We start from the raw sequence: 260,579 nt of genomic DNA, 5'->3' as shown, positions 1-260,579 counted from the left end.
CACGCTGTACCCTCCTCTTCGCACTCCCAGAGACCACGCGACACAGTTTATCCTCCTACTAGTTATTTTATTTACCGCTAGTAACCCGTTAAACTATGCGTGATTGTGTGGGCCAGTGAATGCCAGCCTATACCCCCCTGGGCTCCCAGGCTTAATTTACCCTGCCTATCGTTCCGCTCTCTACCATCGGTTAAATAGCTCAAACTCCCCTCTCTCTCACGCTTACGTCCACTCTGCTGCTGTGCTGGACGCTGTAGACGGGCGAGGCTGTGGGTCGTCTCCGTAGAGGGTTGAGCCTGGCGGCGCTGAAGCTCGTCACACGGACGTCTCGAACGGCTGACTCTCCTGCTCCATGGACCGCGATGATTTTGAAGAACTCTGTCTCTACTGCCCCAACCCTCCTGATTTTATCCTCCCCATCGCAGAGGCATGCTACCGCACGCGTGCTGCCTCGTCCATTCAGATGGCGGAGTCATTTTCGTCCCGTTGTCATTGGGGTCCCTAATTTTACCTATGACAAAAGGCGTACCGCCGTTCCCACGCCCCGTGTCGTGGGTGTGTGATTTAATCCGCGGTGGCTTTAAAGCCCCCCGCCATGACTATGTCATTATAATATCAGGCCACGGCGCCGCGGTGCTGGTCAGCCTCGGAGGTAGGTCGCCCAATTCCCCGGCCGCAGGAAACCATGAAGCTCGATCCCATTAGGGGCTTCTGGACGAAAACCTGTTGGCCAGGTGACCCACCCCGCGGGTCCTATGTGAGGCATGCGTGTGCGGGGTGTGCGTGTATTCATGCGGGGGGGGGGGCGGCGAGAGCGCGCAGCGGCGGCGTCGTCACCCCCCGGTGGTGGTGTCACGGCGGTGGGCACGGCCCCTGACGGAGCTGCTCCGCTGCGGCGGCACCACATATCGCCTCTTTCAAATCACTCTCCTCAGACAATCTCCCAATGGCCTCAATATCTCACTCTCGGGTACTCACGGTTCGACTCGTACGGAGCTGCTGGGTCGGATCCTCGCTGCACTTCGACTCGTCACACGGATGTTCGAGTGGCTGGGAAGTTGACGGCCCCGAGCCTGGATTGAGTACAATACGAACTAACTCTATCCCCACCTTCTCTCCTCTTTTTATTGTCCTCTACATCAAAGATAAATCGGCGCTAATCCGCTGGCCTCCCGTCCAATCAGGTGGCTCGGATTTCCCGCCACTCTCCCCGGACGTCCGCTTTTCACCCTTTAAACAAGCGCATCTGTCCTACCAATCAGAGGACCGGCCCTGTTTTCCCGCCATTCGTGACTCCGTCCCTCCGCTACCTGCCTGCTGACCAGTGTGTGTTGTGGGAGTTTTCTACCCGCGGTGGCTCAGCAGCCCCGTCGTGACCACGTGATTACAACCCAAGTCACGGCGCCGTGGTGCGAGTTAGCCTCGGGGGAGGTCGCCAAATTCCCTGGTCGCAGGAAACCGTGAAGCTTGGTCCCATGAGAGGGCTTCTGGGTGAAAACCTGTCGGCCACGTGACCTCCCCTCGGGGCTCTATGTGTGTGTGTGTGTTCATGTGGGGGCTCTATGTGGGGTGTGTGTGTGTTCATGTGGGGGCTCTATGTGGGGGTGTGTGTGTGTTCATGTGGGGGCTCTATGTGTGTGTGTGTGTTCATGTGGGGGCTCTATGTGGGGGTGTGTGTTCATGTGGGGGCTCTATGTGTGTGTGTTCATGTGGGGGCTCTATGTGGGGGTGTGTGTGTGTTCATGTGGGGGCTCTATGTGGGGGTGTGTGTGTGTTCATGTGGGGGCTCTATGTGTGTGTGTGTTCATGTGGGGGCTCTATGTGGGGGTGTGTGTGTGTTCATGTGGGGGCTCTATGTGGGGTGTGTGTGTGTTCATGTGGGGACTCTATGTGGGGGTGTGTGTGTGTTCATGTGGGGGCTCTATGTGGGGGTGTGTGTGTTCATGTGAGGGCTCTATGTGGGGGTGTGTGGGTGTTCATGTGGGGGCTCGATGTGGGGGTGTGTGTGTGTGTTCATGTGGGGGCTCTATGTGGGTGTGTGTGTGTGTTCATGTGGGGGCTCTATGTGGGGGTGTGTGTTCATGTGGGGGCTCTATGTGGGGTGTGTGTGTGTTCATGTGGGGGGTGGTGGGGGTGTGTGTGTTCATGTGGGGGCTCTATGTGGGGGTGTGTGGGTGTTCATGTGGGGGCTCTATGTGTGTGTGTTCATGTGGGGGCTCTATGTGTGTGTTCATGTGGGGGCTCTATGTGTGTGTGTGTTCATGTGGGGGCTCTATGTGGGGGTGTGTGTGTTCATGTGGGGGCTCTATGTCGGGGTGTGTGTTCATGTGGGGGCTCTATGTGGGTGTGTGTGTGTGTTCACGTGGGGGCTCTATGTGGGGGTGTGTGTGTGTTCATGTGGGGGCTCTATGTGGGGGGGGGGTGTTCATGTGGGGGCTCTATGTGGGGGGGTGTGTGTATTCATGTGGGGGCTCTATGTGGGGGTGTGTGTGTGTTCATGTGGGAGCTCTATGTGGGGGGTATGTGTGTGTGTTCATGTGGGGGCTCTATGTGTGTGTGTGTTCATGTGGGGGCTCTATGTGTGTGTGTGTTCACGTGGGGGGTGGTGAGGGATGAGCAGCGTCGGCCCCGTCGCTCGGTTGTGGCGGCGTCGCGGGCCACGGAGTCGGCAGGACGGCCTCGCTGCTGCTGCTGCGGCACCACAGCAGCGTCGTCATCACTCGCTGTTGTAACCGAGGGTGCGTGTGCCGTGCAGACTTTACCGAAAGTGCCGAGCAACAACGTGGCCGTATTTTAAATACTTTACTGCTCACAACACCGTTGTCACCCCCCCCCTAAGCACATACGACCTGGAGATGGACTCTGGACTCATGATTATCACGAGAAGCCGATTAAATACACCGCACTTTGGTGCCCATTGGGGCCGTCCATAAATGACGTCACGCACCTGGGGGGGGGGGGGTTGAGAAATGTGACGTCACATCAAAATGCCCAACCTTAAATAAATATAGACAACACGTTCTACTCAATTAAGTAGACTTTTTAATAAATGTTTTCTCCTACAACATCAAACTGCAGTGCCACATTAAATACGCACTACAATGACAATAGTTTAAAGCGATTTTAAGCATGTTTTATTTTCAAAATGGAAATGTGGTTTTGGGGGGGAGGGGGCAGAGCTTTGTGACGTCATATTTGAGGGAGGTCTGACTTTTTGTGACGCAGTGACGAGGGGGGGGGGGTTCAAAAATCGTCAAAAAATCGTCCAAAAATCGTGTGACCACGTGTTGACACGGCGCACAAGCACGCCCTGGGGTGCGGGCGAGAGACGAGGGCCTCCCGTGGGAGATGTTAACTCCCTCGCCTGGTAGGCAGGAGGGCTGAACGATCGGGGTCTTTCTATCTCCGTGACTTTACCGAAAGACCCAAAGAGTAACAATTGTTAAGTAAAGTTATAATAAAAAATAATAAAACAAATAGCAAAAAAGCGCAGCCTTTGCGATTTGCTAATCGCATTGTTTCAAATTGCGATTTCGATTTGAAATCGATTAATCGTTCAGCCCTAGAAGGCATGAGCCCGTGGGTTCGATCCCGACCCGGACCCGGACGCCTGCTGTATATTTGGAGTGTGTGTGTGCTCTCTTCTCCCCCGTGGCCGCGTGGATTTTTCTCCGAGTCCTCCCCATTTAGAATCACGCGTCGAGAGTATTCGGCTGTGCTCTAAACGTCCACGTGATGAGCCACTTTTTTTTTTGGTGGGGCTATCATTTTGTGGCCAGGTCGCTTCTTGGAAAATGCGCCACATAGCTCATAGGGCCCTGAGCCAGTCAAAAAAAATATATATATAGTTTCGTTGGTTCACGGCCCTCAGCGCCCTCTTGGGAAGAACCTTTCAAGGACATCGAGCCACCGCCGTCCCGTTACCTCCAGCGGGATCGACGTTTCAGCGACACCCAGCAAATAATTCAATCGGCCACACAAGAGCCCGGTGCCAACTTGGCCAGGTAACGATTAATCGATGTTTTTGGGTTAGATCGCGTAAATGTGTCGTAATATGTAGTCATATACTGTTTGAAGACATTAACCTCCCCCACCCCCACTCTTCGCACCTGATAGGCTCAAGTGATGACATCACCTTTACACTCTCGTTTAAAACCGAAACAGGAGGGCTTCTTCACAATTCTGGCTATCGCCTGATGAAGCCGGTTGTATAATCGCTGGCGAAACGTCACTCGATTTGTAAATGTTGTGGGTTTACTCCACAACTCACCGGTGTGTTCGTAATGAATCAGCACGCTTTGTTTACGTGACAAACCTTACTAATTGGCTGTGACGGGTGGTAGCGGGTTTAACGGCACATTTATATTTACGCGATCTTACCCAAAAACCTTTTATGGATTGGCCAGGCACTCTTCAGTTTCATGATGGAATAACTTCCAGAAGGCGGGATTTGCTTAATTTGCATAATGTGTTCCCCGAATGTTATCCCGAGTGTGCCATCAGCGTCGCGTCACGAGACAAATAATCCATTTGTATCTCTCGCAGAGCAATGCGACCACCTCCGCGTTTCAGAAGGGCCAAATGAAGCAAATATTAGAGATGCCTCTGATGTTCCTTATAGTGAAAACTGCGTTTTGTATTTAGTTGATTGCCCCCCCCCCCCTCCGATTAGCACAGCTGGCTACGTACGGTGCAAAAGAAGTTCAACATACCTACACACACTGGTTCACACATTAGGGGACGGCACTTTCCTTCCTGCTATATTCGATTCTCAGAGATGGAATTTAACCAAATTTAAGTGCATAACCAAATTGAACGCGATGGTTTTTTTGTTAAGTAATTGATGACCACCAACTCCTCTGAGCCCACCAACTCTGAGACCGCCAACTCTGAGACCAGACCACCTACTGAGACCAAATCTACGATCAACAATTCTCCACCAACTCTGAAACCACCAACTCGCTGCCACTAAGACAACCAGTTTCATCGTAGACAGTCAAAGCCTGGATTCTAACGAATGACCTTGGCGGTGCCGACTCGGTTCTCTCACCTCCGAGCTGCCCAGCTATCAAGGCGAAATATCTTTCAACAAGGGAGCACAAAATGCTTGCAGTGTAGATTTCTGATCTTGGAAAGGAAGTATTCTGCATAGTTTCTAGCATGAATCCAAGTTTGACTTGTTACCGCATCACACATCTAACGGGCTTCACTTCCACGTCAAGAGATTCAGAATGACAAGATTTACAAAGGTCGGAGTAATTGTTCATCAATTGCTTCGGGATGGCAAAGGAAAACCGAGTCTTCGACTTAAGAGAGGCGTCAAAGTTCAATGCCGTGTTCTCTTGTCGGCACAATAATATAACAAGTTCGATCATTCCCGTTGTTAAACATTCCCGTTGTTAAACATTCCCACAAAGTACCCGCTTGTAATCTTTTAAAGTTTTTTTTATTGTCATTCCATTGCATTTATCGTCTTTCTCACCCATACAAAAAACGGTAAGAAATGGCAAACAATAATGAGATTGTGTGTGTGCGAGTGTGTGAGTTGCGCACAGAACACGAAGCAAAACTGATCTGGGCTCCGATGGATCGCACTTCCCTGCAGCGGTTAGCCCGCTGTGCTACGAACCCGGCACCCCGAGTTCGATTTCCGGTCACGGCCAACACCGGTGACGATCATCTGAACCGGTCCTGGGCCTCCCCTAGGTCGACTCAGCCTCAATTGAGTACCTGGTGCGGTGTGCAAATATCACCACTGGGGAGACAAAGGCGGCCGGGCGTGGTGTTGGCCACCCAACACCTCGTGTGCCGTGCTGGCCTTCATAGGTGCTACTCGTTAACAGCACTTGCCCCAACAGTCTGTTACAGGCTATACGGGGGATCTTTGTCTTTGTTTTGTGTGTTGCGTACAGAACACTTAGCAAAAACTGATCTGGGCTCTGATGGATCGCACTTCCCTGCAGCATTGTCAGGAAACCCGAAATATACAGCACAAACGGTTGTCATCCCTTAAAAAGATCTTATTTTATATCACAAAAATAATAATAATCACCAATGTTAAGCAAATACAAATGTGACAGCGGTGGTTGTACCTTTGTAAATGGAATGTATCATTGGGCTTTACGTGCCCAATGAAATCAACCTGCAACTAAAAAACACAAAACCCTGCAAAAATATTTGGATATGAAATGCAATGCAGATGTTGTACGTTTAAACCCTTTTTTATTATGGGGGGGGGGGTGGTGGCGGAGGGCCTGTGGGGGGGGATGGAAAGGCATAAAACCTCTCTTGTCAGACGTCGAGGCAGATTCGCGTTCAATGCGGTTAAGCAGAATTAAGTGGTGGAGAAGTTTAAGCGACGTTAGTAAATTGATTATACAAAATTCTGGGGGGGGGGAGGGGGGGTCATTTGACAGGCGGGCGTTGGGGGTGCAGCAGGAACGTCGGCGCGGCTGCCCCTTATCGCACGGCCACCCCCAGCTTTTCGAGCACCCGCGTGCCCTTCTCGTTGTACTCCTCCCTCGTCATCCAGAAGTTATCCTTGTCCTTCATGATGTCGGCAAGCACCGCGCCGCCCAGGAACACCATGTGCTTCCGTCGCGGCGGGTCCTCGATGCGGATCTTGAATTTCTGCGGTGCCGCGCACAAGAGGTGGAGCCGAGAACGTACTCTGTGTGAAGACATCTTTCAAGTGAATCTTTTACTTTTTTACAGTTTGCCGACGACTCGTTTTTAGGTTTCACCGTGTGTTTCGCACCGCATGCGCTGGGGCAGCGTCGTCGTCTTCTTCGTCTTCTTCGGGGGAAGAAGCTGCCCCAGCACGGGGAAGCAAAACGTCTAAACATCATGCCGAACGACGCGCGGTACAACTCGCAAAACACATTGGAGAGCTGTACAAGCAGCACTCTCTCACAATCGCAAACTAACGCAGTAGTACGTTTCCTGATGTTGCCCAATTTTATTTTGACTGGGCCATCAGTGACATTGTCTCAAGATGAAGGATCCCTCGCAGAGCGACACAACCCTCCGGTGTTCATGAACGGCCCAAGGAAGCGGATATCACAGAGCTACTTCTGAGATGGAGTAGAAGGGCAGCACTTTCCTACTCACTCTGCCACTGAGAATATTTTTATGCACGACTTATCCAATTTAAGTGCAGGACCAATACAATGCAATGGGTTTTTTTTCGTGCAGTCATTGGTGCGCGGGCTGAGACCACCAACTCACTCCACTTAAGAAGCCGGTTTAACCTTAGTAGTGCCAGCTCAGCGTTCTGATTGACCTCTGAGTCACTCGGACCCACCTGGATTTGAACCCGCTAAACCTTTGACTACGAGTCATATCATGTGACCCAACAATGATCCCTAGCTCGGGTTAAGGCCTACAATACACACAAGTGTAAAATCGTCATGCGTGGGTCAAAATTGACACGCTTAATTCTCAAGAGCTAGAATTTTTGCCAAAATTAACCAAATTTTCAAATGATGTTTTTTTTTTGCATAGCCTCTTGTGACCTAGCTGAGACTATCAACCCCTCTGGACTTGCAAACCCTTTCCAGATTCTTATGCTGGCTAAGCATTGCCAGCTTAGCCACTCTGAACTCTGAGCCCACTATCACCCAAATGTCATATAACTCCAGGCTACAAAGGATAAAAACCGCACAGCGCCTTCCTTTGCGGTGGCCTTGATTCTATGAGAATGTCGCAAATACCCAATGCACGTGTATATTTATTTATTTCTAAACAAACAATGGGCAGTTTTTAAATGTACACATATCCAACATGCCTTGCTGGAATACACCTGCCGCGGTGGTGAGATGTTAACTCCCTCGCCTGGTATACAGGAGGTCGCGGGGGGTTCGGCCCAGACCCTGACACCTGCTGCATATTTGGAGTTTGCGGTGTCTCTCTCCCCGTGGTCACACGGATTTTTCTCCGGATCATCCGTTTTTTCCCCTCCACATTTAGAATCAATGTCACGCGGCGTTTTAAGAGTATCTGGCCGCTATGAATTTCCACGCGGCGATGAGCCGCCACTTCGTCGAGCCATCATTTGTGATGGCCAGGTCACTTTTGAAAAAGAGCTACACGCAGCTCAGTGGGGAGGCCTGCGCCCGGTAAAAATGGAATGTAGTCCTGCTTTTGTTTTAACCACAACCGTCTAAACGCAACGCTGCGCTGCCAGAACATTCTGCCGCGAAGCCCGCGAGGCCATCGACTCGGGAGACGAGAGGAGCGAGCGAGTGAGCGAGCCGTTCGATGCCGTCGGAACTTACGGAGAGCTTGTCCACGTCGCCCTTGAGCACGCGCTCCAGGTACAGCTGCTTGATCTCACGCTCGAGCCGCGACGGCAGCCCCGGGTACATGGTGGAGCCCCCGGACAGCACGATGTGCTTGTAGAACTCCGGTCTGCAGAGCAACAGGCGAGGGAACCGGGGGGGGGGGGGGGGGGTTAACCACCTCGCCCGGTATACATGGAGGTTATGGGTTCGACCCTGACCCGTGACGCCTGCTGTATATTTGGAGTTTGCGTGTCTCTCTCTCTCTCCACGTAGATTTTTCTCCGGGTCCTCCGGTTTTTCCCCCCACATTTAGAAACACGCGTTTAACAGTATTTGGCTGCTGTACATTTCCACGTGATGAGTCACTTTCATTGCGCTATCATTTGTGGCCGGGTCGTTCAATGGGCCTTGCCTGGTAAAATAAAAAGTAATGTTTTTGTACTTGTTGTAATGTTCTTACCCGCCCCTACTGGACATCTGTGAAAAAGAGCTTTATAGCTCATAGGATTCCTCCAGTATAAATAAATATTCTGAGTGATTATCATTTTAGTTTAGTAACTTTTACAATACAACGTGACCGCATCTCAAGATGCTTTACAGAAACGGCGGGCGTTTACAGAAAGAGGCAGTCGGTGAGTCAGTGGCAGGGAGTTGACGGCACAGATGGGGCCGGGGGAAGGGAGTTCCAGACAATGGGGGTGGCAGAGGAGAGTGAGCAACTTCCCACTCAGCGAAGGTTGACCTGGGAGCTGTGACCTGAAAGCCTTGATTGCTGGAGCGGAGGACAGCGTGGAGGGGAGTAGAGTGGCACGAGAGGGGAGATAGGTCAGTGCATGGATGGGAGTAGTGAGATGAGAGGGGAGAGGCGGGTGAATGTGTGGAGGGGAGTAGAGTGAGACGAGAAGGGAAATAAAGGTAGGCAGAGGCATGTCCACAGTGGATATTGAAGACGGTTGAATTGACCTGGGATTGTGCATTGGGAGCCAGTGGAGGGAAGTGCGGTATTGGGGTGACGTGGCCTCTTTTAACAGGTGCGGTGGTGAGGAGTCTGGCAGCGGGAAATTTTGATCATCTCTTGTGTGGCACGTGGTGCAGAGTAATAAATGAATCGTATGAGCAGCACCAGCTGCTCATACGATTCCAATGGGACAGGAGCGTGGCGGGACCCCACTATCAGTAGCTTTTGTTTACATTGCTAAGATCGCTCCGCCAATGCATTCTCAACCATCGAGGAGGGCAGTAAGATTTCACCAAGTGCATCAACGGGAAGTTTAAAAGTTGCACCGTAGCGAGCGCCCGGAACCGGCACGAGCCGCGGTTGGCCATGGGCGAGCCGGCGCTGGCGAGGGGGCGTCAGGGCCGCATTTCAGCCGGGTCAGTTGGGTGGGTCAGTAAACCGGAAAAATATTTCAGCAACCGGCACACCACATTCAACATTCCTCTCACGTACGTTGAACTTCTTTCGCGCCGCGCCGTAGCCAACCGTGCTAATCGGCAGCGGCCAACTACGAGTTAGTTACACGCCACCGAATTCCAGTCTACTAGCGACCCGGCAAATATTCAGTGACGAGTAAAGGGCCGGAGTGGAGTGTATTTTGCAGGAAAGTGTTCCACACCTTGGAGAATTTCAATGGCACGACGTCTCATCTTGGGGTGGCACAATCCCAAATCCGCAGGTAAAAATGTGGCTTCTCCCCGACATCCCTTTGTATGAAAACTGCTGTCATCTGTTTCATAAAAAAATCTAGCCTAAAAACCCTAGAGCTTTTGAATTATATCTCTGGGACCATTGTATTTGTACTATTCGCCTTTCAGCGTTCTCTGGTCTGACACTGATGAGACTAGGGCATAAAGAAGATTGTATCTCGTATAGGCCAATCATTTTAAAAGACAATGCATATATTAATTATCAGAGCATGTTTTTTTTGCATGTTTGACCACAAGTACCGTGTGGTTAATCAGGACTGCAAAAGGTATCTAGTTGGCGTTTGAACCTTTTAACACCGATTTTTTTTTGGGCCATAAAGTGTTAAACCTATTCCCATTCGTCATACTCTTTAAATGGGTTTGTTTAACTGAACACACATTGCAGCCACCTCCGTGGAGAAAGTGCAATGAGGAAGCCCTAGAGCAGGCTCAGGGGTGGCACAAGTTGACTTACGACAATTCATGGAGAAAAACACGTGGATCGAGCGCATTCGTAGAAGCGAAAGCAAGAAAAAAGCGAGTCCTACGAGGAAAAGTGCGGTGACTTCAAAGGAAGCTGGGGAAACGCGTGCCGTAACGAAGAGGAGTACTCGAAGACAGGCAGCGCGGCAGGAGCTCAAGCACAATGCCAGTCGTCGGGCCGGGGGCTGACGCAAAAAAAACATCTCCCCCGTGGGCCTCCAGACACGAGCGGCACGATGGTGACAGCGGTCCCGCGCGGGGTGCCTCACCGCGTGTCGATGTCGGCCGCCTGAATGGTGTTGAAGAGCAGCTCGGCCACGCCGACGCTCTCCACGTCGATGAGGTGGGGCTGGAAGAGGGCCTCGGGAGCCTCGAACCGCTCCCCTCCCACCTTGATGATGCGTCCATCGGGCAGCTGCGGGAGAAACGATCGCACGCTATAATAATGACGCTGACAATTAATGAACGGACGATTGTGAAGAGCTTGGCTCGGCGTAAAGACGAAACGTTAACGCTTTCCCATTCCGCTGACGTACATCGGAACAGAACCGGAATGAAAAAATAAAACAAAATAACGTTATCAATACCGAGGGCAACCGCAGGGCCACGCGGGAGGGCGTGTGGCACAGTTTGGTGCCAGCTATCGCAGAGCGCGGTCGTGTCGCTACAGTTCTCTGCGGTGAGTACAATGTCTTAAAAATACAACGGCGCTACGCCTCTCTAAATAAATTGAACGCTGAACCGCTCGCGCGTTCCGGGATTCAGTGGTGAACAGGACACCCCACCCTGCAACTTGCAACCATCTCGGAACGGGAAAGAGTTAAAAACGCAACACAGAGTGGTTTAACCAGAGTTATAAACCGATAACTAGTATTAATATTCTTGGCTCATTCGGTAAAGTCACGTTGAAGGGAAACAATAAAATAATAATATATATATAAAACAATAAAATTCTCACGACGTTTCGACTGTAACGCAAACAGTCGAAACGTCGTGAGAATTTTACTGCTTTAAAATATATTATTATTTTTTATTGTTTCCCTTCAACGCGACTTTACCGAAAGAACCAAGAATATGAATCACTGCAGTCACGAAAGCTTTACATCAAAATTTAACTAGTATTAACATTACGGGGAGCCTGCGATGCAACCGCCAAGCACGACCTCATCACATCGTGGAAGCCAAGCAGAGGAGTTCAGCCCGATGAGTGCTCGGGATGGCGTGACGCCCTCTTGCCGGAGGCAACCGGGGCGGTGCGGTGCGGTGCGGTGCGGTGCGCGAGCGCGAGCAACAGACGTACGGTATAGGACTCCACAAGCACCGTGGTCTCGAGCGCCAGCTTCTGCTCCTGCTCGATGTTGTAGCCCACGTAGCAGAGCTTCTCCTTCATCATGCGCACCGTCTCAAAGTCTGCCGAGTGGTTGAAGGCGTACCCGCGCAGCAGCAGGAGCTACGGCGGATGGGGCAAGCGGTGCGGACAACGGACGAGGGGGGGGGGGGGGGGAATTATCAGTGTCGCCCAAGCGGTAGCGCGTTCGCCGCTCGTCGCAGAGGCCCGCATGGTTTAATCCGGCGAGGCTGCCCTCGTTATTAATGCAGGGCGTAATAGCCGTTCAATGTGCCATTGCACCAGTGAACAATAGTGATTCCCTGGTGTCAATGGAAAGTCGGCCATCGCGTTCAGGCGTAATGGTCCAAATTCTCCAAATTGGAAAAGTTACACCGCAAATCACTCGGTTAACGTTTTGAATCCGTTCCAAGAAAACTGTTCATTGAATATAGAAGTAACACATTTCTGCCAAAACAGGAAACACAGCGTAAACAAAGCCAGTCGGGGTCGAAATGCTCATAAATGGGCGTCTCCGATTGGCTGAGGGCATGGCTCAGCCCCACTTACGAGCACTCGGATTGGCTGAAATTGACGCTGGCGTGCATAACGTAAATACATACTGTTCATCAAAATGTTAACGTAATCCGAAACCATGGGGTCCCTAAGGGAGGCGAAATGTTTACCGAAAAACCGTTAACCGATGTCACTGTTAACCGAGGGACTACAGTACACATGTCAATAATGGCCAATTCTGTGAAAGCACTGCAGACGATGTCTGTGAAACTTAGCAGCCTTCCTTCGTGATACCGTTGCGCTATAATTAATGGTGCGAATACCAAATGTGCTAAATGATTATTGTAATTATTAGCGGCCCAGCTAGTTAAGGGTTCAGCAATTATACACATGTAATAAACACACTGATAATGCATTTAAGTGATATGCAGTCAAAAGTAAAAGCAGAGTTGTGAGACAGTGATAGCCATGTACAGGCTTGAGGATACGTGGACGGATAATGTTGAGTGCAATGGGAACTGCGACGAGAGTAAAATGACAGAAACATCTTGATCGCCGGGTGTGGTAATTCCGCACGCAAGAAACTTTTTTAACAGCAGAAACAAATTATGATAATTTCACATTACTAAAAATAAAGGTCACATGAGCGAAAATGAACTCTTGAAGATTTTGTCAGGATAGAAATGAAAATAATATTTGTGCGAAGCAGTAGCAGAGTGGTGATCGAATTTGCGCTTCTAATTGTGCAACCTGAGTTGGATTCCCGGCCACGGATAACATCGGTGGCGAGTCATATCTGGACCGGTCGCAGGCACCGCCATTGACCGACGCGCATTCACAAGCACGATGAAGTATGGTCAAACAAATCCCCTATGAATGACACGGCTTGTAGAGGCCTTTGTCCAGCAGGTGGCTTGACAATGGAATGTACATTGTTAAATTAGACATTATAATTAAAGATGTATTTGGTTAGGTTATTACAAAATGTAGCTTACAACCCTTGCTCAAGCCACTTTTGGATGAAGTTCTACGCGGGCCATCTCAGATGCTGGCCAGTGCGGGTTGGTGAAAGATGGGGAGCTGTTTGCCACTGATGTATATAGCCCTGGAAGGGAATCAAACTTTGGTTGCTGTGTCCGTAAGCGCAGTGTGCTACCTCTCCGTTACTGTCGGGTGGCCACCACTCGCCCCCCCCTACCTTGATGAGGTAGCGAGTGATGTCACGTCCGGCGATGTCCAGGCGGCGGGTGAGATGGGGCAGAGAGAAGCCCTCGTACACAGGGCAGATGTGTGTGACGCCATCGCCAGAGTCCACCACCACTCCCGTCAGCAGGCCTGTACAAACACAAAGATCCCCCCGTATATAGTAGCGTCTAACAGACTATTAGGGCAAGCACTGTTCGCGAGCACTTAAGGCCGGCACGGCGCGTGAGGCGGTAGGTGGCCAGCACCACGCCGAGTCGTGTTTATCTCCCTAGTGCTGATGTTTGCACACTGCACCAGTTACTCTTTAAGGCTGAGTCGACCTAGAAGAGGCCCAGGACTGATTCAGCTATTCGTCATCGATGTTGGCTGTGGGTGGGAATCGATACATACACACCTATCCAAACACACACATGCACACAGACACACATGCACGCATGCACATGCAACCACATGCACATAACAGCCTCCACCACCACAAATGATGCACACAATAGGTTGCCAGTAATTTAATGCTATCCTGGTCATGCAAACATTACCCCAGATATTGGAGTGTGCTTTGGAAATATGCACATCATAGTGTATAATATATAGTACAATATAATAAAAAAAAAGTTGACAAAACGCAAAGCTTCTAAGACCAATGTCAATAACAAACCGAGTAAGTTATTTTGACGGAAGCCCACACCGCTGAGAAACCTGGGTTCACATCCAGGAAGCTGTCTGCGATTAAAGTTGATTTTTACAAGCATTGCAGAGTGGGTGGAGAAAGTGTTGCCCCCTACTGTGTAGACCAGTGGTCACTTGAAGGGATCTCAGAAGTAGTTCCACGATATCCCCTTCTGCGGACCACTCTCTAACACAAAGAGCTGCACTGGCTCTGCGAGATGGGAAAAGATAATGTGTGTGTGTGTGCGTGCGTGTATAAAATACATGGGAAGTGGTAGTGTAGCGGGTAGCGTGCTGTGCTACAATCCCGCAGATCCGAGTTCGATTCCCGCTTACGGCCGACACCAGTGACGATTATCTGAACCGGTCCTGGGCCTCCCCAGGTCGACAGCCTCAAGTGAGTACCTGGTGCGGAGTGTAAATATCGCCACTGGGGAGACAAAGGCGGCCCGGGCGTGGTGCTGGTCACCCACCTCCTTGTGTGCCGTCCCAGCCTTCATAGGTGCTCGCTAACACCACTTACCCCAACAGTCTGTTAAAGGCTATACGGGGGATCTTTGCCTTTGTTGCCCTTGTAAAAATACAGATGTACTTTTTTAAGCGTGATGCGCGAAACCGCCGTGCTTACCTTGCGCGTAAAGTGTGAGCACGGCCTGAATGGCGATGTACACCGCCGAGAAGCCGTACTGCTCAAACATGACCTGCGAAGAGGATGACGGGCAAGACGACACTCCGTTAAAACCGTCATAGGCCACGGATGCAAGCCCTCTTCATAGCCTATCGTAATTCAGACGAATCGCTTTCATACCGTCCGAATGTGCTCATACCGTCCGAATGTGCTGAACTGCCTTTCGAAACATTCGAAGAAAAATCATGATACTCCAAGCCAACTCATAGGTGGCAGCGCCCTTCGTGCAACTTCTGCACTCCGGAAACTCCCAGCAAGTCACACCAATTCACCCAGGCACTGCGATCGTGGCCATTCGCCACTAAGTGGCGGTGACATCACCACGGCGCTTGTGCCAGGCTATGTGCACCTTGAGGCCACGTGAAGCGTCAAACGCCCGCTGGCAGGAGGTCACGGGGCAGACCCAGGTGCCACTTGTCGACTGACTGAGATGATTGGCCGATGCAAAACCTGTGCCCCCTACTGTGGTTTAGCCACCCGGTGCTCCGCTCGTTGTTGTGAGCATCGCTCCTCTGCCCTCTGTTGTTGCTGGAGGGTGACTGCCTCGAACCGCACAGTAGCGTCCTTCACGAGCCTCCTTCACAGAGGCCGATCTTGACATCACTGGTACCAGTCATCGGTAAGTCCACTCAGCTCCACATCACTCCATCTCTTCTCTAGCCCATGCCACGCCCGTTTAGTCCCCTCTATCCGGCCGAATAAAGCTGTTTAGGCATGCAGTGGCTGGGCACGCGGGCTACATCACCCAGCCATCGTCCCATAATCACACACACACAAACTCTCCTCTCATCATGCACGACACTCGACGAGAATTCCTTCTCAAAGAGTGACATGTTCAGGTGGCCGGAGGTGAGAGCGCTGAGCCGACACCGCTGAGACCTGAGTTCGAAACCGGGTTTCAGTCGCCTGTGATTAAATTGGGTTCTCGAGTTCAGAAAATTGGTGGTTTCAGCTCGGTCACCGATGACCACCCAAAGAACAACATGTTAATTTAGTTTTCTTTCACTTAATGTGGATAAATCCCCGTGCTGAGACTCAACATCCATTAAATTACGTCCGCACAAAACCACGGCAGATGCGTATAACTGATCCACAAATGGTAAATTAAAAACTCTCCAGCGTGCGACCGTGCTCGTTCAGAACAGACCGTGCAACGTATAACGACGTAAATGCCTGATCCACAAATGGGAAGGAGACATCGTGGCGATACACCTGCATGTGAAATTGTATCCGTTGCTCTGCTATCTGCATCAGCCGAACGGAAGAAAGAAGACTGTACTTTTTACGATCTCTCACGACGACTTTGCTCCCTCCACACTTTCACGAACCCGCACTGACCAGCCGAGTGAATTACGGTAAAATAACTCCCACCATGCGACCTACATAGCATGGGGAGTCGGTCCTCATCCAGCAGTGGATTTCCATTGTATAAATGAATCATTTGGCGGGACCCCGGGGTCCCGCAAAAATCAGATCAATAATTATTATTTTTCAGTCCGCCCACTCGTGATCCCGACAGCAACGCGCCGCCCGCCCAGACTCGCGCCAACAAGCGCCACCAGCAGCAGCAGGCGGCGATCGACACGATGGGCGCCACCCCACCGGCCAAACGCAATCCCGGGCGTCCGCCGCAGTCACGCGCGGCGATAACGCCCTCCGGTCAGCCATCGATCTTCAGTTTCTTTGCCAAGGCGAGCCCGCCCCCCAGGCAGTGAATTTAACGTGTTTATGTAATTTTTCAACTTTTTACGAAACTTAGTGCCCCGAGTAGCTCTCGATGAGGCCAATCGATTGACCACTAGTTTTGTTGTCGGTAAGGCAAGACTCGTGTCGCTACGCGGTTTTTCCCACCCCGGGGCAGTGATGGGACCCCGGGGTCCCACCAATTGCTTCAAATGTGCAGTGACATGGAATGGGTCACTACGTAGCATAGCGCGGGTTGCTACAGAGAAGGGGATCTGCTGTTGCAGCAGCCCTGACTGACAGCATGTCACGTGACAAGCCAGAGAAAGGGATGTAGGGGAAAAGTGACAGAGGGGGCACTGAGAGAAGCCCGGGAACCCGCTGGTAGGTTCCAGAACGGGGGCGTGGCCGGGGTGGAGCGAGGCCACGCTGGGAGGATACAAAGGGACCCCGAGCGAAGGTTTGGGGCTGTTGCTGCCGGAGTCTTCATCGCCGTCTTCACCTTCTCGGCGTCGTCAGTCAGGCAGTCTGCCAGCTGTCCTGACTGGGAGCTGTAGTTGCTTATTGTGGACTGTGAAGGCTGTTAATAAATAGAGTGCCTCCTACTCCTACTGTCTCTGAGTGCGTCACTACAAATGTATCCTGCACATGTTATAGATTTCAAAGATACGCCCAAGTCATTTCGTTGTTGCTGCGCATGTGTCAATTGAAAAATAAATGGCTGCGCATGAACGCGAAACCTTTAATCCGTCTCCGGCTCGGTCAATGTATCTCCCTAGGGGTGGTTAATTGTTTACGTTGTACACCGCCAGTGGGGCTCGAGAGCGTCGTCATTACGGCCACAGCGCGGCGGCCGCCCGTGCTTGCTCGGTGCCGCGAGGTCCCGGCTCCACCCGGTACGGACGTTGCCGTCATTTCCTGCGCGAGCGACAGGGCCGCCCCCTTTGCTGTGCTCGTGGGGAAGGTGGGGGGGGGGGGGGGTGGTGAGACCTTCGCCACCAAACCCGTCGTCCCGGCTCCCAAAAGTCGTGTTTGTTAAAGGTGCTGCCCTGCGATTGCTTGCTCGTGCCATTTGCTCTGCAGAGGACACCCCCCCCACCCTCTCTCCTCGGGGGTACGTGCCCTCCACTACCGCACTGGCGACACGTCGTGGAAGAGGTGGGGAGTAACCCACACTTTACCCCAAACACACGTCGCCTGCCGATTGACCCGACTCCGACTCGTGCCCACTATAAAAAGACAACGAATTGGACAAACGTCCCATAGTGGCACAGCCTGGCAATTGCTCGCTCGCTCACAGCACGCTGGCAGAAGAGCCTCCCTGGAAAGCCCCTCTAGAGAGGAGTTTGGCCTACTCCTCCACATTGGCCAGGTGTCTTGGGGCAGGGGGAGGGTGGAGGGGAGTACTTAAGAAACTGCCGTGCTGGGAGATCGAATCGAGCCGGCGACCTCTGGATTGCAAGTCCAGCGTGCTTGCTAACCGTTACACCACTGTGGCAGCAGCAGCAGCAGCAGCATCCAGCCACTGTTGCGTCTATCCACTGTACTTTGCTTAGAGCAAATTAAAAATAATAATAATAAGAATGAATTAATTGGACGCCGCACCCAGGACGGCCGCAGTGGAGAAACGAGGCGTTGCCGACCCAGTGGAACTCAACTTCTCACTCGCGACGGTGACATTTACGGCCGGGGAAGTAAGGTCGCGAGGTCGCGCCGTCAGCTGCCAGACCCCCTACGCGACGCCGCACCACCTCCGATTAGCACGGTTGGCTACGTACGGTGAAAACGAAGGCCATCGTACGTACGCGCACATTCAACAGACCGCGGCACCTTTGCGCAAACGGACGAACGAGAAATGCACGCCTCGTGACAACGACAAAAAAAAAACCCGCACACGCATTTCACCATCGAGCAGGTGCCTTACACACGGCACGAGCTGCCAGCTGCAGGCTCTCGCACGCGCGCGTTCGTTCGTTCCTTCCTTCGTTCGGAATCGTTCCGCATTTTTTTTGCTGTCCGGACAGCGCACTGGGAGACGGCAGTTTACGGGCACAACAATATCCGACGAATGCATCGGTTCGTTTTGAAACCTGTCCATGTGTCTCCGGTTCTGTGTTTTGTCTCGCTCTCAGGTTTGGCAATCTTTGAAGGAGCGTGGTTAACCAGGTGGGGGTGTTGGCTGTTGTGTTGGCCGACTGTCTGTTGTTGTATTGCATTGTGTTTCTGCGTTTTCTGGGTTTGTTTTCTCTTCCGTTTGTGCCCAATTGGTGGTTGCTTGTGTTGCAATCGAGGCATCGTGTACTTTTGTTCGATTTGTTGTTTTCTCTTTCTACGTGGCTTTGCCGAAAGAACCGAAGAGCAATCTTAATCTGTCTACCTATTCCTTTTTCCTTCGACTTCACCAAGCGACAAAAGCTTCACCAGGGTTTTTTCACCGTCATCGCACGCCTATATCTATTCGCCAAACACACTTGACTTCCTGTCTTTCTATTACGGTTCGCAGTATTTACGTCTGTTACCACTGTCTCATCGTACACGTGTGTCGGCTCTACTGGTGGTCCACAGGCTACGCAACAGTCTTCTGTAGTACGACCGGGGCGGTGACGCGGTGACGCAGCCCAGCGGTAGCGCATTTCACCGCTTCTACAGGAGGGTAATGCTGCTCGAATCTGGCGGCCGCCCTGGTTTAATAACTGCGGTGCGTTTGTAACCGGACGTCAAGGGTTTTCCTGACGTCACTCACAAAGAATAGTAGAGCCATTGTGCATTGGCGTCATGCTCTAGATTTTGAAAAAAATTACCCTGAAATTACTCAATTGGGATCGCGCATGGCAACTTCAGGCCCTACTGTAAAACTACTGCAGACTGAGCAAAACAGAGCGCCTTCCTTCGTGATAGCCTTACACCGCGAGAATGGCACGAATACCAAATGGACTCAATTATTCTGAGAGTATTGCAAAACAGCCATTAGGTCATCGAGCAAATAGCAACATCCTCTTTACATACCGAACAAGTCAGTTTGCTCTTTTCCTGTTATTGCACTAACAGTTATGAACTTGCAGCCGGTTCAACATTCCTGCACCCCCCCCGCCTCCACTCGTGCAAAACTCTTTTTTGGCATTTCGCGGCATCAATACGTGAGCGCATCTCGAGACGCTACGCAAAACATCTCGTGGACATTACATTCAGTTGCCGAGGGCACGCGCCCACGGGCCAAACGCACGCCAAGCGGCCAGCAACGAACGGCGACCGTCAAAAGATGTCACGGAAAACAAAGACGAGTGCGGCACCTTTAGTAGATTTGAGCGGCGAGGTTTATAATTATAAGAGCGTGGGGGGGGGGGGGGGGGCGGGCGGAAAAAAAAAAAAAGATGGGAGAGGAAATTCCAAAGTCAGTCGAGCCAACACGAGCCACCCCCCAAAATTGACGACGGATTTCGCCATTCAACATGAACCTCAGATGGGCAGGAGCGCACGCCCAGTCGGCTTGGTGCATCCAGTAGACAGTAGTTGTGTGGATTGCATGCAATTATGGCAAAGAACAGCGCCTCGTCTGTGACGATAACCACGAGGAGCTATACGCGAGAAGGACAGACAAACCCCCAACTTCCACAGCTTGGCCGTGCTCCTGGTAAGCGGTGTCGTGTAGTCTGCAGCCGTTCCAGACCCAACGGACTAAACGTGTGGGTTTTGAGACTGGACAACTGCAGAGAGCCCCTGGTGCCGGTATTCGGTGATGTGACTGGAACCTCGCGAGGTGCAGTCATGGCCATCAGTTGCTTGTGAAATGCTACAGCGCCTCTGACAGCACCAGATTAGTTTCTGATACACAGCTCCCAAGGTTGACAGAGGCGATGCCTGGACACATCCTGAATGCAGTCGGGCAACATTCTAGGGATACTCACAAAAGGCTTGTACTGAGATAAGATACATCCCAAATGTTGTCCCAATCGTGCTATCGGTATCACGTAACAAGATGATTTCTCGCACAGAGAGATGTTATTTTTTGCATCGTTTGTTGTTAGAACTTTCTGACCCGTCCCTACTGGATCTGTGCAATAGAGCTTCATAGCTCATCGGATCTGTCTAGGATAAATAAAGATTCTGATGTCACAGAAGCGGATTCCTGAGATCTCTCTACATGATCAATACGTAATTAGCTTCCAAATGTTTTAATTTGGGCAGAGCGACCACTGGCCACTGGCGAGTGCTATCGCTTGTGACCATCTGTGGCGGTGGATTTCTGCGTTGCGCTATGGCCCGCTGGCCGGTTCCTGCTCGCTCATGACCCGCCACGGAGGTCACGTGACCGACCGGCCGCAACGGGGAAGGAGCCGCAACTTCCCTTATCGCAGGAAAAAACGTGGCGTGCATAGGTGCCGATAAAAACTCGGCGTCAAATAGCGCAGGAAAGCAAACTACCGCGTCGCCTAACTTCCCATCATTATATTTTACACCCGACGCAAAATCTGCATTATTAACATTCACCCGCACTGTGCAGCGTGCGTTTGCTGCGCCTGTGGTAGTATCTCATGATCGTCGGCAGCGGCCACGTTCAATCCACTGCCGAATGAAGGCCTCTCCCCCCAGCCGTCGCCATCTCTCACAGGCCTGCGATGTAACATTAAGCCACGGCTCAAGCGATGGCTACTGTGATTACACACGTGGCGCAGCAGCCGCCAAGGTTGTGGTCGTTAAAATAAACCTGCTCAAATGTTTTTTGCACCGCGCGTGCCACGCCGAGACTGGAGGACGGACGCACGCTGTGTTGCCAAAAGTCTGCGGGCTGCAACGCCAATACCACACACGCGACAGATGACAACAGGAGGTATGAGCGAGGACACGCGGACACTGCGATGGGGCTCCGCTTCGCTGTACAGCTCCGAGCCAACACGGCCCGAGCTGTGAGGGCTGGGGTCAGGCGCGAGCTTAAAAGGCCACGCAGCAAAGGGCAAAACTGAAAAGCTCCACACGACGAAGCGGCTCCGGAGGTGGTTGAAAGGGGGAGCGCCACGGGGCTGGGCTGCTAGTAATGGCTGGTACTAGCGGCTGGTTGGATGCTTTAAGTGGGTTGGGGATTACGGTTAGGGTAACAGTAATCAGGTGAGGAGAAAAGTTAATGCTCGTGGCCAGTCGGCTAGTTGATGGGGGCCAAACCAGCAGCTTGGCTCTCGAGTGTGGGCAGTGCAACTGCACCAGGGTCCACGGGCCGGAGGGGTTCAGGCGCCAGGTCACGACAAACGGGGGGGGGGGGGGGGGGTGGGGGGTGGGATGAAATTCTTTGTAACATGGCCCCAAGTGGCTCACGGTACTCCATTGGGTTGGGCGCTTCCTAGTCGCTGGTTAACTCGTCGCTCAGAGAGAGCACTACGTGTATGGTGGTTTAGTATTCTCCTTTCCCCAAACCACTCGCTCCCCTCCTCCACCATTCGCATTGCACGGCCCCGGTCAGATTTTCATCCCCCTTAAACTGTTGCAACGTTCACATCACCGCCGCCACCGGCAGTGCAACGGCGGCGACGACAGCGGACTCCCCTCACCTCAATGATCTTCTCGCGGTTCTTCATGGGGTTCATGGGCGGCTCGGTGAGCAGGATCTTGCACTCGCGCGTGTTCACGTTGAGCTTGTCGGGCCCGAAGGTGTAGTCCCACAGGTGCTTCATGTCGTCCCAGTTGCGTACGATTCCGTTCTCCATCGGGTAGTTCACCTCCAGCATGGAGCGCAGCTCGCTGGCGTCGTCGCCCACCATGAGGTCCTGGAAGCCGGTGGGGGGAAGACGGCACGATCAGCCCGGACGCCGCCACGCGCTCCGCCGTACACAGCTCGTAAACAACAATAATTTTCGTAAATTTTTTTAACCGCTCTCATCTTGTAATTGGCGTGACTTTGGCTGTGTGTCGCAGGCCTATCTGACGCGAGTTTGAAGATTCTTTGTCAAGAAAACGCTTTTGCAAAATCATAACGCGTAAATAATCGTGAGCGTCGTTGGGGGTCAAAAGGAAATAGGCAGACAATGCGGGCCGCTTATATCCTGGGTCAGCCGCTGCGTCACAGACGTCTGGTGATACTACTGCGTTGATGATGTGTTAAAATGTCCAAGGTGCTACCAAGGGACATGACCCAATACGTTGCCAATTCTATTTTATATTCTTTTTAAGGCGACGGTATTATCGATGAATGTGTGTAAAGAACCATTTACACGCTTTCTATTAACTCACTCTGTCTGTTGTTGTTGTATCCTCAAATAATGTAACTCAATTTTAACCCAATTTCCAATGTGGTATCGACTGCAAACTTGGTACACTAATGTTATACTGATGACAATTCTATAATCTATCATAAAAAAAAAACATTTTAAAACATTACTTTTTACATGTTATGTTTCGGCTTGGCTCTAATTGTCCACGCTCAACTGACGTTGGCTATAAATCACCAGGGTCCCTTACGTTATGGCAAGCTTCGGGGACACTTCCTGGAGTCGTGGAGTTCTTCCATTACTAGTCGGGTACATTTCATTAAAGCGTGTTTAAAAAAAAGTTTTTTAAAATATATTATGCATGGGAGTGACATCACTAGCGTACAATGATTACACGCTTCACTGAAGCTTATTTTTACATGGTACATCATCTAAAATTCTTACTTTTTTGTTTTTGAAAGTTACTTTTGTCACGGTTTGTGAATTTGTTCGCCGATTTGCTGTAGTTAAACTCCAGCATCCATTGAAAGAAGGCAACCCTGGTTTAATTTGCCTCCTGCATGGTTGGAAGTCGGGGCAAAGACGCAGCCCAGCAATTGCTAACTCGGACAACTTCTGGCGGAAGTGCCTCCAACTGCAGGAAGCTCGAGGCAGCCCCTCCAGACGGTATTTGGCCTACTCTTCCAAAGTTGTCAGTAAATCCCATTTATAAGACTACATTTTACAAATCAGTTCTTCAAAGTCATTTCGGACAACCCAGGACACACAGCCAAGGTGCGTATGTCTACAAGCGCTATTAATTTTTCTTGCGTGTAGTTTTTTTAATCCCATCCCCTATTGCCGGCAATTTCGCTTTTAATAATAAAAAAAAACCTAACTATTTTGCTGAATATGCAAACACCGTGCGCAAAACATTTAAAATGTTCGCTTTTGCTCCTGGGGCAGCGGGGGGGCCGTGCGTCGGCATCGCCGGGAAAAGCGTGCAACCCTTCTGCCCGTCGCCACCATATCACGGCGGCTCTCTGGCAACCCGCGACGGGCGTTCAACAATTTTCAGGCAACATCTATAAGGGCATCAGTCGCGGACAACGACATTGGCCGTCGGCTTTGCATGCACACCGCAAGGATTAGCAGAGTTGGGGGGATACAATCGAGCTGGGAAGATGTTAATGCGCGCGTTTTTTTATTTTTCATTCGGCAGGCGTTACAAACACAAATCGTAAAAAAAAAAAATATACGAAATGAGGAATTAATAAATCAGTATGGGCGGCAAACAAGACCACTCAGTTTGTTACTTTATCGAAAATATAACAAAGCAACGGTCGTTATATGGGAGGGTTGTTTGTTCTTTTTGTCGAAAATTATGTACTTACCATCTTTCTGTTATTCTACTTCAACATGTGGATGAAGATGAAAAAGAAGATTAGGAGAACTACAGTGAGAAGAACATGTTTTGCATCAGGCAGCTAAAACAGCGAAAAGCTGGAGAGAGGGGGAAGGTCACAGCTCACTAAAGAAATAACACAGAAAAGTACAAATTAAACCAAAACAAAACAGAGAAAAATAGCAAAAAGACTTCAACAAGCAACAAATATAAAAATGTATCTTCATTTGTCTCCGTCGAGTGAAAGCGAGGTTAACAACACCGGTCATCTGGTTCTTAGAGCCTTACTTTTAAGCGCAAATTCTCACTTCGCAAGTGCACAAATGTACGAGCCCAAAAACGAATAGCACCACGTCTGTCGAAACAGAACGCGGCGCTCACCGCTCGCCATCGTCACCGTTAGGAGGAAACGCCCCCAAAATGGACGTTCGCCAACATCCGTCGGTCCGTCCCTCCCCGGCACGTACCTTGATCTCGATGTTGCCGACTTTAGCCGTGGAGCGGATGATTGGTCGCCCCACGAGGGCTGGGAAGATGTGCTCGGGGAAGTTGGAGCCCGCATATCCGCACTTCACAAACTGGAACAACAGCAGCAGCAACGATTTAAGAAGCCGGGTCAGGTGACGCCGTTGATTCGGCCATCCGTGGATTGCTTGACGCAGTTTCAAGCGAACACATCGTAGCTAATTGCTAAATGCGGTTGTGAGAATTGTTCTTTAACTCACCGGTGAGCCGAAACATTAGTTGACGCCTTAAACGGTTGCGCACGCAAATGCTGGAAAATGTTTGGATAAGTCGAGTGGTGGAGGGTTACACAAGAAAAATATAGCCAAACCATTAGGTGGCCGAACCCAAAAATATATAAATTATGAGCAATAATCAAATGGGCTGTGAAAAACCCCCATGTTCAATGAACATTTAAGGATTAAAAAAAACACAAAAAGATCGGTACACTTGATAACATGTGAACACCAAAACCACCACAAGCAACAGTGCCGTGTAGCTCTCCGATGTGTTCTCGGGCTGTACCGCGCACGCTGTTCAGTGTCACGTCCGACGTTTCGCTCTAGGTGCAGGGAGCTTCTTCGGCAACCGAATTTCATTCGAGAAGCTCCAAACACATGCTGCCGAACACGCGGCGCAAAACCAAAACGCACCGGAGAGGTGGAACTACGGCACCACAAGAGAAACTTTTATTTATTTATACAAAAAACCACTCGCATACAGTGAGTCCGCTAACAGCTCGGAAAGCACAGTGCGCCGGGGCCTGCTTGCCTACATTCCTGAAAACCCCACACTTGGCGCGTTTACTCCCTGCCCTCCAGGAAGAAACCCGCGCCACCACCAGCTAAGCAGCACGACGCTTCCTGCTGTTGCTGCTACTGCTGTTGCTTCTGATGTTGCTGCTGCTGCTTCTGATACAGCGATTATTGCTTCTGATGACAGTGAAATTAATACTGCTGCTTCCACAGCTGCTACTACTGCTGCTGTTGCTATTGGTGGTGGGGATGACGCTGCAGCATCATGATGCACTAATCGAGATGCTAACGACATATTTTGCTCAGCATTTGTTAAAAAGCACATGTTGCTGTGGTGGTGTGGATGACGCTGCAGCATCATGATGCACTAATCGAGATGCTAACGACATATTTTGCTCAGCATTTGTTAAAAAGCACATGTTTGCTGTGGTGGTGGTTTGCATATTGCCAGATGCTCCATTGTTTTCATTCTGGAAATAAAAGTTAAAAAGCCATCGCTTTAAATATCCCTGCTGCACAATTAATGTTTCGAGATAAACTTGTTTAAGCGGAGCAAAATGGTTAACGTGCAGAGCAACTGGCTGGGAACGAACAGCAACATCCGACTTGCTGGGGCCCAAGTTGAAGGCCAAAACGTGGCAGTCGGATGTGAATACCTAAATCAACGATTACTGGACAAAAAAAATACATCGCAAACCGCTTTACGCGTAGGGAAATGCTTGACCGTGCTTTAAGAAGCGAATGCACATGAGATTAATAATCTGTGACTGTGTGACAAGGTCGGATTTGTAAACGTCTATAAACAACGACAGTCAAACCCACCCATGCACAAACAAATACGGTACTGCAATGGGTGTGGACAATTCATTCGGCCAGGGTGGATGTGTGACGGTCAGATGGGATATTGTGACGTTTTGTAGTCGTTGGTTTGAGACCCATCGGAAGACAGTACTCATGGCTGCTTGGCTGTGTGTGTGTATGTTGAACTTCTTTCGCACTGTACGTGGCCAACCGTGCGAATCGGAGGTGCGGCTCGATTGTTAGCGGTGGAGCCGGTACTGGCGACTGGTTGGTTCGGGGTTGGACTTTGCTTGAGAGTGTGCAGAGGTTGCAAATGCACTGGCACCCCACTGAGTGACACAAAGGGGCTCCCCCTCCCACGGGTCACAAACGCTTGCCCAAGGTAGGAAGGGGGGGGCATTGAGGTCTGGGCGTCAACCTCAGCACACAGCCACAGTTACCGAATTATGTCACGGGGCAACTCCCACATTTGAAAAGTAATCCCGCCGCACACTTGAGATGACAATGGCACATTTACAAGCAGAGTATATCCGCACGTGGGGGGGGGGGGAGGCACTGGAAAACTTTCCACTCGCCGTGATGCAAAGGTGAGCTAAGATAAAAAAAAGTTTACAAGTGTGGCGCAGAGGCGAGAGCGCTGGCTGTCTGCAAACGCGGGCGTTTGCAATAAATAAAGTTTACTGCACGCGGCGATGTCGTCACACTGGCTGAAGAGGAGTGGGCATCCGTTAAAAAAAACACTCTCACGTGCCCAGCTGTGGCACGGTGTGTCATACACCCCCCCGCACGATCCTCTGTCCGAAGGCTCGTGGGCTATGGAACTCACACATATCTATATCTGTGGCCCTATGAGCCAGAAACACCTGTGGGCACATGGCCCACAACAAGACCCACACATTTCTACGTGGGGTCCCAAGTAAACTCGCAGCTTTCTTTATTAAGCGCCCCATGGGCTAGGCACCATACACACATGTTTATCTGGGGACCATGGCACAAAAACCATGGAATATTTTTTTTTTTACATCCGGGGCTCCATGGGCTCCTAAGCCCACACACATTCTGTGGTCCCCATGGGCCAGAAAATCGAAACGCTTCGATAGCTGGGGACCCCAAGGGGCATAAACCCTACACCTGCCCACCAGCTGTCATATCGCCTGGCTCACTGGCGTGACAATGTCCTGGAACTAGCGTGCGAGTTTCGCAGAAACCTGGAATCAGAGAGAGGTGTCTGCTGCTTACAAGCAACAATTTTCCTTACTCGGCCTCCTGTGCAAATAAACAAGCGAGTTACACCACGGCCCCGTAACGTTACACAGGGAGGGAGCGGGGAGGGGGGGGTGCTTTAATAGCAGCCCACACCTAGTCAGCGGTAGTGGCTCGATGAGGCGGCCTCAGAGCTTGGCTTATTCATCGGCCGCATACCGAGGGCGTGCGTAACGTAGTGTGGGAGCGCAAAAACAAGATACAAAGATCCCCCGAATAGCCTCTAATGGACTGTTGGGGCAATTGCTGTTCGGGAGCATGGAGTTAGGCCTGAGTGTGTGGATGGATGGCTAGCACCACGCCCTTCCCAGTTTCTAATATTTCCACACAGCAGCAGATAAACATTTAAAGCTGGGTCGATATAAAGGAGCCCCAGGACTGCTTCAGATATTCGTCACTGGTGTTAGCCATGAGAGGGAATCGACCTCGGCGTCACTGGGTTTGTATCGCGGTGTGCTAACCGTTAAGACTACTGCTCCCATTAGTATAGGTCACACACACACACACACGTGGGTCACACACAATGTGTGAGCAATCCGTAACGCTGGTCCCTACTTAGGTTGCATAAGCGATTCGGTTGCATGCAACCGAATCGCTTAAATGTTGGACGTCTCCGCAACCAGAGACGTCGCGGCACGCAGGCAGGCGATTACGTTGCGCGGTTTCAAGAGCGAATTGGTTGGTTGCACAAACGATCGGCCAGGTGTAGACCCACCTTTAGATATTACGAGCTGCAGTTGGGAGCTATCGGCGCAATGTGGTGGGAGCGGGGGCGCAGTGGCGGTGGTGGGGGGGGCAGGCGGGGGAACAACGACATGGAGGTGTGGTGGACCCAGCTCGTCCTGGGGAACGTCGCGAGAGTGCACGCCAAGAGGAGGCGCTGGCATACGTCGACCATCGTCGTCATCGACCTCTGAACCCTGAGCTGATGACACCAATAGATGGATGGACATGTTGAACATGTATTGACTCGCTTGCCCCCCCCCCTCCACTTCCTACCCCCCCCCCCCCCCCCACTAAACGATTTGATTAATTGTTGCAATTTGGAGGGGTCACTATCCTATTGAAGAATCTGTTATTTTTATTTTTACCATTGTGAAAGTACAATATAGTGTCTGCAGGGCTTTGGTTAAGCAATCACATAATTCACGCTGACAATGTTGAGTCATTTGCCAATCTATGAATGAAATTAACGTTGCATAAACGTGTACTGTACACGTGGTGGATTTTTTTTTATTGTATAGGTGTCATTACGTGTTTGCAATGTACGTCTAACGTGTCACGCTTCACACTCACAATCGAGATGTTGGCTTCATCTCAAGGGATTATAACCAGGTGAGATACTTGATGAAGAAAAAAAAATCTATTGCTGGATGAAAGCATTCCCACAAATAACTGACATTAAAACACCATTGCATGAGCCAAGAAGCACCATCAGCCCGTCGTTTTCTATAAATTGTGAATAGCTGTTTCTCGCACGGTAGGATTTGATGCATGCATCATAATCGCAAGATACTATTTTAACAGATGAATCATTCCACACCTCACCGATGTACACACCCACCCACAAGTGAAAAATGAACTTGTGATTCGATGATGGCTCTATGAGGACCTGGTGTGTGCAGCTGAAATGGAATGCAAATAAGGAATGCACTGTACCGATTTCAGTGCAGATAACGAACAACAACACATCTTGGCATCAGGTGACGTTTCGACGCATATTTACAAACTCAACTGGAAAGCACACGATCTCAACAAATCTCGGAAGCTAAGCAGGATTTTTTGAGCCGCCAATAGTGTTTGAATGGGCGACCGCCATGTAGAGTACACATCTGTGTTTCCACGTCTATGCTCCCCTGCCTTCCAACAACTCGCACTGACCAGCATGGGGAAGTATGGTCCAATAACCGCCACGACCCCGATGGCTTGGGGAGGCCCTCGTCCAGCAGTGAATAAAAAAAATGGGCTATACATGTACACGATGGTGCAATATCCCTTGCCAAATCGCTGTAATAACATTCGCAATGTTATACAATTCACGTTATATACGTTTGCTGTGTATATTGTCCATATCGTATTGAGTAATTATCTCAAATACCCCATTTGTCCTGGTGCCTCGAGATGTTAATGCATGGGAGGCGCTGTGTAAAAAAATCACCGATGATGGCTGATGGTCAAGAGTAGTGACGGAGCGTTAGCCAAGGAACGGAACGAGTCCATTAGGGTGATGAAGTCGGCTCATGTGTTGCATGTGCAAGGTGGAATACTACTTCACAGGATCACGCGACGTCTTGAGGATGCTTTTATTCACTAGTGGACTGATGACAAACTTATTAATTGCTACATTTGGTTGCGAGAATTGTTCTCCAACTCACCCGAGCTGAAACAACAATAATTGGCGCCTTGTTAAACACTTGCACCACGTGACAATGATTACTTTTGGCTGTGTCGGGTTCTTGGCCTCATAAATTTGGTCAGATCATCACGTGGCCCAAGACAAAAATCTATTATAAATCCTGGCAAATGATTATGCATTTTTATGAAGCTTGTTCACCTACAATAGCCTCGCCGAGTCTCTAGATTAATCATGAGCTGGCAATGATTACTTTAGTTTATTCCAGTCATTTTTAAAGTAATTAAAATATGGGCTATGACGCCAGCACACAATGGCCCTACTCTATCCAATACTGTCACAGGATCTTTAACGTCCATGTATTGTTATGGTCAATACATCCGTCGTATTAATTAGGTCTTGTGTTGAGTCATTACTTGAATAAGGCTAATGTCACTGCCAGGGTGTGAAACCATAACAAGGGCTGTTCTGTACATCTACCAAAAGCACTGGGCGCTGGCCAAATTCGCACACGGTGCACACTCAGCAATGTATGTGGTGAGTAGTACACTCACTCCACACTTAATTATTCCGGGGCTGAGCTCCGGGAAATAACAGCCAACCCACACCACCACCCCTTTTCCGGACAGTGTTGGGGGGCTGGAATTTGGTGGGCACCAGAAAATATTCCACGAGAATTTAAGCTCTGCTCACACGTGTACTACTATATGTGCATGCAACTCGTGAGCACACACACACACACGCGGTGCAGTACTTGTAGACTAAAATTTACAGTCCGGGCTTATCTGCTGGAGTACAGAACGTGTTTCGTCACTTCCTGCATGTAAAAGAGAACTTCTCGGTCTCGGCGAGTGCAGGCGTCTCGAGGAATAGCACAGTGCACATCCCCCCCTCCTCCCCCCGGGCATTAACCACGGCCTTCATTTCAGCCGGCTCGGAAAATATTTCAGCGCCCGCGGCACACCACATCCAGCGATGCGCCTCTCGTTTTGGGCTGTTGGCTACTTACTAACATAAGTCACGTGCCACCGACCACAGTTCACCAGCGACCCGGAAAATATTCGGTGGTAAATGAAGCTCTGCATGTTGTGTGTCTTTCATTCATCATCATCATCATCGGCCATGGTCAATCTACTGCTGGATCAAGGCATCCCCTCCTGCCCACACGAGCTCATTTCATCGCTCCATCTCTGTCGTGGACGTGCGCTCTCTCTCTCTCGTGCGCGCTTCCCTCTCTTGTTGCTAAACCCTGGGCCGCCCAGCCTGCTGTGGTTGGCCCCAGGGGGTTAAATGTTTGGGTCAAGGCACAGGTTATATTTGTTAAGGTCAGGGTTAAAGGTTTATGTACAGGTAAGTTGGGGTCCGGTTAAGGTTAGGGTCAGGGCGATGGTCAGGGTTAGTTTCAATATTGGGTCCGGTTTAGTAACAAAAATATGGATTGGGTCAGGATCGTGTTGCGTTTAGGCTCAGGAGTCCTACAATTTAAAACGACCCGTGATGGAGCCCTGGAACGTCCGTACAACAATCATCATCCGTGATGTTTCCCGCAATACGGTAACAGCACATCGCAGGTATATCGTTACGAGGTTGTTCTGTGCACCGTCTGGATTCTGGCCAAGTGGATCGGAGCCAGAGCCGATTCAACTCTGAACCAGAACCGCGTGCGATCCCAAACAACACCGAATGGAACCGGGACCCGATCTGAACCGAACCGCGGGGGGGGGGGGGGGGGGCTTCGTTCACTTCCCGGTGTCGCGCGCCGCTTCCGCTTATTTACACAAAATGTAGCAACTCGGCTTCCTTCCCCAGGGGGGTACGGGGGGGGTGGGGGGGTACAGGGTGGGGGGGGGGGGGTACAGGGTGGGGGGGTACAGGGTGGGGGGGGTACGGGGGGGTACAGGGGGGGTACAGGGGGGGTACATGGTGAGGGGGTACAGGGTGGGGGGGGTACAGGGTGTGGGGGGGTACAGGGTGGGGGGGGGTACAGGGTGAGGGGGTACAGGGTGGGGGGGGGGGGTACAGGGTGGGGGGGGGTACAGGGTGGGGTACAGGGGGGTACATGGTGGGGAGGGGTACATGGTGGGGGGGGGGTACAGGGTGGGGGGGATACATGGTGGGGGGTACATGGTGGGGGGGTACAGGGGGGGGTACAGGGTGAGGGGGTACAGGGTGGGGGGGTACGGGGGGATACAGGGGGGGGTACAGGGTGGGGGGGGTACAGGGTGGGGGGGGGGGTACAGGGTGGGGGGGGGGTACGGGGGGGATACAGGGGAGGGGTACAGGGTGAGGGGGTACAGGTGGCACAGAGGGAGAGGGGGGCACCCCCCTAAACATGGTCTCTTAATGGTTTAATCTTTAGAAGCTCCTCACCCCCCCCCCCCAGAGAGAGACAGGCATGTACACAGTCTATAAAGACGAAGATCCCCGTGTAGCCTACACAGGCTGTTGAGGCAAGAGCTGCTCGCGAGCATCTATTAATAACGTCACGGTGCGGTTAGTACCACGCCCGGCCGCCTTTGTCTTCCCGTCGCTGACGCTCCACACACAGAAACCGAATCAGAGATGCGTTCAAGACGTAACAAACCTAGCTCAGGCCCAGGACCAGTGACGGTAAGCACAACTGATGCGAGCCGTGAGCGGGGAATCCAACTCAGGATGACGCCGGGCTGGTTCGCACAATCAACGCCGACGACTGCGCGCCACCACCCCCCCAACCCACGACACAGACACACGGCGATAGACACAGACAGAGACACACACCAACAACCACCACGTAGAGAGAGAGACACAACCCCAGCACACACCCCGCCCGGCACGGCGACATTCCAATCTAAACGCCTGGCCGAGGCCGGCACCGGCTCGGCTCGGCTCGCCACGGGGGGGCTCCCCCCCCAAACCCAGCGAGCGAAACGAGCTGCGGGCTCCGGCGAACCGAACCCCGGGATCCATGGTGGGTTGGTGGATACGAGGTGTAGAACCCCCCCCCAAAAACCCCCCCAAAACCCCCCGGCTCTTAACGTTCGTCTCCTCCGCCGCCCTCCGCCGCCGCCGCCCGTGAGTGAGCGCGGCGTGTCCGCGCGTCGACCCGCACGGCCTCCCGCTCACTCACTCACTCACCCCCGTCCCGTTGTCGCACACCACCACTCTCCGACCCTGGCTGTCCATGGCGCCTGTCAGCTGCTGGCGGCTCGCTGCTGGCTGCCGTTGCTGAACCCGGGGGGGGTGGGGCCGGGCGGTGGGGCGTGGGCGGGGATTGGATGACGCGAGGGCGGGGCGACAAGGGGGGTGGGGCTAGTGGGGGGGAGGGGCTTGTGGGGGGGAGGGGCTCGTGAGGGGGAGGGCTCGTGGGGGGGGAGGGGCTCGTGAGGGGGGGGCTCGTGGGGGGGGGGCTCGTGGGGGGGGGGGCTCGTGGGGGGGGGGCTCGTGGGGGGAGGGGCTCGTGGGGGGGGCTCGTGGGGGGGGAGGGGCTCGTGAGGGGGGGGCTCGTGGGGGGGGGCTCGTGGGGGGGGCTCGTGAGGGGGGGGCTCGTGGGGGGGAGGGGCTCGTGGGGGGGGCTCGTGAGGGGGGGGCTCGTGGGGGGGGGTTCGTGGGTGGGAGGGGCTCGTGGGGGGGGTGGAAGCCGCCGCCCTTCGTCGTCGTGGTCCATCCACTGCTGGATTGTTCTAACTCGTTTGGGGACTGCAACGTTGAGTGTGGGGTAACGTCAACGCCGGTCGCTCGCCAACGCTTTAGACGTTAACATTTACAATATGTTAACGTTAACATTGTAAATGTAAACGTTAACATATTGTAAACGTTAAGGTTAACATTGTAAATGTTAACCTTAACATTGTAAGTGTCGACGTTAACATTATAAATGTCGACGTTAACATTGTAAATGTCGACGTTAACATTGTAAATGTTAACGTCGACATTGTAAATGTTAACGTTAACATTGTAAACGTTAACATTGTAAATGTCGACGTTAACATTGTAAATGTCGACGTTAACATTGTAAACGTTAACATTGTAAATGTTAACGTTAACATTGTAAATGTCGACGTTAACATTGTAAATGTTAACGTTAACATTGTAAATGTCGACGTTAACATTGTAAATGTTAACGTTAACATTGTAAACGTTAACATTGTAAATGTCGACGTTAACATTGTAAATGTCGACGTTAACATTGTAAACGTTAACATTAACATTGTAAATGTTAACGTTAACATTGTAAATGTCGACGTTAACATTGTAAATGTCGACGTTAACGTTGTAAATGTCGACGTTAACATTGTAAATGTCGACGTTAACGTTGTAAATGTTTACGAGAAGAGTCGCGAAGGGGAATGGAGTCCCTGAAAAAAAGAAAACTAAACTTGTGAGTTGAAGCGTCGAGTCGATGTTTTGTTGTTGTTTAAATTTAATCGTGACGATCGCAATCGTTGTTGTTCTAACAAAAACAATTAAATTGATAGGGGGGCTTAGTGGTGGTGGTGGGGGTCACGGGGCGTGTGGGCGGACTCGTGGGGGGAGGGGCTCGCGGGGTGTGGGGCTAGAGGGGGGCGGGGCTGGGCGTGTGGGGTGAGATAAGGGGAGTGGGGTAGGGGCGGGGCTGGTTACGGCAGAGGTGGTGGTGGGCGAGGGGAGGGGCTCCTCCACCGGATGTCATTTTGTGGGGAGGGGCATAACGGGGGGGGGGGGAGGTGTCAGGAAGTGACGTCACGATCCCCCGCCACCCCTCCCCCTCTCTCGCTATGTCTATATTTGGTCACGCACGTTTTGGGTACCGCCCTCATATGCCTTAACATAATTAAAAAATATATGTCATGAGTACAATAGTACTTTTTGGTACAATAATACGTTTGTCTGCTACTCAATGGCCAATTTTGAAATCGTTCATCAGGATTTTGTTTCGTGTGATGTATTTCTCCCCATGGTGTAAAGCGTGTGGGTCCCCCCAATCTGTTGGATGATGTTGGTATGAAGAGGAGCCCGTTGTTCCCATACGTGGCGAGTTGTGGACTTTTCCCGACGAAGGCAACAATCAGCGTTGCGCTGATTGCGTTGGGGGCGAGTTTGATTGACAGGCAGTGGGCACGTGACTCTTGGCTGCCTCCTGAAATGAAAAGGAAAATTGGACGATGTAGGGACGAGAGTTACACTTGGGGGCTATTTGCTTATCCTTAACGCCGATCAATGCGGGTTGGTTAAGGACATGGTCGAATGGAGGCGGAAGCATAGCAGTACAATACAACAAACGGTTGTTGCACTGCCGTCTGCTGCCCTCCGCGTCTCTATGTTGCTGCCTTGCAACGTTCTTACCCAGCCCCTACTGGACATGTGTGAAAAAGAGCTTTATAGCTCACCGGATTCCTGCAGTATGAACACATTCTGGAAATCTGCGAAATTTACATGGGTTTAACAATATCCTAAAAACATTCGCAAATCGGTAAATACATCGATTGAAATTACACACATTGTTTGGCGATGCTGCTGCTGCGTTGACAGTGATCCACAAGCACATTAAAACAATCAGAATGTTATTTTTTTACTGGAGGAATCCGATGAGCTACTAAGCTCTTTTCTACAGATGTCTCAGTACAACACTTCTTCAACAGCGTGACCTTCAAAGGAAACACAAACATATAGGCGACGTTTCGGGTATTGAACCCTTTCGGAGTAAAACGAGGTGTTAATATTGTTAATGCTTGACAAATTAATACATGAAACATTAACACCAAGTAAGGCTTACAACAAGGTCCTTGGGTGGGCTACACATTAACAGACACACACACACCTCATCCGCTTCCGTCACTGCACAAAGGCCTTTACAGTGACAACAGAAAGTGACTATTTGCGCTGTTACTTTACTCAATTGGCGGGTCAAAAAAACCTGCCCTCTAGTAATCGATTAGTGCGGATAATTTGGAGTGGAAGTCTGCAGCATTCAACGCGGCCCACTCTGTCGAGTGAGAAATCGCACGACGGGGGCTGACCACCCGACCGAACATCTATTATCGTGTCTGCCGGTCGTCGACATAAGGGGCCGTCCATAAATGACGTCACGCGATTTTTTGACCCCCCCCCTCGTCACACGGCGTCACAAAAAGTCAGACCCCCCCCCCTCAAATATGACGTCACAAAGCTCTGCCGCCCCACCCCCCTCAAATAAAGCATGCTTCAAATTGCTTTAAACTATTGTCATTGTAGTGCGTATTTAATGTGGCACTGCACTCTGATGTTGTAGGAGAAAACATTTATTAAAAAGTATATTGAATAAAGTAGAACGTGGTGTCTATATTTATTTAAAGATGCGCATTTTGATGTGACGTCACATTTCTCAACCCCCCCCCCCCCTCGTAACACATCGTCACAAATGTCTGACCCCCCCCCTCCCTCCCTAGGTGCGTGACGTCATTTATGGACGGCCCCTAATGGCGCTGTTACTTTACTCAATTGGCGGGTCAAAAAAAAACCTGCCCTCTAGTAATCGATTAGTGCGGATAATTTGGAGTGAGAAATCGCACGACGGGGGCTGACCACCCGACCGAACATCTATTGTCGTGTCTGCCGGTCGTCGACATCAACGACACAAGCGCGCCCAAGATAGTTCATAGTTCCACTTATTTGGTTATAGCCCTGTGAGCCATTCGGCTCTTGAAATCGGCTGCAACCGCAAACATGATGCTTGCCGTGAACGGCTAAATGATCCTTATGGCGGTACCAAATAATACAACATGTCCGAGGCAATTAACTATTTTATTTCTGGGACACTATTTTTTTTTTCCGAAGGGGTGTTACTTAACTCCGAGACTGGGGTACCAATCAATCCGAAATCGGTGCCACACTCCGCGATGTCGAAACGCCAAACGTCAGCATGAAAAAAAAATCCGTTATCGAAAAAAAATCTACTTTGAATAGTGCATCGTGTACAGCTCGTCAAGATGAGTCGGTGGCCGCATCGCCGACCATCAAACAGACTAAAAATTACTGCAGCGCAGACATTATGCGGTACGGCCATGAAGTTCAAATGTCGTTTTTCGTTTGCGGGACGTTTGAAAATGTGGCCCGCGGGCCGTATGACATTGGATGTTGTTGGGTGGTTTGCGGAATAGGCTGGGGGACGGAGGGGGCGGCGAAGGTTCCTCCACCCCCCCCCCCCTTTGCTCCGCACGGACGACAGTGGTGCCGCTCACTGACCAAAGTGGTGAAGTATGGATAAATAACGGGTACGGTCAAGTAGGCCCTCGTGCAGCAGTGGTGGACTGGCAAAAGCACGGTAAATACAATCAACCTTATACACAGTACATTTGTATGTAAGATGCCACATTGCTGCTTGCAATATCGAGCGTTGTGCGTTTTCAGATTTAATCATCAGAATATTTAAACTGGAGGAATCCGAAGAGCTATGAAGCTCTTTTTCACAGGTATCCAATATATTGTATCGCGCGTCTCCTGCAAAAGGCGCACAATCGCAAGCACTTGCCGGAAATGTGAGTTAGCAAGAGCCAATCTGTAAGACGTCCAATGCACAAGAGGAGTCAGACCAGATGCGTATCGCCTTTTGGGTGGAATGTTACTCGGTGCTTGCCACAAATGAATCACACTACCTCGCCGATCTCGTCAGGGAGCAGAAACGATCACCCGAACTCCGGTCATCCACGCGGCAGTGGCTCTCGGCTGGCCATCGAACAGAGACGCGCGCTTTCAGATGCGCTTCTGCGGCCGTCTGGAGCGTTGTCCTTACCCCGCACCTCCGATTAGCATGGTGGTCTGTCTATGGTGTGAAATAAATAAAAAATATACATACAGTGCGTATTATTTAAACAACCACGATTGCTAATTGCTGTTGTCAGTAACTTCCAATTGATGGATAACAGGCTACCCTTATTTTTTTTCCATTCCATCCTTTCCTGAGTTCTTGTCCATTAGCGGACTCTGAACTCGCGACTATATGCAGTAGGTGGATCTTTAAATATCTAGAACAGTGGTTCTTCTTCTTAACCTGGGGTGCACGCACCCCCTGGGGGTGCCAGATGCCCTTTCTGGGAGTGCGAGACATGGCCAGATTTCTTTAGAAGGTAAATAATCGAAAACACAAATTAGGCACGGGCACGTAAGTACAACTACTTTGTTTCATCAAATCCGATGTATTTATTAACATAAAAACAAATTACGATTGGGGTGCAAGGGTAAAGGTTAAGAACCACTGATCTAGAGGCATTATCCTGGACTCGAAACTGTCTTTCAAGACCCACGTTGACGACCACCGCATGTCCAGGAAGATTAAACAAAACCAGAATTGGATTCCTTTACAAGCAACCAAACGCGCCTTCCACCTCAAATGCGTCGCAATGTAGTTATTTAGAATCAGAATATGTGTTTATACTGGAGGAATCCGATGAGCTATGAAGCTCTTTTTCAGACGCCCAGTGACTCCATTTACCCCCTAGCTTCACATTACATTCCACTATACTCCCCTCGATAGAACTCCTCGTTGCGAGCTTTACAAATTTACTCAAATCTGTCCCCTTCCCCCCTCCTGGATATCCGGAAAAGACCATCAACTGGGATAATCTTCATCCTTACGGTTCTAAACAAATCCGATAATTACCTAAATGACCACTTAGGTTCCCTCTAACTCCCTCGCCTAGCCCCAGAAGTGCCTACTTATTCCTCCTAAAATATCAATTTGCTGAAACCGTTGCTATAAAAAGTTCTGCCCGCGTTGCTGCTTCACATTTGTTGAATCCCCGTGCCGCTCATCTCCAGCTTGGTATTCTCCCTTCACTCCCCCACTTTATTTCCCAATTAGGCCAAAGCACAGAGCAACAATTTCCTTCTGCAGATAACTTTTTTTTATTATTATTCTGACACCCCTTGCTCCCAGTATATTTGCACGGTGTTGTTTCATTAACCGCGTTTTGGATTACGACCGTTTGTAAGTTGCGCAATGTTCATTAAGGACCCCTGTACTCACTCTTTGGTTCTTCCGGTAAAGTCACGTAGAAAATAAAATCAAATAATAATAGAATACGACGTTTCGGTTGCATCCACAAGCGGCCATCATCAGGTAAGAATGCATGTGTGTCTGCCTGTTGTTTCCGTGTCTGTGTTTTATCATTCATTCTTACCTGACGATGGCTGCCTGTGTTGCAACCGAAACGTCGTATTCTATTATTTTATTTTTTACGTGACTTTACCGAAAGAACCAAAGAGTAATTCCTGCAGTCACGAAAGCTTCGAATCTAGTTTGACCCCTGTACTCGTTCTCTGCAATATTGATGGGTTTTTTTTACTTGTCCGTGTTTTGTCCTTGCTGCCGCTGTGCTCACGCAGCACGGATCTGTCTCCCTTCTAAAATAGCCGGGGGAAATAGCTTAAAGGGACCATCCGTTTAGAAATAAAAAATCTTAATTCAAAATAACACGAGAACGCACCACGACTCGCAGCCAGCAGAGAGCGCTGTTCGCCCGTGGATGGAATTGAACCTCCCTGAACCCACGTGGGCGTTGGTATATTTTTTGAGACCACCCCTTTTAGATTTTGACTAAACGTATGTCAATTAACCAAGGTCCACCGCGGGAGGCGGGGGTTATCTTTTTTGAGACCACCCCTTTTAGACTCAACGTGTGTCAATCAACCAAGGTCCACAACAGCGACCAACGATGTAGACAGCAGGGGCCCAGGGGGTCTTCACCTCCCCGAATAATCCTCAGTATTCATGGTCAGAGGTCCACCCGTCACCCATTTTTTTTACCACTGGCATTTCTACCACAAGCCCCGTCTGAATATCTCTCTCGGTGCAAACCGTGACCCCCGTTGCAAGTAGTAGTGATGTGTGGCGCAGTGCACACGTTTCAAAGGCAATGGATTATTGTGCGGTGGTTGAGACTCCGTGTAAATGTCTTATGAGTTGTTGGTTCTCCTCCCGGAGGGGGAGCGGTTGTGTGGTGGCTATCGCACTGCGCTGCGAACCCGGCGACCCCGAGTTCGATTCCCGCTCACGGTCAATCGCAGCGGCGAATATTTGAACCGATCGTGGGCCTCCCCGAGGTCTGCTCAGCCTTGAACGAGTCACTCTTGTGGTCTGTGAACATCAGCGCTGTAAAAAAGAAGGCGACCGGGCGTGGTCTTGGTTATCCACCCCGTCGCGTGCCATGCCGGCCTTCATAGACACTCTCAAACAGCATTTGTCCCAACAGTCTGCTCAAAGACTAAACGGGGAATCTTTGATGTCCTCACGCATGTGTGGCTGTTACTCTGATTTGCAAGATATCACTTCACTGCCAAAAGCCAGCTGTTGGTAATGCCGATATCACGCTTGTTGTTTCTCTAATCTGGCTAAACGGGATAATCCGTGGAACAAATAAAATAAACCATGTTCTCGCAATGTGATTTAGGGTTGTACCGCGTGTTGTTCGGCGTGATGTCCGACGTTTCACTCCACGCGCCGGAAGCTTTTTTTTTACGAACTTCACTGAGCAGCTCACTTTCTCCCTCGATTATGCAGCGTTGCTGGCTGATGCTGCTGCTGCCTCATCCTTAACGCTGATTGGCTCAGACATACGTCTAAGTCAGCTCAAGCCTCCCGTCAATCACCTTAGTTGTGTGTGTGGTCTGCCCCACTCTGTCTCCTTCCCCTCTCCCCGACGCCCCCTGTGGAAAAAGACGCTGCTCCGCCGTGCAGCGAGAACTCTGCCGTGCAGCGAGAACCGAGGGCCTTCGTGTAGCAGGCATCTTCCTCTCAAGCCTCATCTCCCCCGAGCCTTTGCTCCCGTCTCTGCGTTTATCTTCCACCCCTTTCCCATTATTTCCCAGTCTTTCTCTCATTTTCTCTCTTCACTTTCCAGTTCCTTTTCTCATTTTCCATTACATTATAATCCTTGATTCTACTCGCCTCCCCCCTCATGTGCCGCGGGTAAAAAAAAAATAATAGTCGCTAGCCGTGCCATGGTTACTTGGACAGGTGGCAGCCATAGTTGTACCCACGAGTATATAAACTAAACACACATTTTTTTTTATTTCACCAGGTAAGGCCCACTGAGCTATATTGCTCTTTTTTCAGAAGCGACCTGGCCACACGATAAATTTTCGTTCGTCAGCCGAGGTCTATTATCAACACTGAGTTTACTGTCATGTATTCAATCAGGAATCCACCAGATTCTTGGCACGAATCAATTCCTGCCGCCCAGTCGGGGAATTGGCATGTGTCTTTTTAGTCTGGTGGTATTGCGTCGAGCGTTTTTACAGTCGATGTGCACGGTTGTGGTAATGGACCCCGCAGTCCGATTGAGACATTTGATCGGGTGGAAAAAGGTATCTGCAAGGCACGCACAGGCCGAAATCACACCGGAGGGCCACACTGCACAACCGCGGAAACACCAAACGCAGTCGTGAAGACCTGTAAGGGGCCGTCCATAAATGACGTCACGCGATTTTGGACGATTTTTGACCCCCTCCCCCCCTCGTCACAAATGTCTGACCCCCCCCCTCCCCCCAGGTGCGTGACGTCATTTATGGACGGCCCCTAAGCCAACATCTTTTGGTCGTTTTCCTTGAGCCCCGTCCCTGCCAATGCCGCCCCTTGCGGGGATTCTGAGACACTTGGCACGGAGTCTGGCCGCCGGGCGTCTCGGCCCTGGAATTGAGACCCGATGCTGGAAGTTATGTGCTCCCCAGATTGTCTCATCGCGAAGCCACGCTCCCATTCATCTCATCCACATTCAGCCTCGAAGAGTTTCCATGAGCCAGGCACAGGCGTTTGATTCTCACCTCGAAAAAACAATGGCTCGGCTGAAGGAAATTATTTCCAGATCAGCTGGTGTTATTAAGACACTGGGTGGAAGGGGCAGCACTTTTAACAACATGGTTGGTTGAAAAAAAAAACGGACACATTGGCAGTTGTGTACACACAAATCAAAATAGCGAGTCTGGTTTTTTTTTATATTGACCCACAACTCTTCACGGTGGCCAGGTCACAAAGAGAGGTCAGAGCGCTGAGCTGGCACCGCTGAGAACCTAGGTTCGAGATCAGGAAGGCACCTGTTATTAAATCGGGTCCTCAACTGTACAAAAAAAATCTTATTAACTTTGGCTGTGTATTTAATTTGGTTAAATTCCAGCTGTGAGACTTATCAATTGAACATCTCGGTGACAGAGTGGGTGGGAAAGTGCTGCCCTAATGTGTGGAACAAAAGTCGCTTAAAAGCATCTGAGAGGTAGTTATGTGGTATCCGCTTCCGCGGGCTGTTCTCTAACAGGAAGGGGGGAGGGGCGACGCACTGCAGCGCGCGACATCCGAATGCGATGCTTCATCTCGTGACATGCCGATAACAAAGTCGTGATACAAGTTTGGGGGAAATATCTCTTTAAAATCACACTCTTGAGGCTGTCACGTGCAGGTTGATGTAAATAACATGAATGCAGTACCATATCATAGAGTTTATTCTATTAAAAATCTTGCTGGTCACAAGCAATCATTCTAGGTATACAGTGTATAAATAAATCTACTTCTATAAAATTAAGGCTGCACAGGCCCGAACAGAGGATTTCCCAAACCCCACATTCAAACATCAAACACTTGCTGCTGTTATATTCTTAGTTTTTTCGGTAAAGTCACGTTGAAGAGAAACAACAAAATAACAAAATATATATAAAACAATAAAAAAAATTATCTCACGACGTTTCGACCATAACTCAAACGGTCATCATCAGGTGTGTTTGAGTTATGGTCGAAACGTCGTGAGAGAATTTTTTTATTGTTTTATATATATTTTGTTATTTTGTTGTTTCTCTTCAACGTGACTTTACCGAAAAAACTAAGAATATGAATTACTGCAGTCACGAAAGCTTTAAATCAAAACTTGCTGCTGTTGTTGTTTTCTGGACGGGACGCGCTGTCCCTTAGCTCCAGTCTCTGTTTGGAAATACATTAATTGTAGGGACCTACCGATACAGTGGGGGCTGTTACAGACATCAGCCAAACCTCTCCTGCCATCTAAACAATGTAGCACAAAATATATTCCTTTGTTTTCAATTCGGTCAAAACCAAGGTTGTTTTGGTGATTAAATAACGATGTACCATCCCTGAGCTCTTGTTCCGGGGTGATTCGATGATTCTGTAACATCTTCGCCAGTGCTTCGATTAAAATAATCCGCTCGTCTTCTCCACCGCACTGACCACCGAGTTGTGGTCGCACATTTCCCAGTAAACGTCCTTCGCTGTGTCCATCAAGACGCTCCATCACCTCCATCACCTGCATCACCTTCACCACCTTCATCGTCATCATCGGCGGCGAGTCTGAATTCCTTTTTTTGTTCAATCGCTTTGTTTTTCGTGTGTGTGTGTGTGTAATGCACGACTGAATATTGAGAAAGCCACTCGTCCATCCGTCTGTCTGTCCAGTTGTTCCCATCTGGGGTCTCGGAGCTACCCCGGACTTCGCCATTCCATTGCCTGTCTCACGTTTTCCCATCGCCGTTCCGCATCATAGGCCAGTGAACTCCAATAGCCTAGTATGTGTCCTGCTGCTAAATCAGCTTGTTTTTTTTTTCCACCAGATTGTTGTTGGACAAATAACATTTTTCCATTTCCTCTTCAGCCAATTAGACATTTTAAAGGAGGGGGGGGGGGCTTTGCCCAAGGTGGGAATCTGATCCCTGAGAACGACTGTTTAAGGGCGATTTATACATTTAAATTATTATATTCCAGCAGTCGCGATGATAGCTCTCTCCAGTTCCCTCCACGTCCCCCGTTTAGTTGTTTTTTAGCCAGGTTGAGATCTCGGGAGACCTGGGATTGCCTCACTTGCAAAAGCGGGGGGGGGGGGGGCATGCACATTTAATTCGCTACGTCCACTGCTCCCTTTCCGCTCGCAGCACTTACCCGCACCTCTCAACCGCACTCCTCCGCGCCACATGCCACACACGCACACACACACACACCGCAGTCTGAATGTACAAACACAGAGGCAGCCTACACGTTGTTAATTATTACTACAGTACAAGGTGATCCACTGATAAATACCCCAATGTGCTCCTAACGACCCCCCGCCCCCTTGCTCTCCTCTCAACGCTTGATGTCCAAAGTGGGCCGGCCATTGTCGGACATCGGGAGAGTTCCGTCGGATTTAGTGGGGGGACGTTATCGAGGCTTTTGCCTGCTCTCTAAAATATAAGGTCTCATGCCCCAAGGCGCCGCCACTACCTCCACCACCTTGACGCCGGGCAAATCCCTGCGATGCAATCGTCCAACCTCGCCACCTGCACGCGGCGAAAAATGATTTCTCCGGATTGTTTTGGTGGGGCATCTATAAATGTATCACCCTGTGTAACACTTCCACGGGCGTTTACGCGCGCTTGGTTACAACTACGCCGAGAGCCTGCTGCTGCTGCTGCTGCTGTTGTTGTCTGATAATCTATGTAATGAACACATTTGAACATTAAAACACACACGGCCTCAATGCGACATCAGTAGTACCATGTGAACGGTTGCCGTGAGTGTCCCACCAACGTGCAGCAGTAGCAGCAGCAGCAGCAAAATAAAAGAAGGCATTTGCAGGTGTATCCTGGGTGCGGTCGCCGCGAGTCAATTTGATCATCGTCGCCAGTTCCGCACGAACCCCCGCGTTGCCCCACAAAACCGCAGGTCACGCACGGCGGCGCAAAGCCGCCGGTACCGCCGGCACCTACAGTGGGCTCGCCGGCTCGTTCAGTTTCAAGCTACGGCTTCCCGGCAGTCCCATCGAAGGCGTGTTTTTTGCGCGGTCGTGCCGCGCCGCGTGTTGTTCGACGCTCGACGTCCCCCGCTCGGAACGTCGGGGCGTCGCGCAGGGTGGCACGTGTCGCAATCCGTGAAGGCACGCCACGGAGAGCTCGTGCGGCTCGACCCGCTAGAAACTGCACGGCAGTTTCCCCGGCAGACCTCGCTCGAAGGGTTTAGACTCCTCTTGCCATGCCGCCTGTCCCAAGCGAAACACACTGCTTGGGGTTATTCCCGCCGGTGTGTTGAACAAAAATAAATTATTTTTTTAACAGAACCTCTTTAAATGGACCGCTGGACGAGAGGCCTTCCCACACCGTCGTAACGGTCATGAGGGTTGTTTTCACCGTACATCAGACACTGGCTGTATACGCAACAATGGCTCTTCGTTGTTGCCTATACCTGAATTGCCCGTTGTGTGCTTTCGTTAAAAAACAAAAGTCGTAAATCTATGGGAGCCGTTTTGTTCTTCCGCATCGGAGGCGGCCGACCACAGTGGCGCTCGGTTAGATGAGTCGAGACAACGCGGCAGCTTAGCCGTAACCACGAGCGCATGCACAGAGCGATGACGGTGCAAGCCCATAGGTGGCAGGGGGGGGTGGGCAGTGGGAGCGGCTCTCCGGCTAAACAGGGTTTAGCACCCTCCACTACCCAATTTACCGGCTTTAAAATTCACACGGCACAGGCGACGAGGTCCGGCCTCTACGGAGCCGGACGAGGCTCCGCAGAGGCTCCGCAGAGGCTCCACGCTCAGACGATGCCAGCGCTCTCTCAGTTCTTAAGGTGTTATTTTTTTAAATTAAAATTAAATTAGTACTTTATTTAATTTATCAAAATGTATTCCAACTCTCCCAAAAACGACGTTTTGCAGACTGTGTGCAATCCCTGTTCGGAGCTAACACTCGCATTCTGAACCCACAAAGGGGGAAGTTCAATCTGTAAACGTATACATTTTCCGCGTCTCGAACGCAGAACCGAACGTGCATTCACCCAACAGAACACACGTGTTCCCATCAACCGTGCAACGTTGGGCCAACGTCGGCCCAACGGTTGTAACCACACGCCAACGTTGGCCCAACGTTGGCACTTTAAGTGGGTCTGTGCAGCACACTCCGTCGGCAGTTTAAATTAATCCGGGCGTTCTAATGCCACTGCGAACACTGTTTGAACAGCGATACAACGATTCAAGCAAAACATCATTCGCTCCAGCGGTCGTCCACCCGTCAAAACTGACTTTCGCGTCAAAATGCCCTCCGTCACCAACGAGCGGTGAGGCTTTGCCAGAAGCCGACGAGCGACGCCGCCACCGCCGCTGCCTCCACGACGGTCGCCCGGGACGCTCCCGCTCGCCTCCCGCGCCCAGCGGCGCGCTAGCCGCGGCCCGCGCGTGCGACGGATCTTCCGTCGTGCGCGCAAAAGGCCGCCGCTCCACGAAAACCCGACCGCTCCGCGATCGGCCGAGGCCCCGATCGCGGAGCGACGCTGGCCAACGATTCGTGTCGCTGTCACGCGGCTGTCAGCGATCACGATGTTGTGTTGGCGGTGTTCGGCACCGCCAACACAGTCGCCCCCCAATTCCTCGCGTTTTCTCCGACCTCTGTTCGGTGGAACGCTCCCGGGCAGCACGCGGACAGAACCATAAAAGTACCGCGTAAGTTTTCACAGTCGTGCCGTGCGGCTCTCCGGCGTCGTCGGGTTTCTGCCGCGCGTTCTTCGGCACGGTGTCCGACATTTACTCTCCACCCGCTTCAGCGAAGCTTCTTCGACTCCTCCCCGCATCCCGGCACGCGCGGCCAAAGGTCAACCGTCGCGCCGAACGGCATGCGACGCAACCCGGACATCGTGAAAGACTCTGGTGCCGTCTCCGCGGCAGGCACAGAATCCTGTAAACGCGCCAGGTGAGTCAACCTCCCAATATAAATAACGCGAGCGCAAACGTTGTTTGCGATCAATACCGCAAAAAGAAATGACTGACGCCGTGAACATTGTGTTCGTTTAACACGAAGACACCAGCTTCTGCGTTGAATTGGAAACAAACGCTCCCTGCGCACAACAAGCAAGCACAAGTTGACGTTGCGGAAACACCTCGCAGTAAAGTTACACGACGCACCCCATATGCAGGAGGCCTCCCCGCCGGGGATGAGATGTGCTCTTCGCTCGCTTACTTACAGAGATCCCCCCCGCGACTCGGCGGCAGGCCGTCCCAGCGTCCAACCCGGAGTCCTTATCGATTCTTTGGTATGACCGCTCGCGTCGCACGGAAGCTGCGCAACAAACGCTCGGGAGTGTTTTTCCCCCCTGCGGCGCCGAGCACTCGGGCATCGGCGAGACGCAAAACTGTGGGCGATTCGATGCTGTCGGTTGTTTTTTTATTTTTTGGCACACAAACCCCAACGCCCCCGCTCGAAGTCACCACTCTGCCGGCGCACGGACCGCTCTCAATCGGTGCTCCTGCGGCATCTTGGGCGAATGCCGCATTCCCTGATTCAATTTGTTTTTGTCGTCGCGTCAACGGACGCCCGGTGTGACGCGACCCCCACGGCGGCCGGTCCGCCGGTGACCCCCTGCTCCCTTCTGAAGCGGGCGCTTGACCTTCACAGAGTCGATCGCCCGCAGCCGGAGGGCAGCCGGCCGGCCTTCTCTCTACGCCGCTCTGTCCGGCGGATGGCCGATGTAGTTTGATTCCGGGCTTGCGCCAAAGCTGGCCGGTGCTCACTTTGATTCACTCACCCCCCCCCTCCCCCCATCCCTCCCCTCCCCTTGTTTTGTCGACGGCGGCGAGTCGAGATGGAATTGCCAGGACGGGAAGCCGTTCGCGGTGAAGGATTGCCGGCGCCGGTGGCTCGCCGACAGCTGCCGCCTCCGATGTTACCGGGCGATGGCAGAACCGGCAACATTCCGGGAGCTGTATTTGACGTGGAAGTTGGGGTCCTGGCACGCCGCGCCAGGCACGGCCACCTCTGTCGACTCCGCCGGGTTTACGTCGTTTTAATGACACACAGCCCTGGAAATGGGAAAACGTTATGAATAGAAATCGCTGTAGTGATGCTCTGTGTTTGTCGTTGCGTCTGTGATGCACGACTTTTTTCTGGTTATTCATTGAAACGGATGCTTTTAGCCCCAAACGGCTCTCGGCTGGTTATAAATAAAGCATTCTAATGATCGATTACATCAGTCATTTAAATGTGGTGCTCAAAGCACAGTTCTAAATACTTCTGTGGAAATTATATTAAAATAAATAAAACTATTTTACGGAATATTGTTTTTTTTACGTGTGTGTATCAAAGGTGAAATATACACTCAAAAATAAATTTCGATTCTGCGTGATTGAAGGCAATGACGGTGATGCATACCTGTCAATCCCTTATCAGTGCCTACCTTATTACAGACCAATTCAGACATTATTGGTCACCCCGTGCCCTTATAAATCTCAACGTTACTTCTATAAAGTCAAATAACAAGGGAAAAACACAAACATATATAAACAAACACTTGATTTTGGCCGCATTTGAAACGGCTGTACACTGCATGGACCCGAAAACTCAATTTCCCTGTACAAGAATACGTGTAAACCGTATGGGCTGACAGCAATGGTGATGGGCACTTCCTCATGCTAAACGCACAGCGCACGGGCATTATAAAGCCATTTTTAATACTGCAGGTGGAGTTGCACTGAGAGACAAAGATGAACACGTGGATCAGAGAAGACGTGCAGGTCAGGAAAAGGATTCGGACCTGTGGGCACGGATACGTCGTGGCTAGGAGGGATGATGGACGAGACTAACACCGGAGTGGCAGCCAAAGGAGGGAACGCATGCCCAGAGAGAGCACGTCCACGGCAGAGACGGAGCGATGAAATTAGCCTGCGTGTGTGAGCTACATGGTTCGTTACATCGTTGAACCCACGAGGGATGGACTCAGCTTGGAGAGGCTTTTACCCAGCAGCGGATTGATCACAGCTGCTGCTGCTGCTGCCATTGTGGCAATTCTATTAATTTGTTTTTGATAGGGCACCCTTCGTGCCTCAAGAGTGCAAAACAAGCGGTGAGCAGCCGTCCCTGTGCGGCACGATGTGACTCGGCGCCCGGCTCGCTAGCGGGCATCAGCCTGGTGCCAGTAGAGGCCAGTGATTGCCGCTGCCGTGATGTGCTCCCGGTCGAGTTGGTGGTGATCGTGGCGTCGTGCGCACCGAAACCTCACGGACACGCCGATGGGTGCTTGCTCTGCTGCTCCGTCGCCGGCGAGTGCTGCCCCCCGCCCAGCCCCACGCTGCCCTCGCTGCTGCTGCTGCTGCTGCCGCCGCCGCTGCTGCCCTCCGTGCTGTCGGCTCGCGTCGCCGTGACCGCCGCCCCGTCGAGCGCCAGCGGCTGCCCCCTCCGGCGGCTGCCCCACTTGTGCCCATCGGCGCGCTTGGGCTTCATCTTGGGGAAGGTGTGCAGGCCGGAGGGGTGCTCGTCCCATCGCGAGCACGGGCGCGCCTCCATCCACGCCTGGCCGTCCGCCCCCCCCGCACCGCCACCGGATCGCTCGGCCGCCCGCTGCAAGCACAGGGGCGCAAGGGCGCCAGAGCCCGGACCGGGACTCGAACTCAGGTCACCGGCCACGCCGTCCACGGAACGACCGTCGCTGTTGCCGCTGCGCACGTCCTCCGCCGAGAAGGTGAACACCTCTCCGTCAGACACTGCAAGGAGACGAATGTGGCGGGAGGGAGAGGGGGAGCGGGGTGTTGGTAAGGGGGAGCGTGGCTTGGGGCACAGCCTGGCGGCGACCGGGCAGACGGTGCGGTGACGGCGCGGTTCGCCGCGACGTTTCGGTCGCGACGACAAATCGAGGGCGACGATTCGCGGATGACGTTTGGGGAGGATGCAAAGTCTGCCTCGGGTTTTCCAGTCTGGGTTGCGTTCAGTTGAGTAAGCGGATTACAGTGGCAGTGGCTTCATCGTCACCCGCACTGATGCATCATCACCGCACATTACCGTAGACCCACCACAGACTCACACAAAAACCCACCAACTCATATACAGATGCACACGGAGGCCATAGACTCACACAGAGATCCAAAGACTCACATAGAGACCCGCAGACTCACACGGAGACCCATAGGCTCACACAGACACATAGAGAGCCACAGATTCACACAGAGCCCGAGAGAGTGACCCATTGATTTGCATAGAGACCAAAAGACTCACAAAGTGACCCACAGACTAACATATAGACTCACAGACTCGCAGACTCACAAGGAGACCCAACGACTCACACAGACACCAACAGATTCACACAGAGACCCACAGACTCATACGGAGACCCATAGGCTGACAGAGAGACCCACAGTCTCGCATAGAGATCCGACACACATAGAGACCCAGATTCACACAGAGACCCACACTCACATAGAGACGCACAGACTGACAGAGAGACCCATACACAGAGATCCACACTTACATAGAGACTCGCAGACTCACATAGAGACCCACAGATTTACATAGAGACCCACAGACTCACATAGAGCACCATACACAGACTCACATACTCACAGAAATGCACAGACTCACATAGAGACCCACAGACTCACATAGAGACCCACAGACTGACATAGAACCCCATACACAGAGACCCACAGACTCCCATAGAGACCCACAGACTCACATAGAGACCCATACACAGAGACCCACAGACTCCCATAGAGACCTGCAGACTCAATACAGAGACCCACAGACTCGAACAGAGACCCACAGACTGACATAGAAAACCATACACAGAAACCCACAGACTCACATAGAGACCCACAGGCGCACATAGAGACCCACAGACTCACATAGAACCCCATACACAGAGACTCACAGACACGCATAGAGACCCCACTGAGAAACTGGCTAATGCTGGCGAGCGGCTTCATCTTCGGCGTTTTCTCCAGTGCTCGGCAGAGCTCAACACTCGTGAATCAACAGCATCGTCATGGTCATCATTATCAGTATCGCCATTATCACATGGTGACATCGCTTTCCAATTGCTCAACTATCCACCTGCCCGCATCACCTGAGACTGGAAAACCCGGGGTGGAGTTTGATGTCTCTTCGATCTGCATCCACGAACCACCACTGTGGATTAAATTACATACCACCGTTGTAATAAATGCCCAAAGCTTTTACCCCTAAGAAAAAAGCAGTAAAAAAGAGAAGAAATGTCCCGCATTAGCGACTTGTTTTTAAATCGCTTAATTTGGATTTTAAAAAAAAGAACATTCGGGGCTGAAGCTGAAGCGTGTTCACGTATGTTTTTTTTTCATTTACAGTGTAAAAATAAAGCTTAGAAGCCTTCAGGTTAAGCAAGAAGCGTACACATGATCGTGCTTAACAAGAAGCGTATTTATTAACGCAACACGGAACCCCCGTACTTACTCATTGGATCGGGCTCTGGTGATCGTTTGCGGTTTTCCCTGCTGCTTCACTGAAAAACGCAATCATGCAATTACCATCCCCTTACTGGAAAGCCTCGCCTTAAATGGATCCTGGTTACACGCCTCTGCATTCATGCGGAAGTTGATTTGTCATTCCAAAGCCAACAAAAGAAAAAGTTATTGTCCGTCAAGTTCGAGTTTGTTCTTCAGCGACAACGCGACATGTTTGTAACAGTGAAAATTCTCGATTGATATTCCCCCGCGAAAAATATGCGGTCACGTTTATCAATAAACAGTGGGTTCCTGCGGCTCAAATTGAGCCTTGAGCCGTTAGGTGCTCATCCCCCGTTTACTGCCCTGCCGAGTGAGTGGTGGACAGTCCACATTCCTCGGGTGGGAGCGGGTCTATCCATAGGACAATCGCTGTTGGCTCCCACATAAAGCGGTACTCATTTTATCCACCCCATAGTAATGATGGGCTGAGTCAACTGCCCCTCAACCGGGATTTGAACTCGCAAACCTTCAGCGTGCGAGCCGCCCGCTCTACCGCTGAGCCACCCGGCTGGATTTATATATACGGAACAGAATTTTCAAAATTTTTTTTTTTTAATCATCCTATACATTTTCGCATGTAACGCAGCTTTTTATTCAGTATACATTTGTGCACAACCGTGAGCTTCTTCGGCGACCGCTACGAGCGTGCGGGAGCGAAGCGTCGGACACCGTCGCCCTCATCAGCCACGCGCACGGCAACAACCCGAGCGGGACCTCGCGCGCACTTGCGCCGCGCGCGCTCACGGGGAAAGCGTGGACGGTTGCTCCGGCCCTGCCGGCCACTACTGACTACGCCGGCCGCTCTGCCCACCATGGCCGCGCCGGGTCGCGCCGGGTCGCATCGCTCACTGTTGCCGGGGCTGCTGACTCCGGGCGTGCTCGGCAGCGAGCGGTAGGTGTTCGGCGAACAGTTCTCCGACGACAAGCTCTTGGAGCGCTTCTTGCACTCGCTCACGAACTGCTCGCGGCACTGCTTGTGGCAGTTCACGCCGCAGTCTGCGAGCGTGTTGGTGGGTGGGGGCAGGTGGGGGGTGGGTGCGGGGTGGTGGTGGGTGGTGGGGGGGGGGCAAGGGGGAGAGGGCACAGGTCAGAGGGCAGAACAAGCGGGTTGCAGGTGAAGCCACAGGGTGGGCGACCATAAAAAATACTTGGCTCCATTCAGCCTTAACTTAACTTTAAAACAAAATTATCCTGGAGGGCAGGGAGCGAACACCGCGGAGTTATTAGCAATGTAGACGAGCAGGCCCCAGTGACGCACTGCGCTAACCCAAGCGGTTGCTTTTTGTAAAAATATATATTCTTGTGTTTTTCGCCAAATGCACACCCGACAGGGCTATTATCGGGCGTCTTGCCACGGGACGCAAACTCTGGCGGCGAGCGGCGCGACCCTCCGCGGATCGGTCAAAAGGCTCCCGGCGGTCGGCGCGGCGTGACACGGCCGTGGCCTCGGCTGGATGACACCTTGCGAACAAATCGCTCGTCCGCGCAATTGCCGCGACGGTGGCGACGACGATGACGTCGCCAGTGTCTCACCTCTGCATTTGTAGCCTTGTTTGATGAGCCCCCACATCTGCAGTGACAAGGGAATGAGAACGAGGGAGAGCGCCGTCGTTAATGAGCACATTGTTTGTCAGACGGCGGCGACGGGAGGAAGGAAGCACGCGACTGACGCAACAGATTAGAGGACATCTGGCCGATGCCTGTAACCCAGGCTGCAGCCGGGCTACGACAGGATGCACGCTCGCAAGAGACCCTTCCTCTGGCTCACCAGCCACCGTCCCCCCCCCACTCCACTCCCCACCAATGCTCTATGCGCTTAGCAAGGCGGCGTAAATACGCGGTGGCGAACAGCTGCTCTGTCCGTCGCTGCTGCCCTCCCGCTGTCCGGCCCGTCTAACCCTTTTTGCCCTCTTACCCGGCCGAGAGTTCCTCAAAAGCAAAAACTAAAGCCCGCGGCTGAACAGCCGAGCTGTCAAGGGGTTGCCGGCGCGGCGACACTCCCAGTGCTGCCGACATGCAGGGCAAGGGGCTTGGCAATGCGAGTGTGCAGGCGGTGAAGATGCACCGGGCCCCACTGGCCAGAGGGGCCCAGGCGCTGGGCTAAGGAGAAGTGAGAAATTGTATCCCATCCATTACATGTGTGTGTGTATGTATGTTGAACTTCTTTCGCACCGTACGTAGCCGTCCGCACTAATCGGAGGGGGGGAGGACAACAAAACTGAACACAATAATCTGTCCTAAAGAAAAGAGTTTTCAATTTAGATTATTTAAAAGTGCACAGCTCTCAGGGGCTTCCTCAATATCGGAAGGAAGAGCGTTCCAGACGGCCGCAGAAGCGCATCTGAAAGCGCGCGGTGCGGTGACCACCTTTGTTCGGTGGTCAGCCAAAAGCCGCTCCGAGGACGACCGCAGTTCGCATGATGAAGGTTTATGCTCCTAGACGAGATCAACAAGGTATTTGTTTTGATTTAAAGCTTTCGTGACTGCAGGGATTCATATTCTTGGTTCTTCGGTAAAGCCACTTAGAAGGGAAACAATAAAATAATAAAAATATAAAACAAGAAAATTACCACGACGTTTCAACTACAACACAAACAATCATCATCAGGTGTGAAAACCACATTATTTTCGTCACCCCCCTCCTCTTTTCCGAACATAGATGGACTCGTCCTTCTGAATAACTGCCAAATCGCTCTCCGTGGTGCTAACGTTAAAAAAACGCCACTTTTTTTCAAATTTTCTTGCTGTGGTTTTCACACCTGATGATGATTGCTTGTGTTGCAGTCGAAACGTCGTGAGAATTTTATTGTTTTATATTTGTATTATTTTATTGTTTCCCTTCTACCGAAAGAACCAAGAATATAAGGTATTGGTTGTTCAATACCTTGCCGACGATAGACACTATGCGGGTGGCTGGGTGCTGGCACAGTGGTAATGGGCGTGCCTCACAGCAGAGAGGGCTCTGGGTTCGATTCCTGGCTCGAGTACCTTCTGTGTGGAGTTTGTATTTTCTCCCCCCCCCCATTCGCCATGGCTAATCATGCTGCGAAGAGACCTGCGAATGACTCAATTGGGATTACACAGCAGCAGCAACTTCGCCTCTGCCTACAAAACCTTGGCAGGACCCCTCCTACAAAAGGGTCTTGAGGCTCAATGTGGCTCACTTACTGGCTCAGCAAACGTCGTTAATATGCATCGTAAAATAATCAAGCAGACGATTCGTCTCCTTCACGTATCCATCTCCACGTAAGTAAAAAAAGATTCGGACAACATTTTCAGCGGCATTGCTTTCAAGACAAGCAGACTCCGGACGGCCTTCCACGTGCTGTGTCTAGCCAGACGCCCAAGCGTGTAGCCGGACAAATGGGGTCGGCAACCAAAATAACAAGAAAAGCGAATTTTTTGTTCGAATTCGCAATGCCAGCGAATGCGAGACGGTGGTGGTTCTCGATGAACGCCGTCAAGAATCGCCGCACGTTGCCGACCGCTGGGCCAGACGCTCTTAGTTGTTCAATGTTGGACTGCGGGGCGCATAACTCCCCGTCGGCACCCAACATTATCAGGTCAGCCAATCGGTGAGCTCGGTTGATATCCGTCACTCGTCACGGTCGGTCACAGCTTTGGTTTCTGCTGGGCGGCAGTCGTAGTCGTCATCGTCGTCATCATGCTCGATGACTTCCGACCACTCCTCCGAGTCGTCGTTGACTCGAATTAAAAGAACGCTCTGCTCCTCAATGTTTTCGTCACCGATTTTTCGCGGCCACAACGGACGGGGTGCATGCACGCGTGCCGGGAGGGGGGAGGGGGGTGGCGACGGGCGGCCCGCAGAACTCACGAATCCTGCGCAGTGCTCGCAGAACGTCGGCTTGAGGTAGGTGGTCTCCTGGAACCGGTGCACGAAGCCTTGGCCCATCTTGTGCGTCAGGATGGAGTTGGCTCGCAGGAAGTAGGCAGACATCTCCTCCTTGCTGATAAGGCCGTCCCTGCGGATGGGTGGGTGGGAGAGGCGCGGGTTTGGTGAGCAGGCGGGCCGGGTGAGCAGGCGGGCCGGGTGAGCAGGGGGGCAGGAGATGAAAGGCGGCAGATGAAAGGTGGCGGTAGTGTTTGGAGAAAGGGCTGGGTGTCCCTGCCGCCTTCGGATGACACTCCCAGGCGAGGCCACGTCACCCAGGGCCCTGGCGCCTCTCCTCTTCACAAACAACCTAATTTATTCATGAAGCACCTTTGACACGGATCCTCAAAGCACTCCGACAAAAATCCTAACAAAAATCCTGCAGTGGATTGGCGTAATCCGGCAGGGAGTGCCTTGCAGGAGTATGTTGTGTTTTTAAAAGGAAGTTCTTCAAAGTCTTCGAGAGACATTTCCGTTTTTATCTCTGTGTATGTAATGCGTTCAACATTCTTAGAATAATAATAATGATGCCCTTTATTCCCAAGGAAAGTCTCACCAAGTCTCAAGACTATATTTCCCAGCGTCCTGCTACATTGGGATGTTGGGCTAATTCCTTGCATTCGCGTTCGGCTTCGTGTGGGAGGAAAACCACAGTACCTGGAGAAAAACCACGTGTCAGAGCTAACCATACTTCACCAGGCTGGTCAGTGCGGGTTGGCGAAGGGTGGTGTCCAGAACCAGTTCAGATATCACTCGCCACTGCCGTTAGCCATGGCCGGGTACAGGACTCTGGTGGCCGAGGTCCACAGTTCGGCGCAGTTGCTTCTCTTGCTTTTTGGCCGTTATAGTGTTTTCATAAATGTTGTTAATCAAAAAAGTTTTTTTGGGTTATATCGCATAACTATAAATGTGTCGTTAACCCACCACCACCACCACCATATGCAGCCAATTAGTAAGGTTTGTAATGCAAAACAATTAGTTACTAATTGGCACGTTTTGTTAAACAATGAGTTACTAATTGGCACGTTTTGTTTACATGACAAACCTTACTAATTGGCCGTGTGGGGTGGTGGTGGCTTAACGACACATTTATATTTACGTGACCTAACCCAAAGACACCTTGATTATTCATAATATTGCTCGCGAAAGCCGACGTGTCAAGTGTCATCGTGTAACATGGTTGTTCAAATATTAGTCGCATTACATTTTTTTAATACACATTTAAAGTTACGTTAATATCCGGTTAAAAAAAATGTTTAATTCTCTCGCCAAAATGATTAACCCGCTCCGAAATTTTCCCCACGCAAAAATTCTCAGCTTAGCTTCCTGCGCCATTTGTCAGGATGCTCGAGCCAGCCACACTGCCCGCCCTGCGTCGTACACAACGATTCCAAAACCAAATTTACATTGAAGCATTGCGAATTGGGCGCAACAGGGCAGTGCCAGTGCAGCTGTAAAACACTCGCGGCTCGGCAGCAAGGCGGACCTGGGTTTGATTCCCGACTAGGGTGCCTCTCTGCGTGCAGTGTGTGTATGTTTCTCTCCTATCCTGCGTCGGTTTCTTCTGACTTCGGTTTCCTCCCATAGCAAAAAAAAAAATCATTATACAATGTCACCGGTATTGACCAAAACATCCCAATGCTGAAAAATTACCTGCAAATAACTCAATTTGGGATCACACAGCAGCAGCAGCAGCAGCATTGCCACCTGCTGTCAAAACTTGGCAGGACCCTATTGGAAAAAAAAAGGTCTTGAGACTCAGAACGGCTTTCCTGAATACACAAGCCTCTTCAGATGCACAAGTGTGCCACGAAGGAGGGCCACTGCCTCATAACATCCAGCAGTGGATTGACATACCGTGCCCACCACACCACCATGAGCAGTGCAGGCGACTGCACGTGGCATACGCGGCGCTGCCAAACAAGAGCACGTGAGCGTGACGCACACATTCCCAGGGGTCTACAGATGATCCGGCGATGCAGCAGCTGCTGCTGCTGCTGCTGCGTTGGCAGTGGTGTGCAAGCACGATCAATATAGCAACACGTTCGTCAATAACGCTGATGTGCTCTAACTTAATGAATGAATAAATACATCACACTCATTGGCTTGCTATGAAGAAGGGCCATTGCCAGAAACGTCTCCTGTTACATTTTATTCCTTCTAAGGTCACAGTGGTATTGACGAACGGTGGCGAGATGTCAACTACTTCGCCTTGTATACAGGAGGTCGTGGGTTCTATCCCGGCCCTGACGCCTGTTTATTTGGAGTTTGCATGTCTCTCTCCCCGTGGTCGCGTGGATCTTTCTCCGCGTCCTCCGGTTTTCCACACCACATTGAGAATCAACGTGCGTTTAGAGTGTTTGGCTGCTATACATTTCCACGTGATAAGCCACTTCGTTGAACTATCATTTGTGTGGCCAGGTCGTTTCTGAAAAAGAGCTATACAGCTCAGTGGGCTTTACCTGGTAAAATAAAAATAGTTTAGTTGATCCAAAATAAAGGTTTAAGACCAAAACAGGAAGACTTCTTCACAATTCTGGCAAATCGCCTGATGAAGCTGGTTGTTGTGATCACAAGGAAAACGTCACAGTACTCAAATTGTCAATGTTGTGGGTTTACTCTCCTACACACTGATGTGCTGAAAGTAGTAACTGATTAGCACGTTTTTTTAGGTGACAAACCTTACTAATTGGCTGTGTTGGGTGGTGGTGGGTTTAACGACACATTTATATGATTGTTCATCTAGAAACGCCATTTGGGATTGAATTAAATCATTGGTAAACGCCACATACTCGTCTCTGGAGAAGTTTGTGAGCAATGTGCGTGAAGGTCAGACCTCCGGCAGTATTTCTCGAGCGCTGAAAACGATCGGTTCTCAGCTGTTTAGGCGCCGGGTTGTTGAACACAGCGCCCCCACGACGGCTAGTGGTGCACACGTCTAAATCCAACGGTAACACACCCATCAACCCAAAACTCCAACAGCTAATTAAACACCACACCTCCGAGGGCTTTGTGAAGGAGAAATCAACGACGGTGCAGACCCTAGCATAAGCATTGCTTGTTCAGGCTCTGATTGCATTGACAGAGTCCGTAGCCGTCCGCTCACTGGTCTTTGTCGAGCACGCAGAACGAGTCGAGGAAGGGGAAGTTGGCCGCGACCTGCTCGAAGTCCTGCTGCGAGATGTAGCCATCACGGTCGTGGTCGTAGTTCTTGAAGACGGACTGCCGGGGGGGGCGGGGGGGGCGACACGCGTGCCGAGCGACGCTTCACATTCGGGACTCAAAGGGGAGTCTGGGGGGGGGGGGGGGCGGACTCAAACGGGGCCCAGGGCCGCGTGTTGGATAAGGGCTGTCCCGTTAATAACAGGAAGGTCCTGCCAAGTTTTTGCAGCGGGGGGGGGGGGGGGGGGGAGGTGCGAAAAGATTGGTAAGCGAATTCCAATTGCAATATTTGTGGGCAATTATTTTTGACTGGACATCTTGGGACGCCGTGAATGGGGCTGGGCATGAGAGTTCGCACCGCCCTCGTTGTGACTCGGACCGTTTGTGCAGTGCCCTCGTGGAAGACCGCCCGTGGGCAGCTCGCTAACCAACCGCATGGCGCAACCCAGCACGGCGGCCGTGGCCACCAGCCCATGCGGCTCTGGGGCGATCTTGGGCCGGCTGTGACCACTGGGGCTACTCCTCTCCTGCAGCAATAGCCGCAGAGGACCCCACTGGTGGCCGTAGGGACCATTCTGGTGGCTATAGGGACCCTTCTGCTGATTGTAGGGGCCCCTCTGGTGTCTGTAGGGACCCCTCTGGTGTCTGTAGGGGCCCCTCTGGTGTCTGTAGTGACCCCTCTGGTGTCTGTAGGGGCCCCTCTGGTGTCTGTAGTGACCCCTCTGGTGTCTGTAGTGACCCCTCTGGTGTCTGTAGTGACCCCTCTGGTGTCTGTAGTGACCCCTCTGGTGTCTGTAGTGACCCCTCTGGTGTCTGTAGGGACCCCTCTGGTGTCTGTAGGGGCCCCTCTGGTGTCTGTAGGGGCCCCTCTGGTGTCTGTAGTGACCCCTCTGGTGTCTGTAGTGACCCCTCTGGTGTCTGTAGGGGCCCCTCTGGTGTCTGTAGTGACCTCTCTGGTGTCTGTAGGGTGCCCTCTGGTGTCTGTAGGGGCCCCTCTGGTGTCTGTAGTGACCCCTCTGGTGTCTGTAGTGACCCCTCTGGTGTCTGTAGGGACCCCTCTGGTGTCTGTAGTGACCCCTCTGGTGTCTGTAGTGACCCCTCTGGTGTCTGTAGTGACCCCTCTGGTGTCTGTAGGGACCCCTCTGGTGTCAGTAGTGACCCCTCTGGTGTCTGTAGTGACTCCTCTGGTGTCTGTAGTGACCCCTCTGGTGTCTGTAGGGACCCCCCCCACCCCCCGCCGGGCAGGGCCGTGGCGAGGCGGCACGCACCTCCACGACACGCTGCACGTGCTTGTTGATGGTGGCCGCGTCGGGCTTGGGCGACACGCCGGAGGCCCACTCGGCCATCACCACCGGCTTCGAGGGCGTCAGCGGCTGCACAACCACACGATGGCACGTGGGAAGTGGGAAGGGGCGGAGGTGGAGGGGGGACCAGCGTTACCACGACAGTCCGCGACGACTTCCCGACTATCCGTGGCTTGTGCCGATCAGTGAAAAATCCCATCGCCTGCAGATTGTCGCATCCCATCAGCGGCGTATAATAATATTATTATTATTCATCACGCGTAGGACATTTGGCAAATTCCAGAGGGCGTGGGACAACCGCGCCCTCTGATCTTTCGCTCTCTCGCCGCGTTCGGCTCGGTCGAGGCTCTACCGCATCGGCAGTGCCGTGTGAATTCTTAAGCCAGTAAATTGGATTGTGGGGTGCTAAGCCTTGTTAGCCGGAGCCCCCCCCTCCCCCCGTCACATGTGATCCCACCCAGACTGCACTGCAGAGCGCATGGCATTATGGGAATGAGAGCAAACCATGTGACATCCCCAGGTCCCAGCTTGGCTGCGTGTTGGATGATCGTATTTTACGCTTCCAGTTTCGCATTTTCAGATAACGACAGAAATTTTTTTGACTTCGAACTGCTGAACGAGGGCCTCCCCACACCGTGCGGGTAGTGGGGATTATTTCACCATACTTCACCACGTTGGTCAGCACGAGTTGGAAGCGTAGAAGTGCAGTACAGCAATATATTTTATTGCTGCACTGCCCTCTGGTACCCACCACGTAGCCCCACAGCAACCTGCTGTGCATGGCAGTCGCCCATCCAAGCGCTATCCAGGCTCAATGCCCGCTTAGCTTCCGAGCGCTGACGGGACGTGGCGAATTTCATGCAACCTGGTCGTACGCTCGTTTTAAACGACTCCGAGTCGTTTTCATTTCGGCGCGTGGCTTCAACGACGCTGTCTGCCTAACTTGTTTAGACAAGGCCCTGCGCCCTTTTGAGTTGAGACATTCTATAGTTCTGCTGCAAGAAAGCGAGCAAAGTAGCAGCGGCAGCATTGCGAAGCGTGTGCGAGAGAGAGAGAGAGAAAAAAAAGAGAACAAATAATAAAACAAAACTTTCATTGCACGCACACGGCGCCGTGACCCCGCGAGGTTTTATTTTTGCCGCGCGTTTGACGCAAGCGCGGGCGTCGATTGTTCTTACTGTTGATTTTGGATTCCGCGGTTCCCTCATCAAGGAGAGCTCGTAGATCTCGTCCTCCGTGTGGTACAGGTCCAGGGACAGCTAAGGGGAAACACGCGGCACCCCCGACAAAAAAAAAAAACACGCACCATAATCCGTCACTCCCGGGCGCAATAAACGTGTCAAATAATGCTGACGCTCGCGCAAGCAAAACAAGAAATATGAAGCTAAAGTTCGCCCGTGTTGCCAGTAGCCAGGGGAAACCTGGCACTCGCCTGGCACACCCCCAACCCCCACACTACCGTGGGCAAGTCCACCCACAGGGGCAAGGGGGGCTGAAAGGGGCACTTCGTCCTGGGCCTAACACGAAATAGGGTCCCACAACGGTCCTGTGCAATAATTCTGCCCCGGGCCTCCAGGAAGCCTCTGGGCGGCCCCGATTCCCAGCGTTGCCTGTCCGGCCATCATGGACAGCAGGCTCTAAGAATAAAAAAAACAATAAACTATTTTTTTATTATACCAGGTAAGGCCCTCTGAGCTCTGTAGCTCTTTTTCAGAAGCGGCCTGGCCACAAATGATCGTTCAACGAAGTGGCTTATCACGTGGACATTTACAGCAGGCAAATACTCTTCTAAATGTGGAGGGAAAAACCGGAAGACCCGGAGAAAAATCCACGCGACCACGGGGAGAACATGCAAACTCCAAATATACAGGCATCAGGGTCGAGATCAAACCCACGACCTCCTGTATACCAGGTGAGGTCGTTAATATCTCGCCACCGTGGTGTATCAACACTGCATGTCCAGCCCAGCATTATCAATCGACTGCTGGGTGAAGGCTTCCCCACACCGTGCCGGTTTTTAGGTTTTTTTTGGCCATACTTCCCCACATTGGTCAGTGTAGATCGGTGAATTGTGGGCCCAGAACTGATATTAGCCTTGGCCGGGAATCGGTGCGCTGACCACTACACCACGGCTTCCTCATGGCCATAACTTTATTGGTACCGGTTTCCTTATATGGCCAATAAACATGAATAATGTGCTGACATTCTCGAACGAGTGACGAGATTGTTATGTTTTGTACGCAGTTGCATTAAAAAGGTGGCCCGCAAGAAAAAAAACATTCAAACGTGGCCTGATCATAATCAAGAGACGCAAGACAATAATGAGCGCCGTGGTAGAGAGCATACGTAACGAAGGACACGCATTTGTTATTCGTTTTATTATTTATATTCTCGAAAACACAATGCGAATGATGATTTTTCTTGTTGTACATCACGTAAGTCTGCGTTGAGCCAGGACTCGTATCTAGCAGAGAAGGGCCTCTAACACGTGGCAGTTCAGCAGCATCGGTCCAAGCAAGCCTGACTGTTGATGAGACACCGTGTGTTGAAACCAGTCGGGGGTTTTGCTTGTATTGAACCAACGCTGCTGAGATTATACACTCCCAGAAGGCCTTGCGGATAAGGTGAATGAACAGGCACGAAGCCCGATCAAAATTGTACGTAAGATGATAGTGGTTGAATCAATTGTGGGGTTGTTATTAAAAGTGGTGGTGTAGTCGTGGTGACAGTTATGAGAACAGGCGGAAGAGATTAAAGATGGCTTGGGGTAGATCTGGTTGTAGCTGGGGGATGTGGGTAAGCAGTTGCAGTAGGGGTAGTGATAGGGGAAGGGGTGGTGATAGGGATAATGGTAGGGGTGGTGATAGGGGTAGTGGTGGTAATAGGGGTAGTGGTAGGAGTTAGAGTGGTGATTCAGAGTAGTGGTCTTTTGTACAGCCGATGTATGTGCAGAGCACCGACTACAATTTCACATTCAGGTGGTCAAGCCAGATAACCTTGGCAGGAGCAGCGGTGTGTATATCGTTGTAATGTCTCCTTCATATTTGTGGATCGGGGCACTGCGTCGGCATACATTGTGCGGTCTGTTCTCGATGACCACAGTGGCACACTGGAGAGTTTTTTTTTATTTCGATTTGTGCATCAGGTATGTGCATCTGCCATGGTTTGTGCAGATGCGGTTTAGGGGTAGTGATCGGGGTAGTGATAGGAGTTGGGGTAGGCCTGGTCGTAGCTGGGGGGCAGGGAGTAGCAGCAGCAAGATGGGCTAGGGAGAAGATGTTAACTACCTCTCCTGGTATACAGGAAGTCGTGGGTTCGATCCCGATCCTGACGCCTGCATATTTGGGATTTGCAAGTGCTCCCCGTGTGGATTTTTCTTCGGATCCTCCGGTTTTTTCCCTCTACATTTAGAAACAAGCGTTTAGAGTATCTGCCTGCTAGAAATTTCCACGTGATACTCCACTTCGTTGGGCTTCCATTTTTTTGGCCAGATCGCTACTGAAAACGAGCTGTACAACTCAGAGGACCTTACCTGGTAAAATAAAAATAGTTTAGAGTTTAGTTTATAGATGAGTTTCAAGGGAGGAGTGGAAGCAGGTTGTAGCAAAGATAATTGTTTTACGCGCAGTGGGAGACTGTTCCAGCAGAGGGGGGGGGCACCATCTGCGTATTTATAAAAGTTTTTTTGTGGCGAGTGGTGGTAGTGGTAGTGGCGGTAGTGGCGGTAGTAGCAGCGGCAGTGGTGAGCGGCCGTAGCGGTGGCGGCGGTTGGGAGCGGTGGCGGCGGTTGGGAGCGGCGGCGGCGGTTGGGAGCGGCGGCGGCGGTTGGGAGCGGCGGCGGCGGTTGGGAGCGGCGGCGGCGGTTGGGAGCGGCGGCGGCGGTTGGGAGCGGCGGCGGCGGTTGGGAGCGGCGGCGGCGGTTGGGAGCGGCGGCGGCGGTTGGGAGCGGCGGCGGCGGTTGGGAGCGGCGGCGGCGGTTGGGAGCGGCGGCGGCGGTTGGGAGCGGCGGCGGCGGTTGGGAGCGGCGGCGGCGGTTGGGAGCGGCGGCGGCGGTTGGGAGCGGCGGCGGCGGTTGGGAGCGGCGGCGGCGGTTGGGAGCGGCGGCGGCGGTTGGGAGCGGCGGCGGCGGTTGGGAGCGGCGGCGGCGGTTGGGAGCGGCGGCGGCGGTTGGGAGCGGCGGCGGCGGTTGGGAGCGGCGGCGGCGGTTGGGAGCGGCGGCGGCGGTTGGGAGCGGCGGCGGCGGTTGGGAGCGGCGGCGGCGGTTGGGAGCGGCGGCGGCGGTTGGGAGCGGCGGCGGCGGTTGGGAGCGGCGGCGGCGGTTGGGAGCGGCGGCGGCGGTTGGGAGCGGCGGCGGCGGTTGGGAGCGGCGGCGGCGGTTGGGAGCGGCGGCGGCGGTTGGGAGCGGCGGCGGCGGTTGGGAGCGGCGGCGGCGGTTGGGAGCGGCGGCGGTTGGGAGCGGCGGCGGCGGTTGGGAGCGGCGGCGGCGGTTGGGAGCGGCGGCGGTTGGGAGCGGCGGCGGTTGGGAGCGGCGGCGGTTGGGAGCGGCGGCGGTTGGGAGCGGCGGCGGTTGGGAGCGGCGGCGGTTGGGAGCGGCGGCGGTTGGGAGCGGCGGCGGTTGGGAGCGGCGGCGGTTGGGAGCGGCGGCGGTTGGGAGCGGCGGCGGTTGGGAGCGGCGGCGGTTGGGAGCGGCGGCGGTTGGGAGCGGCGGCGGTTGGGAGCGGCGGCGGTTGGGAGCGGCGGCGGTTGGGAGCGGCGGCGGTTGGGAGCGGCGGCGGTTGGGAGCGGCGGCGGTTGGGAGCGGCGGCGGTTGGGAGCGGCTCGTCTCACCGTGAGCAGGTGCACCAGGTCCATGTTGGCCTCGATGGGCGGCGGAGCACTCTGCAGGGCCACCAGCTCGCTGAAGGTGGCGTGCAGCTGCTGCAGCTTGAAGAGGTTGAGGCGCCCCTTGCCCAGCCAGTCGGGCAGCGCCGCGTGCAGCGCGATCAGGTCCTTGAGGTGCACGCCCAGGATGGGGATCTTGAAGCCCTTGCTCTCCGACATCGCTCGCCGGTAGTTGCAGTAGTTCCCCGTCGAGGCCAGCAGCTCGGTCATCTCGTACCAAACCTGCGCGAGCCGGCCAGGCCAGTCGAGGGATGGGTGGGTTTGTGGGTGGGTGGGTCGGCGGGTGGGTCGGTGAGAGGGTGGATGGGTGGGTGGGTCGGCGGGTGGGTCGGTAAGTGGGTGAGTGGGCAGCCGAGATCGCAGCAAGCGAGCAGGGAAAACAGGAGGGCAGTTGTCGATAATTGTCAGGAAGCCAGCGATATTCCACAATTTAGGACGCACATTTCGGGCAATTTGAAGGTGTGGGGTAATCGTTAGAGTAATGGTGAAGTGGCTTTTTTCTTTGGATTGAGTGTGTCAACCTACGAGAGGGGCTGTAATTCAAACATTAATACATTTTCCACCTCACTTGTCAACTGAGGAATTGCTCGTGAAATACCACTCCGACAAACTGGCATCATCGACTACACTGGGCTGGTGTTTCCCGTGCAGTGTCAAACAACTGACATGATCCACAATTAAGCCGTAACATCTAAAACTACTTCCCCCCTCAATAGGTCACCAACAAATAATTTGACGAGGATGAGTACGAAAAGTAATTTCGTCATCTTATTCTCCGCGTGGCTGATGTTGCTGTTGTCGGGGCGGTTCGAGCCGGACAATTGGGTCAGAGGAGAAGCGGAGTGGCGCGATCGCTGTGAAGAATCCAACCCATTAGCGCGGGACGTGTAAGGACACGCGCGTCCGAGACTCGGCCACCGGTCAAGCGAGCGACCGCGGTGATGCACAGGTCGCTACCGCGCTGTTCCCCTGAGCCAGGGCCGACTGCCACTTATCCGCTCGCTCATTAAAAAAAATATATAAAAAAAATTAATTGGCTCCCAGCAGGCTGAAGAAAATCCCTTCGTTAACCACCCCTTCTGACATTGCACCTTGGGATTGCGTGCGTTTATTAATTAAAAAAAAAATTCGTTAAAAAAATCTCGTCGAGCGGAGCGTCAATTCCCCCCCCCCCCCCCGGGGGAAATGGGCCGAGCACGTGTCCACGGCGCAAGCGGCGGCGGCGGCGGCGCTCGATGGGCAACGGCAGCGCCGGCAAACTTCTCAGAACAGCGCCCGCTCGCCCGCTCACTCACTCGCTCGCTCGCCGGCGAGGGTTTCGGAAACGGTTGCCGCTCCCACGGCCGCCCCCCTTGCGATGTCCCCCGACCCACCCCCCCCACCCCCTCCCACCCCCTCCCACCCCCCGCACGGGACAAGCCACCGGCGAACGCGAATGGCGCTCGCCGGCACCTCGCGGAGATTTAAGTTCGACCGCCGGGGGGCGCGAGGAAGCCGAGGCCCCTCGGCGGTCGAGTCGGTGAACGGGGCCGGCGCGCCGGCAACGTGGGGGGGGGGGGAGGTGCCAGCTACGCCGGCCGCACCTTGTTGACCTCGGGCGTCTGCAGGGTGTTCGTGTCCTTGAGGCGCGAGATGGCGCTGTGGCTGAGACCCCCCACCACCGCCATGAGCGTGTTGAAATTCTGCAGGTGCCGCAGTTTCTGAGGGATGTTTCATTTTTTTTTGGGGGGGGGGGGTAAGAGCGAGCGGGTGAGATAGGGAGAAGGGGATTGAGGGAGAAAAAGGGGGAGAAGAGAGGGAGTGAGTGAGAGGGAGAGATCGGAAGAGAGGGGGAGATGGAGGGAGAGAAAGCGATTGGGAGAGTGAGAAAGAGTGCTGGGAGAGAAGGTAATCGAAGGAGAGTGAGACAAGGAGGGGGAAAGAGAGATCAGAAGAGGTAGTGGAACAGAGACAGCAAAGGAGAGTGAGACAATGAGTGAGAGATGAAGAAATAGGGGAGAGGGAGAGAATGAAATACTAAGACAGAGAGGAAGAGGAGGGAGAATAGAAAGAAATATGGATAGTGAGAGAGAAACAGTGAGAGAGATAGAAAGGGGAAAGATGGGACCGAGTGAGAGAGAGAGGAAGAGAGAGAGAGGGAGAGGAAGAGAGAGAGAGAGAGGAAGAGTGAGAGAGATAGAAAGGGGAAAGATGGGACCGAGTGAGAGAGAGCGGAAGAGAGAGAGGGAGAGAGAGAGAGCATTGATTTTGTAAGCGAATTTGCGGTTGGCGGCTTCAACGTTAACATTTTCTGCCGTTTCCACGCCCCGGCAGCCCCCGGCAGCCGCACACACGCACACACACACACGCACACACACACGCACACACACACACCGCACGAACACACACACACACACACGCACACACACACACGCACACACGCACGCACACACACGCACGCGCACACGCACACACGCACACACGCACACACCGCACGAACACACACACGCACGCACCGCACGAACACACACACGCACGCACACACACGCACGCACACACGCACACACACACGCACCGCACGCACCGCACGAACACACGCATGCGGCACACACGCGCACACACACACACACACGCACACACACACACACGCACACACACACACGCACACACACACCATACGCGGCACACGCGCACCCAACAACAACCGCCATTCGCCACGAAGTGGCGGTGACGTCACCACGACGCTTGTGCCAGGCCATGTGCACAAGCGTCAGGAGGAGGTCACGGGGCAGACCCAGGTGCCACGGGTCGACTGACTGAGATGACTGGCTGATGCACCACCTGTGCTCCCTACTGTGCCAACCTGCTGTGCTTTAGCCACCCGGCGCTCCGCTCGTTGTTGTGAGCGTCGCTCCTCCGCCCTCCGTTGTTGTTGGAGGGTGACTACCTCCAACTGCCCAGTAGCGTCCTTCACGAGCCTCCTCTACAGAGACCGATCTTGACACTGCTGGTACCAGTCATCGGCAAGTCCACTCAGCTCCACGTCCTCCTGTACCACATCACTCCATCTCTTCTATAGCCCGTGCTGCGCCCGTTTAGCCCCCTCGATCCGGCCGAACAAAAGCTGTTTCGGCATGCGGGTGCTGGGCATGCGGGCTACATGACCCAGCCAACGCAGCCTTGTCTGCCGGAGGAGCTCACCGATGGGATCTTGCCCAGATCTTTCAAGGATTTGTGAGAAGCTCACACAATCCAGCCTGGTTAAACCCAGGATGGATCGTAGGCAGGCTAGCCTAAATGTTTCTAACTGGCGAAGATGTTCCATTAGGGGGGTCCACGTTTCGCAAGCGTAGAGAAGGGAGGGAATGACCGTGGCCGAGAAGACCTGAAGCTTAGTGCGGAGCGACAGACCAGGTAGCTTCCACACAGCGTTACGCAACCGATGAAAAGATATTGCCGCTCGACTGATTCGGAGTGAGACCTCTGCTGTTAAACTGGAGCCGGTCATAAGCACACTGTCCAGGTATGGGAAATTCTCCACTCTCTCCACAACTGCCCCATCATCGATTGGGAGTTGTGGGGGTGGAGTGTCCGATGGTACAAAATACCCAGGCAGGTGCTTAGTTTTGGTGGGGCTGATGGTAAGGCCCCATCTCTTAGTGGCACGCTCCAGTCTCAGCAGCAGCGTCTCCAACTCCTCCTCTGAATGAGCAGCTATTATCAAATCATCAGCATACATAACGTAGTTGAGCAATAGGGAGCCATCCCTTGACCGCACCCGGGCATCGATCAGCCTCCCATTATATCTGTACCAAATGGAGATTCCCCTGGTACAGCTATTGAAGGCTCACGAACTACGTGGTCAAAATAGGGAATGGCTCTGACTCCCGGCCACGTAGTTTTACCTGGGCCCGCTCACCATCATGATGGTCCTTAATGATCGTGAGCAGGGCGTCAGGGACTCTAAAAGCACGAAGAACAATCCAGAGCCCAGGCCTACTGATGGTATCATAGGCCTTGAACAGGTCAATAAAGCAGAGATGTAGGTCTTGCTGGAATTCCCTACACCTCTGCTGTAACAGACGGACAGAAAATATGGCATCTGTGCAGGACCGCCCTTTCATGAAACCGCATTGGGGCTCCGCAAGCCTCTCCTCAGCGTGCCTGGCAAGGCGATGTTGAATAATCCTTGCCAGGACCTTCCCCGCACACACCCACGCACACACACACGCACACGCGCACACACACGCACACACACACGCACGCACACACACACACGCGCACGCACACACACACGCGCGCACACACACGCCCACACGCACACACACATGCGCACACACACACACGCACACACACGCGCACACACACGGCACACACATGCACACACACACACACGGCACACACACACACACGCGCACACACACGCGCACACACACACACACGGCACACGCACACACACGGCACACACACACACGGCACACACACACGCGCATACACACACACGCACACACACACGGCACACATGCACCGCACGCGGCCTGGCCTGTTGCGCCACGGCGGCAGTTTCATCCGGAGATGTGAGAGATTCCGTGCGGCTGGGTGTGTCCGGGTTGTGGCCGGCGTGTGGCAGGCTGCGGCAGGGTTGTGGCCGAGGGGGTGCGGCAGGGTCACGGCTCACCTGGGCTACGTGGATGAACTTGCCGATGACCTGGGCGCGCTGCTGCGCCGTGGGCTTGCTCAGCACCATGAGCTGCACCCACTGGGACACGCCGTTGAAGAGGCTGATGGAGCGCTCCAGCGTGGCGTTGTCCACCAGGCAGCCCTTGAGCACGTAGCTCTGGTAATCCGTGAACTGGACAAAGAAGCGAGATGGTGAGTGAGTGGCTGAGTGTATGAGTGGGTAGGTGAGTGTATGAGTGGGTGAGTGAGTGTATGAGTGATGAGTGAGTGTATGAGTGGGTAGGTGAGCGAGAGGGTGAGTGTATGAGTGGGTAGGTGAGTGTATGAGTGGGTGAGTGAGTGTATGAGTGGGTGAGTGAGTGTATGAGTGATGAGTGAGTGTATGAGTGGGTAGGTGAGCGAGAGGGTGAGTGTATGAGTGGGTAGGTGAGTGTATGAGTGGGTGAGTGAGTGTATGAGTGGGTGAGTGAGTGTATGATTGGGTAGGTGAGCGAGAAGGTGAGTGAGTGGGTGAGTGTATGAGTGGGTAGGTAAGTGTATGAGTGGGTGAGTGAGTGTATGAATGAGTAGGTAAGCGAGAGGGCGAGTGAGTGGGTGAGTGTATGAGTGGGTAGGTGAGTGTATGAGTGGGTGAGTGAGTGTATGAATGAGTAGGTGAGCGAGATGGTGAGTGAGTGGGTGAGTGTATGAGTGGGTAGGTGAGTGTATGATTGGGTAGGTGAGCGAGAAGGTGAGTGAGTGGGTGAGTGTATGAGTGGGTAGTTGAATGTATGAGTGGGTGAGTGAGTGTATGAATGAGTAGGTGAGCGAGAGGGTGAGTGTATGAGTGGGTAGGTGAGTGTATGAGTGGGTGAGTGAGTGTATGAATGAGTAGGTGAGCGAGAGGGTGAGTGAGTGGGTGAGTGTATGAGTGGGTAGGTGAGTGTATGAGTGGGTGAGTGAGTGTATGAGTGGGTAGGTGAGCGAGTGGGTGAGTGAGGGTATGAGTGGGTGAGTGAGTGCATGAGTGGGTAGGTGAGCGCGTGGGTGAGTGAGTGTATGAGTGGGTGAGTGAGTGTATGAGTGGGTAGGTGAGCGAGTGAGTGGGTGAGTGTATGAGTGATGAGTGAGTGTATGAGTGGGTAGGTGAGCGAGAAGGTGAGTGAGTGGGTGAGTGTATGAGTGAGTGGGTGAGTGTATGAGTGGGTAAGTGAGTGTATGAATGAGTAGGTGAGCGAGAGGGTGAGTGAGTGGGTGAGTGTATGAGTCGGTAGGTGAGTGAGTGGCTGAGTGTATGAGTGGGTGAGTGAGTGTATGAGTGGGTAGGTGAGCGAGAGGGTGAGTGTATGAGTGGGTAGGTGAGCGAGAGGGTGAGTGAGTGTATGAGTGACTGAGTGTATGAGTGGGTGAGGGAGTGTATGAATGGTAGGTGAGTAAGTGGCTGAGTGTATGAGTGGGTAGGTGAGCGAGAGGGTGAGTGAGTGGGTGAGTGTATGAGTGGGTAGGTGAGCGAGTGGCTGAGTGTATGAGTGGGTGAGTGAGTGTATGAATGAGTAGGTGAGCGAGAGGGTGAGTGAGTGGGTGAGTGTATGAGTGAGTGGGTGAGTGTATGAGTAGGTGAGTGAGTGTATGAATGAGTAGGTGAGCGAGAGGGTGAGTAAGTGGGTGAGTGTATGAGTGGGTAGGTGAGTGAGTGGCTGAGTGTATGAGTGGGTGAGTGAGTGTATGAGTGGGTAGGTGAGTGTATGAGTGGGTGAGTGAGTGTATGAATGGGTAGGTGAGCGAGAGGGTGAGTGAGTGGGTGAGTGTATGAGTGGGTAGGTGAGCGAGAGGGTGAGTGAGTGGGTGAGTGTATGAGTGGGTAGGTGAGCGAGTGGGTGAGTAAGTGTATGAGTGGGTGAGTGAGTGTATGAGTGGGTAGGTGAGCGAGTGGGTGAGTGAGTGTATGAGTGGGTGAGTGAGTGTATGAGTGGGTGAGTGAGTGTATGAATGGGTAGGTGAGCGAGAGGGTGAGTGAGTGGGTGAGTGTATGAGTGGGTAGGTGAGTGTATGAGTGTATGAGTGAGTGTATGAACGGGTAGGTGAGCGAGAGGGTGAGTGAGTGCGTGAGTGTATGAGTGGGTAGGTGAGTGTATGAGTGGGTGAGTGAGTGTATGAGTGGGTAGGTGAGTGAGTGGCTGAGTGTATGAGTGGGTAGGTGAGCGAGAGGGTGAGTGGGTGTGTGAGTGTATGAGTGGGTAGGTGAGTGTATGAGTGGGTGAGTGAGTGTATGAATGGGTAGGTGAGCGAGAGGGTGAGTGAGTATGTGAGTTTATGAGTATGTAGGTGAGTGTATGAGTGGGTAGATGAGCGAGAGGGTGAGTGAGTGGGTGAGTGTATGAGTGGGTAGGTGAGCGAGTGGGTGAGTGAGTGTATGAGTGGGTGAGTGAGTGTATGAGTGTGTAGGTGAGCGAGTGGGTGAGTGAGTGTATGAGTGGGTAGGTGAGTGTATGAGTGGATGAGTGAGTGTATGAGTGGGTAGGTGAACCCCGGCCACCGTGAGTGATTGGGAGCTTCGCGGGCGCCCTGTCCGGCGGAGGTTTATTTAGGCCGCGCTCCGAGCTACGGGTTCAGTCAGCGGGGGGGGGGCGGGGGGGGGGAGGTTCGAATGGAGCAACCAAATTTCTCGGAGGGCTCAACCGGGACGCACGGCAAATCCGGCAAGCCCCTCCCATTTTTACATGGCCACACCCACTCAGTCAATAGCACCGCCCACGGCGAGTGGCCTTGATCCGCGATTGGTCGCAGCTATTTCTCAGGTTGCCCTGCCCTGGGCCCGGGACCATGGCTTGAGCACGAGGCCAGAACATTTTTGACCGGGTGACAACAAAGCCTTGTTGAGACTCTCTCATGTCAACTACACTGCAGGTCACAACAGCTAACTCACTCAGCTACCCACTTATACACTCAGCCATTGACTCACCTACCCACTCATCCTCTCACTCACCCACTCATACACTCACCTAGCTACTCATACACTCACCCTCTCGCTCACCTACCCACTCAGACACTCACTCACCTACCCACTCATACACTCATCCACTCACTCACCCACTCATACACTCACTCACCCACTCATACACTCACCTACCCACTCATACTCACCCACTCACTTACCCTATCGCTCACCTACTCACTCATATACTCACCCCCTTACTCACCCACTTACTCACCTACCCACTCACCCACCCAAACACTCACCCACTGACTCATCCACTCACTGGCCCACACACTTAATCATTCACCCACTCAATCAGTCATCCACACACTCAATCACTCATCCACACACTCAATCACTCACCCACACACTCAATCACTCACCCACGCACTCAATCACTCACCCACGCACTCAATCACTCACCCACGCACTCAATCACTCACCCACACACTCAATCACTCACCCACACACTCAATCGCTCACCCACACACTCAATCACTGACCCACACACTCATTCACTCAGTCACACACTCAGTCACTCACCCCCCCACTCAATCACTCACCCACACACTCCATCACGCGCCCACACACTCAATCACTCACCCACACACTCAATCACTCACCCACAAAATCACCGCACTGCAGGTCACAACACTTAAAATCGCTGCTTCTTAGCTGGCACTCCTCTACTTGGGAATTCCCAACCAATGTCTATATTTCCCCAAGCTCTCATCACACTAATAATAACAACCTTGCTCAGTTAAAGAAGGCGGTCAACTCTTAACTATTACAACCTTGATAGTGCTGTTTGTTGCTGACCTGCGCTCAGTAATCAAATAATTAAAACAAAAATTCCAAATATTTAGCAAATGCTTCATGGGTTTGAGTGGTGGCTGGGCGGGGCAGGGGGGGGCGGGGCGGGGGGAGCATCTGAAATCGCCGGGACTGATCCGGCCAAACCAGGACGATTGGCGGTCCTAGCTGTGGACCATAATCGTGATTTCAACCTGAAATGTGCTCACGCTCGTAGGCAAAGAGAACGACTCAAAAGGCGCGAGGAACCACAGACGAACGGTAAGGCAGCCACCACACAATGAGCGGACGCCAACAGTTGCCCAAAGCTCCGCGATCCTCGACGCGTGGAGGTGTTATATCGGCCAATTAGCGGGCGGCGACACGTGGGGCGAAACCCGGAGCGCCCGGAGAAAACCAAACCCACGCGCGTGTTCGAGGGGGAAACGCTCGATCCCGTACAGTCGGAACAGGTGGGAGTCCACATCTTGAAGCCACTCTGGCCAGCCGGGGTACGGCTCATCCTGAACGACCCACCCACGGGAAGGTTCCGCTTCTCATTTGTTCGATGATCCACCGAGCGTCGGCTGCGCGGCGCTGGATCAGAGGCGTGCGTAGCCACCACGGCCGTGCGGTGAGCCGGCGGTGTGGACTCCCGGTGGGGCGAAAGGTGGACGGGGGGGGGCATCGGCCGCGAGCAGGACTCACGGAGATGCGGCGGAAGGCCTTGAACTCCAGGTAGGTGAGGTGCTCCGCCAGCTCCGCCGGCTCCAGGTGGTCGAAGAGCAGCGACACCTTGCGCTTGCTCTTGCAGAGCTTGCTGCGCTGCGTCACGCGGCGCATCCACTCATACGACGGGCTGCGCCAACGGGCACGTGGTGGGGGAGGGGGAAGGGTAAGGGTCAAGGGTCGGCGCGGTGCCTTGGGACGCGCGCACGCACGAGTTCCGCTCGAGGCCAGAGCGATCCGCGGCGGTTCAAATGAGCGTCGAGGCATCGGTGCTCATCTCCTGTTCACGGCGACGCAGAGCCGGTGGTGGAAATTCCACATTCTTATGGCCGGGGCCCGACAGTATCCATCGAGCGACCGCTGTTGACCTTCACGACACAGTGGTGCTCGTTTTATTGCACGCGGAGGGAGGGGTGATGGGCTGAGCGCAAGTTCAGTCGCCCGATAAAGGAGTGCTGATTTTAAAAATATAAAAACACACGTGTAACTCTCAGGTGCATGTCTGATTCTGTTCTTCTTTCTCCTAATTTATTTAATCTTCCCCCCCCCCCATCACCCCCCCCCCCATGTCATCCCGATAGTGGGATTGGCGTCACGCCATCATAGTCCATTCTGGAAATCTTTGTTGAGCAGCGGTGCGGTGAACGGTGGGGTGAGCGGTGCTGAGAGTGGTGTGGTGAGCGGTGTGGTGAACGGTGGGGTGAGCGGTGCTGAGAGTGGTGTGGTGAGCGGTGCGGTGAACGGTGGGGTGAGCGGTGCTGAGAGTGGTGTGGTGAGCGGTGTGGTGAACGGTGGGGTGAGCGGTGCTGAGAGTGGTGTGGTGAGCGGTGGGGTGAGCGGTGCTGAGAGTGGTGTGGTGAGCGGTGGGGTGAGCGGTGCTGAGAGTGGTGCTGAGAGTGGTGTGGTGAGCGGTGCGGTGAACGGTGGGGTGAGCGGTGCTGAGAGTGGTGTGGTGAGCGGTGGGGTGAGCGGTGCTGAGAGTGGTGTGGTGAGCGGTGGGGTGAGCGGTGCGGCGAGCGGTGCGGCGAGCCCTACATGGCGGAGATGTCGACGAGGCTGCAGTGGTCCTCCTGGCCCAGCGTGCAGGCCAGCTCCTTGAACTCCTCCATGAGTCGCGCAAGCCCAGCGTCCAGATTAAACACGGCCGGGAACTCCTCGATCCAGAACCTGCCGCCCGGTCAATCAATAGTTCATTCACTCATGGGTTCATTCATTCATTTATTCAATCTCATGAAAAGAGGGCCCGTCATTCTCATGCGGGAGTCTGCTCCCACGCTAGCCCCAGGTCTGGCCTGGTCGGCCTCGTGTCATCTACCGCCCCCTTGAGTCAATCCACTGCTGGATGAGGGCCTCAATGCGCTGTCGCCGTCAGTGGGGGTTGTTTGGTTTTGTTTCACCACGCTGATCGCCGCGGGTTGGTGAAGGCGGGCAGGGAGCACAGAAGTACAGTGCAACCACGTCCACAGTTTGGGTTGCATGGCCACAATCACGCTACCACTGTGGCGCGTGTCTCTCCATGTTTGGCCTTCCGCAGTGCACCGCAATCCCCGATAGCGTTGCTAAATTATCTCAGTCCTTCGTTAATCCATCTCATCACGGTCGGTTACGCTTTCGCCTCTGGTGGCAGCGGTGACCGTCATCGTCACGCTCCGTGGCTTTTTGTCCACTCACAATCACTGCCGGCCGAAATAAAATTCAACAACGAACGTCACCGGCCTCGCCAATGAAGCGAACGCCGCGCTCGCCGCAACGCCAGCGGCGCTCGCACGGCCGATGCCCTCGGCCGTGCCGCTCACCTCACAAAGCGGCAGATGCGCAGGCGCGTCCGGCTTCCCTCGAGCCCCGTCGCCTCCTTATACGTGGGGCCCTCCGAGTCAAGGGCCATCGAAGTTTCGCGGAGGAGAATCCACCGCGGCCGCGAGAAACGCGCTCCCCATCCGCATCGTCAGAAAAGATTTAACTTTTTTTTGTTTTTACAAATAAAAATATGGAACGCTCCTCGAACACGAGGAATGAGGAGAGCCGTGTTCTGAAATTCTGGACGAAATGTTTAAAATGCCAAGTCTGAGCCAGTTTCGCAACAGGCTTGAAACGGCGCTGTTATCCCAAAGAGCCAGCGGAGTGTGGCGAGCGCGGTGGTGCATCCGTGATGGGACCCGGCTCACCGTACGGGCGCCCGATAACAAACATTTTCACACTTCTTTCAGCGGCGAACGCAAGAGACAAAGACACAGTCAGCTCGAGGGGGAGAGTTAAATTGTCGGTGTGCACCAAGAGAGCGTGGGACCGCCGCTCGGCGTGGCACATCCACGTTGTACGCTGGGCTGCATTGGGACGAGAGCGGGTGACGAATTCATAACTCCGACGAGCAACTCGGCAAACGGTGCGGGCTGGAGGAGCCCGGCGCAGGGCCTGGTTTTACGTTTGTTTTTTTAGGCTCACGCCGACGATCCTAGATTCAAATCCACGGCAACAGACGTGGACTCGACCAGGTGCTCGAGTGCGTTGGGGTGATGGTCTCCGATGACTGGGCGAAAAAGAAATCGCCCATCGCATTAAAATTTGGTTTAGCACTTAATTTGGTCAAATTTTCCACCTCTGAGACCCCACGCCGGTTACAGGGCCATAAGAAGTGCGTCGAGCGTGGCCGGAGAGGCCAATTGAAGCGAGCTCGGAAGAAGTTCCGTGACGTTATTTTCTGGGGGACGTTCTCCGACACGGGGTGATGCACCGCTATAGTTGCCGAGTTCCAAATCGAAGTGTCTTTGTTCTATGTATGACGGCACAATTTGAAATATAATTTAGAGAAAATGTTAAATTATTTTACAAAAAAGCAGGGCAGTATGTATGTATGTTGAACTTCTTTCGCACCGTACATAGCCAATCGTGCTAATCGAAGGTGCGGAGGAAAGGACAAACTAAAAACACACAAAAAGCAGTTCTAAAGAAATTAGTTTTTCGGGAACGCTAAAACGAATCATCGGCCCACGTGAATCGATACTCAGCGTCACAATTCAATTCCCCCAAGTTGTCCTTCTTAAAGTCGTGCGAGTTTCGTTATCAACACCTCATGTCACGTCGGTCACGTCACATACAACTGGTGGACAATATGGCAAGAGATTATAAAAAAAAACTTTGGCGGGTCACGCAAACGAGACGGGGCTTCGAGGGCACAAAATTTGGGGGGGGGCGGGGATGAACGGGGGGGGGGGAGGTGAGCCGGGTGGGAATAGGGGATGGGGGGGGGGCAGGTCTTGGCAGCGACGAATTATTAACATCGCACAAAAGCCACAGCAGCAGCAGCAGGAGCAGCAGCAGGAGGAGGAGGAGGAGGTGGCGTCGGCACGCTCGTTAAACGTCCAATCACCCGCGCTCACGCTCCCCATCGCTCCGGACCCCAGACGCTTTGTGTTTTCCTTCGGGCCACCCAATATGTTTCCTCCTCGAGAGATAAGCACGCCAATTATCTGTGGCGGGCACTGGTGGCAGATAGCTTGCTTGTGTGTCACAGCGAGCGTGGCTCTTTGTGGGAGGGACCGGAGGGGGGGGGGGAGGTGGGGGAGGGGGGGGGGCTACTCGGGTGAGTCTTGTTTTTCTCTTTTATATTCACAGAATGGGGGGGAAAAAGAAACCAAAATAATATTTTGTTTCTGCAATAAAGAGGATGCTGCTGAGTTTGGCCGCATCCTCATTTTCTAATTCCGTCAAAGCCGTGAACATCTGCGGGCGCCATGTGCCGGCCGCTGCGTGGGCGAAGGCCCGGCGGCGTGGTCATGTTCAATCCACTGCTGGACGGGGGCCTCGCCTCCCCACCACGCCGGCGGGGGGGGGGGGGGCGGTCGGTCCTGGACGTTGACGTGCCAAGCCTCGCCACGCCGGGAGAACCGACACACGGGCACATAGAAGTACGGCAGAGACTGCCATGCCCACAGATGATCCCAAGTGGATCCACCGTGACGCCCCATGGAGGTGGCCGGCCACACGAGGACTATCTGGGCACTACCTTTGCTTAGCCTCCGTGAGATTCATGAGGTTGGGCGCCATCCAAGGCCGCTACGACGACGGGCATGCGGGTGGGGGGGGGGGGGAGCGATTCGGGTCGCTTTGTTCCAGCAAAGGGATTGACGTAGCCAGCGACCTGGCAGACCTCGCGCTCGAAAGTTTCATCCGCGTGAAACCGTGCCGCCACCACCTCCGCCACCACCGTCCGCTGTCACGGCGCGGGCCAAAGCCACCTCGCGTGCGGTCACGTGCGTATCTGGCGTGTTGTATGTCGAACTTCTTTGGCACCGCGCGTAGCCGAGCGTGCTAAATCGGAGGTGCACTCGTGAAACACCGCACGCTCTCAGAGCCACATTTGCGGGCAATTTGGTCACAGGCGGGAGCTCCCGTGAGCCACATTTAACAACATCGCCGACAGCTCCTCCACCATCGCCCCCACGTCCCCCCAACAAAGCCAACATTGTCGAGCGATGCCGGTCCGTTGCGTGGCGGCACCGTCCGCCCCGGTGGTGCCGGGTGAGAGCGAGGGACGGTGGGAGGGGGGGGGAGGGATAAGGATGGGGGGGGGGGGCACGCGTAGAGGAGGATATTGCTCGAGCAGCTTGCATGCCAGGTCGGCCGACGAGATGAACCAGCGATGCATGAGCAGCAGCATCCGTGGCACGGGGCTGTCTCCTGTGGGCTCGCCCGCTTCGTCTGGGGGGGGGGGTAAAGGGAATGGGGAGGGGGGGCACGAGGGGGGTGGAGAGGAGAGAAGGGTTATGGGGGAAGGGAAGAGGAAGGAAGAGGCAGAGTTCCTCTGTCAGGGCTGCTGTCAAACTCGCGTACAGTGCGGGTGGCGCAAGTGGGCGGCCGAGCGTAGCGGCGCTCTCTCTCTCTCATCACGAGGTGGGGGGAGCGGGGGGAGCTGGGGAGGGGGGCAGCACCACCTGGGCAGAGCCGGGCGGCACAACGACGGTGCCGAGCGAGCACCGCCTGCTCCCGTCAGGGATCGAGTCAAGGGCCACGGGGTCTCCAGTTACACAATTTGATTGGCCACCTGCATTTCGAACGATCGCTTTTTTTTAGTTTTAAAGACCCGCAAATCCAGCGCTGTCGAGGCAGCGAGTGTTGGTGGACCACCGAGCAGATGTTCTAAAGCGTGGGCGTCGTGGAGGAGATGTACTCCTGGCTCGCCAGAAGAAGGCGGCACAGCAAGTGGACTGATCGCCAGCTGTGTCCATCTGTACGAGGATTGAGCGTTGCCCCCTCGCGCAAGGCGTCGGTTTTCTCCGGGCGCTCCGGTTTCCTCCTCCCGCGTGCCGTGTAATAAACACGACTCGTCATTAATTGGCAGAAAAAAAAAGATTTTGATGTAAAAAACCCAATGTAGCAACAGCAGGACCCTCCTGAAAAAAAGAGTCATTCGACTGAGTGTGGCTCTCCCCGACAAATGTTACAATAAAGTATTATTGTTAAGGATTCCTCTTCTATTGGAGATGGCTGGGTAGCGCAGACGTCTCAGCTGCGCTGAGCTGGCAGCGCTGAGGATTCAGCCTGCTATGTACAGAGACACAAATAGTCACTTAAGAGACCCACACACGTGCCTAGAGACCCACAGAATTCGCATACACTTAGTTGTGAATAAACCCTGTTGTCAAGTGTAGTAAGTTGATGGTCGTCTCACACACAACAAAAATCCCATCGCATTAACATTGGTATGTATGGCAACATCTCATCTCTGATAATTATAATCAACGTTTGATTGTTACATCAAGAACATTACTCTCATGTGGCATGACGGGTGGGAAAGTACTATCCACTACTGTGTGTGCACCTTGGCTCAATTCTCAGAGGTAGCTCTGCTACGTCCGCTTCCACGGACCGCCCTCTCACACGAAGTGGATGGCACTGCCCTGCGAGCTATCCAAACGGATACTCCGCCCTCACAGCAACGACGTCGCCAGTGGCACGCTTGGGATAAACTCGGCTACGAAAAGAAAAGACGGCAAAAAAAAACACACACCACTCCAGTGACGAAAATAATCCGTCTATTAATAAACCCCCGACCGTCTTGAAACGTGACCTTCGCGAGGACGTTAATTAGCGACGCTGGACGCCAACGCGAGAGCTCGCAGTGTAAATCAAGGGTTTGTTTCTCTCTCCTCCCTCTCCTCCCTCTCTGTCTCCCAGAGCGGCGTACAAGAAGGGCCGCGGCTAATGACGCACGGCGCGCGCGACGGAGAGGCGCGATACCCACGAGCAACCGATGCCACCACCGGCCCCCCCTGCCCTGCCCCCCTCCCCCGCCCACCACGCAGGGTTCGGCGGGACTCATCACAATGGGCGCTGAAACGGCACTCTGCGTGGCCGCGCTCGTCACTCGACCGCTTCGTTGCCGGGTGTCGGCACGGCCGCCCTGTGCTTGAGTCCTGGGCGGGTGGGCACGCGCGTCTCGGAATAGATTCGTGGGACGGAATAATCGGGCAGCGTTGCGCTAAATCGCGCGATAAGGACGGCCCGTGGGCGACGTTCTTGCGTTCTAGTGTTTTTCCGTCCTGCGTGTTGTTGTTGTTTTTGTGCCGTTGTTGATGGCTGGGATTTATTTTATGGTTCCCCCCCCCCCACCTATTAAGCCAGGCGGTGTCGTTTTCTAAATAGTGTTTGTCCTTTTGACTAATTTTAGACCCAATCGTGCGATCGGCGAGACTTCCGCCCGGACCTCTCGCGGCTGCAGCAGGAGCACGACACTCTAAAGTTGGGGAACGGCCCGCGGAAGCGGATGTCGCTGAGCTACTTTCGAAAACAGGCCGCCTTGTCTTACACAGAGAGCGCAAATGTTCCTTGGCGCGACAGGACAGTCAAGGCCGACAGCGTTTTACTTCTCAAGAGCTGGAATTCACAACCACGTGCATTGCGGGTAGCTGCGGCCACTAACCCGCCTGACCACTTTGAAGCATTGCATTGTTAAAGGTGGCACCCACACACGAATGTCATGTGTGTGTGTTGAACTTATTTCGCGCCGTACGTGGCCAAACGCGCTAATCAGAAGCACAACAAACTAAGACGCAAAAAGCAGTTCTAAGTAAATTCGTTTTCTTTCTAGATTTAAAAGCGCAAAGCTCCAGTAACTTCCTAAGAAACATCTCTGTGGCTCGTGGGAAGCCAGCAGTTACCCCAGGACACCTCGTAATCGGCCATGTTCTATCCACTGCTGGACGAAGGTCTCCCCAATCTGTTGCCATCTGTCACGGTCCTGCATGGCATCATTCCACGGAGATGCCCGTTTTTCCTCCTTGAACTGCCACTTCTCCTTTAGTCTCGACCACCGGCCACCGTCACTTCCAGCGGTGACGCGTCCTGGCCCAAGCCCAAGATGTCTCGAACGTCTTGCACGCGTTCTCTCATCCACGCGTTCCTCTTTCTGCCGCTCGGTGGGAGTGCCAGCCTGAACCTCTCCACGCTTCTTTGCGCCCTTTCCTGTCGTGTTTGTGTTCTAAGTCATGTCAGGTATATAGACACCCGATTACGACCACCACTCTCCAGATACATTCGCGAACTCTCAGAGAGAGCGAGAGAGAGAGAGAGAGAAAATGATTCAAATGTGTGGAAAACCAGCCAGAACCGGACCAACAATTGCCGACGCTCTGTGGGCATGCATTGGAATCTTTGGCCAACTCCACTGGTGAGTGTTCTGCTCAAGTGGGACGAAACCGGAGTGCCCGGAGAAAAGAAAACCCGCGCATGCAAGGAAAGGGGGATGACACTCAATGTCACCACGCAGATGGAAATGAACCCATTTGCTCTCCTGCCATCGCACCCTGACAAACCGAGGAGATTGCGACATCGACGCCCACGGGCAGGGGAGGGAGTTCCACGAATGTGTGGTGATGCACGTTGAACTTTGTTCGCACCGTACGTAGCCAACCGTGTTAATCGGAGGTGCGTTGGGGGGGGGGGGAAGGACCACGAAGTGAACAACCCTCGCTGCCTCCACACAGTGCTGGGTTACAGGGCACGTGCGGTGTAGCCCCCCCCCCCCCGGGGGTCGCCGGCGAGGCGAGTCATTGGCGCCAGTGACGAGGAGGACACCTCGCTGACAAGAAGGGCCAGAAGACGCCACCGACGCCAGCGTCTCGGCCCGTTAATTTACACGGCGCCTTCCTGGGGGACGGATGAAAGTGGAGACCGTGGAATAGAGGACTCCCCCCCCCCCCACCGAGGTGCCGCGGGAATCTGCAGCCCGGCGCCGCTCAGAAGCCCTCCGCGTGCCGCGGCGGCAGGGTCTGGGCACAAAGCCGCACATCGATACGAACACACACACACGCGCATGCACACACACACACACGCTCGCCCGGATTCCTCATATAGCCTACACATGTTGCTGGGGCACGTGCTGTTAGTGAGCGCCTATCAAGGACAGCACGGCCACGCCAGGCCGTGACCTCTCCCGTACAGTACCAGGTATTCGTTTAAGGCTGAGTCGACCTAGGGGAGGCCCAGAACAGGTTCAGATATTCGCAACTGATGTCAATTGTGGCTGGGTTCGTTGCGCAGTGTGTGCAAACCACAACCTTAACAGGCTGTTGGGATGAATGCTGTTAGCGAGCACCTTTTATGGCCGGCATAGCACATGAGGGGGTGGGTGACTTGCACCACACCTGGCCACCCAGTGCTGATGTTTACACAATGCACCAGATACTTATTTAAGGTTGAGTCAACCTTGGGTTGAGGCCCAGGGCCAGTTCGAATATGTTGGCCATGACCGGGAATCGAACTCGGCCCCTCCGGGTTCGAAGCACGGTGCGCTGAGCACGACACCACCGCTGCCCGCACACTCAAAAACGCACCCACACTCACACACACACAACAACAACAACAATAGCAGCGGCCATAAGATGTTTTTCTTGTTCATGTTTTAGTTTTTTTGTTTGTTGCGGTTGCACCCGATTCAAGAGCCGAATGGCTCACAGGGCTATGCCAAATAAATGAAACTGAAACTGAAACCAGCAAGCGACGGTGGTGTCACGTGACGTGACAAGAGGTCAACGAACAGGCCCAGGTGTTACGGGTCAGGCGACTGAGATGACACACACACGCACGAGCGGGCGCACACGCACGCACGCACGCGCACGCGCACGCACGCGCGCACGCACGCGCGCGGTGCGTCGCTGCACAGCTGCGGCCGCTTCCTGCGGAACCAAGGCCACTGGCGAGCGCCACAAATAGACGCCGGCCCGCCGGTGGTGGAGGTGGAGGCGGCGGTGGCGGCAGTGTGGCCGCGATCTGATGGTGCGACGAGCGGCACACGTGTGGTGGCCCCGCGCCAGGGACTTCCCCCACGGCCAGTGTTTTGTTTTAAAAGCTTTAAACAAACAAAAAAAAGCTCAACGCAAAAGCGTCGTCCTTATCGTCGTCATCAGCATCGTCGTCGTCGCGGCCATGATCAATACGCTGCTGGATGAAGGGCTTCCCCAAGCTGTCGGCAAACCCCCGCGACGTTTCAAGGTCCACGTTGATTTTGTCGAACGAGGCGAGAACTCGGGAGACCAGGAGAGAGGAGTCATTGGCAAGAGCGACCTGGGCCACCGACAATCGTAACAATCCACCGAGCGCTTGCGCGCGATCCGATTCCTGTTGCTCCATCTCCACGGTGGCCTAACCTTGGGCGAGCTCCCACTGTTGCCGATACTCTCGCCCCCTTGCAGCGACGTGTCCCAGCGAAGGCCCACACATTGCATTTGCATCGAGGCTGAGCAACATGCACCAAAGACCCAAGACGCCGAGCGGTTGGCATAAAAATGCGTGGCAGACACGAGATAACACGTTCGAACACACGGCGTTGAACGGTGACAACAACGCCTGGGTAAAAATGTTTTTTTTTTAAATGCTCCCACGAGAAAGGAGACGTCGGCCTAATTGAGGGCGCCCTGTCGGAAACTCGAAGCCGGGATCGATGGGATCCGTTTCCGTTTGCACGTTCGAAGGACAAAAGCGAACGACCGTCGCCGCCGTTCGTTTCGTTTAAACGAAACGGCATTGTCATTTCGTGCTCGGGAGATTTAGCCGATAGGAACAAAAAAAAGGGACCGTCCTCCTGCAGAGTTCCAAACGAGACGCTGAAGAGCGCCTCGTAAACCGGCGCACGCGGAGGTGGCACGGGCGGAGAGGGTCGGCGCCAACTCGGAACTCGGCCCCTCGCTCGTTAACTCGCTCCGAGCCGAACGACCTCATCGAGAGCGTTGAAACAATCCGTGGATGTGAGGGCACCGTGGGTCTGAGGGCACCGTGGATGTGCGGGCACCGTGGGTGTGAGGGCACCGTGGGTGTGAGGGCACCGTGGATGTGAGGGCACCGTGGGTGTGAGGGCACCGTGGATGTGAGGGCACCGTGGGTCTGAGGGCACAGTAGAAGTGAGGGCACCGTGGATGTGAGGGCACCGTGGATGTGAGGGCACCGTGGGTGTGAGGGTACCGTGGTTGTGAGGGCACCGTGGATGTGAGGGCACCGTGGGTGTGAGGGTACCGTGGGTGTGAGGGCACCGTGGATGTGAGGGCACCGTGGGTGTGAGGGTACCGTGGGTGTGAGGGCACCGTGGATGTGAGGGCACCGTGGGTGTGAGGGTACCGTGGGTGTGAGGGCACCGTGGATGTGAGGGCACCGTGGGTGTGAGGGTACCGTGGGTGTGAGGGCACCGTGGGTGTGAGGGCACCGTGGGTGTGAGGGCACCGTGGGTGTGAGGGCACCGTGGAAGTGAGGGCATCGTGGAAGTGAGGGCACCGTGGGTGTGAGGGCACCGTGGAAGTGAGGGCACCGTGGTTGTGAGGGCACCGTGGTTGTGAGGGTACCGTGGTTGTGAGGGCACCGTGGGTGTGAGGGCACCGTGGATGTGAGGGCACCGTGGAAGTGAGGGCACCGTGGAAGTGAGGGCACCGTGGTTGTGAGGGCACCGTGGTTGTGAGGGCACCGTGGGTGTGAGGGCACCGTAGAAGCGAGGGCACCGTGGGTGTGAGGGCACCGTGGGTGTGAGGGCACCGTGGATGTGAGGGCACCGTGGGTGTGAGGGCACCGTGGGTGTGAGGGCACCGTGGGTGTGAGGGCACCGTGGATGTGAGGGCACCGTGGTTGTGAGGGCACCGTGGTTGTGAGGGTACCGTGGTTGTGAGGGCACCGTGGGTGTGAGGGCACCGTGGGTGTGAGGGCACCGTGGATGTGAGGGCACCGTGGAAGTGAGGGCACCGTGGAAGTGAGGGCACCGTGGTTGTGAGGGCACCGTGGTTGTGAGGGCACCGTGGGTGTGAGGGCACCGTAGAAGCGAGGGCACCGTGGGTGTGAGGGCACCGTGGGTGTGAGGGCACCGTGGGTGTGAGGGCACCGTGGATGTGAGGGCACCGTGGGTGTGAGGGCACCGTGGGTGTGAGGGCACCGTGGGTGTGAGGGCACCGTGGATGTGAGGGCATCGTGAAACAAAATTACTCAAAAGTTGGCACAAAGCCCACGCGAAACATCGTCTCACGCGCTCCAGGCTGGGGGGGATATTTAACGAAATTACAGCAAAACGCGACCCCCCCCCCCCCCCAATGTACCCGACTCCGTCGCTGTGGGCAACGAACGCATCGAACAAAGAGGCGCAACGGGGCGCGAGCAGAAGCCAAGTTCGCTAGTGGCTGTTGCTACTGCCCTCCATGTTGGTGCTGCCCCCTCTGCGCGTGAGGCGCTGCGTGTCGCCCCCTCTACGAGTCGCCAGCTGCTGCCCTCTGCGTGTGTTTGCGTGCCACCAAGTGCAGCCCGGTACATGCGAGCCAGTGGCTGCTGCCCTCTCTCTCTCTGGGTGACTCTGTGGTTACTGGTGCACGGCCTCCTCTCTCAGCGAGTCACTGGGTGCTGCACCCTCTCTGCGGACAGCCCACAGGGGGGAAAAAGTGAAAGCCTCCAGGCATGAGGAGGGACAGAGGAGGGGGTGTGTGGGGGGCGGATAATGGGAGGAGGGGCCTCTGCTGTACACGCGAGGGATCAGCTGCACTCCCATCACATGCCGCGTCACATGGCCGCAACGCCGCTCAGCGTGCGTCCCGAGCCGCTCGCTCTCCGCGGCCGCCGCCGCAGCGACGCGAGCAGCGACGCTGGCACGGGTCCCTGGAGGAGAGGGGGCACTATCCCCCCACCCCCACCACCCCCCCCCCCCCCCCACTCTTTGTAGCCTGGGTCCCCTCTGGCCCACGGGCATTGGTGCAGCTGCACCACCTGCGCCCTCGATGGCTACGCTGCTGGGTTTCCCTTTGACGTGAACCTGGGGCTGTGAAGGTGGGTGGCTGGGTGGGTTCGTAGAGCGGTGCACGAACCACAGCACCACCACTCCACCCACCAAAATGTTACTGGAGAACTCGCCACCACCATCACCACCATCATGACTAAACCACACTGCGCGATGGATATGAAACCCAGCAGAGCTGGACGGATTGCTGTTGATCAAAGTGCCACTAGAAGAGGTGAATGATGATGATGGCGATGATGATATTGATGATGATGATGAAGACGAAAACAATGATACAAAAGCATTGGAGCAGCACTGCCACGTTCATCCACTTCGAGCTAGAGCTCACAAAATTGTAACCATTGCGATTCACAATCGATACTTGGGTTTGGCCGCAAAATGATCTGGTCAAATGTGTGTCGCTAAAACCCCTACACCACTCGACACAGCCAAACAAAATGTTCAATGTGTCACGTGCGCAAGCCCGGAACGCGCCGAGTGTGATTGTATCGGCTCGCCGCGGGTCGAAGAACGACCACCTCAACCAAACCTGGCCGCACTTCGATCGGCGACCTTTCGCCTGACATTGCCGCCCTAGGCACCTCCAGGACAATCCAGCGAGTCAGAATGAGATCCGCAGAGTCTCAACGACGCGGATTTGTCCAGGTCACCAACGCGCGTCCGAACCCCCCCCCTCCCCAACAAACATCATCACGCGCGACGACGCCGCCGCCGCCGCCGCCGCTCACCGAACGCGCCGATGCAGGTGTGGAGCAGCTCGTCGATGGAGGCCGCCTTGCAGGCGGCCGCGTCGGCCTTCGCGGCCTGCACCGCCGACATGGCCCCGCTGGCCGCGGAGCCGAGGCCCCTCAGTAGGACGTCTCGGCAGGACTTGTGCCGGACCAGGAAGGCCGCTCCGGCCGCGACGCAGCCTCCGCCGCCACCGCACTTAGGCGCTGGCCGCAGGTCGCTGGCACGCCGGCATGGCTTCCTGGTTTTCCTGCTGCTGCCAGGAATGAGAGGATAGAAAAGGAGGGAGGGGGGGGGGGGCGTGAGTGAACTACCGCCAAGTCCACGCAGGGGAGGCCCGGGACACGCTCGGGTAATCGTCGCCGATGTTGGCCGTGAGCGGGAATGGAAATCCGGGTTCGTAGCGGCGATGCGCTAACCACGACAATACCGCACCCCAAAGACAAATATTTCCCCCGTATAGCGTTAACCGACTGTTAGCGAACACCTATGAAGGCCGGCACGGCACACGAGGGGGTGGGTGGGCAGCATCCCTCTAGGCCGCCTTTGTATCCCCAGTGCCGCTGTCTACACATCGCACCAGGTGCTTATTTAAGGCTGAGTCGGTCTCGGGGAGGCCCAGGACCGATTCAAATATTTGCCACTGTAAGTTGGTCGTGAGCGGCACAGGCGCGGGGCGTAAACCGCAACATTACAGTAGCACACACACACACGCTCGCGCACACACACACCGCTCACACACACACGTTCGCGCGCACACACACCGCACACACACCGCACACACACACGCTCGCGCACACACACACCGCACACACACACACGCTCGCGCGCACACACACCGCACACACACACCGCACACACACACACACGCTCGCGCACACACACACCGCACACACACACACCGCACACACACACGCTCGCGCGCGCACACACACACACGCTCGCGCGCACACACACACAGGCTCGCGCGCACACACACACGCTCGCGCGCACACACACACAGGCTCGCGCGCACACACACACGCTCGCGCGCGCACACACACACTCGCGCGCACACACACACGCTCGCGCGCACACACACACAGGCTCGCGCGCACACACACACGCTCGCGCGCGCACACACACACTCGCGCGCACACACACACGCTCGCGCGCACACACACACAGGCTCGCGCGCACACACACACGCTCGCGCGCGCACACACACACGCTCGCGCACACACACACGCTCGCGCACACACACACGCTCGCGCGCACACACACCGCACACACACACGCTCGCGCGCACACACACCGCACACACACACGCTCGCGCGCACACACACCGCACACACACACACGCTCGCGCGCACACACACCGCACACACACACACGCTCGCGCGCACACACACCGCACACACACACGCTCGCGCGCGCACACACACACACGCTCGCGCGCACACACACACAGGCTCGCGCGCACACACACACGCTCGCGCGCACACACACACAGGCTCGCGCGCACACACACACGCTCGCGCGCGCACACACGCTCGCGCACACACACAGGCTCGCGCGCACACACACCGCACACACACACGCTCGCGCGCACACACACACCGCACACACACGCTCGCGCGCACACACACACGCTCGCGCACACACACACGCTCGCGCACACACACAGGCTCGCGCGCACACACACCGCACACACACACGCTCGCGCGCACACACACACCGCACACACACACACGCTCGCGCGCACACACACCGCACACACACACACGCTCGCGCGCACACACACCGCACACACACACGCTCGCGCGCGCACACACACACACGCTCGCGCGCACACACACACAGGCTCGCGCGCACACACACACGCTCGCGCGCACACACACACAGGCTCGCGCGCACACACACACGCTCGCGCGCGCACACACACCGCACACACACACACGCTCGCGCGCGCGCACATCTGACCGGCGTCCCGTGACCTCTCGGCGCTCTGCACAAGGGGCCTACTTGTGACCACGAGCGGCGCGGACGCCACGGAGGCGCGTGTGAATGCGGCGCGCGGAGGGCTTTTCACCGCGTGCCGCCCGCTGCCCCATCGCCCCCCCCCGCCAATCGCTTCCCCCCGTTGCCCGCGCGCCGACAAACCCGAACTCGAAGAGGCCACAACCAAAGCCCCCTGAGTCTCGCCGCCCGCCTTGGTTACGGCGTTTATAAACGGCGGCAGCTGCCCCCGGTGAGAAAAGCCATTAAGGGGTGCCGCGGATGAGGAGGAGGGAAACCACCCCCCCCGCCCCCCACGGAACTCATCAGGTAAAGACGGCGCAGCGGATGCCGGGGGGGGGGGGGAGATTGCTTCCGAGCGTCTCCGTGATGAAGTGGGACGGGGAGGGGGGGGAGGTGTTTGGGGTTTGTTTTTCAATCTGAAAGGCATCGAACAACAAGCGCCACGGGGAGAGAAAAATACTCGGGTGTCTCGCTCCACGACGGAGCACGTGCGGCGACGTGTGTGTCACACGGCACTCACTCGCGTGCGTGTGCGCGTGTGTGTGCGTGTGTGTATGGGTTTGGCCGCAGTAGTAGTGTAGCGGTTAGCGCGCTGCGCTATGAACCTGGCGACCCGGGTTCGATTCCCGCTCACGGCCAATACCAGTGACGATTATCTGAACCGGTCCCGGGCCTCCCCTAGGTCGACTCAGCCTCAAATGAGTACCTGGTGCGGTGTGTAAACATTGTCACTAGGGAGACAAAGGCGGTCGGGCGTGGTGCTGGCCAACCACCCCCTCGTGTACCGTTCCGGCCTTCATAGGTGCTCGCTAACAGCACTTGCCCCTACAGTCTGTTAAGGCTATATGGGGGATATTTGTCTTTGTATGCCTGTGTGTGCGTCATCTCAGTCAGTCGACCCGTGGCACCTGGGTCTGCCCCGTGACCTCCTGCCAGCGGGCGTTTGACACTTCACTTGGCCTCAAGGTGCACATGGCCTGGCACAAGCGTCATGATGACGTCACCGCCACTTAGTGGCGAATGGCGGTTGTTGTGTGTGCGTGTGTGTGCGTGTGTGTGTAATGTGGAGAGTGGTAGTGTAGCGGTTTGCACGCTGCGCTACGAACCCGGTGACTCTCACCCGGTGACCCGGGTTCGATTCCCGCTCACGCACAACACCAGTGGCGATTATCTGAACCGGTCCTGGGCCTCCCCTAGGTCGACTCAGCCTCACATTAGTACCTGGTGCGGTGTTCAGGCTAAACACCGAGCGTGGTGCTGGTAACCCACCCCCTCGTGTGCCGTGCCGGCCTTCATAGGTGCTCGCTAACAGCCCTTGCCCACGGGGGATCTTTATATTTTCTTTGTAAGGCCCCCTTGTCAATCCACTGCTGGATGACGGCCTCCCCATGCCGTGTAGGTCGTGGGGCGGTTGTTTTACCATACTTCACCGCCGATCTCGATCCCTCCACCATCATAACGAACACGAGTAATGTTTTCCACATACCATCAGCGGCGCGGCACTCCTTCTGGGAGTGCATCATTTCCGCAGCATTTGTTCAACGCAAGCAACAACAAGAAACCTCAGCGTCTCATCGGCGGTTGCGCGATGTGGGTTTGGCGAAGGCGGCGAGCGCAGCCGTGAGACCGCAGAAGTGCAGTACAACGACGGATGTTGCCGCACTGCCCCCCGACGTCCCCCCCCCCTCACCGCGTAGCCCCCATCCGATGACGACCCAGCCTCTGAGATGTATGTTGAACTTCTTCCGCACCGCATGTAGCCAACGGTGCTAATCGGAGGTGCGGGCGCATTGCGGCGATCGTCGGCAAAAATCACAGGAACCGTCGGTAAACAAAAATTACGTCTCGCGATGCGAATCGTCGAACAAGTCCGTGCGTTTGTTGCGTGAGACACCGGCGTTACACGGGAGGCTTCTTAGTGCGGAGAAGCGGGAAGCTCACCCGCGTACACACGCACACACACACACGCACACACGCGGTCCATCGGCTCCGGAATCACGGTGCGTGTGCGCGTGTAAATGCGCGTACGTTGAGACGACGCTGCTGCGCAGAAGTCTGCGTGAGAGTCACGTGGTTTTGTGTCGGTTGCGTGGTCGAGATAAGGCGTCGATGTGGCTACACGGGCGTGGGTCCCATGACAGTGCCCGTGTTTGTTTCGGCGATGAATGGGCCTGTTCGGGTTTGCAGTAATTCTCCTCCCCTTTCCCCCTCCCTCAACCCGACAATGCCGTCGAGGGGTCGGTAATCGAGGCAGGGTTTTTGTGTTTTTGTTTTTTTATGCGGAGACGGCAGCGTCGATCCCAAACGGGCCGCTTCATCGGAGGAGACAAACCGCGAACGAGACCTGCAAAGACAAACATCTCCCCCCGTATAGCCTGAATAGAATGTTGGGGCAAGTGCCGTTGGCGAGCAACTATGAAGGCCGGCACGGTGAACGATGGGGGGGGGGTGGCCAGCACCACGGCCGGCCGCCTTTGTCTCTCGATTAGCGATGTTCACACACCGCACCAGGGACTCGTTTAAGACCGAGTCGACCTAGGGGAGGTCCAGGACCGGTTCAAATAATCGTCACTGGTGTTGGCCGCGAGCGGGAAACGAACCCGGGTCGCCGGGTTTGTAGCTCAGCGCGCTAACCGCTACGCCACCGCTCCCCGTCAGCGAAGAGACACACGCACAGACACACACACACTGACACGCAGGCACAACAATCGCTCTCACAGGAGCACAATGAGAGCTCTCTGTCACCCACCAACTCTCCTTACACATGTAGCCAGGACCCTCCCAATGATGCCACGCACAGACCCCCCCCCACCGCAGCACAACGTGTCCCTTCAATATCGCGCACGCGGCTACGTGGGCAGCGTACCGCACCACTGCTGCTGCTGCTACCGCGTGCCGAGCGGCGGCGGCGGCGGCGACATCCAACTCGAGCGCCGGTCAGCCGGAGGTCGCTGAGGTCGACGTGGGGGTCATTAACACAAAGCCCACCGCAATGTCGCGCAGTGCAGCATAGCAGCACTGTAGCAGTACAGCATAGCAGCAACGTAGCAGTGCAGCATAGCAGCAATGTAGCAGTGCAGCATAACAGCAATGTAGCAGTGCAGCATAGCAGCAATGTAGCAGTGCAGCACAGCAGCAATGTAGCAGTGCAGCATAGCAGCAATGTAGCAGTGCAGCATAGCAGCAACGTAGCAGTGCAGCACAGCAGCAATGTAGCAGTGCAGCATAGCAGCAATGTAGCAGTGCAGCACAGCAGCAATGTAGCAGTGCAGCATAGCTGCACGCAGCAACACAGCAGCAGCGTCCCCCGCGTGCGCTCCCAGTACTCCGGGTCTCAACTATTCTCTTTGTTTCTTTCGGTCAAGTCACGTAGGTATTTATTGTCTACCTACCACGTGACTTTACCGAAAGAACCAAAGAGTATGGATTCCTGCAGTCGCGAAAGCTTCAAATCAAGATTTACTCAACTGTTCGTCAATTCGATAAAATGGATTTTGAGCATTATTTTTTTATTGGATTGCCGTTTTTTTTGTCAGTTGTTAGGTTTCATGATTTATTGTGATGCTGAGAGTATGCTGCTGTCTTGTACAGTAAACTAAGCATTTTTTTTATTCTACCAGGTAAGGCCCACTGAGCTGCGTAGCTCTCTTCTAGAAGCGACTCGGTCGCAAATGAAATCGCAACCAAAGTGGCTCATCACGTGGACATTTATAGCAGCCAAACACTCGAAACGCATGATTCTAAATGTGGAGGGGGGGGGGGGGGAAATAGAGGATTCGGAGAAAAAATCCACGCGAACACGGAGAGAGAGAGACACGTAAACTCCAAATATATATAGGCATCAGGGTCTGGGATCGAACTCACGAACTTCCGGTATACCAGGCGAGGTAGTTAACATCTCACCACTGTAGCGCCCATTCGTATATACGTGCTTTGAGATCCCTGATGCAAGGCGCTTCATACGTAGACTCATTTTTATTATTATTATTGGTTTGTATTTCAGAAATAATGCTTAACAGGTCAACCATAGCGAATGTTTTCATCTCTCTATGGAAATCCTGACCCAAACCCAAATAGCAGACCGCATCTTTGAACCTCGGTTAAATTCAGCAGAGGGCATTGAAGACGTCGACTCCTCCGAGTTCGTGCGTTGGGCCCCAGAGCTGATCACGGACTCGAGCGCCGCTTTGCGAAACCAGAAGAAGCAGCAGCAGCGGCTCCGTGTCACTCCACTGCTGGATGGTGAGGACCTCCCCAGTCCAAGGTGGGCACGGGGGAGGGCGGGTTGTGGTTGAAGGATCGTGAGGCTGGTCAGTGCGGGCTGAGCAAAGCGGACCCACCGGTTCGGCATCACTCGCCACCGATGTTAGCCGCGGCCCCGGGAATCAATCAAACTTTTGGGTCCCCGGGTTCACGGCGCAGCGAGCGATCCACTGCACCACCGCCGTGCCCCCACCCCTGCCCCCCCCCCCCACCCCCGCCCGGTCTATCGTTCTCCCACGTCGTTGCAATCAATGGAGTTCGCATTGCGCTGCGGGTTTCACTGTAACGGATGGATTTTAATGTATCGGCTCCCATGAGCGAGCCCTGTTGAAGCGCAGGGCAGGGGTCACGACGCCGCGGATTTTATTCCTCGGCGGGCTCGCGCCGTCCGAAGGGCATCGCTCATTTTGCACGGCGACTCTCTCTCTCTCACTTCTCTCTCTCCTTTTCTTTCTATCCGAGCCGCCCGTTAACCTCCCTCCGACCTCTCCCCCCCGCCCGCCAACTCCCCCCCCCCCCAGCATCTCCTACGGGCTCGTTAAACACATGCTGCTGGGTTGCCAGATATCACTGGCAAGAACACTCCCTCTAAACAATAGGAGGGGGGAGGCGGGGCAATGTGCCCCTTTAAACGCAACAAAAAGGCAATATCGCGTAATACGCTCGTCGTGCGGGTTATCTTCATTATAAATAAGGTCGCGAAAATGTTTTCACAATTAAATGTTTTTGGCTCGGATCGCGTACGTTAAAAAAATGCGTGTCGTACACCCTCCTCCACCCGATGCAGCCAGCTGATAAGAGTTCTCACGTGACGAACAAAACGTGCCGGTTTATGAATTTTCTTTTTTACCGCTTACACCTGCGCCGCCTCCGATGCCGGATGAGCGATCTGCAGCAACGTTTCACATTCGGGTACGGAAGCCACGCCGGTGCTGGAGTCGGAAGCAGCGGCGGCGAGGGTCAAAGGGGAAAAACACCGGGGAACTCTCCCCCGAGGTTGAGCGGCTGGCGCAGTAGGAACAGCGGTACGGTCCTCGGCATGCGCTCTTGAGAATATGTCGATCATTTGTCATAACCATCCCCCCCGCTCCCCCTTTCGGTGAGTTAAACCCAAGGCCGTAGCCATGGAGTCAACATTGGGGGGGGGGGGGGAGCAAATCTTCCAGGGTGTCTGGGGGTCCCAACCCAGAAAAAAGATCGAAATTTGAAAACTAATTTCCTTTCGATTTAAAGCTTTCGTGACTAGCTTGTGACCAGTCATTTAGCTTGTGACCAGTCACAAGCTAATCACTCAGTTATTTCAATGCTAAATTCGCCTAGTTATTTCGATGCTAAATTCTCCTGTTTGATTTGTACTAGGTGCCTCTGTGAATGTGTATGCTCTGACTTTAACATAGCTATTTCTGTGACCAGTTACAAGCTATTCACTCAGCTATTTCAATGCTAAATTCTATGCTAATTCCTTTGTCAAGGGGTGCCTCTGCGGATGTTTATGCTTTAACTTAGTTATTTCAACGCTAAATTCTATGCTAATTCCTATGTCAAGGGGTGCCTCTGCGGATGTGTATGCTTTAACTTTAACATAGCCATTTCTGTGACCAGTCACAAGCTAATCACTCAGCCATTTCAATGCTAAATTATATGCTAATTCCTTTGTCAAGGCGCTTTGTTTCTTCTCACACAGCTTAAAGGTCGCGATCTGAGCGTGGCTTTTTCACTCCAGCGCTGTCCTCCAGACAGTCTCGTCCCTTCACCTGATGAAGGCCGCTTGTGTTGTGGCCGAAACGTCGTGAGAATATTATTGTGTTATTTTATTTTATCAATTTATGATTTTATTCTCATTCTACGTGACTTTACCGAAATAACCAAAGAAGATGAACTAATTTCCTGCCAAAAATATTTTAAAATTCACTAACACATGGGATGGACTTTTTTACAATAATGCCGAATAGTGTATTGTATTACATTGCTCTGTTTTTACCTTTTAACCATTTATTGTTTCATTGTATGTAATGGCAGGGATTAGGGATTAATAAAGTACAACCATAACCACAATCATATAAACAGAAATCTATGCATTGATTTATATGACGGCAAGTCCAGATGGTGTGGCCAAGGTATAGCAATATTTAGTTTTTTTTTTATTTACATAGCATAGCAATTTTTTATAGCAATATATTGGGGGGGGGGCATTTTGAGCATATTTGAATATTGGGGGGGGGGGGATGTGCCCCCCCCCCAATATATATTATAATTACGGCCTTTGTTAAACCTCATACGGCGTGGCGGCACCGGCCTGTTGCAAGCAGACAGGCTGCCCTCCTCGTCATCTCGAAAACGTGAAAGCAAACGCCACCGGCTCGACACCTGCCCTGCGAATTTCCATTTCTCCCCCGTAGGCAGGAAAATAAAAAAGAAACCCAAAACGGACTGCCGACTTCGCCGCAGCTGCCGCCGCTATGGTCACACTGGGGACCCGTGTCTGACCAGTGGGGGAGATCCGCGTGCGAGCTCTTCGATCATGGACATCACAGCAGCAGCGGCAGCGCATCACACCGCGCACAAGAATACTCTGGCTACGAGCCATCGGTTGTTCTCGCTGGGAACGGCAAAATTCCCGAAACAGCGCCCCATTGTTGACTTCCACGCCGAGCCACCGGAGTTCCACAATACGGAGACAACACGGAGACAACACAGGGGCAACGCGGAGACGTCTTCATGAAGGCGCCTCCGTCAGAGACACTCGCAGGAGCGCCCAACTTCGGCGTTTCGGCAAACGTATTGCTGCGCTGCTGCTGCGCTTCTGCTGTGCTGCCCTGCTGCTGCTGTGCTGCTAAGCTGTGCTGCTACATTGCTGCCCTGCTGCTGTGCTGCTGCTATGCAGCGCTGCTACATAGCTGCTGTGCTGCGAGGCTGTGCTGCTGCGCTGTTGCTACGCTGCTACACTGCTTCTATGACGTGCTGCTACGCGGCTGCTACGCCGCGCTGCTGCTACATTGCTGCTATGCTGTACTGCTGCACCCGCTGCTACGTTGCCTCGCGGAACAGACGTCGGGGCGCCCGACACGACAGCCGGCAAGCACGCGAGAGCCCCGTCCCCCCACTCACGGGCGCCAGCGTTCATCCACACGTGGCTGTGCGTGCCGCGCGCCTGCATCCCCTCGTGTTCCATCCACTGCTGGATGAGCGCTTATCTCGCACCGGTCAGTGCGGGTTCGTGAAAGGCGTCTGGGGAGCATAGATGTGGCGGCACAGTGCAGTACAACAGCGGAGGCCTGCTCCCCATGTGACGGCCTCGTAGTGGCCTGTTACAACGACGTCTCATACACAGCAGGTGCCCATCCGAGTACTATACGGGCTCAACTCAGCTTCGCTTCCCAGATCTGAAATTGACGGGGGAGGCGGTGGGCTGGGGTATGCGGTGGCACAGTGGTTCGCGCACCTCACGCTTTGAAGCCGGTGGGATGAGTTTGATTCCCGGCCACGGCTAACATCAGTGGCGATTGACATCCGAACGAGTCATAGGCCTCCCAGCCTCCCCACTTCATCAATCCGCACTGACCGGCGTGGTGAAGTATGGTCGACCGACCTCCCCACCCCCCAGGACCAAAACAGCTTTGGGGAGGCCCCTCATCCAGCAGTGGATTGACATACCGTGCCCACCACGCCACCATGAGCAGTACAGGCGACTGCACGTGGCGTACGCGGCGCTGCCAAACAAGAGCACGTGAGCGTGACGCACACATTCCCAGGGGTCTACAGATGATCCGGCGATGCTGCTGCTGCTGCGTTGGCAGCGGTGTGCAAGCAGGATCAATATAGCAACAGGTTCGTCAACAACGCTGATGTTTTCTGACTTAATGAATGAATAAATACATCACACTCATTGGCCTTGTGTACAGGAGGTCGTGGGTTCCATAAATGGATAAATAGATAGCACTCATTTATGTGCGCTGACGAAGGGCCATTGCCCAAAACTAAACTAAAAACTACGAACTATTTTTTGTTTACCAGCTAAGGCCCACTGAACTTTACAGCTTATTCGCAGAAGCGACTTGGCCACAAGTGATAGCTCAACAAAGTGGCTTTTCATCATGTGGACATTTAAATCAGCACCTATTATAAATTATTCATTTTAAGGCCACAGTGTTATTGACGAATGTGTTGAGGTTTTTTTTAAAAAATACATTCCCATAAACAAGCTCCCATCACCGGCCGAGTGGCTTAGAGGTAGGACGGCTAGTGTTCTGGAGTCAGAAAATGAGTTCAAATCGGCCCACCACCACCATCATCATCCGTCCCTCCGGGCGTGATAAAATAGCCACCAACTTTGCGGTGAAATCGACAACGCTTGACTTGCGTAAAGATATTCGCCCCCACCATCGGAATGTTGAATCCCCACCACCGCACTGACTCGAGGCTATAAGGGAGGAGGTGAGCACAGCACGCGCTCGTTCGAGCAAAGGAATCGCGTTGACCCTTTTTACTCTAAAGCGGCGGGCCCCGATCGCTACTGAGCAGTCGTAGGCAGTCGCCCTCCAGCAACAACAACAACAACAACGGCGGAACGGACGAGCGACGCTCACAACAACGAGTGGCTAAAACGCAGCAAGTTGGCACGGCGGGGAGCACACGGCCACTCATCTCCGTTTGGCAACGCATGGCACCTGCAGGGTCCATCCCGTGACCTCCTGCCAGCGAGCCTTCGACACTTCACGCGGCCTAAAAGTGCACATGGCCTTGTAGTGACATCACCGCCACTTAGTAGCAAACGGCGGTTGTTGTTGTGACCTGCAGTGTGGTGAGTGGGTGCATGAGTTAGTGAGTGGGTGAGTTAGTGACTGGGTGCATGAGTTAGTGAGTGGGTGAGTGTGTTCATGTGACCTGCAGTATGAGTGGGTGAGTTAATTGTTGTGATCTGCAGTGTGGTGATTTAGTGGGTGAGTGGGTGTATTGTTATGATCTGCAGTGTGGCGAGTGGGTGAGTTATTGACTTAGTGAGCGAGTGAGTGTGTTTACATGACGTACAGTGTGAGTGGGTTAGTGGGTGTATTGTTGTGATCTGCAGTGTGGTGAGTGAGTTAGTGAGTGTGTTTAAGTGACCTCCAAGTGTGATTGAGTGGGTGAGTGTGTTGTTGTGAGTGGGTGTATTGTTGTGACCTGCAGTGTGATGAGTGGGTGAGTTCGTGAGTGAGTGTGTTTACGTGACCCGCAGTGTGGTTAGTGGGTGAGTGAGTGTTTTGTTGTAAGTGGGTGTATTGGTATGACCTGCAGTGTGGTGAGTGGGTGATTTGATTGTCTTGTTGTGATCGGCAGTGTGGTGCTGGTTGGTGGTTGAACACCATGGATGAGTAGAAACAGCCAGTGGCCTGCTCGTTGAATCGCTCTCCCCAACATCCCGTATCGTGCCCCGCGTGTTTCAGCTCTCGTTAAGCTCACATTCATGGGGGCTTATTGCCTCTCACCGATTCGCACGTGGCATGCGTCCGATCTCGTTATTATCTCTTTCAAGCTAAGCCGGGTTTCAGCCTGGATAGTACTTGGATGGGCTTGACTTTTTTTGCAAAAACGAACCGCCCCCCCACGCCAGAAAAAAAAGACTCAACACATTCCGTGTCAATAGCACTTTGACCTTCAAAGGGAGTACACATTAATAATTAGGGCAATGGCCCTTCTTCATGTCACGCGCATAAGGGCTGTGTATCCACAGGCAAGTGTGTTGCAATGTATACATCAACAACACAAATCAATAGGAACATTGTAAAGCGACTATCATACTGAATGTTCGTACCACAGCGTTTCACGAGACGCCTGTTCCACCAGCATGGAAGAGAAGGCCAAATATCCTCGACAATCTAGAGGAGCCTTCTAGCTCTCTCGCTCTCTCTCTCTCTCTTGGAATCCCTTCCGCCAGCAGTGGCACGAGCCCAGTAATTGCAGCGCTGCGCCTTTGCCTTTTGTGTCAAACTTTAAAAAAATCAATGCGAGGCTGACCTTATTTATGCAACGAGCGTCAACGACGCTGCTTACTTACGAGACGTGAACTCCTTTTTATCTCGCGACGCAACGACCTCGCGCTAGCCGCGGCACGCACTTGAGTCACGTCGCCGCCAGCGTTTTAGGCGGAGCGGTGGCCCGGTTCGCCGTGAGCCCAGACAGCGGCTAACATCAGTGGCGAGCGATTGCTAAAGCGGTCCTGTGGTGGAGGATCGTCGAGCAACCGTTAGGACCGGTAAAAACCGATACTGAAGACCTTCATCCAGCAGTGGATACACTCAAGCCACGTGACGAGTCCACCACACAGGCAACACGTGCGGGACCTGAGGTGGTGATGCCCTCTCCGACCAGCTCCCCTCTCACCACCCAGCTCCCCTCTCACCACCCAGCTCCCCTCTCACCACCCAGCTCACCTCTCACTCCCAGCTCTCCTCTCACCACCCAGCTCCCCTCTCACCACCCAGCTCCCCTCTCACCACCCAGCTCCCCTCTCACCACCCAGCTCCCCTCTCACCACCCAGCTCACCTCTCACTCCCAGCTCTCCTCTCACCACCCAGCTCCCCTCTCACCACCCAGCTCCCCTCTCACCACCCAGCTCCCCTCTCACCACCCAGCTCCCCTCTCACCACCCAGCTCACCTCTCACTCCCAGCTCTCCTCTCACCACGCCGCTCCCCTCTCACCACCCAGCTCACCTCTCACTCCCAGCTCTCCTCTCCCATCCCAGCTCACCTCTCACTCCCAGCTCTCCTCTCCCATCCCAGCTCACCTCTCACTCCAGCTCTCCTCTCCCATCCCAGCTCACCTCTCCCATCCCAGCTCCCCTCTCCCACCCCAGCTCCCCTCTCCACACCCCAGCTCCCCTCTCACCACCCAGCTCACCTCTCTCACCCCAGCTCTCCCAATCCAGCTCTCCTCTCTCACCCCAGCTCTCCTCTCCCATCCCAGCTGCCCGCCTCACCCGTTCGCGTTGCACCCCAACTCGTCCATGGCAGGCGCGGCAGCAACAGGCGAGAGCGGACGAGCGAGCGGGCGGGCGGGCGGGCGGGGTGGAACCTGCGCCTGGCCGCTCGGCGACTTCTCAATTCAACCTCCTCCAACTCGGCTGCAAGCGGCGAGGCGTGAAGACAGCGGCGGGTGAGAGGAGGAGCGGGAGGAGGTGATGGCTGTTGTGGCTGGGTGGGTGGGTGGTTGGTAAGAGGGGGGTGCTGAGGGGGGTGTGATAAGCTGGGGGGGGGCTGTGGGGTTGTGTGAGGGAGGCGGCTTTGTAGTCACAGGCCGACTGCGTGGAGAGGCGTCACCCCCGGCAGAGCAGCGAACATCAAAACGTGGAACTGTTCCACACCCCCCCACCTCCACCGAAACCCGCTGCCCTAACCCCCCTCACTCCCCCTAATCCCCCCTCCCTCTAACCCCCCCCCCATTCGCCTTAACCCCTCCGCTCCCCCTAACCCCCCTTACTTCCCCTAATCTCCCTAACCCCCCCTCCCCCCTCCCCGCTAACTCCTTTCTCCCCCTACCCCCCTCCCCTTAACCCCTCCTTCCCCCTGACCCCCCCCCCTCTCCCCCTAACCCCCCCTCCTCTTAATTCTCCACCCTCCCCTAACCCCCACCCCTCCCCGCCGGCTGGGGCTGGGAAGCGCTTGCGAAACCTCGCTCCGGGCCACAGAAAGAGTCGTGGAGACCCCCTCGTCGAGAGGGGTGGGTGGGGGGTAGGCGAGGAGCTCCCTGCCGTCACCTCGGGCAGAGGAGAGACCCCACCCACCACCAGCACCACCACCAAAGACAAAGATCCCCCGTCTGGCCTTAACGGACTGTCGGGGCAAGTGCTGTCAGGGAGCAGCACCTATGAAGGCCGGAACGGCACACGAGGGGCTGGGTGGCCAGCACCACGCCCGGCCGCCTTTGTCACCCCAGTGGCGATATTCACTCGACACCGCACCAGCTGCTCATTTTGAGGCTGAGTGAACCTGGGGGAGGCCCAGGACCAGTTCAGATATTCGTCGCTGGTATTGGTGGCAGTGAGCGGGAATTGAACTCGGGTCGCCGGTGTTGGTATCGCAGCGCGCTAACCGCTGCGCCACCGCTCCCGACGCCAGCGCCGCCACCACCACCACCAGACTCCACCGACACCACCACGCGGACCGCTCCACCTCTCTTGCTTCGTCACAGCCGTGACACGCCGCGCGCGTTCTCCGTGGCCGCAAACAAACTCAGGAGATGAATGGAATTTGGGGGTATGGTCTCCTTGTTAACGGTGTTGTTAGTCTAATTGTGCGGCGATTGATGCGGTTCTTTAATCGCGGGCGCTTTTTTTGTCAGACGATTTGAAGTGCGCTTGGTTTTGTGTTGAAAATATATTTTTTTTGCGTGAAAATATCTATTCAATAAACTATAAAACTATTTTATTTGGCCAGGTAAGGCCCACTGATCTATTTATCTCTTTTTCAGAAGTGACTCGACCACAAATGATAGCTCAACGAAGTGGCTTATCACGTGGAAATCTATCACAGCCAAATACTCTAAACGCACGTTTCTAAATGTGTGTGGGGGGGGGGGGGACCGGAGGACCCGGAGAAAAATCCACGCGACTACGGGAAGAGAGAGACACCTCAAACTCCAAATGTACAGCCTGCGCCAGGGTCGGGATCGAACCCACGGCCTCCACTACACCAGGCGAGGTGGTTAACATCTCACCACTGTGGCGCCACTTCGTATATACGAACAGTATTATTTGCCACAAATGAACCACACTATCTTGCTTATTTCATCAAAAAGCGTAACCCATCACGCCAACTCATACTCGCAGCGGCTCTTGGTTCGCCGTCGAGCAAAGACGGTCACTGCATCACGCGCTTTCAGACGCACTTCTGCGGCCGTCTGGAATGTTCTTACGATATTTGGAAGCCACTGGAGCTATGCACTTTGAAATCTAGATTGAAAACTAATTTCTTTAGAACTGCTTTTGGTGTTCAGTCTGTTGTCCTTCCCTGCACTTCCGATTCGTATGGTTGGTCACGTACGGTGGGAAAGAAGTTCAACATATATACATACATTATTTATATATATAGGTCACGTAATTGACGGTCAAGAATAAGAACGGAGTGGGAGCCGATGAATGGAATGCGTCCTAGAGGGTACGCACACCGCGGAGATGGAGCGGTGGAATCAATTTCATGCGCAGGCGCTGTGAGCGGATTGGTCCATCGCAGGATTGTGAGCGGTGGCTACGGCTTGGGTCGGAGACGACTTCATCCAGCAGTGGATGGACCATGGATGATGATGACGATAATCACGCAACCGTATAGCATTGCCGCGGGAGCGGTGGCGCAGCGGTTAGCGCACCGCTCTACGAAACCAGACGGCAGCACGGCTGACCCATCGGCAGCAGTGTCGAGCGATATCCGATCTGACCCGAGACCTCCACCGCACCCCCCACCGTGTGACCATACTTCACCGTCGGCGTGGTGAAGAAACGACTCCCATGCCGGAGAGGCCTTCATCTGCAACAGTGGATGATGGGCACAGGCCAACGCGAATGAGCGAGTGGCACCGGTGGCTGCCCTACGGGCCCCGTCGACGATGGAGCAACGGCCGAGAGGATTCTGCAGCGCCCCGTGGCTTCGAGAGAGGGCCCATTTATTTATTTGCCAATAGGAAACACATTTTTCACACCCCCCCTCACCCCCCCCACCCCCGAGCAAGACCACTTGTCACGAGGGAGAAGTGCGCATTCGGATTCTAAATTTGATGCTCGAGGGAGATAAATATACATAAATATAGATTAGTTGCTTCGCCCGTCGTCAGCTAACCACGGCAGCTAACGGGGGGGGGGGGGTGGCTGATTGAGAGGGGGGGGTCCCCTTTCCCGTCAAGCAACCTCTGCAACACGACCCCCAGTTGGTTGCACGTGCACACGTACAGTCAAAAATCCACTGCTGGATTAAAGCCCCCCCCCCACCCGCTCGCAGTGGGTGTGGGGGTCGTGGCGTTGATATACAGGCTGCGTGCTCTATGAAGCGGATACGCGCGCAGTAAAAACTATTGTTGTACGGTACTCCTATGCTCCCGCGTCTGTCTTACGCTCCCCAGCTTCACCAACCGAGGCTACAACAGAGTGGTGAAGTATGGTCAAATAACCCCCCCCCCCGCAAGGATCCTAGTTACGCAAAGGGCATTGCTGCCATATTCACGGTGCGTCCACAAGTCTCGTAATAATGTGACGACAGCGGTCGAGTTGAGGAATTGGCACGATCAGGGTCGCAAGCGCGTTCAAATGAGTGTGATCTGTCTTAACAGCACCGACAACCACTCAACACGTCCGTCAATAACACCGTGTGGTCTTTAAAGTAAAAACATAAATACGTGTAATGACCCCTTCTTCATAGCGCTGTTTTATTTGTTACGAAGAAGGGCCATTGTCCGAAACGTCGCCTAGTATTTTTTCCCCTTCAAAGCCACGCGCACACACACGCGGTGTGAATGCCCAACGTGTTAAGTGTTGTTGTTAATTGCGGCTGTCCATCACTGCCAACGCAGCAGCAGCATCACCAGATCGTTCATTTGTCTCTCTCTCTCTCTCCACGCTGCTGTTAAATGATAATAATAGTCATTAATAAAATTTCAAATGTATAATGCGCATTCCATCCTAGGATCCCAATGAGCAATGCATGCAAAGTAGGAAACAAAAAAACAGAACCAGGGCAACCGACCACACTAATGAGGAAAGGCTGAGTTTAAAGAGATGGTGGGGGGGGGGGTTAAGTGGCGAGGCGTTCCACAGCTTGTGTGTCGCGCTAACAAAAGCGCCCCTAGAGGCTGCTCAGTATGGCGTGAGCCCCCCCCCCCACCTCTTTTTTTGCTCGCAACAGCCAACGGGAATCTTATGCACCTCGTTGATGGGCCTTAACGTAAACCCGCTGGAGTACGTGCAATCGTTGAACTGCGTAGACGACGGCGCTATTGGGACGCGGAGGAACGGCGAGATGGCACAACCTCTCTCTGTCTCTCTCTGTCAGTTATCTGCTGAAGCCCCCTCGTTGTGGTCAGCAGCGAGACCTCGGCGTCGGCTTACCGGAGCTCCTGAACCACATTTGCAGCCACGCGCAAGACCAGACTGGAACCAACCGCATCGATTCAGACACTCTGCGAGGTGACAACACAGGCGGAACTACACACTTCCCCATGGCGGGGTGGTGGTGGTGGGGCGGTCACGAAACGTCACACTTTTTCACTACGTTCCCAAGATTAAAATAAATTAAGAATAAATATTAATTGTATTGAAGTCTCAAGGGGGTGGAAAGCGGTGGTGGGGACAACAGCCCCCACCGCCGAGCCTCCTTGGATCTGCCACTGCAAGGTCGCAGATCCAAGAGCAGAATAATCGTTAGGTATCGAACTATACTAACAATAAAAATAACAATTTCTATTCGTAACTCACCGCCACTCACTCTAGAAGAGAGAGAGAGAGAGGGGGGGTGTCAGAGGACGACTCAGAATCACGAGGAGGAGGAACCGCGGACGAGCGAGAAAGGCACCACTCCGGGCAGCGAGGAGACGGCGTCACCAACAAATTGACCCGAGCCCTGCGCTCCTCTCTGTTGGAAGGTGTTTCCTTGCCAACAGAATGACGAGTGCTTGCATGCGGTGGGGGACAAAAATAAAAACCGGAGCGCCCGGAGAAAAAATTCACGCGTGCAAGGGGGGAAAGCTCGATCTCACGCTTACGGAAGCACGTGGAGTTACACACGCCTGCTGCACGCCAGGGTACGGGCACCGCCCTGACGCCCGCGGGGAGGGGATTTTCGCGACGTTCGCGCAGTAATTCACCAACCCTCGCCGCTGCCTCCACGGCGCTGGATTTCCAGGCAGCCGCCGCCACCACGACTACCACGGCCACCACGGCCACCACCACCACCACGGCCACCACGGCCACCACCACCACCGCCGCATTAATCGACGCGTCGTTTCAACTGTTGATTTGCGTACAAGCCTGCGTCCCAACTACGCATTCCGAAGCGTGGCGAGCAACAGCACGCGTGGTTGGAGACAAGATACCGCAAGCATCTGCCGGTCGCCCACGCCGATGCCAACCGCGCACATTCATACCGGGAAACTGCGCCGCAGCCTCGTGAGGATGACGATCGTCGACTTGAAATCGACGCTCCTCAACCCCTCCGCCCCCACAACGACCCCTGTGTTGCTGGTACTGCTCTCATCCTGGAATAAGTCACTCGCTCGTTTCTTAAACATGCTCCACGCCGACGCGAATCGCACCCACAGCCGATCGATCTGCACTGGAAGAGCCCTGCTGAAGCCAACGAAGCTCGTTTTTTTTCAGAGGGCAACGGTGGGAAATCGCAGGGCACCGTAGGCAGGGCCACTGGGACTTGGTCAGGTTCCAAGGTTCGAAAAATAGTGACTGAGTGTTCCCTTAGAGACCAATTAAAACAGATTCGCCACCCCTGTGCCAATTGATTGATCCTTAGGTATCACTTACTCCTCCCTCTGTCGCCCCCCCCCCCCCCCCCTGAGATGTATTCCGCGTGCTCCTGCAGACCCAACGACACAGTGTTCACAATAGACTTTTTCCTGATGTCTAAAAATACCGTCCTGAACCCCATTTCAGATCAAATTCACGGTTTCCAATGACACGACCGTGTACCCATTGCAGTTAATTTTCCTCCCGAATGTGGATTATTTAACGCAGTCGTTGTGATGTTTGCTGATGATGTTTACTTTTATATATCGCACCGTCCATGCAAATTTGCACCTCACGGTCGCTGAGGAACTACAGATGAGCTAGAAGGCAGCGGCGTCAAATTGCCAAAACCCTGCCTTCCCTCTATATATATTCTGAGACAAGAGCGTGGTGTCTTGAGTTCTGAGACAAGAGCGTGGTGTCTTGAGTTCTGAGACAAGAGCGTGGTCTCTTGAGTTCTGAGACAAGAGCGTGGTCTCTTGAGTTCTGAGACAAGAGCGTGGTCTCTTGAGTTCTGAGACAAGAGCGTGGTGTCTTGAGTTCTGAAACAATAGCGTGGTGTCTTGAGTTCTGAGACAAGAGCGTGGTCTCTTGAGTTCTGAGACAAGAGCGTGGTCTACTGAGTTCTGAGACAACAGCGTGGTCTCTTGAGTTCTGAGACAAGAGCGTGGTCTCTTGAGTTCTGAGACAAGAGCGTGGTGTCTTGAGTTCTGAGACAAGAGCGTGGTCTACTGAGTTCTGAGACAAGAGCGTGGTCTCTTGAGTTCTGAGACAATAGCGTGGTCTACTGAGTTCTGAGACAAGAGCGTGGTCTCTTGAGTTCTGAGACAATAGCGTGGTCTCTTGAGTTCTGAGACAATAGCGTGGTCTCTTGAGTTCTGAGACAATAGCGTGGTCTCTTGAGTTCTGAGACAAGAGCGTGGTCTCTTGAGTTCTGAGACAACGGCGTGGTCTCTTGAGTTCTGAGACAAGAGCGTGGTGTCTTGGGTTCTGAGACAAGAGCGTGGTGTCGTGAGTTCTGAAACAATAGCGTGGTGTCTTGAGTTCTAAGACAACAGCGTGGTCTCTTGAGTTCTGAGACAAGAGCGTGGTCTCTTGAGTTCTGAGACAAGAGCGTGGTGTCTTGGGTTCTGAGACAAGAGCGTGGTGTCTTGAGTTCTGAAACAATAGCGTGGTGTCTTGAGTTCTAAGACAACAGCGTGGTCTCTTGAGTTCTGAGACAAGAGCGTGGTCTCTTGAGTTCTGAGACAATAGCGTGGTGTCTTGAGTTCTGAGACAATAGCGTGGTATCTTGAGTTCTGAGACAAGAGCGTGGTGTCTTGAGTTCTGAAACAATAGCGTGGTGTCTTGAGTTCTGAGACAAGAGCGTGGTGTCTTGAGTTCTGAGACAATAGCGTGGTGTCTTGAGTTGTTACTCGGCTAAACGAAATTAACTTGAAACCCTCCGAACACAGCAGAGTAAGATGTAGACAGAGAGTACGTGCGCGTTTTACGCCCATCCTTGCTTTCATGTCAGTGAAATTGTTGTTCTACTGCCGACTAATGTCTCTGAAACTTAATTTCGTGATTGTGCTATGATCCAGTTTAAACATGATGTGCCCGAGCCGACTTATCCGCAACTGAGACTAGCCTCTTGAGATCTTCCCCCACACCACCACCACCACCACCCCCATGTCTCACTCACATCTTCCCCCTGTCTCTCCGACGTGCTGGGGCAGTTCCCTGGGCAGGAGTCCCGAGGAGTACATCGCAAATTGCACAAGCGAGGGCGCAGGTGAGCGAGACGCACAGGTGTCCAACCCGTCCCTCTCGCGTCCGCATCTTGTCTGGTAATCCTTCTTGACACTCAATTGTTTTTATTTTCACATATAAAAGGGTAGAGCCACGACACGCGTGCTTTATCTCTCTCTCGTACGTTTGGCGGTTGTCTTCCCTGACACTCTCTCCGTCTCTTCTGGTGTCGCGGTTGAACAGAATTAGATATGTTTATATATATCTACGAGGGGGTGGGTGGCCAGCACCACGCCCGGCCGCCTTTGTCTCCCCAGTGGCGATGTTCACACACCGCACCAGTTAATTGTTTGAGGCTGAGTCGACCTAGGGGAGGCCCAGGACCGGTTAAAATAATCGGCACCGGTGGTGGTGGCCGTGAGCGGGAATTGAACTCGGATCGCCGGGTTCGTAGCGCAGCGCGCTAACCACTACACTACAATGCGTTACGCTTCCACGTGCGCGGGTCACGTGACAGATTTGACGTCACAGCTCACTTGCTGTGCAAAAAATAAATGCATTATTGAGCTCCACCCCCCCCCCCACCAAAAAAAAAGTGTATTTTTATAAATTTTTGCATGGTGTACAGTCTAGAAAGTACCCACATGGAACATTTCCAGTTTGTTGCATGTCGGGAAGTACACTAAACATTTTGAACAGACACACATTCACAACTTTGCCTTTTTAACATATATATGTAGATTTAAACCAGACATCAGATGTAACGCTGGGACTGCAAACCACCCAACAATAACAACGGACTTCATATTATGACTGACTGTGCATCCAACACAAGTCCGTGTGGTTACTGCAGAGTTGGTGTTTGAACATCTCACCGCCCGTTTTTATCGCCAGAGAGGGTAAAACAATACTCTTATTTAAACGTGGGACTTCGTTGGCGGTCATCGATCGCCCCCTCTCCTGAGCGCAGAGGTCACCCCTTGTGACGGCGCCTCTCCCCGACCCTAGCGCATCCGTCAACAGCACCCGTGGCGACCCAGAGGAGAGGCGTTAACCTTTGTCGTAGCGCAAAGATCAACAGCGACCACGCGACATCTCCCTTCAATATCTCTCTCTCCTCTCTCCTCCGTCGTGTTTTGAGGTGCGTTCGTGTATTTCACCGTGTGCTACGAACGACGAGGGGGCGGGTGGGGGGTGTTGTTCGTTGATCGTCATTGTCTTGCTGTTCGCGAGGCTGCTGTTGCTGCTGATGATGATGCTCACATGGTCGCAGCGACTCCACCGAGACAATCTCACTCTGGAAACGCGTCCCGTCCGCCCGCCACACACACACAAAGCTCACCCGCGTGGCCTCAGCAGATTGTTTTGGGGGGTGGGTGGCCAGAACCACGCTCGGCCGCCTTTGTCTCTCTAAGTGGCGACGTTTACACATCGCAGCAGGTACTCGTTTGAGGCTGAGTCGACGTAGGGAAGGCCCGGGAGCGGTTCAGATAATCATCCCTGGTGTTGGCCGTGAGCGGGAATCGAACCCGGGTCGCCAGCTTCGCAGCGCAACGTGCTAACAGCGCTGACTGCTACACTACCGCTGCACTACGCCAACACACGCCGCACACTAATACGTAATATTAAAAACAAACTTTTTTTTTGAACCTCGCTTTATTGAAATGTTACCGTACTAGTAATGGAAAAATAATGATTTAAAAAATATATATCTTTAAAAAAAAATGTAATGATAGAATATAGTATTGTCATCAGTATGACATAAGTATACCAAGTTTGCAGTCGATACCACATTGGGAAGTGGGTTACAATTGAGTTACAAGATTTTAGGATACAACAAGAGACAGTGATTTAATAAAAAGCGTGTAATAAAAAAAGATCCCCCGTATAAACGTAACAGACTGTTGGGGCAAGTGCTGTTAGCGAGCACCTATGAAGGCCGGCACGGCACACGAGGGGGTGGGTGGCCAGCACCACGCCCGGCCGCCTTTGTCTCCCCAGTGGCGATGTTTACACACCGCCACCAGGTACTCATTTGAGGCTGAGTCGATCAAGGGGAGGCCCAGGAACGGTTCAGATAATCGTCACCTGGTGCTGGCCGTGAGCGGGAATCGAACCCTGGTCGCCAGGTTCGTAGCGCAGCGCGCTAACCGCTACACCACCGCTCCCCGCACACACAGTACACACACAGCACACACACAGCAACCACACAGTACACACACAGCACACACACACTACACACACACTACACACACACACTACATGACTACACGCATGTGCACGTGGGGGTCATTTCAAGACGCCTGTGACAACAGGTCCGGCGACATACCAAAGCCGTGCCTGGGTAGGTTGTTCCCCCAGCGTTCGGTGAGCGAGGGGGTTGAGCGGCACGAGGACTCGGGGGGGGGGGCGCGAGGGGGGGGGGGCGCGGGGTGCCCCCCCCCGCCCCCCCCCGCCGTGACTCCAGCACGAAGCTCCGCACGCAGGCACCTTGCACCCGAAGTGCATCGACCGCGCTGCTGTTATTTCCCGTCGTCATCATCGCTGTTGTCGTCGTCGTTTTAAAACAACAACAACAACAACAAAAAAGCTTTCAACGGTGCGCGGTGTCGAGGCGACTAAAAATAAACCGCCTCGCTTCCCGCGGGGCTGCCGTCGCACCAGCGTTGGTGTGCCGGACCCCAGCGACCGGACGAATCCCTCGACCCGGGTCGCGTGCGGCCAGCCCGGCGCCCCCGCAGCCGCACGCGGCCCTCGCCCCCCGCGGTTATTATTGGGCCGAGCTATTTTAGATTCGATGACTAAAAAAAAATCTCCCCTCCCCACCAGCACCACCTGGACGCCTCTCGGCAAACCGCGCGCGCCTTGTTGAAGTTCCTCTACGAAGTTTTTATTCTCCTATGATGAGGATAATTATTGTTGACACTGTGTGTCAATAATAATAATTATTATTGACAATGTGCGTCATGTCATGCCATGAGACGATGGATCAGAGAACTACATCCGAAATCCCTTCAAGTGACCTCTTCTATGCCACACACGAGGAGTGCTACACTTTCCCCGCTACAGAGACATCATTGTCGCGTGCCGGTAAAAACCGGTGGTTTTTTTACATTCTCGGCAGCTGGAAATGAGCAACATTCATTGAAAAGCGGGCTGATACTATCAACTCACTGCACTTGAGAACCCAGTTTAATAACTATTCAGTCCGTGGGTCTCTACGTGAGTTTATGGGTCTTTGTGTGAGTCTATGGGTCTTTATTTGAGTCGGTGGGTTTCCGTAAGTCTGTGGGTGTCTGTGTGAGTCACTGGATCTCTATGTGAGTCTATGGGTCTCTGTGCGAGTCTATGCATCTCTATGTGAATCTGTGGGTCTCTATTTGAGTCTATGGGTCTCTATGCGAGTCTATGGGTCTCCGTAAGTCTCTGGGTATCTGTGTGAGTCTCTGGGTCTTTGTGTGAGTCACCGGATCTCTACGTGAGTCTATGGGTCTCTATGCGAGTCGATGGGTCTTTGTGTGAGTCACTGGATCTCTATGTGAGTCTATGTGTCTCTATGCGAGTTTATGGGTCTCTCTGTGAGTCTGTGGGTCTTCGTGAGTTTCTGGGTCTCTGTGTGAGACTTTGGGTCACCACATGAGTCTATGGGTCTCTGTGTGAGTCTCTCGGACTCCCTGTGAGTCTCTGGGTCTCCGTGTGAATCTCTGAGACTACGTGTGAGTCTATGGGTCTCTGTGCGAGTCTATGGGTCTCTGTGCGAGTCTATGGGTCTCGATGTAAGTCACTGTTGACGTTGCTGAGGCTCGAGAGTCCGGTTCAATCACGGTGGGCGACTAAACCCAGGATTCGAACGCAGCGGTGCCGGCTCAACATCCCAAGTGTGAACGTCACCTCGATTAAACCTCGGACTCTACATCAGCGGGTAAAGGCCTCGTTGGGCTTAGCGTCTCCGCTGCAAAGACGACCGCAGCCCAAGGCCATCGGGGTCGGTGTCAGTTGCGGGACATTGAAGGCTGGGAATGTGCAGAGTAACGATCCAAAACCCCCCCAGTGTGTTTACAAAATCAAACCGAGGACCCAGTAAACAAACCGCAGTGACACGCTCTGCACGTTCGGTCACTCTTTGACGTCCGACGTTTGTTGTTAGCAAAACAATAAAACACAAATTTGCGTTGTTATCCGTGTGAAACCCGAGCCACTGCGACGGGGCTGCCCGCCAGCGGGCGGAAGAGGCCCGCCCGGCCGCCCGCCCGGCCGCCCGCCCGGCTGGCCGCCCGCCCGGCCGCCGCCGCGTAGCCCCGCAACGGGCGACGGCGCGCACCGACTCGCAAGCACCTCGCGGTGTGGGGAGAGGCGCCCGCGGGTAGAGGGGGAGGCCAGGGCGCCGCTCCGGCACTCACCCCGTCCTACCCGTCCCTCCCTCGTCGTCGTCGCCGCCGCGGCGGCGGCGTGTGCCGACGGACGGCTCGAGGCGGGCGAGCCGCTCCTGAGATGGGCACCGACGGACGGGAGCAGCTGCCGCCCGGCGCGGCCAGAGCCCGGGCTGCGGCAGCCCGGGGTGGGAGGGGTGGGGTGGAGGGGACCCTCGCTGCACTTCGCGGCCGAGCTGCTCGCGTTGCTCGTGACTGCGTTCAGCCGGGATGGGCGGGTGGAGGGGGGCCGGCCCCACGCGCTCCGTGCCCCACGGCGCACCTGTTGTGCAAGAGGGCGGGGTGGGGAGGGGGTGTGCAGCGATGGGAACTGCGGCTCCGCTCCGGTTCCTGGGAAAGGCGGCGGCCGTGCCGAGAGCAACCCTGGCTTCAGCGCGGTCCGGCGGATTATTGGAATTGAGACGGCCGGTTTGTGTGTGTGTGCTTTGCCGTTGAACTTGTTTTGTGTCTCCTCTCTCATGTTCTTGCCCCTCCTACTCATCTCCTCCCCTTCTACTCCTCATCCCGGTGCTCTTTCTCACACCCTCCCCTCCCTGCTGTTATCCTCTCGGCCCCACCCCTCCCGCGGCATCTCAGAAGCGCAGTGAGGGCCTCCGTTTTGCCACCGCGAGGATGACTTAAGCGGGTTTTGGGGCCAGATTGTGATCGTTATGTAAGGAACGTATTACAGCGTGCGACTTAACCGAGGGATTAAAACGGCATGCCTGTTGTTATACTTGCATAACATGTATTAAACTCGTGTAAATAAGATTCAATATTTCCTCGCCGCTTTTTTTCACTCTCTCCTTTTTCTTCTCTCAAGTGGCTCAGAGGTCAAAAGGTCAGAGCGCTGAGCAGGCACTACTGGTTCCTGGATTCGAATCCAGGCAGTGGCTTGTGACCGTGGGTTAAACCCGGTGCTCAAGTGTCACGAGTCAAAACTAGTTTCCATGAAAAAATAGAAATTTTACCACGTAGCGCCCACTGAGCTATGTGAAAATATATATTCTATAAACTAGAAAGACTATTTTGTTTTACCAGATAAGGCCCACTGATCTTTTTAACTCTTTTTCAGAAGTGACCCGGCCACAAATGAAAGCTCAACGTAGCGGCTTATCACGTGAATATTTATTGCAGCCAAATACTCTAAACGCATGTTGATTTTAAATGTGGAGGGAGAAACCAGGGGGCCCAGAGAAAAATCCACACGACCACAGGGAGAGAGAGACACGCAAACCCTAAATATGCAGGTGTCAGGGTCAAGATCAAACCCACGACCTCCTGTATACCAGGCGATGTAGATAACATATGAATGCCTCAGCCCGGTCACAAATTACTGCATAAAAAAACCCCATCACATTCAATTTGCTTCTTCACTGATTTTCACTAAATTGCAGCTCTGAAAATAAAAAAAATGTCCTCCGTGTTACTCTGAGTGAGTGGGTGAAGCTGCTCTCTTCCCTTGTGGGTCAGAGGTCACTTGAGGGGATCTCAGAGCTGCTACTGTGGGCCGGCCGTTCCTGTCTCGTGAAGTGAGAGCACAATGAGGATTACACTCAGGGAACTGACCAAAACAAATCGTTAAAACACAAAACTCAAAACACAATATGGGTAAGTCAATTGTAAAAATGTCATCACCCTAAATCAGTGATCTTCACTAATTTTCAGATGGGGGGGGGGGCACTTTCACCGATAAGACATCATCAGAATAAGGAGGGCCTCCACACATTTGAATCTATTGGGGGATTGACAGCACGATGGGGTGCATCAGGGGCAACACTAAAGGCCACCAGGGGCCGCCAGTGGCCCGCGGGCCTTGCAGTGAAGAACGCTGCTTCGAATAATTCACTTTTTATTGAGGCTTCTGATTGAAATAGACGAAAAAATGTGTTTAAAAATATATATTTTCCTTTTAAAACTAAACTAAAACTATTTAAATTGTGGCAGGTAAGGCCCACTGAGCTATTTTGCAATTTTTCAGAAGTGACCTGGCCACAAATGATAGGTCAACAAAGTGGCTTATCACATTTCTAGCAGCCAAACACTCTAAACGCACGTTGATTCTAAATGTGGAGGGGAAAACCGGAGGACCCAGAGAAAAATCCACACGACCACATGCACAAAGTCACAAAGTCACTTTAAGATGTTTTCTTGTTCATGTTTTTGTTTTTTTGTTTGTTGCGGTTGCACCCGATTCAAGAGCGGAATGGCTCACAGGGCTATACCAAATAAATGAAACTATGAGAGACACCGCAAATTCCAAATATACAGCAAGCGTCAGGGTCGCGATCAAACCGACGACCTCCTGCATACCAGGCGAGGCAGTTAATATCTCGCCATCGCGGCACCCCTAAAAGGGGGGCAAAAAAATCCCTAGCGCCCCCCACCCTCCCCTAGCAGACGGGCAGTGAGAATTGCACGGTTTGGTAACCCTCCGGAAGCTCCAACACTAAACAGCGCCTGACACCGGCGTCCCGGTTTTGGTTCAGGGAAACGGATCCCATGGCCTTCCATCGCTCACGCGTCACTGTCCGTGCGTGCGCGCGCGTCAGCCCGAAATCCCCTCCGCCAAATTGTCTCCGGCGCCTTGCCAATTAACGAACGGGGAGGGGGGGGGGCGCGCTCTGGTCAGCGCTAGCCCCGGCACCCTAAACGTTATCGCTTCCCCCCGCGATTGAATTGGCTATTGCCGGTGTGCGGCGGCGCGCGTGTTCATGTCGCCCACGTATCAGGATGGAATGCGGCGAACCCCCCCGTCCCCACCCCCCCCCCCCCCATCTGCAGCTGCATAAACAGGGCGAGTGATTCGCGCACCAAGGTCGGCGGTTCGGGCTCCGCGGCTCCCGGAGGAAATTAAACGGCCGGCACCGAGTGGGGCCACCGCTCACCCGCCCGCCCGGGCCCTGTTCTTTCCGGCGTTAATCGCGCAAGGCCCGGAGATGGCGCCGCACGGGGATTGCGGCTGTCGCGACCGCGAGCGGAGGACCGACCGACTGACCGAGCGACACCTTCGTAGCGAGCCCCGCTTCCGACGCTTGGCGCCGGAACCGAAAAGGAAGGGTCGGCTCGGAGCGAGCGCTCGGGGCGCCGATTCCTCGCTCCATGTTTTCCGCAACGCCGCTCAGCTAGGAGGGATTATCGAGCGTAAGGCACTACCACTAGCTTACAGGATACCGCCTATCCGTAATCATCCCACATCTCTGTAATTCCATGCAAATGTAGCGTCTTCCTTCTTCTTGACAGCCCGGGTAATTGGAGCCACACGGAAACCAGGTCTTTGCTCAGGACTACTCGCCGTTTATTCTTTCTCCCTTCTCTCCACGCTTCCACCCGACGCGACCGCTCGCTACCTCCCGTCCCCGACTTCTCCCCGTTTCCCTCTCTCTCTCTTAGCTATCCCCCTACGTCTCCACTCCGAGCCCCTCTCTCCCTTCTTCTCCTCCGAGGAGTCGTCTACCCCGTTCTCGCTCTCTCCTTCTCCCCCCTCCTCTCCCGGTCCTCCCCGTTTTTATTCCCCTTCTCCCAGCTCCGATTTTTCCGCTCCTCTTCCCGCGCTCGTCCCTCGTTCGGGCCTCGCGGTACTCCTCTACACAAAGAGCATCGTAACATTTTAAAAAGTTTTAAAGAAAATAATTAAACGGATGGAGCCGGCGCCGCGCTTGTCAGAGCGGTCGGCGGTGGCGTGCACCAAATCATTCCCGGATCAGTGTTCCGGACCGTTCCGACTGAAGTTCAGCGCTGGGTGCGCTCGGCTGCTTGTCAATCCACTGCCGGATGAGGGCCACCCCCCCCACCCCACCCACCCCCAAAAAACCGTGCGGGTCTTTGGGGTCATTTGAAACATACTTCAAAATGCTGGCGAGTGCGGGTTCGTGAAGGAGGAGCCCATAACGGCGTTGATTAACACAGTTGGCTACGCACGGTACGAAAGAAGTGAAAACATACACACATGTTAATTAACCGCCCCCCATCACTACAACGCATGTTTTTCACACGGGAGACCCCCTGGGTTACAAAAGGAAGCAAATGTATAATCACTGCGAGGTTGCATTGAGGCTGCAGGTAGTGGCAGTAAAAATAATAATAAGCACATCACTAGTCGTGTTATTTTTATGATTTTACTGCCGTCACACCGTGCAGTATATTTGTATTTTTATCACAAATTCCCTCCCTCTCTCTCTCCCGGGGACCTTGTGTGTGGCCTCTTGTGAGGGCGCTGGCGTCAAACCTGGCATCAAACCACAACACCCCCCTCATCCCTCCCACCATTTCCCCAATCTCACTCATCCCACCCATCGCCATCCATCCGACCGATCGCACCAAAAATCACCCATCCCGCTTGCACCATTCATCTCACCCGTGCCAACCATCACCATCATTCTCACCCATTCCATTCATACCAAACCTGCTCGGGCCCTTCCACGTGGGCCCTAACCCAGCAGGGGGCCCAGCATCCCTCGAACCCTCCACGGCCATCACCCCCAATCAATCACAGGGCCCGTCATCCCATATGCACCTTGCAAGGTCACTCTTGTAACTGAGAAGATCGCGTGAATTTTTTTTCGTTCTCACCCGGCCAAACGAAATAAACTTGAACTCCTCTGAACACAGCGTAGCAAGATGTGGACAGAGAGGAAGTGCGAATTTCACGCGCGTCCTTGCCTGCTTTGCATTCCAGCACAATTGTCGCTTCTACGGCCGTGCAATGTTTCTGAAACGTGATGGTGCAATTATGCTATGATCAATCTACCCGAGTCGACTTACATTACAGGGCGTTTCTGATTCGACGTTGATTCATGTTGGTACAGCAGTTTCTACGTATCGCGTGGTGGCGCGATTGTTTTTCGTCTGCTTCGCTTTTGTTATTTCGATGACACGGGTCAAGTCTTGCAAAATGAGACCTCTATCCTCGTCTCTTGATTTCTCACGTGGGGTGGATGGTGGCAGGTGGTCAATCAGAGTGGCCGGCAAGGGCCCAACTCCGTGAGGGTCACTGATCGTGTACAAGGAGTGGTGCTGGAACAATTGCGGATGAGAAATAAAGAGACAAAGAGACAGACACCTAGAGGGACAGAGACAAAAGAGAGACACAGAGATATATACATAGAGGGACACTGAGTAAAATGAAAGAGAAACACAGCGACATGTAGAAAGACACACAATGAGACAAACACTAAGATATATACACGCCTAGAGATGGAGAGAAACACGGAGACACAGAGAGACATCTATACTGACACAGGCACACAGAGAGACACACAGAGACACTACAGAGACACAAAGATACACACAAAGACACAGAGAGATACAGACATGCATAGTGACACAGAGATACACAAGGGAGACAGAGAGAGGGAGACACAAGAGACAGAGAGACACAGAGAGACACAAGATACAGAGAGACACACAGACACTAGAGACAGATACACAGTGAGACACAGAGAGACACACAGACACTACAGATACACAGAGATACACAGAGACATAGAGACACACAGATAGACAAGGGATACAGAGACACAGAGACAAAGAGACACAGAGACACACAGAGAGATACACAGACACTACAGATACACAGAGATACACACAGAGACATAGAGACACATGGAGAGACACAGAGACACAGAGAGACACAGAGAGACACAAGACAGAGAGACTCACAAGACACGAGAGATACACAGAGACACACAGAGAGACACACAGACACTACAGATACACAAGCGAGACAGAGAGAAAGACACACACTAGAGGCAGAGAGACACAGAGAAACACCACGAATGGGCAGATACTGCTTGCCGCCATTATTATTTGTTCGTCCATTCTTCCAAGCATGATGAGGCCATTCCCGGCCCCATCACACTCCCCACACTCCCTCCACTCCCCCCCAGTGCCAACCCGAAACACAACGCCCCACTCCCCCAACACTCCTCCCACTCCTCACCCTCCCAACTTTACTCATGCCTCATCCCTCCGCGAGCATCGTTCCTCTGACCGCACGCCGATTGTCAAGGCCGAGCAATCGCAACCCACGAGTTTTTTTTGAAGGGGCGAAAGAAAGAGTGTGCTTTGAGACACCGGTATCGCGGGTTACACGGGTTAAACGTCGGCCGCGTGAAAATAACAACAGTGAGCTGGTGCTACATTCTATCTCATATCGACACATTCGAAGGGCACCCCCAGTGGCGGCTGTCCCTGTGCGGCACGAGGCAACTCAGCGCCTGGCCTGCAAGCGGGCATCAGTCTGCCAGTAGGGCGGCGACGATTGCTGCTACGCGATCTAGCGTGGGGCACCCCCAGTGGCAGCTGTCCCTGTGCGGCACGAGGTGTACCCGGCACCCAGCCTGTAAGAGGGCATCAGTCTGCCAGTTGGGTGTTGGGGGGGGGGGGGTGGTGTTGGGGGGTCACGATGTGCACGGTCGCAATTGAGTAACAATCCTCCGGCTACAATTGGTGGGGATGGCGAGAGAGGAGGAAGTCCATCTCAGCCACAACGGCCACAACGAGCGTCACCAGGAAACCGCCGTGGATCTTCTCCCGCTCACGGTTCCTAGAAAGCTCCCTTACAACAGAGCCCGCTTACGGTAACTCAACCCCCCGGACTCTGAGAGGGCTGGCAGGGGGAAAAAAAAAGGGAAAAAACTAATTCATTTCCACGGAAAATTATCTCCGTGGAAATGAGGTGGCCGGACGTTCCGTCGCTTCGTAGAGTTTCGTTTCGCAACCCCCCCCCCTCCTCCCTCCAGGGTGTCCGTGTCGCCCGCGGGAAACGAGGCGAGTTCGTGCGTCAGGGTGACATCGCTGCCCGCGCCCAGCCTGTTTGCATTTCGCCCACTGTGACGAGATGTCACATCTTAGACTCTATTTCTCTTTCCGTGGCAGAGCCACTGGTAAAGATCTGAGAGTTTATTGTCATCTGCGTTTACTCGGTGCTGCGGGCAGCCACCACTAGCGGCCGATATATTCACCGCAATGGATCGAACGGCGACATTGGCTCGTGATAATTCACCGAATCGACGGGCAGACAAGCGGTGAAACATTACGAAGATAATTAAATAATCGACCGCATCAGCTGCCAAACACGAGGCCATACCTGGCCAAATCTTCACGAGGAGCACGAGCGAGGCTTCATGTCAGTTTGGGACGAAACATATTTTCGCGCCCGGCACACCACATCCGCCATACGCCTCAACGTGGCTGCGGCTGCAGGTCACGCGCCACCTGCTCCGGTTGGGTTTACTGCGAACCCGCCGATGATTCTGATGAGGGATAGCTAAATGTCCCTGGCATGCGGCTACAACTCACACGACTTCCACTCTGTGGAATTCCCTTCCTCGCACGATAAAGGGATCTCCCTGACCATCCAGAGATGCAAAAACAAAAATCACTTAAAACATCTGACCTGTTCTGTCTGGCTTTCACATTTGAATACTCAATAAATGTGAAAACACGTACGTTCGCGGATCAACCTAATTACTATTTTAATTGCACGCAGTGCCGGATTAAGCTAGTGCGGGGCCTGTAGCATAAGTTATAAAGGGGCCCTAAATAAAAATACATAAATATTAAAACACAAATGTTTTACTTGTATAGCAATTAAATTGTATTTTTTCATTTGCTATACAGCCAGATAATACGACAAATCGCTAACTTAAACACCCCGTCGTTCATAAAAGTTAAAGGCAGTATCGTACTATAGTAATAGAGCAAGTGCAGAATCACTGAACCGGGATTGATAGCTTGAAAGCATTGAGCACGGGGCCCTTGAAAGTGCGGGGCCTGTAGCATATGTAGCATAACAATGCATGGTAGGGGGGGGGGGAGCTTGTCTTTTTAAGAAAGGTTACTTTAAAAAAAACAAAAAAAGTTTGATTGATCGGCGATTGGCCATGTTTTTGTTTATTGTATACGGAGTTAGACTGATGTCCTTAATCTTAGTTGTCTTGTGGTTGTTGTTGTTATTTTGATTTGCATCCCACTGGGATTTTTTTGCACACAGCGTTGGTGTACGGTGCTATTTCAGGAATATTTTTGATGGGTTTTTTTTCCCTAGATTTTCTGTTTGCACAGTCACATAGTCACTTTAAGATGTTTTCTTGTTCATGTTTTTTTGGTTTGTTGCGGTTGCACCCGATTCAAGAGCCGAATGGCTCACAGGGCTATACCAAATAAATGAACTATGAACTATCCGGGAAACATTCATTGCCCCGGCGTAAACCGACCAGGCGCACCGCGGCCACACAAAACTCCCCAGCGCCAGGGATCATGGCGGAAATGACGGCACCCCAAGGTCCCAACGCGGTTCGGGCGAATCATCGCTCGCCACTGGCGCCGCACGCCCACTCATCGACCTCGACGCCGTCCTCGTCTCGGGTCCCGCGAGGTGGGGGGGGGGCGCACGTGGCACCGCGACGGGGTGGGGACCGACTCGCGCGATGGGGCTGAGATTTTTGTGGGTTGGGTGGAATGAACGGCATGAGCGGCATGAGTGGGATTTTGAGTGGGAATGGCGGTGATGGTCGGCATGGGTGGTGATGGGTGGGATGAGTGAGATTGCTGAAATGGATGGGATGGGTGTGATGGGTGAGATGGATGGTGATGGGTGAGATTCATGGTGATGGATGGCGATCGGTGCGTTGGGTGGGGTGGACTCCCCTGGCACCGCAAATGTCACTTGTCTCTTTTTTAATTGATTCAATCTGAATTAACGTAAAATGTAAACAAAAAATAACTAAGCGACTTGTTTATGTTTTTATAAAATACTTTTAAAAAATGTTCTTACATATTTTATTTTAAATAACGTTTTTATTATTTGTATGTGATATATAAACTATTTTTTTTGCAATCGAATGCTTTTGGCGGAGCAGTGCCCCGAGGGCCCATACACACGAGCCGCCATCGCCGTCATGACCTCTTTGAACTTCGGGGGCAGAGCACAAGAGCACGCGCCATTTACCTCTCAGGGGGAATCTCACGCCAGCCACTTTACCGGGAGACGGGCCAATCCATGCCGATCAGTAATGACTCCCAGCGTCGTTGAGTCGAGACCATGACACGCGGAAGGCACCGATTTGCGCTACGCGTGATTCACTGCACCAATTCTCCACGTGCTATAAATCCATCTGTGTTATAATCATTAGTATACGAACCATACAGTAAATCCACTGTGGTCTGCGCTCCTTTCAACGGAGGTGGAGGAACAGCAAAACCACGCAAACTCTCTCTGCTGAAGCACTCACGTGACTAACACCGCTTCGACATTGGCATTTAGGTGCTGAAGATATTGACATAGAAGATAATTATTATTATTGTTGTCATACAGACTTGATGGGCAGTGGTGGTGCTAGGCGTAAGCGCATCAAACAAATGTGTAAGGCCCTAGAGAGCTCAAGGGAGCTCCGTATTCAAGGTAAGAATATCAGCTTAAGTTCGAATCCCGAATAAACAAAACACGCTGATTTCTTTTTTTTCCGCTGATTCTGCTGAAAATTTAACGCTGAAAATTGTACGTTGATTCTCATTACAGGTAAATTAACATGGCTCATACATTCCACTTTTGCAGCCCGCTTCTCCCTTAACTACTTCTAATATCCTCATCTCACTGCATGTGTATCTCACTCAGATTTTAGAAATTCAAATGGTGGGGGGGAGGGGGGGAGCAAGGAGTGGGTGCTCAGACATCATTTCTTCTAAGGGCTCCCTAAAAGGCCCGGAGCAGCTGCTGCAACCTCAATATAATTCAATTATTTTATGTTCCCCATCGGCCTTCTGTAGCCGCGTGCATCCAGGCCGTGCTGCAGGGCCTGCGCCTCCACCGCTATGCCTGCTGGAGTCCAGCTCCTCCATCACGCCTGAGGCTGTGCGCGCGGCTTGTTCACGCGGTTTGTTTACGCGATTTGTTTACGCGGCTTGTGTACACCAGTGCCGAGAGTTTGTGACACACTGTTTTTGATCGTTGCTCATCCCGCTTGTGCTAAAGCTACCGCGTGGGATAACGCGTCAATAATTCGCTGTTGCTTTCGCTCGGCTTGGTTGGCACGCTCACTTCCCATGCATTGCCCTGCCGCTGCCGCAACTGCCGACGTGGTCCTGGGCCCGACAACGGAGCCGCTTCCACCGGCTCAAATCAAGTCTCTGAGTGATCCCGCACATTTGGCGAGCTCGCTCGGTCGTTAACCTTTGTGGACCCTCGCGAGATTCGTCATGGACGTCCGTCGCTCTCTCTCTCTCTCGCTCCGGGCTGCGGGGGGGGGGGGGACAGACCTCGCGATCGTTACCGCAAGTGTCGCTTATTTTACCTCCTGTTTTTCCCCGCCATGAAACGGGCACCTTCAAAGGTCGAGCTTTGAGCCCGGAGGGATCCCCGACGCGCGGCCGACGTCAAAGGGCAGCGACTACAGACCGGAGCAGCGGCCTCGGCGGCCTGAGAGGGGGCAGGCCGCGGAGGCCCCCTCCCCCACCCAGGTTCCCCGGCGCGAGCTCACGCGCTGCGCGTGGCATGACGCCAGCCGGCCAAGGTAGTTTTGCCACTCGTGGCACGGGGGTTTGCGGTTCGAAGCCCCCGCCGGCCGCCCTGGTTAATACTGCGGGTGTGCGACAGCCGCAAAATACCACGCGCCGTCCGGTTCACTCGTACGTATGTACGTTGAATTTCTTTCGCGCCGTACGTAGCCAACCGTGCTAATCGTATTGGACGTTGAATATCACCTTGTTTTCATTCCATGCAAGTAGGCCATCGTGTACCGGCGTTACGGTCCACATTTGACTAATTCGAAAAATGACACCGCAAATTACTCGACACGTGGCCATTGCCCCCCTACTGGCAGTAGTTTGCCTGCTGGTAGGCCAGGTGCTGAGTCACCTTGTTGCCGCACAGGGACAGCTGCCACTGGGGGTGCCGTTTCAAATGCGTCGAGGTGCGATGAGGTCAGCCAGCAAAGCTCTCCGGGACGAGCCGGCGGTATAAGTAGGGCAGCAGCTCTGTCAACAAAACCCCCCAACATCATTGTTGTTGTTGTTCATACCCTGACACACGGTCACAGCGACACGTCACCCTGACTGACGCAACCTCGCTCAATTCGAGACACGCATTAATCCCTTATCTATTCTAGATTTGAAGTTTTCGTGACTGCAAGGATTCATGCTCTTTGTTTTTTTTTTGCGGCACAACTGTTACAACTTTTAATCGTGCAGCCGCCCGGAATTTTGGGGCCTTCTGGGCACGTGCTCGATAAACGACGATTTACCCCAAATAAATACAATTAAAGCGCTATGAAACATACGGCGCGCGTTGCACGTTGAGCTCACGCCGCTCGCTGACGGCCCGCTCACTCGCTCGCTCTCCAATGGACTGCGCAAGCCCCCCCCCCCCCCCGCGTGTCGTTCAAGCTAATTACCAACCTCGCAGACGTTAAAATCTCCCCACCACAAAATGAAACCCCGGCGGGCCCCACCCCCCCACCCCGCAAGGCACCCCGCGGGCCACTCGATGAATATTTCAGTGGCACCGGAGAGCGATACGTTCCCCGCGCGGCGCTGAGCCACTTTGTCGCGCGATCATTTGTGATGGCCAGGTCGCTTCTGAAAAGAGACGCTTGTAGCTCAGTGGGCTTTACATGGTAATATTAAAATGAAAAAAATATATAGAGATTTTAAAGAGATTTGTTGACATTTCCTCTCTAATTTGCACTCCTATCGTGTTGTTTTTTTTATATTGTTTGTTGTTGGCACGTTCTGAGCTGCCCCCTTACTGGATATCTGTGAAAAAGAGCTTCATAGCTCATCGGATTCCTCCTGCAGCCTAAATACAGATTCTGATTCCGACCACGCCACACCTGCCGCATCGTGCTTGGACCCCACTGCCACCACGCGCTGCTGGCACATTGCTGCTGGATGACGTAGTTAGTGGGGCATTGTTCCGGGATGACGTAGTTAGTGGGGCATTGCTCCGGGATGACGTAGTTAGTGGGGCATTGTTCCGGGATGACGTAGTTAGCGGGGCATTGTTCCGGGATGACGTAGTTAGTGGGGCATTGCTCCGGGATGACATAGTTAGTGGGGCATTGTTCCGGGATGACGTAGTTAGCGGAGCATTGTTCCGGGATGACGTAGTTAGCGGGGCATTGCTGTGGGATGACGTAGTTAGCGAGGCATTGCTGTGGGATGACGTAGTTAGCGGGGCATTGTTCCGGGATGACGTAGTTAGCGGGGCATTGTTCCGGGATGACGTAGTTAGCGAGGCATTGCTGTGGGATGACGTAGTTAGCGGGGCATTGTTCTGGGATGACGTAGTTAGCGGGGCATTGTTCCGGGATGACGTAGTTAGCGGGGCATTGCTGCGGGATGACGTAGTTAGCGGGGGCATTGTTCCGGGATGACGTAGTTATCGGGGCATTGTTCCGGGATGACATAGTTAGCGGGGCATTGTTCCGGGATGACGTAGTTAGCGGGGCATTGTTCCGGGATGACGTAGTTAGCGGGGCATTGTTCCGGGATGACGTAGTTAGCAGGGCATTGTTCCGGGATGACGTAGTTAGCAGGGCATTGTTCCGGGATGACGTAGTTAGCAGGGCATTGTTCCGGGATGACGTAGTTAGCAGGGCATTGTTCCGGGATGACGTAGTTAGCAGGGCATTGTTCCGGGATGACGTAGTTAGCAGGGCATTGTTCCGGGATGACATAGTTAGCAGGGCATTGTTCCGGGATGACGTAGTTAGTGGGGCATTGCTCCGGGATGACGTAGTTAGCGAGGCATTGCTCCGGGATGACGTAGTTAGCGAGGCATTGCTGTGGAATGACGTAGATAGCGGGGCATTGTTCCGGGATGACGTTGTTAGCGGGGCATTGTTCCGGGATGACGTAGTTAGCGGGGCATTGTTCCGGGATGACATAGTTAGCGGGGCATTGTTCCGGGATGACGTAGTTAACGGGGCATTGTTCCGGAATGACATAGTTAGCAGGGCATTGTTCCGGGATAACGTAGTTAGCGGGGCATTGTTCCGGGATGACGTAGTTAGCGGGGCATTGTTCCGGGATGACGTAGTTAGCGGGGCATTGTTCCGGGATGGCATAGTTAGCGGGGCCTTGTTCCGGGATGACGTAGTTAGCGGGGCATTGTTCCGGGATGACGTAGTTAGCGGGGCATTGCTCCGGGATGACGTAGTTAGCGGGGCATTGTTCCGGGATGACATAGTTAGCAGGGCAATGCTCCGGGATGACGTAGTTAGCGGGGCATTGTTCCGGGATGACATAGTTAGCGGGGCATTGTTCCGGGATGACGTAGTTAGCGGGGCATTGTTCCGGGATGACATAGTTAGCGGGGCATTGTTCCGGGATGACGTAGTTAGCGGGGCATTGCTGCGGGATAACGTAGTTAGCGGGGCATTGCTCCGGGATGACGTAGTTAGTGGGGTATTGTTCCGGGATGACGTAGTTAGCGGGGCATTGCTCTGGGATGACGTAGTTAGCAGGGCATTGTTCCGGGATGACGTAGTTAGTGGGGCATTGCTCCGGGATGACGTAGCTAGCGGGGCATTGCTCCGGGAAACGGTGGTTAGCTACGACGTGCGTGAATTATTTATGCATTCTTCTTCAATCAGCGACATCGGACCGAGGCATTTTATGAATCAATTTGTGTCTCAATCAAAATATTCCCCCTCCTGCTCGGTAAGCTAATGAGATAATAATACCGAGGATTTAACTGAGCATTAAAATTCAGTTTGCAAACGTATTGTTATTCATTGCCATTTCCTGTTGTTTTAATTTATGTTACATGCACCTCGAGTCTTGTTATTGGTATTACTGTTATTAGCTTGTATTCTAGTTTGTTTAGTTTACATCATGATTCATAATGGATTTTTTAGTTCAGATCACATTAATGAAATTTGTTTTATAATCCTTCTTCCACCCGACACAGTCATTTCATAAAGTTGTCACGTGATCAAACGTGCCGAATTATGACCGCTTCAACGGCGCCCAGCGGTGTGACGGAGAACTCACAGAGAGCAATGTCACAGAGAGCTCACAGAGAGCAATGTCACAAAGAGCAATGTCACAGAGAGCAATGTCACAGAGAGCAATGTCACAAAGAGCAATGTCACAGAGAGCAATGTCACAGAGAGCTCACAGAGAGCAATGTCACAAAGAGCAATGTCACAGAGAGCTCACAGAGAGCAATGTCATAGAGAGCAATGTCACAGAGAGCTCACAAAGAGCAATGTCACAGAGAGCAATGTCACAGAGAGCTCACAGAGAGCAATGTCACAGAGAGCAATGTCACAGAGAGCAATGTCACAGAGAGCAATGTGACAGAGAGCAATGTCACAGAGAGCAATGTCACAGAGAGCAATGTCACAGAGAGCAATGTCACAGAGAGCAATGTCATAGAGAGCAATGTCACAGAGAGCTCACAAAGAGCAATGTCAAAGAGAGCAATGTGACAGAGAGCAATGTCACAGAGAGCAATGTGACAGAGAGCAATGTCACAGAGAGCAATGTCATAGAGAGCAATGTCACAGAGAGCTCACAAAGAGCAATGTCAAAGAGAGCAATGTGACAGAGAGCAATGTCACAGAGAGCAATGTGACAGAGAGCAATGTGACAGAGAGCAATGTCACAGAGAGCAATGTCACAGAGAGCAATGTCACAGAGAGCAATGTGACAGAGAGCAATGTCACACAGAGCAATGTGACAGAGAGCAATGTCACAGAGAGCAATGTGACAGAGAGCAATGTCACAAAGAGCAATGTCACAGAGAGCAATGTCACAGAGAGCTCACAAAGAGCAATGTCAAAGAGAGCAATGTGACAGAGAGCAATGTCACAGAGAGCAATGTGACAGAGAGCAATGTGACAGAGAGCAATGTCACAGAGAGCAATGTCACAGAGAGCAATGTCACAGAGAGCAATGTCACAGAGAGCAATGTGACAGAGAGCAATGTCACACAGAGCAATGTGACAGAGAGCAATGTCACAGAGAGCAATGTCACAGAGAGCAATGTCACAGAGAGCAATGTCACACAGAGCAATGTCACAGAGAGCTCACAGAGAGTAATGTTACAAAGAGCAATGTGACAGAGAGCAATGTGACAGAGAGCAATGTCACAGAGAGCTCACAAAGAGCAATGTCACAGAGAGCTCACAAAGAGCAATGTGACAGAGAGCAATGTCACAGAGAGCAATGTGACAGAGAGCAATGTCACAGAGAGCAATGTCATAGAGAGCAATGTCACAGAGAGCTCACAAAGAGCAATGTCAAAGAGAGCAATGTTACAGAGAGCAATGTCACATAGAGCAATGTCACAAAGAGCAATGTCACATAGAGCAATGTCACAAAGAGCAATGTCACAGAGAGCAATGTGACAGAGAGCAATGTGACAGAGAGCAATGTGACAGAGAGCTCACAGAGAGCAATGTCACAGAGAGCAATGTGATAGAGAGCAATGTCACAGAGAGCTCACAGAGAGCAATGTCACAGAGAGCAATGTCACAGAGAGCAATGTGACAGAGAGCAATGTCACAGAGAGCTCACAGAGAGCAATGTCACAGAGAGCAATGTGATAGAGAGCAATGTCATAGAGAGCTCACAGAGAGCAATGTCACAAAGAGCAATGTCACAAAGAGCAATGTCACAGAGAGCTCACAAATAGCAATGTGACAGAGAGCAATGTGACAGAGAGCAATGTTACAGAGAGCAATGTCACAGAGAGCAATGTCACAGAGAGCAATGTCAGAGAGCTCACAAAGAGCAATGTGACAGAGAGCAATGTCACAAAGAGCAATGTGACAGAGAGCAATGTCACAAAGAGCAATGTGACAGAGAGCTCAAAGAGAGCAATGTCACAGAGAGCAATGTCACAAGGAGCAATGTCACAAAGAGCAATGTCACAGAGAGCAATGTCACAGAGAGCTCACAAAGAGCAATGTCACAGAGAGCAATGTCACAGAGAGCAATGTCACAAAGAGCAATGTCACAGAGAGCTCACAAAGAGCAATGTCACAGAGAGCAATGTGACGGAGAGCAATGTCACAGAGAGCAATGTCACAGAGAGCAATGTCACAGAGAGCTCACAAAGAGCAATGTCACAAAGAGCAATGTCACAGAGAGCAATGTCACAGAGAGCAATGTCACAGAGAGCTCACAAATAGCAATGTGACAGAGAGCAATGTCACAGAGAGCAATGTCACAGAGAGCAATGTCACAAAGAGCAATGTCACAGAGAGCAATGTCACAGAGAGCTCACAAAGAGCAATGTCACAGAGAGCAATGTCACAGAGAGCAATGTCACAGAGAGCAATGTCACCGAGAGCAATGTCACAGAGAGCAATGTCACAGAGAGCAATGTTACAGAGAGCAATGTCACAGAGAGCAATGTTACAGAGAGCTCACAGAGAGCAATGTCACAGAGAGCAATGTCACAAAGAGCAATGTCACAGAGAGCAATGTCACCGAGAGCAATGTCACAAAGAGCAATGTTACAGAGAGCAATGTCACAGAGAGCAATGTTACAGAGAGCAATGTTACAGAGAGCAATGTTACAGAGAGCAATGTTACAGACAGCAATGTTACAGAGAGCAATGTCACAGAGAGCAATGTCACAGAGAGCAATGTCACAAAGAGCTCACAGAGAGCAATGTGACAGAGAGCAATGTCACAAAGAGCAATATCACACGACGACATTTCACGGATAAATGCAACCAGCAACATCATACAGTTGCCAGAATTCTGGCAAAAATAAATAAAATAAATTGGTCGTCAAAGCCGATGTCTATTTTTTTGTCATGTTATCCATATTTCGAGTGTAAATATTATCGTTATCTGACTATTTTGATTTGATGTTATCTTTATATGGATATTGAACTTCTTTTCCACCGTACACAGCCAACCGTTCTCATCTACACACGCACATAAGTACATCGCTTTTGAGATATTTCCACATAAAAATGCACTTAATAAATGATCGATTTTTATTGTTTTATTATTATAACTTGCCCTTTAGACAACGCTGTCGCTGGTGTGATGTTTACAAGAGACGCATTCACTTGGCCTGAGCCACCCGGTGTGGCGAACCTCAGTGGAGTGTTTATTTTTGTAAAACCGCCCGTGTAGCTCGCTGGCATGGCCGCGTGTTTCAAAGGTCACAGCGCTGAATCGGCACCGCTGAGATCCTGGGCTTGAGTCCAGGCTTCAGCCGCCCACTGTTATTGAACCGGGATCTCAAGGTCAATGAATCGATGGTTCTGCACTTAATTTTAGCTAAATGCTTGCTCTGAGACTGGCGAAAAAAATATTGCGCTGTGACCGTCACGTGACAAACATGACTCCTGGTATGGCAGGTTGGGTGTGCAAGTGCTCGCGACGTCTGTGTTGGTCAGAAGTCACTTTAATTGGATCTCGGGAGTAGATCTGTGATATCCGCTTCCCTTGGACCGTTTCTCTAATACTCAGGGTGGTACGCTGTTCTTTGAGAAGAATTCACGATGGATGCTTTATATATTTTATTTGTTTGGCTTGTTTATGCAGAGAAGCCTGACTGAGTCAGAAGAAGCCTGACTGAGTCAGGCTTCTTTCGGTAAAGTCACGTAGAATGAGAATAAAATAACAAATTGATAAAATAAAATAACACAATAATATTCTCAATAAATGTATTTCAATGACATTTTTTTTTTATCAATTTATTATTTTAATCTCATTCTACGTGACTTTACCGAAAGAACCAAAGAAGGTGCAGCTTGGTGTTTTTTTTTTATTTTTGCGATCGTTCTGGGGCGCCACGGTGGCTAGGAGACGTTAACTACCTCGCCTGATATCCCGACCCTGACGCCTGCTGTATATTTGGAGTTTGCATGCATATCTCCCTGTGGTCAAGAGGATTTGATCTCGAGGTCTTCTGTTTTTTTTTCTTAGAATCAACAACACGCGTTTGGAGTATTTGGCTGCTTTACATGTCCACGTGATAAGCCATGTCGTTGAGCTATCATTTGAGATAGCCAGGTCGCTTCTGAAAAATATCTACATAGCTCAGTGGGCCTTATCTGGTAAAATGAAAATAGTAAAACAAATTATGTTGTTGTTATACTTTGTCGAATTTCAAGTGGATCATTTGTGGACCGTGGCATGGCAAATTTTTACTCCCCAAAATAAAAAATAAACATCACATGAATAACCTCGTTGGATTAATGGCATCAAATGAAAGTGTTCACTTTAATTGTAAAGAGACTCGTGATTTAAGCCTAAATTCCGTGTAAGTCGTTACACGCCGCATGTGCCTGATGATTGCTATATAAGGCCCACGCAGCATTGAAGGATACAAAGCCAAATGCAAAGATCCCCTGTATAGACTAAATTTACTTTTGGGGCAAGTACTGTTAGCAAGCACCTATGAAGGCCGGCACGGCACACGAGGGGGTGGGTGGCCAGAACCACGCCCGACCGCCTTTGTTTCCCCAATGGCGATGTTTACACCCTGCATCAAGTACCCATTTGAGGCTGAGCCGACCGACGGGAGGCCCGCGACTGGTTCACATAATCGTCACTGGTGTTGGCCGTAAGCGGGAATCGACCTCGGGCCAGCGCGCTCAAAGCGCTGCGCACTAACCACAACAAATACTCACACGTACCCACGTACAACACGCAACATCTCTTGTCTGAATTTCAATCTACCCCTCTACATCATGTGGGACCTGGTTAACAATCATCAGGCGCGTGTGGCGCGTCATGAATGTAATTTTCACACGAACGGAGGTAATTGAGCAAGCTTGAAAAAGACGTACCGCGGTTCCTGCTCAGATGAGCATTGAGGCATTGGAGCTCGTTTCTTGTTTCCAATGGTGGACATTCCACATTCCTATGACAGGCGTGGGTCAACCCATAGGTCAACTACTGTGGACTTGCCCACATACTGACATTCGGTTTATAAACTCCGGAGGGTTGGATGGGATGAGTCAACCGCGACCAGGGTGTGAACTCGCAAACCTTCTGATTGCGAGCCGCTCGCTCTACCGCTGAGCCACCTGGCTGGATGTTTCGCACGCCAAGGTGATGCGGTGGGCCAGGGACCGGCAAACGAAACAACAACAATAAGAATAGCCATTTGCTTCAAATTCGGTAAGAAAAACTAAAAATGTCGACACCCGCAATGCATGTGAATACAAGACGCCACTTAGTGAATAATTTCAAACCACATTTTTTTCGCGATCACTATTTTAAGAACAGCACGATGATTTTAAGCGCCGCATTACAAATCACCGTTGGGCTTTTCGACGTCCACCGTTTATCGAACATAATTAGGCTGTTGTCGTTGTTAGTTTTACTTTACAATTGTAGTGAGCCACGAAGCAGTCCTTTCAGAACCGCACGCAGCTCGGAAGCCGCAGGTTTGCCGACCACGAACTGGTGAACCACGAACTGTGAACCACGAACTGTGAACCACGAACTGTGAACCACGAACTGGTGAACCGCGAACTGTGAGCCACGAACTATGAACCACGAACTGTGAACCGCGAACTGTGAACCGCGAACTGTGAGCCGCGAACGGTGAACCGCGAACTGTGAACCGCGAACTGTGAACCACGAACTGTGAACCACGAACTGTGAACCACGAACTGTGAACCGCGAACTATGAACCACGAACTGGTGAGCCACGAACTGTGAACCACGAACTGGTGAGCCATGAACTGTGAGCCACGAACTGTGAACCACGAACTGTGAACCACGAACTGTGAACCAGGAACTGTGAACCACGAACTGGTGAGCCATGAACTGTGAGCCACGAACTGTGAACCGCGAACTGTGAACCGCGAACTGTGAACCGCGAACTGGTGAACCACGAACTGTGAGCCGCAAACTGTGAACCGCGAACTGTGAACCGCGAACTGTGAGCCGCGAACTGTGAACCGCGAACTGTGAATCGCGAACTATGAACCGCGAACTGTGAACCGCGAACTGTGAACCGCGAACTGTGAACCGCGAACTGTGAACCGCGAACTGTGAACCGCGAACTGTGAACCATGAACTGTGAACCGCGAACTATGAACCACGAACTAGTGAGCCATGAACTGTGAGCCACGAACTGTGAACCACGAACTGTGAGCCACGAACTGTGAACCACGAACTGTGAGCCACGAACTGTGAGCCACGAACTGTGAGCCATGAACTGTGAACCACGAACTGTGAGCCACGAACTGGTGAGCCATGAACTGTGAGCCACGATCTGTGAGCCACGAACTGTGAACCATGAACTGTGAGCCACGAACTGTGAGCCATGAACTGGTGAGCCATGAACTGTGAACCACGAACTGTGAGCCACGAACTGGTGAGCCATGAACTGTGAGCCACGATCTGTGAACCATGAACTGGTGAGCCATGAACTGTGAGCCACGAACTGCTGAGCCCTGAACTGTGAGCCACGAACTGTGAACCATGAACTGGTGAGCCATGAACTGTGAGCCACGAACTGTGAACCACGAACTGTGAACCACGAACTGTGAACCACGAACTGGTGAACCACGAACTGTGAACCACGAACTGTGAACCACGAACTGGTGAGCCGCGCGCGGTGGGCAGCGAGGCGTGGAATTCTGCGTCGTGGACGCGGGCGGGGGGAAGGTCACCCGCCGGCAATCGCTTTGAGAAGTCTCCTGGCCTGGCTCTCCGCTCCGTGCGAGCCACCGCTCTCGCCGTGAGCTCCCCGAGAGGGCACGGGCGGTCGGCGAGTCTCCGCGTGTCACAGATTCAATTACTGTGGTGGGGTTGGGTTGGCGTGGGGGGGTGGGGGGGGGGGTGGTCGTGTGTTTTGTTTGTGGATGGGGGGGACCCAGCGGGTCGGGGGGTGAAGGGGGTGGGCCACGTCACTGCTGCCCTCGCGAGATGCGATGCGGTGCCGTGGGGGGCGGAACGAGGAGGTGAAAAAGGAGGTGGATGACGAGAAGCACGTGTGGGGAACGTGTCGAACCTGGAATAGGTTGTGTCCCAGGTGACGCAACCTGGGCCGTCTCACCTGGATTGACTATTTGTTTTGTCTGCGGTTGACAGAAAGGGGGCAACATCACGCAGATTCAGATAATAATTACAATAACAATATAATTAGTATCATGATTGTCAGCCGTCCGTCAAAGCACAGCTGGACGAAAGCCGCCCCTCCTCCCCACCGCCCCCTCCCACATCGTGTCGCTAATGGGGGGGTGGATTGACCATACTTCACCAAGCTGGTCAATACGAGTCGCTGAAGGTGCGGGTGATCCACGACCTGTTCAGATTTTAATTTGGGCACCGATTTTGGCCGTGGCCGGCAGTGGAACTCACGGTCGTCGACTTCGCAGCTCAGAGCGCAAACCCACTCGGCTACTGCTCCATAATAATTACAAAGATGGTAAGGAGGTCCTTTGATACACCCAAGAACGTTTCACTGAGTCTCAAGCCTCTCCTTCCGGAGGGTCCCTGCGACATTGGGATGTTGGGCCATGAATTCCCAATCGCGAGAGTTTGGCTTCGTGCTGTGGGAGGAAACGGGAGGACGCGGAGAACATTGGAATCTCTATTTATCCGGGAGAATCCGATGAGCTATGAAGCTCTTTTTCACAGACGTCTATTACGGGCGGGTCAGAGTGTTGCAACAACATATCGCCTTTTTACAAAGATTCCCCGTATATCATGGGACCTCCTTTGCCAGTACCAAAATATGACAATAGGTTTTCCCCTTTTTTCTGGCAACAAAACAGGTGTTAAGTTGTTAAAACACCAAACTGAAACCTTTTACAAGGAATCATGTCCGCATTAACCACAATACGTATGCTCAGAATGCAAACAAAAAACGTACTCTGATAATATATGCACTGTCTTTGAAACTGATTGGTCCTCTGGTTTAACACCGTTTGAGACGAGGATCAAAAGAAAGCTGTCTCAGGACAATGCATATATTATCAGGGTATATTTTTTGTTTGCGTTCTAATGCAGACATTATTCCTTGTAAAAGGTTTCAGTTTGGTGTTTTAACATCTTAACACAGCTGTTTTGTTGCCAAAAAAAACGGGGAAACCCTATTCTCATCCCCCGTATAGCCTTAACAACAGACTGTTTGGGGTAAGTGCTGTTTGCGAGCACCTATATGAAGGTCGGCACTGCACAAGACGGTGGTGGATGTTCAGCACCACGCCCGGCCGCCTTTGTCTCCCCAGTGCTGATGTTTCGCACACTGCACCAGGCGCTCAGTTGAGGTCGAGAGTAGACCTAGGGGATGCCCTGTACCGGTTCAGAAATGGGCACAGTAGCAAAGATCTCTAGTTGTCCCGGGATGTTGCTGCTGGATGCGAGAGGGCGCCTCTCGACTAACAAGCCAATCTGTTCGCTACCTCGCAGTCCACGCCTCCGACGCCGCCGCGTACCCCCCCCCCCCCTCTATTAAAGCAGGACAGCAGTCAAGGTCGAACCATGCGAGAGTCATGTGAGTCAAGGTGAGTACCGTATGTGAATTCAGAGTCGAGGTACGGCTGATGATGTAGACGGAGAGCCAAACGACTGCGATTTCACATCCCAAGGTGGTCAATCCCAAATTAACCGCGTCGGCAGGAACAGTGGAGTGTATAGCTGGGACGTCTCCGCCTACAATTTGCGGATTGGGGCATTGCGTCGAGATGATCTAATGCAAGGGTAGTTAATATAAGTCAAGGTGAACAGGTTAACTACCGTTAGTCAAGGTGAATATGTGAATTCAGAGACGAGGAGGACTCATAAAAGGGCAATGATGGATATCAAATATTACTATACGAGTCAAAGTGAACAATTTAACTACTTGCGAAGACTCGACTTACGACACTATGAGAGATACGAACAAACCTGGTCCGTATGTCCAGTTGCCTGTTCGGACCGAGAGTCGTAAGTTCAACTGCCGAGCAATTGATGTCGGTGGTGGTGGCATCTACATCTACAGAACACGAAGAGCCAGTGGCAGGATATTATGCAACTTTTAAAGCCATTCCCGTGTTTAGTGTCCAGGCCGTATACAACGTCTTTGGAATCGACGGGCGTTAAATTGGGACTAACAAACAAACGGACTGACGAACATACCTCTAGAACCAAACTCGTTCGTAAGTCGTAAGTAGAGGAGTCCCTGCACGTTCATTCGTAGAGGAGGACGAATGAAAGTCAAGGATGGATATCTAAAAGTGACTATATTAGTCATGGGGAACAATTGAACGATACTGTGAGTCAATGTGAATTTTCTGAACCGAGAATCGAGGTGAGTAAAAATGAAAGTAACAGTGAACTGGTGAGATTAGCGGTTAACAGATGAACTAATGAGCCGCAGCTTGAACACGTGAGCCGATGGGAATTGACACTATTCTTAGATACCGTGCAGAGATGCTGTATTCATATTCTGCATAACACGCGGGAGGTGTATCGATGCTGCAGACATCACACATTGATTCGAGAGCCATGCCGATTTCCTGCTGAAATGAGCATCGATGAATGTATTGGTGCTCGTTTCCTGTTAACACCCCACTGAGCCAGTGGTGAAATTCCACATTTCTACGGCAAAGGCGAGTCCCTCCGACGGGACAACCGCGTGTTTGCCTCCCCGACAAAGTGGTACTGATTTTATCGACCAGTTGTCGCGTGGACAAACATGCCGGTTGTTATTTTTAGTTGTTGTCGATGTTGTCAAACCCGGAGGGAATGATGAAAAGCAAAGCAAAAATAAAAAAACTTAGACAACGTTGTCCGACGTTTCGCCGGAGAGCGCACCCAGCGTCATCAGGTGTCCACAAAAGTACAGCTTCGCGCCCTCGATGATCTCTCCCGAGAAAAAAAAAAACAATATTTTTTTATTTCAAAAAGACGAATTACGAATCGTAAGCCTACGTGTCGAAACGTCCACTCGAAGCATTCGTCCGTACGCTGCGCACCCACAGCAAGACGCAGCGTTGCATGGCGGGCGGGCGCTCGGGACGGAGGAGGCGTTCGCTGACGCTGACGGGAGAGGCCGACGTCGCGTGTGCAACGCAGACCGGGCGTGCGAGCGTGCGTGCGGGCGAGGAGAGGCGGAGGAGGTGGGGGGGGGGCGCCCACGTCGGCCGTCGAGACGAGTTGAGGACAAGGAGCCGTCGCGTGCGTCACGCCCGCATTGATTGGCGCGTCAGCGGGAATTCACTCGCCGACTCGGAGGAGAGCAAAACGGTTTCCGATGGAAATGTCTCCCTCGTGAGATCGCCCTCCCCCCCCCGCCCTCTCCACTCCCCTCCTCCTCCTCCACCCACCTTCCTCCCACGTTCCCCCGACCCCCCTAATGTCCCCTTCTGAGAGAAGGGGGTCTCATTATTTGGGGGTGGTGTGTGGGGGGGAAACAGCCATCTGTGCTACACGTCTCCTAATGGGTCCGCGCGGTCTCGTCGTGCACACAGCTCGTGATGTCAGTCACAGATTTCACCGCTTTTTCGGCGGCTTCGGCGTCACGCTCTGCGAGGGGCAAATTTACTCGGTTCACCGATGATGGGGCTCATATGTTCGTCGGCACCGTGATGAAATGTAGATGAGGCTGGAATCCGTGCCTGCGAGCAAACGCAATTGAACGTCTGGGCTGTGATTTATTGGGAGGTCCCGCAAGGTTATATTGGGTTCCTGGAGAAGGCCCCGGCACGAGGAGCGAAACGTCGGGACATCGTGCATGACCACCCAAAAATTGTAGGTAGGGGAGATAAAGAGAAACTAAAAACTAATATTTGTTATTTGATCAGGTAAGGCCCAATGAGCTATAGATCTTTTTTTTCAGAAGCTACCTGGCCACAGATGATAGCCCACCTTAATGGCTTATCACGGTCAAATTTATAGTGGCAGACAAATACTCTAAAGCGTGATGTTGATTCTAAACGTGGAGGCGAACACACGGAGGACCCGGAGAAAAATCGACGCGGCCACGGGGAGAGAGACACGCAAACTCCAAACGTACAGCAGGTGTCAGGGTAGGGATCGAACCCACGCGCTCCTGTATACCAGGCGAGGTAGTTAACATCTCGACACCTCGGGGCACCCCACACCTCATGATGCAGGAGCTGCATGATGAAGCCTGGCGGCAGGACCCTCCCGAACAAGAGCCATGGGACTCAACGGTGAGACTTTTCTGGGTTAAAATCGCACGTGATGAGCCCCCTCCACCTCTCTATGGTCTCTCTACTCCCCGCGCGCGTGATCGTTGTTGCATAAAGCGTGGCGCTGGGGACTCACAGGAGGCGGGATGGGGGTGGGGGGAGGTGATAATTCACGTGCGGGGTGGATTATTGCATCGCAGGATCGTGAGAGGTAGCTGCGGCGGCGGCAACGGCGGCGGCTTGGGAAGGGAGGCTCTCATGCAGCAGTGGATCGGCCTTGGCTGCTGCTGATGATGATAATAATAATGAAGGCGTGAAACGTGGGGGTTATTAATAGAGTATTCGCTCACTCTCGGAGAAGGGGAGAGCGAGATTAACTTAGGTGCGAGGAGGAACCACAGACAAGCTGGAAGGCGGCTACGCGGTGAGCCGGTGCCAACAACTGCCCAAGCTCTTACGGCCCTATACATATAAAGTTGTTATCGGCCAATTAACGAGTGTTTACATGTCGGAAGAAACTGGAGCATCCGGAGAAACTCCACACGTGCGAGGGGGCAACCCTATATCCCATACAGATGGAACAGGTGGAGTCCACATCTTAGCTGTACCGCCTTCTCTTGGCAGAGCCCAGCGGACGGTATCACCTCGAAGCCCACGAGAAGGGAGTCGCACAGCATTCGTGTGCGAGGGTCCACTAACCCTCGCTGCTGCCTAAACACAGCGGCCGATTTACAGACCACGTGCGTAGCCACCACCACCACCACCCCCACCGCCACCTCAACCCACACCACCCCCACCACCCCCATCACCACCACCGCCACCACCACCACCCCCACCATCACCACCACCCCCATCATCACCACCCCCACCATCGCCACCCCCACCATCGCCACCCCCACCACCGCCACCCCCACCATCACCACCCCCACCATCACCACCACCACCACCCCCACCACCGCCACCACCCCCCCATCACCACCACCCCCACCACCGCCACCCCAACACCACCACCCCCACCATCACCACCACCCCCACCATCACCACCATCCCCCACCACCACCCCCACCACCACCGCCACCCCCACCATCACCCCCACCACCGCCACCCCCACCACCGCCACCACCCCCACCATCACCCCCACCACCGCCACCCCCACCATCACCACCCCCACCATCGCCACCCCCACCACCACCACCCCCACCACCGCCACCACCCCCACAATCGCCACCCCCACCACCGCCACCCCCACCACCACCACCCCCACCATCACCACCACCCCCACCATCACCACCCCCACCATCGCCACCCCCACCACCACCCCCACCATCACCACCCCCACCATCGCCACCCCCACCACCACCCCCACCATCACCACCCCCACCATCGCCACCCCCACCACCACCCCCACCACCGCCACCACCCCCACCATCACCCCCACCACCGCCACCCCCACCATCACCCCCACCACCGCCACCCCCACCACCGCCACCACCCCCACCATCACCCCCACCACCGCCACCCCCACCATCACCCCCACCACCGCCACCCCCACCATCACCACCACCCCCACCACCGCCACCGCCCAGCTATTGAGAGATCTGAGAGCGCCGTGTGGGAGAGTTGCCAACGACGCTGGGTGTGGTTCTGTGAGCAGCGCGGCCGCCCCCATTACGAGGCGCTACCGCGCCTCGTCGCGCGCTTTCGTGAGTTCATCATCGCTCCACGATCCGCCGGGTTCACCGTTGCGCGGTCGGATCAGCGAACCGGACCAGCGAACCGGTCTCATTCAGGGACCCGGTGCACGGTCGAAGCTCCGCGCGGCGTCCTGTGTCGTTGGGGTGGCACCGCGCATTCGTCGGGCATCAACAACAACAAGGAGTCGCAGCCGACACGCGGAGCGAAACGTCGGACACCACGCCGAACGACAAGATGCGCGTACGAGACGGAACAGGACACTTGTGCGGTTCACGCAGCACAGCGGCGATACAAATAAACAAACCCACGCTTGTTGACATTCATCGTCGCGATCACTAAAAGCCACGATCAGTCCACCGCTGGACGACTGGCCTCGTTTCCGCCGAGCCGTCGCCACGATCCCGCGGTGCAACAATCCTCGAGCCGATCCCATCGCTGCGTCTCCCGCGGTGGTACGGAATGCGTCGGGGTCGCCGGACCCCCCCACCCACCCCCCGCTGGCCTCGGCCCGCTGCTCGTCACTTATTCAGATGCGGCAACGCGGTGTCGCCACGTGTGTGTGTGTAAACATCGCCACTGGGGAGACAAAGGCGGTCGGGCGTGGTGCTGGCCACCCACCCCCCTTGTGTACCGTTCCGGCCTTCATAGGTGCTCGCTAACAGCACTTGCCCCTACAGTCTGCTAAGGCTATATGGGGGATCTTTGATCTTTGTGAGTGTGTGTGTGTGAGAGTGTGTGTGTGAGTGTGTGTGTGAGTGTGTGTGAGTGTGTGTGTGAGTGTGTGTGTGAGTGTGTGTGTGAGTGTGTGTGAGTGTGTGAGAGTGTGTGTGTGAGTGTGTGTGAGTGAGTGTGTGAGTGTGTGTGAGTGCGTGTGTGTGAGTGTGCCGATGATTTGGTAATAGCCGCTCACTCAGAGGAGGAGTTGGAGACGCTGCTGCTGAGACTGGAGCGTGCCACTAAGAGGTGGGGCCTTACCATCAGCCCCACCAAAACTAAGCACCTGCCTGGGTATTTTGTACCATCGGACACTCCACCCCCACAACTCCCAATTGGTGATGGGGCAGTTGTGGAGGGAGTGGAGAGTTTCCCATACCTGGGCAGTGTGCTTATGACCGGCTCCAGTTTAACAGCAGAGGTCTCACTCCGAATCAGTCGAGCGGCAATATCTTTTCATCGGTTGCGTAACGCTGTGTGGAAGCTACCTGGTCTGTCGCTCCGCACTAAGCTTCAGGTCTTCTCGACCACGGTCATTCCCTCCCGTCTCTACGCTTGCGAAACGTGGACCCCCCTAATGGAACATCTTTGCCGGTTAGAAACATTTAGGCTAGCCTGCTTACGATCCATCCTGGGTTTAACCAGGCTGGATTGTGTGAGGAGCTCACAAATCCTTGAAAGATCTGGGCAAGGTCCCATCGGTGAGCTCCTCCGGCAGGCAAGGATGCGTTGGCTGGGTCATGTAGCCCGCATGCCTAGCCATCGCATGCCGAAACAGCTTTTGTTCGGCCGGATCGAGGGGGCTAAACGGGCGCGGCACGAGCTAGAGAAGAGATGGAGTGATGTGGTACAGGAGGACGTGGAGCTGAGTGGACTTGCCGATGACTGGTACCAGCGGTGTCAATATCGGCCTCTGTGGAGGAGGCTCGTGAAGGACGCTACTGCGCAGTTGGAGGTAGTCGCCCTCCAACAACAACGGATGGCGGAGGAGCGACGCTCACAACAACGAGCGGAGCGCCGGGTGGCTAAAGCACAGCAGGTTGGCACAGTAGGGGGCACAGGTGGTGCATCAGTCAGTCATCTCAGTCATCTTAGTCAGTCGACCCGTGGCACTTGGGTCTGCCCCGTGACCTCCTGCCCGCGGGCGATCGACACTTCACGTGGCCTAAAGGTGCACATGGCCTGGCACAAGCGTCGTGGTGACGTCACTGCCACTTAGTGGCGAATGGCGGTTGTTGTTGTGAGTGTGTGTGAGTGTTTGAGTGTGTGTGAGTGTGTGTGAGTGTGTGTGCCCAACTGCGAGTGGCTGTTGGGCCAGAACGCCTCGCCGGTTGCGGGTGATAGCCGTCGGTCGGGACACGTGGCACAATTATGTCACGCAGAGGTGGGGTGGTAGGTGGGGGTGGTAGGTGGGGTGGTAGGTGGGGTGGTAGGTGGGGGTGGTAGGTGGGGGTGGTAGGTGGGGGTGGTAGGTGGGGGTGGTAGGTGGGGTTGGTAGGTGCAGTGGTAGGTTGGAGGTGGTAGATGGGGTGGTAAGTGGGGTTGGTAGGTGGGGGTGGTAGGTGGGGTGGTAGGTGGGGGTGGTAGGTGGGGTTGGTAGGTGCAGTGGTAGGTTGGAGGTGGTAGATGGGGTGGTAAGTGGGGTTGGTAGGTGGGGGTGGTAGGTGGGGTTTGTATGTGAAGTGGTAGGTTGGGGGTGGTAGGTGGGGTAGTAAGTGGGGTGGTAGGTGGGGGTGGTAGGTGGGGTGGTAGGTGGGGGTGGTAGGTGGGGGTGGTAGGTGGGGTGGTAGGTGGGGTGTTAGGTGGGCCACACGTGATAAGCTCATCGAGGTGGTGGAATTTATAGTGACAGTCAAATCATCGACAAACCGCGTTCGGCATTGGAAGGCCCCGTGTGTCACTGGCAGCCCCTGGTGGCCTTGAGTGCGGCCTCTGAGTGCGTCCCACACCACTCCCCCCCCCCCATCATCATCGTGGCTGGCAAACCCAACAATGGTTTCAAAGGTGTGACGGCCCTCCCTCGCACTGATGATGTCTTACCATCGAAAGTGGCCCCCCTCTGAAAATGAGTGAAGAACACTGATCGGAGAATAGGTTTTACCCTTTCTGGCGATTCATCATATTTGATAGTGGCAAAAATGGTCCCACAGATAACACTGGTCTAAACGCGTGTTGCTAAACGTGGAAGGCATAAACCGCAGGAATCCGGAGAAAGCTCTCACGAGACCACAGGGAGAGAGAGAGAACGCGCGGAATATCATACAACGGGCATCGTCAGGGTCGGGATTGAACCCTCGGTCTCCTGCGTACCCAAAGCGTTTGCTACACCGATGTGATCAGTAGCAGGACACGGAGTTGCTTTGGAAGAGGCCACGCCAGCGGGTCTCACGCGCCGACACGTCCCCTGGCCACACACTCACGGGTCTCCCGATTCCCTTACCGGCGCCTTACTCACGCGTGTCTCGTGAAGCGGGGGCACTTCACTGTCCGTGTGAGTTGACGATTACCCCTGCCTGGAGCAGGCCCCCAGGTAACGCGGTTCACCTGGACATGTGACGCGTGTGTGTGTGTGTGTTGGGGAGCGGTAGTGTAGTGGTTAGCACGCAACGCTACGAACCCGGCAACCCGAGTTCGATTCCCGCAATACCAGTGACCATTATTCGAACCGGTCCTGTGCCTCCTCCAGGTCAACTCAGCCTCAAATGAGTATCTAGTGCGGTGTGTAAACATCGCCACTCGGGCGTGGTGCTGGCCACCCACCCCCTCGTGTGCTGTGCCGGCCTTCATAGGTGCTCGCTAACAGCACTTGCTGTTACAGTCTGTTAAGGCTATACGGGGGATCTTTGTCTTTGTGACGTGTGTGTCTGGGAAGCGGTTAGCGTAGTGGTTAGCGTGCTGCCGCTACAAACCCGGACACCCGAGTTCGATTCCCGCTCACGGCCATCATCAGTGACGAACATCCAAACCGCTTCTCCCCTAGGTCGACTCAGCCTTAAATGTATACCTGGTGCGGTGTGTAAAAAAATCAGCACTGGGGAGACAAAGGCGGCCGGGCGTGGTGCTGGCCAACCACCGGGCGTGGTGCTGGCCACCCACCCCCTCGTGTGCTGTGCTGACCTTCATAGGTCTGTTTAAAGGCTCTACGGGGGATCTTTGTCTTTGACGAGGTGCATGGCTGCTGCCAATGCAAAGGTGCAAAGGCAAAAGTACAGCCCTGCTAGCCCACGCCACTGCTCGCGAAATGGGCATCGTCTCTTTGGTCTGCTCTTCCACCGAGCTTGTCCGACGACTGTACCCAGCCACCCACACCTACACCACAGGGTGGATGGAGCAAGGTGGGTGGATTTAATCAATTGTTTGGACGCCCAGTGCCAACCATTGCACCATGAGGGCTCGACAGTGTTTGTTTCATCCCACGTGGATGTGTGTATGTGTGTCTTTACCTGCGTGAGAAGTGGCGAATATTTAAACCTCGCCTAGGTCGACTCAGCCTCAAATGAGTACTGTACTCGGTGTGGTGTGTAAAACATCACCACTGGGGAGACAAAGGCGGCCGGGCGTGGTGCTGTCAGCACTTGCCCCAACAGTTTTGTCCAAGGCTGTACAGGGTGGGAGGGGGGGCGTTGTCTTTGTGAAGATTGGTGGCATAGTGGATAGCGCACTTCCCTAGGAACACGGCGATCTTACTTCGATTCCCATCCATAGCGAGTGTATCTGAAACCGTTTCTGGAGATCCCCTAGGTCGAGTGAGTCTTGAATGAGAACCTGCTGCAGTTGTGTAAATTTGCAAACTTTCTCAAGTCACACACGGCCACCGAGCTTTGGCAAAAATAATGAATGCGTTAAATCAGTTTGGTACCAATTTAAACACAACACGTGTTTGTGACGCCGCGCGCCACTGGTGCATAAGTAAACATTCCATACAAAAACAAGCAACAAATTCGTCAATAACACTGCCATACAAGGGAAAGAATGTATAATAGGCGACGTTTCGGGACAATGCCCCTTCATAAGTACCTACTTATTCACATTACCCTCAGATTTATCATGGGGATACCCAAGTGGGTGTGGATGTAGATGTGGTATCCATCACGATGACGCTTCAACAACATCGTCATTAACATTGTCATCATCATCAATATCATCTTCAGCAACATCATCATCCACATCAACTAAAACCCGGGTACGTCATTGTGAAATCATCGGTGGACACTTTAAGATCGAACTCTTGCGAGTTCCCAACTCTTGAGAGTGCTTCAATTCGCACCGTAAGTTTAGTTATTTGTCACTTATAATTATTGGTATACTAATCAAATTAACCACTGATAATAATGTACAGCCTTGTGAAAATCCACTGTTGGATGAAGGCCTTGCCAGCACCCTGCCGCACATCAGTAAATGTTTGACCATACTTCACCGCGCTGGTTAGTATGATTGCGTGAACGGTGCATGAGTGGGGGGGGGGCGTGACCAAGAGGTGGTCTGGGCAATCCAACTCAAGATACAAAATGCAGTGCGCTAACCACTGCGCCACCGCTCAACCAGCGACAACAACAAAAGCAGACAGTTCAGCTGGTCATCATCTTTGATCTCCGCACGCACGCGGTGGTGAGAAGCCACGTGGAACCAGAGAAAGAGACGGCCGAAGAGCGGCCGAGCTTACCAGGGCATGCGCGCTGATGCTGAAGCTGCTGATGACGCTGCTGCTGCCGACGATACTGCTGCTGCTGCTGCCGAAGATGATGGCTGCTGTTGAAGTTACCGCAAACGATGCTGATGTTGATTGTCGTTCAAACTGATGTTAATGTTGCTGCTGCTGATGATGATACAAACTCGACGTTGCCTGTGATGACTATTATGTAGCTGCTGATGGTGATGATGTTACTTATATTTCTGGTGATGATGATGGTGCTGCTACAAATTCTGCTGCTACTGCTGATGGTGATACCGGTGCTGCTGCTGCTCCTGTTAATGATGATTATGATGATTCCTCGAGTGATGCTGCTGCTAAAGCCGCTGCTGCTGATGACTACCGTGCCGCTGATACTTCTGTTGCTGATACTATTGCTGCAGAGATTGGTGATACCGGTGATGCCGCTGCTGCTGATAATGATGCCCCTTATACCTGTGGTGCTGCTACTGATGATGCCGCTGCTGCTGCTGATACTGTTGATGCTGCTGCTGATGATGATACTGTTGATGCTGCTGCTGCTGTTGATGATGATGCTCCATGCACTGTGAGGTTGGCGGGCCTCCGCGTCCGAGCAGGGATCGTTTCTGGAGCGCGTTTCCGACGATTGTTGTGCCTTAATGCTGTTTTTCCTCGCTCCGGAGGAAGCGCCCCCCTCCCCCCACGCACCCCACAACACCCCTCCCTCGCACACAATCCCCATCACTGCCCCCAAAATAGTCTCTGACGTGAGCGACCCGCGCGGTGAGAAGGGCGAGACGCTGGGCTGAGTTACCTGGAGACTTGGCCGCTCGCGATGATAACGCGATCTGCGCAATTGCTGCTCGTGGTCAGAGCTTAATTTCGGCCAGGACTGAGCTCCGGAAAATATTTTCGGGTGGGATGAATGAGGGTGGCGGGGAGTGGGGGGGTTTGCGTGGTGGGGGGGGGGCGGGAGTTGAATATTCAAAGGCGCTCGAAAATATTCCATAAAATATTTTTTTTTAAATTTGGTTAAGCAATCGCGTCGTTAGGGATAAATGTGCGTAACTGAATAATTAATCAGACCCATTCGCCTCCTTCATATATCTGTCCCTCCGCTGAAATAAAAGTACTTTTTTACACATCCCATCAACCACCACGGCCTTCTGAAAGTTCATCATTTCAGCAGCAGGGAATTCCGATGGGGAGCAGTGCGAGGGAATACGCAGAAATAGAGGCGTTGTGAGCGCTAGTTCGGTGAGTTAATGGGTGAGTGTGTGGGGTGAGCGAGTGGGTCATCGAGACGGAGTGAGTGTGTGGGGTGAGCGAATGGGTGGGTTTGTTCGTGGCTGGGTGTATGCGTGAGTGAGTTGTTCTGACTTGTAGCGTGGCGAGTGAGTGGGTGAGTGAACGAGTGAGTGGGTGAGTGAGTGTGGGTGTGAGTGAGTGAGTGTGTTGTACTGACCTGCAGCGTGCGGAGTGAGTGAGTGAGAGTGGGTGAATGAGTGTGTGGGTGAGTGAGTGAGCGTGTGAGTGAGTGAATGAGTGGGTGAATGAGAGTGGGTGAGTGAGTCAGAGTGGGTGTGAGTGGGTGGGTGAGTGAGTAAGTGAGCGTGCGAGTTAGTGGGCGAGTGAGTGAGTGAGAGTGGGTGTGAGTGGGTGAGTGTGGTGTTCTGACCTGCAGCCTAGTGGTTGAACACAATGATGGATGAGACAAAGCAAAGTCAGTAGTCCGGTCCACAGAGTTCCCAACGCGAGTGGAAGGAATCAATGACTGAAGTTCACAGTCATGAGCAGCGATAGAAGAGTACTAAGTGTTGCTGTTGTTGAGGTTGTTGCTGATGATGATGTTGTTGTTGGTGATGCTGAAACAATGAAAATGTCACCAACTGCGTGCGCAGCACCAGCGTGGCCTTGGCTGCACGCGCGTGTGTGCGTGTTGTTTGCGTGGTTTCCGCACAGCCACACAGCCACACACACACACACGTGTGTGTGGCTGTGTGGCTGTGCGCAAGCGGGGGGGGGGGGTCTGTCTGGACAGCTGTGTTCGCGTCCTCCCCCCACCACACACACACACTGCTCCCCACGCAACCGGGGGAGGTGGGTGGAGGGGTCTCATAATGACCCCAGGTGTTCCAATGGGACTGACGGGGCGTTGTAAACACAGACGGTCACAAACAGTGGCCAACGTCTGGACACGCACACAAAAAAGGGGGCGATCGGTGACAATGGAGAGGATGGGATTAAGCCAACCGGCCAAGAGTGTTCGCTCTACCCCTAACCACACTAGGCAACCAGTCACTACTACAAACCCTCATACCTTAGTTTAAAATGTAGTAGTAGGCTTTCGCGAACAATAGTATCCATGATAGTTTTTTGGGGTTAGATCACGTAAAATATAAATGTGTCGTTAAACCCGCCACCACCCGACACGGCCAATTAGTAAGGTTTGTCACGTTAAGAAAACGTGCCAATTAGTTACTACTAACCGTGCCTTATTAACCAGCCACAAATTATTAGCCCTACACTACTGACCCTAACCAACTAGCCACGGGTACTAGCGCTAGCACTACCCCTACTCCATTAGACGTTCAACCAGAATCAGAAGATGTATGTATCCTGAAGGCATCCGATGAGCCATAAAGATATTTTTCACAGATGTCCAGTCGGGGCGGGTAAGAACATTACAACAGCAAAAGGTACAACAACATGATAGGGGTGCAAAGTACAAGAAAAGTAAACAAATCACCCAAAAAACACGGACAAATTAAACTAAACCACCATTCCCATCCTACCAGCAATAGCCATAGCCAATGAACCCACCGGTACGAGTCCTACCCATAGCCAATTAGCCAACCCAGGAAATGGTCGTAACCCTCCAACAATTTAAATTCTTGCGTATGGCGATATATAACGATATGTAACGATATGTAACGACATATAACGATATGTAACGATGTATAACGATATGTAACGATATATAACGCGAGCCAAATGCCAGTGTCGAGGTGGATTATGGTCCACAACCCGAGGGGCGTCAGGAGGAAACTTCGTGTCTTGTCCGTTGTTCCTCCTCCTCCGTCGTCGATGGAGCACAGGCTACCGCAGTGGCATTACTATCTGGTCCACGTTTTGGGTCGTCGTGGGGGCCCACGATTGCTACACCGAGGCATTGTGGCTTGACATGCTCCTGTTGCGAAAGAGGCGCGCGCATCGGCCCGTTGACGTTCCGATGCGGTCGATGGTGACAACCGCCGGTGACCTCGAGGAATGCCAAAGCCACGCAGGAGGTGTTACGATGTTTGGGTTTAGCATGAGAGGCTTATTCTGGAACCTTCCAACTTAGCCTCACCAACTAGCGACGAGTACCCAACATTAACCATAGGAAACAAGCCGCTAAACAACTCGCCATCCAGACTCCAGAATTATAGCCCTGTCACTGGCCCTAACACCGCCCATACCACGTCTTTGCCAAGGCCCCGTGAGCAATGTCTTGTTAGAGGTTTTCAGATGTTGCTGATCGGCCAAGTTGTCTCAAATTTTCGTACATTCTCTCATCTCTTCCCCCGTGCTTGTCCGTGCACGTTCCAGCGTTCGTTTCGCTTTCACTTTCTCTTTCGTCGCCCCGGCTTCTGCGATCCGTGCGACATGGCAGGTATTATGCGCCTGGATTAGGAAACTATCGGGGCCTCTCTTTGGCTCAAAAGGACACCCCGCCTTTTGAGAAAACGAGGATGCCTCCTTGACGAACGAACGCTGGCAACAAAGGCGCAGGGGGTTCGTGGCATCGCTCGAACGTCTACGGTCGGGACACGGACCGATGGTCGAGGACAATAACGGAGCGGCAGCCAAGGAATGGAACGCACACGCCGGGAGGACGCGCCCCCGACAGAGATGGAGCGATGGAATCAGATCGTGGGCAGGTGCTAGGCGGAATGATTACGTCACGGGATTGTGAGAGGAGGTGGTGGTGGTTGGTGGTTGTGGCTTTGGGGGGGGTGAGGGGCCTTCATCCAGCAGTGGATTGACCATCACGGCTGACGGTAGTTCCGATGAGACCAACGTTGTTGTTGTTGTTGTTGCTGCTGCTACCGCCGTCGGTGTCAGCATTCGCTGTTGGTTGACGACAACTCCCCGTGCAATATTTCCCCACTCATCCTCATCCTGTCGCTTTAATGTCCGCGAACATCAATGGCAAACAATTGCCCTCGTGATGTCACCGCGATGCCCACTTCAACTCGAGTGGAGCTCCGTCCCCACTGAGCAGTCGTCTGCGACTTGACGGCAAATCACGAATCGTTTGCGATGGGCGAAGAGCAATAACTCGGGTAATAATTTCGATTGATGATGCTGCTGCTTATGCTGCTGCTGATGATGATAACGGGTCGCGTTCTGGGATTTTTATTTATTTTAAATGATGATCGGGGAATTTGTTGTTGTGAACCCGTGAGCGATCATTTAAGCCGTGAGAAATCACCGAGAATTTATCACGGAATCGTATAGATTAGATGTCGTGCCGATGTTACATTCGGGATGATGACCTTAAACCACAACAACAACAATAACAGCAACGAAACGAGGCTGCATGTATCACAATAATCACATCGCTGAGGTTTTGGGAGAGTGCAGGGTTACATATCAATGATTAAACCCAGATTATATGCCGCCGCGACCCCCTTATATTATTATTATTAGGATGTGCCAACCCCCTCCCCGCCCTCTCCCACTTGTTGGTGGCGGCTGTTGAGTCTGTTGACAGATCCAGCCGTCGCACGTGACCCAACGCACCGCGCGCGGAGCAGCTGGCAGGAAGCGCGTTTCCCGGTGGTCGTGGTGTGGCGAGAAGGAGGGCATTTGTCTCTACCCCTTCAATGCCCCATTCCGTGCCACGCCGCCACCCCTCCTATTCGCCGGAAGGATGCTTCATGGGGGGGGGGTGGGGAGGTAAGGGGTGTCGTGACTGAACTGCCCGTGAAGATAGGCTAATTGTCGTGAAAGGGCGAGCGCCCCTTTCTCGGCGAATGAATTAGTCATGAAAAGCATTCTGACAACAATAGCGGCGAGTGCTCACTCAAACCGCCCACGTGAGTGAAATGCGCTCGGCTCTGAGACCCTTCACGAGTGGAGATGATCCACTAGGTACGAAACACACACACGACAATTATAACCCTCCCCCCCTCCCCACCGTGTAGCCTTCAAGACTGTTGGAGGCAAGTGCTGTTAGCGAGCACCTATTAAGGCGCAGCACACAAGAGCGGGTGTGAGCGGCCAACGTGGGTCACTTCCGGCCGCTATTAGCTCCTCACTGCTGATATTTACACCCCGCAACAGGTAGGTGCTCAGTTCAGGCTGAGTTGACATCGCGGGAACCGAACTCGGGTCGCCGGGTTCGTACCGCTATACTACACACTCCCCGCGATATCATAAACACACACAGACACGCGAACAATGAGACACACACAGAAACGGAAAGAGGCGTGAAACCACTTTGGGCCCTGGAGGTCACGTGAACGGTACTTTGCCCTCTCTTCAGATGACCACGCGTGTCTCGTGCCGTAACACACGCGGACTCCTGGAGCAGCAGTGGAGGATGATGATGATGATGATGGTCATTGTTATTATTTTAACTGCTGATGATGATAATGGTTGTGGTGGTGAATATTCATTAATCAGGGATTAATTTATCATTCAATATTTTCCTCGGGGACTCAAACCCAACAACCACTACTCTTGGACCTCGCCTCCACCTCTCGATAGAGGGGGGTGGTGGGTTGGGAAATATTTTCAGGAGCCCAGCCCCGGACAGCTCCCGCTGAAATCATCAGCCCTGTGTAAAATCAGCTGTACGAATAACTTCCCACGGTTCATCGTAAGCACTACATTATAACTAACCGATACTTTTATCCATAATAAAAAGACATCCATGCAAATGCCTCCTCTTGAGACTAATCAGCGATGCTTTCCTGGATTAACAGAAGGCATTATATAACAAAGCACTATACAGACGGACCATTGCCCGAAACGTTAGCCTACGGTAAACTTTCCCGCAATAAGGCAGTGGTCGTGACACACGCGGTGAGTTATGTTCACGTGCGCCTTTAGATCACCGTGAGCTGCGATGCGAATCGTCAGCTGCTGATGCGTGGCGAGATTATAGCGCTTCGTAATGAATGGCAACGCGAGTCCCGTAATTATTTACGGGCTTACAAGGTGATTCGTGTGGCTGAGCCAGTTTCCCCCCGATGTCAAGCCCTCGACCTGTGAACCAAACGCGCCACTGTGGTCAACAATAATTGCGTTTTGGCACCAACGTCAGGGTAATGACGACCTAAGTGAAAGCACGGGGTGGGGGGGGTGTTAAAACAAAAGTGGAGACCCGCGGGAGAACGGGAGAGAAGCGGTGGGAGAGGCAGCGGGAGAGACTGCGACACCGAGACGGCATCGCAGAGTTCGGAGGTCACTGCTGGCCACGAGCAGCTGATGGGGAAGTCACCGCCTGACGGCAACAACATGACGCTCTGGGTATCTGTGTGAGTCTACGGGTCTCTCGTGAGTCTTTGTGTGAGTCGATGGTTCTCTGTTTTCGTCTATGGTTCTCTGTGTGAGTATATGGGTTCTATGCGTCTCCGTGTGAGTCTCTGGGTCTCCATGTGAGTCCATGGGTCACCTTGGGTTTATGGATCTATGTTCGAGCCTATGGGTCTCCGTGTGAGTCTATGGGTCTCTGTATGAGTATATGGGTCTCTTTGTCAATCTATGCTGCTCTGTATGATTCTATGGTTCCATGTGTGAGTCTGGTGGTCTATATACGAGACTATGGGTCTCCGTGTGAGTTTGTGTCTCTGTGTGAGTCTATGGTTCTCTATGAGTCTATGGTTCTCTGTGTGAGTGTATGGGTTCTATGGGTCTCCGTGTGAGTCTATGGTTCTCTATGAGTCTATGGTTCTCTGTGTCTTTGGGTATATGAGCAAGACTATGGGCATGCGTGTAAGGCCATTGTTCTCTGTGTGAGTATGTGGGTCTCTCTGTGAGTACATGGTTCTCTGCGTGAGTCTGTTTCTCTGTGTGAGTCTATTGGTCTCTGTATGAGTCTATGGAGCTCTGTACGAGTCAAATGAAGGGGATTAATGGGAGGGGAGAAAATGGGGAGAGCCTTTGTCCAGCTGTGGGAAGTTCCAGGCAGACTACAACAACAACGTGGTTGTTATCGTCATGAGCCACGCTATTTATATCTCTGAACAAGGATGGATGATCGTGCACGTGTTAGCCACAAGGGGGAGCAACACGCCCTCTTCTCCACGAGAGACAATGATTCCCCGTATAGCCTGTAACCAGGCTGTTGGGGCAAGTGCTGTTAGCGAGCACCTATGAAGGTGCCGGAACGGCACATGAGGGTTTGGGTGGCCAGCACCACGCCCGGCCGCCTTTGTCTCCCGAGTGGCGATGTTTACACACCGTGCCAGGTATTCATTTGAGGCTGAGTCGACCTGGGAGAGGCCAGGGTCCAGTTCAGCTATTCGTCACCGGTGTTGGCCGTGAGCGGGATTCGAACTCGGGTGCCGGGTTCGTAGCGCAGCGCGCTAACCGCTGCGCCACCGCTCCTCAGCCATTGATTGCCAACACACTCCAATTCCCATCACTCCGCTTAAGCATCCATTCTATATCAGTCCGTTATCACTTACCCAGCAACTCGTTTCTTCACATCCACCAAGTAACTCCCCACAGCGACGTGGCGGCGTACGTAGAGGTGATTGTTGCAAACGAGATGGGATTATCCAGGTAACACATTTAAACCAAAAATAAATAAACACTCACCACTCACTTCACATCATTCACCACTCACGCCTGTCAGTTACCCATCACTCTCAATCCCTCTTCACTCACTCCTCATCCCACGCACCCTCCCATCACTCTTTGTTATGGTGCCTTATTTTGACAGTACGAGTCTTGGTGACACAGTATGTATTGTATAGCACTTTAGTTACTTTTTGACCCGTCCATACTGAACATCTGTTTAAAAAAATAGCTTTATAGCTCTTCGGATTCCTCCAGTTATAAATAAAGATTCTGTTTCGGAGTTCTAAAAGAATTTAGTTTTTGTAATCCATAAACCCAATCTCCTTGTCCCTCCAGTGTCTCCATCCCTGTCCCACTTTTACCTCCCCTGTCTCCTCCCCAGTCTCTACAGCCCACGTCCTCTCTGTCATCTGGTCTTCCTTGTCTCATCGTCTTATTCCATGTCTCACTCTATCCCTTGTCTAATCGCGTGTCTCCCTGTCTCCACCCGTATCCCATGCCGTTTCCATTGATCTCCGCCTCTCTCTCCTCCTCCTTGCCTCTCCTGCCGTCTTGTCTCCGCCTTTGTCTCACTTGTCTCCGCCCTGTCCCAGCTCCGTCACTGGTCTCTCTAACTCTTTATACTTCCCTGTCTCCTCTCCTGTCTTCACGCTGTCTCTGCACTGTCCCAGTCCCTATCTCCATGTCTCCATCTAAATATCCATGTATCCGCTGCCTCCACCTCTGTCTCCCTGTCCCCGACCCTTCCTCCCCGTCTCCGCCCCTGTCTCCACCTCTCTCCCAGCTGTCTCCGCCTCTGTCTCCCTGTCTCCGTCCTGTCTCCGCTGTCTCCGCCGTTGCCTCCTTGTCTCCACCCAGTCCCCACCATCTCCGCCCTGTCTCCACCTCTCTCCCCCTCTGTCTCGGTTCTCTGTCTCCACCCAGTCCCCACCGTCTCCACCCTGTCTCCGCCACTCTCCCCTCTGTCTCCGCCTTTGTCCCCGCTGTCTCCGCTGTCTCCGCCTCGGCCTCTGTCTCCCTGTCTCCACCCTGTCACCTTCCCCGTTGTCTCCGCCTCTGTCTCCACCTCTCTCCTCTCTGTCTCCGCCCTCTCTCCCCTCTGTCCCTGCCCTGTCCCCGCCTCTGTCTCCGCCCTGTCCCGTCTGTGTCTCCGCCCTCTCTCCCCTCTGTCTCCGCCCTCTCTCCCCTCTGTCTCCGCCCTCTCTCCCCTCTGTCCCCGCCTCTGTCTCCGCCCTGTCCCCGCCCCTGTCCCCTTTGTCTCCGCCCTCTCTCCCCTGTGTCTCTGCCCTCTCTAACCTCTGTCTCCGCCTCTCTCCCCTGTGTCTCCGCCCTCTCTACCCTCTGTCTCCGCCCTCTGTCTCCGCCCTCTCTCCCCTCTGTCTCCGCCTCTCTCCCCTCTGTCTCCGCCTCTCTCCCCTCTGTCTCCACCCTGTCTCCGCCCTCTCTCCCCTCTGTCTCCGCCCTCTCTCCCCTCTGTCTCCGCCCTCTCTCCCCTCTGTCCCCGCCTCTGTCTCCGCCCTGTCCCCGCCCCTGTCCCCTTTGTCTCCGCCCTCTCTCCCCTGTGTCTCTGCCCTCTCTAACCTCTGTCTCCGCCTCTCTCCCCTGTGTCTCCGCCCTCTCTACCCTCTGTCTCCGCCCTCTCTCCCCTCTGTCTCCGCCCTCTCTCCCCTCTGTCTCCGCCTCTCTCCCCTCTGTCTCCGCCTCTCTCCCCTCTGTCTCCGCCCTGTCTCCGCCCTCTCTCCCCTCTGTCTCCGCCCTCTCTCCCCTGTGTCTCCGCTCTCTCTCCCCTCTGTCTCCGCCCTCTCTCCCCTCTGTCTCCGCCTCTCTCCCCTCTGTCTCCGCCCTCTCTCCCCTCTGTCTCCGCCTCTCTCCCCTCTGTCTCCGCCTCTCTCCCACCTGGCTCCGCTCTGTCTCCGCCTCTCTCCCCTCTGTCTCCGCCCTCTCACCCCTCTGTCTCCGCCTCTCTCCCCTCTGTCTCCGCCCTCTCACCCCTCTGTCCCCGCCCTGTCCCCGCCCCTGTCCCCGTCACTCTCAGTTTGAATTTCGTTGCCCAATGGGCCGCTTGCGTTTGGCCGTCGCCCGCGACAGACGAACGGTGAGCGGGACGCGGCGGAGACAGCGAGACGGAGCTGAGTGGGGACAGCGGGGGACAGGGCCCCCCTCACACAGGGAGACAGGGGGACAGGGAGACAGGGGGACAGGGCCCCCCTCACACAGGGAGACAGGGGGACAGGGCCCCCCTCACACAGGGAGACAGGGGGACAGGGGTCCCCTTAGACTGGAGACAGGGGGACAGGGAGACAGGGGGACAGGGAGACAGGGCGACAGGGAGACAGGGCCCCCCTCAGACAATAGACCAGGAGACGCAGGCCCCCTCAGACAAGGGACCAGGAGACGGAATCCCCTCAGACAAGGGACCAGGAGACGCAGGCCCCCTCAGACAAGGGACCAGGAGACGCAGGCCCCCGGCATGAGGGACCACAACGTCGGCGCGGCCGCGCGGCTGCAGCTGCGGAGCCTCGGGGTCCGCGTGGAGGCGGCGGCCAGGAGGCCCAAGGGCCGGGCTGGCTCGGGGAAGGTGAGTGCGAGGTAGCGGGGTGGGGGTGCGGGGAGGTGATGAGGTGGTGGGAGAGGTGATAAAGAGGTGATGAGGTGGTGGGAGAGGTGATGAGGTGGTGGAAGGTGAGTGCGAGGTAGCGGGGTGGGGGGTGCGGGGAGGTGATGAGGTGGTGGGAGAGGTGATGAGGTGGTGGGAGAGGTGATAAAGAGGTGATGAGGTGGTGGTAGAGGTGATGAGGTGGTGGTACGTGTGAGGAGGTGGTGGCCGAGGTGATGAGGTGGTGGTAGAGGTGATGAGGTGGTGGTAGAGGTGATGAGGTGGTGGGAGAGGTGATGAGGTGGTGGTAAAGGTGATGAGGTGGTGGTAAAGGTGATGAGGTGGTGGGAGAGGTGATGAGGTGGCGGCAGAGGTGATGAGGTGGTGGTAGAGGCGATGAGGTGGTGGCATAGGTGATGAGGTGGTGGTACGTGTGAGGAGGTGGTGGCAGAGGTGATGAGGTGGTGGTACGTGTGAGGAGGTGGTGGCAGAGGTGATGAGGTGGTGGTACGTGTGAGGAGGTGGTGGAGAGGTGAGGAAGTGGTAATAGAGGCGATGAACCTGGCGGTGGGACGTAGAGGAGGTGGTGTGAAAGGTGACGATGTGGTGGGAGGTTTGAAGGTGTTGATGCGAGTTGTGAGGAGGTTGTTGGAGAGACATGGCGGTGATTGTAGAGGTGAGGAGTTGGTGAGAAAGAGGAGGATGTGATGAGGTAAGGCGGTGGTGCGAGAGAGCCGGGAGTGTTGGAGGTTTATGGTCGAGATGGTGACGTGATTTGGGAGCGGTGGGGTGAGTACTTACTGTTGTTGAACTATGTTACAAACTTAAGCGAGGTGATCAGATCCGAGGAGGTTACGTGAGAGGCGATGATGGTAGTGGGAGAGAGGAGGGAGGCTATGCTAGGTGATGAGGTGGATGGATAGGATGAGGTGACCTCCTGGGTATAAAACTTATTGATGATAGGTAACGACGAGATCCCTGTGGCACGCTCAGTGAAATAAGACTCTGTGTGCGTTCGACCTGTCCACAACGACTCTCTCGTAACACTAAAACTCAACACTTTCGTCCCGAAAAAACACTGTGGCCTTGAAGGGAAACGTGTATAATAGGCGACGTTTCGGGCAATGGCCCTTCTTCAGATCACATTGTGTGCACAGATCACGTTGTGTGCACATTGTGTGCTCTGAACGGGAGGGCCATTTTCCGTAATTTCGCGTATTCTATACGTTTCCTTTTAAGGCCACAGTGTTATTGACGAATGTGTTGAGTTTATCGCGTTACAACAGGTTATTATTATGAGCTGTTGTGACAAGTTGAATTCTGTGCTTGTGTACTCCTGCCAATGTGGCAAAAAGCAAATAGATTGTCTGACATTTGTTATCTAAATTCACAGGTCTGGGCAGACCCACACGGCATGCTTATTCTCGACTCGTTACCTGTAACAAATTCTCCACCGTGCTTTAACCTCCTCCAACACGCCTGGTCAGTGTGAACTAACAGGCCAAAATGCCCTCCAAATCAGTGGTTCTTAACCCTTACTGCAGCCTTGCACTCGTTTGGTTCTCAATCGTTAACATTTTTTTATAATGGTAATTAATACATAGGGATTCATGAAACAAAGTAAATTGTACTTGCATGCCCCGTGCTTAATTTGTGGTTCGATGATTTACCTTGGAAAAAAATCTGGCCACGTCTCGCACCCCCGGATCGGGCATCTCGTACCCCAGGGGGTGCAGTATGCACCACCTGGTTGAGAACCACTGCTCGACATGAACTCTCGAGCGCTCCTTCTAGGGGAGACGCTTCTGTCAGCAGTGACGTGAGCCAAAAATAGCAGGGCTGCATCTATACATTCTACTTCAGTCTCAACAAGCCCCTAACAACAGTCTAATAGAATGGCAGAAGATATAATTACAACTTCAGCCACCTACCACTGTACTGAGAAATACGGTATGTTAAGGGAGAGTCATTTGCAAGCAATGGTTTGGTAATTTTGGTGTGTGAAACTCTGGGCCAATTGGTCTGCAAGTACTAATGTTTTTTAATATTTTCGTTGCCCTGTTGTAGAAGAAAGAAGATTATTCTCATGGGGGCTCACCATCCAGTACCGAATCGCTGGTCCCAAGGTACGATCAAGACAGCCTTTTTTAGCTTAAGAGCAGTAGTGATAATAATACAGATAACTTCTAGAGAGCAAACGGTGCAATAGTAACCACTGGAACAGTCCTCCCATCATGCCGTGCATGTCGCGTATCATTGCTGCGCTACGTGTATAATTAGCAAAGGCTTGTTTTAAACTACCGACTCAAGTCAAATTGAACACGCAGTTTTGTTACATCACGTGATACGCGATGTATGATAGTAGGACGCATCCGTTAGTCACAACGGCGACGCCTCTAATCCAGCACTGTCGCAGCGAGGGTTGGCGGCTTACAAATGCTGTGAAAGTCCCTGCCTGTGGGTGTTAACAAGGTGCCATACCATGGCCCGCCAGGACAAGGCACTACAGCAAGTGGACTAATCTTCATCTCTTTCCATCTGTCGGGGATAAGGTGTTACCTCCACGCGTGAATGTGTTTTCTCTGGGTGCTCCGGTTTCCACTCATGTATAAACACTCATAAATTGGCTGAAAACATCTTAATATAAAAATACAAATCTAGCAGGACATTTTTTTTCGAAAAGAGTCCTTGGACTCAGTGTGACATTTCTGAATATATAAATCACTATTATTTTTCAGGTCTCCACGTACTTTTATGTCTGATACTTTCTCATAATTTACAGAAAGAGTTATAATTGGATTAATCCATATACCTTGTTCATATTTACTTGTGTACCAGCTATCGTCAGATCAGCAGACTAAAATAAGAGGCCTCAGTGGAACGTCATATGAGCAAATTACTTGGAAAGGGCCCGTTCTTGTCAGACCTCAGAAGCTAAGTAGGGTTGAGCCTGAATAGCGCTTGGATGGGTGACATTTGAATCAGGAATCAGTGAGCTACATTATCAGCAGAAGACAGTGCGGCAAAATACGTAATTGTGCTGTACTGTGCTCCGAAGTCTACTCCCTTCACTGACCTACTTGGACCGGCGTGGTGAAGTAGAGGCAATCCCCAAAACCTGCACGGAGCGGCTAGGCCCTCATCCAGCAGTAGATCGATAACGGGGCAGGTACGTGCGCTAATGAGTTCCTAACTCTGATCATAATTTTTTGTTTATGTTAAAAGGTTTGTCCTGGAAGCCTGTCGCTATCTCCAAGACCACTTGGACACAGAGGGCATCTTCCGGAAGCCGGGATCATTGTCCAGGATGCGAGAGCTCAAGGTCCTTCAACCGTGCTCGTGCGCAGGCAAACACGGGGCCTGCAGTCGGGCGTGTTTAGGGCGGGGTGGGGAGGGCAATGTCTGGCGGACGTTTATGGCACGTGCCGATTGCTTCAGTGTGCGTGCGTCGACTTGTACACCCATGCAGACGTGTACGAGTTAAGTTGACTCGAGTAAGCTGCGTGGCACAGAGGGAAATACTATAATGGGGCAAATGGATGAGAGGGAAAAACTTGTGTAAATGTGCTAGCGTGTGTGTGTGTGTCTGCGTCTTTTGTAGGGAGTGGTGGAGCCATTGTTTAGGGTACTGTGCTTTGAACCCGTTGACCTGAGTTTTATTCCCAGCCACGACTGACATCAATGGAAATTATGTCAGAACCTGTCCCTGGGCAGCTCCCAAGGTCGACTTGCCCTTTACACGTGAATCTGGTGTGATGTGTTGACCTCAGTATTGGGGAGAAAAACGTCGAATTAGCTTTGTGTTAGCTGCACCACCCATTTGTTCATTGTTTCAACCTTAATGGTTGTTTACTAACAGTACTTGCTCAAACAGTATAACTGTGTGTCTATTTTTTTGTGTGCTCAGATAAACAGTCGTTCGTGCACTGCTATTTGGTTCCAGACAGCTGGTTTCAAGTACCAGCCATTGATGTTATTTATAAGTGACCAGCTTTACTACCCGGCTTCGCCCGGAACTTGGATTCTTGTCTTGGATTAATACACGGCCTACGCGGAGGGTTTGGGTAGGGAGGATGCGTGACGTCAGCAGGCACACTGCGTGACGCTGCCGCATGCGGGTGACATCACAAATGTGACGTCATCGCTCACTTGCCCCCCCCCCCCCAATACAAAAGTAATTTTTTTAATACTTTTTGCATTGTGTACATTCTGGAAGCTACCCACATGCCAAATTTCAAGTTTGTTGCATGTCGGGAAATATGCTAAACACTTCGAACGGCACATATTCACAAATTTCCCTTATATATAGATTTGTGAATCGGTCCTCAACCGTAAATGTGAAATGAGTACCCGGTGCATTGCGTTACCGTCAGCCCTGGAGAAACAAAGGTGGCCATGGTGCTGGCCACAAAACCCTTGACATTGTTATCTTCCAAGCCAAGGTTGCACTCGGACAAGTATTAAGTGATATCACATTTGCGAACTTTACATCAAATCCACTGCACTGACGTCACATTCGTAAATTTTCCGTGTGCTGGGGAGAGACGGAGATTCCCAATTTGACCCACACCGAAAGAATAAACATTGCACTCGCCCTTGTAGCGGGCGCCCGCTGGCTAAACAGCCCTTGCTTCTACGGTCACGGTCGCTCAACAAGTTGCCCGCGTGTCTCTGCGCGGCTAACCGCAGGCCCGGCTGGAGCGCGGCGAGGCCTGCCTGGCGGGCGCGACGGTGAACGACGTCGCCGGGCTGCTCAAACAGCACCTGCGTGAGGCGGCCGAGCCGCTGGTGCCGCGCGAGCTGCACTCATCGCTGCGCCGAGCGCAGCAACTGGCGACGGCGGAGGAGCGCACGAGGGCAACGCTGCTGCTGTGCCTGCTCATGTCCCCCGCCACCGCCCACACCCTGCGCTTCCTCATGACCTTCCTGCACTCCGTGGCCGAGAGGTGAGGCGGCGACTGTGGCCGTTCAATTTAACGTGAGGGGCCGAACAGTCCGTGGGAAATTTTTTATCGATTGCCGTGGTCTCCGGATTATGAGATGCTTCAGAAAACAAGACGCCATCAACTATTGCTTGAAAATGCAGAGTGGGGGGGGAATGTGTGTTAAATTCCAGAGACTACGCTAATTGTCCTTCAAAGCCCAAACGGGGAACGCTCGGGGATTTGGTCTAGGACAGTGATGGGGGACCTTGGCCTTGCCGGAGACCGAATAGGACTTTCAAATAACCTTTGGCAGGGAGGCCACACATCACTGCAAGAGGTCCTTCCCTTTCGTTAATAAAAAAAAAATCCGTCTTGCGCTCAGAGCGGAGGACAACAAGATGACGGCGACGAACCTGGCGGTGGTGTTCACCCCGACCCTGATGCACGGCGGGCGCGGGGCCAGCCTCACGCCCGGCACACAACAGCTGCTCCAGCTGCAGGTGCTCACCGTGGAGACGCTCATCGCCAATGCTCCTCGCATCGGTACGAAGCCCCCCAAGATCCACGGCAGCGACTGGTGGCACGGGAGGAAGGGGGGGGGGGGGCACTGCAACATTCCCGCCACTTGCGTGACTCATTTTGGCTCTTCCTCGGTGGCCCGCAACTCCAAGTGATGGTTTTATTAACGATTTTCAGCTCGGGTTGAAAGCGCTTATGCATTAGCTCTGGCCTGTCCACCCATCGGATAATTGGGACTGGCAGGATGACTCTCGTAAAGATGATCCAATGTGAACAGAACTTTCGTGTAAAGTCGTATAGCTATGAGGGATTTAGCCTGTTAAAAATAAGAATTAGCCAAAAATGTTGAGACCACAAACGAGAGGGAAAAAAAAATCTCGCCGAACGTGGTTTTATCTAACGCATGTTTCAGCTTGCACGGTGTTACTTAACAGGGTCTGTTTTTCGGAATGAGGGTGGTGAGGTTTCAACTATACGCATTTTTACGTTGCTAAGATTGTTACGAAGATATTTGTTAGATTGGCGTGCGAGAGGTGAGAGTGCTGCATCAGTCGGAAGGTACTGAGGTGTGACTGAATTGACTGTGAGAACGATTTATTTACTGTGTAAGTTTCTTTGCATTTGTAATTTTTCGTGCGATAATGTAACAAATACTCTACACGGTCACGCGCAACGCAAACGTTCGCACACACTGCCGCAAGCATCTCGCCGTACACTCATTGACGTTGGTTGTACGGACTCCTACGTGTGCGAATCCTTAACGTTTCAGTGACAGTGTTAGGGGCAGGCGTCGGGTTGGAAATACAGTTCTGGGTGGCGAGTGTTGGGCATATGCCGCATTGTGGGAAGAGTAATTCAGACAGGGGTTTTGTGTTCAGGTCACGTTGAAAGAGTGTGCACACACAAGGTGTGGAGAGCGACTCGACATTCTTAATTACTACAAGAGCGGGAATCTTGTCGAATTAACTAAACAAATAGGGAGGGGGTGATCATTTCGGAGCCAGGAACGCAACGCTATTTTTCCCACGTGGCCTATTATTTGTCGAACGCAGTTTCGCCCAGCAAGGCATTTTAGAGGTACGTTAACCCCTGCGTCCGGCGACGTTTTTCCTGTATTTGCCAATATTGCAAACGCTTGTTGTCTTATATTTTTAGTTCTTTCGGTAAAGTCACGTTGAAGGGAAACAACAAAATAATAAAATATATAAAACAATAAAAATTCTCACGACGTTTCGACCATAACACAAACGGTCGTCTTCAGGTGTGTTGGTTTGCATAAATTTATTTTTAAACGGTGCATTTATTTATTTATAAAAAACGTTAGCGCCACGCGCAGCGATTTGGCAGTTTATTTAGGACTAGTCCATCTATATTTTGAAAAGAGGACGGGGGAGACGAGTTTTTTTTTGTTGTCTTGCTTGTTGTCTTGTTCGCAACCCGTTTGGAAATATGATTATTATAATTATTATAATTTCCCTGACAGTTACCCATCAGTTTGTGTTCTGCTAATTAATACTTTAGAGGATGACACACATGGGGAAAGCGTGTTACATTGATGCAAGCGTTTGCACGATTTTTATTAATTTGCTGTGGATTTTCGCTGCGTTCCGTTTTTGGTGTGACCTACAGGAAAGTGCGAATGGCTCCGGACACCACGACTTCAAATTGTGAAAGTAATCTGATAATCTAGTATTAAGAACACAGTGTGACACCATTTCTGGCGATTGACCCCTCCAGGCCAGTGGCCGGATGAGGAGGAGGTGGAGGAAGATAACGATGATGCTGCAGGGGCAGCCTTTGGCAGGAAGGGCAGCGAGGACCAGTCGCCATCCACTGGCGGGCGTGGAGACCAGCGCTCGCTCAAGTTGAACCGTCGCCGCAGCTTCAACGGTAACAGCACCTCCCCTGCTTGTGTCGTGTGTCTGAGACATCACGTACCATCGTGACCCACAAAGACAAAGATCCCCTGTATAGCCTTAACAGACTGTAGGAGCAAGTGCTGTTAGCGAACGCCTATGAAGGCCGGAACGGCACACGGGGGCGTGCGTGGCCAGCACCACGCTGACCACCCCCTAGTGGCGATGTTTACACACCATACCAGTTACTCATTTGAGGCTGAGTCGACCTAGGAGATGCCTATGACCGGTTCAGATAATCGTCACTGGTGTTGTCCGTGAGCGGGAATCGAACTCGGGTCGCTGGGTTCGAAACGCAGCGTGTTAACCACTGCACTACCGCTCCCCACACACACCGTGAACACCACATGCACAAACGCAGACACAAGTGTATTCTCATCACACTCGTCTCTTGGAACCTCAAAGCCGGAAATGTAAAACCAGAGCTGTCACCTCTACGTTGCTAAATGTTATTTTTGTATACATATTTGTTTTGTCCTCTGTCTCCAATCTTATCCTGATTGTGCTTTTGGAATCATGCCATGATGAATTATCCATTTGGGTCTCGGAGAAGTGTAACCCTTCTTGGTAAGCATATGGCCCACGAAAGCAGATACCAAAGAGCTACCTCTGAGATCCTTTGAAGTGACTTCTGGTTTACATATTAGGTGCGACACTTTTCAGAATAAGAATATTTATTTATACTGGACATACTGATAAGCATAACTGTCTTGATATTTGAAAGTCAAACTGATGTGTTTTATTCCCCAGGGCTGGAATTTTGCCAAATCAACTGCAAAAATAAATTTAACGTGATGTTTTTTTGTTTGTGTACAGTCCATTGGTAACTGGCCAGAGACCATCGCCTCGCCACTTGAAAAGCCCGGGCTTAATCACAGGCGGCTGCCTGTGATTTGACCTCGGGATCCCAGCGGTGGCAGCTCATCGCTGTGACCTCTTGAGCCATGCGGCCACCTCTCAGATTGCGAACGTTGAAATCGGTGTTGTGTGCCGCTTTGCCGTGTCTCGGATTTCTCATTAGACGTCGTCTACGGTGCTTTGAATCGTCTGAAAATCAGCAAGACGCCTGTAGGCACACCTAAGGGAGAAGGTACGGATTCAGAGGTCGCTGTTTTCCCAGGCACACAAGTGAAACACGCGTGTCGCATTTTTGTCACAAATATTAGTTAGTAGTTTGGCAAAGACATTTTTCAATAGTGTCCATTCACCCGGCAAGCACTGGGTTAACTCCACAGAACGCCGATGTAGGTTTGAGTTGTCACTTGGACTATGGGGCTGTGATTGACGTGTGATTGCTTGAAGAGAGGATGCCAAAAGACATCTGTAGAAATGTCACTTGCAGTCATCATAACCCTAGCTACAACAACCTCTCTCTTGAACCAGAGAAGAAAAAAAAAGCCAGCCGAGCTTTCCCTTCAAACAAGACTAAGCCGCAAGTGGATGCCTGTCTACGATGGAAAACGTTCAAGTCCCGGAGCCGGAAGCCTCACGGCAACGATAAACACACTCAGAAAATAGGCAGAGGCCACTTTGTGCCACGGGATATGTACACCGTGGCCGTATCGGTGATGGGATACGATCGCACATCCACTATCGTCCCATCCCCCCCCCCACCGTGCGTCGCTGCAGATTGCGTGGGTTCGCAGACGCCTCTCACGGGGAGACAAAAGAGGAAATCCTCCGATGTCAGCCCGAATCACGACTCCTCCGGCAAGAAGCGGTGAGGGCACGCGGCGCGAGCGATGTCAGTGGCACCTCATCTCATCGGCGGGGCTCTGCAAAATTCCACAATAGCGTCGAGCAACTGCGTAGGGCCGAAGGGGTGGGGCGAGAAGGAGGGTGGGATGCGCCGTTCACGTTGTCACGGCCAATCTGTCAGTGATGTTGCTGCTCAAGCGACGTGTCCTTACTGCGCAATCCGTAGGTGTCTACAGCTAAAACGATTATTTTTTATTATCACCGTACTGTGGGCAAAATCAATGGGCCTTGAACATCGCTGTGCCAATTTTCACGCTTCAATCTCAAAACGCTAAAGGTTTTTTGAAACAAATCCGTCTGTCTGCGCTTTAACCTGATGGATTGCTGTAAGGCGGCCCCTCCGTGCCGGTTACGACAGGAGTGTGGGGACCATTTACAAGAGACTTATTTATTATATTGTATAGCCCTGGGTTCTCTCGACTGTTTGCGCGCTGACAGATTTAGCGGATTTTTTTTTCTCCCCCATACTGTAAAGTACTGTAAATACCTGGCCCGCCAGCTCCGTGCCGATCACTTTAACGCTCGAGGTAAATTTTCCGCTCTTGCGCGAGTAAGTCACGTTCCGACGTGCGGGCGCGATAACGATAACGTGTCGCCTGCGGCTGCTTCCCCCCAGACGAGGAGACGAGGTGTGGGACTCGACGCCGCGTGGCTCAGGTCATCTCGACACGTCGCAGCCAAGCGCCGGAGACTCCAGCCGTTATGGTGTGGCCAAACTGCCGACATCCGCGAATGCCAACGCTCACCCCATGTCGGCCGTCGCCGTCCCCCCCGTTGACCTCTCGTGCGGTGTCCACCTGCGTCCCTTGGTTGCAGCGACGCGAGGCTCGGACGCTCCATCGCTCGAGGCGGATGGAGCCGCGGTCCCGCCCGGCGAGGCCACCACCACCACCACCACCCCGTGCGCGCAGGGAGGCGAGGGGGCGGCACTCATGACGAGGAAGCGGTCGCGGATGCTTCTCGGCCTGTCGGCACCCCACCCGAGCAGGACGTCAGCCAGGCTAAGGCTGCGGATGACCAAGCCAAGAGCGGGATCCGGACCTGGAGACAGAGACGGAGCCAGAGCCATCCACTTGTCGTCATCATCGGGGCCGTCTGATGGCTCGCGCAAGTCTCTGCGCGTCATGCTGAGCCACTTGAAGGCTTTTGGCTCCGAGGAGGTGAGGTTTCCTCTTCCTTGTGGAGGCTTGCAGTAGTGATGATGATGGTGAGTTAGAGAAGATACATGAGTGGGGGGAGGTGAGTGAGGAGATAGAGGTGATGTAAAGATGATGGTTGCTAATGAACGAATGAGTGCCGGGGGGATGAGTGTGATGTGAGTGAGCAGATAGTCACGAATGGAGGACAAAAAATACTCGAGCCTAGACCTAGTGAGAAGGAGCCAGTGGTGTGGATGACCAGAGGGGGAGCTCACAAGAGACGCAAGTCTTGAGCGTAGACTTCAATAAATGGAAGTAGTTGGCTGTGCGAAGTTAACTCGGAGTAGAGGAAGTGTTCTCCCGCCGGACGGAGACTGACCGGTCGGTGTCACCATTGGGTGGCGTGTCGGCGAAAGCAGCGCGCCACTTGTTACCCGCTGAAGAGCAGCGCGGAAGTGGGGAGGCGCCTGGCCAACCAGCCTCGCCTCGACGGCGGGATGGACACCCTCAGGATCTTCCCGCAAACGCCGCGCAGGAAACCGGCGCCCGCTTTCAAACCTCCCGTCGAAGCTGGCCCCGCAGGTACGTGACGCAGGTACGCGATGTGGGTTCATGACGTTCCAAGATTGTCGAGGTCAGCTATTTTATTATTTTGGTGTGGACCAATCAATTTCAAGGACAGTGCATATCATTATCAGAGTTGTCTCTTTTTGTTTACATTTTGGCTGCTTGTGTTGTGGTTATTGCAAACATGGTCACCTTGTATAAAGGTGTCAGTTTTTGTGCCAGATAAAAGGGTAAAAACCTATTCCTATATCTCGCTACTGGCAAAGGAGGTCTCATAGTGCGATAATCGACATTTTGACAATTTGCCAACATCGACAGCACTTAAAAATCCGTGATTACTGCCCGTCGCGTCACAGCCATCGCAAATTATTTTTAGAAGCGAAGCGTTCTGTCGTCGCCTGTTCCACCACGTGTGTGTTTCGCCGACGCCCTGCCTGGTTTCGCCATGCCGCTGCAGTGCTCCGCTCGCGTCGCTAGGCGGGGATTTGCTGCAGCAGGGGGGGGGTGGGGTGGTGGTGCTCGGCGTGCGGCGCTGCCTCCTTGTGCCGGCTCCGTTGCGAGCTGCGCCAGAGCTTCGGGCTCCCCCGGAGGAGCGCCGGGAAAAATGCAGCGCACTTATTAATGCCATTCAGTTCAAAATGGTGGCAGCAGTGATGCGTGATTAAGCTTACAATGCACCCACGAAAAATAACAATCGCATTTCTCGCAGGTAGCCTCCGAGATTAGAAATGTTGCCGTGTCAGCGCCGTGCTCGTTAATTTTAAACGTTTCGTCAAATTGGAAGTGATACACGCAAAAATAATGCTAATTGTGTTCCATTTGCGTCCTTAAATTCGCGGCGAATTGTGAAAGGAAGGTAAGAGTAGAATTACAATTTAATTCCCCATCGCGCTCTCACATCCTCAACCCGTCTCTCCGTTGCAAGCAGCCCTCGCAGCGGCACAGTATCAGGAGACAAAAAAAACGTAATCTTGCAGCACGGCGTGCTTTTTTGTAGGTTGTAGTTTGTGTTGACGCAGTGCGCCGGCCTTATTCGGAGGTTATCAGTGTCGGTCAGGTCGTTTCTAATATTGTGCCGTTTGCCGGAACAGCATGCCTAGCTTTGCGTTTTGGCAAACGTACGAGCGACTGTTTGCTGGAACAACATCTTATGCAGTTTTTGTTGTGGTCATAAGCCAGCCGTCTGCCAGTGAAGCTTTTCCCATTATCTCCACAATAATTGGTTTTGGGTGCTGCCTTCCGGCAAGCATCGTTGCTGGCAGCTTCAAGATAAGGCTGCCCCCCTGTCCAACTCGCCGGAAACACTTGTGCAAAACGCACCGCAAAAAATATTTCCACGCTGGTTATTTTAATTCATTTCGCACACAACCGGGCCCCTCCATTGAATCTGTAAAATATTATTAAAATGTAACTTTGTGTTTTTTGACCAAAGTATTATTCTTTGGTTCTTTCAGTAAAGTCACATAGATTGAAAAATAAGAATACAAAATAAAATGAATAAAAATATTAAAATAAAAATGTTTTTATTTTTTATTCACTTTATTTTTTATTTTATTTTTCTTCCTGCAGTCACGAAAGTTTTACGTCAAAATTTAACCAAGTATTGTCGTGCGCCACGGCCGTGTGCTCACCTTCGGTGGGGGTCCGTTAAAATTTCGTGTTTCTCTTTTGAAAGAAGTGAATCTACCCAGCAATAGATTACAGCCAACTGTTTACTCCAACAAGACATTCATTACCGCCCGCAGGCCAGTGGGAGGCTAAATGCCAAACCATAAGAATTTTTCCAAAAGGTCCATGTGGTCCGAAAGGTTCAAACGTACAGAGGAAAAAATAAATATCTTTTTCACGGTAACTCCTTCATTCGCCAACGTGAAGCTCGTGTGAACATTTCTATGGCACGTCGCGATTTTTGCATTCGGGTAGACGGGAAGGGTGGTGATGGGGGGGCGTTAGCCGAGCACCGTGACATTTCCGAGCTTTTTTGTGCAGCGTTTGGGGAGTGCATGGGCCACATGACTACGCCATGAACGCCTCTCTTTTTCCCGCGTTCATACGCAAAGCGCAGCAGGCTCGGAGCGGTCAAAGAGGTCATTGTCTCCTGCAACGGTCCTGCGATCTGATATTTTTTTTCGTAATCCTCGAGGCACGTAACTTTTTACAGAAGTCTTGTTCTTCCGATTTTGGAAGTTGTTCATGTCCACTGCACCATTGTTTAACCACGGGTACAGGTAATTATCTCAACTTTCTCACCCACGTCCAATTTATATTCTTTCTTTCTTTCATCGCCCTGGATATTGAACATTGCCGCGAGGGATACAGTCTTTGTTTATTCAGCTCCGTTCGAATAAATGTCTCGAAACAAGAATTTCAACTCTTTCTCATGTTTTATTCTTTTTTTATATAGAACAGATAGTTTTGAACTTCCTCGAACTTGTGGCACCAGAATGTAAATGCCTTTCCTTGTCAAATTAATCTTAACGTTGTGAGCAGCACATTTTCTATTTGTAAGGTATGCTCATTGTTTAAAGATCAGTCTGGTTTAGCGGCTCTGTTTTTTTTCAAGCACTAATGTGATCAATGTTACGGCCGTACTACGAAGCTTTGGCGTTATTTCCAATGCGTAATGACTGCGTTTATAATACTGAAACTGCTAACTAACTTTAATAATGACAGTATTATCATTTATTTCGCAAAACACTACATAGCTAAATCACCCAGAATGCTCCCAATGCTGTCAGATCTCAGCAGCTAAGCGAGGATGAACCGAAATAGTGCTTGGACGGGCAACCACAGAATACAAAGAGGTTTTTATCGGCTAGTGCGGGGCTAACACGGTGGGCGTCAGAGGGCCGTGCAACAAAACCCAATGTTGTATTGTACTTCTGTGATCCCACGTCTATGCTCCCCGCGTTCAACCCACACTGACCAGCGTGGAGCAAGTACATTTAAAAACAACGCCCACCACCCGCTCAACGTGGGGATGCCCTCACATTTGTGCACAAAAACTGCATCTTCTGTGGGATTTAGCCTCCCAACCCCAGACGAGCTGTACCGGGAATAGAATGCCTTTTTACAAGGCCTGGCCCGGAATCCACAGCAGTGACGGTTTACATTGTTGTTGTCGTCCTTGTTCTTGTTGTTGTTGTTGCTGCTGCGCACCAGGACTGATGGCGCGGAGCGGAGGGGGCCAAGGCTCTGCAACGTCAGCGTGCGCGCCAGGCAGCGGCGGTCACCGTCCGCTCTCCGTCCGCGCCGCGACCGCGGGCAGCGCAACCGCGCCCGGGATAAGCGACCGGCAGAGCCACCGTGGGCCCCTCCCCGTGGCTGCCGCCGCCTCCCCTGCGATCTCCGCCAACTTGACCCCCGACCCGTGTTCAGACGCGCCTGCGTCGCTGCGGAACGCGCGGCCGAGCGGCAACTCATTGTGCTGCGGTGACCGCGTCGCCCCGACCGCTGTCAGGATCAAAGGAGCGTTTTTTGAATCGGGGAACGAGCTGCACGCGCTGGCCTTCAAACGCAAAGGAGGCGATCCGTCGAGGGCAGGCGGTGACTTTCGAAACTCCGAGTCTAAAATGTCAAGCGAAGCTGAAACCGCATTTGAAAAGAACCCCATCGGCGGGCGCCTTCATCGGCCCGTGCCGGGAGACGACCACCTCGGCCCCACGGCTTCGAATCCCTGCGCAACTTTTTACGGCGGCCTTAACAGAGTCTGCGATGCAAATCAATCGGTCGGCCAAGATAATTATCAGCAGCGCGATAGCGATTCAAGTTCGCTTTCCCTTGCCGTGCCGGTGTCCGAGGTGTCGGAGAAGCGTCTTCCTGCTCCCAGCTGCTCAAATGCCGATGGTTCAGCAATTACACAGTTTTGCGGCTGTGGGTCTTGCGACTTAAAAGGGCAAGAAAATCCAATTTCAACTCCTAGCGAGATTCTCAAACTTGATACGTTTCCAGGCTACAAACACACCCAAGGCTCGCAGTGTGCAGGCGTTCGGCTTATCCCCGCTGCTCTCACAGAAGCGAGTAAGCAGGGACTCGCGAGTGAAGTACGAAAGCCAGCAAAAGGAATTTCACGTGAAACTCTGCTCTCGGAACCCGACTGGTGTTGGGATGCAGATGCCATCAAAGCGTCCTCCAGGGCGTCGAGTTGTCTTCCCGCGGGCAGAACGGTGGACACCCTGTTCCGCTCATCCTCGGCTGAGATGGTCGGATTCGGCCTTCAGAACCCTGCCCTGAGGCTCGTCAAAGCCTCATCCGCGGAAGCCTGCCCTTCCGGCTTTGACGATGAGACGGCGCGCAGGCGGCCGCCACGGATGACGGTCACCTCGTTTGTGGGCGCCCCCATGAAACTGAGCGTGAGGTGCGAGGAACCTTCGCCACCATCAAACCAACCAAACCCTCGTGGCGTTGACGTTCAGACCGTGACGGGGACTACGGGTAACAGCGACGTGGAGCGCGAAGCAGGCGATGAAAAAGAAGAGGTGTACGTGGCCACGTCCGGGCAGGCTCTTCGCAGTTCTCCCAGCGACCACGGTAAGGTGCGACGCAACCCGGAAAGCCGCGATGGAAGAAGCACGGTGCAGGACGTGCCTCTCCACAGGAGCGTATCCACCCCGTCCAGGCCGGTGACTGCCCAGCACGGCCCTCATCTCAGGTCCGGGGCCGGAACGACGCGGGCTTTACCCAAGGGCGACAGCGGCGGAATCCTCAAGAGCGTATCGTTCAATGCCAAGGGGTCACGGGCGTGTGGCCAGGCCCGAGCATCCACTTCCGGCCGGGCGGTGGAGACGAAGGCTGCCCCTGGAGGGGGGCGGCTGGTGCGGACCGGCAGGCCACTGCAGGTTCCACCCAAATGCCCCGTGGCCCCGATGCCCTTCGTGCCAAGCAAGGCAGCCTGGGATGTGTGAGCGAGACGTCTTTCTGCCTGGCTTCAGAGTTAATGTTGCAACGTTCCGGTTTGCTCTATTTCCCACTCCCGTATTTCCCTGCCCTGCCTGCCGCACCGTGACCCCATCTGACCTGGTGTAGTTTGTTTTTATTGTAAACTGTCTTAAGATGCAATTGAATAGACACCGTATATATTCAGATTGTTGTTCTTCCATCTACCAATTTCACCAGCTTTGTTTTAATGGTGGCTTTTAAAAAGAGTTTAGTTGGGTTGTTAGAATGCATTGCCCGTCATTAGGCGTCTGATTTGTGTATTTGTCAGTCATTTAATAACTTTTATTTCACGGCACAAAGAGCCTTGAAAATGTGGTCCGAGCACGGCGCAGCACTTGTGGTACCACGCGGTGAAGTCTGCACAGCAAAACACTACTGAGGTCACACGGTGAAGTCTGCACATTGCGGCACTACTGGTACCACGTGGTGAGGTCTGCACATCGCGGCGCTACTGGTACCACGTGGTGAGGTCTGCACATCAAAGCACTACTGGTACCACGTGGTAAAGTCTGCACATCGCGGCACTACTGGTACCACGTGGTGAGGTCTGCACAGCAAAACACTACTGAGGTCACATGGTGAAGTCTGCACATCGCGGCACTACTGGTACCACGTGGTGAGGTCTGCACATCGCGGCACTACTGGTACCACGTGGTGAGGTCTGCACAGCAAAGCACTACTGAGGTCACACGGTGAAGTCTGCACATCACAGCACTATTGGAGCCACACGGTGAATTCTGCACATTGCGGCACTACTGGGACCACGTGGTGAGGTCTGCACATCGCGGCGCTACTGGTACCACGTGGTAAAGTCTGCACATCGCGGCGCTACTGGTACCACGTGGTGAGGTCTGCACAGCAAAGCACTACTGAGGTCACATGGTTAAGTCTGCACATCGCGGCGCTACTGGTACCACGTGGTGAGGTCTGCACACAAAGCACTACTGAGGTCACACGGTGAAGTCTGCACATCACAGCACTATTGGAGCCACACGGTGAATTCTGCACATTGCGGCACTACTGGGACCATGGTCAAGCCTGCACTTTGCAGCACTACTGAAGTCATTCGGTGAACCTGCACATCGCAGCATTACTGAGGCCACTCGGTGAATCCTGAACATCGTGGCACTACTAGGACCACACGCGGTGTGTGCTGTCTGGTGTTATGTCCAATTATAAAGTAGGCCACGTTGAGTGGATCGTCACTTTGTGGAGAGACTCGCAGTGCTCACGTGTGCCGGTCTACGGTTACACACGGGAATCCGGGCTGCACCGCACGGCGTGGTGTGTGCGCGTGCGTTTGTGGCCCTGTCATTTCAGTGAGTGAGTGAGTGTGGTCCTGTCATTTGATTGTCTTTGTTGTGGTCCCATAATTTTCGTGAGTAAGTATGTGATTGTCTTTGTGTTCCTCTCATTTCAATGAGTTGTTGTGTGAGTACATGGACCCTGCTGGGGTAAATATCAGAGGAGTCGTCCTCCCTTCGTTGTGGGTTACCGTGGATCTCTGCGGCACTAATAGGCAGGTGTGCTAAAGCCGGTTGAATTATTTGCTCCCTAACGCCAGACCAAAGTGATTCGGTATCATTACAGTTCTCGGAAGCCTCCTGTTGCCACGACAGGAGAAGATAACGCTCGCACACGGCTTCCGTCTCAGTGGGCAGCTTTTCAACGTGTGGGGGCTCTTTTTATCATCGTGGTAGAATTCTCCAAACTCCTTCTTTCATGAGCACAGGAAGCAGCCCCGCCAGACCCTCGGCTCCGCTTACAGAGAAAGTGAATAAATATTGCGCTTTTAACACGAGCAGTAAAACATATAAATTTAACATTACATTTAATGGGGATTTTTTATTTTTTTTGGACTCCTGCAGATTAAAATATTTCAGAGTCGTTCTCCGGGAATTGAAAATGTGCCGCGTGTGGAAGGTTACAAAAGTGATTTGATGTGAAGATTGATATTTCGTCCCGTCCCGTTCCTGCCCGATAGAACGAGCGGACCTAGCACTTGCTGCCGCCACCACCCACCCCACGTCCCGGTTAGAGGTGGCGACGATGTTTGGGTTCGTCGGCGATGTAATCCCGACCTGGTTGTACTCTCAAGCTTGTGCTTCGGTGGCGGGGAAATTGCAAGTGGCGAGGCGAGGGGGCTGTGTACTTGTGAGAGGAAACTCACGAGTGCACAGTCTGCGAATGCGGTCACCGAGAACGACCTGAGTATGTTTATCGTGATCAAAAATACCGCTGTCAGATTTCTCACCCGCTGCCCAATACGCCAATCCATTTCCCAATCCAATCCCGTATCGATTGCACGGTCACGCTCGCCATCTTCGTCCTCCTCGGAGAGACTGACGCCGGTCCACGGGAGGATCTTAGAAGTGCGGTGAGCGCAATCTTGTAATTTATCCAGGACCGGATTGGGATCTGGTGAAGGGATATTGGGTTGAATGTGGTAATGTTTATTGTGCAGAAACATTGTAGCTCATCTGGAGTGCTTGGGGAGGTGGGTGTTTGTGAGGAGGCCCAAGAGGGAGAGGGTTGCAGGAGTCGGGTTGAGATTGAACGAAGGCTCGGATGAGGAGTTCAGCGGCAGACGGGGCGCTGTAGATGGCGCATGTGGGAGATGTTGCGTACGTGTAGGTTGGAGGTCTTGCAAAGCTGAGAACGAGAGCTCAGGATTGATGACAACCCCAAAGTTACGATGCGTGCACTGCCGGTGTGATGTCAGATCGCAGGAGGTGCGCAGTCAAACTGGAATCTTTGCCGAGTGTGGACTTTCTGCCAGTGATTCAGCATGGGAGGCATTTTTTTTAGTTTTCACTATATCAAGCGTAACTAATTTCTGGGAGTTTTGAATGGAAAATAAATCGGCTTAATAAATTTTAATTATATATTTGCTCCTCTTCGCTAGATAAACGCTTTGTGTGCATCTCGCATCTTCATTTTTAACAACTTAAATTGCACTAAACTACAAGAACAAAACAAATTAAACAGAAAATTAATGACTCGAGACGCGGGCGTTAAGTCAGCGATTTGAATGCGCACGTGCCGGGCAGCTCTGGTGGTAATTGGCAAGATTAAGCCGCGCCACTGTGATCAATTGGGATGCTCGTTTTGGGAGACACACGCTGCGCGGCAGAGGTTTGACGAGAGAAGCCCCCGCTCTTGTCGTTTCGTGTTCGCTGCCTCTTCGAGCGCTCGCTCGCCGCAGTGATGGTGGTCAGATTCCTGACTTGGGCCCTCTTCGACCGAGAGCAGGTGGCCACCGTCTCCCCCGCCACCGTACACGTTTCGCGTTCAAAATGTACAGACGGTTCCTCTAAAGCGGCGGCTTCTCAACCTGTGGCCAACGGGCGACCACTGGATGACGGCAAGCCCGTGGGGAAGCAGTCCTCTGGACTGTAGCAGACGCTACCATGTAGAATAAGAAGTGTGATATTGAAAAGCATACGAATGGTGCGTGATAGACATTGCAATGGTTGACAGCGACACTCTGTTGGCCCACAGAGGTCGGTAATCAATTCCCTAACATCTTGCCACGGTGGCGAGATGTGAACTACTTCGCCTGGTATATCGGTCGTGGGTTCGATCCCGACCCTGACGCCTGTATATTTGGAGTTTGCCTGTTCTCCCCGTGGTCGTGTGCAATTTTCTCCGGTTTTTCCCTCCACAGTTAGAAACACGCGTTTGGAGTATTGGGCTTCTGTACATTTCCACGTGATAAGCCACTTTGTTGAGCTATCATCTGTGGCCAGGTCGCTTCTGAGAAAGAGCTATATAGCTCAGTGGGCCTTACCTGGTAAAACATAAAAATAGTGCAGTAAAGGAAAAGTTTCCCCCTTCCATGTCAAGACGTATGTTGTGTCACCCTGTGATAAGTCTCAAGTGCTGGCATTCGGAATGTGAGCCTTTACATCGATTTAGAGTGGGCAAATACATGGGCACGGTTGGTGAAAAATAATCCCAACTGACAGTTTGTGTTTTACGTGTGTGTTTTTCTGTTCTCACTGTTTACAGAGCCAGCCACTGTGCAATGTTGCTGCTACGCCTCATGTTGTTTAAGCACATCGTTAAGCTAGAAAAATTGCACCTTTAGCGAGTATCCTTTGAAGTGTGTAACTCTTGGTTTTCTATATACACACACAACACCCCGTTTTGTAAAGGGGGGGGAAGCGCACTCTTAAGAAAAATGAACACGGTGAAAGTAAAGCACTAGTTAATTGCAGTCGAGGGATTTCACCGCGTCTTCGCCTATACGTCACGTCCAAACGCGTAAACACAGGTGTAGGTCTCTACATACGTATAACTTCTTTCTCACCGTACGTAGCCAAACCGTGCTAACTGGAGATGGGCTGCCGTCTTTGCGCGTCTCGTTGCGACGCGGCGTGCGAAAAACACTACGTAGGAAGCGGGAAGACCTCGCGGTGTCAGAAGAATCTCATTAATCCTGTCCATCTGGACCGGAACTTTCTCCTTTGAAAGCCATCGCGCTCGCGAGGACGCTTCGGGCTCGTCGCCGGTGAAATCGGGGTGTGACTGTCACGCATTTTTATTGGGACAGAGAGAGAGAGAAATAAATGCCGCCGTATTTTCATTACACGGTCTGGCACGTGTGGTGACAGATGTCAGCGAATGTGAGCCGCGGCAGAAACGGGAGGTGTGAATCGCGTAATTAGAAACATTTCCATAATTGCGGTCAATTTCATCCAACTTTTATTTCGAAGCATTCCGCGTGTCACTTTTGCAGCAGCCCGATATTTACGGATGTGTTTGACATTTAACACGGAGTCTGCGCAACGTGTTACAAAAATATATTATCCGCGATGCCGTCTGCGCGTCTTTATACGGTAATTAAATCGAGATTTATTTGCTTGAAAAAACGTTCCTTTTAACAATTATTGATGTATGAATCCATACGCAATCGTTGTACTGCCTTCTGATTGTATTTCCATCATAAATCTATGCGCGGCAATAAAGTAGTTACCAAATAAATGTTGCTGTCAGAATTTAGTCTGAATAAATTGAATTTCTTCCTTTCCAGTAAGAGAATTTAATTTGGTTGGAATCTCTTAATTAAAAAGTGGAAAATTCCCTCTTGGCTCTGCATGGCAGGGCTGCCGATGTGCTGCCTGCGCTCTCTCCGTGTGTTCTTCACCGCTGAGCGGAGTCTGACGAGTCGGCTCAGCGTTTGCAGTGCACGTTTGAACGTTCTCCAGGCTCCGGCCTCCGGTGCCGTGGAGAGGCCAACGGGGGCAGTGTGTCCCCCCCGAGCCTCAGATCCGAGGGGGCCTCGATCTGGCTTTTTGCCCTGGGCCTCCCAACAATCTTTTGGCAGCCCCCATCAGCCTCATCCTCCAGCAGCGGACAGTAAAATCGTGCACAGAATAGCCAGATGAAGCTCGCTAGAAATGTCCACACGAGGAATTGGTGAAACGTGTTAATTTGTGAAACCTTCAAAATGCCAAGCACAACTGGGCTAAAAAGGAGGCCAGGAGGTAGCGGTAGAGCGCATGGTTCATAAACCCAACTGTGGACCCATTGGGTGCTATCCTCTCGTGCCTGGCGTTTTTACATTAACTCTGGTTTCCTCCCACGAACAAAACACTCGCGAAATCGGAATTTGTCGAACGTCCCAATGCATAGCCATCTTGAAAGGCTCTTTTTAATAATTAAATGACATTATTATTATGAACGTGAAGTAAGCAACAAGGACTCACAGTTGAAAAATTAGCAGGCGAACGCCAGTATTCCAGCGTCATGGACTCAATTGAAGGCGGTAGTGTGGGAAATTTGCAGATTTAGTTTTGGCCGAGTCTCCACCCCCCCCCCCCCCCACCCTGCAGTGACCCCAAGGCTGCGGCAGTGCCAATTTCCGCAGCGCCCTCCGTGAAACGGTGGAGACGGTGCGCAGGCTTGGGAGCGCGCCGCGGCAAGCCGTCTGCCCAGGGGGGGTTTGTCAGATTTGTTCTGCGTTTGCTCGAGCAGATCAGTTGTTGCAGAGCCAAGCGTGCCCATCTTTAAGTAGTACTTCCCCCCCCCCACCACCACCACCCCTGTCAACTCGCCCCACACCGCCCCCTTCCTGGCAAAAACTCAAATGGATTTATTGCGAGCAGCCTGTGCGGTTGGTTGTTCCCTACCCAGCCGGCCGTGTTTGCAGGGCAGAAGCAAATCCTCGGCTCAGATTTGGTGCGCCCAGGCTGACACGCTCACCGGGCCGCTCAGTGAGCGAGCGGCGCGCCACTTTGCAAGCCCTCTCTGACGCTCGTGCCCGCGTGGCCAGGGCTATGGGTAGCGTTCGCCGGCAGTCGCCGCGGACTCGCCCGGAGTAAAAAAGAACGAGGAAAAAACCTTTTTGAAAGCCTGGACGAGATCGTCGAATGTCGCTGTCGCTGAGCTGGCTGGCAGGCAGAAGGATTTGGAAGAAAAAGAATACGAATAAATAAAGCATCGGCGGGATTCATATTCTTGGTTCACGAAAGCTTTAAATCAAAATTCATCGGCGGGATGTTATGACAAGCGAACGCCGCCGATGCCTCACCCCATTACAGCCGGAGAAGGAGGCAAATGGTAATGCCGAGATGTGTATTCAGTTCCTTTTGAATGTGGTCGCTACGGCAACAACCCCGTTAATTTTAATATCCTCAGCCGGTGCCCTTTCGTGATCAGAAACGGGCTGCCTTTTACTCGCCGTCGATCCGGAGAGACGCTGCGGCGGGAGTCGCGCGGCGGAGGGGCCACCCGGGGCGGCACCAGCGGCGAGTCGCGGCTCCCCGCTGGGGCTGGAGGAACCCCAGCGCCGACGATGCCACCGGCACCAACCCAGATTCTCCCCCCCCCCCCCACCCCCCCTTAAAAAAATATAAATATCTGGTCAAATAAACATTGACGCAAGTGCTTGTTTTTGTTTTACAACCCTTAGCTATTGTACGGAAATTCCACATTCCAATGCAGGGAGCAAGTATTTCCATAGGATAACCACGTATGACTTTCCGACAAAGCGGTGGGTTTCGATTTAAAGCTTTCCTGACTGCAAGGATTCATCTTCTTTGGTTCTTTCGGTAAAGTCCTCCAGACAGTCTCGTCCCTTCACCTGATGAAGGCCGCTTGTGTTGTGGCCGAAACGTCGTGAGAATATTATTGTGTTATTTTATCAATTTATTATTTTATTCTCATTCTACGTGACTTTACCGAAAGAACCAAAGAAGATGAAAGCGGTGGGTATTTTAGCGACCCCAAAATGGATGATGTGCCGAGACAATTCACCGCACAATCAGGATTTGCTTTTTTCGCGAATCCACGTTGTAGGTCTACCGAGCCACCAGTCAGTGGGCATTTGCGTGGAATGTCACGTGGCATGTTGGGTGTGTTGCACAGTGCCACCCCTGCCTCTCACACAGACACGAAACCATCATCGTCAGCGGTGATAAATCCACTGTTGGATGAAGGCCTCCCCCAAATCCATACCTCACAGTTCTGCGATGTAAGTACAGTACTCCAAAAATATAGGGTTTTTTTCTGGGGGGGGGGGTGGGGTTAGATCGCGTAAATGTTCATGTGTCGTTAAACCCGCCACTAGTACAGCACACCGGCGTGTTGGAGAGCATATCCACGAGATCTCCAACACACGGGGTTGCTGTACTAGTAACGAATTGGCACGTTCTGTTTACGTGACAAACCTTACTAATTGGCTGTGTGGGGTGGTGGCGGGTTTTACGACACATTTATGTTTACGCGATTTAACCCCCCCCCAAAAAAACCTATATTATGGATATTTGTCGCGAAAGCGTACGTGTTAAACTAAGTACAGTACTGTATGCGTGTTGAACTTATTTCACGCCGTACGGAGCAAACCGGGCTAATCGGAGGTGCAGTGGGGGGGGGGAAACAACAAACCGACACGCAAAAAAGCAGTTATATTGAAATTAGTTTTAAATTTAGAGAGATTAGTCTTCTTTGAAAAGGCACACGAGATGATTTACCCCAAACCATGGCGGAATAAATCCGTTTCATGCTCAGGGTTGGAATTTTGCCAAATTAAGTGCAAAACTAAATTGCATGTGATGGGGTTTTGTGTGTGTGTGTGCAGTCATCAGTAACTGGCCCCCAAGACCATCAAACTCACGCTTGAGATTCCGTGTTCATCAGAGGCGGATGAAACCTGGGTCCCAACTCAGGCTCACAGAGGTGCCAGTCCGACTCTCTGCCCTGCGAGTCATCCGGTCTCGTCTATCGCAATGCCTTTTTGACACGTGGGTGTGTACTGCATTCGAACGGATCCCGGGCTTCCTCTAGGTCGACTCAGCCTCAAACGAGTACCTGGTGCGCTGCGTATAAACATCGCCACTGGGGGAGAGACAAAGGCGGCCGGGCGTGGTGCTGGTCACCCACACTCCCGTCGTGTGCCGTGTCGGCCTTCACAGATGCTCGCTAACAGCATTTGCCCCGATAGCCCGTCGAGGCTAGATGGGGGAATCTTTACCTTTATATCCGTTATAGAAGTTCGGGATAGGGGAAACGTGCACTCCAGAGCGATATTGCAACCATATTCCAGCTGTGTCTTGAGAGCCCAGTGGAAAATTACATTGCGCTCGGGTATTGTTGAATGTGTGCGAGCGTGCGCCGCTGGGGAGACAAAGGCGGCCGGGCGTGGTTGCTGTCCAACCGGCATCCCCTTCGTGTGCCACGGTGCCTACCTTTGTAGGTGCTGCCCGCCGCTATCAGCCCTTGCCCCCACAGTCTGTTACAGGCTATATGGGGGATCGTGGTACCATTTTTGTTTGGGTCGTACCTTTACACGATTATCGTACGGTGCGTGATTACATTCGTTTATTTATTAATTTTACCGTTGGAGCGGTGGCAAAGTGGTGAAGCGCACAGCGCCACGCACCCGGGCCGCACGGGTTCAATCGCCGGCCACGGCCACCGTCAGTGGCGATGACGTGACGTACGTAAGAACCTCTTTCGCGCACCGTATGTCGCGGAGCCGTGCTAATGGGTGACCCTAGGCCTCCACTCCTCCTCCTACCCCTCCCCCCCCCGTGCGCTGTGTAAACATCAGCACCGGGGATACAAAGGCGGCCGGGCTTGGTTCTGGCCATCACCCCCCTCCACTCCGTCGTGTGCCACAGTGCCGGCCTTCATAGGCGCTCGCTAACGAACACCACTTTCCTCAACAGGCGCTACGTTGTGGTGGTGGTGGTTGTGGATCTTTGCCTCTCTCTCTCTCTCTCTTCCCTTAATCGTCTTCGTCTCCTCACCCCCACCGCTACTCGCGCGTCTGCTGGCGACTGTCTTCGCCGTCGTGTTTTTTTTAATTTCACCACCGCCCCCCCCCCCACCACGATGATTGCACGCGCGACCTGCCTCCAACAACACCCTCATCATCATCATCATCCTCCTCATCATCATCATCATCCTCGCTTCTCGCTCGTGTGGTCCCCGCCGCCGCCGCCGCTGCCAAAACATTCCGCGCGCGACATCTCACAGAAGCCCGAGAGTTGCCATGGAGATGTAAGGGCCGGTTGCCTCGGCAACTTGTGTGTGGCGCTGGCAAGTGGTGTGAACGGTGGATGATGATGATGATTGTGGTGATTGTGGTGATGATGGTGGTGGTGGTTGGTTGCTTGGAGGGCAAAGAGCACCAAACGTGGCTGACAATGCTTTTTTTTTAAATAACCACGGAGCTTCTATCCGTGATGTTGCGGCGCACACGGTTGACGTTGTGCCAAAGACAAAGATCCCCCCCCCGGTGTAGCCTTAACGCACTTTTAGGGCAAGTGCTGTTCGCAGAGTAGCAGCGATGAAGGCCCACGCGGCATAAGAGCGGCTGGGTGTTCTGTGCGCAGGGTCGTGAGTGTCACTGGACACAACAACCTACGAAGGCACGCACGGCACACGACGAGGTTTGTGGTGCGGCCAAGCACCACGCCCGGCCGCCTTTGTCTCCCCACCACCAATGATGGGTTGTTTTTTTTTTCACACCGCACCGGTGTACTCATTTGAGGCTGGGCCGACTTGGGCGGAGGTCGACTACCGGTTTATAAAATCCATTTCGATGTTGGGCCGTGAGCGGGAATCGAATGAAGTCGGTTCGCCGCGGGGGTTCGTCGCGCCAGTGCGCTCACCACTGCGCCACCGCTCCCCAGCACGGAAGGTGCTCGCTCACAGCACTTGCCCCCAACAGTCTCGAGAGGTCTCTGTGCGTGTTCGACGCCACGCGCAAACACACCGGTGTGCGAATGTGGCCAAAGGTGAGCTGACACGCGTGTCAGCGAACACCTGGCAGGGAACACAATTGTGGCAAGGAACACACGTGACAGGTAACACGCACGTGACAGGTAACACGCACGTGACAGGTAACACACACGTGACAGGTAACACGCACGTGACAGATAACACGCACGTGACAGGTAACACGCACGTGACAGATAACACGCACGTGACAGGTAACACGCACGTGACAGGTAACACACACGTGACAGGTAACACGCACGTGACAGGTAACACGCACGTGACAGGTAACACGCACGTGACAGGTAACGCGCACGTGGCAGGAAACGCGCACGTGGCAGGAAACGCGCACGTGGCAGGAAACGCGCACGTCGCAGGAAACGCGCAAATGGCAGAGAACACATGCGTGTGGAGAGATGTTAACTACCTTGCCTGGTATACAGGAAGACATGGGTTCGATCCCGACCCTGATGCCCGTATTTTTTGAGTTTGCGTGTTCTCCCCGATGTGCATATTTTTATTGTCCAGGTCCTACGGTTTTTCCCTCCACATTTAGCATCAACATGCCCTTCGAGTATTTGGCCGCTGCTAGAAATGTCCACGTGATAAGTCACGGTGGCCAGGTCGCTTCTGAAAAAGAGCTCTGTAGCTCAGTGGGCCTAACCTGGTAAAATAAAATAAAAAAATAGTTTAGTTTGACAGGAAACACATGGCTCCACGCTTCAATGATGTGTCTCCAAAAGTCAGGCAGCTAAGTGGCCCTGCTCACCAGCCCGAGTCTCCGAGATGCAATGGATTTGTAAGTTTGCGGCTGACACGAGGGAAACTGGAGTGCAACTGCGAATGTTTGTGAATTCATCTGACGCGTGCCCGCTCCCTGTCCGCTTGTGCTTGAGTTTCGCTTAGAGACAGCAAGAACACACGCTGTTAGAGAGCACACGGAGCCTCGAAATATAGTTTGAATTGTTCAGGAAAAAATGATGGTGGTGGTGGAAGGGGTGATCGGTCGAGACTCATGACGGGAGGGTCAGGCAGGTGAGAAATGCCTGGGTTTTGATGTCCCACAAAGCTTATGGTCCACCCTAAGCCGCATCCTCTGCACAAACCATGGCAGATGCGGATACCTGATGCACAAATGAAAATAAAAACTTCTCCGGTGTGCGACCGTGGTCATCCAGAACAGGCCGTACAACGTGTAACGACGCAGTGCCCGATCCACAAATACGAAGGCGCCTTCACAGCGATACACAGTCCGCTGCTCCTGACACCGTTGTGCGGCTTGACCACCTGAATGTGAAATTGTAGCTGTTGCTATGCCATCTACATGAGCATCCACACGAAACAAGAAGAAGAAGACGATTGCACCGAGAGGCGGTGAAAAATGGTGGTTCATCCAGCAATCGATAGACCATGGCTGCTGCTCATGATAACGATGCTGCTACTGATGAGGATAGCAACTCTGTCAACTCCCTGTCAGCGCCCTATTGTTTGTGTTGGTTGTGCCGTATTGATGCACAGCATTGACATTCGTAACTTGGACGTGCGCGGTTGTGTGTGGGTCGTTTTGTCCGCGTGTCGTCTTGTTCGTTGTTGCTGTTGTTGTGGTGGTGACCAGGCCGCTTCGCTGTAACCACGTCCCCATCGAAAATGAGCATTTGATTTCCCGGTGGGTTTTACCCGAAATGTGTTGAACTTCATTCGCACCGTACATAGCCAAACCGTGCTAATCGGAGGTGCGGGGCGGGGGGGGGGGACACAACAAACAAACAAACAACAACAAAAAATAACCCAACGCCGCAAAGCGAACGCGCGTTGCATGCGAGAGACAGAGAGCGCGAGAGGAGAGAGACGGCGTGGGCCCATCCGCGTGGATCCTCGTGGTATTTATCATAGCTGCGGCTGTCATTCCGCGGAGGGCCAGAGATCCAGTTTAAATAGGCCCTGCCGCCCCCCACCCCCACCCAGGGGGGTTGCGTTTAATTGCTGGGTGTTCTGTTCGGCGGGGTGAGCGGAGATGGTGGGAGTGGGGGTGCTTGCTGTGTGTAGATGTGGGGGGGGGCCCTCCTTACCATCCCCCATCACCCCCGCCCCCCCCCCAAATTCTCCACCCCCCCTCCCCCACTCCGCGACCTCGTCTCCATGGCTTCATCTCACAGCGCAGCTTCCTCCGTGGTGTCTCTATGCGGCGCAGGCCACTCGCCTGACCTAAATCATCAGCAGCAACCGTGATCAATCCACTGCTGGATGAAGGCCTCCCTCCCCAAGCTTACGCCACCTCGCCCTCTCTTGCGAGGCGATAATCCGCCGCAGGGCCTCCTGCGCACGGGCTGAATTCGTTGCTCCATCTCCTGGACGGACGTCAATTGGGTTTAAATTATCCTTGACTATCTGCCTTCGTCCCTTGTTGCCACGACGTGCCCTGCTCACACCATCGCCACTGAACCGACTGAAATCGAATGATTAAATGTAACATTTTGTTCCAGCCATTTCATATGCACCAGTGGATAAAGGCCATGGCACGTCGGTCATGGGGGAGTTTTTGACCATACTTCACCGTTCCGGTTAGTGATGCTCGGTGAATGCGGTTGGGGTGCGGTGGGGGCGTGCGGGGTTGGGCGACGGTCGGGCCAAGATTGGTCGTGATATCACTCTCCACCAAGCCTCACCTCATTCCCCATCGCTCTCATCCCCCCCACCCCACATCTCTCTCATCCTCATCACTTGACCTCGTCGTCTCTCATCCTCGTCTCTCTCTCGCTCCATCTCTCCACGCCACTCACTCGGCCTGGCTCCTGCCGGGTAGTAATTGGGCTACCCGCACTCTCTCCCGCACTCGCGCGCACACGCAGCTGTGATCTCTAGCCACAATCAGCAATGAGAAAATAGCAGCGACTGCCATCTCAATCCAATAATTATTCTTACACACGTGTATATATATACACGATATACTATACAACGGCGACGACAAACAGCCCCAACGGGATAGGGTGGGTGAGTTTTTTTTTTCTCCCATTCGCCTCTTCTCATGATGGGAAATTCTGCTGCATAATGAAGACTCTGGCCCTATTCTTTGGGTTTTCCGTTCAAGCCATCTACGTGACTTTACCGAAAGGCCCAAATAATATGAATTCCTGCAGTCTCGAAAGCTTTAAGTCAAGATCCGACGCTGGCCCCCCTGTTGAGATCATGTGAACGCAGAGAGGTTAATTGTTGTTGTTGTACGCATTCAGACCGAGTAGATCTGCTGCTGCCGGAATACTCGCCCAGAAGTGTAGAGACGCCTTGGCTCAGGAGCAGTGCGGAATTGACGAGCGAGCAGGTTTGACTCGCCGTGCAAAGGCTGATCAGGCACAGCAGTGCAGATCTCAAAACTCTACCCATACACTACAAATGTAGTGGTTGAACTTTACACGAACAACTTTTGTCTTTCTTCAACCGCTTCTTTATTTTCATCGTTTAACCACGTCCTCCACACTCCACCGTATCCCGGACACCACGGCTCGCTCGCCGTGCTTCGCCCATCTCGCTCACCACCTTGGTTCCCAGTATCACGTCGCTTTGCTCCGCACACACACACACACGTCTTCAACTCCTCTAGTCCTACGCTCTCTCCACTGCTGGCTATCCTCCTCAGCTCCTCCGCTATACAGCGTCGTCGCACACCTCGTCTCCAGCTCCTCTATTACTACGCTCTCTCCACTGCTAACTGCTTCGTCTTGCTTCAGCTTCGCTATCACTATGCTCACTCCACTGCCAACTGCTTCGTCTTGCTTCAGCTTCGCTATCACTATGCTCTCTCCACTGCTAACTACTTCGTCTTGCTTCAGCTTCGCTATCACTATGCTCACTCCACTGCTAACTGCTTCGTCTTGCTTCGGCTTCGCTATCACTATGCTCACTCCACTGCTAACTGCTTCGTCTTGCTTCGGCTTCGCTATCACTATGCTCACTCCACTGCTAACTGCTTCGTCTTCGCTATCACTATGCTCACTCCACTGCTAACTGCTTCGCTATCACTATGCTCCAACTCTCTTCTAAACTCTGTTTCCGAACTCCACGTCTTCACCGCACAGCTCCCAACTCCAATCTCTCTCTCTGTGTCTCCCCCCAATTTATCCCCATTCTCATTATCGCTAATTAATTAGTCCGCGTGCCTCCGCACGCCTCGCGTCTTCAACCACCTGCCTTTTTCCAGACGCCTCGACGCCTCCTCGGCCCCAGCAACAGCACCAACCAATCACAGCCCTTCTGGCTTAATTGGCCCGACCGTTACCTCATCACCCCAGCCTCTTCACCTGGCTGTCCTCACATGACCCCACTGTTTCCGCCGTCTCCTCAGGCTGACCCCAGATAAACCCCACACTGTCCGTGTGATCAATACAATCGCGCAGTTTCCCCAGCACACCTTCCTACTCCACTGCACAAATATAAACATCAATGTGAAACTTCCATCATCATCATCAGCGTAATCATCATGAGCCATGAACAATCCACTTGGATTCCATGCACAGCACTGGCTTGCGAGTTTCTTCACCCGAATCATATCAGAACACCAGCTGCCCAAAACTTGGAGAAGGGCCAGATTCAGGAAGGACCCAAAAGTCCCTGCAGGTTACCGGCCAATCTCCCCTCTCTGTGTGTGTGTGTGCTCAAAGCTCTTGGAACCGATTGGCGCTGGGAGGCATCTCACACGCCGCTGTCAACCCACGTGTTGAGCGTCGACCAGGCTGACCAGGCCCTAGCACTGACAACGGGTGCTGAAAATGGCGTCCAGTGGCGTCTGAAAAAGGGCTGCTGAGTTTCTGGACCTCACAGCAGCGTATGGCACGGTCTGGCACACGCTGGACTTCTGCTAAAGCTGTCACGAGTCCTACCACACTCAGAAGCGAACACCATCGAGATTTTTCTGAAAAATCGCTCCTTCAAAGTGTACATGAACAACAGGGTCAGCTCCTTGAAGGTGCAACATAACGGAGTCTGTTCTTGCCCCCAACACGTGTGTCAACATTTACGTCAACGACTTACCCACTGCAAAGTCACGCCGATTTGTTTACACGGATGACATCTGCATCGCAACTCAAGCCTGTGCCTTTGGCAGCTTGGAGATCCATTTGCAGCAAGGGCCTGGCCATGGCAACAGACTTACTTCAGCAGATGGTGTCTCAAGCCAAGCAAAACGGTTTGAGGTGTGATTCACCTGCAGGGCCACCAGTGAGCTCAAAGTGCACCTACATGGCCACTTAAGAAGACATGACCGAAAGCCGGTGGTGTTCCTTGGTTGTGACGTTCAACAGAAGCCTGACTTCAAAAGACCGCTGCTAAGTTGCTCTTGCGGAACCGTCTGGCTGGCCCGGCTGGCTGGGTCATCGTGGGGCTCTGCAGCGGAAGAACTGTGCACCCGTATGGACTCGGATCTTCTCACACCAAATTGGCGGACACTCAGCTGAATGTCACCGTGAGAACCATCTCTGGAGCAATAAGGACAACCCCACTACCGTTGGATGCCTGTGCTGGGCAACTAGCCCCTACCAAAAAAACTCCGGCAAGCTGCAGTGTCCAAGATGCTGGACAAAGTACAGGCGGCACCGGAGTTACCCCTTAATTAATAACACGTAGGCACCGGAGTTACCCCTTCATGTCGACATGTTCAAGCCACCACCCGCGGTGACTTGAAGTTCCCGACACCCAACACTCAGTGTGGGTAATACCGACACCCAGAGTGGACAATACCGACACCCAGTGTGGGTAATACCGACACCCAGTGTGGGTAATACCGACACTCAGTGTGGGTAATACCGACACCCAGTGTGGGTAATACCGACACTCAGTGTGGACAATACCGACACCCAGAGTGGACAATACCGACACCCAGTGTGGGTAATACCGACACTCAGTGTGGACAATACCGACACCCAGTGTGGGTAATACCGACACTCAGTGTGGGCAATACCGACACCCAGTGTGGGTAATACCGACACTGAGTGTGGACAATACCGACACTCAGTGTGGACAATACCGACACCCAGTGTGAGTAATACCGACACTCAGTGTGACAATACCGACACTCAGTGTGGGTAATGCCGACACTCAGTGTGGACAATACCGACACTCAGTGTGGGTAATACCGACACTCAGTGTGGGTAATACCGACACTCAGTGTGGGTAATACCAACACTCAGTGTGGACAATACCGACACCCAGAGTGGACAATACCGACACTCAGTGTGGGTAATACCGACACTCAGTGTGGACAATACCGACACTCAGTGTGGGAAATACCGACACCCAGTGTGGGTAATACCGACACTGAGTGTGGACAATACCGACACTGAGTGTGGACAATACCGACACTCAGTGTGGACAATACCGACACCCAGTGTGGGTAATACCGACACTCAGTGTGGACAATACCGACACCCAGAGTGGGTAATACCGACACTCAGTGTGGACAATACCGACACCCAGAGTGGGTAATACCGACACTCAGTGTAGACAATACCGACACTCAGTGTGAGTAATACCGACACCCAGTGTGGACAATACCGACACCCAGTGTGAGTAATACCGACACTCAGTGTGGACAATACCGACACCCAGTGTGGGTAATACCGACACACAGTGTGGGTAATACCGACACTCAGTGTGGGTAATACCGACACTCAGTGTGGACAATACCGACACTCAGTGTGGACAATACCGACACTCAGTGTGGACAATACCGACACTCAGTGTGGGTAATACCGACACTCAGTGTGGGTAATACCAACACTCAGTGTGGGTAATACCGACACACAGTGTGGGTAATACCGACACTCAGTGTGGACAATACCGACACTCAGTGTGGACAATACCGACACTCAGTGTGGGTAATACCGATACCCAGTGTGGACAATACCAACACCCAGTGTGGGTAATACCGACACCCAGTGTGGGTAATACCACAGTCCAAAGAGCGGGGCACTTGGGATGCCCGCACTGACTGGAGCGACGAATGGAGAGCCGTGAAAGTGCCGAACGAGGTTCTCATAAGCGATCCAATCCGCCCAGATGCCTGGCTTCGCGCGGTTGAACCGCTCCCTGTGTGATCAGGGAGCGTGTGCTGCTTCCGAACATCGATGGGGGCATACTACGTGACAGCCCCTCTGTGTGAATGCGGGGAGCAGGAGACCATGGCGCTCATCGTCTGTGACTGCAAAAGTGCGTCAAGGCGTGCCGGGCAGACTTGGTTGCCCTGCACGTGCCGGAGGAGGAGGCCTGCATAGTGCCTCTGTGGCTATGTTGGGGGCTGACTCCCCACTAAAATAGCATTTGTGTATCTATTTTTTTTATTTTGTCAATGTTTCTGGTGGTTTGACTGTGGAAAGTCGAGTGAAATAGCATTCGCTAAATAAAAAAAAACAATCCACTGCTGGATTGAAGACCTCCCGAAGGCATATCGACCTCTCACACTGCTGCGATGCAGCAGTCCAAGCCGCGACACTTTACAACTGGTTCCATGGCAAAGGCGTGGCCCTGCAATTGTTTACTCCGCGCATTTGGACGGTTTTTTTATTCCTTGTTTCACAGCAGGCCGTTGGACTTTGCGACCTCCCGTGCACGTACGGATGTTGAGCATCTTTCACATCGCACGTAGCCAACCGTTGCTCATCGGAGGCGGGTAAGCCGTGTAAGTGCCCCTGCACTTGGCATCTGTGTCACAAAATAAACAAGCGGACACACTCCTCCTTCACCTGCCTGTCCCTCCACGTAACAACAAAAAATACGATATTTTTTACGCATCCCATCAGCCACGCGACGTAGCGAAAGTCCATCATTTCAGCAGCATTGTGTTCGACACAAGTACACTCCTGGACCGATTTCGACATTCGGTGTCTCATCAGCGGAGTCCGGCTTGCTGGAACAAATGCTGGAGGTGAAATGCCAGATGTACATAGGCAAGGACTGGTTTCGACATTCAACACCTCATCAGCAGTCCGGCTTGCTGGAACAAATGCTGGAGGTCAACTGCCAGATGTACACAGGCAAGGACTGGTTTCGACATTTCAGTACCTCATCAGCAGCCCGGCTTACTGGAACAAATGCTGGAGGTGAAATTCCAGATGTAGATTGGCAAGGACTGGTTTCGACATTCAAAACCTCAGCAGTCCGGCTTGCTGGAACAAATGCTGGTCAACTGCCAGATGTCTATAGGCCAGACATGGTTTCGACATTCAGCTTCTCATCGGCAGAGTCCGTCCGGCTTGCTGTACCCAATGCTGCAGGTGGACCGCCAGTTGTCTCGAGGCAAGGCACCCTGGTGTGCGTTGCTCTCTGCGGGGATGACGGATCGCACGCGGCAATAGGAGAGCATGCGGAGTCGTGCGCGTGCTTTCGCAATGCGTCACGCGCGCCGCTCTGACTCGGACGAATGAAGTATCCCTCCAAATATGCAAAAGCGCCGCTTTGCGCAATTCTACTGCGGTTAGTCGGCTGCTGTTGATGCTGCTGCTGCTGCTGCGATGGCCGCTCCATTATAATCTCGAGCACAGTTCCGCCATTCACTCACGGAGCCCTACCTCCCTCCCTCCCTCCCACACGCACACACGCTAGCACGCTCGTGAGTGAGTGAGTCTTTTTTTCCCGGAATCGTCTCTGTGTCCACGTTACCTTCCGTGAAGACGACGCGCCGGGGATCCCACACGTGGCCCTCTGTGTGCGCGCGCGACCTCACGGCCACAGGCACCGTTTGTGCGTTGCGCGTCGCCCTCCACGACGCTCGAGTTTTTCTCCGTGTTGTTCGGTGCGGTGCCCCTCCAATATTTTACTCCATCATACGTTCTGTTCGTTTCCTGAAGACGCTAACAGCACGTGGAGGGGGGTGCGAAACCATCGGACATCGCGCAAAAAACCTACACACATTCAATCCAGGGTTGCCACTCGTCCTTAAAAAAAATAGCGTCTGTTGTTCGGGTGGCAGGAATTTCATTTGCACAGAGATCCGGTATTGTGTCAATGCATTTGTCGCCACTTATTTATTTATTTGTCGAGGAGAGCCACACTGAGTCGTAGGACTCCTTTGCAGGAGGGTCCTGATGCAGCTCCGTTGGGTTTTCATTTTAAGATGTTTTCCGCCAATTAATGATGAGTTGCGTTTATTATTCGAGCATTTATGTACTGTGCATTGAACTTCTTTTGCACCGTATGTAACCAACCGTGCTCATCGGAGGTGCGGGTGAAGGACAACAAACTAAACACAAAAAGCAGTTCTAAAAGAAATGAGTTTTCAATCTACATGATGATTTTAAAGTGCACAACTCCAGTGGCTTCCTAATATTGTAAGGAAGAGCGTTCCAGACGGCCGCAGAAGCGCATCTGAAAGCGCGCGATGCGGTGACCACCGCCTTCTTTCCTCCCACTTTGTTCAAGTGGGAGGAAGCTGGAACCCCCGTGGGAAACCCCACGCTTTGCGTGAGGGAGCAACACTCTATGCCCGTACAGATGGAAACAGATGGCGTTCAGTCCACTTGCTGTACCGCCTCCTCCTGGCGAGCTAGGGTGCGGCAAACTCGTCAACGCTCCCGCAGGAACGAAGTTTCGGAACCTCTGTGTGATCCACTAACTCTCGCTGCCTGCACAGTGCTGGATGAGGGGCCACGTGTAAAGCCACCGCCATAACCACCGACCGGCTTTCACTTCCTTGCAGGTTCACTTGCATGACAGGAGGAAGCTAGCCCAGTTACGATAATACACCCAGAGACTGACTGATCAGATAAATGTGTCCGGCCCGCGGCAGCTCTGCGCACCTGCAATCCAGCAACTGTGGAGGCTGGGGTTGGTGGAACACGCTAAGATTGCGAGACTCCCTCAACAGTGGCGACATCCTGCACAGATGAGGATGGAGGGCCGCGGCGCGGTCCGTGTGTTGTGGTCTTCGCAGAAAGCACGCGGACAGGGATACGGTTCCGGGAAGAGAGTGAGAAGGCGTGAGAAGGAGGGAGGGAAGGAGGGGAAGGAAGGAGAGTACTCTGGGAGTTACTGATGGAACTGTGTTGCACGGACCATCGCTAAGCAGCAGCAACAGAGAAACCGCAATAGATTTCAGCCGAGCGGCGCTTTCGCATTTTACTCAAAGCGCTTCATCCACCACCAGGCATCCGTGTTGTCGACTCCCCGCCCCGTTTAAGTCCTCGCTCAAGACCTCGTTTCCCCCCCCCCCTTCTCAGCCTATGACTCACCGCCTCTCTCTCTCTATGTATATATTTCGCGATAACATAAACGCAGCTTCTGTACACAGCGGCCCAGGGAGGTGTGGCAGGCCCTCCTCGTTGGAGACGCCGCGTGAAGGAAGCCGCCCACGTGGGGTGGCGCGGTGATTGTAACCAAAAGGTCGCCCGGGCGGGGATCTTTCCTCCCGTAATGTTTCGCCGCCCTCAGCCTGCTGTTACCCGCCGCCGCCGCCGCCGCCGCCCCAGCTCTCTCGCCGTGGCCCAATTAGCATCAACAAACAACGCGTGTGCGAATCGCCTCGCATCAGTCTCTATTGTTAAACGTCTCCCCATCCACCCCACCCCAATCCTCCTCCGTATGGTAATACTGTCATCCTGAATACATCATCATCACCATCATCATCATCACCCCGCGCACACAAGTGGTGCCGCGTTTCTTGGAGACCGGGGGCAGGTGGGGGATTTAATTGGCATGCAGTCGGCACCGTATGTGGATAAATCTGCACTATAAAAAAACACTCCCTGCCGTGCGACAGTTACCAGGTTAAGGCCCACTGAGCTGTATGCGTCTTTTTCAGAAACGACCTGGCCACAAACGATGGCTCAGCGAAGTGTCATCGTCGTCATCGCGCGGAAATAATGTCTCGTTGCCAAACACTCCGAGCGCGTGACGTTCATTCTGAATGTGGAGGGGGAGAAAACCGGAGGACCCGGAGAAAAATCCACGCGACCACGGGGTGAGAGACGCACAAACCCCCCACCCCATCACCCCATGGACCGCAGCTGTAATATCCGTGGATAGTGGTTGAACCCACCCCCCCACCCCCCTCCAGTGCCCGACCGAGACGACTGCTGATTTGATTTCGAGGGTCACCCAGCGCCCCGCGACGGGGGACCCGCTGGCGGCTGCCGCCCCCTTCCCGTTTCGTGGCAGTGGCCGCTTCTTCCACCGCACAAGCGACTCACGAGGCCTGTGTTTGTGTGTTTGTGTGTGTCTTTGTGTGTGTGATTGTGTGTTTGTGTGTCGGTTGCGTAACGCTGTGTGGAAGCTACCTGGTCTGTCGCTCCGCACTAAGCTTCAGGTCTTCTCGGCCACGGTCATTCCCTCCCTTCTCTACGCTTGCGAAACGTGGACCCCCCTAATGGAACATCTTCGCCGGTTAGAAACATTTAGGCTGGCCTGCCTACGATCCATCCTGGGTTTAACCAGACTGGATTGTGTGAGGAGCTCACAAATCCTTGAAAGATCTGGGCAAGGTCCCATCGGTGAGCTTCTCCGGCGGGCAAGGCTGCGATGGCTGGGTCATGTAGCCCGCATGCCCAGCCACCGCATGCCGAAACAGCTTTTGTTCGGCCGGATTGAGGGGGCTAAACGGGCGCGGTACGGGCTAGAGAAGAGATGGAGTGATGTGGTACAGGAGGACATGGAGCTGAGTGGACTTGCCGATGACTGGTACCAGCGGTGTCAAGATCGGCCTCTGTGGAGGAGGCTCGTGAAGGACGCTACTGGGCAGTTGGAGGCAGTCGCCCTCCAACAACAACGGAGGGCGGAGGAGCGACGCTCACAACAACGAGCGGCACAGCGGGTTGGCACAGTAGGGGGCACAGGTGGTGCACCAGCCAGTCATCTCAGTCAGTCGACCCGTGGCACCTGGGTCTGCCCCGTGACCTCCTGCCAGCGGGCGTTCGGCACTTCACGTGGCCTCAAGGTGCACATTGCCTGGCACAAGCGTCGTGGTGACGTCACCGCTACTTAGTGGTGAATGGCGGTTGTTGTTTGTGTGTGTTTGTGTGTGTTGTGTGTGTGTGCTGTGTGTTTGCGTGTGTGTGTTTGTGTGCGAGCGGTGGCGTAGCGGTTAGCGGTTCGTGCTGCGCTGCGAACCCGGCGTCTCGAGTTCGATTCCCGCTCACGGCCACCAACACCAGTGGCCATGTATTTGCACCGGTCCCGGGCCATCTCTAGGTCAACTCGGTATTAAATGAGCACCTGGTGTGGTGTGTAAACATCGCCACTGGGGAGACAAATGCATTCGGGCGTGGTGCTGGCCACGTACCAATTCTCGTGTGCCGCGTTTGGCCTTCGTAGGTGCTCGCTGAACAACACTTGCTCCAAAAGTCTGTTAAGGCTACGAGGACGATCTTTGTCTTGGTGATGGTGACACAACCCATGGCGCCAGGGTCTGTGCCGTGATCTTCTGCCAGCAGCGAGCCTTCTACACATCACGTGGCATCATAGTGCACCTAGCCTGGCACAAGAGCCGTAGTGGTGGTGGTGGCATGTTGATGGCATGGGGAAGAATGTGTGAAATGTGGGGAATCCGGCGAACCGAGTTGGATTCCCGCTTACAGCCCACATCAGTTGACGAATATTTGAACCGGTCCTGGCCCTCCCCTAGGTGGACTCAGCCTCAAATGAGTACCCGGTGCGGTGTGTAAACATCAACATTGCTTGCCACACACCCAGTCATGTGCCGCGCCGGCCTTAATAGGTGCTCGCTAACAATAACTTGCCTCGACAATCCGTTAGAGGCTATCCGGGGCAGGTGAGGCTCTTTGTCTTTGGTCAATGACCCAAAATGGGATGTGGCTCAAAAGAGAGGGGGAAGCCCTGTTGGGGCCTCCACCAGCAGGTAGCAACCACACAGCCCTCTCCTTGCCCATTCCACTGCTGGATGAGGGCAGTGGCACCTGAGCGCTGCCCGCTCCCCCACCCCCTCCCCCTGCCACCAGCCGGAATCTAAAATGTGGAGTCATTTGCAGAAAGGAAAACGAAATCCCGCTCGGGGTAGCGTGTGATGTCCGGGCTGTCACATTAAAAAAGCAGCACTTATGAATGCTTTTACAGTGCGTGCGCGCAGCAGCACTGCTGTTTATGATTTAACAATGAGGAAATGTTGCATGCGTGGGTGAATACGCAGAGGTGCCTTCGCTGTGCGCGTGTTGTGCACGGCAGCGGAGCGGTGGTGTTGCGGCTAGCGCTGCGCTGCGCTACAAACCCGGCGACCCGAGGTCGATTCCCGCTCACGGTCCTGGGTCTCCCCTAGATCGACTCAGCCTCGAATGAGCACCTGGTGCGCTGTGTAAACATCGCCACGAGAGAGACAAAGGCGGCCGGGCGTGGTGCTGGCCGCCCAACCCCCTCGTGTGCCGTTCCGGCTCTGATAGGTCCTCGCCAACAGCACTTGCCCCAACAGTCTCTTAAGGCTATACGGGGGATCTTTGTTTTTCTGTGAGAGACCGTGCACCATCGTAAATGCGTATCCTGGTGCTCGCACAGCCTCGTATCACCGTTGTCATTATCTTCGGCCATTTGCTACGACTACTGCTGCAGCATAGTAACAACAGCCATTGCCTATCCACTGCTGGATGAAGGCCTCTATCACGGTCACGCGATGCCACGTTCCGTCTCACTCCGCGCACGAGGCAATCTCGCCTCCCATCATGTTCTCGTTATACTGTCCTTGGTAGCGGCGTTCAAAGTCCAGTATATCCTGGTGGAAGCGCTCGCCTTGCTCCTCCGAGTACGCTCCCATTTTCTCCTTGAATTTATCAAGATGATCATCAAGGATATGGACTTTGAGGGACATCCTACAGCCCATTGTGCCGCAGTTCTCAACCAGCTCCACGTAGTTTTTCGACCTGGTGATTGCCCAGGAAGCCACGAACCACTGCGACAAAGCTGTTCCAAGCCGCTTTCTCCTTACTAGTGAGCTTCTTGGGGAATTCACTGCACTCCAGGATCTTCTTTATCTGTGGTCCAACGAAGACACCGGCTTTGACCTTTGCCTCAGACAGCTTAGGGAAGAAGTCTTGAAGGTACTTGAAGGCTGCCGACTCCTTTTCGTCAGCTCTGACAAATTGTTTCATGAGGCCCAATTTGATGTGCAGTGGTGGGTGCCACCAGTGGCTCCCACTTGACGCTGTTCCTCCCCACAGAGAACTCGGTCCGCTGTGGCCAGTCCCGACTGTGGCAGTGCGCCTTGGTGTCTAAATCTTCTGTAGTCATTTTTGTATTACTTGAGTATAAATACACGTTCATTTTGATCAATATCTTCTTCTTTTCTGACTTTATGTGAACCAAAATAGGTGCATTTAAAAATACCACTGTCCCGATCACAAAAGCAAAGTTTGTGGGGAATAAAAACCATTTTCTGTACTTTTGAGGCATAAGCAATTAGGAAATAACACTTACAGATTAGTATAATTAACGTGCGTTCAGAGTATTTGGCAACGATGCATTATTTCCACATGATGATAAGCCACTTCGTTGAGCTATCATTTGTGTCCAGGTCGTTTCTGAAATAGAGCTACATAGCTCAGTGGGCCTTACCTGGTAAAAATAAAAAATAGTTTAGTTGTATAGTTTTATCCAGTCGCGTCCAATCGGTCGTCATCACTTGCAGCCGTAAACATGTCCTGCCCTAACCCAACTCAGTACTTGACTTCCTTAAAAGTCAACGCGTCTCTGATTTGCACATGTTCTCTGATCGACGACCTCCTATTTCTCTCTCTCGGTGTCATTGCTAAACGCAGCCTTACGCACGCGCTGCTGAATGTACAGTCGTTATGTATGTTAAATTGTCATGCATTGTATAAACGATTAAAAATTTAGACAATTTACCCGCGATCTCATCGGATGTTATAAGCTCAGCCTGATTTAGTAGTGAGTAGCAGGCAGTGCCACAACATCCATTATTGTACTGGCCTTTATATGTACACACATCAGTGCTCTCCGCATTCATCAACCCGCACACTCGGCGGTGCGGCGCAGTACGGTCAGACAACCTCACCCACGGTGGCCCACACGGCCAGGGTGGGGCCTCTCTCACCCACAGCAGCGCCGTGCATGCGTGCGACGCAGAGGCCACGTGAACTCGTCCCACCGCATTGCCGGCTGTCGTTACTTTCGAGGGGGGGGAAAGAAAAAAAAACACTTATTGGCAGGTGTCGAATTAGCGTCGCCGTCGCCTAAGCATTAATTCGAGGGGGTCACCGACCCTTGACCACCCCCCCCCCCCCACATCTCTAGAGGGGGCGCGAGTAACAATCGGCAGCTGCTGCAGGTGCCGTTGAAGGTGACCGCTGACCCCGTGACCTGCTCCTCGCAGAACGCGCTCGTGACGCCTCCCAGCCGGCACGTTGTCCGTCTGGGCGCCGTTCTGTCAGCTCGTCGTCTGCGCTTCGCTCCGCTAATCTGATGGACCGCGCGGTGAATCTTTCGCCGCTGTTCGCAACTCGAGTTCGCCGTTCTTCGCCGAGCCCTCGCTGTGCGCCGCGTCTCTTTCTCGCCAGCATCGTATCTCCGCGAATTCCGGTGACACTAATCCGCTTTTTTTATGTCAAAACAGCGGCGTATTAAGGCCTTTGAATTTCTACATCCCTTGTCGTGTAATTGGTGGGATCTTGAGGGGGGCCTCTGAGGCAACGTCAATATTCGCCGAGTGCTCTGGGTTTATTTATCTATTTATTTTTGCGCGCGTGTTTGTGAAAATAATAGCGGAGAAGTTGCTAGAAAAGACATTATTGGGTTTTTTTTCCTTCCCTTTTCCCAAGGTCACCCCGGGTGATGGCGACCTTCACGCTCGCGGACCAATTTACCGTGCCCCCCCCCCCCGCCTGCTCCCCACGCCGCCCCGCCCCTCACCCCCCCCCATTTCCCCCCCACCCCACCGTACCTCATGGGAGTTAAATTTAGAGGCCGGATCGGCCGAGATGCGTGACATCGTGGTGCGGGGACACCGCGTGCCAATCTCGGACGCAACTCGTCGCCTCGTCAATTTCACCGCCGGAGACGTCGACTCAACTCCCCAGCTCTCGCGCGTCGCTTTGCTTCTCCGTGCGGACCTCGCGCGGAGAGGCTGCGCGGGCAACGGCGGCGAAGTGACCCGCGCGGGCGGACGATGCCACGGAGCCACGTGCGAGTGTCGTCCGGTCCGCTCTGCCAGCCGAGAGCGACGTTCAATCGCACGGCGGTCAAACCAATTTTTTGTTATTGCCAGAGCTGAAATGTAGCCAAAGTTGAGCGCAGAACAGGTTTCTAATTAGTTTTACGTGATGGATGGCGGGGTGGAGTGGGGAGGGGTTTGTTGTTGTTGTTGTTGGTGACTGCGCTGAGACGGTCAAACTCTCAGCCCAATCAGAGACGCGGTTCAACGACGGGCAGCTGAAACCTGGCTCCGAGCCCAGGGCCTCGGCGGTGCCTGGCTTCTAACGTCTCCGACTCCCTCCCCTTGCTCCTCGCAGGGGGCGGGGGGGGGGGCACCATGAGAAGTAAACACTGCCACGTGGTTCTTCATCGGAACGTCGCACGCCCGTGCCGCTCGGCTGAAAAACAACGCGCAAAAAAAACAACAAAAAACCGGAGAAGCGTGCGAATTGTCGGGATGTAAAGGGGGCGTCATCACGTTGGGCTAAATGTGCCGTGAATGTGTGCTGTGTGTGTTGTGTGTGGTGTTGTGTAGAGGAGATTAAATGAAGCTTGTGGGGGTGCTTTAGGAGATTCGAGTAAACGGGCCGGGGGGGGGGGGGGGGGGAGTCAAGCGACGTGGAGATGAAGGAGCGTTGTGGTGGCGGCGCGCGCTGCCGGTGGCAACAACAAAACACAAAAAAATACCCGGCCCTGCTTCCGAGTAAAATTCAGCCGGGCGCGGGAGCACAGCGCAGTACGACTGCGATCGCCCTGCGCGTCCTCCCGCGCTGGTTCAGCAGATGTTGCTGTGGTTGTTGCTGTTGTTGTTGTTCGTGTTGCGTCGCAGCAATGGGATTCCAACGCGAGGGACAAATGAGAATGCTGACCGGTAGCTGGGAACAACTCTGAGAGTCAAATAAAACGAGCGCACGACGCCGCCGCCGCAAGACGCAAGGCGCAAGGCCGTCGGTGTAAGTCGGCTTCGAGTGGTTCGTTGCATCGATGGAATCGTGACAGATATAACGATGGTGGTTTGGGGCGGGCGAGAGCGTGGTGGTGGTGGGCTTCATCCAGCAGTGGATTGACCGTTGCCGATGACGACGATGCGACATCTTCTTCTTTGAATGCAATCGTGCGCATTATTTTTTTTGTACCGATGATGTTGATGATGACGGTGGTGGTGATGCTGATGCCATCGCTCGTTCATTTTTCTATCCAGATTTAAAATCGTGCTCCAGAGTGGGGGGGGGGGGGTCTCTTGTGGGTCGGAGAGATGTGAGGCCGCGATTCTCTTGCGCGAGGCGGCGGTGGTGGTTGTTGTTATTATTTTAGACGGCTGCTGCTGCCGCTGCTGCCGCTGCTGCCGCCGCTGCTGCTGCTGCCGGGCGCATGTTTTGGCACCAAATGCGTCAATCAGTTCCACCGCGGCTCCTGGGGAGGCCGGCACACACAGCGCCACCAACTCATCTCCCGGCAACCAAGTGCCATTGTGCACGGATGGTTCATTTCAAGCTTAATGGCGAGGGTCTATTGCCGCCGTTCAATCTGCCCCTTCTAGATTCCGCCCAAATATGGAATCTTTGTGCGTGCGCGCGTGTGCGCGTGTCTGTCCGTGACAACGTGCGCGTGTGTGATGAGCGCCGCTGCAGTGGGGTTAGCGCGCAGCGCCGCGCAACACGGACACCCGAGTTCGATTCCCGCTCGGCGGAGAATGTCCGTGGTGAATATCTGAATCGGTTCTGTGCCACCGCGACGTCGACTCAGCCTTACATGAGCACCCGGTGTGGGGTGTTAACGTCAGCACTGACGAGACAAAGGTGGCCGGGCGTGGCGTTGCCCAGCCCCCCCCCCCCCCGTGCGCCGTGCCGACATTGATAGGCGCTAATAGCACTTGCTCCAACAACAGCCTGTTATGAAGACCATACAGTATTGAATATCTATGGCTTTGTCTTTGTGAGTGATAATTCACGCGTGCGTCAATGTGTGTTAGAACGCATGTGCATGCGTGTACATGTGTGTGTGTGTGTGTGGGGAGCGGTAGTGTAGCAGTTAGCGCGCTGCGCGCCGAACCTGGTTCCTGCTCACGGCCGACACCAGTGACGATTATCTGAACCAGTTCTGGGCCTCCCCTAAGTCGATTCAGCCTCAAATGAGTAACTCGTGCGGTGTGAAAAAAACATCTCCATTAGGGGGACAAAGGCGGCCGGGCGCAGTGCTGGCCACCCACCACCTCGTGTGCCGTTCTGGCCTTCATAGGTGCTCGCTAACAGCACTTGCCCAAACAGCCTGTTAAGGCTATCCGGGAGATCTTTTTTACGCATGCTTGTGTAGTGTGCGGTTGAACGTTATGTGTGTGGTTGAACGTGTATGTGAATGTGTGGTTGAACGTGTATGTGAATGTGTGGTTGTACGTGTGTGAGTGTGTGGTTGAACGCGTGTGTGAATGTGCGGTTGAACGCGTGTGTGAGTGTGTGGTTGAACGCGTGTGTGAATGTGCGGTTGAACGCGTGTGTGAGTGTGTGGTTGAACGCGTGTGTGAGTGTGTAGTTGAACGCGTGTGTGAGTGTGTGGTTGAACGCGTGTGTGAGTGTGCGGTTGAATGCGTGTGTGAGTGTGTGGTTGAACGCGTGTGTGAGTGTGTAGTTGAACGCGTGTGTGAGTGTGTGGTTGAACGCGTGTGTGAGTGTGCGGTTGAATGCGTGTGTGAGTGTGCGGTTTAACGCGTGTGTGAGTGTGTAGTTGAACGCGTGTGTGAGTGTGTGGTTGAACGCGCGTGTGAGTGTGTGGTTGAACGCGCGTGTGAGTGTGCGGTTGAACGCGTGTGTGAGTGTGTGGTTGAACGCGCGTGTGAGTGTGTGGTTGAACGCGTGTGTGAGTGTGTAGTTGAACGCGTGTGTGAGTGTGTAGTTGAACGCGTGTGTGAGTGTGCGGTTGAACGCGTGTGTGAGTGTGTGGTTGAACGCGTGTGTGAGTGTGTGGTTGAACGCGTGTGCGAGTGTGTGGTTGAACGCGTGTGCGAGTGTGTGGTTGAACGCCCGTGAATGCTTTCTTCTTCTTATGGCTGATATAGAAGTAGAGCAACAGCTATCATTTTACGTTGTGGTGGTTAAGCCAGGTAATTGCGTCAGGAGGAACAGAGTGGTGCATCATCGCTGTGATTATGCCTCCCTCCTTCGTATTTGTGACTCGGGCCATGAGTCGCACGCATGTTGAACTTCTTTCCCACCGGACGTAGCCAACCGTGCTAATCGGAGGTGCGTAGTCATTACGCACGTTCCACAGTCCGGTTCTGGGTGGTGACCGCATTCTCCGCACACTTCCGAAGAATTTTATATTTTCAGTTTGTACACCGTCATCACGTGTCCGCATCATCTGCTGCTGCTGCTGCCACGGTTTGCGTGCGGACGCGGTTCAGGGCCCGTGGCCCAGAAGCTTCACGGGAAGATCGAAGCCGTGGGGATCTCTCCTCTGTATCGTTGGGTCTTTCAGCGAGGATGAGGGCGAGGTGGTGGTGGTGGTGGTGTTCATTTGTGAACTCCATTCGGCTTTTCTCCAATCGTCATCACCGGGGTTGGAGCCGCACCGTTGAAGGTTGAAGCGCGTGGGGTTCGCAAGCGGCTAGCTGCGTCGAAACTTCAGGCGGTTGGTGGCAGTGATGGTGCAGAGGGCGAGGGTGGCTAGGTATGGTGCGAAAGAAGTTCAACATACACGTAGAGCATCACCTCGTTATTCGCGAGGGATATGTTCCGGAGATGCTCGTGAATAGCAAATCTCGCGGATGATGATATTTGCCTACGGAAACCTTAAATGAATACACAATGACGCTATTAAATAGATAACAATTACAATAGCACGAATAATAATTGATCATAGGGTTTTCCTCTTTTTTTCTGGCAACAAAACAGGTTGTGTTAAGATGTTAAAACACCAAACTGAAACCTTTTACAAGGAATCATGTCTGCATTAACCACAACGCTTGTGGTCAGAATGCAAACACAAAACATACTCTGATAATATATGCATTGTCCTGAGACAGCTTTCTTTTGAGCCTCGTCTCAAATGGAGTTAGACCAGAGGACGCCAAAAGGAGCACTTTTGGCGTCCTCAAAAGAAAGCTGTCTCTGGTGTGGATCAATCTCATCACTTTCTCTCTTTACAGTCATGTAGAGTTCCAGATGCGATTCGCGGTTAGCATAGTTCGTGAATAGCGAGGGAATGGCGTGTTTTGAGATCCTGGTGGATGGGGAGACGCAGGTTTTCTCTGCCTCTATGAGTCGCTGTGAGTCTCTGTGCTGTGTCTATGAATCTCTCCGTACGTTCCCCACGATTCGCTGGACTTCCCGGATGGTTGTGGCGGTGCGGTGATTGTACAGGGGGAGAGCGATGTCCGACGACACGTGAAGCCAGCGACGTCCGACGACACGGGAAGACAGCGATGTCCGATGACACGTGAAGCCAGCGGTAAGATAACACGGGAAGCCAGCGATGTCCGATGACACGGGAAGCCAGCGATGGCCGATGACACGGGAAGCCAGCGATGTCCGACGACACGGGGAGCCAGCGATGTCCGACGACACGTGAAGCCAGCAACGTCCGATGACACGGGAAGCCAGCGGTAAGATGACACGGGAAGCCAGGGCGTTGGGGTCGACTCGAGGGTTCCGTTGACGCACCACCGCATCGCAGCGTTCAGCTGGACACTAACAAACGGTGTGACTACTTCTGGTTCATACCGGTGCTGCGCAAACCTCGCCTACGGAGTGCACAAGAGGTGGGGGAGGGGGTGGCATTGTCGGTGTCTCTACGACTGATGCCAACGCTCCCCGACTTGCGCATGGTCGGTTTCCGGCACCAAGTTGAACCCCGTCCTCGCCTGAGCGGCTACCGTCTTCAGGGGGTCGTGGAAGGTCGGCGCGCGGTCCAGCTTCACACCTGGGGAGGTCGCCGTGAGGGTCACGCTGTGGCGGTGTTTTTGCCGCCGAAGGTCACCATCCGCGGGGCGCGTTCGGCATTTCTGTTGCCGAGACGACCGCAGCGACTGCTGTTTTTTTGTGGAGGGGCTTTGGTTTGTGCCTCCGCGTCCGCAGATGTCCCCTCCGTGGTTCAGGGTGGGCTCCGTGGTTCAGGGTGGGCTCGATGTCATCGAGGGTGGCCGCTTGCGTTGCCAGGGTAAGGGGTCATCCGCGTATGCAAATGTGCGCGCGACCTCCGTTGGCGGCGTCGCTGAGCCCTGCGGCAGCTCCGTTGACGCGTGTGTGTGTGTCTGTGCGCGTGCGTGCGTAGCTAAATGTGTGTGCGTGGCTGAATGTGTGTGTGTGGTTGAGTGTGTGTGTGGTTGAATGTGTGTGCGTGGCTGAATGTGTGTGTGTGTGGTTGAATGTGTGTGTGTGGTTGAATGTGTGTGTGTGGTTGAATGTGTGTGCGTGGCTGAATGTGTGTACGTGGTTGAGTGTGTGTGTGGTTGAGTGTGTGTGTGGTTGAGTGTGTGTGCGTGGTCTTCTCGGCCACGGTCATTCCCTCCCTTCTCTACGCTTGCGAAACGTGGACCCCCCTAATGGAACATCTTCGCCGGTTAGAAACATTTAGGCTAGCCTGCCTACGATCCATCCTGGGTTTAACCAGGCTGGATTGTGTGAGGAGCTGACAAATCCTTGAAAGATCTGGGCACGGTCCCATCGGTGAGCTCCTCCGGCAGACAAGGCTGCGTTGGCTGGGTCATGTAGCCCGCATGCCCAGCCACCGCATGCCGAAACAGCTTTTGTTCGGCCGGATCGAGGGGGCTAATCGGGCGCGGCACGGGCTAGAGAAGAGATGGAGTGATGTGGTACAGGAGGATGTGGAGCTGAGTGGACTTGCCGATGACTGGTACCAGCGGTGTCAAGATCGGCCTCTGTGGAGGAGGCTCGTGAAGGACGCTACTGGGCAGTTGGAGGTAGTCGCCCTCCAACAACAACGGAGGGCGAAGGAACGACGCTCACAACAACAAGCGGAGCGCCGGGTGGCTAAAGCACAGCAGGTTGGCACAGTAGGGGGCACAGGTGGTGCATCAGCCAGTCATCTCAGTCAGTCGACCCGTGGCACCTGGGTCTGCCTTGTGACCTCCTGCCAGCGGGTGTTCGACACTTCACGTGGCCTCAAGGTGCACATGGCCTGGCACAAGCGTCGTAGTGACGTCACCGCCACTTAGTGGCGAATGGCGGTTGTTGTTGTTGTGTGGTTGAGTATGTGTGCGTGGTTGAGTACGTGTGGTTGAGTGTGTGTGGTTGAGTTTGTGTGTGTGGTTGAATGCATGTGTGTGTGTGGTTAGTATGCATGTATGTTGAACTTCTTTCGCACCGTACGTAGCCAAGCGTGCTAATCAGAGGTGCGGGGGGTGAAGGACAACAAACTAAACACGAAGAACTTAGTTTTCAATCTCGATGATTTAAAAGTGCACAGCTCCAGTGGCTTCCTAATATCGGAAGGAAGAGCGTTCCAGACGGCCGCAGAAGCCCATCTGAAAGTACGCGATGCGGTGACCGCCTTTGTTCGATGGTTCGCCAAACGCCGCTGCCACGATGATGGAAGTTCACGTGACAATGTATTCTCTTTGAAGAGGTCGGCAAGGTTACTGTGGTTCATTTGCAGCAAACACTTTGTGTGTAATGAGTGAGACCTTTTAATGTATTCAGCATCCGGAAGCCAATGCAGCTCGGCGAGCACTGGACGGACACGGTCAATGCGTGTGTGTGTGTGTGTACGTGCGTGGTTCAATGCGTTTGTTTGTGAGTGAGAATGCGCGCGTGCGTGTGTGTGTGTGTGAGTCACTCAGTGGGTGAGCGGTTGTGGAGCGGTTTGCGCTACGAACCCGGCGACCCGAGTTAAAAAAAATCCCACTCACGGCCAACATCGGTGACCAATTATCTGAACCGGTCTTGGGCCTCCCCTAGGTCGACTCAGCCTCAATTGAGTGCCTGGTACGGTGTGTATAAATCGCTACTTGGAAGACAAAGGCGGCCGGGCGTGGTGCTGACCACACACCTACCCACGTGTCGTGCCGGCTTTCTAAGGTGCTGCTCGCTAACGGCACTTGCGTCAACAGTGTTTTAGACTACACGGGGGAACTTTGTCCTTGAGTGAGAATACTTGTGTATGTGTGTGGTTGACTGTGTGTGAGTGAGCGTCAATGCGCGCGCGTGTGTGTGTGTGTGGTTGAATGCGTGCGTGTGTGTGTGTGAGCGACAGTGCGTGTGTGCGCGCGCGTGCACGCGTGTGTGTGTGCGCGTGACAATACGTGTCAATGTATTTGTGGTTGAATGCGTGCGTGCGTGTGAGTGACATTGTGCGCGTGCGTGTGCGCGCATGCGCGCGTCCGGGAAAATTACAGCAATACGAGTGAGTACACGAGAGCGAGTGTGAGATGTGGTATATTTCTGCAGTCACACACACACACATGCGCGCGGTTTTATACACACACGCATACACATATATTTTTTTGGTCCAGAACGCCTGTCTTGACGGAACGAGATAATGATGCCTATTTTGTTTTCGACAATTGACCTTCGCAGAATTTCTCCGCGGGGAGGGAGGGAGGGGAGGGGAGGGAGGGGAGGGAGGGAGATCCACGACTCTTCCACGGAGAGAAGAAGTAGAACAATCATCGCGGAATGCGTGCGGGGAGAGACTCCGCCGTTAGAAATCCAATTTGCAGTCCCCGGCGTTCCTCTTGAGGCGGCGCGGATCCATGGTTCGTCTGATGACGGTTGCCGTGGCAACCCAACACCCACCCTAACCCCTCGCTCGCCCCGCTTGAAAGCGAATCGTTCTGAATCGTTTCCGCCGATGGGGGAGGGGGGGGGCTGGCGGGCCCCGCTCGGCCCCGCTCGGCCCCCCCTCTCCGCCGCTTGATCCTGGAAGCGGGAGGGGGGAAGAAGGATGCGGCGCTCGTTAATTAATTAATTGCCAATCCCTCACTCCCTGATCGCCGCTGTCCGTTTCTGCGGGATCGTGCGCGATCTGATCCCCGCCTCTCGACCGTTGAGAATCTCTCCCCCCCCCCGCCCCAAGTTGTTTGGCTGTCTTGATGGCCTGGTCGGCTCACCCCCCCCCCCCACCCCTATTATACTTGGGACACGAGAACCCAGTAAGCGTGCCAGCGTTGGCCCAACGGTTCCAACCCCAGCCAACGTTGGCCCAACGTTAGCCCAACGGTACCAACCGCATGCCAATGTTGGCCTAACGGTTCCAACCGCATGCCACCGTTGGAACCGACGTTGGCATGCCGTTTGGTACCATCGGGCCAACTTTGGGCCAAGTTTGGTTTGTAGGTTTAGGGGCCGTTGGGCTCATCGTCGGGTTTTGACGGCGCGAGCTGAACGTTGGCCCAACGGGGCCACGTTGACTGGGAAGGGCCGAGGGCCGCGGGGCCTGCGGCGCGCGTGGCGCACGGCGGGCCGCGTGTGTGAGAGCTCACGCGGCCTCGGACAGGCAGGGCTGGAAACTGTCGCTCGGCTCGGCGACACGGGAAGCTTGGCCCGAGCCTGGGGCAGTGGCGAGGGCCCTCGCAGCAGCATCGTCAGCAGCAGTATCATCAGCAGCAGCATCATCGTCATAATCAGCAGCATCATAAACATCAGTAGCAGCATATTCCTCATCATCAGCAGCATCAGCATCATCATTAGCAGCAGCAGCATCGTCAGCAGCAGTGTCATCAGCAGCAGCATCATCAGCAGCAGCAGCATCCGCAGCATAATTCTCACTATCAGCAGCATCATTATTAGCAGCAGTATCATCATCAGCAGCAGTATCATCGAAGCAGCAGCATCGTCAACAGCAGCAGCATAATCCTCACCATCATCATTGGCAGCATCATCAGCAGCAGTATCATCAGCAGAAGCATCATCAGCAGCAGTATCATCAGAAGCAGCAGCATCATTAACAGCAGCATAATCCTCACCATCAGCAGCATCATCATTAGCAGCAGCAGCAGCATCAGCAGCAGTATCATCAGGAGCAGCAGCATTACCAACAGCAGCAGCATAATCTCACCATCAGCAGCATCAGCATCATCATTAGCAGCAACATCATCGTTATCAGCAGCAGTAGCAGCATCAGCAGCAGCACAGTGTCTGCCGATGCTGCTGCTGAGCAGAGCGAGAATGCTCTCTCGTCGAGCGTGCTCCTCTCCCATTGGGCTTCTCACCGCAGTGATTATATGAATTCCAGCCCATTCCGCACGTCCTCTGAAATTGCCACTACTTCAGCATCGTTAGCACCGAGAGAATGGGTAAAGGCGCAGCCCTTGCAGTTGCCGCTCGCACCACTGCTGGCGGAAGGGGCCTCCAATCCGAGGGTGTTTGGCCGACGCACGCCCACCGGCCGTGTTGGAAGAGGTGGAGGTACCCACACTTTACCCCGCCACACGCGACGCGCCGACCGTAGACTTCTACCCATCGACACTGCCAGCTGGACAGAGGCGTGGCGGGGTAGCGAAGGGATTTGAGAAGCTCGCAACCGTCGCTTGCACCGCCACGCCGGGAGATCGAATCCACCCGGCGACCTCTGCGTTTGCAAGTCCAGGGCACCAAATCACCGCGCCACCACCACCACAGCGCCAAACCACCACCACCACCACAGCGCCAAACCATCGTGCCACCATCAACACCACAGCGCCAAACCACCACCACCACCACAGCGCCAAACCACCACCACCACAGCGCCAAACCATCGTGCCACCATCAACACACCAAACCACCGCGCCAAACCATCGCGTCACCACCACCGCCGTGGCGGCATCGTTTTGGCAAAGCGAACATTTCTGTCGTGCGAAAACAACAAAAATCCCTCCCCAAGCTCTGCGGTGCTGTACATATAAAGGAGTTATCGGGTCAACATTGTATCCCGTACGGAAGGGACAGATGATATTAAACCGCAATTAATTGTACCTCTGTTCGCAATAATTACCTCGCTCAACGACAACAACAATATTCACGAATACTATTCATGTACACTGTTATTTTATCCCAACCAGTGAGAAATCTCCAAGCGAAACTCGGCGCTCTGGCTGCCTTGGCGACTGCGGCGATGCCATTCCACGCGGGCCCTCCCACCCTGCCCTCGATTTTTTAAATCGTTCGCTCCTCAGCGCTTTACTTCAAGACGCCGATAAATTATGCATTTGTCCGTCCACGGCGGCACACATTCAAGGTGAGTGGTAATCAATTCCTTTTTAAACCCTGCTAATGTACGGAACCTGTGTCGTGCATCTCCACCATTAATAATTCACCGTGAAAAATAACATACATCTGGGGGGCGCGGATTCTTCACCGTGGCGGCCGCGGCGCTGCTGATCCTGGCCAGCCGAGAGGCCCGGCCAGCTGATGTCATCTTCGCAAAATCCCCCACTTCGTGTGTGTGTGCCTGCTTTTTTATACCCAGATTGTTTGTTTCGCAATGAATTAACAGCAGCAGACGCTGCACGGATCTCAGATATACAGGCCCCATCTCGCAGCTCACAACAACCTCACTATCGATGTCTCGCGAACAACACCATACTTTATGTATTTGTCGTCTCATCCGTTCAACTACCACACTGTGCAGGTCAATTACCGCACTGTGCAGGTCACAACAACACTCCTCACTCACTCACTCACCCACTGACTCACTCACCCACTCACTCACTCACCCACTGACTCACCCACTCACTCACTCACCCATTGACTCACTCACCCACTGACTCATTCACTCCACCGCAGCTCACAATACTTTGCATTTCTGCTTCCCTTGCACTGCTCCACTTTGGAATTCCCTCCCCTTCATCATCATCGTCGTCTATCGTTCCGGTCTCCCAAGCCCTTAGAACAGTAACCTTGCTCGATTATAGACTTGATAGTGCTCTCTGTTGCTGGTCTCCCGACACATTGTCCTGTGCTCAGCGACTGTATTAAATTTAACAAGAGGTGGGATGGATTTATATTTGTTTGTCGTCTACCATTGCACTGCGAGAGCCAGGAGCTCACAAAACCGGAAAAAAGTATCGCGTGGCGTGATCCCCGCAGTTCAGAATCAGAATATTTATTTATACTGCAGATGTCCAGTGGAGGGACACGGGGTAAGAGTATTACAACAACAACAACATAAAAACACGATAGGAGTGCAAAGTAATATTGAAAGTAAACAAATCACTTTACAAAAACTATACAAATACAATTACGTGTTATGTCACCAGGTAAAGGCCACTGTGGTATCAACGTATCTATTAGAAGCGACCTGGTTACCACTAATGACAGGTCAACACAGTGGCTTATCACGTGGGAATGTATAGCAGCAAAATAATGGAAATAATCTCAACGCGTGTCTCCAGTTACGTTGATCCCCTGAAACGGGGCCCCTTCATTCCAGGACCCCTGCAGGAGACGGAGGTCCCCCTCACTCCAAGACTCGAGAAGGGGAACTAGCGGTGGGATGGGAGTGATGGGGGGGGGGGGCTTCTCACTCCGTGCTAGAGGTGAGCGCGCATTGCTCGCAGATTGGCCTTGGCATGTTTATCTCCGTCACGGAGATAAAGGGAGCCCTCCGGGAATGTACACGCTGGTATAAGTGATTTAACAAAGTGAATTTCTGTTATCTCTGCGCCTGTGAAACATATTACGCAACAAACATGGGGGCTTTTTTAGAACGGTGCCCACGTGCCGACACGGAGCTTCACGGCCGATTTATCTAAATGGGTTTCGGATGATCCGGCGTGAAAAGTTTTCTCTTGTTGTTTTGGGGGGGGGGGGTTCGTATCAAAAACAGAAATCGAATGTATCGCGCGCCTCTTGCGATTGCCACCTCGGCGGCGGAGATGACGTCGCGGACATTCGCGTGCGCTCTTGAGCGAGTGCGCACGTGCCGACACCCGTCCCGTGCCACCCTCCGGCTCCCGGTTGGCTCCCGGTTGCGCCGGGAGGGCAACCACGTTGCGCCTTTTTGGCTGACGCGGTTCGCTCAGCGGTACGGCCTCCACGTGGGGGCCGATCGCTGGGCAGGGGGCGGCACGCGCGTGCTCGCTACGGGAGAGACGGTTGCCCCCTTCGCCCAGGGCTGCCAATGGGGAAGATCAGCAACTCAATTTTTGATCGAAGCCTCCTCGACTGCTGGGCCTGGAGTCCCGGGACGCTTCGAACACTTGTGACAGACAGCGCCTCGATTACTCGGGCTTTTTAACAACGTCAGCCATCCCGACACCACGTCTACCGAAGGCAGGAACCCCCCCCCCCCCCCGCAAGCTACGCCCAGCGTGACGCGGCTCAACGACGAAGCTGACGGCATCACCAAGCCCCGCCCAACACCTCCCGTCCAGCGGCGCACGAAGCGTAGAACCGAGGCGGGACTTGCTTCCCCAACTATTTTCGCCGTTATCCGATTTGTCGAGTAACCAGAGGAGGGGGGATCGCCAGAGCCGTCGGTAACTTCAACAACCCAATTAGCCCGGCTCTCTGAGATCATTTCACGTGAGCTCCACGTGCCCCGAGTGCGTCTCTCCGCCCGCCTGCCCGCGAGGTTTCATTTCTGTTAATTCTATTTTTTACATTTTATGAGGTAAGATCCCCCACTCTGAGCTCTGCAGCTCGTTTTCAGAAGCGGTCTGGCCACAAATTAATGATATCTCAACGAAGTAGCTTATCGTCACGTGGAAATGTATAGCAGGCAAATACTCCAAACGAACGTTTCTAAATCTGGACAGGGAAAAACCGGAGGACCAGGAGAAAAATCCACGCGACCACGGGGAGAGAGACACGCAAACTCCAAATATACAGCAGGCGTCAGGGTCGGGATCGAACCCACGACCTCCCGCATACCAGGCGAGGTAGTTAACATCTCCTAGCCACCGTGGTGCCATTCAAAGCGGCCGAGCTGTGAGGATGGGCCACGAGGCCGGTGCCTACCGACACCACGGGGGCGGGGGCCGTGGCCCCCACCCACCCAGCCCCTCCCACCCGCGGCGGTCAATTGCCGACGGCGCCGCAGGGCGGCGACGCGAGCCCAGCGGTTCGCGGTTCGAGTCCGCCGGGCTGCCCCGGTTAACACTGCAGTGGCGGCATCAATCATAACGATACGAAGGCTCCGCTAAAAAGTCGCGTATTATGCCGGCGTCGTGGCCCGAATTTACCAAAATGTTAACTAATGACACCGCAAGCGGCCGCTCAATTGGGATCTCGCGCGGTAAAAGCTCCCTCCGCTGTGAAGCCGCCGCAGGCTGAGTCGGCGAAAGCCGGCGGTTGGCTTCCCGCCGCGGCGATCGCCTAACCACCGCTACGGGAACGACGGCGCCAATTAGCAAGTGCGCACATTGTTACTACGACTGGAATAACATTGGGTGGGAAAGGCAGAGCCAATAATAATAATAAAAGAATCGAGCGGGCGTGGAGATGATTGCCAGCGGTGGATCCTTAGCAGGCGCGCGTGGCCTCTGCCCTTCGCCGGGAACAACGCACGGTCGAAACGGAGAGCGCGAGCGAGCGAGTGGCAACGCGAGCCTCGGAAGAGAAAAAAAGGGCACTAACGAGATAATGCCGAAGCCTTGGTGGCTTTTCCCTCCCAGGATGATTTGATGGGGCGATGGGGGAAGTGGCGCCTGCGGTAAGGCCGATTGAAGTCCGAGGCAGCGCTGGGGGGAATCGGCGAGGAACGGCGCTACGGCGCCGTGGTGCGTGCGCGCGGAGCGGCGGTGCATCGGTTAGCGCACTCCGGTGTGACTCCCTGCCACGGTTGAGATCGGTTAGCCGCGGGTCGAGCAACTCCCACGACCGACACGGCAGTGGGAAGGCCTTCATCGAGCGGTTGGATAAGTTTGAGTTGTTCTAAGTTCTATTCGTTTAAGTGTAACCACTTTAAGCGGGCGAGAGCTCCGGTGATCAAGACAGGAGCAGGATTTTACTGTTCCAGCAAGAGGGGTAACATCACCGAGCTACGGGTCAAAATGTGATGCATTGGTCAAATTGCGACTAATGTAAACATTAATGATTCATTATTATTTTTTGAGTCAGGCCACGGAATGGCCAGGAGCCAATTATCTCTCCTTCTTGCTGTTGTTGTTGCTGCTGTAGTGGAACCCTCCACCACCCGACCGCCAGATCTAAAATTGAATTGTCACGGGTGCCGCCAGCGTTTAACGGCGCGCCAAGCGTCATTGTTTCCGCTCGCTCGCTAGTGAAGTTCGGGACAATCGATGGCCACGGCCGACTTTAGCAGTGGGATAAACATTCGTGCTTAATTGCTGAGCTTTGATGAGTATCGGCGAGTCGTTGGTCGCTGTTCTACGCGCGGCGTGCGTTAAGAGGAAAGCTTTATCGTTACTATCTCGTCGCTGAAATGAAATTCGAGTTCACGCTGAAGGCCGGCGGGCGATCGTTTGCAGGATGCGGCGGTGGCTGTGCACGTGGCCTGAAATCCAGCACCGTGGAGGAGCGATGGCCCTGGCTTGCAGGGTGTAGGTGCTACGGCAAAATGCGGACGAATGTCATCTGTCCTTTCTGTAAGGGATAGAGCGTTTCCCCCTCGCAAGCGTGGGTTTTCAACGGATGCTCCGGTTTCCTACCCGCATGTCAACACTCGTTAATTGCTCGTTAACACCAACACATGTAGAGGGCCGCAGAGCTCGGAGTGGGGAGGAATTTGATGCCAGCTCCTAAGCGCGCGTGGCAGCTGCTGCCTTCCCGCTCGACTGTGGTTCCTCCTCATGGCGCCTCTGAGTCGTCCTCTCTCTCTGTGACTCGCCCTCGCTCTCTCGCTCTGAGTCGTCTTCTCTCTGTGAGTCGTCCTCTCTCTCTCTCTTTGAGTCGTCCTCTTTGAGTCATATTCTCTCTCTCTCTGTAAGTCTTCCTCTCTCTCGCTCTCCGAGAATGAGAGGAAGACTCGAGAGACAGAGAGGACGACTCAGAGAGAGATAGGACGACTCAGAGAGACAGAGAGGTCGACTCAGAGAGAGATAGGACGACTCAGAGAGACAGAGAGGTCGACTCAGAGAGAGATAGGACGACTCAGAGAGAAAGAGAGGACGACTCAGAGAGAGGACGACTAAGAGAGAGGACGACTCAGAGACAGAGAGGACGACTCAGAGAGACAGAGAAGACGACTCAGAGAGACAGAGAGGTCGACTCAGAGAGACAGAGAGGACGATTCAGAGAGAGATAGGACGACTCAGAGAGACAGAGAGGACGACTCAGAGAGAGGTCGACTCAGAGAGAGGACGACTCAGAGAGAGAGGACGACTCAGAGAGAGAGGTCGACTCAGAGAGAGAGAGGACGACTGAAAGAGAGGACGACTGAGAGAGGACGACTGAGAGAGAAGACGATTCAGAGAGAGAGGTCGACTCAGAGAGACAGAGAGGACGACTCAGAGAGAGAGAGGACGACTGAGAGAGAGGACGACTGAGAGAGAGGACGACTGAGAGAGAGAGGACGACTCAGATAGACAGAGAGGTCGACTCAGAGAGAGAGGTCGACTCAGAGAGACAGAGAGGACGACTGAGAGAGAGATAGACAGAGAGGTCGACTCGGAGAGAGAGGTCGACTCAGAGAGAGAGGACGACTCAGAGAGAGACAGAGAGGACGACTCAGAGAGAGAGAGGACGACTCAGAGAGAGAGGACGACTCAGAGAGACAGAGAGGACGACTCAGAGAGACAGAGAGAGGGATGAGCGAGAGAGAGGTCGACTCAGAGAGAGAGCGATAAGCGAACCCTGTGTGCCGGTGCCGGCGCAGCGTCACAAGTTGACACGATTGTTATTATTTACACGACTGGTATTATTTACACGACTGTTATTATTTACACGACTGTTATTATTTACACGACTGTTATTATTTACACGACTGTTATTATTTACACGACTGTTATTATTTACACGACTGTTATTATTTACACGACTGTTATTATTTACACGATTGTTATTATTTACACGATTGTTATTATTTACACGACTGTTATTATTTACACGACTGTTATTATTTACACGACTGTTATTATTTACACGATTGTTATTATTCACACGATTGTTATTATTTACACGACTGTTATTATTTACACGATTGTTATTATTTACACGACTGTTATTATTTACACGATTGTTATTATTTACACGACTGTTATTATTTACACGACTGTTATTATTTACACGACTGTTATTATTTACACGATTGTTATTTACACGACTGTTATTATTTACACGATTATTATTATTTACACGACTGTTATTGTTTACACGATTGTTATTATTTACACGATTGTTATTTCAACGATTGTTATTATTTACACGATTGTTATTATTTACACGATTGTTATTATTTACACGACTGTTATTATTTACACGACTGTTATTATTTACACGATTGTTATTATTGACACGATTGTTATTATTTACACGACTGTTATTATTTACACGACTGTTATTATTTACACGATTGTTATTATTTAAACAACTGTTATTATTTACACGATTGTTATTATTTAAACAACTGTTATTATTTACACGACTGTTATTATTTACACGATTGTTATTATTTACACGATTGTTATTATTTACACGATTGTTATTATTTACACGATTGTTATTATTTACACGACTGTTATTATTTACACGACTGTTATTATTTACATGACTGTTATTATTTACACGATTGTTATTATTTACACGATTGTTATTATTTAAACAACTGTTATTATTTACTACAACGTCGCTGCACTTAAACCACATCCCAGCCGTCATCGCCGAACAATTTTTGATCGCCGTTGCCTAGCGACGATAACAATGACCACGTGACCGCCACGGCCCCCACCCCCCCGGACTCGGCCCCTGTCCCTCGTGGGTCGCTTATTTTAACGCGATCTAAACCCCCCCCAAAAAGAACACAAAACCACCCCCCTCTATTATGGACGATATTGGTCGCGAAAGCCTCCTCCGACGTGTGATTTCCACCGTCCTCCAGCACGCTGCTTAGCGCCGCGTTTCGGTGAAGGTGGCCGTGCGTTGGGAGGTGAGAGCGTGGAAGAACAACGGCACGACGTTTGAGTTTTTATATTTTTGTTGTTTTGATTTTAAGCTTTCGTGACTGCAGGGATTCATATTGTTGGTTCTTTCGGTAAAGTCCACGTAGAAAGGGAAACAATAAAATAATAAAAATACGAATAAAAAATAGAAAACAATACAATTATCACAATTGTATTGTTTTATTTTTGTTTTATATTAAAATAATAAAAATACGAATAAAAATATAAAACAATACAATTATCACAATTGTATTGTTTTATATTTGTTTTGTATGTTTATGATTTTATTGTTTCCCTTCTACGTGGACTTTACCGAAAGAACCAAGAATATTTTTGTTGTTGTTAGACCACGACAGAGGCCACGTGCGCGTTGGGGCGTGCCGGGCGGCGCTGGGGTTGTGGCCACCCCCTACACGTGTCGGCCGCCGCTCACTCACAGCGCGTGTGTGTGTGTGGCCTCAAGGTGCACATAGCCTGGCACAAGCGTCGTGTAGCGACGTCACCGCCACTTAGTGGCGAATGGCGGTTGCTGCTGTTGTTGTTGTTACAACAGCGAGAGGCATTCGTGTAGCGATTTCTCTCGGGTATCTGGCGTTCTAACTGTTTGACAGCAGCGTGCGATAGCATTCGCTAGAGAGAGACAAAAATAAACTAAGAAATATAGCACATACTATATTCTTAGCTCTTTCGGTAAAGTCACGTTGAAGGGAAACAATAAAATAATCAAATATATATAAAACAATAAAAAAATTCTCACGACGTTTCGACCATAACACAAACGGTCATCATCAGGTGTGAAACCCAACGGCAAGAAACATTTGAAAGAAGTGACGGTTTGTATTTATTTATTTTTTATTGTTGTTTTCATTTATTTATTTACTTATTTTTAGAAACGTTAGCACCACGGGCAGCGATTTGGCAGTTTGTTTAGAAGGACTAGTCCATCTATGTTCTGAAAAGAGGAGGGGGGAGACGAAAAATTAATGTATGCTGTCTGAAAGCCACCATAAGCGTGAACAATCAATTAAGACCTGAAATGGTTTATCAAATCCTTCCAATGATTGCTAAGCCAGAATCCATCTTCTCGGTTGAAATTGTCGAAGTGGAGGGGGAGAGAAGGCTATACAATCCGCAAAGCTATCACTCAAACCATGAAGAAGGACCCTTTTGAGGAGCCTTTCAAAACCATCACTTTACCCTACATTGCGGGGATCACACAAAAGATCTCCAAAATCTTGAATAAACACAAGATCCAGGTCCGTTTCAACACATTACATAAAATCCGTGATCTGGTTACGTCTGTAAAAGATGTGATTCCGGATATACAGTACCCTGGTGTCTACAAACTAAGTTTCCTCTGTGGTAGTAGTTACATTGGAGAAACCAAACGCCATGTCTCGGACCGCATTCGTGAACACAAAGCAGACCTTAAACACGGTAGGACCAACACCTCGGCCGTGGCAGAACATTGTTATAATTCAGTAGGCTCACATGACATTGACTTCTCCAAGACAGAGGTTCTTTGTAAGCCATCTGGCTACCATGAGAGATTCGTTCATCAGGCTATCCACATATATAAGCACAGAGACAATTTTGACCGAGAAGATGGATTCTGCCTTAGCAATCATTGGAAGGATTTGATCAACCATTTCAGGTCTGATTTTATTGTTCACGCTTACAGGCTATCCACATATATAAGCACAGAGACAATTTCGACCGAGAAGATGGATTCTGCCTTAGCAATCATTGGAAGGATTTGATAAACCATTTCAGGTCTGATTTTATTGTTCACGCTTACGGTGGCTTTCAGACAGCATATATTAATTTTTCGTCTCCCCCCTCCTCTTTTCAGAACATAGATGGACTCGTCCTTCTAAACAGACTGCCAAATCGCTGCCCGTGGTGCTAACGTTTTTTTTAAAAATAAATAATACAAACACTGCTTTAAAATAAATAAATAAAACCCGCCACTTCTTTCAAATGTTTCTCGCCGTTGGTTTTCACACCTGATGATGACCGTTTGTGTTATGGTGGAAACGTCGTGAGAATTGTTTTTATTGTTTTATATATATTTTATTATTTTATTGTTTCCCTTTAACGTGACTTTACCGAAAGAGCTAAGAATATGAATTACTGCAGTCACTAAAGCTTTAAATCAAAATTTATAGCACATACTCTTTGGTTCTTTCGGTAAAGTCACGTAGGCATCAAATAAAATAAATCACGACATTTTGGGCGAAACACAAGCGTCCGTCATCACGTGTTGCGCCCGAAACGTCGTGATTTATTTAATTTTTTTCTACCGACGTGACTTTAACGAAAGAACCAAAAAGTATGGATTCCTGCAGTCACGAAAGCTTCAAATCAAAATATAGCCCAGCAGAAGCCCGAGACGTTTGCTCTTTTGCGCCGTGGTCAGCCGCTCAAGCGCATTGCTGCTGAGCTGCCGGCCTCTGACAAAGCTCTCCCGCAGCCTATAGCGCCTGTTATGCCTGCGTGAGATCACCGCTTTCGATATCAAGTCACGCCACTGAGCATGCTGAAGACTGCTTAGCTTCCGAGGTGGGTGGGTGGGGGGGGGGGCGCGTTCGCAGGGTTGGTTTGCTTCGCCCAGGTGAAACCGTCCCGCCCGTGTCCCCCCGCGCCACGCCTGCGAATGGACGCGGGCGGCCGACCGCTGACGGCGCGGCCCAGGCGCTGTGGGGCGGCGACTTCCGAAAGCGACTTGAGGCGTCGTCTAAAAATACCGACGACGAGGACGAGGACGCGCGCGTCCCGTACCCCCCCCCCACTCCCGCGTCGAGATGCGCCGAGTTTGGGTGTCGGGAAGCAGCCGCTGACCCCCGCGGCTGCGGCGGCGCCGCTGCCGCAGCCGTTTTGCTCCGCGCGGAGGTGGCGCGACCGATGAAATCAACAACGCAGAGAGAGAGAGAGAGAATCGCTCGCGTCGGAGGTGAAGAGAGTCAAAGTCGGTGCCCGCTCATTTGAGCATCGAGGCGTTGGTGCTCATCTGTTTTGCAAGTCCTGCAGGGGCCGGTGTTGGAAATTACACATTCCTGTGGTGGGGGCGAGTCTATCCATAGGACAACCACTGTTGCTTTTCCCTGCCAAGTGGGACACGTTTTAGCGACTCCCGGAGGGAGGGGATAATGGGCTGAGTCACCCCCCACCCCTCAACCACCCCCAGCACCCCCTCACCCACCCCACCCACCCCACCACCCCCTCACCCACCACACCCCACCCACCACACCCCCCACCCACCCCTCCACCACCACCCCCCACCCCAACCCACACACACCACACCCCCCACCCCACCCCCCAACCAGTATTCGAAGTCCCGACCTTCCGATTGGGAGCCGTTTCGTTGCACCGCTCAAACCACCCGGCCGGATACTGTAGCAGAAGTTTCTCTCTTCCGTCTCATGAAGGTTACATTTAGTTAAAGTCTCCTCGCTGCCATCGGCGACACCGTCTCAGTTCTCCGCTGAACATTGCCGCACGTAACAAATCTTGGAGTGATCGATTGATCATGTCCCTTAATTAGCCACTGGGGATTAAGGGGCCGTTCATAAATGACGTCACGCGATTTTGGGCGATTTTTGACCCCCCCCCCCCTTCGTCACACGGCGTCACAAAAAGTCAGACCCCCTCCCCCTCAAATATGACGTCACAAAGCTCTGCCCCCCCCCCCATATAAAACATGCTTCAAATCGCTTTAAACTATTGTCATTGCAGTGCGTATTTAATGTGGCGCTGCACTCTGATAGACTTTTTTTATTAAAAAGTCTATTTAGTTAAGTAGAACGTGTTGTCTATATTTATTTAAAGTTGCGCATTTTGATGTGACGTCACATTTCTCAATCCCCCCCTCTCGTCACACATCGTCACAAATGTCTGACCCCCCCCTAGGTGCGTGACGTCATTTATGGACGGCCCCTAAGTACACGCGATACATTGCCTCTTTCTTGAGGGCGAACCTGGGTTACATCAAGTAATTCTGAATCATCATCATAAGCCATGGTCAGTCCACTGCTGGCCGAAGGCCTACCCAATACATTGCCTCTTTCTTGAGGGCGAACCTGGGTTACATCAAGTAATTCTGAATCATCATAAGCCATGGTCAATCCACTGCTGGCTGAAGGCCTCACCAAGCTACCGCAGCCGCCACCTCTCACGATCCCACAATGCAACGCTCCACCCGGCACCTGCTATACACGAGGAGCTGATTCCTCCATCGCTCCATCTCTTGGGTGGACGTCCTCACAGACGCACTCCGATTCCTTGGCTGCCACCGGTCCCTTCTAGACTATTAAATATATAAACTAACCGATTTGTATTTCACCAGGCAAGGCCCCACTGAGCTATGTAGCTCTTATTTCACATGCAACCTGGTCGTAAAATTATAGCTCGACGAAGTGGCTCGTTGACATCGTGTGAAAATGTGTAGCAGCCAAAAAGCGTGATGCTTAATTCTAAATGTGGAGGGGGAAAAAACCGGAGGACCCTGAGAAAAATCCACGTGACCACGGGTAGAGACAGAACACGCAAGCTCTGCAGGCGTCAGGCTCGGTATCGAACCCACGACCTCCTGCACACCAGGAGAAGGAGTTAACATCTCCTAGCCACCGCGGTGCCCGTGACCGTGCTCTGCCCAAGCCTAGAACGGTTGACATTCAACAAAGCTAGGCGACGTTTAACACCATTATAACCACGCCGTCCATACCGCCCTACATGCAGAAGCGAGTGGCGTTGTGCAGGCCACATCGCTGCTGCTGCTGCAGGATGATGTCCAGCGGTCGCGGGTGACGATGGAGTGACAGCCAAAGGAGGGAGCGGGGACATCGGCTCGTGCGCGACAGGAGCCAGATGGACCGTTGCGCCTCGTGGCAGTGAGAGGCGGCTTGGGGAGGCCTTCATCCAGCAGTGGATAAATCATGGCTGATTATGATAATGATAACGTCGCCAATTGAGGTGTGACTTTTCGCTCCTTCAGCAACGCGTCAAATTTGGTCACAATTCAGGCTCTCGATTCTCCATCAGCTTCGACGGGATCGATCCACCTGAACCCATTACATACACCACATAGAGAACATAATGAATCATTTCCCACGCGATGCAATGCCTCTCTCGCGAGCTCATGAACCGATAGCAATTGATGCGCCGATGCATCTGTTACGCGTCCGGTCATCATCGTCGTCGTCATCGTCCTGCTGGCGCTTAAATCTCGCACGCGGGCTCTCGCTGTTACCGTACGCTATGGCGACGGACTGGGAGACGCCTCCATCCAACAGCGGATAGACCACGGCTGCCGACGGCGACGCCAGCGATGAGCGCCGGCGTAAAGGGCGCCGCACGCGCGTCGCTCCCCTCCCTCTCCACGGCTCCGTCGCAAATCTACAAATGGCATTCGAAACCCTGAAGGCGGCGTCATTAGCGCGTAATTAATTCCGGCGTTAACCCTCGAACGTTCCCGAGACCGGCGCTCGATGCCGGCGCTCGCTGCCACCTTGGCCCCCGCACGCGCGAGTGGCTCGCAGACGCGTGGAGTTTGCGGCGTCTCTCTCTCTCTCTGTCTGATTCCGCGTGAATGTTTCAAGGGGCCCTCTGGATCCACCCCTCCGCGTTCCGAATCGATGTCACGCGTTTTAAGAGTGTTTTTGGCCGCTGTAAGTTTCCGCGCGAATAAGCCCCACGTCGTTGAGCTACCATATCGTGATGGCCAGGTCGCTTCTGAAAAAGAGCTACGCGGCTCCGTGGGTCTTACACCTACTGAAATAAAAAATATTCATCTTCTTGGTTCTTTCGGTAAAGTCACGTAGAATGAGAATAAAACAATAAAACAAAATAAGACAATAAAATTATCACGACCTTTCGGCCACAACACAAGAAGAAGGCTACTTGTGTTGTGGCCGAAACGTCGTGAACCAAGAAGAACCAAGAATATTAATCCTTGCAGTCACGAAAGCTTTAAATCTAAACAAAATTTAGTTTTTTAAGGATTGTGGTGAGGCATGCAATGGCGAGATATTAACTACCACGCCTGGTACACAGGAGATCGTGGGTTTGATCCCAACCCTGATGCCTGTATATTTGGAGTTCGCATGCCTCTATCCCCGTGGTTGTGTCGGATTTTTACTCTGAAGGCCCCTCCGCTTTTCCCCCCTCCACATTTCCAATCAACGTGCGTTTAGAGGATGTGGCTGCTGTACATTGCCGCACGATGAGCCCACTTTGTCCAGCTATCATTTGTGATGGCCGGGTCGCTTCTGAAAAATAGCTACGCAGCTCAGTGGGCCTTTCACGTGGTAAAATAACAAAATAGTTTTTTTTTAAGCTTCGAAGCGTCAGGCCGAGTTGAGTGGCTCCGAAGAAAGGGCGCGGAGAGAGATAAGCTCGCGTCGTCCCCATTCGGGGGAGAGATGCATCCACTCCGTGATCTCATTGACATTCCGATCTCACTTACCTCTCCTTCAGTCACGCGGCCCAGCGTTGATTGGGGGCGTTTTGAAACGTTCACGTTGAGGCACTGGCGGACTGCAGTTGAGCATGGGGAGCTGAAGCGAGGAATTAAATGGGCCACTCCTCCTCTCCCCCCTGTTACCCCAGCACTTGGGCCAAGCTGGACACGTGATCCTAGGTGCAGGAGCACCGCCTGCACCGCCTCAACAGCTGTGCATCGCCGATGTGGAGGTTGGTGACCGACGGCTTCAGGGGCAGCCTCGTGGCGATATCTGAAACGGTGCCGGCGAGCGATGGAAGTGGGCAGCGGTGTCACGGTGCGGTCCGTCGTTTGAGATACAAACTGGCACGGGGCCTTGTTCGTATACTCGCACAGAATTACGTAGGCTCGCATTGAGACCCATAGACTCGTAGAGACCCATAGATTTCACCGAGAGACCCATAGGTCAGTTTTATGTGTTCAGTGTGTTCTCCTTCCCCCGCACCTCTGATTAGCACGGTTGGCTACGTACGGTGCGAAAGAAGTTCAACATACATAAGCAGTCTCACGCAGCGTACCGTATACTCACACAGAGACCCATAGACTCGCATTGAGAGCGATGGACTCGCATGAAGACTCATAGACTTGGGAAGAGTATCAACACATTCTTCTGCTTGCTTGCAAAGCCTTCAATGATGCTGCTACCTCATATAGAGAGGATCTCCTCCGACCACATGCTCCATCAAGACTGCTCCGGGTCTTCCAAGTGTGGCATGCTCTGTGCGTGCCGAGGTCACGCGCGATGACGATGGGTGACCTCTCCTCGCGTGGGCCCCACCACCAGGATGTGAGATTCACCTCCAATGGACGTTCGCTCTGCTGCCACCCCCCCCCCTCCCCGCTTTATTCAAAACGTAGCGTGGAGACACAACTTATTTTTGGGCCGTTTTTCTATTTCTTGAATACTTTGTGTTTGGGGTTGGATTCTTTTGGACTGAGCCCCCGCACTCGCGCGCGCGTGTGTGTGCGTGCGTCTGGGCAGAGGAGCGACGCTCACAACAACGAGCGGAGCACCCGGGCGGATAAAACGCAGCAAGTTGGCACAGTAGGGGCACGCGGGAGGGGGAGGGGAACAGTTGGTGTATCTGCCACTCGTCTCAATCAGTACAATCCATGGCACCTGGATCTGCCAGCGAGCCTTACGTGGCCTCGGAGTGCACCTAGCCTGGCACAGGCGCCATGGAGACGTCACCGCCACTTGGTGGGGAATGGCGGCTTTTGTTGTTGTTGTCTTGAACAGTGACCTCCGGGTGAAAGGTGCTTTACAATTGTAAGTAATTATTATTATCGAGACCCATAGAGTTGCACAGAGACTCGTATACACACATAGAGACCCCATCGGTGAATGGCTTTACAAGACAATTCGAATCCGTGGTCCACGGTCTGCAGACTGCTGACCGCAGCCACTCCCTGGGCCCGTTCGGAATTGTCACATCGGTGGCCGCCCCCGTCGTGATGCGGCTCGGCACAGAGCAGTCGCGAATTGAAACCAGGAGGAATCTGTCGATGGGGGATGGGGGAGGGGGGTCGGTGATTAAGTGCTCATTAGGGGGCGGAGGGGCGGTGGCACTCTCTCCGGTTTGCTCCCGGGACCGAAGGATCTCGCTGACCCGGGGCTGACTCAACCTCTCGCTGACCCCCCGGGCTAACGGAATTAGCAGAGACCCAGCGGAGGCCTGGCGGGCGGTGCCCCGGGGATCAGCGCCGGCTTTGGGTAAAACGCGACGCGGATTTCGGCCGCGTTGCGTTTCACCCTCTCTCTTTCTCTCTCGGCGGAGTCACGGGCCGGTCACCACGCGCTCGGGATGGCGTCAGCGGCGGCAGCGGCGGCAGCGTCGTCCTCCAACTCATGGTCATCGTCGTTACGAACAGCGCTCATCAATCCCGCTGCGGAACGAAAGCTTCCCCCAAAGCCGTCGCCATCTCTCGCGGTCTCGCAAATGGAACAGTCCGCCCAGCGCTTTGCACGCGCAGCTGATTGAATCGCTCCGTCTCCGCGGAGGAGGTGCCGTGGGGTGGTGCGTTCCCTCCTTTGGCCGCCGCTCCGTCATTAGTCTCGACATCCCGGCCATCATCCCTTCTCGCGACATGCCCGGCGCCCCAACTCCCACTTAACATTTTTTAAATGCCGACAGTCAATAAGGTGCCTCTAAACTCGCGTGCGTTCCCTTAACCCGTGAGTTCCCTAAAATCCGTGAGTTCTCTAAAATCCGTGGGTTTCCTAAAACCCGTGGGTTTCCTAAAATCCGTGCGTTCCCTAAAATCCGTGGGTTCCCTAAAACCCGTGGGTTCCCTAAAATCCGTGCGTTTCCTAAAATCCGTGCGTTTCCTAAAACCCGTGCGTTCCCTAAAATCCGTGGGTTCCCTAAAACCCGTGGGTTTCCTAAAACCCGTGGATTCCCTAAAACCCGTGCGTTCCCTAAAACCCGTGGGTTCCCTAAAATCCGAGGGTTCCCTAAAACCCGTGCGTTCTCTAAAACCCGTGGGTTCCATGAAACCCGTGGGTTCCCTAAAACCCGTGGGTTCCCTAAAACCCGTGCGTTCCCTAAAATCCGTGGGTTCCCTAAAATCCGTGGGTTTCCTAAAATCCGTGCGTTCCCTAAAATCCGTGCGTTCCCTAAAATCCGTGCGTTCTCTAAAACCCGTGGGTTCCCTAAACCCGTGCGTTCCCTAAAATCCGTGCGTTCCCTAAAATCCGTGGGTTCCCTAAAATCCGTGGGTTCCCTAAACCCCTGCGTTCCCTAAAATCCGTGGGTTCCCTAAAATCCGTGGGTTCCCTAAAACCCGTGGGTTCCCTAAAATCCGTGGGTTCCCTAAAACCCGTGGGTTCCCTAAAACCCGTGCATTCCCTAAAATCCGTGGGTTCCCTAAAACCCGTGGGTTCCCTAAAATCCGTGGGTTCCCTAAAACCCGTGGGTTCCCTAAAACCCGTGCATTCCCTAAAATCCGTGGGTTCCCTAAAACCCGTGGGTTCCCTAAAATCCGTGCGTTCCCTAAAATCCGTGGGTTCCCTAAAATCCATGGGTTCCCTAAACCCCTGCGTTCCCTAAAACCCGTGGGTTCCCTAAAACCCGTGTGTTCCCTAAAATCCGTGCGTTCCCTAAAATCCGTGGGTTCCCTAAACCCCTGCGTTCCCTAAAATCCGTGGGTTCCCTAAAATCCGTGCGTTTCCTAAAATCCGTGCGTTTCCTAAAATCCGTGCGTTTCCTAAAACCCGTGCGTTCCCTAAAACCCGTGCGTTCCCTAAAATCCGTGCATTCCCTAAAATCCGTGCGTTCCCTAAAATCCGTGGGTTCCCTAAAACCCGTGGGTTCCCTAAAATCCGTGCATTTCCTAAAATCCGTGCGTTTCCTAAAACCCGTGCGTTCCCTAAAACCCGTGCGTTCCCTAAAATCCGTGGGTTCCCTAAAATCCGTGCGTTCCCTAAAACCCATGGGTTCCCTAAAATCCGTGGGTTCCCTAAAAACCGTGGGTTCCCTAAAACCCGTGCGTTCTCTAAAACCCGTGGGTTCCCTAAAACCCGTGGGTTCCCTAAAACCCGTGCGTTCCCTAAAATCCGTGGGTTCCCTAAAATCCGTGCGTTTCCTAAAACCCGTGCGTTCCCTAAAACCCGTGCGTTCCCTAAAATCCGTGCGTTCCCTAAAATCCGTGCGTTCCCTAAAATCCGTGGGTTCCCTAAAACCCGTGGGTTCCCTAAAATCCGTGCATTTCCTAAAATCCATGCGTTTCCTAAAACCCGTGCGTTCCCTAAAACCCGTGCGTTCCCTAAAATCCGTGGGTTCCCTAAAATCCGTGCGTTCCCTAAAACCCGTGGGTTCCCTAAAATCCGTGGGTTCCCTTAAAACCGTGGGTTCCCTAAAACCCGTGCGTTCTCTAAAACCCGTGGGTTCCCTAAAACCCGTGGGTTCCCTAAAACCCGTGCGTTCCCTAAAATCCGTGGGTTCCCTAAAATCCGTGGGTTCCCTAAATTCCGTGGGTTCCCTAAAATCCGTGCAGTCCCTAAAATCCGTGCGTTCTCTAAAACCCGTGGGTTCCCTAAACCCGTGCGTTCCCTAAAGTCCGTGGGTTCCCTAAAATCCGTGGGTTCCCTAATATCCGTGCAGTCCCTAAAATCCGTGCGTTCCCTAAAATCCATGGGTTCCCTAAAACCCGTGGGTTTCCTAAAATCCGTGGGTTCCCTAAAACCCGTGGGTTCCCTAAAATCCGTGGGTTCCCTAAAATCCGTGGGTTCCCTAAAACCCGTGGGTTTCCTAAAACCCGTGGATTCCCTAAAACCCGTGCGTTCCCTAAAACCCGTGGGTTCCCTAAAATCCGTGGGTTCCCTAAAACCCGTGCGTTCTCTAAAACCCGTGGGTTCCATGAAACCCGTGGGTTCCCTAAAACCCGTGGGTTCCCTAAAACCCGTGTGTTCCCTAAAATCCGTGGGTTCCCTAAAATCCGTGGGTTTCTTAAAATCCGTGCGTTCCCTAAAATCCGTGCGTTCCCTAAAATCCGTGCGTTCTCTAAAACCCGTGGGTTCCCTAAACCCGTGCGTTCCCTAAAATACGTGCGTTCCCTAAAATCCGTGGGTTCCCTAAAATCCGTGGGTTCCCTAAACCCCTGCGTTCCCTAAAATCCGTGGGTTCCCTAAAATCCGTGGGTTCCCTAAAACCCGTGGGTTCCCTAAAATCCGTGGGTTCCCTAAAACCCGTGGGTTCCCTAAAACCCGTGCATTCCCTAAAATCCGTGGGTTCCCTAAAACCCGTGGGTTCCCTAAAATCCGTGCGTTCCCTAAAATCCGTGGGTTCCCTAAAATCCATGGGTTCCCTAAACCCCTGCGTTCCCTAAAACCCGTGGGTTCCCTAAAACCCGTGTGTTCCCTAAAATCCGTGCGTTCCCTAAAATCCGTGGGTTCCCTAAACCCCTGCGTTCCCTAAAATCCGTGGGTTCCCTAAAATCCGTGCGTTTCCTAAAATCCGTGCGTTTCCTAAAATCCGTGCGTTTCCTAAAACCCGTGCGTTCCCTAAAACCCGTGCGTTCCCTAAAATCCGTGCGTTCCCTAAAATCCGTGCGTTCCCTAAAATCCGTGGGTTCCCTAAAACCCGTGGGTTCCCTAAAATCCGTGCATTTCCTAAAATCCGTGCGTTTCCTAAAACCCGTGCGTTCCCTAAAACCCGTGCGTTCCCTAAAATCCGTGGGTTCCCTAAAATCCGTGCGTTCCCTAAAACCCATGGGTTCCCTAAAATCCGTGGGTTCCCTAAAAACCGTGGGTTCCCTAAAACCCGTGCGTTCTCTAAAACCCGTGGGTTCCCTAAAACCCGTGGGTTCCCTAAAACCCGTGCGTTCCCTAAAATCCGTGGGTTCCCTAAAATCCGTGCGTTTCCTAAAACCCGTGCGTTCCCTAAAACCCGTGCGTTCCCTAAAATCCGTGCATTCCCTAAAATCCGTGCGTTCCCTAAAATCCGTGGGTTCCCTAAAAACCGTGGGTTCCCTAAAATCCGTGCATTTCCTAAAATCCGTGCGTTTCCTAAAACCCGTGCGTTCCCTAAAACCCGTGCGTTCCCTAAAATCCGTGGGTTCCCTAAAATCCGTGCGTTCCCTAAAACCCGTGGGTTCCCTAAAATCCGTGGGTTCCCTAAAAACCGTGGGTTCCCTAAAACCCGTGCGTTCTCTAAAACCCGTGGGTTCCCTAAAACCCGTGGGTTCCCTAAAACCCGTGCGTTCCCTAAAATCCATGGGTTCCCTAAAATCCGTGGGTTCCCTAAAATCCGTGCGTTCCCTAAAATCCGTGCGTTCCCTAAAATCCGTGGGTTCCCTAAAACCCGTGGGTTCCCTAAAATCCGTGCATTTCCTAAAATCCGTGCGTTTCCTAAAACCCGTGCGTTCCCTAAAACCCGTGCGTTCCCTAAAATCCGTGGGTTCCCTAAAATCCGTGCGTTCCCTAAAACCCGTGGGTTCCCTAAAATCCGTGGGTTCCCTAAAAACCGTGGGTTCCCTAAAACCCGTGCGTTCTCTAAAACCCGTGGGTTCCCTAAAACCCGTGGGTTCCCTAAAACCCGTGCGTTCCCTAAAATCCGTGGGTTCCCTAAAATCCGTGGGTTCCCTAAATTCCGTGGGTTCCCTAAAATCCGTGCAGTCCCTAAAATCCGTGCGTTCTCTAAAACCCGTGGGTTCCCTAAACCCGTGCGTTCCCTAAAGTCCGTGGGTTCCCTAAAATCCGTGGGTTCCCTAATATCCGTGCAGTCCCTAAAATCCGTGCGTTCCCTAAAATCCGTGGGTTCCCTAAAACCCGTGGGTTTCCTAAAATCCGTGGGTTCCCTAAAACCCGTGGGTTCCCTAAAATCCGTGGGTTCCCTAAAATCCGTGGGTTCCCTAAAACCCGTGGGTTTCCTAAAACCCGTGGATTCCCTAAAACCCGTGCGTTCCCTAAAACCCGTGGGTTCCCTAAAATCCGTGGGTTCCCTAAAACCCGTGCGTTCTCTAAAACCCGTGGGTTCCATGAAACCCGTGGGTTCCCTAAAACCCGTGCGTTCCCTAAAATCCGTGGGTTCCCTAAAATCCGTGGGTTTCCTAAAATCCGTGCGTTCCCTAAAATCCGTGCGTTCCCTAAAATCCGTGCGTTCTCTAAAACCCGTGGGTTCCCTAAACCCGTGCGTTCCCTAAAATCCGTGCGTTCCCTAAAATCCGTGGGTTCCCTAAAATCCGTGGGTTCCCTAAACCCCTGCGTTCCCTAAAATCCGTGGGTTCCCTAAAATCCGTGGGTTCCCTAAAACCCGTGGGTTCCCTAAAATCCGTGGGTTCCCTAAAACCCGTGGGTTCCCTAAAACCCGTGCATTCCCTAAAATCCGTGGGTTCCCTAAAACCCGTGGGTTCCCTAAAATCCGTGCGTTCCCTAAAATCCGTGGGTTCCCTAAAATCCATGGGTTCCCTAAACCCCTGCGTTCCCTAAAACCCGTGGGTTCCCTAAAACCCGTGTGTTCCCTAAAATCCGTGCGTTCCCTAAAATCCGTGGGTTCCCTAAACCCTTGCGTTCCCTAAAATCCGTGGGTTCCCTAAAATCCGTGCGTTTCCTAAAATCCGTGCGTTTCCTAAAATCCGTGCGTTTCCTAAAACCCGTGCGTTCCCTAAAACCCGTGCGTTCCCTAAAATCCGTGCGTTCCCTAAAATCCGTGCGTTCCCTAAAATCCGTGGGTTCCCTAAAACCCGTGGGTTCCCTAAAATCCGTGCATTTCCTTAAATCCGTGCGTTTCCTAAAACCCGTGCGTTCCCTAAAACCCGTGCGTTCCCTAAAATCCGTGGGTTCCCTAAAATCCGTGCGTTCCCTAAAACCCATGGGTTCCCTAAAATCCGTGGGTTCCCTAAAAACCGTGGGTTCCCTAAAACCCGTGCGTTCTCTAAAACCCGTGGGTTCCCTAAAACCCGTGGGTTCCCTAAAACCCGTGCGTTCCCTAAAATCCGTGGGTTCCCTAAAATCCGTGCGTTTCCTAAAACCCGTGCGTTCCCTAAAACCCGTGCGTTCCCTAAAATCCGTGCGTTCCCTAAAATCCGTGCATTCCCTAAAATCCGTGGGTTCCCTAAAACCCGTGGGTTCCCTAAAATCCGTGCATTTCCTAAAATCCGTGCATTTCCTAAAACCCGTGCGTTCCCTAAAACCCGTGCGTTCCCTAAAATCCGTGGGTTCCCTAAAATCCGTGCGTTCCCTAAAACCCGTGGGTTCCCTAAAATCCGTGGGTTCCCTAAAAACCGTGGGTTCCCTAAAACCCGTGCGTTCTCTAAAACCCGTGGGTTCCCTAAAACCCGTGGGTTCCCTAAAACCCGTGCGTTCCCTAAAATCCGTGGGTTCCCTAAAATCCGTGGGTTCCCTAAAATCCGTGCATTTCCTAAAATCCGTGCGTTTCCTAAAACCCGTGCGTTCCCTAAAACCCGTGCGTTCCCTAAACCCGTGCGTTCCCTAAAGTCCGTGGGTTCCCTAAAATCCGTGGGTTCCCTAATATCCGTGCAGTCCCTAAAATCCGTGCGCTCCCTAAAATCCGTGGGTTCCCTAAAACCCGTGGGTTTCCTAAAATCCGTGGGTTCCCTAAAACCCGTGGGTTCCCTAAAATCCGTGGGTTCCCTAAAATCCGTGGGTTCCCTAAAACCCGTGGGTTTTCTAAAACCCGTGGATTCCCTAAAACCCGTGCGTTCCCTAAAACCCGTGGGTTCCCTAAAATCCGTGGGTTCCCTAAAACCCGTGCGTTCTCTAAAACCCGTGGGTTCCATGAAACCCGTGGGTTCCCTAAAACCCGTGGGTTCCCTAAAACCCGTGCGTTCCCTAAAATCCGTGGGTTCCCTAAAATCCGTGGGTTTCCTAAAATCCGTGCGTTCCCTAAAATCCGTGCGTTCCCTAAAATCCGTGCGTTCTCTAAAACCCGTGGGTTCCCTAAACCCGTGCGTTCCCTAAAATCCGTGCGTTCCCTAAAATCCGTGGGTTCCCTAAAATCCGTGGGTTCCCTAAACCCCTGCGTTCCCTAAAATCCGTGGGTTCCCTAAAATCCGTGGGTTCCCTAAAACCCGTGGGTTCCCTAAAATCCGTGGGTTCCCTAAAACCCGTGGGTTCCCTAAAACCCGTGCATTCCCTAAAATCCGTGGGTTCCCTAAAACCCGTGGGTTCCCTAAAATCCGTGCGTTCCCTAAAATCCGTGGGTTCCCTAAAATCCATGGGTTCCCTAAACCCCTGCGTTCCCTAAAACCCGTGGGTTCCCTAAAACCCGTGTGTTCCCTAAAATCCGTGCGTTCCCTAAAATCCGTGGGTTCCCTAAACCCCTGCGTTCCCTAAAATCCGTGGGTTCCCTAAAATCCGTGCGTTTCCTAAAATCCGTGCGTTTCCTAAAATCCGTGCGTTTCCTAAAACCCGTGCGTTCCCTAAAACCCGTGCGTTCCCTAAAATCCGTGCGTTCCCTAAAATCCGTGCGTTCCCTAAAATCCGTGGGTTCCCTAAAACCCGTGGGTTCCCTAAAATCCGTGCATTTCCTAAAATCCGTGCGTTTCCTAAAACCCGTGCGTTCCCTAAAACCCGTGCGTTCCCTAAAATCCGTGGGTTCCCTAAAATCCGTGCGTTCCCTAAAACCCATGGGTTCCCTAAAATCCGTGGGTTCCCTAAAAACCGTGGGTTCCCTAAAACCCGTGCGTTCTCTAAAACCCGTGGATTCCCTAAAACCCGTGGGTTCCCTAAAACCCGTGCGTTCCCTAAAATCCGTGGGTTCCCTAAAATCCGTGCGTTTCCTAAAACCCGTGCGTTCCCTAAAACCCGTGCGTTCCCTAAAATCCGTGCGTTCCCTAAAATCCATGCGTTCCCTAAAATCCGTGGGTTCCCTAAAACCCGTGGGTTCCCTAAAATCCGTGCTTTTCCTAAAATCCGTGCGTTTCCTAAAACCCGTGCGTTCCCTAAAACCCGTGCGTTCCCTAAAATCCGTGCGTTCCCTAAAATCCGTGGGTTCCCTAAAACCCGTGGGTTCCCTAAAATCCGTGCATTTCCTAAAATCCATGCGTTTCCTAAAACCCTTGCGTTCCCTAAAACCCGTGCGTTCCCTAAAATCCGTGGGTTCCCTAAAATCCGTGCGTTCCCTAAAACCCGTGGGTTCCCTAAAATCCGTGGGTTCCCTTAAAACCGTGGGTTCCCTAAAACCCGTGCGTTCTCTAAAACCCGTGGGTTCCCTAAAACCCGTGGGTTCCCTAAAACCCGTGCGTTCCCTAAAATCCGTGGGTTCCCTAAAATCCGTGGGTTCCCTAAATTCCGTGGGTTCCCTAAAATCCGTGCAGTCCCTAAAATCCGTGCGTTCTTTAAAACCCGTGGGTTCCCTAAACCCGTGCGTTCCCTAAAGTCCGTGGGTTCCCTAAAATCCGTGGGTTCCCTAATATCCGTGCAGTCCCTAAAATCCGTGCGTTCCCTAAAATCCGTGGGTTCCCTAAAACCCGTGGGTTTCCTAAAATCCGTGGGTTCCCTAAAACCCGTGGGTTCCCTAAAATCCGTGGGTTCCCTAAAATCCGTGGGTTCCCTAAAACCCGTGGGTTTCCTAAAACCCGTGGATTCCCTAAAACCCGAGCGTTCCCTAAAACCCGTTGGTTCCCTAAAATCCGTGGGTTCCCTAAAACCCGTGCGTTCTCTAAAACCCGTGGGTTCCATGAAACCCGTGGGTTCCCTAAAACCCGTGGGTTCCCTAAAACCCGTGCGTTCCCTAAAATCCGTGGGTTCCCTAAAATCCGTGGGTTTCCTAAAATCCGTGCGTTCCCTAAAATCCGTGCGTTCCCTAAAATCCGTGCGTTCTCTAAAACCCGTGGGTTCCCTAAACCCGTGCGTTCCCTAAAATCCGTGCGTTCCCTAAAATCCGTGGGTTCCCTAAAATCCGTGGGTTCCCTAAACCCCTGCGTTCCCTAAAATCCGTGGGTTCCCTAAAATCCGTGGGTTCCCTAAAACCCGTGGGTTCCCTAAAATCCGTGGGTTCCCTAAAACCCGTGGGTTCCCTAAAACCCGTGCATTCCCTAAAATCCGTGGGTTCCCTAAAACCCGTGGGTTCCCTAAAATCCGTGCGTTCCCTAAAATCCGTGGGTTCCCTAAAATCCATGGGTTCCCTAAACCCCTGCGTTCCCTAAAACCCGTGGGTTCCCTAAAACCCGTGTGTTCCCTAAAATCCGTGCGTTCCCTAAAATCCGTGGGTTCCCTAAACCCCTGCGTTCCCTAAAATCCGTGGGTTCCCTAAAATCCGTGCGTTTCCTAAAATCCGTGCGTTTCCTAAAATCCGTGCGTTTCCTAAAACCCGTGCGTTCCCTAAAACCCGTGCGTTCCCTAAAATCCGTGCGTTCCCTAAAATCCGTGCGTTCCCTAAAATCCGTGGGTTCCCTAAAACCCGTGGGTTCCCTAAAATCCGTGCATTTCCTAAAATCCGTGCGTTTCCTAAAACCCGTGCGTTCCCTAAAACCCGTGCGTTCCCTAAAATCCGTGGGTTCCCTAAAATCCGTGCGTTCCCTAAAACCCATGGGTTCCCTAAAATCCGTGGGTTCCCTAAAAACCGTGGGTTCCCTAAAACCCGTGCGTTCTCTAAAACCCGTGGGTTCCCTAAAACCCGTGGGTTCCCTAAAACCCGTGCGTTCCCTAAAATCCGTGGGTTCCCTAAAATCCGTGCGTTTCCTAAAACCCGTGCATTCCCTAAAACCCGTGCGTTCCCTAAAATCCGTGCATTCCCTAAAATCCGTGCGTTCCCTAAAATCCGTGGGTTCCCTAAAACCCGTGGGTTCCCTAAAATCCGTGCATTTCCTAAAATCCGTGCGTTTCCTAAAACCCGTGCGTTCCCTAAAACCCGTGCGTTCCCTAAAATCCGTGGGTTCCCTAAAATCCGTGCGTTCCCTAAAACCCGTGGGTTCCCTAAAATCCGTGGGTTCCCTAAAAACCGTGGGTTCCCTAAAACCCGTGCGTTCTCTAAAACCCGTGGGTTCCCTAAAACCCGTGGGTTCCCTAAAACCCGTGCGTTCCCTAAAATCCGTGGGTTCCCTAAAATCCGTGGGTTCCCTAAAATCCGTGCGTTCCCTAAAATCCGTGCGTTCCCTAAAATCCGTGGGTTCCCTAAAACCCGTGGGTTCCCTAAAATCCGTGCATTTCCTAAAATCCGTGCGTTTCCTAAAACCCGTGCGTTCCCTAAAACCCGTGCGTTCCCTAAAATCCGTGGGTTCCCTAAAATCCGTGCGTTCCCTAAAACCCGTGGGTTCCCTAAAATCCGTGGGTTCCCTAAAAACCGTCGGTTCCCTAAAACCCGTGCGTTCTCTAAAACCCGTGGGTTCCCTAAAACCCGTGGGTTCCCTAAAACCCGTGCGTTCCCTAAAATCCGTGGGTTCCCTAAAATCCGTGGGTTCCCTAAATTCCGTGGGTTCCCTAAAATCCGTGCAGTCCCTAAAATCCGTGCGTTCTCTAAAACCCGTGGGTTCCCTAAACCCGTGCATTCCCTAAAGTCCGTGGGTTCCCTAAAATCCGTGGGTTCGCTAATATCCGTGCAGTCCCTAAAATCCGTGCGTTCCCTAAAATCCGTGGGTTCCCTAAAACCCGTGGGTTTCCTAAAATCCGTGGGTTCCCTAAAACCCGTGGGTTCCCTAAAATCCGTGGGTTCCCTAAAATCCGTGGGTTCCCTAAAACCCGTGGGTTTCCTAAAACCCGTGGATTCCCTAAAACCCGTGCGTTCCCTAAAACCCGTGGGTTCCCTAAAATCCGTGGGTTCCCTAAAACCCGTGCGTTCTCTAAAACCCGTGGGTTCCATGAAACCCGTGGGTTCCCTAAAACCCGTGGGTTCCCTAAAACCCGTGCGTTCCCTAAAATCCGTGGGTTCCCTAAAATCCGTGGGTTTCCTAAAATCCGTGCGTTCCCTAAAATCCGTGCGTTCCCTAAAATCCGTGCGTTCTCTAAAACCCGTGGGTTCCCTAAACCCGTGCGTTCCCTAAAATCCGTGCGTTCCCTAAAATCCGTGGGTTCCCTAAAATCCGTGGGTTCCCTAAACCCCTGCGTTCCCTAAAATCCGTGGGTTCCCTAAAATCCGTGGGTTCCCTAAAACCCGTGGGTTCCCTAAAATCCGTGGGTTCCCTAAAACCCGTGGGTTCCCTAAAACCCGTGCATTCCCTAAAATCCGTGGGTTCCCTAAAACCCGTGGGTTCCCTAAAATCCGTGCGTTCCCTAAAATCCGTGGGTTCCCTAAAATCCATGGGTTCCCTAAACCCCTGCGTTCCCTAAAACCCGTGGGTTCCCTAAAACCCGTGTGTTCCCTAAAATCCGTGCGTTCCCTAAAATCCGTGGGTTCCCTAAACCCTTGCGTTCTCTAAAATCCGTGGGTTCCCTAAAATCCGTGCGTTTCCTAAAATCCGTGCGTTTCCTAAAATCCGTGCGTTTCCTAAAACCCGTGCGTTCCCTAAAACCCGTGCGTTCCCTAAAATCCGTGCGTTCCCTAAAATCCGTGCGTTCCCTAAAATCCGTGGGTTCCCTAAAACCCGTGGGTTCCCTAAAATCCGTGCATTTCCTAAAATCCGTGCGTTTCCTAAAACCCGTGCGTTCCCTAAAACCCGTGCGTTCCCTAAAATCCGTGGGTTCCCTAAAATCCGTGCGTTCCCTAAAACCCATGGGTTCCCTAAAATCCGTGGGTTCCCTAAAAACCGTGGGTTCCCTAAAACCCGTGCGTTCTCTAAAACCCGTGGGTTCCCTAAAACCCGTGGGTTCCCTAAAACCCGTGCGTTCCCTAAAATCCGTGGGTTCCCTAAAATCCGTGCGTTTCCTAAAACCCGTGCGTTCCCTAAAACCCGTGCGTTCCCTAAAATCCGTGCGTTCCCTAAAATCCGTGCATTCCCTAAAATCCGTGGGTTCCCTAAAACCCGTGGGTTCCCTAAAATCCGTGCATTTCCTAAAATCCGTGCATTTCCTAAAACCCGTGCGTTCCCTAAAACCCGTGCGTTCCCTAAAATCCGTGGGTTCCCTAAAATCCGTGCGTTCCCTAAAACCCGTGGGTTCCCTAAAATCCGTGGGTTCCCTAAAAACCGTGGGTTCCCTAAAACCCGTGCGTTCTCTAAAACCCGTGGGTTCCCTAAAACCCGTGGGTTCCCTAAAACCCGTGCGTTCCCTAAAATCCGTGCGTTCCCTAAAATCCGTGCGTTCCCTAAAATCCGTGGGTTCCCTAAAACCCGTGGGTTCCCTAAAATCCGTGCATTTCCTAAAATCCGTGCGTTTCCTAAAACCCGTGCGTTCCCTAAAACCCGTGCGTTCCCTAAAATCCGTGGGTTCCCTAAAATCCGTGCGTTCCCTAAAACCCATGGGTTCCCTAAAATCCGTGGGTTCCCTAAAAACCGTGGGTTCCCTAAAACCCGTGCGTTCTCTAAAACCCGTGGGTTCCCTAAAACCCGTGGGTTCCCTAAAACCCGTGCGTTCCCTAAAATCCGTGGGTTCCCTAAAATCCGTGCGTTTCCTAAAACCCGTGCGTTCCCTAAAACCCGTGCGTTCCCTAAAATCCGTGCATTCCCTAAAATCCGTGCGTTCCCTAAAATCCGTGGGTTCCCTAAAACCCGTGGGTTCCCTAAAATCCGTGCATTTCCTAAAATCCGTGCGTTTCCTAAAACCCGTGCGTTCCCTAAAACCCGTGCGTTCCCTAAAATCCGTGGGTTCCCTAAAATCCGTGCGTTCCCTAAAACCCGTGGGTTCCCTAAAATCCGTGGGTTCCCTAAAAACCGTGGGTTCCCTAAAACCCGTGCGTTCTCTAAAACCCGTGGGTTCCCTAAAACCCGTGGGTTCCCTAAAACCCGTGCGTTCCCTAAAATCCGTGGGTTCCCTAAAATCCGTGGGTTCCCTAAAATCCGTGCGTTCCCTAAAATCCGTGCGTTCCCTAAAATCCGTGGGTTCCCTAAAACCCGTGGGTTCCCTAAAATCCGTGCATTTCCTAAAATCCGTGCGTTTCCTAAAACCCGTGCGTTCCCTAAAACCCGTGCGTTCCCTAAAATCCGTGGGTTCCCTAAAATCCGTGCGTTCCCTAAAACCCGTGGGTTCCCTAAAATCCGTGGGTTCCCTAAAAACCGTCGGTTCCCTAAAACCCGTGCGTTCTCTAAAACCCGTGGGTTCCCTAAAACCCGTGGGTTCCCTAAAACCCGTGCGTTCCCTAAAATCCGTGGGTTCCCTAAAATCCGTGGGTTCCCTAAATTCCGTGGGTTCCCTAAAATCCGTGCAGTCCCTAAAATCCGTGCGTTCTCTAAAACCCGTGGGTTCCCTAAACCCGTGCATTCCCTAAAGTCCGTGGGTTCCCTAAAATCCGTGGGTTCCCTAATATCCGTGCAGTCCCTAAAATCCGTGCGTTCCCTAAAATCCGTGGGTTCCCTAAAACCCGTGGGTTTCCTAAAATCCGTGGGTTCCCTAAAACCCGTGGGTTCCCTAAAATCCGTGGGTTCCCTAAAATCCGTGGGTTCCCTAAAACCCGTGGGTTTCCTAAAACCCGTGGATTCCCTAAAACCCGTGCGGTCCCTAAAACCCGTGGGTTCCCTAAAATCCGTGGGTTCCCTAAAACCCGTGCGTTCTCTAAAACCCGTGGGTTCCATGAAACCCGTGGGTTCCCTAAAACCCGTGGGTTCCCTAAAACCCGTGCGTTCCCTAAAATCCGTGGGTTCCCTAAAATCCGTGGGTTTCCTAAAATCCGTGCGTTCCCTAAAATCCGTGCGTTCCCTAAAATCCGTGCGTTCTCTAAAACCCGTGGGTTCCCTAAACCCGTGCGTTCCCTAAAATCCGTGCGTTCCCTAAAATCCGTGGGTTCCCTAAAATCCGTGGGTTCCCTAAACCCCTGCGTTCCCTAAAATCCGTGGGTTCCCTAAAATCCGTGGGTTCCCTAAAACCCGTGGGTTCCCTAAAATCCGTGGGTTCCCTAAAACCCGTGGGTTCCCTAAAACCCGTGCATTCCCTAAAATCCGTGGGTTCCCTAAAACCCGTGGGTTCCCTAAAATCCGTGCGTTCCCTAAAATCCGTGGGTTCCCTAAAATCCATGGGTTCCCTAAACCCCTGCGTTCCCTAAAACCCGTGGGTTCCCTAAAACCCGTGTGTTCCCTAAAATCCGTGCGTTCCCTAAAATCCGTGGGTTCCCTAAACCCTTGCGTTCCCTAAAATCCGTGGGTTCCCTAAAATCCGTGCGTTTCCTAAAATCCGTGCGTTTCCTAAAATCCGTGCGTTTCCTAAAACCCGTGCGTTCCCTAAAACCCGTGCGTTCCCTAAAATCCGTGCGTTCCCTAAAATCCGTGCGTTCCCTAAAATCCGTGGGTTCCCTAAAACCCGTGGGTTCCCTAAAATCCGTGCATTTCCTAAAATCCGTGCGTTTCCTAAAACCCGTGCGTTCCCTAAAACCCGTGCGTTCCCTAAAATCCGTGGGTTCCCTAAAATCCGTGCGTTCCCTAAAACCCATGGGTTCCCTAAAATCCGTGGGTTCCCTAAAAACCGTGGGTTCCCTAAAACCCGTGCGTTCTCTAAAACCCGTGGGTTCCCTAAAACCCGTGGGTTCCCTAAAACCCGTGCGTTCCCTAAAATCCGTGGGTTCCCTAAAATCCGTGCGTTTCCTAAAACCCGTGCGTTCCCTAAAACCCGTGCGTTCCCTAAAATCCGTGCGTTCCCTAAAATCCGTGCATTCCCTAAAATCCGTGGGTTCCCTAAAACCCGTGGGTTCCCTAAAATCCGTGCATTTCCTAAAATCCGTGCATTTCCTAAAACCCGTGCGTTCCCTAAAACCCGTGCGTTCCCTAAAATCCGTGGGTTCCCTAAAATCCGTGCGTTCCCTAAAACCCGTGGGTTCCCTAAAATCCGTGGGTTCCCTAAAAACCGTGGGTTCCCTAAAACCCGTGCGTTCTCTAAAACCCGTGGGTTCCCTAAAACCCGTGGGTTCCCTAAAACCCGTGCGTTCCCTAAAATCCGTGGGTTCCCTAAAATCCGTGGGTTCCCTAAAATCCGTGCATTTCCTAAAATCCGTGCGTTTCCTAAAACCCGTGCGTTCCCTAAAACCCGTGCGTTCCCTAAAATCCGTGGGTTCCCTAAAATCCGTGCGTTCCCTAAAACCCGTGGGTTCCCTAAAATCCGTGGGTTCCCTAAAAACCGTGGGTTCCCTAAAACCCGTGCGTTCTCTAAAACCCGTGGGTTCCCTAAAACCCGTGGGTTCCCTAAAACCCGTGCGTTCCCTAAAATCCGTGGGTTCCCTAAAATCCGTGGGTTCCCTAAATTCCGTGGGTTCCCTAAAATCCGTGCAGTCCCTAAAATCCGTGCGTTCTCTAAAACCCGTGGGTTCCCTAAACCCGTGCGTTCCCTAAAGTCCGTGGGTTCCCTAAAATCCGTGGGTTCCCTAATATCCGTGCAGTCCCTAAAATACGTGCGTTCCCTAAAATCCGTGGGTTCCCTAAAACCCGTGGGTTTCCTAAAATCCGTGGGTTCCCTAAAACCCGTGGGTTCCCTAAAATCCGTGGGTTCCCTAAAATCCGTGGGTTCCCTAAAACCCGTGCGTTCTCTAAAACCCGTGGGTTCCATGAAACCCGTGGGTTCCCTAAAACCCGTGGGTTCCCTAAAACCCGTGCGTTCCCTAAAATCCGTGGGTTCCCTAAAATCCGTGGGTTTCCTAAAATCCGTGCGTTCCCTAAAATCCGTGCGTTCCCTAAAATCCGTGCGTTCTCTAAAACCCGTGGGTTCCCTAAACCCGTGCGTTCCCTAAAATCCGTGCGTTCCCTAAAATCCGTGGGTTCCCTAAAATCCGTGGGTTCCCTAAACCCCTGCGTTCCCTAAAATCCGTGGGTTCCCTAAAATCCGTGGGTTCCCTAAAACCCGTGGGTTCCCTAAAATCCGTGGGTTCCCTAAAACCCGTGGGTTCCCTAAAACCCGTGCATTCCCTAAAATCCGTGGGTTCCCTAAAACCCGTGGGTTCCCTAAAATCCGTGCATTCCCTAAAATCCGTGGGTTCCCTAAAATCCATGGGTTCCCTAAACCCCTGCGTTCCCTAAAACCCGTGGGTTCCCTAAAACCCGTGTGTTCCCTAAAATCCGTGCGTTCCCTAAAATCCGTGGGTTCCCTAAACCCCTGCGTTCCCTAAAACCCGTGGGTTCCCTAAAATCTGTGGGTTCCCTAAAATCCGTGCGTTTCCTAAAATCCGTGCGTTTCCTAAAATCCGTGCGTTTCCTAAAACCCGTGCGTTCCCTAAAACCCGTGCGTTCCCTAAAATCCGTGCGTTCCCTAAAATCCGTGCGTTCCCTAAAATCCGTGGGTTCCCTAAAACCCGTGGGTTCCCTAAAATCCGTGCATTTCCTAAAATCCGTGCGTTTCCTAAAACCCGTGCGTTCCCTAAAACCCGTGCGTTCCCTAAAATCCGTGGGTTCCCTAAAATCCGTGCGTTCCCTAAAACCCATGGGTTCCCTAAAATCCGTGGGTTCCCTAAAAACCGTGGGTTCCCTAAAACCCGTGCGTTCTCTAAAACCCGTGGGTTCCCTAAAACCCGTGGGTTCCCTAAAACCCGTGCGTTCCCTAAAATCCGTGGGTTCCCTAAAATCCGTGCGTTTCCTAAAACCCGTGCGTTCCCTAAAACCCGTGCGTTCCCTAAAATCCGTGCGTTCCCTAAAATCCGTGCGTTCCCTAAAATCCGTGGGTTCCCTAAAACCCGTGGGTTCCCTAAAATCCGTGCTTTTCCTAAAATCCGTGCGTTTCCTAAAACCCGTGCGTTCCCTAAAACCCGTGCGTTCCCTAAAATCCGTGGGTTCCCTAAAATCCGTGCGTTCCCTAAAACCCGTGGGTTCCCTAAAATCCGTGGGTTCCCTAAAAACTGTGGGTTCCCTAAAACCCGTGCGTTCTCTAAAACCCGTGGGTTCCCTAAAACCCGTGGGTTCCCTAAAACCCGTGCATTCCCTAAAATCCGTGGGTTCCCTAAAATCCGTGGGTTCCCTAAAATCCGTGCGTTCCCTAAAATCCGTGCGTTCCCTAAAATCCGTGGGTTCCCTAAAACCCGTGGGTTCCCTAAAATCCGTGCATTTCCTAAAATCCGTGCGTTTCCTAAAACCCGTGCGTTCCCTAAAACCCGTGCGTTCCCTAAAATCCGTGGGTTCCCTAAAATCCGTGCGTTCCCTAAAACCCGTGGGTTCCCTAAAATCCGTGGGTTCCCTAAAAACCGTCGGTTCCCTAAAACCCGTGCGTTCTCTAAAACCCGTGGGTTCCCTAAAACCCGTGGGTTCCCTAAAACCCGTGCGTTCCCTAAAATCCGTGGGTTCCCTAAAATCCGTGGGTTCCCTAAATTCCGTGGGTTCCCTAAAATCCGTGCAGTCCCTAAAATCCGTGCGTTCTCTAAAACCCGTGGGTTCCCTAAACCCGTGCGTTCCCTAAAGTCCGTGGGTTCCCTAAAATCCGTGGGTTCCCTAATATCCGTGCAGTCCCTAAAATCCGTGCGTTCCCTAAAATCCGTGGGTTCCCTAAAACCCGTGGGTTTCCTAAAATCCGTGGGTTCCCTAAAACCCGTGGGTTCCCTAAAATCCGTGGGTTCCCTAAAATCCGTGGGTTCCCTAAAACCCGTGGGTTTCCTAAAACCCGTGGATTCCCTAAAACCCGTGCGTTCCCTAAAACCCGTGGGTTCCCTAAAATCCGTGGGTTCCCTAAAACCCGTGCGTTCTCTAAAACCCGTGGGTTCCATGAAACCCGTGGGTTCCCTAAAACCCGTGGGTTCCCTAAAACCCGTGCGTTCCCTAAAATCCGTGGGTTCCCTAAAATCCGTGGGTTTCCTAAAATCCGTGCGTTCCCTAAAATCCGTGCGTTCCCTAAAATCCGTGCGTTCTCTAAAACCCGTGGGTTCCCTAAACCCGTGCGTTCCCTAAAATCCGTGCGTTCCCTAAAATCCGTGGGTTCCCTAAAATCCGTGGGTTCCCTAAACCCCTGCGTTCCCTAAAATCCGTGGGTTCCCTAAAATCCGTGGGTTCCCTAAAACCCGTGGGTTCCCTAAAATCCGTGGGTTCCCTAAAACCCGTGGGTTCCCTAAAACCCGTGCATTCCCTAAATTCCGTGGGTTCCCTAAAACCCGTGGGTTCCCTAAAATCCGTGCGTTCCCTAAAATCCGTGGGTTCCCTAAAATCCATGGGTTCCCTAAACCCCTGCGTTCCCTAAAACCCGTGGGTTCCCTAAAACCCGTGTGTTCCCTAAAATCCGTGCGTTCCCTAAAATCCGTGGGTTCCCTAAACCCCTGCGTTCCCTAAAATCCGTGGGTTCCCTAAAATCCGTGCGTTTCCTAAAATCCGTGCGTTTCCTAAAATCCGTGCGTTTCCTAAAACCCGTGCGTTCCCTAAAACCCGTGCGTTCCCTAAAATCCGTGCGTTCCCTAAGATCCGTGCGTTCCCTAAAATCCGTGGGTTCCCTAAAACCCGTGGGTTCCCTAAAATCCGTGCATTTCCTAAAATCCGTGCGTTTCCTAAAACCCGTGCGTTCCCTAAAACCCGTGCGTTCCCTAAAATCCGTGGGTTCCCTAAAATCCGTGCGTTCCCTAAAACCCATGGGTTCCCTAAAATCCGTGGGTTCCCTAAAATCCGTGGGTTCCCTAAAACCCGTGCGTTCCCTAAAATCCGTGCGTTCCCTAAAATCCGTGCGTTCCCTAAAATCCGTGGGTTCCCTAAAACCCGTGGGTTCCCTAAAATCCGTGCATTTCCTAAAATCCGTGCGTTTCCTAAAACCCGTGCGTTCCCTAAAACCCGTGCGTTCCCTAAAATCCGTGGGTTCCCTAAAATCCGTGCGTTCCCTAAAACCCGTGGGTTCCCTAAAATCCGTGGGTTCCCTAAAAACCGTGGGTTCCCTAAAACCCGTGCGTTCTCTAAAACCCGTGGGTTCCCTAAAACCCGTGGGTTCCCTAAAACCCGTGCGTTCCCTAAAATCCGTGGGTTCCCTAAAATCCGTGGGTTCCCTAAAATCCGTGCATTTCCTAAAATCCGTGCGTTTCCTAAAACCCGTGCGTTACATAAAACCCGTGCGTTCCCTAAAATCCGTGGGTTCCCTAAAATCCGTGCGTTCCCTAAAACCCGTGGGTTCCCTAAAATCCGTGGGTTCCCTAAAAACCGTGGGTTCCCTAAAACCCGTGCGTTCTCTAAAACCCGTGGGTTCCCTAAAACCCGTGGGTTCCCTAAAACCCGTGCGTTCCCTAAAATCCGTGGGTTCCCTAAAATCCGTGGGTTCCCTAAAATCCGTGGGTTCCCTAAAACCCGTGCGTTCCCTAAAGTCCGTGGGTTCCCTAAAATCCGTGGGTTCCCTAAAATCCGTGCAGTCCCTAAAATCCGTGCGTTCCCTAAAATCCGTGGGTTCCCTAAAACCCGTGGGTTTCCTAAAATCCGTGGGTTCCCTAAAACCCGTGGGTTCCCTAAAATCCGTGGGTTCCCTAAAACCCGTGGGTTCCCTAAAATCCGTGGGTTTCCTAAAACCCGTGGGTTCCCTAAAACCCGTGGGTTCCCTAAAACCCGTGGGTTCCCTAAAACCCGTGGGATCCCTAAAACCCGTGGGTTCCCTAAAATCCGTGGGTTCCCTAAAACCCGTGGGTTCCTTAAACCCGTGGGTTCCCTAAAATCCGTGCGTTCTCTAAAATCCGTGGGTTCCCTAAAACCCGTGGGTTCCCTAAAACCCGTGGGTTCCCTAAAACCCATGGGTTCCCTAAAATCCGTGCATTCTCTAAAATCCGTGCGTTCCCTAAAATCCGTGGGTTCCCTAAAATCCGTGGGTTCCCTAAAACCCGTGGGTTCCCTAAAATCCGTGCGTTCCCTAAAACCCGTGGGTTTCCTAAAACCCGTGCGTTCTCTAAAATTCGTGCGTTCTCTAAAATCCGTGCGTTCCCTAAAACCCGTGGGTTCCCTAAACCCGTGCGTTCCCTAAAATCCGTTCGTTCCCTAAAACCCGTGCGTTCCCTAAAATCTGTGGGTTCCCTAAAACCCGTGGGTTTCCTAAAATCCGTGCGTTCCCTAAAATCCGTGCGTTCCCTAAAATCCGTGGTTTCCCTAAAATCCGTGCGTTCCCTAAAACCCGTGCGTTCCCTAAAATCCGTGGGTTCCCTAAAATTCATGCGTTCCTTAAAATCCGTGCGTTCTCTAAAACCCGTGGGTTCCCTAAAATCCATGCGTTCTCTAAAATCCGTGCGTTCTCTAAAACCCATGGGTTCCCTAAAATTCGTGGGTTCCCTAAAATCCATGCGTTCCCTAAAATCCATGCGTTCCCTAAAATCCGTGCGTTCTCTAAAACCCGTGGGTTCCCTAAAATCCGTGCATTCCCTAAAATCCGTGCGTTCCCTAAAATCCGTGCGTTCCCTAAAATCCGTGCGTTCTCTAAAACCCGTGGGTTCCCTTAACCCGTGCGTTCCCTAAAGTCCGTGGGTTCCCTAAAATCCGTGGGTTCCCTAAAATCCGTGGGTTCCCTAAAATCCGTGCATTCCCTAAAATCCGTGGGTTCCCTAAAATCCGTGCGTTCCCTAAAATCCGTGGGTTCCCTAAAATCCGTGGGTTCCCTAAAATCCGTGCAGTCCCTAAAATCCGTGCGTTCCCTAAAATCCGTGGGTTCCCTAAAACCCGTGGGTTTCCTAAAATCCGTGGGTTTCCTAAAACCCGTGCGTTCCCTAAAATCCGTGGGTTCCCTAAAACCCGTGGGTTCCCTAAAATCCGTGGGTTCCCTAAAACCCGTGGGTTCCCTAAAACCCGTGGGTTCCCTCAAATCCGTGTGTTTCCTAAAATCCGTGGGTTCCCTAAAACCCGTGGGTTCCCTAAAATCCGTGGGTTCCCTAAAATCCGTGGGTTCCCTAAAACCCGTGGGTTCCCTAAAATCCGTGGGTACCCTAAAACCCGTGGGTTCCCTAAAACCCGTGGGTTCCCTAAAACCCGTGGGTTCCCTAAAACCCGTGGGTTCCCTAAAATCCGTGGGTTCCCTAAAACCCGTGGGTTCCGTAAACCCGTGGGTTCCCTAAAATCCGTGCGTTCTCTAAAATCCGTGCGTTCCCTAAAATCCGTGGGTTCCCTAAAATCCGTGGGTTCCCTAAAACCCGTGCGTTCCCTAAAACCCGTGCGTTCCCTAAAATCCGTGGGTTCCCTAAAATCCGTGCGTTCCTTAAAACCCGTGGGTTCCCTAAAATCCGTGGGTTCCCTAAAAACCGTGGGTTCCCTAAAACCCGTGCGTTCACTAAAACCCGTGGGTTCCCTAAAACCCGTGGGTTCCCTAAAACCCGTGCGTTCCCTAAAATCCGTGGGTTCCCTAAAATCCGTGGGTTTTCTAAAACCCGTGCGTTCCCTAAAATCCGTGGGTTCCCTAAAACCCGTGGGTTCCTTAAACCCGTGCGTTCTCTAAAACCCGTGCGTTCCCTAAAATCCGTGGGTTCCCTAAAATCCATGCGTTCCCTAAAACCCGTGCGTTCTCTAAAACCCGTGGGTTCCCTAAACCCATGCGTTCCCTAAAGTCCGTGGGTTCCCTAAAATTCGTGGGTTCCCTAAAATCCGTGGGTTCCCTAAAATCCGTGCGTTCCCTAAAATCCGTGGGTTCCCTAAAATCCGTGGGTTCCCTAAAATCCGTGCAGTCCCTAAAATCCGTGCGTTCCCTAAAATCCGTGGGTTCCCTAAAACCCGTGGGTTTCCTAAAATCCGTGGGTTCCCTAAAACCCGTGGGTTCCCTAAAATCCGTGGGTACCCTAAAACCCGTGGGTTCCCTAAAATCCGTGGGTTCCCTAAAACCCGTGGGTTCCTTAAACCCGTGGGTTCCATAAAATCCGTGCGTTCTCTAAAATCCGTGGGTTCCCTAAAACCCGTGGGTTCCCTAAAACCCGTGGGTTCCCTAAAACCCATGGGTTCCCTAAAATCCGTGCATTCTCTAAAATCCGTGCGTTCCCTAAAATCCGTGGGTTCCCTAAAATCCGTGGGTTCCCTAAAACCCGTGGGTTCCCTAAAATCCGTGCGTTCCCTAAAACCCGTGGGTTTCCTAAAACCCGTGCGTTCTCTAAAATCCGTGCGTTCTCTAAAATCCGTGCGTTCCCTAAAACCCGTGGGTTCCCTAAACCCGTGCGTTCCCTAAAATCCGTGCGTTCCCTAAAACCCGGGCGTTCCCTAAAATCTGTGGGTTCCCTAAAACCCGTGGGTTTCCTAAAATCCGTGCGTTCCCTAAAATCCGTGCGTTCCCTAAAATCCGTGGTTTCCCTAAAATCCGTGCGTTCCCTAAAACCCGTGCGTTCCCTAAAATCCGTAGGTTCCCTAAAATCCATGTGTTCCTTAAAATCCGTGCGTTCTCTAAAACCCGTGGGTTCCCTAAAATCCATGCGTTCCCTAAAATCCGTGCGTTCTCTAAAACCCATGGGTTCCCTAAAATTCGTGGGTTCCCTAAAATCCATGCGTTCTCTAAAATCCATGCGTTCCCTAAAATCCGTGCGTTCTCTAAAACCCGTGGGTTCCCTAAAATCCGTGCTTTCTCTAAAACCCGTGGGTTCCCTAAAATCCGTGCGTTCCCTAAAATCCGTGGGTTCCCTAAAATCCGTGGGTTCCCTAAAATCCGTGCAGTCCCTAAAATCCGTGCGTTCCCTAAAATCCGTGGGTTCCCTAAAACCCGTGGGTTTCCTAAAATCCGTGGGTTTCCTAAAACCCGTGCGTTCCCTAAAATCCGTGGGTTCCCTAAAACCCATGGGTTCCCTAAAATCCGTGGGTTCCCTAAAACCGTGGGTTCCCTAAAACCCGTGGGTTCCCTCAAATCCGTGCATTTCCTAAAATCCGTGGGTTCCCTAAAACCCGTGGGTTCCCTAAAACCCGTGGGTTCCCTAAAATCCGTGGGTTCCCTAAAATCCGTGGGTTCCCTAAAACCCGTGGGTTCCCTAAAATCCGTGGGTACCCTAAAACCCGTGGGTTCCCTAAAACCCGTGGGTTCCCTAAAACCCGTGGGTTCCCTAAAATCCGTGGGTTCCCTAAAACCCGTGGGTTCCTTAAACCCGTGGGTTCCCTAAAATCCGTGCGTTCTCTAAAATCCGTGCGTTCCCTAAAATCCGTGGGTTCCCTAAAATCCGTGGGTTCCCTAAAACCCGTGCGTTCTCTAAAATCCGTGCGTTCTCTAAAATCCGTGCGTTCCCTAAAACCCGTGGGTTCCCTAAACCCGTGCGTTCCCTAAAATCCGTGCGTTCCCTAAAACCCGTGCGTTCCCTAAAATCTGTGGGTTCCCTAAAACCCGTGGGTTTCCTAAAATCCGTGCGTTCCCTAAAATCCGTGCGTTCCCTAAAATCCGTGGGTTCCCTAAAATCCGTGCGTTCCCTAAAATCCGTGCGTTCCCTAAAATCCGTGCGTTCCCTAAAATCCGTGGGTTTCCTAAAATCCGTGGGTTCCCTAAAACCCGTGCGTTCCCTAACATCCGTGCGTTCTCTAAAATCCGTGGGTTCCCTAAAACCCGTGCGTTCCCTAAAATCCGTGCGTTCCCTAAAATCCGTGCGTTCCCTAAAATCCGTGCGTTCCCTGAAATCCGTGGTTTCCCTAAAATCCGTGCGTTCCCTAAAACCCGTGCGTTCCCTAAAATCCGTGGGTTCCCTAAAATCCATGCGTTCCCTAAAATCCGTGCGATCTCTAAAACCCGTGGGTTCCCTAAAATCCATGCGTTCCCTAAAATCCGTGCGTTCTCTAAAACCCATGGGTTCCCTAGAATTCGTGGGTTCCCTAAAATCCATGCGTTCCCTAAAATCCATGCGTTCCCTAAAATCCGTGCGTTCTCTAAAACCCGTGGGTTCCCTAAAATCCGTGCGTTCTCTAAAACCCGTGGGTTCCCTAAAACCCGTGCGTTCCCTAAAATCCGTGCGTTCCCTAAAATCCGTGCGTTCTCTAAAATCCGTGCATTCCCTAAAATCCGTGCGTTCCCTAAAATCCGTGCGTTCCCTAAAACCCGTGGGTTCCCTAAAATCCGTGCGTTCCCTAAAATCCGTGCGTTCCCTAAAATCCGTGCGTTCTCTAAAATCCGTGCATTCCCTAAAACCCGTGCGTTCCCTAAAATCCGTGCATTCTCTAAAATCCGTGCATTCCCTAAAATCCGTGCGTTCCCTAAAATCCGTGCATTCCCTAAAATCCGTGCGTTCCCTAAAATCCGTGCGTTCCCTAAAATCCGTGGGTTCCCTAAAATCCGTGCGTTCCCTAAAATCCGTGCGTTCTCTCAAATCCGTGGGTTCTCTAAAATCTGTGGGTTCCCTAAAATACGTGGGTTCCCTAAAATCCGTGGGTTCCCTAAAATCTGTGTGTTCTCTAAAATCCGTGCGTTCTCTAAAATCAGTGGGTTCCCTAAAATCCGTGCGTTCCCTAAAATCCGTGCGTTCCCTAAAACCCGTGGGTTCTCTAAAATCCGTGGGTTCCCTAAAATCCGTGCGTTCCCTAAAATCCGTGCGTTCCCTAAAATCCGTGCGTTCCCTAAAACCCGTGGGTTCCCTAAAACCCGTGCGTTCCCTAAAATTCGTGCGTTCCCTAAAATCCGTGCATTCCCTAAAACCCGTGGGTTCCCTAAAATCCGTGCGTTCTCTAAAATCCGTGGGTTCCCTAAAATCCGTGGGTTCCCTAAAATCCATGCGTTCCCTAAAATCCATGCGTTCCCTAAAATCCGTGCGTTCTCTAAAACCCGTGGGTTCCCTAAAATCCGTGCGTTCTCTAAAACCCGTGGGTTCTCTAAAATCCGTGCGTTCCCTAAAATCCGTGCGTTCCCTAAAATCCGTGCGTTCCCTAAAATCCGTGCGTTCCCTAAAATCCGTGCGTTCTCTAAAATCCGTGGGTTCTCTAAAATCCGTGGGTTCCCTAAAATCCGTGCGTTCCCTAAAATCCATGCGTTCCCTAAAATCCGTGTGTTCTCTAAAACCCGTGGGTTCCCTAAAATCCGTCCGTTGTCTAAAATCCGTGCGTTCTCTAAAATCCGTGCGTTCCATAAAACCCGTGCGTTCCCTAAAATCCGTGCGTTCCCAAAAATCCGTGCATTCCCTAAAATCCGTGCGTTCCCTAAAATCCGTGGGTTCCCTAAAATCCGTGCGTTCTCTAAAATCCGTGGGTTCTCTAAAATCCGTGGGTTCCCTAAAATCCATGCGTTCCCTAAAATCCGTGCGTTCTCTAAAACCCGTGGGTTCCCTAAAATCCATGCGTTCCCTAAAATCCGTGCGTTCTCTAAAACCCATGGGTTCCCTAGAATTCGTGGGTTCCCTAAAATCCATGCGTTCCCTAAAATCCATGCGTTCCCTAAAATCCGTGCGTTCTCTAAAACCCGTGGGTTCCCTAAAATCCGTGCGTTCTCTAAAACCCGTGGGTTCCCTAAAACCCGTGCGTTCCCTAAAATCCGTGCGTTCCCTAAAATCCGTGCGTTCTCTAAAATCCGCGCATTCCCTAAAATCCGTGCGTTCCCTAAAATCCGTGCGTTCCCTAAAACCCGTGGGTTCCCTAAAATCCGTGCGTTCCCTAAAATCCGTGCGTTCCCTAAAATCCGTGCGTTCTCTAAAATCCGTGCATTCCCTAAAACCCGTGCGTTCCCTAAAATCCGTGCATTCTCTAAAATCCGTGCGTTCCCTAAAATCCGTGCGTTCCCTAAAATCCGTGGGTTCCCTAAAATCCGTGCGTTCCCTAAAATCCGTGCGTTCTCTCAAATCCGTGGGTTCTCTAAAATCTGTGGGTTCCCTAAAATCCGTGGGTTCCCTAAAATCCGTGGGTTCCCTAAAATCTGTGTGTTCTCTAAAATCCGTGCGTTCTCTAAAATCCGTGGGTTCCCTAAAATCCGTGCGTTCCCTAAAATCCGTGCGTTCCCTAAAACCCGTGGGTTCTCTAAAATCCGTGGGTTCCCTAAAATCCGTGCGTTCCCTAAAATCCGTGCGTTCCCTAAAATCCGTGCGTTCCCTAAAACCCGTGGGTTCCCTAAAACCCGTGCGTTCCCTAAAATCCGTGCGTTCCCTAAAATCCGTGCATTCCCTAAAACCCGTGGGTTCCCTAAAATCCGTGCGTTCTCTAAAATCCGTGGGTTCCCTAAAATCCGTGGGTTCCCTAAAATCCATGCGTTCCCTAAAATCCATGCGTTCCCTAAAATCCGTGCGTTCTCTAAAACCCGTGGGTTCCCTAAAATCCGTGCGTTCTCTAAAACCCGTGGGTTCTCTAAAATCCGTGCGTTCCCTAAAATCCGTGCGTTCCCTAAAATCCGTGCGTTCCCTAAAATCCGTGCGTTCCCTAAAATCCGTGCGTTCTCTAAAATCCGTGGGTTCTCTAAAATCCGTGGGTTCCCTAAAATCCGTGCGTTCCCTAAAATCCATGCGTTCCCTAAAATCCGTGTGTTCTCTAAAACCCGTGGGTTCCCTAAAATCCGTCCGTTCTCTAAAATCCGTGCGTTCTCTAAAATCCGTGCGTTCCATAAAACCCGTGCGTTCCCTAAAATCCGTGCGTTCCCAAAAATCCGTGCATTCCCTAAAATCCGTGCGTTCCCTAAAATCCGTGGGTTCCCTAAAACCCGTGGGTTCCCTAAAATCCGTGGGTTCCCTAAAATCCGTGGGTTCTCTAAAATCCGTGGGTACCCTAAAATCCGTGGGTTCCCTAAAACCTGTGCGTTCCCTAAAATCCGTGCGTTCCCTAAAACCCGTGGGTTCCCTAAAATCCGTGCGTTCCCTAAAACCCGTGGGTTCCCTAAAATCCGTGGGTTCCCTAAAATCCGTGCGTTCCCTAAAACCCGTGGGTTCCCTAAAATCCGTGCGTCCCCTAAAATCCGTGCGTTCCCTAAAATCCGTGGGTTCCCTAAAATCCGTGCGTCCCCTAAAACCCGTGGGTTCCCTAAAATCCGTGGGTTCCCTAAAATCCGTGGGTTCCCTAAAATCCGTGGGTTCCCTAAAATCCGTGCGTTCCCTAAAATCCGTGGGTTTCCTAAAATCCGTGCATTCCCTAAAACCCGTGGGTTTCCTAAAATCCGTGGGTTCCCTAAAATCCGTGCGTTCCCTAAAATCCGTGGGTTCCCTAAAATCCGTGCGTTCCCTAAAATCCGTGCGTTCCCTAAAATCCGTGCGTTCCCTAAAATCCGTGGGTTTCCTAAAATCCGTGGGTTCCCTAAAACCCGTGCGTTCCCTAACATCCGTGCGTTCTCTAAAATCCGTGGGTTCCCTAAAACCCGTGCGTTCCCTAAAATCCGTGCGTTCCCTAAAATCCGTGCGTTCCCTAAAATCCGTGCGTTCCCTAAAATCCGTGGGTTTCCTAAAATCCGTGGGTTCCATAAAACCCGTGCGTTCCCTAACATCTGTGCGTTCTCTAAAATCCGTGGGTTCCCTAAAACCCATGCGTTCCCTAAAATCCGTGCGTTGTCTAAAATCCGTGGGTTCTCTAAAATCCGTGGATTCCCTAAAATCCGTGGGTTCCCTAAAATCCGTGGGTTTCCTAAAATCCGTGGGTTCCCTAAAATCCGTGCGTTCCCTAAAATCCGTGCATTCCCTAAAACCCATGGGTTCCCTAAAACCCGTGGGTTCCCTAAAATCCGTGGGTTCCCTATAACCCGTGGGTTCTCTAAAATCCGTGCGTTCCCTAAAACCCGTGCGTTCCCTAAAATCCGTGCGTTTCCTAAAATCCGTGGGTTCCCTATAACCCGTGGGTTCCCTAAAACCCGTGGCTTCCCTAAAACCCGTGGGTTCCCTAAATCCGTGCGTTTCCTAAAATCCGTGCGTTCCCTAAAATCCGTGCGTTCCCTAAAATCCGTGCGTTCCCTAAAATCCGTGCGTTCCCTAAAATCCGTGGGTTCCCTAAAACCCGTGGGTTCCCTAAAACCCGTGGGTTCCCTAAAATCCGTGGGTTCCCTAAAACCCGTGGGTTCCCTAAAATCCGTGGGTTCCCTAAAATCCGTGGGTTCCCTAAAACCCGTGGGTTCCCTAAAATCCGTGCGTTCCCTAAAATCCGTGGGTTCCCTAAAACCCGTGGGTTCCCTAAAACCCGTGGGTTCCCTAAAACCCGTGGGTTCCCTAAAATCCGTGGGTTCCCTAAAATCCGTGGGTTCCCTAAAATCCGTGCGTTCCCTAAAATCCGTGGGTTCCCTAAAACCCGTGGGTTCCCTAAAATCCGTGGGTTCCCTAAAACCCGTGGGTTCCCTAAAATCCGTGCGTTCCCTAAAATCCGTGGGTTCCCTAAAACCCGTGGGTTCCCTAAAACCAGTGGGTTCCCTAAAACCCGTGCGTTCCCTAAAATCTGTGGGTTCCCTAAAACCCGTGGGTTCCCTAAAACCCGTGGGTTCCCTAAAATCCGTGGGTTCCCTAAAATCCGTGGGTTCCCTAAAACCCGTGGGTTCCCTAAAACCCGTGGGTTCCCTAAAACCCGTGCGTTCCCTAAAATCTGTGGGTTCCCTAAAACCCGTGGGTTCCCTAAAACCCGTGGGTTCCCTAAAATCCGTGGGTTCCCTAAAATCCGTGGGTTCCCTAAAACCCGTGGGTTCCCTAAAACCCGTGGGTTCCCTAAAACCCGTGGGTTCCCTAAAATCCGTGGGTTCCCTAAAATCCGTGGGTTCCCTAAAATCCGTGCGTTCCCTAAAATCCGTGGGTTCCCTAAAACCCGTGGGTTCCCTAAAATCCGTGGGTTCCCTAAAACCCGTGGGTTCCCTAAAATCCGTGCGTTCACTAAAATCCGTGGGTTCCCTAAAACCCGTGGGTTCCCTAAAACCCGTGGGTTCCCTAAAATCCGTGGGTTCCCTAAAACCCGTGCGTTCCCTAAAATCTGTGGGTTCCCTAAAACCCGTGGGTTCCCTAAAACCCGTGGGTTCCCTAAAATCCGTGGGTTCCCTAAAATCCGTGGGTTCCCTAAAACCCGTGGGTTCCCTAAAACCCGTGGGTTCCCTAAAATCCGTGGGTTCCCTAAAACCCGTGGGTTCCCTAAAATCCGTGGGTTCCCTAAAATCCGTGGGTTCCCTAAAACCCGTGGGTTCCCTAAAACCCGTGGGTTCCCTAAAATCCGTGCGTTCCCCATTCCCGCTTGTCGGCCTAATTGCGCGTGTGCATCGCTCCGCAGCCCTTGGCGACGTGACCGAATCATGCCGAGCCCTCTCTTTGAGGGCCTCTTGTGTTGACGAGCCTGTAGGCTTGGGTTTGTGTGCTCCGACGCGTACGAATGAACACACGTGCATCCATATCATTATTCTTTTTTTGTTATTATCACCACCACCGCTCTTGCATCCCCAAGAAAGCTTCGCCGAGTCTCATGACGCTTTTTTCTCAGTCAGGAGGGTCCTGTCAAGGTTTTCGCAGTAGTGAAGCGACAATTGCTTCCGTAGTGTCATAACAGAGAAAACATCTGCGGTGTGATTTTTTTCCCATCTTCCACGTGCTCAACAATAACTACCAACATTTGATTTTGAAACATCACCACCTTTGACAAAACTCCTGGTACCCCGGACACGTTAATTATTACGTGCAAGGATGCGCCTGTGATGCAGTAATGATGAGAGCCGAAGACGCAGCTCAAAGAGAATTGTGCGCGCCGTGCCGAGGGAGAGTAGAGAGTGAGAAGAGTGAACACCTTTCGTGGTGGTGATCCTGCTCCCTCGGCTCTTCCTGTTCTGTGTACAAACAAACAAACAACACTCCTTCACAAGATCGGCGCGCTCCGCGGAGGTAACGCACTCTTGAACACAAACCACAATTATTCATCCTGGACGACGTTTCGGGCAATGAACCTGCGTATCACGGAGCGCTGTTTGGTCCGCGTGTATTTCAGGTGCGTCGCTCTCACACCCGGGGAGGTTATTTGACCATACTTCACCACGAGGTGAATTCCTCAATAAGTATTTCCCAGTGGCTTAGTGGCTTCACAACCACCCCGGGACAGTGCCTCCCCCACCTCTGGCAGCAGCAGCAGGGGTGTGGCGGGGAGGGTGGGGCAGGCTCGGAATCATTTTCTTGAGTTCAGCCCCGGGCAGCTCCGGGTGAGGTCAACGAGCATTGACGCGTGAACACAGTTGCGGCGGGATGAGGCATGCTGCTACGTTGCCGTTGGCTGCCGATACCATACTGCGCTTATTTCGGTTGCGCTATATGATTCTCGTCGAACTGGGATCCCCAAATAACGTGAGTGGAGGGCCCGTTTTTTTCATTTACACTGAGCAAGAGCGCTTTGGCCCAGAAGGTCGCAAGGTCGCGATATGAAATTGGGAGTTCACTGGCATTGGTTCAATCAATCGAGTCTTGACTGCTGGTGAGACGCCGTGTGAGTTGACACCGGCCCAGAATCGTGTTGCTCGTCTTGAATCAATGCTAGCTGAGATTATGGCCTCCCAGACAGAAAGGCCGTGCAGCTGATGGACTGCGCAGGGTGCTTCAAACAAATGTTTCTGAGAATTTGCAACAGTACCACGATAAATGTGCCTCTGGGCTCTGGAGGTCACCTGGAGATGATTCCAGGCAACGTTTTGACAATGATGGCGAACAAGTGGACTTTTTTGAAGTTATCAACATACATTTGTTATCGTGTTGCAGTGTATTATCCCACCTTTTTCTATTAAAAAACGATCGTCCCATATAAGTGTTAACATCTTTTGAACCACCCTGTGTCTAAAATATTTCATTTAAAAAAATATTTAACGTGCACAAACAGAAGCCAGAAGGTGACATTTTTGGTTGCCCAATTGAAGCGCTATCCAGGCCCAAACTGCCTGCTTCGCTTTCATGATCTCACCCGACACGATCGGGCTGTTCCCAGTGATCCTCATCGCAGGCTCTGAATTTGTGCAGCCGTGCACAACTATACACGCGCCTTACGCGTTTCACCCAGCGCAGTGTTCCGTCATGGCTCCTCCGCGCGCATTAAAGCCACGGATTGGTATTCCAGGGGAGGGGAAACGGCGTCGATGGGCAAAGGCGACCCGGCTCGTTGCATTGCCGCTGCCCGCTCGGCTGCAGCTTTCGGGCGGCTGATTTTCCCAAGGTTGCGGCAATTAGCGAGCAAGTGTGCGCCGCAGCACAACGAGCTAAGCGATTCCTCTTTTTGTTGAGTATTAATTGGCCGTGCATGTTGGTAATAATCGGCAAGTCGCCACTCGCGGCGTGGAGAGGTGGGGGGGGGGGCAGCACACGTCTCGGAGCGAGCGGAAGCAAGCGGGAGCCGCGGGGCTCCGCGTTTGCGCTACCGCCGCCGCTACCGCCGCCGCCCCGCGGAGCTTCCGCTTCACCATCGGGTTGCGCCCGTCACCGTCTCGTTGGTCCGGCGCGACGTCTCGCTTCGCGTGCCGGCAGCTGCTACGGCGAGCCGGTCGAGTTCCCGGATAAGCTCCCGAGAAGGAGCCCGCCCCAGCTCGTGCGGCCGAAACGTCGGGAACGCCGCGCCGAACGACTCCGGTTGCCACCTGCCCAGGGTTTCCCAGGGATCGTCCCGTGGAAATCTGTCGGTCTATCCGGGGATATTACAAGTCGTGGTTGTTGTTGCCAGTTGCCTAATTATAGTGATGATGATGATGGTGGTAGTAAATCACCGCTCAGGGCAATGCATTTGCTTGGGGTTCTCCCCTCTGCGGGTATTGTATTGTTCAGGGATTCAGCCGAGTCGCTTACCTTCAATTCAGTTCCCGAATCAAAATAGAGTTTTTTTTGGGAGAGATCGCCGCCTAAAAAAATAAAATACGTGCCGTGCACCCTGCTCCACCGGACACTTATAATAGTTACGTGATGAACAAACGTAGGCCAGTCTATCAGTGTATTACCGCTGCAGCAGCAGCAGCACTCGGGTACGAATCACAACATCGGTCGCCAAAAGCTCTACTTGCTCAGTTCCTGAAGAAGCCTCCGTCGGCACGGGGTGGGGGAGGCGAAGCGTCGGACATCGTGACGAGCAACGCGCGGCACGAACCCCGGTAGGCGAACACGCGGGAGCTGCGAACACGTCGCCTGGTCTAAGGGCCCGGCCACTGCGGAGTGGGAGGCTTGAGACGGACGTTCGTGCGTGTGTGCGAATGTGTGTGTGTGCGTGTGTGCGTGTGCGTGCGTGTGCGCGTGTGCGTGCGTGTGTGCGTGTGTGTGTGAGTCTGTGTCTCAGTTATCTGATGAAAGTTGCAAGCGAAAATTTCATCATCGCTTGCGGCTGGGGTTGGCATCGTCCCCCACTCCTCCTGATGTCGGGGGTAAATGGGCGAGGATTAGGACTGTGACTCATGCAGCTGCAATGGCTGCTTTGGGTACGCGGTCCAGACCTCCCCAGAGACCCTGGCTGACAGAGGAGGTGTTCAGGATGGTTAAGAAAAAGCGACAGGCCCACTGCCATCGGCTACAGAATCCCACGTCAGAGAATGAGGAGGCTTGCCCCGGCCTTCGCTCGGAGGTGCGGAGAGCCGTGAGGCGCTGCAAATATGGGTGGTGGTCGCGGGTTGCTGAGGAGATGGAGTCTGCCTCAGTGGCCCGCGATCACAAATCTCTTTTTAACTCCATCAAAAAAGTAACCTGCAGCACCACACCTATTACCATCATTAGGGGAAAAAACGGTGATTTCAATCTCCGACCCCCAGGAACAGGTTTGCAGATTTGCTGAGCATTTCTGTGAGGTCCTGGGGGAGGGAAAATCCCTCAGCCAGGAAAACATCGTGGCACAAAGTGAGGATGACCCTGCTGAGGCTGCGGTGCCTCAAATATTGGAAGAAGTCACCCCCTGTGAGTGGCTGGCTGAAGTGCCATCTGTTGAGGACGTACTGAAGGTGCTCCGGAGTCTGAGACCAGGAAAGGCAGTTGGCAGAGATGATCTCCAAAGCGAAATGCTGCGGGAGGGTAACGTTTGTGCAAAGACTGCCCTATATGGCATATAACAACAGTCTGGACCACTGGACGGGTTCCGCAGGATTGGAAGGATGCCCTGGTGGTCCCCCTCTTTAAGAAGGGGGACCGCACAGACTGTAACAACTACAGGGGCATCTCACTCCTCAGTGTGCCGAGAAAGGTCCTGGCAAGGATTATTCAACATCGCCTTGCCAGGCACGCTGAGGAGAGGCTTGCGGAGCCCCAATGCGGTTTCAGGAAAGGGCGGTCCTGCACAGATGCCATATTTTCTGTCCGTCTGCTACAGCAGAGGTGTAGGGAATTTAAGCAAGACCTACATCTCTACTTTATTGACCTGGTCAAGGCCTATGATACCATCAGTAGGCCTGGGCTCTGGGTTGTTCTTCGTGCCTTTGGAGTACCTGACCCTCTGCTCACGATCAATAAGGACCTTTATGATGGTGAGCGGACCTGGGTAAAACTACGTGGCCGGGAGTCAGAGCCATTCCCTGTACACCTTGGGGTGCGACAGGGATGTCCTCTGGCTCCCACATTATTTAACATCTATTTTGACCAAGTAGTTCGTGAAGCCTTCAATAGCTGTACCGGGGGAATCTCCATTTGGTACAGATATAATGGGAGGCTGATCGATTCCCAGGTGCGGTCAAGGGATGGCTCCCTATTGCTCAACCACGTTATGTATGCCGATGATTTGGTAATAGCTGCTCATTCAGAGGAGGAGTTGGAGACGCTGCTGCTGAGACTGGAGCGTGCCACTAAGAGATGGGCCCCTTACCATCAGCCCCACCAAAACAAAGCACCTGCCTGGGTATTTTGTACCATCGGACACTCCACCCCCACAACTCCCAATTGGTGATGGGGCAGTTGTGGAGAGAGGGGAGAGTTTCCCATACCTGGGCAGTGTGCTTATGACCAGCTCCAGTTTAACAGCAAAGGTCTCAATCCGAATCAGTCGAGCGGCAATATCTTTTCATCGGTTGCGTAAAGGTTTGTGGAAGCTACCTGGTCTATCGCTCCGCACTAAGCTTCAGGTTTTCTCGGCCACGGTCATTCCCTCTTTTCTCTACGCTTGCGAAACATGGACCCTCCTAATGGAACATCTTCGCCGGTTAGAAACATTGAGGCTAGCCTGCCTACGATCCATCCTGGCTTTATCCAGGCTGGATTGTGTGAGGAGCTCACAAATCTTTGAAAGATCTGGGCAAGGTCCCATCGGTGAGCTCCTCTGGCAGGTAAGGCTGCGTTGGCTGGGTCATGTTGCCCGCATGCCCAGCCACCGCTTGCCGAAACAGCTTTTGTTCGGCCGGATCGAGGGGGCTAAACGGGCGCGGCACGGGCTAGAGAAGAGATGGAGTGCCGTGGTACAGGAGGACGTGGAGCTGAGTGGACTTGCCGATGACTGGTACCAACGGTGTCAAGATCGGCCTCTGTGGAGGAGGCTCGTGAAGGACGCTACTGGGCAGTTGGAGGCAGTCGCCCTCCAACAACAACGGAGGGCGGAGGAGCGACGCTCACAACAACGAGCGGAGCGCCGCGTGGCTAAAGCACAGCAGGTTGGCACAGTAGGGGGCACAGGTGGTGCATCAGCCAGTCATCTCAGTCATCTCAGTCAGTCGACCCGTGGCACTTGGGTCTGCCCCGTGACCTCCTGCCAGCGGGCGTTCGACACTTCACGTGGCCTCAGGGTGCACATGGCCTGGCACAAGCGTCGTGGTGACGTCACCGTCACTTCGTGGCGAATGGCGGTTGTTGTTGTTGTGTGTGCGTGTGTGTGCACGTGGCTTCATGGTGTCCACTCTGGCACAGTTGCCAGTGGCTGTGCCCCTTTGCTTCAGAGCCACGTGGGGGTGGGGGGGGGAGGGGGGGCGCCGTGCGATCTCCCGCAACACATCTTCGCGAGCAAAAGCAGAATTGGCGACGTTTCCGTATTTGCTCGCGAATGCTACCGAGATAATGCTGATCAATACGACACTGATAATCATCAATACGACAATGATGATCAATATGACCATAATAATGATCAATATGACAATAATAATGACCATGATCAATTTGACAAAAAATTGTGATACGACAATAACAATATTCATCAATACGACAATAGTGACCAATATGACACTAATAACAACGATGAATATGATCATGATCAATACGACAATAATTCCTCACATCGCACTATTGATTTAACACCACGTGCTGTAATACATGACGCGCGAACTCCCTCCCGATGGAGCGGCTCCGAAATGAATCAACAAAAATAATAACAATATGAATACATAAACACGCGGCGCAGCTGCTACGAATGCTTGCAGCACGTGGCTATTCGTCTCGCAAGGAGCGCTCACGTTTTGTTTTTGAGAGCCACATCGTGGCTCCTCGCGTGTGGCCAACGCTGAGCTCCATCTCTGTGAGAAACGACTGGCGCAGTGTGCAGGCGGTGCGACTGCGCTGTAGAGCACCAACCAGCTGTGGGCTCGGGCGCTACGAGCCATTGGTGGCATCACACACGAGCGGCTTGGATCCTCATCGAGCGTCGTTGTCATCACACGTGGGGATTTATAGCGGCAGGTCATCATCCAAAACTCTCGTTTCGTTTCCAAATGTGGAGGGAGAAAAAAACCGGACGACCCCGAGGAAGAAATCCACGACACCACAGGGTGAGAGAGAGAGAGAGAAAGAGAGAACGCGTAAACTCCAAATACACAACAGCAGGCAGCGTTTGGGCCCGGGATCGGAACCCACGACCTCCTGTGTGCCAGGCGAGAGAGATGTGGTTGGGGGGGGGGGGGCAGCGTTGAATTCCAAAGCGCCCCCGTGCCACCGGCGTGCGCGTGCTGGAGAGGGGAGCGTTCTGCCGCGGTGCGAAGGGTTAATGATGAGAGAGCTCATTCAAATGTGTTGGCGTCCGCTCGCAGCGACCTGGCAAGCACAATTCATTTTGCATCGCGAGCACGCCGCGAAATAAATGGAGACGCGCGCCCGGCCAACACCGCTCGTCTCTCTGTTCATCATGGGCCGTCGTCAGCCACGATCAATCCACTGCCGGATGAAGGCCTCCCCGAGCCACCGCCACCACCTCTCGTGATCCAGAGATGCAACAATCCACCTGCAGCACCTGCACGTGAGATGATTTCACCGCTCCATATCCGTGGTGGTCGCGCACTTGGAAGTGTCAAATGGGTAAAGGTGTTTTTTTTCTTTCTAAATCGAAGATTTTATTTCCCATCAAATAAGTTGGGGTGCATCTTACCAATCTGTAAACAAAGCAGCAATGCTTAATAAAAATAAAAAATATAAATCAAATCCCATTCAAGCATTGTGAAGGGCCATTGCATGAAACGTCGCCTATATGAATATATATTTTCAGGGGCCGCAACGTAATTGATTAATGTGTTGAGCTTTCGATTTAAAGCTTTCGTGATTGCAGGGATTCATATTCTTGGTTCTTTCGGTAAAGTCATATTTTTATTATTTTATTGTTTCCCTTCTATGTGACTTTACCGAAAGAACCAAGAATATGTTGAGCTTTCGTTATTAGTGTCCAGTCGGCTCGACGAGAATAAGAGTGCTCGGCAATATATCGAAGTGTCGCCGTGACATTTCAGGAAATCACTGCCCAGCTTGATTATCAAATGGCTGCGCATTACCGGGTCGGCCGATTGCCGCGGTTTTTGTTGGCGAGGATTCCGCCCGCTCCTCTCTCCGCACCCCCCCCCCTCCACTCCGCACCCCCCCCCTCCACTCCGCACCCCCCTCCACTCCGCACCCCCCTCCACACAGCACAACCCCCCGCTCCGCGCCAATCCCACGCTCGAAGGCAGTGGTCGCGCAGCAGCAGCAGCAGGGAGCAGCTCTCCGCTCTCCGCTCCGAGGGCTTGGTCCCGCGCTTCGAGCTCGGCGGCGTATGGACGGCGGCCTCTCGTCGGAGCTTTCCGTTCATCCCCTTCTTGTTGTCTTGGGGGGGGGGGGGCGGGGGGCACATTCGCTCCGTCGCGCGCGCGATGCTCAAGCAATCCCAGAGTGGAGTTTTGTGTTTTGTTTTTAAAGGTGAAACGCTCGAGCGTGGCACGCAGACTTGCGAGGCCGACCTGAAAGAGCGTTCCCAAAGACCCTTAGCGTTGGCAGCTGCCGATACCGCTCAGCAGACTCCAACTAGCCGAGCAGTTTGAGTGCTGTCCTGCTTAAAAATGAGCTTCGCGGCATTTGCACCTCCGATCAGCGCGGTTGGCTATGCACGGTGCGAAAGAAGCTCACCGCACGTGTACACTGGTGCCCATCTCCTGTTTACAGTGGTGGAAAAGTTCCTCGTTCCTATGGCCGGGGGGTGGGGGGGGGGGGGCTGAGACTCTCCGTAAGAGGACAGCCAGGGTGAGTGCCATGTTTGTCTGTCGCAGGTAGAGAGACCGTGATGTATGTATGCAGGAAATCGGGAGATCGAGCGTCGAGCCGCTGTCAAATCGATGACGATGGAGATCAAACGGAACCGAATAAAATTCGCGAGCCCTCGTTCGAAGCGTGCTGGGGGGGGGGAGAGGGGTTATGGAGGGTGTAGGGGGGGGACACAAATCTCCCATCGTGCGCTGCTCCAGTCACCACAAACGAGGGCCGCGGAAACTTCGTCGCGACAGAAAAACAGACTCGGACTGTCGGAGCCGAGTCGCAAGGGTCAGGGCGGTGGCCCGTGACTTCGGCGGGTTGGGAACAGCGCTCGAGGCCGCGTGGGGACGTGGCGATTTGTGAAAAGGCTGCAGCCCTCCCTCCACCTGCGCACGGAGTCGGCTGACACCGCCGCTGGTCGTTCGCGTGCGATCAGCGCACCGCGCGTGCGAGCGTCTTTGACTTGACGCCTTCCCGACCCCCATCACGATCTTGCCCCTTCCCCCCACAGTGGAAACGTCCGGCTTCTGCCGACAGCCAAGAGAGTCGAGCGAGAGCGCTCCGCGGGAGAGACGCCTGGCGCGCCGACTGCATGGGGCTGTGCGAAGGGCGCCGTGCACGTTGAGCGCACGGCACGCGAAGGTCTACCAGGCTCGCCTCGCGGCGGACATCTGGGAGCGCCGCCGCTGGGTTCTGCGTGGCAACGCGCCCCCAGCGCTCGATTCAAGAGCTGTGCGGGCCACCGCTGTCAGCAGGAACTCGCACTTCCTGCCTCGTCTCCAGACCCGGTCTGCCAGTGACGTCCCCGCGTGTTTCCCTAATCGAACGTAAAGAATGACGTGAGGATGACGTTGGGGATGATGATGATGATGAGTGTGATGATAGTCAAGATGATGTTGACGGTGATGTTGCTGATGATTATTTTGGTGGTGGTGATGTTGATGTGGATGATGAGGCTGATGGTGATGATGGCGAGGATGTTGAAGATGACGTGTGAGGACGGCGAAGCTCGCGACGATTGTAAAGGCGATGTAGATGGTGCTGATCAAGGTATTATTTGGGTGATGGTAGTGCGAATGGTGGTGATGATTGCGAGCTGCAGGAGGCTGAAGGAAAAGTTATTTTCTGGGAGAAATTGGAAAACTCGAAGAACAAAGTAAGAAATGCGTTGTTGAAGAAGCTGACTTTAGAAATCACGCCTTATCGGCGTTTGACGCTTGTTATAATACGTCGGGCTCAAAACTTTGTGCAGATAAACTGTTTTTTCTTTTCCGAATTTCAGAAATAAGATTGAAAAAAATATTATATTAGTTTTTGGTTCGGTGAGAAACATGATTAATTTGTGTTCGTTTTTTTGTATTATTATAAACTACTTCTGCAAAGTACAATCTCGGTTCCCACCAACTCTTGTGGTGACTAATCTTACCTGCTGAGAGCCTGTACACAGTGACACACACACACGCACACGCGCACACAACGACAAAGATCCCCCGTGAAGCCTTAACACACCGTTGGGGCAAGTGCTGTTTGCGTGTAGCAGCACCTATGAAGGCCCGCTCGGTACACGAGGGGGTGTGTGGCCAGCACCATGCCCAGCCGCCTTTGTCTCCCCAGTGACTATGTATATACATCGCGCCAGGAACTCATTTAAGGTTGAGTCGACCTTGGGGAAACCCAGGACCGGTTCGATTATTTGCCACTGGTATTGGTCGTGAGCAGGAATCGGACTCGGGACGTGGGGTTCGCTAACCACTGCGCCACTGCTCCCCTGCACTAGTGTATAAAGACACACACGCACAGGCACCCACTCTACACACACGCACAGGTACCCACTCAACACACACACAGACACCCACTCAACACACACACAGGCACCCACTCTACACACACGCACAGGCACCCACTCAACACACACGCACAGGTACCCACTCGACACACACACACAGGCACCCACTCGACACACACACACACAGACACCCACTCAACACACACACGCACAGACACCCAGCCTACACACACACAGGCACCCACTCGACACACACGCACAGGCACCCACTCTACACACACACGCAGGCACCCACTCAACACACACACACACAGGCACCCACTCAACACACACGCACAGACACCCACTCGACACACACGCACAGACACCCACTCGACACACACACACAGACACCCAATCTACACACACACACAGGCACCGACTCGACACACACACAGGCACCCACTCGACATACACACACACAGACACCCACTCAACACACACACGCACAGACACCCACTCGACACACACACACGCACAGGCACCCACTCTACTCACACACGCACAGGCACCCACTCAACACACACACAGGCACCGACTCGACACACGCACACAGGCACCGACTCGACACACACACACAGGCACCCACTCAACACACACACGCACGCACAGGCACCCACTCGACACACAACAACAACAACCGCCATTCGCCACTAAGTGGCGGTGACGTCACCACGACGCTTGTGCCAGGCCATGTGCACCTTGAGGCCACGTGAAGTGTCGAACGCCCGCGGGCAGGAGGTCACTGGGCAGACCCAGGTGCCACGGGTCGACTGACTGAGATGACCG

General features: G+C 53.0%; 3 protein-coding genes and 1 long non-coding RNA gene across 16 annotated transcripts; 2 read left to right on the top strand and 2 right to left on the bottom strand.

The window, feature by feature from the left end:
* Positions 1–6,202: 6,202 nt before the first annotated feature.
* Positions 6,203–33,059, bottom strand: ACTR2 (actin related protein 2). Of its 2 annotated transcripts, XM_032963723.2 has the most exons (10): positions 32,912–33,059; positions 24,586–24,696; positions 24,108–24,122; positions 22,078–22,293; positions 14,795–14,867; positions 13,493–13,629; positions 11,752–11,901; positions 10,721–10,866; positions 8,277–8,409; positions 6,203–6,630 (listed from the first exon to the last, which is right to left on the bottom strand). In XM_032963723.2, the coding sequence occupies exons 1-10, from the start codon at positions 32,957–32,959 to the stop codon at positions 6,460–6,462; spliced, it is 1,200 nt and encodes a 399-aa protein (XP_032819614.1). In that variant the 5' UTR covers positions 32,960–33,059; the 3' UTR covers positions 6,203–6,459. The 2 variants fall into 2 exon arrangements, with proteins under 2 accessions (XP_032819614.1, XP_032819615.1); XM_032963724.2 differs by lacking the exon at positions 24,108–24,122 and having other exon boundaries at positions 32,912–33,052.
* A 9,148-nt stretch (positions 33,060–42,207) lies between these two features.
* LOC116947706 (ras guanyl-releasing protein 3-like) lies at positions 42,208–144,291 on the bottom strand. 10 transcript variants are annotated; one of them, XM_076071032.1, is made up of 20 exons: positions 143,382–144,290; positions 111,225–111,516; positions 86,351–86,604; positions 77,959–78,064; positions 75,163–75,225; positions 74,402–74,533; positions 73,346–73,496; positions 68,888–69,061; positions 65,814–65,930; positions 64,177–64,452; positions 60,528–60,608; positions 59,314–59,418; positions 57,990–58,105; positions 54,827–54,974; positions 52,525–52,561; positions 51,841–51,987; positions 50,939–50,987; positions 50,577–50,638; positions 48,730–49,221; positions 42,208–47,544 (listed from the first exon to the last, which is right to left on the bottom strand). In XM_076071032.1, exons 3-19 carry the CDS (start codon positions 86,439–86,441, stop codon positions 48,737–48,739), a joined length of 2,340 nt encoding a protein of 779 aa, XP_075927147.1. In that variant the 5' UTR covers positions 86,442–86,604; positions 111,225–111,516; positions 143,382–144,290; the 3' UTR covers positions 42,208–47,544; positions 48,730–48,736. The 10 variants fall into 10 exon arrangements, 9 of the variants coding, with proteins under 9 accessions (XP_075927147.1, XP_075927145.1, XP_075927146.1 ...); XM_076071030.1 differs by lacking the exon at positions 111,225–111,516 and having other exon boundaries at positions 86,351–86,607; positions 143,382–144,291; XM_076071031.1 differs by lacking the exon at positions 111,225–111,516 and having other exon boundaries at positions 143,382–144,291.
* An 8,874-nt stretch (positions 144,292–153,165) lies between these two features.
* On the top strand, positions 153,166–174,524 carry LOC116947705 (uncharacterized). The gene is made up of 12 exons (XM_032963717.2): positions 153,166–153,744; positions 155,830–155,888; positions 156,988–157,084; positions 158,452–158,708; positions 159,070–159,230; positions 160,944–161,096; positions 162,144–162,212; positions 162,752–162,842; positions 163,497–163,585; positions 163,697–164,040; positions 164,439–164,601; positions 167,749–174,524. The coding sequence occupies exons 1-12, from the start codon at positions 153,220–153,222 to the stop codon at positions 169,488–169,490; spliced, it is 3,750 nt and encodes a 1,249-aa protein (XP_032819608.2). The 5' UTR covers positions 153,166–153,219; the 3' UTR covers positions 169,491–174,524.
* Positions 174,525–203,501: 28,977 nt separating this feature from the next.
* On the top strand, positions 203,502–259,353 carry LOC116947704 (uncharacterized). Of its 3 annotated transcripts, none has more exons than XR_012945710.1 (4): positions 203,502–203,590; positions 205,874–206,049; positions 219,479–219,562; positions 258,477–259,353. It is a non-coding gene; the product is annotated as an uncharacterized LOC116947704 (long non-coding RNA). The 3 variants fall into 3 exon arrangements; XR_012945711.1 differs by lacking the exon at positions 203,502–203,590 and adding an exon at positions 203,935–205,241; XR_012945712.1 differs by lacking the exons at positions 219,479–219,562; positions 258,477–259,353 and adding an exon at positions 207,244–211,734.
* The last annotated feature ends 1,226 nt before the right edge of the window (positions 259,354–260,579 follow it).

The sequence above is a fragment of the Petromyzon marinus genome, chromosome 31 (assembly GCF_048934315.1).
Source record: "Petromyzon marinus isolate PM22_M1 ecotype Great Lakes invasive population chromosome 31, UKy_Petmar_22M1.pri1.0, whole genome shotgun sequence".
In the NCBI taxonomy this organism is placed as follows: domain Eukaryota; kingdom Metazoa; phylum Chordata; class Hyperoartia; order Petromyzontiformes; family Petromyzontidae; genus Petromyzon; species Petromyzon marinus.
The sequence above is the reverse complement of the archived record's forward strand: the minus strand, read 5'-3'. Positions and strand labels throughout refer to the sequence as shown.

Coding starts and splice junctions, on each gene's coding strand:
- ACTR2 (XM_032963723.2), bottom strand. CDS start 32,959: ATGGACAGCCAGGGTCGGAGAGTGGTGGTGTGCGACAACGGGACGGGG. Junction 24,697..32,911: donor TGTGCGACAACGGGACGGGG/GTGAGTGAGTGA, acceptor CTGTTGTTCCAG/TTTGTGAAGTGCGGATATGC. Junction 10,867..11,751: donor TGCTTGTGGAGTCCTATACC/GTACGTCTGTTG, acceptor TTTCTCCCGCAG/CTGCCCGATGGACGCATCAT.
- LOC116947706 (XM_076071028.1), bottom strand. CDS start 99,602: ATGGACGAGTTGGGGTGCAACGCGAACGG. Junction 75,226..77,958: donor GCATGCAAGCTGCTCGAGCA/ATATCCTCCTCT, acceptor GGAGGGCCCCAC/GTATAAGGAGGCGACGGGGC. Junction 51,988..52,524: donor ACAAGGCTACAAATGCAGAG/GTGAGACACTGG, acceptor ACACGCTCGCAG/ACTGCGGCGTGAACTGCCAC.
- LOC116947705 (XM_032963717.2), top strand. CDS start 153,220: ATGGGCCGCTTGCGTTTGGCCGTCGCCCGCGACAGACGAACGGTGAGC. Junction 157,085..158,451: donor CCAGGATGCGAGAGCTCAAG/GTCCTTCAACCG, acceptor GGCTAACCGCAG/GCCCGGCTGGAGCGCGGCGA. Junction 161,097..162,143: donor CCGTCGCCGCAGCTTCAACG/GTAACAGCACCT, acceptor ATTTCTCATTAG/ACGTCGTCTACGGTGCTTTG.